The following is a 274,624-nucleotide window of genomic DNA, read 5'->3' as shown; positions in this document are numbered from 1 at the left end:
CCCCTGCCTGACCCTGCAGGGCACCCCCATCCCACACTACACTTGGAAGGGTCTCCCCTGCCTGACCCTGCAGGGCACCCCATCCCACACTACACTTGGAAGAGTCTCCCCTGCCTGACCCTGCAGGGCACCCCCATCCCACACTACACTTGGAAGGGTCTCCCCTGCCTGACCCTGCAGAACAACTCATCCCGCACTACACTTGGAAGGGTCTCCCCTGCCTGACCCTGCAGGACACCCCCATCATACAGGGCAATGTAGAAGTCATAGAATTATCATTTGAGAGTGCAATCATTTGGGTCTCAACCACAAGTTTTCAGTTTATGAAGAGATACAACTGTTGCATGCTCAACTGCACTATAGGTACAGATGGATAGATTCAGCCATGCAGGCCCCCGCATCATCAGTTTGTGCTACAGACGCACACTGTATCATAACAGTACCCACCATCAAACCTCCCTGTACATGCTCATACACATACAGCCACATTCAAGACATTGCATTTCTACTTACCCTGTAGTGCATCCAGCTGTATCTGCCTTCTGCCACTTGCCTCCAGGTAACTGATTGGCTCCAAAGCCTGCCACACATCAGGCCCTGTGATTGGCTGTGCAGAGCTTCTAACAGCCAATCCCCTCCTGGCTTCAGCTTGAGACGCAGGGTGATTGGCTATGTTTGAGACACTGCACTGTCAATCACACTATAACTGTGATGTAGGCAGGGCCAGAGGGAAACCAAATGAGCCATACATTGCAGGAGACTGAGACTAGAATAGAGCTATTTGTTATGTTATATTGATTTGTATAGCGCACTATTCACCGGAGAGGGTATCCAGGTGCTTGGGCAAACTTGGAGTGTAGGTATGGGAGCTCAGTTGGGTCATGGGAGCCTATTGTACTCTAGAAGCAGCCCCCGTTGCATGCAGTCCACCGGGACAATGCCAGAGCGGCGTAATGGCCCGTCCGGCCCTGGGCGCGGAGCCCAGCATTGTACAACAGTCTGCTGGAGAGCTGTGTAGTGCATGTGTGATGGGCCGAGCTTGAACGTTGAGCCCATCAGACAAGCATCGTTGTTTCCCCTGTGACACCAGGGACCTGGAGCTGTGCAGTGGAATTTCACTCCCAGTGAATGACAGGGGAAAACGCAGCCGCCAGGGCACTCTTCGAATCAGTCATTCATTTAGGTGGAGCACCACTTGAATCCCACTTCGTCGATTGTTCGGGTATCCTAGCAACCCAATCTTGAACATAACAATTTAGACATTCTGGAGACGTTGAATAGAACAGAATATCCATTTTGTAAAGTGCCTGATCACTATTGAAGCAGCCTCTTGGCGCTAATGGCAGATGAGTATTGTTACCTGTGAGACCTATTCTTGGTGTCTGGGGGGGACAACCAGAGAATCCTGAGCAGTGTCCTGTTGGGGGGGGGGGGGGGGGTGCGCTGGTTTACCACTGGTCTCTACACTAGTGCACTCTCATTAGATAACGGAGTTATCCATTTCAGGCACTGGACTCTCTCCGGCAGCCAGGGCAACAGTGAAGCTTCCTCCACGAGGTGGAGGAGCTGAGAGGCCCACACTCAGGGTGACTCCATTGATAAGACTCCATTAATACAATGTCCCTCTAGTTCATTACTTTATGAAAACAAAAGGACTTTTAAAAACAGGTCACAACCCCATCTTTACCACGCATTACTTTACCATGCAATTTCATGGTAAAGACATGGTTGGTAAAAGGACATGTGTGGTAAATATTACACCCCTTCCCCAGCCCTGAAAACTCTCCCTTTTCCCCTGCCCTGTGCCCTAAAAATTACACCGACCCCAGCCCCCCACCCTAAAAACTGCACCTGTAAACTGCCCGATCCAGCACGCCCAGACCTAAAACTGCCCCAGCCCAGAAACGGTACCTTTTCCCCCACCCCGCCCGAGCCCTAAAAACTGTTCCCATGTCCTAAAACTACCCCGACCCCATCACTGCAAGTCCTTCGCCCTACCCCTGTAAACTACCCAAACCAAGCCCCACCCCGCCCTGAGACCTAAAACTGCCCCAGCCCTGAAAACTGTCCCTTCCCCCACCCCGGCCTGACCCCTAAACTCTGACCTCATACCCTAAAAACTACCCCGACCCCAGCCCCCCCACCCTGAGCCCTAATAACTGACCCCTACCCTTGACAACTAAATCCGACCCACCCTGCACTGAGCCCTAATACCCGCCCCTCTGCCCTATAAACAACCCTGACCCACCCTCAGCCCTAAAAGCGACTCCTACACTGAAAAACTACCCCCACCTCCCAAAACTGTGCCCCAGCCCCACTTACCTAACCACGTCCTCTTCCGATCCTCCTCTTCCTACCTGCCCATTCCAGCATCTAGACTGTGCACTGCCATGACCACGCATTAGCATGGTTACGGCGTAGGCGTGGTTCGGCTTGCGGGGAAACGGCACATGTGTCTCAGCCCGCGGTGTTAAGGCCATTTCCCATAATGTTGTCATATGAGAAATGCTTTGCATCGACTCAAGTCACTTCTTAAGAGTTTTGTTGTCTGTTGAAAAAAGTAGGGTGTTTGACGGAAAACAGATAAGGAAACCAGTAGCCAGGATTTACTTTCACGTGGACACCTACAGAACCATCTAAAAAAGGTCCAAGTCCTAGATTAAAATGAAGGACACCTAAAAATAAAAAGAACTAATCCCAAACAATCCATAAACCAACCAACAAGATCTGCACCTGCAAGGCATTTCGGGTTAAACTCCACCTACAAGGCACTTTCGGTTAGGCTCTGTCTACATGGCACTTCCAGTTATGCTCTACCTACAAAGCACTTCCGGTTATGTTCATCCTACAAATCACTTCTGCTTATACTCCACCTCTCCTTCAACGCGCCCAAGACACCTACGATCAGCCGACCTCGCTCTGGCCTCTGTACCACGCATCTACAAGACCAGAACAGGAGGGAAGTCCTTCTGCTACCTCACAGCCAAGGCCTGAAGCAACCTCCCCCCCACACCTCCGACAAACCCCTCACTGCCCCAGTTCAGGAAAGACCTCAAGAGCTCTTTGGATGACCCCAGCACTCACAACCGTCGCCCACGTGCTCATAACCAGCAGACTGGACTACGGCAACCCCCTTCTACGCCGGAATCAACAAGTCTCTGCTCCACAAACTCCAGACCATACAGAACGCTGCAGTTAGACTCGTCCTCAGGACCCTGCGTTACGAACACATGACCCAATACATACAAAGCCTTCACTAGCTCCCCGGCAAGAAGAGGGTCATCTTCAAGCTCCTCACCCACACCTACAAGTCCCTCTACAACATCGGACCCAAATACCTCAACAAGAGTGTATCCTTCCACTTCCCAAGAGGAACCTCCGCTCCGCCGAGCTCGCCCTGGCAGAGGTCCCCCACATCTGCAGAAACAGAATCGGTTGGAGAGCTTTCTCCTACATCCCAGCCAAGACCTCGAACAAGCTCCCTGTAAACATCAGACGCTCCTCGACCCTGCACACGTTCAGGAAGGACCTTAAGACCTGGCTCTTTGACTGATCCGGAGACGCCCCCCCCCCCCCCCCCCCCTATGAGAAGTTGGCCTGGTATATGATGTCCACTATTCTAGTGGGCACCCTGCACCAGTCCAAACAACCCTTATGGTGATGGTTGTAAAGTCAACCTTATAGACCAGCTATCCTAGTGGTAGCATGGACAAAGCAGTCTTAGGCTAAAACTTCAGAGAGCATGTGAAGCCAGCTGTTTTACCAATAATAATCCCTTGAATACCAAATGAAAGGACACCACACAAGGTATATATCAAATATATATGTATTTATTACTAACACAACCCCTCTGCACTCTTTATGAGGTCAGAGTTCGAGGTACTTTACAAGTTACTCATTAAGCATACTATAGGTTGCAAAAATACAAGTCTGCCCTAGGGGCCTCACAAACCATATACTATGTAAGTGTTATAAGAACCACTTCAGGAAAGGTGAATAGGCCTAGGGCCTAGGGAATCGCTGGGGCTACACTGAACAGCCAAGGGATTGGAAGTAGTAGGCCCACGGGTGGCGTGGGCAGTGTCAAAACACACACGCGAGTTACCATAGAGTTATAATGGGAACGTAAAAGTTACAAAGTAGTAGATTTTGGACACTTCCGGAAGGACTACAGTAAAACCCTTTTAAACTAGGACACTTGGATAGTTAACACCCACGGGAGCACCGGAGTACTTGTGTTACCTCACCCAGGGAAGCCAGGTGCATAGGTGTTCTTTTGTGTCGGGTTTCGTCGCTGATTCCTATGGAGAGATGCAAGAAAGTGATGCAGGCGAGCAGAAGAAAAGTGTCCGGGTGGATTCAAGGGTGGATCGGAGTCGTGAAGAACCTGAAAGCAGAGTGGACAGAGTCTGGGTCACTAGCCAGTGACCAGGAAGGAACCAGGCGTTGTCGAGATGCAATCAGGTGAAGAGGTGAAGCTTGTCTCTGCAGCCACGAGGACCAGGAGGCGTCTACGACGACCAGGAGCTGGATTCGAGCTGTCCCACGAAGAATCCAGTTGACTGCAGTGTCGGTATCCGGATTGGATCCAATAAGCCTTGGCAAACGCAATCCACGCAGAATGGGAAGATTGGCTTCAGTCAGACCAGCAAGGTCTGGGGAGCTTCTCCTTCGCGGGGAAGCTGGAGCAAGCCCGGAGCAACCAGGCAAGTGGTGTAGTTTCAGAAAGATGTTTTCAGAGGGCTAACTAGCCAACGGGCTAGCAACCGGGAAGACGTGTCGAGCTGAAATGCAGGCGCAGGCCCCACGCGGCACTCGTGGAGTGTGGAGAGCGGAGCTTCGGTGCAAATGCTGCTCGGGTCTGGGGCTTCTCAAACCCCAATGCACAACTTCGAGGGTACCTCAGAAGCTGCACGGTTAGCAAAGAGCAGGTAGTTCAGGGTGTCCAGTCCCACATCTCTTGAGTCCGCCACAGATCTCCGCTTTGCTGTGGATGTGGGTCGGAGTCTGAGAAGTCTGGAAGTCCAGTTCCTGAGTCGCTAAGTCTTTGGGTTCCACGGGGAGCCTCGACAAAGCAAACCAGCAAGTTACTGATGGTGCCTGTTTGCACAGGGTGGTCTCTCCTTGACCACAAGGGAGATGTCTTCAGTCTTCCAGTCGATATGGAACATCGAAGGTCCAAGAGTTTTGTTTCAGAGTTTCTTTCCAGGATAATCTAATGTCTCTAGACACAGCTCCTATCTTTATACTAAACTAAGGGGCTGGATTACCTGCTAGGTCCCTCCTATGGGTGGAACCTGGGAAGGGGGTGGTTACACCCCTTTCCCTTTGTCCAGTTTTGCGCCAGAGCTGGGGCTCGAGTGCCCCAGCAACTGGTTTGAACCGGGCTATGCATGGAGCACCTTGTGTGCCCCAGGCAGTGTCTGGAAAAGCATATTTCCATTGAGCCCACCCTGCCCCAATCCACTACAGGCTGTCTGGGGAGGTGCTAGCACCTCACTCGACAGGAAAACTATTGTCCAGGCCTCCCTTGCAGGAGTTTCGTCCAGCTGCAGGAGGTCAGACTTGTGTCTGCGGCAGCAGCACCCATTTTGTGATGCTGAGGCTCTGTTTAACTTTAACCGGGTAAAGCAGTAACTACATGTATTTTCCCTCTGGAAGGGTGGAATGCTACCCCCGCCGCCAGGACTGGCGGGATGGGGGTAGTATTACAAAGTGTTTAACATCTTACACAACATGTTTTGATAAAGCCAAACCAAAGTTAGCATTAACCGCGAGGATTATAATGCACTTGAGAGTTTATGGTATGGCTATATCATAGAACAGCTATAAGGACATGGTTCCAAAAGCTGCAGACGGGCTCAGCTCATTCTAGAGCACCGTCTCACATAAAACAAGCACGCTGCCTTCAGGATTGTCAAGGCCTGCCATAGGAGTGACTTATAGGTGTATATGTGTCTGTATATAAGGGTAGGTATAGGAATACTATATCTAAGCAAGGGGTGATTACACCACCTTGCCCAAGCTGAGTGATCAGCCTGTGGTGTCAGTTTGGAGGGCCAGCCAGGGGTAGCATAATTCATGCTGCAGCCCCTGGTAGGCCTTGGATGCACCTATGCCCTGGGTACCTATGGTACAATATACAGGGGCTCACAAGGTGACCAAATCCCCTATTAGGTATGTACCTAAAGTACATGGAGTCCATTTTACAGAGAGAGCAGATAGCATGGGACCCTGAATAGTAGGATCCCAGGCCAACTAAGTCAAAATCCGGCTAAACACTAGGCAAAAAGGTGGGGTAATCATATAGTCAGATATCCACCTTCCTACACCCCCCCCCCAAATGGAAGGAGATAAGGCTATCCTTGACCAGGTAAGCTTATATTGCCTAAGTGACCATTTAAGGAAGTACCTGCACTGGCATGGTTACCCCCTGTCTCATGGTCTACTAAGCAATCCCTCACCCTAGGGGTATCATAGGGTCTCCACCAAAGGAAATCTCTACCTGTGGTGTGTTTGGCAAAGTAAAAGGCTGGTGCTGGGATGGAGTACTGAAGTGAGACTCCACTAATGTTGGGCTCAGCTTCCTCCAATCACTATCCACCATCTGGGCCTTTCTTTCCATGACTGAGTTGCTGTGAGCTCTCAGGGTCAACCTCTGGCTACCTAGAGCTGGAGGCTGAGTCCCTCTGTTTGGCTTACTGGAGGGACTGGTCAGGTTTGGGGCCATTAGGTCCCAGGTTTGGCTGTGCCCAACAGTGTCCCTCTGGGGGAGGTTCCCACCTAAGGGGAAGGGGGATCCCTCAGAAGTTTTTGGAATTTTCACCTGGCTAGGGCTGCTAGCTTTGGTGCCCCTAATCTGCTGATGGGGGGGGTTCCTTTGGACAGGGGGCCCTTTGGGGTCCACTGACCTCCCTGACCTCTACAGCCCTGGGCTGACTGAGGCAGGGTACAGAGGGGCAGGTTACCTGCTCCAGACTGGGTCCCACCTTGGAAGGGTCCACTAACATCAGAGGCTCTGCCAGACCAGGTCTGACTACCTCTGTGGCAGTTCCTTCACAAGGGATATGGTCAGTTCCCTGAGGAGGCTGACCCTCACCTAATGTCTGGTGGGAGGGAGGCTTTTCTTTCTCCCCAATACTCTCTGTCTGAGTGGAGTGGTCCATAGTTTCAGGCTTCACAACACAAAAATTTGGTTGAGTTTGGGCTGTGACCATCACAGCCCTACCAACCTTTTCAGGAAGGAAATCTGCTTGGGCAGGGGCTGCGACTAACACAGCCCCACTAACCTTTTTGGGAAGGCCTACCGTTTTGGAATTGGTCTCCTGTTCTACCTCAGCCCAGGCTGAGATCTCTAGATCATTTCCCAGTAGACAATCTACAGGCAAGTTTGTAGACACTGCCACTCTCTTTGGGCCAGTGACACCTCCCCAGCTGAGATTTACTACTGCCATGGCATGGTCTTTCTGCACTCCATCAATATTGATCACCTGGTATGTGAACCCAGGTAAAAGTTGTCCTGAGGGGACTAGTCTCTCAGGCACCATAGTGATGCTAGCCCCTGTGTCTCTGTATTCTTCAACTTTCTGACCATTGATGAGGGGCTCCTGTCTGTGCTTGCCCAAGGTATTGGGACAAGCTGTGAAGTTGGCAAACCCCATGCCATCCTCACAGACTAGAGTTTCTGTTTTAGGGGACCTGGTTAGGCCATAGTCCACCTGAGTTCCCCAAATATACACAGCCACGGTTTTGGGGGTACTCCCACCACCTGAGGGATTACTACTAGTAGTAACAGGAAGTCTTGGAGTATTACTTAGAGGACTATTTTCCTTATTGTTGGCTTTTGGGCAACTGCTGTCAGTTTTCCAATGGCCAGGCTGCTTACAGACATGGCAATAAGGTTTCTTGATATTAGAGGAAGGAGTTTGGGACCCACTCCCCTCAGAGGATTTTTGGGGCCCTGTAGTGGATTTGTCCTTAGATTTATCCCCACCTTTCTCTTGAGACTTGGTAGAATCTTTCTTCTGGTCACCACCCTGATTTTTAGGCCTAATCCTGGTTCTGACCCATCTGTCTGCCTTCCTACTTTCCCAATTCTTGGGGGGAGGTCAGATCTGAGTCCACCAGGTGCTGGTGTAGAAGCTGGTTTTGACAATTACTAAGGATCTGCTCCCTCATAATCAAATTATACAATCCTGTATAGTCATGTACTTTGCTGCCCAATAACCAGCCCTCCAGAGCCTTAGTAGCACAATCTACAAAATCAGTCCAGTCCTGAGTCTGTGTCTTCCGGGTATCCCTGAACAGCAACCTGTACTGGTCAGTGGTTAAGCCAAACCCATCTAGCAGAGCACTCTTCAGGACTTTGTAGTTGTCAGCATCCTCCTCACTAACTGTAAGGAGCTTATCTCTGCCTTTATCTGAAATGGAGACCCATAGTATAGCTGCCCACTGACTCTGGGGGACCTGTTGTACTTTGCAGGCCCTCTCCAAAGCAGTTATCCACTTGTGGATGTCATCCCCACTCTTGTAGGGAGGGACAATCTTACTTAGGTTTCTATGGTCATATGACCCTTCCCTACTTCTAGGGGTATTGCTGCCACCAGTCGACATTAGTCCACACGTTCTTTTCTCTCTTTCAAGAGCCAGGGTCTCTTTTGCAAGGACCATTTCCTGCCTCTTGATCCTAGGAATGACTTCTCTCATCCTAGCTAGATGTTCTCTTCTCTTCTCTCAGGGGAAGTCATTCTCCTGAGAGCAGAGGCATCTGACCCTATTGAGTCACCAGAGTGGTGAGATTCCCTGGAAAGGGATCTCCTCCTTCTGGGCTCATTGTTAAGGCTGCTTGGGGCCTGAATGGGGCTATGCCTCCTCCAGCCCCATATAGGCTTAGGTTGATCTGGCTAAGTTCTGCTAATTGGACCTGTTCAGTGTCATCATTCTCATCATCATCATCCCCTAGATTTTAATCAGGGGGATCTTCTGTTGAGGGATGACCCTCCCCTGTACTGCCTGAAGGACCTTGGTTAGATGCTTATTAGCATCATACTCCTCTAGTATTTCTATCAGGTGCTTGAGGGTAGGGTTTGAACCCCGTCCCAACTTTCTAGTTCTGCATAAGCGTCTCAGCTCATGGAAGATAAAGGTGTCATATCTAGAAGGTGCCCTGGGAGGGTCAACTTCGATGGGTGCAGGCACACTAGGCTCTCCAACCAATGACATTTTCTAGTGAGGTGTGGCGTGTGCACCTACCTGCATTAAGTGCTATCTACTAAACCTCTCTAGGATTTGTAGTCAGGGTGCGCTAGGCCCTTTGCTCTACAACAACTAAGTTCAGTAGAACTTAAGCATTTAAGACTTGATTTATAGTTACCTCTAGGTTCCTTAATGTGATCTTTCAAATGATATCTTAAGATTACAATTGGTAAAACAAACAGCAAGCTCTTATCCCAACCTCTGCACACCAATGTGAGAAGTTGGCCTGATATATGATGTCTACTATTCTAGTGGGCACCCTTTATTAGTCCAAACAACCCTTATGGTGATGGTTATAAAGTCAACCTTATAGACCAGCTATCCTAGTGGTAGCATGGACAAAGCAGTCTTAGGCTAAACTCAAGAGGGCATGTGAGCCAGCTGTTTTACCAATAATAACTCCTTGAATACCAAATGAAAGGACACCACACAAGGTATATATCAAATATATATGTATTTATTACTAACACAACCCCTCTGCACTCTTTATGAGGTCAGAGTTCGAGATACAGCACAAGTTACTCATTAAGCATACTATAAGTTGCACCAATACAATTCTGCCCTAGGGGCCGCACAAACCATATACTAAGTAAGTGGTATAAGAACCACTTCAGGAAAGGTGAATAGGCCTAGGACCTAGGGAATCCGGGTGTCCGAAAAGTGTCTGGGTGGATCCAAGGGTGGATCGGAGTTGTGAAGAACCTGAAAGCAGAGGGGACAGAGTCTGGGTCACTAGCCAGTGACCAGGAAGGAACCAGGAAGGAACCAGGCGATGTCCAGATGCAATCAGGTGAAGAGGTGAAGCTTGTCTCTGCAGCCACGAGAACCAGGAGATGTCGACGATGACCAGGAGCTGGATTCGAGCTGTCCCATGAAGGATCTAATTGACTGCGGTGTCGGTATCCGGATTGGACCCAACAAGCCTTGGCAAACGCAATCCACACAGGTTGGGAAGATTGGCTTTAGTTCAGACCAGCAAGGTCTGGAGAGCTTCTCCTTCGCAGGGAAGCTGGAGCAAGCCCGGAGAAGAAACCAGGCAAGCAGTGTAGTTTTACCAATAAGTCTTCGGAGGGCTAACTAGCCAATGGGCTAGCAACCGGGAAGACGCGTCGAGCTGAAATGCAGGCGCAGGCCCCACGCGGCACTCGTGGAGTGTGGAAGGCTGAGCTTCGGTGCAAATGCTTCTCGGGTCTGGGGCTTCTCAAACCCCAATGCACAACTTTAAGGGTACCTCAGAAGCTGCACGGTTAGCAAAGACCAGGTAGTCCAGGGTGTCCGGTCCCACGTCTCTCGTGTCCTCCACTGGTCTCAGCTTTGCTGTGGATGTGGATCGGAGTCGGAGAAGTCTGGAAGTCCAGTTCCTGAGTCGCTGAGTCTTCGGCTTCCGGCGGGAGCGTCAACAAAGCAAACTGGCAAGTTACTGGTGGTGCCTGTTTGCACAGGGTGGTCTCTCCTTGACCACAAGGGAGATGTCGTCAGTCTTCCAGTCGATATGGAACATCGAAGTTCTAAGAGTTTTGTTTCAGACTTTCTTTCCAGGATAATCTAATGTCTCTAGACACAGCTCCTATCTTTATACTAAACTAAGGGGCTGGATTACCTGCTAGGTCCCTCCTATGGGTGGAACCTGGGAAGGGGTGGTTACACCCCTTTCCCTTTGTCCAATTTCGTGCCAGAGCTGGGGCTGGAGTGCCCCAGCAACTGGTTTGAACCGGGTTATGCATGGAGCACCTTGTGTGCCCCAGGCAGTGTCTGGAAAAGCATCTTTCCATTGAACCCACCCTGCCCCAATCCACTACAGGCTGTCTGGGGAGGTGCTAGCACCTCCCTCGACAGGAAACCTATTGTCCAGGCCTCCCTTGCTGGAGTTTTGTCCAGCTGCAGGAGGTCAGACTTGTGTCTGTGGCAGCAGCATCCATTTTGTGATGCTGAGGCTCTGTTTAACTTTAACCCGGAAAAGCAGTAACTACATGTCTTCTCCCTCTAGAAGGGTGGAATGCTACCCCCACCACCAGGACTGGTGGGGGGTAGTATTCCAAAGTGTTTGGCACCTTACACGACATGTTTTGATAAAGCCAAACCAAAGTTAGCATTAACCGCGAGGATTATAATGCACTTAAGAGTATATGGTATGGCTATATCATAGAACAGCTATAAGGACATGGTTCCGAAAGCTGCAAAGGGGCTCAGCTCATGCTAGAGCACCGTCTCACATAAAACCAAGCACTCTGCCTCCAGGATTGTCAAGGCCTGCCATTTTTTTTTTTTTTTAAACAATGTTTATTGCAGCATCAAAGTTATACAGCTTACTCATATTACTGCCCATCTCCGTAATTCGCCCACCCCCAATAGGTCTCCCAGCATCACACAGCCATTCAGCCCACATCCCGGAGGCAGGGCGGCAAAAGTCTACGACGTGGGATGGCGCTAAGTGATAAAGCAAGAATGCGAACAAAAAATTCGGCATCAATCAATGTAGGGCTGTCGAATGTCGCTGCTTTTTTAATACCTACTCCCCTCCCCCCCAACTCCAAACCAATAACACATCCCTGCCAGGAAGCCTCGAGGTATAAGTATTCAGGTCCGTGTCGTCCCTCCACCCAAGGAAACTGGGCCTAGTTGGCATGCAGCAACCCGTGTCCTACGCGCACTGTGATCATCCTCAAGCCTCCCTCGGGGCCCCCCCTATGCCCCCCCTCCCCCACCCAGTCCCTGAAATATCGCTGGTGTGTGCTGACTGCCGGAATATAATCTGTCGTGCAGGAGTCTAGGGGACAACACTCAGGCAACCGTGCGCCATCTAGGAATGCCCCATTTGCCTCACTCCTCCTCGTCTTCCTCCTGCAACATATAGTCCTCCAACGCTTGTACCAGACACCCCCATGCCCGTGCCACTTCTAAGCTCCTCTCATCCGCTGTGCGCGTTGCTTGCCTGAGCCGGATCATACTTTCACTCTTGGCCCATTTACTCAAGTCCATCGCCCATCGCCTACTAGATGGGCCCTCCGTCGACTTCCAGCGCCATGTGAGCTCTCTCTGAGCCAGTATTAACCCCAGATCAATAAACTTGCTGGTAACCTTCGTTTTCTGCGTGTGGGGAAACCAAAGAAACAGGCAGGAGGCCTTATCAAAGGTCACCTGCCTCTCTGTTACTGTCAAGGCCTGCCATAGGAGTGACTTATAGGCATATATGTGTCTGTATATAAGGGTAGATATAGGTATACTATATCTAAGCAAGGGGTGATTACATCACCTTGCCCAAGCCGAGTGATCAGCCTGTGGTGTCAGTTTGGAGGGCCAGCCAGGGGTGGCATATTTCATGCTGCAGCCCCTGGTAGGCCTTGGATGCACCTATGCCCTGGGTACCTATGGTACACTGTACACGGGCTCAAAAAGGTGACCCAATACCCAATTAGATATATACCTAAAGTACATGGAGTCCATTTTACAGTGAGAGCAGATAGCCTGGGGCCCTGAATAGCAGGATCCCAGGCCAACTAAGTCAAAACCAGCAAAACACAAGGGAAAAAGTTGGGGTATCCATATAGTCAGATATCCACCTTCCTACACCCCCCCCCACCCCCCTAGCGCCTTGAGACCCTCACGGGTGAGTAGTGCGGTTTACAAACCCCTGATTGATTGATTGATTGATTGATTGATTGATTGACAGGGCACCTCCGATTATGGTTCACGTGCATGGCACTTCCGGGTATGCTCCACCTACTAGGCACTTCCCATTATGTTCCAGCCACAGGGCACTTCCGAATATGTTTTTGCTCCTTGAAACAGCCCAGTTATCGGTGTTCTGCGACTAGTGAAGGACAAAACTGCGGGTCTTTAGCAACTGATAAAAATCATATGGATTTAATGGGCCAGTTTCGCACTCCGACACCCCGCCCTACATACTTGGGATGAGTAACACTATTAAAGAGATTAAATACACATGAGAGATGGTTTATGTGAAGATGAGGGGCACCATTAGAGGGTGGTAGCAAGGCCGGACTGGCGAATCGGGCATCGGGTATTTCCCTGGGAGGCTGGAATGGGGAGTGAGCGGTTTTGTTACTGGGGCTGGCACTGCCAAGTTCCTTGTATATCCAGTAGTTTTCAATCAACAATAAAAGCGGCCTCACTTGTATTCAGGTGTGGTTCAGCATCGTCTGGTGACTAATGTACCTGCTGGAGCGAGATGCCAGTTTTGAATCGTCTAAGGCAGCAAGCTGCGGCCATACTGAAAAAACGTGAAGTGCACGATTGTCTCAACCTAATATAAACTTATTTTGACTTGTACTTAAGTGGTTGTCTATTTACTTATTTATATACTATTGCGCGACCTCCTCTGATGCGTCTGTAAAACTGACCTTTTGTCCGGAAGTTTTGTCCTGAATTTTGACCCTTTGTCCTGAATTTTTACACTCTCCATCCTGAATTTGCACCCATGCCAGTTGGTCACCCTAGTGGGGGCAGTATCATTCTCCCACAGAAGGACATGGGAAGAAGCCAGTGCCCCTCCCTAGAGAAATGCCCCCACAGTTAAGATGCATCGACCTTGGTGCTCTCTGGATTGCTGTGGAATCCCACCACTGCCTTCCTGCCGACACCAGCCTTCTGTCCAACAAGCAAGAGCAGGGGGCAAGGGGCCTGGGACAGGAGAGACGAAGGGGGGCTTCTCTGGTACTTCATTCATCGAGTGAGTCCTGCTCTGGCAGTGAGCGCTTCTTCGCTAGATCTGTGAATCAGTGCTTGTTGGCAGCATATCTGGGTGACGCTTAGGAGCCCAAGATTAAGATCCCTTTTCATGTCAAGGGTGCAAGGGAGGTTAAAAGACGTGGGGGGTCCACGGATTCCAGCGGACTCACCGGTTTCCCACCCCAGAAGGTACGTTCCAGGGTTACCTGGGCAAGAGTATGGAAAGCAACTCAGCAGTCCGCATTTTATCAACATACATTGGATGAAAGGCGACCCATGTAGCCTTGGCGCGGACCTTCATTGGTGCGGGTAAAAGGACACGGATAACAGTAGAGGGTCCCTTGCCCTGTGGCCCTTGACTGAGGCCCTGGGCTGCCCCCCCAGGTGTGGGCATAGGGAGCTCCGAGTCCGTACCCACATTTCTACCCCCATCCTTTGTGGGGGGAAGGTGGGGGGAGGGGTGGGGGGCATCAGACAGCTTTGCCGCTCGAGTCTGTCTCGTTGCCGCTCGAGTCTGTCTCGTTGCCGCCTTCCAGCCTCAGAGCGGTTTATACAGGACACAGAGACACTTCTCCAGGCTTTGCGTCGATTTTAGAAAAGACGAAAGTATAGTCCACGTTAAAAAATAGCGCCTGCTTTCAGGCCTCTGGCAGCAAACGCATCACACCCCCGAAGCCCCCCCCCCCCCCCCCCCCAACCCCAGCGCTTTCGAACACGGACATTGGTACCCGGGGAGCTGTAAGGATGCGGTTCACGCGCTCCTGCCAAGGGCTGAGGAACACCGTGTTAATACCCGGTGCAGCCCTCGGCCTCCCAGCACCTCTGTGGGGGGGAAGGGTGGGGGGGTGAATGGGGGGGGGGGGGGGCGCACCATGCTCATGAGGTGTGGGGCCAGCACACACAAGGCTGACGCCCACGCTCTGGGGCGTCATCAGATGGAACTCTGTACGGCGTGTCCTTAATGATTGGGGTCACCAGAGGTCAGCTGCGACCCTTAGTTACCTCGAAATGACGTCCTTGACTTCCATCCTTCATGGCCTGGCAGCATCAGCGCCTTTAAACTGGGTAACTCTGCGTTCTGGTCTTTACAGCGTTTAGAGGTGGAACGATTGAAGGGTGAGGAGCTATAACACGGAGCTATTGTTTTAGCAACCTTTGCCTTTCTGTAGGAGATTAGATTCCGCTTGAAATAAATAAATACCACACTGATATGAGGGAGGGGAAACATTCAGTTATCAGAATGTGTGTGTGTGAGGTGGGTTGTCTGTGTGAGGTGTCAGTGTTGTGTGTGTGGGGGGGTGTGAGGTGTGTGTGTGGGGTGTGTTATGTGTGTGAGAGAGGTGTGTGTGTGGTATGTATGTGTGAGGTGTGTGAGGTGTGAGGTATGTGTGGTGTGTGTGGTGTGTGGTGTGTGTGTGTGTGGTGTGTGTGGTGTGTGTGAGGTGTGTGTGTGTGTGGTATGTGTGTGGTGTGTGTGTGTGTGTGTGTGTGTGTGTGGTGTGTGTGTGTGTGGTGTGTTTGTGAGGCGTGTGTGAGGTGTGTGTGTGTGGTGTGTGAGGTGTGTGTGTGTGTGTGTGTGAGGTGTGTGTGTGTGGTGTGTGTGTGGTGTGTTTGTGAGGTGTGTGTGTGTGGTGTGTGTGTGTGTGGTGTGTGTGCGTAGTGTGTGTGAGAGGTGTGTGTGTGTGTATACATATATATATATATATACATATATATATACATTCCTTTAGTCGCACAGGTACACTCTTCAGGATTGCCCATATAGCATTTATTCCTGGCTCCTCGTGCACCTCTGAAAACCTTTCCTGCAGAGGTCCCTGATCCCTCTGGGTGGTTCCATCTTTCTTTAGCTCAGCGGTCTCATTACCGGCTGAGACCTCCACACGCTTGACTATTCATAGTAAGTGCAGAGGGATTATGGTTACTGAAGTCAGTAATGGAATTAATTATTACCATAACATGTGACATGTGAGTCCAATCAGGGCTGAACTGGCCGTTGCGGGCACCGGGCATTTCCCCGGTGGGCTGGAGGGGTGGGGGCCGGTTTTGTGGCCCCAGGGGGCCGCTTTTCTTACAAGGTGCCGGTTTTGTAGCAGCGCTGCAAAATCGGCCCTCTGTAAGAAAAGCGGGAGCAGTGCCTAGCGGGTAACAACCCCCTCCCCTCCCGTTACCAGGGCCGATGGAGAAGCAAGCTGCCAGGGCTGGATGCTGATCTCAGTCCGGCCCTGATTCCAATCTTCAAATGTAAGAACATGAGCCGAATGTAAACTGGCGCCCATACATAGCTATGAGTTGTATTGTACATGACTGGGGGTTTACTGTGAATTTTGGGGTCAAACGTAATGTTGCCAAAGTTATCCCACCAGCCTTGTGTAGATTCGTAGTATTGAGTATGTAATAAATGCACTTTTACTTTTCTAAAGAAAAAGCCCAGACTGGACAATTATTTATTAGGTATTATTATCGCTTGTCATCGAACGGTGATTACTACTGAGTAGGCCTTGGACTGCTCGGCTTCGCTACCCTGAGAGAGTCAAGGGCTGCAATGGGGTGTTTGGTTCCCAGTGGAGGGTGATGTGGGCCCATTACTTCTGCCGGCCACACAACCCAATGGCCTGTTACCCGTCCCTCGTGTTATATTATAACATACCCAGTGCATGTCTGGTCTTTAACACTCATGCACTGAATGGAGAGGAGAGATACCGTGGCATCCCTGTGCCTGGACCAAGCCTGTCCCCTTTCGTCCTCCTCTTGGGTAAGACTACACGGAGTGGGATAAACCATGGCTGATCCTGAAGAGGAGGGCGTAGGTCACCTGGTGAGTACACAACAGGCCGTATTCAGTTAGCGCCGTAGACCTTTGTTCCGGAGCCCAGTGTCTGTGAGTTAAACGCAGCTGAATTCCATCATTGTTTGCTTCAAGTCGGCATTGGATGGCCGCAAACTGTCTCAAGCTGAACTCTAGTAAAACGGAGGTCCTAATCTTCGGGAACAATGTGTCCTGTAGGACGCCCACTCTGTGGCCGCAAGAACTCGGCCCTCTCCCTACACCAGTAAGTAAGGTGAAAAACCTGGGAGTAACCTTTGATAATAAACTGTCTCTTGAGGACCACGTCAACCCCATCACACCAGCCGCATTCTTTACGCTAAAACTCTTTACGCAGATCTTCCCCTTTATTCCCCAGAGTCTACAAAGAACGGTCACATCAGCCCTTGTTATAGCGAAGGATGAATACTGCAATGACCGATTCGTCAACGTCAGGAAAAGTGTTTGACAAAAACTCAGATACTCCAAAATGCAGGTGCCTGGCGGCTTCTGGGTATCCCCAAGCACGCATCAGCTTCCCCTGTGCTCAGACACCTGCATTGGCTCCCAGTTAGGAAGCGTCTAGACTTGAAGGCTTTGTGTATCGCCTTTATAGGACTGCCTAGCATTGGCCAAAATACTTTAAGCTCAACCTCCAATGGTATATTCCAGCTAGACCCCGAGGTCTGCTGCGGCACACAATCTTGTGGTACCTCAATCCAAAAACACTGGTTGGGGCAGCAGAAGCTTTCTGGGGGGTGCCACCAGACTTTGGAATTCCCTTCCTTTGGAACTGAAAAGGAAACTGAGTTGTTGACATTCAGGAAAGCACTCAAAACATGGCTGTTTAACCAATAAATCTTGTTTCCCAGCCATTACAGTCTCCTCTTTGAGTCAGCGCCTTGACAACCATGGGTAAAAGATGTGCTTCATAAATTATGTTTTCATTTAATTTCATTAAAAAAACATCACTGTTCCCAGGAGGTCTGCACTCCAGTTGCAGAACCTCAGTCCAGGCCATTGATCCGAGGGAGAAACATGAATTTCAGCAGAAGAGGGAAGAACACAACAGCGCCTAACAGCCACCTTCGGGGTGTTATTTGTCTCTCTGTCTATCTGTCTCTCTCTCGGACACTCATATGTAGAGCCTCTGGACGGGACAGAACTGTAAACCCACGGCCTAAAGAAAGGGAGCCAAGTGCTGTAACACAACAAAACAAAATGTATCACTCACTGCTCAAGCTTCAAGATTTCACAGTGAGGATTACAAACTCCCTCGAGTACGAGCGATGACGAGTCCAAGAGGGACCAGGAACTGGTCCAGACGTCGGAGAATGCATAGGAATTCATACTGATGTCTGCATTCAGAGAGCATTGAAAGGCAGATCTTTCAATTAGCTACGCTTACTTGAGTCGCGTATATACTTATTTGAGTCTTGGCTACACTTACTTGAGTCGCGGATATACTTATTTGAGTCTTGGCTACACCTACTTGACTCTTGGCTACACCTACTTGAGTCTTAACTATACTTACTCAAGTCTTGACCATACTTACTTGAGTCCTAACTATACTTACTCAAGTCTTGACCATACTTACTTGAGTCCTAACTATACTTACTCAAGTCTTGACCATACGTATTTGAGTACTGACCACACCAACTTGAGTCTTGGCTACACTTACTTGACTCTTGGCTACACTTACTTAACTCTTGGCTACACTTACTTGACTCTTGGCTACACTTACTTGAGTCTTGGCTACACTTACTTGACTCTTGGCTACACTTACTTGAGTCTTGGCTACACTTACTTGATTCTTGGCTACACTTACTTGACTCTTGGCTACACTTACTTGAGTCTTGGCTACACTTACTTGACTCTTGGCTACACTTACTTGACTCTTGGCTACACTTACTTGAGTCTTGGCTACACTTACTTGACTCTTGGCTACACTTACTTGACTCTTGGCTACACTTACTTGAGTCTTGGCTACACTTACTTGAGTCTTGGCTACACTTACTTGAGTCTTAACTATACTTACTTGACTCTTGGCTACACTTACTTGACTCTTGGCTACACTTACTCGACTCTTGGCTACACTTACTTGAGTCTTGGCTACACTTTCTTGAGTCTTGGCTACACTTACTTGACTCTTGGCTACACCTACTTGACTCTTGGCTACACTTACTTGAGTCTTAACTATACTTACTTGAGTCTTGGCTACACTTACTTGAGTCTTGGCTACACTTACTTGAGTCTTAACTATACTTACTTGAGTCTTGGCTACACTTACTTGACTCTTGGCTACACTTACTTGAGTCTTGGCTACACTTACTTGAGTCTTGGCTACACTTACTTGACTCTTGGCTACACTTACTTGAGTCTTGGCTACACTTACGTGACTCTTGGCTACACTTACTTGACTCTTGGCTACACTTACTTGAGTCTTGGCTACACTTACTTGAGTCTTAACTATACTTACTTGACTCTTGGCTACACTTACTTGACTCTTGGCTACACTTACTTGACTCTTGGCTACACTTACTTGAGTCTTGGCTACACTTACTTGAATCTTGGCTACACTTACTTGACTCTTGGCTACACCTACTTGACTCTTGGCTACACTTACTTGAGTCTTAACTACACTTACTTGAGTCTTGGCTACACTTACTTGAGTCTTGGCTACACTTACTTGAGTCTTAACTATACTTACTTGACTCTTGGCTACACTTACTTGACTCTTGGCTACACTTACTTGACTCTTGGCTACACTTACTTGAGTCTTGGCTACACTTACTTGACTCTTGGCTACACCTACTTGACTCTTGACTACACTTACTTGACTCTTGGCTACACTTACTTGACTCTTGGCTACACTTACTTGAATCTTAACTATACTTACTTGAGTCTTAACTATACTTACTTGAGTCTTAACTATACTTACTCAAGTCTTGACCATACTTATTTGAGTACTGGCCACACCAACTTGAGTCCAGGCTACACTTACTCGAGTCTTAACTATACTTACTTGAGTCATCAGGCTTTGATACGCCAGGCTCACCCACTGCAGAGCACGAGGAGCAGACTATGAGGCTTTGTGCCTGAACGGTGGTTGTTGAAGCGTGCCTGGTTAGCCGGGTCAAGCTGTCCACCTGTGTGGACACACTGACCCAGAAGAGACCTACTAGTCTGGCAGGAATCCATGCAATATTGATGGTACAAGGAAAGGCTTTCAAATAGAGTGTAATGGGAGCGGGATTGCACCAAGGACCTTCAGGCAACAGCACCTAGTTATTTTTCCACGACAGACACCACTATGGTCGGAGCCTAAATCTGGTGAAGAAGATCCACCAATGGAAAGAAAGTCAAAGACGAGAAGGAAGGCACACTCCAAGTGGGAGTGTAATGGTTTGAAGGTGGCCTGCATGCATTGGGTGGATGGTGCTCAGGACATATAGATTTTCCTGGATGGGTGCACCTACAGACCCTCTATGTGAACCTCCATCTTGAGCTTTCAAGGCCTCACTGTAACCTTGAGGTCACTTCCTGTCCACGAGAACGTACGGCTCTGCTGCAGAGGTTATACCATAATCTCCTCACACCACGTGGTTTATCCATCTCCTGACTCCCACCCAGTCAAGAAACAAAAGTAGTTCCCCATCAGCCAAGAGAGAAAGGCTTGGCTTAAAGTAGACAAATTAGGGCTGGAGGTTCTAGGCTGCTCCCAAATCCCTGAGAATAAGCTCACAGGCATCTGTAACAGGTATGCAATAGGGGTGTCTATGCTGGTGTACTTCAAACTTTTTTTATTCTGGAGCCTGCACTGTAGAGAAGGTTTTACCTTGATATTGGCTATATCCAAGAAACCTCCTCCAGAAACACGGATACATAAGCATCTTTTTTAGGGCTAGAATGGAGCACATCAAGGCCTTTCTGTACCATCCTCAGAGCAAAGGGCAAGTTGAGAGAGCTAATCGGTTTACAAAAAAAACTATACAAATGGCCCAAAAATGCTGTGTTCACATTAAGGCAGCACTAAGCACCACAGTGTGGTCTTACCGCACGACCCACACTGTTCTATGGGTAAGATCTTGGTTGTGGTACTAGGGGAAAGGTTGGCCATCACTAGACTGCAACCTTACTGGTCGTACTCTGCAAGAGTTGGGAACTCGACACCCAGGCAAGGAATAAGATCATGCTATGTGGAACTGTTTCTAAATAACAACACAGTGTATGTAGAAACTATGATCTCATAAATGCAGTTTAAGAATGCGAGTGGGAATCATGTCGGAGTTAGACAGGCCGAAAATAAACTCAGTGAAGGCAGGTACAGTGAGGCGCTTCATGTGAGGAAGGTGAAAGGTGCAGCTTTCTTATTAGAGAATAGACAATGGTGGTATTGTTGCTAGACCATGTGATTCCGGTGACCGGGCACTTTTCCAAATTAACACTGCTGCCCCTTCCTGCACAACAACAATCTCCCCTGCAACGCAGGCACCCTTGCACCATGAAGGCGCTAGGCAGCCATGTGTGTGCCAGCCAGCGCAGAGGAAAGCACAGAGATGCGTTGTATTGCTGTACATACAACGCATCCCTGCACTCTCCTAATAACGCATCTCCGCACTTGCAGCACTGCGCTGCGTCATTTCCTATTAAATATGCCCCCTCCTGTGCGCAGGCGCAGATGGTTTCATTTCTGTAGGTGTCACGCCCCCTCACATTGCTTTGAACCCCCTCCGCTCTCGGGGCGGGGAGATGACCCACAATTTAAAGCAACTACTGCATGGCCTTAAACAGGGGCCCCCACCCACCTTCCTGCACGGTGATAATATAGCGCCTAGCGAGGCGTCATGGAGACTTTAGAAGGAGGACAACGGAAAGTATAGCGCATACAATGGGGTTTGTTCGCGAGGTCCCAGGCACACGTGGAGCGCTATCACTTTCATAAACACAGAGGGGGCTGTAGAAGGGAAAGCGCTGACAGAGACCCTGCGTACCAGGGGACCGCACCAGGCAGATATGAGCACCAAGCAGACACTGACACACACCTCACTCCAAACTGGAAAAGGAAGTGTGGGAAGCAGGGAAACACAGCAAGTCTGACTGAGGTAGGCCACGTCCTCACTCCTGCATCAGCTGAGGAGCCAAGGACTGGATGGTCAAAAGGTACGGAGCGAGGTAATACAGAAAGGGAAGAAAAGGTCCCTGGATCCACTCTGCCTTGGGGGAGAAGTAGGGTGTCCGACCACGGTGCAAATTCTGATCAACCTTCCAAATAAAGCACCCCGCTGCCCTGTGAGGCAGCAGCCCCGGCCCCTCCGGCGCGGACACGCCAGGGCACAAGGCCCATTGAGGGAAGTGGCCCAGCCATGCCCCCTGGGCCTCTCTCACACAGAGGCCTCTCTCTGGCCAGGAGGCTCCACTCAAGCCCTCGGCGTCCGCCCAGGCAGCGCCCCCTCCGCCCTGCCCGCAGTGCACACACACCTGTACAAAGGAGGCTGTGTGCAGCGCTGGGCGCCTCCTGGCATTGGAACTGGGCACTTCCGGGTCACAGAGAGTGGCACATGGAGGAGCAGGAGTGCTGCACTGGGTGTTAAAGAGATACACATGGCACAGAGAGTACGAATGAGGTATCCAAGGTACTTAGAGTATGAAAGAAGTACCCGTGGTACTCAGAGTATGGACGAGGTACCTGTGGTACACAGAGTATGAATGAGGTACCCGAGGTACACAGAGTATGAAAGAAGTACACGTGGTGCTCAGAGTATGGATGAGGTACCTGAGGTACACAGAGTATGGACGAGGTACCAAAGGTACACAGAGTATGAAAGAGGTACCCGAGGTACACAGAGTATGAAAGAGGCACCCGAGGTACACAGAGTATCAAAGAGATACCCGAGGTACACAGAGTATGAAAGAGGCACCCGAGGTACACAGAGTATCAAAGAGATACCCGAGGTACACAGAGTATGAAAGAGGTACCTGAGGTACACAGGGCATGAAAGAGGTACCCGGGGTACTAAGAGTATGAACGAGGTACCTGAGGTACACAGTATGGACGAGGTACCTGTGGTACACAGAGTATGGACGAGGTACCAAAGGTACACAGAGTATGAAAGAGGTACCCGAGGTACTCAGAGTATGGACGAGGTACCCGTGGTACACAGAGTATGAAAGAGGTACCCGTGGTACACAGAGTATGGACGAGGTACCCAAGGTACACAGAGTATGAAAGAGGTACCCAAGGTACACAGAGTATGAAAGAGGAACCCAAGGTACACAGGGTATGAAAGAGGTACCCAAGGTAGACAGGGTATGAAAGAGGTACCCGTTGTACTCAGAGTATGGACGAGGTACCCAAGGTACACAGAGTATGAAAGAGGTACCCAAGGTACACAGAGTATGAAAGAGGAACCCAAGGTACACAGGGTATGAAAGAGGTACCCGGGGTACAGAGAGTATGAACGAGGTACCTGAGGTACACAGAATATGGACGAGGTACCCTTGGAACACTGAGTATGAAAGAGGTACCCGAGATACACAGAGTATGCAAGAGGTACCCGAGGTACAGAGAGTATGAAATAGGTACCCGAGGTACACAGAGTACGAAAGAGGTACCCGTGGTACACAGAGAATGAAAGAGGTACCTGAGGTACACAGAGTACGAAAGAGGTACCCATGCTACACAGATTATGAGAGAGGTACCCGAGGTACACAGGGTATGAAAGAGGTACTAGTGGTACACAGAGTATGAAAGAAGTCCCCGTGGTACAGAGAGTATGAACAGGGCACCCGAGGTACACAGCGAATGAAAGAGGTACTTGAGGTACAAAGGGTATGAAGGAGGTACCCATGGTACATAGAGTATGGATGAGGTACTCGTGGTACACAGACTTTGAAAGAGGTACCCGAGGTCCACAGGGTATGATAGTGGTCCAGTTCTGCCTCTGGGCCTCTCTCACACAGAGGCCTCTCACTCTGGCCAGGAGGCTCTGCTCAAGCCCTGGGCGACCGCTCAGGCGGCGCCCCCTCCGCCCTGCCCGCAGTGCACACACACCTGTACAAAGGAGGCTGTGTATGAACCAGGTACCCGAGGTACACAGAGTATGAGAGAGGTACCCGTGGTACACAGGGTATGAAAGAGGTACCTGTGGTACACAGAGTATGAAAGAAGTCCCCGTGGTACAGAGAGTATGAACAGGGCACCCTTGGTACACAGAGTATGAAAGAGGTACCCGAGGTACACAGAGTATGAAAGAGGTACCCTTGGTACACAAAGTATGAAAGAGGTACCCGAGGTACACAGGGTATGAAAGAGGTACCCGGGATACAGAGAGTATGAACGAGGTACCTGAGATACACAGAATATGGACGAGGTACCCTTGGAACACTGAGTATGAAAGAGGTACCCGAGGTACACAGAGTATGAAAGAGGTACCCGAGGTACACAGAGTATGAAAGAGGTACCCGTGGTACACAGAGAATGAAAGAGGTACCCGTGGTACATAGAGAATGAAAGAGGTACCCGAGGTACACAGAGTATGAAAGAAGTACTCGTAGTACAGAGTATGAAAGAGGTACCCAAGGTACAGAGAGTATGAGAGAGGTACCCGAGGTACACAGGGTATGAAAGAGGTACCAGTGGTACACAGAGTATATAAGAAGTCCCCGTGGTACAGAGAGTATGAACAGGGAACCCGAGGTACACAGAGAATGAAAGAGGTATCCGAGGTACAAAGGGTATGAAGGAGGTACCCGTGGTACATAGAGTATGAAAGAGGTACCCGTGCTACACTGAGTATGAAAGAGGTACCCAAGGTACACAGGGTATGATAGTGGTCCAGTTCTGCCTCTGGGCCTCTCTCACACAGAGGCCTCTCACTCTGGCCAGGAGGCTCTGCTCAAGCCCTGGGCGACCGCTCAGGCGGCGCCCCCTCCGCCCTGCCCGCAGTGCACACACACCTGTACAAAGGAGGCTGTGTGCAGCGCTTGGCGCCTCCTGGCATTGGAACTGGGCACTTCCGGGTCACAGAGAGTGGCACATGGAGGGACAGGAGAGCTGCACAGGGTGTTAAAGAGATATGCGTAGCACACAGAGTATGAACGAGGTACCCGAGGTACACAGAGTACGAAAGAGGTATCCGTGGTACACAGAGTATGAACCAGGTACCCGAGGTACACAGAGTATGAGAGAGGTACCCGTGGTACACAGGGTATGAAAGAGGTACCTGTGGTACACAGAGTATGAAAGAAGTCCCCGTGGTACAGAGAGTATGAACAGGGCACCCTTGGTACACAGAGTATGAAAGAGGTACCCTTGCTACACAAAGTATGAAAGAGGTACCCGAGGTACACAGGGTATGAAAGAGGTACCCGGGATACAGAGAGTATGAACGAGGTACCTGAGATACACAGAATATGGACGAGGTACCCTTGGAACACTGAGTATGAAAGAGGTACCCGAGGTACACAGAGTATGAAAGAGGTACCCGAGGTGCACAGAGTATGAAAGAGGTACCCGTGGTACACAGAGAATGAAAGAGGTACCCGTGGTACACAGAGAATGAAAGAGGTACCCGAGGTACACAGAGTATGAAAGAAGTACTCTTAGTACACAGAGTATGAAAGAGGTACCCAAGGTACAGAGAGTATGAGAGAGGTACCCGAGGTACACAGAGTATGAAAGAGGTACCCTTGGTACACAAAGTATGAAAGAGGTACCCGAGGTACACAGGGTATGAAAGAGGTACCCGGGATACAGAGAGTATGAACGAGGTACCTGAGATACACAGAATATGGACGAGGTACCCTTGGAACACTGAGTATGAAAGAGGTACCCGAGGTACACAGAGTATGAAAGAGGTACCCGAGGTACACAGAGTATGAAAGAGGTACCCGTGGTACACAGAGAATGAAAGAGGTACCCGTGGTACACAGAGAATGAAAGAGGTACCCGAGGTACACAGAGTATGAAAGAAGTACTCGTAGTACACAGAGTATGAAAGAGGTACCCAAGGTACAGAGAGTATGAGAGAGGTACCCGAGGTACACAGGGTATGAAAGAGGTACCAGTGGTACACAGAGTATGAAAGAAGTCCCCGTGGTACAGAGAGTATGAACAGGGAACCCGAGGTACACAGAGAATGAAAGAGGTATCCGAGGTACAAAGGGTATGAAGGAGGTACCCGTGGTACATAGAGTATGGATGAGGTACCCATGGTACACAGACTTTGAAAGAGGTACCCGTGGTACACAGAGTATGAAAGAGGTACCAGAGGTGCACAGAGTATGGACAAGGTACCCATGGTACACAGAGCATGAAAGAGGTATCCGAGGTACACAGAATATGAAAGAGGTACCCGAGGTAAACAGGGTATGAAAGTGGTCCAGTTCTGCCCCTGGGCCTCTCTCACACAGAGGCTTCTCACTCTGGCCAGGAAGCTCCGCTCAAGCCCTGGGCGCCCGCCCCGGTAGCGCCCCCTCCGCCCTGCCCGCAGTGCACACACACCTGTACAAAGGAGGCTGTGTGCAGCGCTTGGCGCCTTCTGGCATTGGAACTGGGCACTTCCGGGTCACAGAGAGTGGCACATGGAAGGACAGGAGAGCTGCAGAGTGTGTTAAAGAGATATGCGTAGCACACAGAGTATGAACGAGGTACCCGAGGTACACAGAGTACGAAAGAGGTATCCGTGGTACACAGAGTATGAACCAGGTACCCGAGGTACACAGAGTATAAGAGAGGTACCCTGGTACACAGGGTATGAAAGAGGTACCCATGGTACACAGACTTTGAAAGAGGTACCCGTGGTACACAGAATATGAAAGAGGTACCCGAGGTAAACAGGGTATGAAAGTGGTCAGTTCTGCCTCTGGGCCTCTCTCACACAGAGGCCTCTCACTCTGGCCAGGAGGCTCCGCTCAAGTCATGGGCGACCGCCCAGGCAGCGCCCCCTCCGCCCTGCCCGCAGTGCACACACACCTGTACAAAGGAGGCTGTGTGCAGCGCAGGGCGCCTCCTGGCATTGGAACTGGGCACTTCCGGGTCACAGAGAGTGGCACATGGAGGGACAGGAAAGCTGCACAGTGTGTTAAAGAGATATGCGTAGCACACAGAGTATGAACGAGGTACCCGAGGTACACAGAGTACGAAAGAGGTATCCGTGGTACACAGAGTATGAACCAGGTACCCGAGGTACACAGAGTATGAGAGAGGTACCCGTGGTACACAGGTTATGAAAGAGGTACCTGTGGTACACAGAGTATGAAAGAAGTCCCCATGGTACAGAGACTATGAACAGGGCACCCTTGGTACACAGAATATGAAAGAGGTACTCTTGGTACACAGAGAATGAAAGAGGTTTCCGAGGTACACAGAGTATGAAAGAGGTACCCGAGGTACACAGGATATGAAAGAGGTACCCGTGGTACACAGAGTATGGATGAGGTACCCGTGGTACACAGACTTTGAAAGAGGTACCGGTGGTACACAGAGTATGAAAGAGGTGTCAGACGTACACAGAGTATGGACGAGGTACCTGTGGTACGCAGAGTTTGAAAGAGGTACCCGTGGTACACAGAGTTTGACAGAGGTACCCGTGGTACACCGAGTTTGAAAGAGGTACCCGTGGTACACAGAGTCTGAAAGAGGTACCCGAGGTACACAGAGTATGAAAGAGGTACCTGTGGTGCTCAGAAAGAATAAAAGCGGTAACAGTGGTAAACAGAGCATGAAATATGTACCTGTGGTGCACAGAGTATGGACGAGGTACCTGTGGTACAGAGAGTATGAAATAGGTACCCGTCGTACACAGGGTATGAAAGAGGTACCCTTGGTACACAGAGTATGAAAGAGGTACCCGAGGTTCACAGAGTATGAAAGAGGTACCCGAGGTTCACAGGGTATGAAAGTGGTCCAGTTCTGCCCCTGGGCCTCTCTCACACAGAGGCTTCTCACTCTGGCCAGGAAGCTCCGCTCAAGCCCTGGGCGCCTGCCCAGGCAGCGCCCCCTCCGCCCTGCCCACAGTGCACACACACCTGTAGAAAGGAGGCTGTGTGCAGCGCGGGGTGCCTCCTGGCATTGGAACTGGGCACTTCCGGGTCACAGAGAGTGGCACATGGAGGGACAGGAGAGCTGCACAGTGTGTTAAAGAGATACCCGTAGCACACAGAGTATGAACGAGGTACCCGAGGTACAGAGAGTATGAACCAGGTAGCCGAGGTACACAGAGTATGAGAGAGGTACCCGTGGTACACAAGGTATGAAAGAGGTACCCGTGGTACATAGAGTATGAAAGAAGTCCCCGTGGTACAGAGAGTATGAACAGGGCACCCTTGGTACACAGAATATGAAAGAGGTACCCGAGGTACACAGAGTATGAAAGAGGTACCCTTGGTACACAGAGTATGAAAGAGGTACCCAAGGTACACAGGGTATGAAAGAGATACCCGTGGTACACAGAGTATGGATGAGGTACCCGTGGTACACAGACTTTGAAAGAGGTACCCGTGGTACACAGAGTATGAAAGAGGTACCAGAGGTGCACAGAGAATGGACGAGGTTCCCATGGTACGCAGAGTTTGAAAGAGGTAACCGTGGTACACAGAGTTTGAAAGAGGTACCCGTGGTACACCGAGTTTGAAAGAGGTACCTGTGGTACTCAGAAAGTATGAAAGCGGTACCAGTGGTAAACATAGCATGAAATATGTACCTGTGGTACACAGAGTATGGATGAGGTACCTGTGATACAGAGAGTATGAAATAGGTACCCGTCATACACAGGGTATGAAAGAGGTACCCTTGGTACACAGAGTATGAAAGAGGTACCCGAGGTACACAGAGTATGAAAGAGGTACCCGAGGTACACAGGGTATGAAAGAGGTACCAGTGGTACACAGAGTATGGATGAGGTACCCGTGGTACACAGACTTTGAAAGAGGTACATATGGTACACAGAGTTTGAAAGAGGTACCCGTGGTACACAGAGTTTGAAAGAGGTACCCGAGGTACACAGGATATGAAAGAGGTACCTGTGGTACTCAGAAAGTATGAAAGCGGTACCAGTGGTAAACAGAGCATGAAATATGTACCTGTGTTACACAGAGTATGGATGAGGTACCTGTGGTACAGCGAGTATGAAATAGGTACCCGTCGTACACAGGGTATGAAAGAGGTACCCGTGGTACACAGGGTATGAAAGAGGTGCCAGTGGTGCACAGTGTATGAAAGAGGTACCAGTGGTACACAGAGTATGGACGAGGTACCCGTGGTACACAGAGTTTGAACAGGGTACCGGTGGTCCTCAGAGTAGGAAAGAGGCACCCGTGGTACACAGGGCATGAAAGGGGTACCAGTGGTATACTAAGGATGAAAGATGTAACCGTGGTACACAGAGTATAGACGAGTTACCCATGGTACACAGAGTATGAACAGGGTACTAGTGGTACACAGAGTATGAAAGAGGATCCAGTGGTACACCGAGTATGGACGAGGTACCCATGGTACACAAGGTATGAAAGAGGTACCTGGGGTACAAAGAGTATGAAAGAGGTACCCATGGTACACAGGGTATGAAGTAGGTACCTGTGGTACACAGAGTATACAAGAGGTACCGGTGGTACACAGAGTATGGACGAGGTACAGGTGGTACACAGAGTATGAACGAGGTACCAGAGGTACACAGAGTATGAATGAGGTACCGGTGGTACACAGAGTATGGACGAGGTACCGGTGGTACACAGAGTATGAAGCAGGTACCAGAGGTACATAGAGTATGAAAGAAGTACCCGTGGTACAGAGAGTATGGACAGGGAACCCGTGGTACACAGAGTATGAAAGAGGTACCATAGTTACACAGAGTATGAAAGAGGTACCCGAGGTACACAGAGTTGAAAGGGGTACCTGAGGTACACAGGGTATGAAAGAGGTACCTGTGGTACACAAAGTATGGATGTGGTACCCATGGTACACAGACTTTGAAAGAGGTACCCGTTGTACACAGAGTATGAAAGAGGTACCCGAGGTACACAGAGTATGAAAGAGGTACCCTTGGTACACAGAGTATGAAAGAGGTACCCAAGGTAGACAGCGTATGAAAGAGGTACCCGTGGTATACAGGGTATGAAAGAGGTACCAGTGGTACACAGAGTATGGATGAGGTACCTGTGGTACACAGAGTTTGAACAGGGTACCCGTGGTCCTCAGAGTAGGTAAGAGGCACCCGTGGTACACAGGGTATGAAAGAGGTACCAGTGGTATACAATGGATGAAAGAGGTACCCAAGGTACACACAGTATGAAAGAGGTACCCGAGGTAAACAGGGTATGAAAGAGGTACCTGTGGCACTCAGAAAGTACGAAAGAGGTACCAGTTGTAAACAGAGTATGAAAGATGTACCCATGGTACACAGAGTATGGACGAGGTACCTGCGGTACAGAGAGTATGAAATAGGTACCCGTCATACACAGGGTAAGAAAGAGGTACCCGTAGTACACAGAGTATGAAAGAGATACCAGTGGTACACAGAGTATGGATGAGGTACCAGTGGTACACAGAGTATGGATGAGGTACCCGTGGTACACAGAGTTTGAACAGGGTACCCGTGGTCCTTAAAGTAGGAAAGAGGCACCCGTGGTACACAGGGTATGAAAGAGGTACCCATGGTACACAAGGTATGAAAGAGGTACCCGCGGTACACAGAGTATGAAAGAGGTACCCATGGTACACAGGGTATGAAATAGATACCTGTGGTACACAGAGTATGAAAGAGGTACCAGTGTTACACAGAGTATGGACAAGGTACCAGTGGTACACAGAGTATGAACGAGGTACCAGTGGTACACAGAGTATGAAAGAGGTACCCTTGGTACACAGAGTATGAAAGAGGTACCATAGGTACACAGAGTATGAAAGAGGTACCCGAGGTACACACAGTATGAAAGAGGTACCCGAGGTAAACAGGGTATGCAAGAGGTACCTGTGGTACTCAGAAAGTACGAAAGAGGTACCAGTTGTAAACAGAGTATGAAAGATGTGCCCATGGTACACAGAGTATGAAAGAGGTACCCAAGGTAGACAGCGTATGAAAGAGGTACCCGTGGTATACAGGGTATGAAAGACGTACCAGTGGTACACAGAGTATTAAAGAGGTACCAGTGGTACACAGAGTATGGACGAGGTACCTGTGGTACAGAGAGTATGAACGAGGTACTCGAGGTACAGAGAGTATGAACAGGGCACCCGTGGTTCACAGACTTTGAAAGAGATACCCGTGGTACACAGAGTATGAAAGAAGTACCCGAGGTACAGAGAGTATGAACAGGGCACCCGTGGCACAAAGACTTTGAAAGAGGTACCCGTTGTACACAGAGTATGTAAGAGGTACCAGAGGTACACAGAGTATGAACGAGGTACCTGTGGTACAGAGAGTATGAAATAGGTACCCGTCGTACACAGGGTATGAAAGAGGTACCCGTGGTACACAGAGTATGGACGAGGTACCCGTGGTACACAGAGTTTGAACAGGGTACCCGTGGTCCTTAAAGTAGGAAAGAGGCACCCGTGGTACACAGGGTATGAAAGAGGTACCCGTGGTACACAAGGTATGAAAGAGGTACCCGCGGTACACAGAGTATGAAAGAGGTACCCATGGTACACAGGGTATGAAATAGATACCTGTGGTACACAGAGTATGAAAGAGGTACCAGTGTTACACAGAGTATGGACAAGGTACCAGTGGTACACAGAGTATGAACGAGGTACCAGTGGTACACAGAGTATGAAAGAGGTACCCTTGGTACACAGAGTATGAAAGAGGTACCATAGGTACACAGAGTATGAAAGAGGTACCCGAGGTACACACAGTATGAAAGAGGTACCCGAGGTAAACAGGGTATGCAAGAGGTACCTGTGGTACTCAGAAAGTACGAAAGAGGTACCAGTTGTAAACAGAGTATGAAAGATGTGCCCATGGTACACAGAGTATGAAAGAGGTACCCAAGGTAGACAGCGTATGAAAGAGGTACCCGTGGTATACAGGGTATGAAAGACGTACCAGTGGTACACAGAGTATTAAAGAGGTACCAGTGGTACACAGAGTATGGACGAGGTACCTGTGGTACAGAGAGTATGAACGAGGTACTCGAGGTACAGAGAGTATGAACAGGGCACCCGTGGTTCACAGACTTTGAAAGAGATACCCGTGGTACACAGAGTATGAAAGAAGTACCCGAGGTACAGAGAGTATGAACAGGGCACCCGTGGCACAAAGACTTTGAAAGAGGTACCCGTTGTACACAGAGTATGTAAGAGGTACCAGAGGTACACAGAGTATGAACGAGGTACCTGTGGTACAGAGAGTATGAAATAGGTACCCGTCGTACACAGGGTATGAAAGAGGTACCCGTGGTACACAGAGTATGGACGAGGTACCCGTGGTACACAAAGTATGAACGAGGTACCCGAGGTACACAGAGTATGAAAGAGGTACCCGAGGTACATAGAGTATGAACAGGGCACCCGTGGTACACAGAGCATGAACGATGTACCCGTGTTACACAGAGCATGGACGAGGTACCGGTGGTATACAGAGTATGAACAGGGTACCAGTGGTACTTAGGGTATTAAAGAGGTGCCCGTGGTACACAGATTATGAAAGAGGTACCTGTGGTGCACAGAGTATGAAAGAGGTACCCGTGGTACACAGGGTATGAAATAGGTACCTGTGGCACACAGTGTATGAAAGAGGTACCAGTGGTACACAGAGTATGGACAAGGTACCGGTGGTACACAGAGTATGAACGAGGTACCCAAGGTACACAGAGTATGGACGAGGTACCTGTGGTACACAGGGTACGAAATAGGTACCTGTGGTACACAGTGTATGAAAGAGGTACCAGTGGTACACAGAGTATGAAAGAGGTACCCGAGGTACACAGGGTATGAAAGAGGTACCCATGGTACACAGAGTATGAAAGAGGTACCTGTGGTACACAGAGTATAAAAGAGGTACCAGTGGTAGACAGAGCATGAAAGATGTACCCATGGTACGTAGAGTATGGACGAGGTACCTGAGGTACACCGAGTATGAAAGATGTACCTGTGGTACACAGAGTATGAACTAGGTACCCGTGGTACACAGGGTATGAACGAGGTACCCGTGGTACACAGGGTATAAAAGGCTACCCGTGGTACTCAGAGTATGAAAGATGTACCTGTGGTACACAGAGTATGGAAGAGGTATCTGTGGTACAGAGAGTATGAAATAGGTACCCGTCGTACACAGGGTGGGAAAGAGGTACCCGGGGTACACAGGGTATGAAAGAGGTACCAGTGGTATACAAAGGATGAAAGATGTACTCGTGGTACACAGAGTATGGACAAGTTACCCATGGTACACAGAGTATGAACAGGGTACCCGTAGTACACAGAGTATGAAAGAGGATCCCATGTTACACAGAGTATGGACGAGGTACCCATGTTACACAGAGCATGGACCAGGTACCGGTGTTACACAGAGCATGGACGAGGTACCGGTGGTATACAGAGTATGAACAGGGTACCAGTGATACATAGGGTATGAAAGAGGTACCCGTGGTACACAGATTATGAAAGAGGTACCCATGGTGCACAGAGTATGAAAGAGGTACCCGTGGTACACAGGGTATGAAATAGGTACCTGTGGTATACAGTGTATGAAAGAGGTACCCGTGGTACGCAGAGGATGGACGAGGTACCGGTGGTACACAGAGTATGAACGAGGTACCCAAGGTACACAGAGTATGAAAGAAGTACCCGTGGTACAGAGAGTATGAACAGGGCACCCGTGGTACACAGAGTATGAAAGAGGTACCCTTGGTACACACAGTATGAAAGAGGTACCCAAAGTACACAGAGTATGAAAGAGGTACCCGAGGTACACAGGCTATGAAAGAGTTACCCGTGGTACATAGAGTATGAAAAAAGTACCTGTGGTACACAGAGTATGAAAGATGTACCCATGGTACTTAGAGTATGGACGAGGTACCTTTGGTACACAGGGTATGAAAGAGGTACCCGTGGTACACAGAGTATGAAAGAGGTACCAGTGGTACATCGAGTATGAAAGATGTGCCTGTGGTACACAGAGCATAAACTAGGTACCCATGGTACACAGGGTATGAAAGAGGTACCCATGGTACACAGAGTATGAAAGAGGTACCCATGGTACACAGAGGATGAACGAGGTACACGTGGTACACAGGGTATAAAAGAGCTACCCGTGGTACTCAGAGTATGAAAGAGTTACCAGTGGTATACAGAGCATGAAGGATGTACCTGTGGTACACAGAGTATGGACGAGGTACCCATGGTACACAGAATATGAACAGGGCACCCGAGGTACACAGAGTATGGACGAGGTACTCATGGTACACAGGGTATGAAAGAGGTACCAGGGGTACACAGAGTATGAACGAGGTACCCATGGTACATGGTATGAAAGAGGTACCAGTGGTACACATAGCATGAAAGATGTACCGGTAGTACACATAGTATGAACGAGGTACCCGTGGTACACAGAGTATGAACAGGGTTCAGTGGTACACAGAGCATGAAAGATGTACCCGTGGTACACAGAGTATGGATGAGGCACCTGTGGTACACAGAGTATGAACAGGGTACCCGTGGTACACAGAGCACGACAGAGGCACCCATGGTACACAGGGTATGAAAGAGGTACCCATGGTACTCAGAGTATGAAAGATGTATGCTTGGTACCCAGAGTATGGTCGAGATAACCTGGTGTCCTCTCACTTGGATGGCGACAGATCTGGCTCACGGGAGCTGGTATACTGCTACTGGTTCAGTTGTTGTGTCTGAGCTGCTGGGGAGCTTCAAGTTGGTAAGTCAGACGCTGCGGGTTCTGTGCCTGCGGCTGCAGGGGAGTAGTTCCTCTACTCCAAGGTCTTCTGCTTTTTGGTCAGTGGCTCTTCTTTGAAGTTTTCCGCCTTGTAGTCATAGTCCACATAGTCCACGATATCCTGCTTAAGCTCTTCAAGAATCTTCCTCCATCCTTCATTCACAAGATACAATGGCTTATTTACAGGATGATCAAACAGAATTTCAAAGGGGGGAAAAACCTACTCGCTTCTATGGCACTTCTCTGTAGGCAAAAAGAAGGCATGGCCGTAAGACATTCCATCTACTTCTGAGTTTTTCAGGGTGTCTCCCAATCATACCTTTCAATGTCTTATTGGACCTTTCATCAAGCCAAGTGGTCTGCAGATTATATAAGGTAGTGAACCCGTAGGTCACTCTACATTCAGCCCACATGTGTTTCAGGTAAGCAGACATAAAGTTTGTGCCTCTGTCTGATACTACCTCCTTAGGAAAGCCAGCCCTGGTAAAGATACCAAGGAGAGCCCCAGCCACTACGCGGAAGTAGTAGATCTAAGGGAAATAACCTTAGGATACCTGGTAGCATGATCCACTACTACCAGTATGAATCTGTTTCCTGATGCTGTTTGAGGGCCATGTGGACCAAAAATGTCAACCCCTATCCTTTCAAAGAGAACACCAACCAATGTAAGTGGAATTAAGGGGACCTTCAGGTGGCCAACTGTCTTGCTACTAGCTTGACAGGAGGCACAGGAGTTACAAAACTCCTTCACCTTCTGGGATCTTCCTGGCTACCATAAGTGGTTCACCAACCTATTCAATGTTTTGGTCTGGGCAAGATGCCCAGCTGGGGGGATTTCATGGGCTCATGTGAGAAGAAACTCTCTAAAATGCTGAGGCACTACCACTCTCCTAGTGGCACTGGATTGGAGGTCGCTGGCCTCAGTGTAAAGGAGTCCCTCCTCCCAATAGGTCTTGTGAAAGCCACTGACATCTCCCTTTGAATGATCAGCAGCTTGCTGCCTCTAGCTTTCAAGAGTGAGACAGGTCCTCTGCTCCTGGCACAGATCGTACCTAGACGGTCCCCCTGGGCCCAATCACTCTGCTGTGTAAGGCCCAAGACCCTGGGGTTCAGTTCTTTCTAGGGTTTCCAAGTCTTCTCCTTGGGGAGAGGAGACTTGGTCTAGTGTCTGTTTAGAAGCTGGTGTCCCTGACTTCTTGCCTTTCCTCTTTGAAGGTTGTTCCATAATTTCAGGCTCCAATGCTTCTTTTTCACCCTGGGTTCTACACTGTGCTCTTGTTTTACGCCCACCCACTTAGGTATAGCCAGCATGGCTGCATGGGTTTTTCTAGCTACCTCGGCCCATGCTGATGACTTCAAATCATTGACAAGCAGACGCTGTACAGGGATTGCTGAAGGTACCCCCACCCTTTTGTGGCCAGTAATTCCTCCCCATTCTAAGGACACCAACGCTATTGGATGTACCTTAGCCCGATTGTCAGTATTGAGTACGGTATACGTCTCTCCAGGCAAGTACTGGTCTGACGACACCACTTGCTCAGTCACCATGGTGACACTGGCACCAGTATCTTGCGGAGCTTAATCTATAACCCCATTAATGTGTGTCTGTTGTGCGTATTTCTCCAGATTACTGGGCCTGACATCCAGGGTGGCTACTTCCTCTCCACTCTCTGTGAATATAGTTGCCTCTGCAGGCTCTGTGACATAGTCAGGGCTCACCTGGGATCCCATCTGGAGACTCACAAATGCGTTTACTGCAGGGGTGCTAGAGCCATTCTTTACGTTTTTACAGTTAGGGTCTGGACTGTGAAGAGTTTCTGGGTCCATCCTCATGAGCAGGTTTTTGGGGACTTGAACAAGACTCATTTTTGTTTTTCTCTTTTTGGTCACCATCTTTCCCCTGGGATGCCTTTTTGGCCTCTTTCTGTTGATCACCCCCACCAGTGGTGGTTTTAATCACCCTTGTTTTGACCCAGTGGTCTGCCCTCTCCCCCATCTCTGAGGGAGAAAGTGGGCCTAGGTCTACCAGATGCTGAAGTAACTTCTCATTGTAACAATTACTTAAAAGATGCTCCTTCATAATTAAATTGTGAAGCCCTTTATAGTCATTCACATTGTTTCCTGTTAACCAACCTCTCAGTGTTTTACTGAAAAGTCAGCAAATTCCATTAAGGACTGACTCTTGTTTTTTTTAGTCTCTTTGAATCTTATTCTACACTCTTCAGTGGTGAGTCCAAAGCCTTCAGTCAATCAATTAATCAAAGCATTTATATAGCGCACTAGTCACCCAGAGGGTATCAAGGCGCTAGGGGAAGGGGGTCCGCTACTGCTCGAACAGCCAGGTCTTGAGTTGCTTCCTGAAGGCGAGGTGGTCCTGGGTCAGGCGGAGGTGGGTCGGGAGGGAGTTCCATGTCTTGGCGGCGAGGTAGGAGAAGGACCGTCCCCCTGTGGTGGCTCTTCGGATGCGGGGGACGGCGGCGAGGGCGTGGCCGGTCGATCGAAGCTGGCGTTTGGGGGCGTAGAAGTTGAGGCGGCTGTTGAGGTATCCTGGGCCTTGGTTGTGTAGGGCTTTGTGTGCGTGGGTGAGGAGACGGAAGGTGATTCTCTTGTTGACCGGGAGCCAGTGCAGGTCTCTCAGGTGTCCGGAGATGTGGCTGCGACGGGGGATGACCAGGATGAGTTGTGCTGAGGCGTTCTGGATCCGCTGGAGTCTCTTCTGGAGTTTGGCGGTGGTTCCGGCGTAGAGGGAGTTGCCGTAGTCCAGACGGCTGGTGACGAGGGCCTGGGTGACCGTCTTCCTGGTCTCGGTGGGGATCCACCGGAAGATCTTACGTAGCATGCGCAGGATGTTGAAGCACGACGAGGAGACGGCGTTGACTTGTCTGGTCATGGAGAGGGATGAGTCCAGGATGAAGCCCAGGTTGCGTGCGTGGTCTGTTGGTTTGGGTGCGCTGCCTAGGGCGGGGGGCCACCGGGAGTCGTCCCAGGCGGAGGATGAGGATCCCAGGATGAGGACGTCCGTCTTGTCCGAGTTCAGTTTCAGGCGGCTGTTCTTCATCCATTCGGCTACCTCTTTCATCCCTTCGTGAAGGTTGGCTCTGGCGGTGGCGGGGTCGTTGGTGAGGGAGAGGATCAGCTGGGTGTCGTCGGCGTAGGAGATGATGTTGAGGTTGTGCTGGCGTGCGATGTCTGCGAGAGGGCTCATGTAGACGTTGAAGAGGGTTGGACTGAGCGAGGAGCCTTGAGGAACGCCGCAGATGACTTCGGTGGCTTCAGATCTGAACGGGGGGAGGCGGACTCTCTGTGTCCTTCCAGCTAGGAAGGAGATGATCCACTCCAGTGCCTTCTCCTGGATTCCGACGTTGCTGAGTCGCTGCACTAGTGTACGGTGGCAGACAGTGTTGAAGGCCGCGGAGAGGTCTAGGAGGATGAGGGCTGCTGTTTCTCCGTTGTCAAGCAGGGCTCGGATGTCATCGGTGGCTGCGATCAGGGCGGTCTTGGTGCTGTGGTTGGCCCGGAAGCCAGACTGCGAGAGGTCGAGGGATCCATTTGTCTCGAGGAAGCCGGCCAGCTGCTTGTTGACGGTCTTCTCGACTTTTGCAGAGAACGGGAGCAGCGAGATGGGGCGGTAGTTCTTGAGGTCGGTGGGGTCGGCTGATGGCTTCTTTAGTAGAGCGCTGAGTTCGGCGTGCTTCCAGCTCTCCGGGAAGATAGCGGTGTCGAAGGAGGTGTTGATGATGTCCCGCAGGTGGGGTGCGATGACAGCGTCGGCCTTGTTGAAGACGTGGTGAGGGCAGGGGTCGGTCGGAGATCCGGAGTGGATGGAGTTCATCGTGCGGACGGTGTCTTCGGTGCTGATCGGGGTCCAGGCGCGGAGGGTGGTGGTGGGGGGCGGTGGTTAGGTCGTGGCGTGTGTCGGTTGAGTGCTGAAGCTGTTGTGTATGTCCGCGATCTTGTTGTGGAAGTAGGAGGCGAGGGAGTTGCAGAGGTCTTGCGAAGGGGTGATGTTGTTGTTTCCGGCGTTGGGGTTGGAGAGCTCTTGAACGATGTTGAAGAGTTCCTTGCTGTTGTGTGCGTTGTTGTCCAGTCGTTCCTTGAATGCAGTTTTCTTGGTGGCGTGGATAAGTTGGTGGTGTTTTCGGGTGGCGAGCTTGAGGGCAGTCATGTTGTCCGGTGTAGGGTCTCTGCGCCAGGTTCTCTCGAGGGCTCGGCAGTTCTTCTTGGAGCTCTTGAGTTCGTCGGTGAACCATGGGGCTTTCTTGCTGCCGGGTCTGGTAGGCGGGGTCCTCAGGGGGGCGAGGTCGTCTGCGCAGTCGCTGATCCACTTCGTGAGGTTGGTGGCCGCTTGGCTGGGGTTCGTTGCGCTGGTGGGTGGGTTCTTGCTCAGGGAAGTCGCGAGCTGGTCGGCTGTGATCTTGTTCCAGCTTCTGCATGCAACCTGTTGCTGGTGGTGGTGGATCGTGGTCCTTCTGAAGCTGAAATGGACGCAGCTGTGGTCCGTCCAGTGGAGTCCGGTGGCGTGGCTGAAGGTGATGTCCTTGCTGGATGAGAAGACGGGGTCGAGTGTGTGTCCGGCGTAGTGGGTGGGGGTGGTCACCAGCTGCTTGAGTCCGAGGTTTGCGAGGTTGTCCAGCAGGGTGGTGGTGTTGCGGTCGTTGTTGTTCTCCAGGTGGAAGTTGAGGTCCCCGAGGAGGATGTAGTCAGCGGAGGGGAGGGCGTGTGGGCTGATGAAGTCGGCGATGTCTTCGCTGAATTGTGTGCGTGGTCCCGGGGGTCTGTAGATGAGGGTGCCTCTGAGGGTGGTCTTGGGGTTGATGTGGACCTGGAAGTGCAGGTGCTCGGCGGGTGCGAGGGTGTCGTCGGTGTTGGTCGTGATGCGGATGGTGTTCTTGTGGATGATGGCGATGCCTCCTCCGGTCTGGTTGATGCGGTCCCTTCGGATGATCTTGTAGCCGTCTGGGATGGCGATGGCGATGTCGGGCGCTGAAGAGGCGTTCATCCAGGTTTCCGTGAGGAAGGCGACGTCTGGTGAAGTTGTGTCGAGCAGGTTACAGAGCTCGACGACGTGTCTGTGGACGGAGCGGGTGTTGAGCAGGATGCATTTCAGGTGGCTGCTGCTGTTGCCTGTCTTGGTCTTGGTCGGTGCTGGAGTAGTGCAGGTCCGGATGCAGGTGAACTTGCAGGAGTGGCAGCAGAAGGGTCTGTGGGTGCGTCTCGGTGTGGCTCGGCCGGCGTTGAGTGCGTTGAGTTTGGTGGCGTCGTAGGTCCGGCGGGTGGGCTGTTGACTGCGGGGGCCAGGGGTCCTGGCACTGGGCGCGGTCCAGGCGCGGACGGGCGCAGACGGGCTTACCTTTGGTGCACCTACAGCGCGCTTCGGGCGCGCCCGCTGCGCGTCAACGCTGCGCGTTTGCCACTCTGCCGTATGAGGAGAGTGGGGGGGGTGGAGCGAGGGAGGGGCAGCTGGGAGGCGGGAGTGGGGCAGCGAATGGGAAGGGTCCCAGGTGGAAGGGGGCGGGGCCGCAGGGGAGCAGTGGCGGGGAGCGGGGAGGTGGCGGGAAACGCGGCGGGGGCACAGCAGGGAAAAAAACGGCGGGCAACGAAACTTAGACAAAAAAGAGAAAAGGCTGGGCACAGAAGGGCAACAGGGGATACAGCAACAAACACAGGGGAAACAATACCGCAATGACAGTGGCAGGATACAAACGGGCAACAGGGGAGAAAAGCCAAGCAGTCAGCAGGAAGCGGCGCTGCGCTACGGAGGCTGAGACCACGCCAGTGGTCAGGAGCACAGCTGCAGGCAGCGGCGGGATCGGGGCAGCCTGGGCACACCCACGGGGAGTGTGCGCGGTGCGTGGTGGTGTGACCGGCCCAGAGGGATACCATTCAGGGGGTCAGAAGACTGAGCATCTTATTCTGCCAATGTCAGGAGTCTTTCCCTGCATTTCCTTGAGAACAGTTTCCATAGGAGAGGAGACCCTATTTCTACCTATCTTTCTTGCTACACAGACTCTCTCAAATGCAGTGAATCATTTGGGGATGTCATCACCTTCTGAATATTGTGGGACAATCCCTTTGGGGGTGTTTTCAGTCATAATAACCTTCACTCTCCTTGTTTATTTGTATACTGCCACCAGAGATAGGTCGTAGGCCCATCTCTTTCCTTTGTCTTTCTATTTCCAGGAGCTGAGCTTCTAAGTCCAGTCTCCAGGTCAATCTTTCTAGCATGAGGTCTGCATCAGAAGGGGCCTCAGCTGTGCCCGAGTCCATTCTACCAGTTGTCTGAGACATTCCTTTCTGGGACTTTTGCCTGTTCTGATACCTTAACCCCTACAATAGGCCCTACATTGAGCACGGCTCAGGTCCTTGTAAGAGGTCGAGTCGAGCTCCTGAGCTTGGGTATCGGTATCAGGTATTATTTTACTAAAATTTGGGCCTCTTTATGAAGTTATAAAAATAACTGCACAATAAACACTTTGTCTTAATAAAGTAAATATTTTTAAATTCCTAACCACTTAGTTTCAGGGAATTAGCCAAGGCCCTAGCAGTTAATTTTAGAAATTTAGAAACAATAGACCAATTGAAAACATTGACTAACTACAGACCATTTTTGTGTTTACTCATGTGGTCACTTGTTGACAAAGTGGTTCCAGCAAACATAAAGTCTTCTATCCCACTGCTGAACCACCAAATGGAGAAAACTCGCTCTCTATATACTGTCCTAAAAAGAAGTACACAGTGCAGAGAGTCCAGAGAATCCCCAAATTGTAGGCAGAGGTAAAATCAGATAATTCTAATGTGTCTTTGGGGTAGTGTGGGGGAGCAGTTAGACTTATCAAATGGTGGTGCTAAGCACAGAGGCAATATAAATGAGACACACACTCGAGAATAAATCTGATACCAATTTATGAAAATAAGGTTGATTTTTATGTAAGTTTCTTCAGACTAAGAACACAATTTTTCAAAGTTCGGAAAATATATCACTTTTGTGCATAGTTACATGCCATTAAACACAATGGGGAAAAAGTAGAAAGATACATATAAAATCAGGAAGTGCTTTCATGAAGTTCACCTTCTCATTTTAGGTCGATGTCGGGACCAGATCCAAAGTTCCAGCAGGAGAAGTTTGGGAGTGTCTTGGATCGGCCGGGAGCAGAGTGCAGAGGGTCTTGGAAGCTGGTGCTCTATGACAAAGGGGGCCACTTGAACGCACACTACATAGGAGGACTTATAGGTAAGTCTTGTGGGTCTCCTTGGTGGGAGGAGGTTTCAAGGGCTTAGGGGCCACAGGAGCACAGCTGGTTGGCCTGTGTCGGGCTTCTCTTGTCCATCAAATCTGAAGTTCAGGTGTTGGGGTGCCACCTCAAAACTGAATTTAGGGGCATTACAAGGGGAAACAGGTAGTAGCCAATGGGCTACTTACCTGTAGGGTGTCTACACCCTCTAGTCGACCACTTCTTGAGGCAAGGAGCACTACCCTAGCCCTGATAGGTTGTTTTTCCCAAGATGGTGGAATTTCAGGAGAGGGGTTCACATCCCTCTGCGTGCTAGGGATGGTGCTGGCTAAGTGGTGACCCTTCTCCTAGTCTAACTAATTTTCCCGCCTTTCCTCCCTCCCGCCAAAGGTGGAACAGTAAAGAAGTCTGGCTTTCCCCACTATCTGGAGTTTCTGGGTTGGATTTCAAAGGCAACATCTCTTTTGAAGCTTCCTGCCCAGAAAAGCCATCCTGCCCTAGAGAGGGTGTGAAGCACCCCCGCCAAGAGCAGGCTTTGTCTCTGTCCTCTGAGAGCGCTGGCCCACACCCCATGAGGTCAAAACATGTCTGGTGGTGGCAGGCGGGTGGAGACATGTCAGGGACTACACCAGTGCCTGGTAGGGTTTCATGTCATGGGGACCCTCTAAAAGGGTCTCCTATGTGAATTTATTAATAAATCCATCACTGGCATCAGTGAAGATTTATTAAGAAAAGATGTTTGGTACCAAACATCTCAGAAATCAGAGAAACCAATATGGAGCTAGAAACTCGTGTTGACAAGTATCCAGACCATGCACTCTTTATGTTATGTTAAATATACTTGTTAAGCGAGACACTCATCCAGAGGCATCTAGGCACTGCAGGAATATGGAGAGGAATTAGTCCATCTAGCTATCAAAAAAACAGGTTTTGAGAGTCTTTTGAAAGACAATAGATCTGACGATAGCTTGATCTACAGAGGAAAAGAGTTCCAAAGTTTGGAAGCCCCAACGTGAAACTTCTTCCACCCAAGGTGGAAAGTTTAAACCTGGGGCAATCACATTTCTAGCAGTGCTGGAGCAGAGTGACCTCTCTGGGGTACCATGCAAACCTGTCTTGGAAGTGTTTCGGACCTGAGTCATGTAGTGCCCTGAAGCCGATGCATAAGTCTTTGAACCTCATTCTTTGACTGGCAGCCAATGAAGCTTCTGTAGGGCAGATTTAGCTGATTGACATTTGGTGATTCCTAATAGCAGCCTCGCTGCTGCATTCCAGAGGACCTGAATCTTGCTGGCATACTGCTCTTGTATATTAAGATAAAGGACCTTACACTGATTAAACCAGTTACCACAGTTGTTTGAAGAGTTGGAGGTAGAAAAGGCAGAATCTTCTTAATTATCTTAAGTATACTGGCACTGGCACTGGCATCCGGCAGCAGCGTAGGAGCTGTAGGTGGCGCCGGCTGTGATGGTTTGCAGGTAATGCTGGCACTGGCATCCGGCAGCAGCGTAGGAGCTGTAGGTGGCGCCGGCTGTGATGGTTTGCAGGTAATGCTGGCACTGGCATTCGGCAGCAGCGTAGGAGCTGTAGGAGGCGCCCGCTGTGATGGTTTGCAGGTAATCCTGGCACTGGCATTCGGCAGCAGCGTAGGAGCTGTAGGTGGCGCCTGCTGTGATGGTTTGCAGGTAATCCTGGCACTGGCATTCAGCAGCAGCGTAGGAGCTGTAGGTGGCGCCGGCTGTGATGGTTTGCAGGTAATGCTGGCACTGGCATCCGGCGGCAGCGTAGGAGCTGTAGGTGGCGCCGGCTGTGATGGTTTGCAGGTAATGCTGGCACTGGCATTCGGCAGCAGCGGTAGGAGCTGTAGGTGGCGCCGGCTGTGATGGTTTGCAGGTAATGCTGGCACTGGCATTCGGCAGCAGCGTAGGAGCTGTAGGAGGCGCCGGCTGTAATGGTTTGCAGGTAATGCTGGCACTGGCATTTGGCAGCAGCGGTAGGAGCTGTAGGTGGCGCCGGCTGTGATGGATTGCAGGTAATGCTGGCACTGGCTTTCGGCAGCAGCGGTAGGAGCTGTAGGTGGCGCCGGCTGTGATGGTTTGCACGTAATGCTGGCACTGGCATTCAGACGCAGCGTAGGAGCTGTAGGTGGCGCCGGCTGTGATGGTTTGCAGGTAATGCTGGCACTGGCATTCGGCAGCAGCGGTAGGAGCTGTAGGTGGCGCCGGCTGTGATGGTTTGCAGGTAATGCTGGCACTGGCATTCAGTAGCAGCGTAGGAGCTGTAGGAGGCGCCAGCTGTAATGGTTTGCAGGTAATGCTGGCACTGGCATCCGGTAGCAGCGGTAGGAGCTGTAGGTGGCGGCGGCTGTGATGGTTTGCAGGTAATGCTGGCACTGGCATTCGGCAGCAGCGTAGGAGCTGTAGGAGGCGCCGGCTGTAATGATTTGCAGGTAATGCTGGCACTGGCATTCGGCAGCAGCGGTAGGAGCTGTAGGTGACGCCGGCTATGATGGTTTGCAGGTAATGCTGGCACTGGCATCCGGCAGCAGCAGTAGGAGCTGTAGGTGGCGCCGGCTGTGATGGTTTGCAGGTAATGCTGGCACTGGCATTCGGCAGCAGCGTAGGAGCTGTAGGAGGCGCCGGCTGTAATGGTTTGCAGGTAATGCTGGCACTGGCTTTCGGCAGCAGCGGTAGGAGCTGTAGGTGGCGCTGGCTGTGATGGTTTGCAGGTAATGTTGGCACTGGAATTCAGACGCAGCGTAGGAGCTGTAGGTGGCGCCGGCTGTGATGGTTTGCAGGTAATGCTGGCACTGGCATTCGGCAGCAGCGGTAGGAGCTGTAGGTGGCGCCGGCTGTGATGGTTTGCAGGTAATGCTGGCACTGGCATCCGGCAGCAGCGTAGGAGCTGTAGGTGGCGCCGGCTGTGATGGTTTGCAGGTAATGCTGGCACTGGCATCCGGCAGCAGCAGTAGGAGCTGTAGGTGGCGCCGGCTGTGATGGTTTGCAGGTAATGCTGGCACTGGCATTCGGCAGCAGCGTAGGAGCTGTAGGAGGCGCCGGCTGTAATGGTTTGCAGGTAATGCTGGCACTGGCATTCGGCAGCAGCGGTAGGAGCTGTAGGTGGCGCCGGCTGCGATGGTTTGCAGGTAATGCTGGCACTGGCATCCGGCAGCAGCGTAGGAGCTGTAGGTGGCGCCGGCTGTGATGGTTTGCAGGTAATGCTGGCACTGGCATCCGGCAGCAGCGGTAGGAGCTGTAGGTGGTGCCGGCTGTGATGGTTTGCAGGTAATGCTGGCACTGGCATTCGGCAGCAGCGTAGGAGCTGTAGGAGGCGCCGGCTGTAATGGTTTGCAGGTAATGCTGGCACTGGCATTCGGCAGCAGCGGTAGGAGCTGTAGGTGGCGCCGGCTGTGATGGTTTGCAGGTAATGCTGGCACTGGCTTTCGGCAGCAGCGGTAGGAGCTGTAGGTGGCGCCGGCTGTGATGGTTTGCAGGTAATGCTGGCACTGGCATTCAGACGCAGCGTAGGAGCTGTAGGTGGCGCCGGCTGTGATGGTTTGCAGGTAATGCTGGCACTGGCATTCGGCAGCAGCGGTAGGAGCTGTAGGTGGCGCCGGCTGTGATGGTTTGCAGGTAATGCTGGCACTGGCATTCAGTAGCAGCGTAGGAGCTGTAGGAGGCGCCGGCTGTAATGGTTTGCAGGTAATGCTGGCACTGGCATCCGGCAGCAGCGGTAGGAGCTGTAGGTGGCGCCGGCTGTGATGGTTTGCAGGTAATGCTGGCACTGGCATTCGGCAGCAGCGTAGGAGCTGTAGGAGGCGCCGGCTGTAATGGTTTGCAGGTAATGCTGGCACTGGCATTCGGCAGCAGCGGTAGGAGCTGTAGGTGGCGCCGGCTGTGATGGTTTGCAGGTAATGCTGGCACTGGCTTTCAGCAGCAGCGGTAGGAGCTGTAGGTGGCGCCAGCTGTGATGGTTTGCAGGTAATGCTGGCACTGGCATTCAGACACAGCGTAGGAGCTGTAGGTGGCGCCAGCTGTGATGGTTTGCAGGTAATGCAGGCACTGGCATTCGGCAGCAGCGGTAGGAGCTGTAGGTGGCGCCGGCTGTGATGGTTTGCAGGTAATACTGGCACTGGCATTCAGTAGCAGCGTAGGAGCTGTAGGTGGCGCCGGCTGTGATGGTTTGCAGGTAATGCTGGCACTGGCATTCGGCAGCAGCGTAGGAGCTGTAGGAGGCGCCGGCTGTAATGGTTTGCAGGTAATGCTGGCACTGGCATTCGGCAGCAGCGGTAGGAGCTGTAGGTGGCGCCGGCTGTGATGGTTTGCAGGTAATGCTGGCACTGGCATTCGGCAGCAGCGGTAGGAGCTGTAGGAGGCGCCGGCTGTGATGGTTTGCAGGTAATGCTGGCACTGGCATTCGGCAGCAGCGGTAGGAGCTGTAAGTGGCGCCGGCTGTGATGGTTTGCAGGTAATGCTGGCACTGGCATTCGGCAGCAGCGGTAGGAGCTATAGGTGGCGCCGGCTGTGATGGTTTGCAGGTAATGCTGGCACTGGCATTCGGCAGCAGAGTAGGAGCTGTAGGTGGCGCCGGCTGTGATGGTTTGCAGGTAATGCTGGCACTGGCATTCAGAAGCAGCGTAGGAGCTGTAGGTGGCGCCGGCTGTGATGGTTTGCAGGTAATGCTGGCACTGGCATTCGGCAGCAGCGTAGGAGCTGTAGGTGGCGCCTGCTGTGATGGTTAGTAGGTAATGCTGGCACTGGCATTCAGTAGCAGCATAGGAGCTGTAGGTGGCGCCCGCTGTGATGGTTTGCAGGTAATGCTGGCACTGGCATTCGGCAGCAGTGGTAGGAGCTGTAGGAGGCGCCGGCTGTGATGGTTTGCAGGTAATGCTGGCACTGGCATTCGGCAGCAGCGTAGGAGCTGTAGGTGGCGCCGGCTGTGATGGTTTGCAGGTAATGCTGGCACTGGCATTCAGTAGCAGCGTAGGAGCTGTAGGAGGCGCCGGCTGTAATGGTTTGCAGGTAATGCTGGCACTGGCATTCGGCAGCAGCGTAGGAGCTGTAGGTGGCGCCCGCTGTGATGGTTTGCAGGTAATGGTGGCACTGGCATTCGGCAGCAGCATAGGAGCTGTAGGTGACGACGGCTGCGATGGTTTGCAGGTAATGCTGGCACTGGCATTCAGTAGCAGCGTAGGAGCTGTAGGTGGCGCCGGCTGCGATGGTTTGCAGGTAATGCTGGCACTGGCATTCGTCAGCAGCGTAGGAGCTGTAGATGGCGTCCGCTATGATGGTTAGTAGGTAATGCTGACACTGGCATTCGGCAGCAGCGGTAGGAGCTGTAGGTGGCGCCGGCTGTGATGGTTTGCAGGTAATGCTGGCACTGGCATTCAGAAGCAGCGTAGGAGCTGTAGGAGGCGCCGGCGGTGATGGTTTGCAGGTAATGCTGGCACTGGCATTCAGAAGCAGCGTAGGAGCTGTTGGTGGCGCCGGCTGTGATGGACTCTTGAGATAGACCTAGGGCAAGATGTCTGCCCAGGCCAGTGCTGCACCTGCCTGGCATCAGGAAGTGGTGGTCCTGCCGAATTGGTGACCTGACTGGCCTCACACAACGCGGGCTATGGGTGACACTCAAATCCCAGGTCACTGACTCCAGCACCAGGTAAGTCGAACTGACAAGCACCTTTCTGGACTGCTCATGCAGGCCCGGCCTGCCCAGGTCACATACACAACACACACACACACACACACACACACACAGTGCTCCCTCTCTCCCTATTAAAACATGGCTAGACAAGCTGGGAGGAGGAGCCGATGGTTCCAGTCCTGGACAGAACATTCTTCCTACCAGTTACTGCAGTTTACTGAACTATTCAACCTTCAAGTGGCACAGTAGTGTTGTGCTTCAAGTGGCACTGTAGTGTTGTGCTTCAAGTGGCACTGTAGTGTTGTGCTTCAAGTGGCACTGGAGTGTTGTGCTTCAAGTGGCACTGGAGTGTTGTGCTTCAAGTGGCACTGGAGTGTTGTGCTTCAAGTGGCACAGTAGTGTTGTGCTTCAAGTGGCACTGTAGTGTTGTGCTTCAAGTGGCACAGTAGTGTTGTGCTTCAAGTGGCACAGTAGTGTTGTGCTTCAAGTGGCACTGTAGTGTTGTGCTTCAAGTGGCACAGTAGTGTTGTGCTTCAAGTGGCACTGGAGTGTTGTGCTTCAAGTGGCACTGTAGTGTTGTGCTTCAAGTGGCACAGTAGTGTTGTGCTTCAAGTGGCACTGTAGTGTTGTGCTTCAAGTGGCACTGGAGTGTTGTGCTTCAAGTGGCACAGTAGTGTTGTGCTTCAAGTGGCACAGTAGTGTTGTGCTTCAAGTGGCACTGGAGTGTTGTGCTTCAAGTGGCACTGGAGTGTTGTGCTTCAAGTGGCACAGTAGTGTTGTGCTTCAAGTGGCACTGTAGTGTTGTGCTTCAAGTGGCACTGGAGTGTTGTGCTTCAAGTGGCACTGGAGTGTTGTGCTTCAAGTGGCACTGGAGTGTTGTGCTTCAAGTGGCACTGTAGTGTTGTGCTTCAAGTGGCACAGTAGTGTTGTGCTTCAAGTGGCACTGTAGTGTTGTGCTTCAAGTGGCACAGTAGTGTTGTGCTTCAAGTGGCACTGTAGTGTTGTGCTTCAAGTGGCACTGTAGTGTTGTGCTTCAAGTGGCACAGTAGTGTTGTGCTTCAAGTGGCACTGTAGTGTTGTGCTTCAAGTGGCACTGTAGTGTTGTGCTTCAAGTGGCACTGTAGTGTTGTGCTTCAAGTGGCACAGTAGTGTTGTGCTTCAAGTGGCACTGTAGTGTTGTGCTTCAAGTGGCACAGTAGTGTTGTGCTTCAAGTGGCACTGTAGTGTTGTGCTTCAAGTGGCACTGGAGTGTTGTGCTTCAAGTGGCACTGTAGTGTTGTGCTTCAAGTGGCACTGTAGTGTTGTGCTTCAAGTGGCACTGTAGTGTTGTGCTTCAAGTGGCACAGTAGTGTTGTGCTTCAAGTGGCACTGTAGTGTTGTGCTTCAAGTGGCACAGTAGTGTTGTGCTTCAAGTGGCACTGTAGTGTTGTGCTTCAAGTGGCACTGGAGTGTTGTGCTTCAAGTGGCACTGTAGTGTTGTGCTTCAAGTGGCACAGTAGTGTTGTGCTTCAAGTGGCACTGTAGTGTTGTGCTTCAAGTGGCACTGTAGTGTTGTGCTTCAAGTGGCACAGTAGTGTTGTGCTTCAAGTGGCACAGTAGTGTTGTGCTTCAAGTGGCACAGTAGTGTTGTGCTTCAAGTGGCACAGTAGTGTTGTGCTTCAAGTGGCACTGGAGTGTTGTGCTTCAAGTGGCACTGTAGTGTTGTGCTTCAAGTGGCACAGTAGTGTTGTGCTTCAAGTGGCACTGTAGTGTTGTGCTTCAAGTGGCACTGTAGTGTTGTGCTTCAAGTGGCACTGTAGTGTTGTGCTTCAAGTGGCACTGTAGTGTTGTGCTTCAAGTGGCACTGTAGTGTTGTGCTTCAAGTGGCACTGTAGTGTTGTGCTTCAAGTGGCACAGTAGTGTTGTGCTTCAAGTGGCACAGTAGTGTTGTGCTTCAAGTGGCACTGTAGTGTTGTGCTTCAAGTGGCACTGGAGTGTTGTGCTTCAAGTGGCACAGTAGTGTTGTGCTCCAAGTGGCACTGTAGTGTTGTGCTTCAAGTGGCACTGTAGTATTGTGCTTCAAGTGGCACTGTAGTGTTGTGCTTCAAGTGGCACTGGAGTGTTGTGCTTCAAGTGTCACAGTAGTGTTGTGCTTCAAGTGGCACTGTATTGTTGTGCTTCAAGTGGCACTGTAGTGTTGTGCTTCAAGTGGCACAGTAGTGTTGTGCTTCAAGTGGCACTGTAGTGTTGTGCTTCAAGTGGCACTGGAGTGTTGTGCTTCAAGTGGCACTGTAGTGTTGTGCTTCAAGTGGCACAGTAGTGTTGTGCTTCAAGTGGCACTGTAGTGTTGTGCTTCAAGTGGCACTGGAGTGTTGTGCTTCAAGTGGCACTGGAGTGTTGTGCTTCAAGTGGCACTGTAGTGTTGTGCTTCAAGTGGCACAGTAGTGTTGTGCTTCAAGTGGCACAGTAGTGTTGTGCTTCAAGTGGCACTGTAGTGTTGTGCTTCAAGTGGCACAGTAGTGTTGTGCTTCAAGTGGCACTGTAGTGTTGTGCTTCAAGTGGCACTGTAGTGTTGTGCTTCAAGTGGCACTGTAGTGTTGTGCTTCAAGTGGCACTGGAGTGTTGTGCTTCAAGTGGCACTGTAGTGTTGTGCTTCAAGTGGCACTGTAGTGTTGTGCTTCAAGTGGCACTGTAGTGTTGTGCTTCAAGTGGCACAGGAGTTTTGTGCTTCAAGTGGCACAGTAGTGTTGTGCTTCAAGTGGCACAGTAGTGTTGTGCTTCAAGTGGCACTGGAGTGTTGTGCTTCAAGTGGCACTGTAGTGTTGTGCTTCAAGTGGCACAGTAGTGTTGTGCTTCAAGTGGCACAGTAGTGTTGTGCTTCAAGTGGCACTGGAGTGTTGTGCTTCAAGTGGCACTGGAGTGTTGTGCTTCAAGTGGCACAGTAGTGTTGTGCTTCAAGTGGCACAGTAGTGTTGTGCTTCAAGTGGCACTGGAGTGTTGTGCTTCAAGTGGCACTGAAGTGTTGTGCTTCAAGTGGCACAGTAGTGTTGTGCTTCAAGTGGCACAGTAGTGTTGTGCTTCAAGTGGCACAGTAGTGTTGTGCTTCAAGTGGCACTGGAGTGTTGTGCTTCAAGTGGCACAGTAGTGTTGTGCTTCAAGTGGCACTGTAGTGTTGTGCTTCAAGTGGCACAGTAGTGTTGTGCTTCAAGTGGCACTGTAGTGTTGTGCTTCAAGTGGCACAGTAGTGTTGTGCTTCAAGTGGCACAGTAGTGTTGTGCTTCAAGTGGCACAGTAGTGTTGTGCTTCAAGTGGCACTGTAGTGTTGTGCTTCAAGTGGCACTGTAGTGTTGTGCTTCAAGTGGCACTGGAGTGTTGTGCTTCAAGTGGCACTGGAGTGTTGTGCTTCAAGTGGCACAGGAGTGTTGTGCTTCAAGTGGCACAGTAGTGTTGTGCTTCAAGTGGCACTGTAGTGTTGTGCTTCAAGTGGCACAGTAGTGTTGTGCTTCAAGTGGCACTGTAGTGTTGTGCTTCAAGTGGCACTGGAGTGTTGTGCTTCAAGTGGCACTGGAGTGTTGTGCTTCAAGTGGCACTGTAGTGTTGTGCTTCAAGTGGCACTGGAGTGTTGTGCTTCAAGTGGCACTGGAGTGTTGTGCTTCAAGTGGCACTGGAGTGTTGTGCTTCAAGTGGCACTGTAGTGTTGTGCTTCAAGTGGCACTGTAGTGTTGTGCTTCAAGTGGCACTGTAGTGTTGTGCTTCAAGTGGCACTGTAGTGTTGTGCTTCAAGTGGCACTGTAGTGTTGTGCTTCAAGTGGCACTGTAGTGTTGTGCTTCAAGTGGCACAGTAGTGTTGTGCTTCAAGTGGCACTGTAGTGTTGTGCTTCAAGTGGCACTGTAGTGTTGTGCTTCAAGTGGCACTGTAGTGTTGTGCTTCAAGTGGCACTGTAGTGTTGTGCTTCAAGTGGCACTGTAGTGTTGTGCTTCAAGTGGCACAGTAGTGTTGTGCTTCAAGTGGCACTGTAGTGTTGTGCTTCAAGTGGCACAGGAGTGTCGTGCTTCAAGTGGCACAGTAGTGTTGTGCTTCAAGTGGCACAGTAGTGTCGTGCTTCAAGTGGCACTGTAGTGTTGTGCTTCAAGTGGCACTGTAGTGTCGTGCTTCAAGTGGCACTGTAGTGTTGTGCTTCAAGTGGCACTGTAGTGTTGTGCTTCAAGTGGCACTGTAGTGTTGTGCTTCAAGTGGCACTGTAGTGTTGTGCTTCAAGTGGCACTGGAGTGTTGTGCTTCAAGTGGCACTGTAGTGTTGTGCTTCAAGTGGCACTGGAGTGTTGTGCTTCAAGTGGCACTGTAGTGTTGTGCTTCAAGTGGCACAGTAGTGTTGTGCTTCAAGTGGCACTGTAGTGTTGTGCTTCAAGTGGCACAGGAGTGTCGTGCTTCAAGTGGCACAGTAGTGTTGTGCTTCAAGTGGCACAGTAGTGTCGTGCTTCAAGTGGCACTGTAGTGTTGTGCTTCAAGTGGCACTGTAGTGTTGTGCTTCAAGTGGCAATGTAGTGTTGTGCTTCAAGTGGCACTGTAGTGTTGTGCTTCAAGTGGCACTGTAGTGTTGTGCTTCAAGTGGCACAGTAGTGTTGTGCTTCAAGTGGCACTGTAGTGTTGTGCTTCAAGTGGCACAGTAGTGTTGTGCTTCAAGTGGCACTGTAGTGTTGTGCTTCAAGTGGCACTGTAGTGTTGTGCTTCAAGTGGCACAGTAGTGTTGTGCTTCAAGTGGCACTGTAGTGTTGTGCTTCAAGTGGCACAGTAGTGTTGTGCTTCAAGTGGCACAGTAGTGTTGTGCTTCAAGTGGCACAGTAGTGTTGTGCTTCAAGTGGCACTATAGTGTTGTGCTTCAAGTGGCACAGTAGTGTTGTGCTTCAAGTGGCACAGGAGTGTTGTGCTTCAAGTGGCACAGTAGTGTTGTGCTTCAAGTGGCACTGTAGTGGTGTGCTTCAAGTGGCACTATAGTGTTGTGCTTCAAGTGGCACAGTAGTGTTGTGCTTCAAGTGGCACTATAGTGTTGTGCTTCAAGTGGCACAGTAGTGTTGTGCTTCAAGTGGCACTATAGTGTTGTGCTTCAAGTAGCACAGTAGTGTTGTGCTTCAAGTGGCACTATAGTGTTGTGCTTCAAGTAGCACAGTAGTGTTGTGCTTCAAGTGGCACTATAGTGTTGTGCTTCAAGTGGCACAGTAGTGTTGTGCTTTAAGTGGCACAGGAGTGTTGTGCTTCAAGTGGCACAGTAGTGTTGTGCTTCAAGTGGCACAGTAGTGTTGTGCTTCAAGTGGCACAGGAGTGTTGTGCTTCAAGTGGCACTGGAGTGTTGTGCTTCAAGTGGCACTGGAGTGTTGTGCTTCAAGTGGCACTGTAGTGTTGTGCTTCAAGTGGCACTGTAGTGTTGTGCTTCAAGTGGCACTGGAGTGTTGTGCTTCAAGTGGCACTGGAGTGGTGTGCTTCAAGTGGCACAGGAGTGTTGTGCTTCAAGTGGCACAGTAGTGTTGTGCTTCAAGTGGCACTGTAGTGTTGTGCTTCAAGTGGCACAGGAGTGTTGTGCTTCAAGTGGCACTGGAGTGTTGTGCTTCAAGTGGCACTGGAGTGTTGTGCTTCAAGTGGCACTGTAGTGTTGTGCTTCAAGTGGCACTGTAGTGTTGTGCTTCAAGTGGCACAGTAGTGTTGTGCTTCAAGTGGCACTGGAGTGTTGTGCTTCAAGTGGCACTGGAGTGTTGTGCTTCAAGTGGCACTGGAGTGTTGTGCTTCAAGTGGCACAGTAGTGTTGTGCTTCAAGTGGCACAGTTGTGTTGTGCTTCAAGTGGCACTGGAGTGTTGTGCTTCAAGTGGCACTGGAGTGTTGTGCTTCAAGTGGCACTGTAGTGTTGTGCTTCAAGTGGCACTGTAGTGTTGTGCTTCAAGTGGCACTGGAGTGTTGTGCTTCAAGTGGCACTGGAGTGTTGTGCTTCAAGTGGCACAGTAGTGTTGTGCTTCAAGTGGCACAGTAGTGTTGTGCTTCAAGTGGCACTGTAGTGTTGTGCTTCAAGTGGCACTGTAGTGTTGTGCTTCAAGTGGCACTGGAGTGTTGTGCTTCAAGTGGCACTGGAGTGTTGTGCTTTAAGTGGCACTGTAGTGTTGTGCTTCAAGTGGCACTGTAGTGTTGTGCTTCAAGTGGCACTGGAGTGTTGTGCTTCAAGTGGCACTGTAGTGTTGTGCTTCAAGTGGCACTGGAGTGTTGTGCTTCAAGTGGCACTGTAGTGTTGTGCTTCAAGTGGCACTGTAGTGTTGTGCTTCAAGTGGCACTGGAGTGTTGTGCTTCAAGTGGCACTGTAGTGTTGTGCTTCAAGTGGCACAGTAGTGTTGTGCTTCAAGTGGCACTATAGTGTTGTGCTTCAAGTGGCACTGTAGTGTTGTGCTTCAAGTGGCACTGTAGTGTTGTGCTTCAAGTGGCACTGTAGTGTTGTGCTTCAAGTGGCACAGTAGTGTTGTGCTTCAAGTGGCACTGGAGTGTTGTGCTTCAAGTGGCACAGTAGTGTTGTGCTTCAAGTGGCACAGTAGTGTTGTGCTTCAAGTGGCACTGTAGTGTTGTGCTTCAAGTGGCACAGTAGTGTTGTGCTTCAAGTGGCACTGGAGTGTTGTGCTTCAAGTGGCACTGTAGTGTTGTGCTTCAAGTGGCACTGTAGTGTTGTGCTTCAAGTGGCACTGGAGTGTTGTGCTTCAAGTGGCACTGTAGTGTTGTGCTTCAAGTGGCACTGTAGTGTTGTGCTTCAAGTGGCACAGTAGTGTTGTGCTTCAAGTGGCACTGGAGTGTTGTGCTTCAAGTGGCACAGTAGTGTTGTTCTTCAAGTGGCACAGTAGTGTTGTGCTTCAAGTGGCACTGTAGTGTTGTGCTTCAAGTGGCACAGTAGTGGTGTGCTTCAAGTGGCACAGTAGTGTTGTGCTTCAAGTGGCACTGTAGTGTTGTGCTTCAAGTGGCACTGTAGTGTTGTGCTTCAAGTGGCACTGTAGTGTTGTGCTTCAAGTGGCACTGTAGTGTTGTGCTTCAAGTAAGTGGCACTGTAGTGTTGTGCTTCAAGTGGCACTGTAGTGTTGTGCTTCAAGTAAGTGGCACTGTAGTGTTGTGCTTCAAGTGGCACTGTAGTGTTGTGCTTCAAGTGGCACTGTAGTGTTGTGCTTCAAGTGGCACTGGAGTGTTGTGCTTCAAGTGGCACTGTAGTGTTGTGCTTCAAGTGGCACTGTAGTGTTGTGCTTCAAGTGGCACTGGAGTGTTGTGCTTCAAGTGGCACTGTAGTGTTGTGCTTCAAGTGGCACAGTAGTGTTGTGCTTCAAGTGGCACTGTAGTGTTGTGCTTCAAGTGGCACAGGAGTGTCGTGCTTCAAGTGGCACAGTAGTGTTGTGCTTCAAGTGGCACAGTAGTGTTGTGCTTCAAGTGGCACTGTAGTGTTGTGCTTCAAGTGGCACTGTAGTGTTGTGCTTCAAGTGGCACTGTAGTGTTGTGCTTCAAGTGGCACTGTAGTGTTGTGCTTCAAGTGGCACTGTAGTGTTGTGCTTCAAGTGGCACTGGAGTGTTGTGCTTCAAGTGGCACTGTAGTGTTGTGCTTCAAGTGGCACTGGAGTGTTGTGCTTCAAGTGGCACTGTAGTGTTGTGCTTCAAGTGGCACAGTAGTGTTGTGCTTCAAGTGGCACTGTAGTGTTGTGCTTCAAGTGGCACAGGAGTGTCGTGCTTCAAGTGGCACAGTAGTGTTGTGCTTCAAGTGGCACAGTAGTGTTGTGCTTCAAGTGGCACTGTAGTGTTGTGCTTCAAGTGGCACTGTAGTGTTGTGCTTCAAGTGGCACTGTAGTGTTGTGCTTCAAGTGGCACAGTAGTGTTGTGCTTCAAGTGGCACTGTAGTGTTGTGCTTCAAGTGGCACAGTAGTGTTGTGCTTCAAGTGGCACTGGAGTGTTGTGCTTCAAGTGGCACTGTAGTGTTGTGCTTCAAGTGGCACAGTAGTGTTGTGCTTCAAGTGGCACTGTAGTGTTGTGCTTCAAGTGGCACAGTAGTGTTGTGCTTCAAGTGGCACAGTAGTGTTGTGCTTCAAGTGGCACAGTAGTGTTGTGCTTCAAGTGGCACTATAGTGTTGTGCTTCAAGTGGCACAGTAGTGTTGTGCTTCAAGTGGCACAGGAGTGTTGTGCTTCAAGTGGCACAGTAGTGTTGTGCTTCAAGTGGCACTGTAGTGTTGTGCTTCAAGTGGCACTATAGTGTTGTGCTTCAAGTGGCACTGTAGTGTTGTGCTTCAAGTGGCACTATAGTGTTGTGCTTCAAGTGGCACAGTAGTGTTGTGCTTCAAGTGGCACTATAGTGTTGTGCTTCAAGTGGCACAGTAGTGTTGTGCTTCAAGTGGCACAGGAGTGTTGTGCTTCAAGTGGCACAGTAGTGTTGTGCTTCAAGTGGCACTGTAGTGTTGTGCTTCAAGTGGCACTATAGTGTTGTGCTTCAAGTGGCACTGTAGTGTTGTGCTTCAAGTGGCACTATAGTGTTGTGCTTCAAGTGGCACAGTAGTGTTGTGCTTCAAGTGGCACTATAGTGTTGTGCTTCAAGTAGCACAGTAGTGTTGTGCTTCAAGTGGCACTATAGTGTTGTGCTTCAAGTAGCACAGTAGTGTTGTGCTTCAAGTGGCACTATAGTGTTGTGCTTCAAGTAGCACAGTAGTGTTGTGCTTCAAGTGGCACTATAGTGTTGTGCTTCAAGTAGCACAGTAGTGTTGTGCTTCAAGTGGCACAGTAGTGTTGTGCTTCAAGTGGCACAGGAGTGTTGTGCTTCAAGTGGCACTATAGTGTTGTGCTTCAAGTGGCACTGTAGTGTTGTGCTTCAAGTGGCACAGTAGTGTTGTGCTTCAAGTGGCACAGTAGTGTTGTGCTTCAAGTGTCACAGTAGTGTTGTGCTTCAAGTGTCACAGTAGTGTTGTGCTTCAAGTGTCACAGTAGTGTTGTGCTTCAAGTGGCACTGTAGTGTTGTGCTTCAAGTGGCACTGTAGTGTTGTGCTTCAAGTGTCACTGTAGTGTTGTGCTTCAAGTGTCACTGTAGTGTTGTGCTTCAAGTGGCACAGTAGTGTTGTGCTTCAAGTGGCACTGTAGTGTTGTGCTTCAAGTGGCACTGTAGTGTTGTGCTTCAAGTGTCACTGTAGTGTTGTGCTTCAAGTGGCACAGTAGTGTTGTGCTTCAAGTGGCACTGTAGTGTTGTGCTTCAAGTGGCACAGTAGTGTTGTGCTTCAAGTGGCACAGTAGTGTTGTGCTTCAAGTGGCACAGTAGTGTTGTGCTTCAAGTGGCACTGTAGTGTTGTGCTTCAAGTGGCACAGTAGTGTTGTGCTTCAAGTGGCACTGTAGTGTTGTGCTTCAAGTGGCACAGTAGTGTTGTGCTAGTGTTGTGCTTCAAGTGGCACAGTAGTGTTGTGCTTCAAGTGGCACAGTAGTGTTGTGCTTCAAGTGGCACTGTAGTGTTGTGCTTCAAGTGGCACAGTAGTGTTGTGTGATGGTGTGCGGAAGGACCCTTGTGGTCCTCGGCGGACTCCTTACAAAGTTACGTAATCGGTTGGGAAATATCTGGGTATATATGGGTGTGGTCAATAAAGTTTATGGCATAGTGCGTTCAGTTAACGGTTGCATGCCAAAGAACATAGACGTATGTTACAGAGCTCCGTGTGGTGAGGTCATTTGCGTGCTACAGAGATGGGGGGGGTACGACAAACAGCACTTTTTTTTAATGAAATAGCACAAACTGGACATTTATAGGTTTGTGAATGGTTTATGTGTTAATTGTAGATGAGTTTCTAAACGTCCCCACCCTCTAAGAACGAGCCTTGAATTCCCTATCATGGTTACCCCTCCCCCCCACCAAGGTTAAATCCCAAGCAAGGAGGTTCTTGCCATTTCAGTGACCTTGAGGCAGCACCCAGCCTCTGGGGTCCAGAGACAACAGGCGATGCTTGTCGCAAGGCTGGTCCAGCCCCTCTGCCTCACAGCAGGTCACTGGCTACCTTCAGTGGCCACGGCATCTGGCGACGCACTGAGCAAACCAGCAGCCACAATGTCAGCTTTCTTCTGCCCACCACAGCAAGCAGCGTAGGCAAAGGGTCAGCCCACTTCAGCCATTGGCTCTTTTCCCTGTGAAGGACCGAACTATGATTGTGCACAGCCATCTAAAAAGTAGTCTTCTTCATTGCCGATGCCTGGTGAATCTATCCCTGCTTTTATCCAACCCTGGGCGGTTACGTTCAGTTTTTCTCCTCGCTTGCGTTGGTCAACGTCAAGTTGGCGACTGGGAGGGAGGAAAAATCATCCTCCCGGCGAGATTTTTCCTTGCTCGTGATCGTCAACATCAAGTTGGCGAGCGCGAGCGTGGAAAATAAGCATCCTGGAGAGATTTGTCAACGCGGGGGGGCAGGTTTCTCATTGCAAGTGGTCGCGTCCGCTCGCGTTGAGAAAACTGCAGCTCGAGTAAAAATCTACTTGAGCGGCAGAAAAGGAAAGCAGCGCCAGCTTGCACTGTGCATGGTACCGTACGCGATTATTACACAGTGTACACAAGCATCCGGCACTGTGCAATCACTGGGAACAGCATTTTTCTACTGTACTCCGCCACTCGAGGAGTTCCGCGTAGTGCGGCAGAGTTTTTTACCATTTCGCGGAGTTCCGCATAGCGCAACTCCGCGAACTACGCCCACTGCATTCGTTTTTGTTTTATTTATTTTTGTTATAGGTCAACTTTTACCTTTGTTCTGCAACAACTGCATGCCATCTTCAGACCATGACATTTTTACTCCATAACTTTATAACTTTTAATACTGATTGTTCACATTTGCATAAATACATAAATACATAAAACTGCAGCCCTACAAAGACTTTACAAATGCTTGTTTTGTTACCATTCTGCTACTTGTAGTTTTACTTTTGCCACTGTAACTGCCCTAGACAGCCAAACAAAAATAGAACAAGAAACCTACTCACACATATGACGTGGGGCAGCTATAAAGCCACACACAGCACCCATTATATTAATTATATCTTTATTGTATAGATTACATCTACCTTATATCTTACAAAATATACACAACTTTGAAATACAAATTAACAATGATAAAAACTCTCTTAGCTCACAAAGAAAAAAAAGAAAGACATTGTTACTTAGAGCACTTCGGGCAGATTTACAAGCCCCTTGTGCCATTTTTGCGTCATTTTCCCATGTTAAAAATGACGCAAAAGTAGCGCAAGGGCCTTGTAAATAAGCCCCTTCGTGTCTACGCAAACAGCCGTAGGTGTGGCCTATTGGTGGACACCCAGATAGTTAGTGTTCCTATTTCATACTTTTGGTTTGCATAAATCACTCACAGGAATGTCTCAACAGCATCGAGAACAATGTCTGGTTTTCTGCGCAGCGCAGTGTCATTAGCTTAATTAAAACTCTCACATTCTTACAGAATAGTCCGTCTAAGTCACATCTTAGCTTCTGATATCGGATGGTGAGCCCTGCCGGGGGTCTGAAGATAGGTTAATGACCTCATTATGGAGATTTTAAGGCAGGGTTTTGCTTTTCAAAGGTCGGTAGGGATGTGGCCGGGCTGATGTCAGGTAGCGGCTGGCGTGTCAGTGATCTTGGTCCAGCCCCACCAGCCACGAGGATGCACTGGCCAGTGAAGAAACCCTGTGTTGCCAATAAGTCCATGCACCTCTTGGCACAAGTATTCTTTTCTACTTCTGGTTCCAGTTTTGAAGAGGAGAATGCCACAGGTGGTCAAGAGGAACCGAGCGAGTCCTCCTCGTTGACTTATATCGGAGGCCATCCTACTCAGTCAAGGGATTATTTGCCAGAGAAAGCTATCCAATCTTTACAGATTTGGTCAAAATTACTCCTATGATTGTTCCGCTCGGCTCTATTGATGTAGACCAAGTTCCAGCATGACGTCCTTCTAGGGGAATTTGTTGGAGTGCTATGGTCTTTTAAAGCGGTGCGATAGTTTGATCTTCTTGGAGGAAAGCATCTACCATTCTGTGGTCCTGGTGCTAATTGGTCATAGTCCTTTATGAGGCCATGATACTTTGCTTTCATTGATGGGGATGTTTATTAAATCCATCATTCTTGGCATTCATTGGTCAGAATTCTGTCGGGTCTGTGATCCTTCCATCTCATTGCCGGCTCATTTCCGGACATTCGATTCAAACCCTGATCTTTACTTTAGTGTACTGTTAGGCAGTTATGCTCAGCTCTTATTAGTGGAATTCCTTTTTTGAGGACACAAATCCCTTCTCTAGTTGTTGCAATTCATTTCCAAGCTCTCACTAGAGGGAATTGCCTGTGGTTAATTCTATATCAACTCCAACTCACTTGAGTTTACAGAAATATGTACAGTATTGGTTGGTAAAAGAAATGTGAATATGTTGTGAAACCGGGATTGGAGACATCATGAGGGACCATGAGATGTGAAGAGTAGAGAATGAGATATGAAGATGGGGATGGCAGACATGTGAATGAGGCATGGAGTTTGGGTGGGAGAGCGAGACATGAACGAGTCATGGAGTGTGGGTGGGAGAGATGTGAACGAGTCAGAGTTTGGGTGGGAGTGTTTTATACGAGTAAGAGTTTGGGTGGGAGAGATGTGAACGAGTCAGAGTTTGGGTGGGGGAGATGTGAACGAGTAAGAGTTTGGGTGGGAGAGATGTGAACGAGTCAGAGTTTGGGTGGGAGAGATGTGAACGAGTCAGAGTTTGGGTGGGAGTGATGTGAACGAGTAAGAGTTTGGGTGGGAGAGATGTGAACGAGTCAGAGTTTGGGTGGGGGAGATGTGAACGAGTAAGAGTTTGGGTAGGAGAGATGTGAACGAGTCAGAGTTTGGGTGGGAGAGATGTGAACGAGTCAGAGTTTGGGTGGGAGTGATGTGAACGAGTAAGAGTTTGGGTGGGAGAGATGTGAACGAGTCAGAGTTTGGGTGGGGGAGATGTGAACGAGTCAGAGTTTGGGTGGGAGAGACATGAACGAATCCGAGTTTGGGTGGAAGAGATGTGAATGAGTCAGAGTTTGGGTGGGAGAGTGTTTAACGAGTCAGAGTTTGAGTGGGAGAGATGTGAATGAGTCAGAGTTTGGATGGGAGAGTTGTTAACGAGTCAGAGTTTGGGTGGGAGAGATGTGAACGAGTCAGAGTTTGGGTGGGAGTGATGTGAACGAGTAAGAGTTTGGGTGGAAGAGATGTGAATGAGTCAGAGTTTGGGTGGGAGTGATGTGAACGAGTAAGAGTTTGGGTGGGAGAGATGTGAACGAGTCAGAGTTTGGGTGGGAGTGATGTGGACGAGTCAGAGTTTGGGTAGGAGAGATGTGAACGAGTCAGAGTTTGGGTGGGAGAGATGTGAACGAGTCAGAGTTTGGGTGGGACAGATGGGAACGAGTCAGAGTTTGGGTGGGAGAGACATGAACGAATCCGAGTTTGGGTGGAAGAGATGTGAATGAGTCAGAGTTTGGGTGGGAGAGTTGTGAACGAGTCAGAGTTTGGGTGGGAGAGATGTGAACGAGTCAGAGTTTGGGTGGGAGTGATGTGGACGAGTCAGAGTTTGGGTAGGAGAGATGTGAACGAGTCAGAGTTTGGGTGGGAGAGATGTGAACGAGTCAGAGTTTGGGTGGGAGAGATGAGAATGAGTCAGAGTTTGGGTGGGAGAGATGTGAATGAGTCAGAGTTTGGGTGGGAGAGTTGTGAATGAGTCAGAGTTTGGGTGGGAGAGATGTGAACGAGTCAGAGTTTGGGTGGGAGAGATGAGAATGAGTCAGAGTTTGGGTGGGAGAGATGTGAACGAGTCAGAGTTTGGGTGGGAGAGATGAGAATGAGTCAGAGTTTGGGTCGGAGAGACATGAACGGATCCGAGTTTGGGTGGGACAGATGGGAACGAGTCAGAGTTTGGGTGGGAGAGACATGAACGAATCCGAGTTTGGGTGGAAGAGATGTGAATGAGTCAGAGTTTGGGTGGGAGAGTTGTGAACGAGTCAGAGTTTGGGTGGGAGAGATGTGAACGAGTCAGAGTTTGGGTGGGAGTGATGTGGACGAGTTAGAGTTTGGGTGGGACAGATATGTGGTTGTGGGTGGGAGAGATTAAAATGGTCAGAGTTTGGGTGGGAGAGATGTGAACGAGTCAGAGTTTGGGTGGGAGAGATGTGAATGAGTCAGAGTTTGGGTGGGAGGGATGTGAATGAGTCAGAGTTTGGGTGGGAGAGATGTGAACGAGTCAGAGTTTGGGTGGGAGAGATGAGAATGAGTCAGAGTTTGGGTGGGAGAGATGTGAACGAGTCCGAGTTTGGGTGGGAGGGATGTGAATCAGTCATGAGGTTGTGGGTGGGAGAGATTAAAATGGTCAGAGTTTGGGTGGGAGAGATATGAACGAGTCAGAGTTTGGGAGGGAGTGATGGAACGGAGTCAGAGTTTGGGTGGGAGTGATGTGAATGAGTCAGAGTTTGGGTGGGAGAGATGAGAATGAGTCAGAGTTTGGGTGGGAGAGATGTGAATGAGTCAGAGTTTGGGTGGGAGAGATGTGAACGAGTCAGAGTTTGGGTGGGAGAGATGTGAACGAGTCAGAGTTTGGGTGGGAGAGATGGGAACGAGTCAGAATTTGGGTGGGAGTGATGTGAACGAGTCAGAGTTTGGGTGGGAGAGATGTGAACGAGTCAGAGTTTGGGTGGGAGAGATGTGAACGAGTCAGAGTTTGAGTGGCAGAGATGTGAACGAGTCAGAGTTTGGGTGGGAGAGATGTGAACGAGTCAGAGTTTGAGTGGCAGAGATGGGAACGAGTCAGAGTTTGGGTGGGCGGATATGAATGAGTGAGATTGTGAGTGGGAGAGATGAGAACGAGTCAGAGTTTGGGTGGGAGGGATGTGAATCAGTCATGGAGTTGGGGATGACAGCAGTTTAGGATTTTTTGTCTCTCTGGAGCAGGTTATTTACCGCTTTAGTCTTGGGAGAACATATTACTGGGCTGCAGGACACAAGGGGTGTTGTTGGGACCAGTTGGGTGTTCAGGGATCCTTCCTCGTCGAGCTGTTTTTAGGAATAGGATATATCACCCCTCATTCTCTGTTGCGTGGTTTGTGCCGAGTGGGCGTGCTCTTCACTCCTACTCAACTCCTTCTGAACAGGGAGAGTTGTAAGTCCACATTTCATGCTTCCTAGCCAGCCCTTGCTGCTTGGAGGAGTCCTACAGAAGTGTTGGTCCCAGCACTACGCCACACAGCCTTTCCAAGGCACGGGGAGGCCACAGCTCACCGCAGAGCCCACGCGGACCAGCTCACATGTCCAACAGGTGAGGTACCAGGTAGCTGCTGTACGCGCCATCCATGATGGCCTCCACGTCACCGTGCTTCACCAGCCAGCACTGGCCCTCGTGGGATTGCGAGCTGGAGTCCTTCAACACTTTGGTTACCAGTGTCACGGGCACGGCCATGTTGTTCCTCTGCAGGGCTCCTGTGGCTGCAGTCCGGCCGCCCGGGTGGTCCTCCATGCTGTTCTTGGTGATGTGCATATCAGCACTCTGGAACTGCCCTGAAAGAAAGCACAGAACAGATGTCACACATGGCGCTTCAGCCTTCTAAGCCCCTTCCCTGTGCAGGACGGCTAGCATGGCCCAAGTTCAGAAAACATTAGTTACCGGTAACTGTGGCCCTCCTAGATTGCCATCTTAGAGAGAGTTGAGGACAATTCTAGTAGTGTGACACTACAGAAGATGCCAGCACTGAAGAATATTTACTGGCCTACCTACAACTCCACCTTACAGGGGCAGGGGGAAGGAGCCATCCCCCATGAACAGTACTTGGATGAACAAAAGGTCCTTCTGCAGTGACCTCTTACTATGACATCATCCAGAGAAGCTACAGGGGGATTGTTACTCCCCATAGGGGTGCTGGAGGAGTACACAGGAAGTAAAACCCAACCCACAGAAAAGGGTTCTTTTCTGTGGGTTTTCTTCTGCCCCTAACCATGATACAGGGAGACCTTTTTACCTGAATCCCTAGGATCAGTGGCTACAGACCCTCTTAATGAATGTCTTCCATCTCCCATAAGTGGCATCTTTCACTCCCGCCTGTGTGTAGGCCCTGTGGTTCTGCCTATGTGTTGGAGGCCGTGTGTGTCATGAATGGTGTCCTGCGAGGACACACCGACTGTTGTACAAGATGGTAGTTCCATTGGTTCCCACTCACCATCCAGGTCTTTCTGCTCTGCTCTTTCCAGCTGCCAGACACACTCCTCCTTCCCTTGGACTCACCGGCTGGACGCTCCACTTGCCCAGGCGGAGTCTCGAAACTCTCATGTAAGATGTAGTCAGATTACTGAATTGTTCCTGAATAAAACTGAGGATACTCTGTCAAACCTAGCTGTTTCCTTCTAACTACTGACTCTCCTCATCCTTCCTCGAATCACGCTACTCTACCCACATACATTTCTTTGAACGACAAGCAACTCATATTATGTTTGCCCAAAGCGAGCCCTCGGGCACCAATGGGACCATGTCCCAGCCATAAGGAGGACCCTACGCTAGGAGTAAGTTGAGTTAAAGCCTTTCTCAATCCCTCCTTTGCGGAAGGCTGAGTCCAAACACGCTAAAGATGGATGTGTCCCTCCACTTCTGAAGAAAGCGCCTCTGAGCCCAGTGGTCCTCTCCAAGTACAGACCCGGGTCACGTCTGCCGTTTCTGAGGAACTACTGGAGAAAGCGGCCAATCATCATCTCTCCAGGTTTGTGATGAGCAACAGATTGTCACTCTTCTCAGACTGGCTTCTGTGCAGGTCTTAGTACAGAACTACTGTTCTTACAGTAATTGGTGTCTTACAGCTGCTCAGGGTAGAGCTCCTCCTGCCCTGGTTCTCCTGGAGGTCTCCAGTGCACCTTGACTCCGCTGCCCATTGAATTCAGACTCCTGGGTTCCATTTCAGCCAAGCTGCAAGAACCCCCCCCCCCCCTTCCTGCCAAGGGGCACTGCAAGATGAGCTAAAAGTCCCTAAAAAGTAATGGGAACAAAACTTTCCAATTAAAAGTGGTGAATTTTGAAATTTGGGAGTAAAAATGAATTCAGCTCTTACATTAGCAGACCATGTGTCCAAGGCGGTTAAATCCTGCCTCTAATACCCCAGGGTGGGTACTCTTACTCTACTGCCCTGCCGAGACCCAGATCTTGGATACTCTCCGCCCTCATGTCTTGCTCATGTCAATGCTATTTATTTAGCTTTGCCGTCGCACTTGATTCAAAAACTACAACTGATCCAGCAGTAATCCAGGAGTAAGCAGCCAGGCTGACCTGCGGCATAAGCTGCAGGCGTCAGCTCGCCTATTCTGGCCACTTCACTGGCTGCAGCAAAGGAGCACATTCTTTCTACACCCTCTTGGCCCGGTGCGTAAAGCAATTTACTCTTCCGATAGCTCCTCTCAAGGTCTTCTCCTTCTCGGGCTTTAAGATCTGCCAACCGTTATCTTCTGAAGACTTCAAAACTCATCCAAAGACGGTGGCAATGGAGCCTTTTCAATCCCAGCAGCTGCTCGATGGATCGCGCTTGTCTCTGTCCCTCCACTCTGAACTTGTTTATTAAAGTTCAGAAGCGTTTGAAGATCCCGGGCCTGATGTACTAAGCATTGGTCGCAAAATACTGGTCAAAAGTTATACGTATTTTTTGCAGTATTTTGCAAACCGACATATGTACTAATAAGTCGGTTCATAAAATATCGTTTTGAAATGGGTTGCTATTCAACCTACCTCATGAATAGTAATGAGATAGGCCACAAATTGTGTTCCACCATCCTCCTCTGACTGCACAGTGAGGTTGGTGGTCTTCTGGGGTCAGCAAACCACACTGTCTGTTATTGCTTTGAAATAAAGCAATCCTGATTTTAAAAGTGCACACCCATGTTCCTTAAAAAAATTTAAAAATTACATTTTTAAAACTAGGCAGTAGTCCAATAGACCACGGCCTTGTTTTAAAAATGTTTTTGTCAATGTTTACAAAGAGCAATGGGTGCTTTTCATTTATGAATGGTTTACCACGGCTTTCAGAGGTTGGTAAAATGTTAAAATTATGCGACCGGATATTGGCCGAAAAGCATTAATACATTCCATTACAATTCGCTATCTGGAAGGGATGTCCTAAACACGCCGCTTCCAAATACTAACTCGGTGTGAAGTCGGAAACCCAAATGTATTTTTGGCCTTGTGAGATGGGCCCCTTTCTCTCATTACACTGTGTGAAAGGGGCGTTCCATGGGCGTTGCTGTGGGCGTTCCATGGGTGTTGCTGTGGGTGTTCCATGGGCGTTGCTGTGGGTGTTCCATGGGCGTTGCTGTGGGTGGTCCGATGCAACATCCATGGAACGTGACACAGCCCCAGATTTAGAACGTTTTGTAAAGCTGGGACTGCGCCAGAATCCTACGCGTCATCAGGGGAGGCGCAGGAGTGGCGCAACGAGGAGAAATACTTTTATGTTTCCTAGTTTTTTCTGAGCATGTATAGAAAGAAGAAAATTCCGCCGTTTGATTTCATTTTGTGCAGAAAGGTGTCCCTTCCTGCACAAAAACAATCCTCCCCGCGATGCAGGAACCCTTGCAACATGACACAAGGGTGCCTGCGTTGGCGTACGGCTGTTGTTTGTGCGCCGGAGCAGAGGAGAAGGACAGCAATGCAGCATATCTCGTAGATACGGCGCATTCCTGCCCTTTTATTTTGACGCGCGGCAGCAGCAGGAAGGCCTGCTGAGCTGCCGTACGCATGAGGCCCTAGATTTGCCACAGTCATGAGTTTAGGGTACCTTTGGGTACATGGGTATTCCCTTCCGGGGGTCGGAGTATGGCGGACGGTCAGTTTTGCAGTTCTTCTGCATGAATAGGGAGTGGGGACACCTTACACTTGAACATAGGACGTGCCCTATAACACAGAAATTTCCACACTTTAAGCATAACTGTGAACTGGTCCCATGGTGTATGCAATTTACGCGCGAGTGATTAATCATGCACACATACATGTATTTTGCAGCTGTAAGTCAGGCTTACTCCTCCCTTTTGAAGAAAGGCTCGAGTTCTTTGGAAGGTGTACACTGCATTCAGCTCTGCACTGCAGGAAGGTAGGCTGCTGTGTAATCTCACATTTTACAGTTTCTTCCCACTGGAAACAGTGTTCTCTTGTGCAGAATCCCTTACTCTGAACCCCCAAGAGGGTTGGAGGTGTTTGATGACTGATCGTCGAAGTTGTGACTAGATACAAAGATGCACCCAGGGTCAGACACCTGTTGCACTCACATTGGGATCTTTTGTTCCTGTTCTTACCTCAAAGTTCTTAATGCCCTTAAGGGACTAGAAGGCTGGAGATGACCAGCCTCCAGAGGCCAGGAGGGTCTTACCTGCTTCCACTGAGGGGGTCTAAGCTCCTAACCCTGAAGCGCCAGTGCTGGTCTCACCACGAAGGAAGCTCACGCACGCTCGCTTTGACTCACCTAGAAGTCCTTGCGCAGAGGCGGAGAGGGCCTCCCCCTTCACCAGGTAGAAGCCCAGGTGGTCCAGCTGCAGGTACGTAGGGTGCCGGTAGTGGTGGAAGAGAACCATCAGCTCGAGGCCGCGTCCAATCCAGATGGTGACGTTGGAGGCCGGCGACACCTTGAGTGCCAGGTGGGGCTTCTTCAGGACGGCGGGCTGGTCGGTGGGAAGGACCAGGCGGCCTTCACTCTGGAGGGTCACCTGGTCCAGGGTGATGTTGATGATGTAATTCGCCCGCGGACGGTGTACGAGGATGGTGATGATGTTGAAGTACGTGCGCATTCGGTCCTCGTGGCCGCTCTTGAAGGGAGCCCCGAGGAGGTGGCCATTGACCGTCACACCTGGAGGAGAAACAAGGTGAGAGGTTGAGATCCACTGGAGATTACCACTAGGATTCTAACAGAGAGCAGGCCCACACGCTACTACATGGCTAAACCCTGTGTGGTCCATACAGAAAACATGCCCACTATGTACGCTGTAGTGTCATGTGAGTTTGCAATGACAGAATCCATTTGGTTCCTGACGGACTCAGTAGAACTGTGACGTAAGTTTAGAATGTTGAGTTTGTGGTTACATGAAGAAGAATAAAGATGTGTTATACTCAGCTCCGTGTGTGGTATAGTCATTGGCGTGTACACAAGCCAGCCTGGGAAGGATGCTACAAACGCCAACCCCCAGTGATCTCTCAGGGGAACGCATCCACTATATACTCCTTCGATAAGCTCTGGGTGCTCCATCGAGAGAACGCACCCACCATGCACTCCTTTACTAAACACTGTGTACTCCATGCCCCCTTATCTTCCAAGGTTAACTCAACACACTCCTATCGAGCTAAAGTGCCCACCTGGATTCCATCTCGATTGGTGCCCAACCTTTCCATTCGATATCTTTTTACCAACCAAGCCCCGCTCATCCTCAGCTGCTTCTGCGGTGTTTCTTCTGACCTTCTTTCAGACCTTGTTCCTCCGCTTGCTTTTCTCAACCCTGTCTCTCCACTCCTCATAACCGGAGATGGAGAAGAATGCTCCCCTTGAGGGCAGCATGGTGCCACACGTGCCCAGCAGTGCCGGAGTGCGTGAGGGTGCCATATGTGCCAGGCGTTGTAAGAGAGCAGCATGGTGCCACACATGTTCAGTGGTGCCACGGTGTGTGAAGGTGTCACATGTGCCCGGGGTTGTTAGAGGGCAGCATGGTGCGACTTGTGCCCAGCCGTGCCAGAGTGCTTGAGGGTGCCACATATGCCCAGCATTGTAAGAGAGCAGTGTGGTGCCACACATGGCCAGTTGTGTCAGAGTGTGTGAAGGTGTCACATGTGCTTGGCTTTGTTGTAGAGCAGTATGGTGGCACAAATGGGCTATGGTGGCAGACTGTGTAAAGGCACCACACATGCTCAGAGCGCTGAAACAACATGGACCTTGTGCAGTTTGGGCGCTGGCGTAGAGATGCATCTGTTATCTCATACACTACATCCAAGACCTTCACAGACGCCGCTGCCCTGAAGAAGGGTCCCAGATGTGACTGTCACCTACAGAAGGTCCACAGTTTACACCCCCTCAGAGCCGACAGCACCCAGCCGGCTGGACACTACCTCCCCACAATAGATCTCATCACTTCACTCCACCCCGGCCATAGCCATGTCTGCAATCTATTCTACCACCGAACTAATGTCCCTCCCCGCTACAGACCACTGACAGGGTCGTTCTCTTCCAGCTCATGTCTGCACTGCAGCTGCCGATGCCAGTGGCCCCTGGGGGTCCACACTCCTCCTAATTGGCTGGTCAACACAGGGGGTCCACAATCCCCCTCATTGGCTGGTCTACACAGGACCAACCTGTAGCCTCATACTGATTGATCTTTTTGATTGGGTGGTGCCATGTGCCAAGCAACGGACAAGTGCCACATAAGTTACATAATTACGATGAACACCCTTTTTTGGGTGCCCTTGGCACATGGCCTTGTGCATGACTTTTCTACACGCCACGTTCAAACCTCGGTGCTACCGCTGGGCGCCCGGATCGAGATCCCACGACAACAGCTCACTTCACAAAACAACCATCCCACACCATCCCAGTAGGAACTGAGTTTGGATCTTCAATGATAGAGAGAGAAGCCCCTCCCCTTTGTCCTGGAGGTGGGTTTTATATGTTCCACCACAATTCACAGTCAACACTCAACCACGGTTCAATCATCATTTGTCGAGCACAGCACTGTCACCCCCGGGGGTATCTGGGTACTAGGGTGCAAGGTCTCTGTTGTAAAGCCAGGTCTTGAGGAAACTGCGGGAAGAGGGAAGAAACAAGCAGAAAAAGGTCAAACAGAGGGCAGAGAAATGAGCGAGCAAAATCGGCAAAAACAAAGGGCAGACAAACTAGCCGACAATGCAAAACAGAGCAAAAGAGGGCAAAACAAAAGGCAGAAAAAACCGAGCAGAAAAGGCAAACAGAGGGCAGAAAACAAACAGAAAAAGGCAAAAAAGAGGGCAGAAAAAAGAGCAGAAAAGCAAAACAGAGGGCAGAAAAATTAGCAAAAATTTCAAAACAGGGCAGCAAAAAGCAGAGAAGTCAAAACAGAGAAGAAGCAGGCAAAACAGAGGGCAAAAAATGCCAATCAGAGGGCAGAAAACAGAGAAGAAAAAGGCAAAACAGAGGGCAGAAAAACAAGCAGAAATGGAAAAACAGAGTGCAGAAAAACGAGGAGCATTAAAGCCGGCAAAACAGAGCAAGAAACAAGAGCAGAAAAAGGCAAAACAGAGGGCAGAAAAGGAGCAGAAATGGCAAAACAGATGGTTGAAAAACAAGCAGAAGAAGGCAAAACAGAGTGCAGAAAAACGAGCATTAAAGGCAAAACAGAGCAAGAAACAAGCAGAGGAGGCACAAACAGAAGGCAGCAGGGAGACAGGCAGCAGAGGGTAGCGGACTGCGGGCAAGCTAGACTGGAGACTGTCACAGGGGGAGCAGGCATGAGGACAATGGCTGGTGGCTAGATGTTTCTGGTGCAGCTGGAGACAGAGGGGGCCTGCGGGCTCCCCTCTGGGCACGTCTCAGCAGACCCCCCTGCCTGGTGAGCCCGACGGGCACCAAGGGAAGCAGCGTCACCGCGAGCACACGTGAAACCTCCCTGGACTTGGGTGGCTTGACAAAGCCTGCAAGTCCATCATCCTTTTGATTGCACTTAATTGTGTTAGATTTTTAATTTTTGGATTTCATTCACCCTTTTCAGGCATTTTTGTGGAAGAAGCTTTACTTTTGAACAAAATTGAATGTTTTCAGCGAAGTATGAAATGGCAGGTTATTTCTTCCCACAAAATTCTGAACCAAAATAGAAACCTTAAAAAAAAAAGTATAAATAGGATCTTTTCCAACTCAAAGCTATCGAAGGGGTCATTCTGGTCCAACGACAAACACATGTCGAACCACAAGAACCCCGCGACGCCGGCTATTGGAGCTTCACTGCAGCCAAATCCCAAACTTGACCCTCTGCCAGGCCAGTGGAAGGTGACCGCACGAGGGACACTGCCTCCCCTCTGGTTCTTTATTTGTGAGCATCCAGCATTATAGTGAAGGCCTTCCTACTGGTATATACAGACGGAACCCCATCTATTTTACTGTAAACATGGAGAAAAACTTAAAATATGTCTTGCCTGAATAATTGTTCAATCCTAGCACCAAAAAACTACTAGGTCAACAGCTGTGAAAGTTATATTGGCTGAGGGGTTTAAAAATGAGAATGTTTACTGCTGAAACTTTAGAAGTGGAGACGCGAACTTGTGTGTGGATGAGTACTGATCGCATTAAACTCCATTAGAGCGGCAGCCGACACAAACAAAAAGTGGTGGGGCGGATGGCGGGGCTGCAGGTGGGAAACGCGGGGGGAGCGTGGGCGGGGGATCTCTGTGGGGGGTAATAATTAAAATAATTAGACTTACCTGAAGCTGACATCCGCGTCACACCTCGGTGTTCTTCCTGGTCCTAGCAGAGACAGGTACAGCATCAGAGACTCCCTGAGCAATCCCCGCGCTGCTCTCATGCTATTACCAAGCATGAGAGCAGGGCGGGGATTGGCCTGAGTGGGATGGTTTAACCCCCACTCATGCACAAAGAGTCTCTGCTGTTTCTTCAATCCGGCTCTGCAATAGGGCGAGGTTGGAGAAACTTAACTGCGCATGTCTGTTTGGTCTGCCTAAGATGGCGGGCCAAACAGACATGCACACTTAGAAGTGCACATACCACTCCATTACTCCTCCCTCCCATGGCCGGGCCCCACCCCTCCCTACACACGCTGGCTCAGCCGCCAGATGAAAGATAAAACGATCATAAAACATCATTTTATTCTTCAGCTGCTGGCTCTGACCCAGTGGGGCAACGTTCCTCCGCCACTGCAGGGGAGCCGTCGCTGCTCCAATAAGCATTCAAGAATAAGTCTACATTTATCATCTAAATAAATGTAGAAATATGCCAGTTTCAGCTCAATTTTTCACTAACTCCAAAATAAGTATGGAAAATACAGACTAAGGCGTAAAACAGTAAATACCATAAAACAGGAAGTCCTAACTATAAAGCAATTCTTGACATATATCAGAAAGGTCTAATGTTTAAGATGTTTTATGATCCAAATATGCTCTGCAGGAACTAGAACTCATAATGGCGGATAGTTCATTCGACCATCTTTCCTCCAGCTAATGCTGGATAGTTCATTCGACCATCTTTCCTCCAGCTAATGGCGGATAGTTAATTCCACTATCTTACCTCCAGCTTATGGCGGATAGTTCATTCCACTATCTTACCTCCAGCTAATGGCGGATAGTTCATTCGACCACCTTACCTCCAGCTAATGGCGGATAGTTCATTCCACTATCTTACCTCCAGCTAATGGCGGATAGTTCATTCGACCATCTTACCTCCAGCTAATGGCGGATAGTTCATTCGACCACCTTACCTCCAGCTAATGGCGGATAGTTCATTCCACTATCTTACCTCCAGCTTATGGCGCATAGTTCATTCGACCATCTTACCTTCAGCTAATAGCGGATAGTTAATTTCACTATCTTACCTCCAGCTCATGATGGATAGTTCATTCGACCATCTTACCTCCAGCTCATGATGGATAGTTCATTCGACCATCTTACCTCCAGCTAATGGCGGATAGTTCATTCGACCACCTTACCTCCAGCTAATGGCGGAAAGTTCATTCGACCACCTTACCTCCAGCTAATGACGGATAGTTCATTCCACTATCTTACCTCCAGCTCATGATGGATAGTTCATTCGACCATCTTACCTCCAGCTAATGGCGGATAGTTCATTCCACTATCTTACCTCCAGCTCATGATGGATAGTTCATTCGACCATCTTACCTCCAGCTAATGGCGGATAGTTCATTTGAACATCTTACCTCAAGCTCATGGCGGATAGTTCATTTAACATCTTACCTCCAGCTAATGGCGAATTGTTCATTCGACCATCTTTCCTCCAGCTAATGGCAGATAGTTCATTTCACTATCTTACCTCCAGCTTATGGCGGATAGTTTATTCGACCATCTTACCTTCAACTAATGGCTGATAGTTCATTCTACCATCTTACCTCCAGCTAATGGCGGATAGTTCTTTCCACTATCTTACCTCCAGCTCATGATGGATAGTTCATTCGACCATCTTACCTCAAGCTAATGGCGGATAGTTCATTCGACTATCTTATCTCCAGCTAATGGCGGATAGTTCATTCGAACATCTTACCTCCAGCTAATGGTGGATATTTCATTCCACTATCTTACCTCCAGCTTATGGCAGATAGTTCATTCAACCATCTTACCTCCAGCTAACGGCGGAAAGTTCATTAGACCATCTTACTTCCAGCTAACACCGGATAGTTCATTCGACCATCTTACCTCCAGCTAATGGCAGATAGTTTATTCGACCATCTTACCTCCAGCTAATGCCGGATAGTTCCTTCGAACATCTTACCTCCAGCTAAAGGCGGAAAGTTCATTCGACCATCTTACTTCCAGCTAATGGTGGATAGTTCATTCGACCATCTTACCTCCAGCTAATATCGGATAGTTCATTCAACCATCTTACCTCCAGCTAATGGCGGATTGTTCATTCGACCATCTTACCTCCAGCTCATGGCGAATAGTTCATTCAACCATCTTACTCCTGCTAATTGCGGATAGTTCATTTGACCATCTTACCTCCAGCTAATGGCAGATAGTTTATTCGACCATCTTACCTCCAGCTAATGCCAGATAGTTCCTTCGAACATCTTATCTCCAGCTAATGGCGGATAGTTCATTCCACTATCTTACCTCCAGCTTATGGCGGATAGTTCATTCGACCATCTTACTTCCAGCTAATGGTGGATAGTTCATTCGACCATCTTACCTCCAGCTTATGGCGGATAGTTCATTCGACCATCTTACCTCCAGCTAATATCGGATAGTTCATTCAACCATCTTACCTCCAGCTAATACCGGATAGTTCATTCGACCATCTTACCTCCAGCTAATGGCGAATTGTTCATTCGACCATCTTACCTCCAGCTAATGGCAGATAGTTCATTCGACCATCTTACCTCCAGCTAATGCCAGATAGTTCCTTCGAACATCTTATCTCCAGCTAATGGCGGATAGTTCATTCCACTATCTTACCTCCAGCTTATGGCGGATAGTTCATTCGACCATCTTACTTCCAGCTAATGGTGGATAGTTCATTCGACCATCTTACCTCCAGCTAATATCGGATAGTTCATTCAACCATCTTACCTCCAGCTAATACCGGATAGTTCATTCGACCATCTTACCTCCAGCTAATTGCGGATAGTTCATTTGACCATCTTACCTCCAGCTTATGGCGGATAGTTCATTCGACCATCTTACTCCTGCTAATGCCTGATAGTTCATTCGACCATCCTACTTCCAGCTAATGGTGGATAGTTCATTCGACCATCTTACCTCCAGCTTATGGCGGATAGTTCATTCGACCATCTTACCTCCAGCTAATATCGGATAGTTCATTCAACCATCTTACCTCCAGCTAATACCGGATAGTTCATTCGACCATCTTACCTCCAGCTAATGGCGAATTGTTCATTCGACCATCTTACCTCCAGCTAATGGCAGATAGTTCATTCGACCATCTTACCTCCAGCTAATGCCAGATAGTTCCTTCGAACATCTTATCTCCAGCTAATGGCGGATAGTTCATTCCACTATCTTACCTCCAGCTTATGGCGGATAGTTCATTCGACCATCTTACTTCCAGCTAATGGTGGATAGTTCATTCGACCATCTTACCTCCAGCTAATATCGGATAGTTCATTCAACCATCTTACCTCCAGCTAATACCGGATAGTTCATTCGACTATCTTACCTCCAGCTAATTGCGGATAGTTCATTCGACCATCTTACTCCTGCTAATTGCGGATAGTTCATTCGACCATCTTACTCCTGCTAATGCCTGATAGTTCATTCGACCATCTTACCTCCAGCTAATTGCGGATAGTTCATTCGACCATCTTACTCCTGCTAATTGCGGATAGTTCATTCGACCATCTTACTCCTGCTAATGCCTGATAGTTCATTCGACCATCCTACTTCCAGCTTACTCCATGTTTTGTTGAAAGCAAATCAGGTTGACCAAGTGGCTACTTTGCAGTTACAATGGTTGTCAGGAGTCTACGCTCCCAGCTGTAGTGTTAGATGTAGTCGTTCTTTCTCGCATGTTCCTTTTCAGGGTTTGCTTTGCAGCATGGCTATACTGCGGAGGACTTGAGGACGTGGAGGGGAGAAACGAGTACCAACACAACTTACACTATATACAAGACGTCATAATGGCAGAAGGCACGGCAACCTTATAACCCTGGTATCGAACACTGGTAACCGGAGCAGGGCGTGTGCACCGTGCTCTCAGCCAAGTTCCCTCTCTCCCTGTAGACACAATTCACCTTGTAGGGTATGTAGACACATGCTGTACCTGCGATAGGGTCCGACAAAAGCCTCAGGACGTCCTCAGGGCGTCCGTCCACCGTGAAGCACAGCTTGTCCTTTGAGGAGGGCAGGCTCACCACAAAGTGAGGGTCACCGTCAGCTGAAGGGAACAAGAGAACGAGGGTCACTCTGACAAATCTAGCTGATGCAAGCGTAAAGAATCTATGTGCATTTGGTGCCTTACCTGAGGACGTAAAGGTCTGCGCTCCAGCAGAGCCGATGATGTAATCTGGAACGCAAGAGGGGAAGAATGGTGACCTCTCTGGCCAAAGACATCAGCCTATGACTAACTGCTCCACCACCTTAAACGTACATCCGCTTCACCACCCCAAAACATAAGTCCGCTTTTCTGACTTACAAACACTTGATGACCCAAACGCTCAACGCTTCAAGCGCCTCCTGGGATTCTAGGCAGGTCCATCGTTAGTGCCCACTCTGGGTTCGTAAATGCCCAATCAACCTGCCAGTGCCCTATACTTAGAGCTGCGGTGATGGCTTTAGGGGGTAAACCCCTCTCTGGGTTACCCACTGAAGTCCTGTTACTTCTCAAGTAGAGCATTATGATGCAACTCTCCGCCCATCTGCACAGGGATTGGTCGGAGAAGGTCCTTACATGGAAATAATTCTAGTTAGTCATGACTCCTGATTTGCTTTGGTGTTATCTGAGCGTTAACATACTATATAATGCATGACACCCCATGTCTGCAGATACTTTGGGGCATATGTACAAGCTCCTATCGCCACGGGAATGTAATTTTTTGTGACGTTCTTGTGGCGATTGGGGCTTCGCGTTATTTACAAGGCAGCGTTAAGCCACTTAATGTGGCTTAACGCTGCCTTGTAAATAAGGTCCCCTTTCACGCTATGCTTAGCGTGAAAGGAGAGGGCAATGGGTGTTGCTGTGGGCAATGCACCGCAACACCCATTGATTCTGACGCTGCCCCATATTTACAAGGGCGGCGTAAATAGGAGGCATCGCCAGAATTAAGACCAGGGAAACCTTGTCTTACTCTGGTGCAACCAGGAGAAATGTTTCATTTTTCCTCCTTTTTGCTGTTTTCAGTGGCTGCCTTGGGCAGCGCACATAGAAACAGCAAAAGGCCAATGATTGTTTATGTGCAGGAAGGTGTCCGTCCCTACACAAAAACAATCATTTAAAAATAAATGAAGTTTTGCAACTTCCATGTGTTCTGCATTAAGAAGCAGACAAAGAAGTTACAAAACAGCATTTAAAGATTGTTTATGTGCCGGAAGGGACACCTTCCGGCACATAAACAATCTTCCCTGCACGCAAACACCCTTGCACCATGGCGCCTACGTGTAGCGCCAGTACAAGGGGAAACGCAGGGCTGCACCATATTCTTGTAAATATGGTGCAGCCCTGAGTTTCTGAAGTGGCGGGGTGAGGCGTTAAGTCAGGAAGGCTGACGCCTCTCGCTGCGTCTGATAAGGTTCAGTGTCCCGTCCATCATCTCCTTGTGTTTGTTTCCATCCGATGCACAGTCGCTTCTTCAGGAACTGAAACCCCCGATCGCTGCTGTAGATGAAATCAGTGCCACAGCAAACAAATGACAGACGGAATGCTGACAATGCAAACATTCACCTCCAGTCACAGATCTGGGTTAAATCCATCCTTCTTTTGCCACTACGCCACCGCAATTTGGACCCAGTCATATGCAAATCAGTGTAACCCTGTGCATCATGGGAACAGTCCAGACCGAACTGCCAGGCCAGGTCCTCCCTGGACCGGAAACAAGCATCCTGGGACCAGTTTCGAGGTAACACCCTTCATCAGCCAGGCTTGCTTGAATCCAGTGGCACAGAGAGCAAGTAGATGAAATCAGGGCCAGCGTTCATGGGGAGGGCACAGCAGCAGGGATTACCTCATAACCTGTCGGCCATCTTGACCTGCCGCCCATGTTCGCTACCAGGGACCAGGCTATAGAAGGCGGAAGCAGTTACCGTCTGCCTGCATCCCTCCTCGAAGGATGCTGTAAGCCTGTATCTCTGCCTCTTTTCCCCACTCATAGTCCTGCAGGGCACTTCCCTCTCTCACCAGTGCTGTTCCTCACACGTGTCAGACCTCTGGCCCACATCAAGTGCATGTTCTAAGGTGACCTCCATGGACAAGCCGGTGATTTTCCATCTGAACCTCGGGCTCTAGCCTCCACCTCAGCCCCTCAAGGCTGCCTGCCTAGAACCCAACAGTGCACCGTTGTGATCTTTCGTAAACCAGAGCCCAGAGTTGCTGTTGGCCGAGTGTCAGGACATTCCTGGCATGGGACCAGCTGGCCCCTAGCTCTCGGAGACCCCCCTGTTCCTGAGGACACAGTTAAACCTTTTGGAGCTCTTCCCGCCAAAGTCCCTTCCGTAAAGAATAAGTCACCCCCCCACCCCTGCGCAGCGCCCTCGCTGCTTTGTTTACCGGTGGGTGTGGGACGTGGCCCTCTCGCATGGACCACTGCACCAGAGTCAATCTAGGCCTCCTGCACACACGATGACACAGGGTATGAAATGTGGTGGTGCACGAGGCCGGCCGGTTCAGAGAGTGAGGACACTTGTCACACACATGAAGGACCCATGACAGCGAGTCTGGCAAAGACCAGAGTGAAAAGACTCTGTAGACTGCACAGGGAGCAGTGCTGGGGAAGGGCACTGTGCCTAAAAGAGCATTTTCATGAACAGGAGCGTTAGATTCCTGCACTCCGTCTACCGCTGGTGATTGCACGTTCCACCAGTAACGCGCGGTCCACCAGAAATGTACAATCAAAAAGTAATGCACATGCTACCAGTAACGCAGGTTCCACTAGTAATGCATGTTCCACCAGTAATGCACATGCTACCTGTAATGCACATTCCACCGGTAATGCACATTCCACCAGTAACGCACATTCCACCAGTAATGCACATTCCACCAGTAATGCACATTCCACCAGTAACACACATTCCACCAGTAACACACATTCCACCAGTAATGCACATTCCACCAGTAACGCACATTCCACCAGTAATGCACATTCCACCAGTAGTGCATATTCTTCCAGTAATGCGCATTCCACCAGTACTGCACATTCCAACAGTAATGCACATGCTACCAGTAACGCACGTTCCACCAGCAACGACATGCCACCAGTAACGCATGTTCCACTAGTAATGCACGTTCCACCAGAAATGTACATTCCACCAGTAATGCACATGCTACCAGTAACACGCGTTCCACCAGTAAGGAACATTCCACCAGTAGCGCATATTCCACCAGTACCGCATATTCCAACAGTAACGTACATTCCACTAGTAATACATGTTCCACCAGTAACGCACATTCCACCAGTAATGCACATTCCACCAGTAATGCACATTCCACCAGTAACGCACATTCCACCAGTAATGCACATTCCACCAGCAACACACGTTCCACCAGTAACGCACATGCCACCAGTAACGCACATGCCACCAGTAACGCACATACCACCAGTAACGCACGTTCCACCAGAAATGTACATTCCAACAGTAATGCACATGCTACCAGTAATGCACGTTCCACCAGTAAGGAACATTCCACCAGTAAGGAATATTCCACCAGTAACTCATATTCCACTAGTAATGCACGTTCCAGTAGTAATGCACATTCCACCAGTAATGCACATGCTACAGTAATGCACATTCCACTGATAATACACATTACACCAGTAATGCACATTTCACCAGTAATGCACATTCCACTAGTAATGCACATTCCACCAGTAACGCACATTCCACCAGTAATGCACATTCCACCAGTAATGCACATTCCACCAGTAACGCACATTCCACCAGTAATGCACATTGCACCAGTAATGCACATGCTACCAGTAACGCACGTTCCACCAGTAACGCACATGCCACCAGTAACGCACGTTCCACCAGTAAAGCACGTTCCACTAGTAATGCATGTTCCACCAGTAATGCACATACTACTTTAATGCACGTTCCACCAGTAAAGCATGTTCCACCAGCAATGCACATTCCACAAATAATGCACTTCCACCAGTAATACACATCCCACCAGTAACGCACGTTCCACCAGTAACGCACGTTCCACCAGTAAGGAACATTCCACCAGTAACACATTTTCCACCAGTAGCACATGTTTCACCAGTATCCACCAGTAACGCATGTTCCACCAGTAATGCACATTCCACCAGTAATGCTCGTTCCACCAGTAACGCACATGCCATCAGTAACGCACGCTCCACTTGTTAAAATATAATCGACAGACGTGAACATGTCCTGCGCCATCTTGCCTAACAAGAGCCACCGTATGTGCGTAAGCGGCACCCATTTTAGATACCGCTGCCATTTTGTACATTGCCGATCACCAGCGCATCACCCTGACCTCGCTATCATCCACCGCGCTCTGACAACCCCAAAGCACGCATGCTAGAGTCATAAAGCATCCTCAGTGCGACCCAGCCCCAGAGCCACTTCCCGTGCCAAACACCCATGCCCTTTCATCCCCCATGCACGAACAGGCCCATCGATAACCCCCTCCCCTACACCTGGCTGTTCGATCCGGTCCCAGGAAATAACCAGCCCCTGCGGATACAGTTTATTGCCCCAGTACAGTAGGAACTTGCTCCCCATCAAAGGGGTCGGAATTAATCAATGCCACAACCCTCTTAGATCTGACCGATTACGCATATTTCAGACCCTGCCGGAATGCCCAGCTGTGCGATAACAATCACCTGCTGAGACCGGGGTGGGGGACATTTGCTGTTGGGTATGTGTGGAAACTAGCTGGTAGCGGGGATTCCGGGGATGTAATAAACTACTGTCAGGAATGTGTTACCCTGCAATAAAGAGCTACGATTGTGTATGAAATGCTACGCCACAGAGATGCAGTTAGAGCACCTCGAGAAGACATTTCGTTTGTCCGAACTGACGTGTTCTCCTCTGGAGAAATAAACCTGTTCATCGTTTTCCAGTGTCCAGCGCCTGCCTCTTTATTTGACTAGCTAATAACTGAGAGAATTAGAGGCGATTAACGCCAAGCAGTGTTTGATGATATCTAGAGAAAAACTGTTTTTCTACAATCTAGTAGTGCATGTTCCACCAGAAATGTACATTCCACCAGTAATGCACATGCTACCAGTAATGCACGTTCCACCAGTAAGGAACATTCCACCAGTAACGCATATTCCACCAGTAACGCATATTACACCAGTAACGTACGTTCGACCAGTAACGCACGTTCCACTAGTAATGCATGTTCCACCAGTAATACACATACTACTTTAACGCACATTCCATCAGTAACGCAAGTTCCACCAGCAATGCACATTCCACCAATAATGCACATTCCACCAGTAATACACATCCCACCAGTAACGCACGTTCCACCAGTAAGGAACATTCCACCAGTAACGCATGTTCCACCAGTAACACATGTTCCACCAGTATCCACCAGTAACGCATGTTCCACCAGTAATGCACATTCCACCAGTAATGCACGTTCCACCAGTAACGCATGTTCCACCAGTAACACATGTTCCACCAGTAATGCACGTTCCACCAGTAACGCATGTTCCACCAGTAACGCATGTTCCTCCAGTAATACACATTCTACCAGTAACACATGTTCCATCAGTAATGAACGTTTGACCAATAACGCATGTTCCACCAGTCATGCACATTCCACCAGTAACGCATGTTCCACCAGTCATGCACATTCCACCAGTAACGCATGTTCCACCAGTAACGCAAATTCCACCAGTAACGCACATTCCACCAGTAACGCATGTTCCACCAGTAACGCATGTTCCACCAGTAACACATGTTCCACCAGTATCCACCAGTAACAGATGTTCCACCAGTATCCACTAGTAACGCATGTTCCATCAGTAATGTACATTCCACCAGTAATGCACGTTCCACCAATAATGCATGTTCCACCAGTAATGCACATTCCACCAGTAATGCACGTTCCACCAGTAACACATGTTCCACCAGTATCCACCAGTAATACATGTTCCACCAGTAATGCACGTTCCACCAGTAAGAACAATTGTTACTTACCTGTAAACAGGTGGTTCTCCAGTATTGGTGTCTTTCATAGATTCACATGCTTGAATATTCCCCGTCGTCGAAGTGGGAGTCCCACGGTAAATAAAAAAGCAATAATGCTAATATATATACATATGTAATATCATAATACATAATAAAACAGATAAAATATATACTGAAAAACCTCAACAAAGGTTCCTACATAGGAATGCATTAGAGAGAAAAAACTCATTTGCAACATATCAGTGTCATTATGTTAGTCCAAACTGCAGCCAATCAGGCTCAAGCACCTTCTAGAACCTTCTCCTCAGAAGCTCAATCCCTCAGATTTTCGTAGCACAAGTAATAAGAGCGTATGAGGAGAACAAGAGCCTCTGAGGGGAGGAGGGAGGGTCGCATGTGAATCTATGAAAGACACCAATACTGGAGAACCACCTGTTTACAGGTAAGTAACAATTGTTCTTCTCCAGTATTAGGGGTGTCTTTCATAGATTCAAATGCTTGAATAGAATAGATAGCAGTAACCTCCTAGAACTGAGATTGCAATAATTCTTAACACTTGAAAAGAACAACAATAGCTTAAAAGCAAAGGCAATCTCAAGGAATGGAGGAGGGAACAGAGGCTCACCTTATTTGAAAAGATGACGAAGCACTGCTTGCCCAACTGCGGTATCCGCTTCGTTGACAGCTTCCAAACAATAATGTCTGGTAAAGGTGTGCCTGCTAGACCATGTCGCTGCTCGACAAATCTGGTGTAGAGGCACCCCCGCAAACAACGCGGTGGACGATGCCATCGCTCTTGTTGAATGTGCCTTCACTGGACTCGGTAAAGGCCTGCCAGCCTGCTGATGACAAAAGGATATGGCTGAAGAAAGCCATCGTGCAACTGTTTGTTTAGTCACTGAATGCCCTTTTCGCAGCAGTCCATATGCTATAAATAGCTGATCGGATTTACGGAAAGGGGCTGTTCTGGAAATGTAGAATTTTAGACAACGTTGTATGTCTAAAGAATGTAGTCGTTGTTCTGCTGGAGATTTAGGATCCGGGAAAAAAGTTTCTAAGAAGACAGGTTCGTTCAAATGGAAGTCAGTAGGCACTTTTGGTAGAAAAGTAGGATTGGTACGAAGTGACACTCCATCGGGCTTAAACTGTAAATACGGAGGCTTGATGGTAAAAGCGTGTAGGTCACTTACACGACGAGACGATGTTAAAGCCAAAAGTAAAGCAACCTTCCAGGTAAGAAACTTGATTTGTGCTCGGTGAATCGGCTCAAATGGAGGCTTCATAAGTTGTGATAATACCACGTTGAGGTGCCATGCCGGAGGAGGGCGCCTTAACGGAGGAAACCTCCTGAAAAGACCTTTAAAGAACTGTTGGATGATTCTGGATGAACAGAGAGACGTAGAGCCATCATGGCGGTAGCGTGAAATGGCTGCCAGAAAGACTCTCAATGTGGCATGTGAGAGACCAGACTGAGCGAGGCTCAGAAAGAACGGTAAAAGTTGCTCCGGAGTGGAATCAATTGGATAAATATTGGATGCAGCGCACCAATGACAGAAACGCTTCCACTTTAACTTATATGTTTTGATGGTTGACGGAGCTCTAGCAGACGCTAGAATGTCTCTACATTCTTGGGGCATAGTTAAGGAGGCAAATTCAACGTACTCAGGTTCCATGCTGACAATTGAAGCGTCGACGGGTCTGGATGGCAAATTTGTCCGCCGTCCATCGTCAGGAGGTCCGAACGTGGATAGAGATGAATGGGCTTGCATTGTGACATTAGAAGGAGTTCCGAAAACCAAGCCTGCCTGGGCCAACGTGGGGCGATTAGAATCAAGCGGCAGGGTTGCCTGTGCATCTTCCACAACGTTCTTGGCACCAATGGGATCGGTGGAAACGCATAAGCAAACAGTCCGCTCCAATCCATGAGTAGGGCATTGCCGCTGGATTCTGGATGAGGATGCCAACTTGCGAAAGTCTGGCACTTTCGATTCATTGGGGTTGCAAAGAGGTCTATCTTGGGATGACCCCATCGACGGAACACCAGGTCTAGAGTTGGTTGGTGCAACTCCCATTCGTGAGTGGATGACGCAGACCTGCTCAGGGAATCTGCCAGTATGTTGGATGCTCCCGGCAGATGGACTGCCGTCAAAGAAATGTTGTGACGAAGTGCCCATTCCCAAATTCTTTGAGCTAGACGAGACAGAGGCTGAGATTTCGTGCCGCCGTGTTTGTTCATGTAGTGCATGCTGCTGGTGTTGTCTGTTTGAACCAGCACCGATTCCCCTTGCACCACGGGCAAGAATGCTTTGAGCGCCAGGAAGATTGCCAGCAACTCCAGTCGGTTGATATGCCAGGTTCGCTGAATCGCCGTCCATTTTCCCTTGATGGAAAGGTCCAGGAGATGGGCACCCCATCCTTCCATGGACGCATCCGTGGTTAATGTCAGATCCGGAGGCTGGGCAAGGAAAGAGACCCCTTCGTCCAGATTGGTTCGTTGTTCCCACCAGAGCAGACTGGTCTTCATGCGGGGTGTGACTGTCACCTGGTCGTTGAACGACCCTGACACTTGTCGCCATTGCAGGTCCAATTCCTCCTGTACAGGACGGGTACGCAACCTGCAATTTGGGATCAGTGCGATACAAGATGATGCCATCCCCAGAAATGATTTTAACATCCGCACTGAAACTGACTTTTTTGACCTGATGGTTGAGACCAGACGAACTATCTTCTGTCGCCGTTCGATGGAGACGAACGCTTTTGACACGTCCGTGTCTAGGATAGCTCCGAGGAAGTTCCTGTTCCGCAGAGGCATGAAGTGTGACTTTTCCACATTGATGGTCAACCCTAGACTTGAACAGGGTTTGGCACAAACGTGTGTCGTGAGCCAACTGGAGCGAGGATTGGGATTTTAGAAGACAATCGTCCAGGTAAGGAAATATCTGGACCCCTTGAAGACGCAGATGAGCCATGACCGGAGCCAGAACCTTCGTGAAAACACGAGGAGCTGATCGGAGGCCAAAAGGTAGGACCTTGAACAGATAGTGAACGTGACCCATCTTGAACCTCAAGTATTGCCGATGTCGATGGATAATTGGCACATGAAAATAGGCGTCTTGCAGGTCTATTGTCGTTAAAAAACCTCCGCTGCAGAGAAGTCGCAAGACTTCCGACAACGTCAACATGCGGAAAGATTGTTGCTTTAGGAATAGATTGAGAGCTCTCAAGTCCATAATGGGACGCCACTCCCCCGTCTTCTTTAGAATGAGGAAAAACCTTGAATAGAAACCTTTCCCTCGCTGAGATACAGGAACCACTTCGACTGCACCCTTTGTTAACAAAAGTAGAACTTGATGTTGCAGTTCTTCTAGATGGGGAGGTGGCGGGCCCGAAGGCGGAGAATGAGGAGGAATCTCTGTGAACTCCAAGGCGTGACCCTTGCGCACAATGTCCAAAACCCATTGGTCTGATGTTATTTGAGACCACTGGGAGTAAAACTGCGAGATTCGCCCTCCAACATTCTGCTGAACTTGAAAGTCATTGACGTTTGTTGTTGTTGTTGGAACCTCTATAAGTAGACTTTCCTCTATAGGACTTGGAGTGTTGTTGACGAGAAGATTGCTGATTCGAGTAACGTTGGTTTCCCTGATTGTACTGGCGGTATTGCGATTGTCCTCCTCGTGAAAAATTGGACGAGGTGCCCCGTCGACGCGCTCCACGAAAAGGCTGCTTTTTGAACTGTAAGGACCCAAGCGACTTTGCTGTGTCGGTTTCTTTCTTTATGGTCTCCAATGATTCATCGATGTGAGAACCAAACAAAGATTCTCCATCATACGGCATGTCAAGTATTTTTGACTGGACCTCTTGCCTGAACGACGTGGACTTCAACCATCCCTGGCGTCGGAGCGCCGCAGCACTGGCAAGAATACGGAAGGCAGTACTTGCCACGTCCACAGCACAGTCAATCATTTCCTCCGAAGCTCTTTGCCCATCCTGAAGGATCTGGAGCGCTTCCGCTTTGGATGTTTCCGGAAGTTGCGCAAGCAGCACGGAAATGTCTGACCACATTTGACGGTCGAAACGACCTAAAATGGCCAGAGCATTTGCGGCACGGGCTGAAGTAGACGCCATGGACGAAAACTTCTTTCCAATTGCATCTAAACGTCGACCCTCTCTATAGGGAGGGGAAGTGATAGGCGCTGCTGGGTTGCGCGCACAACGTTGCGCTGCCTGAGTCACTATGGAGTCTGGCTTAGGATGCGAGAGTAAACATGCAGGCGAGCCCGTTGGGGCCTTATATTTCTTCTCTAATCGAGGTATTTGAGCAGGCAAGGAGTTAGGAGCCTGCATGATCTTTAGCCCCTCTTTCCAAACAAATTCTATGATTGGTATGGTATGGACTTGCTTATAAGGCTGGTTCTTAAAATCATAAAGGAAACAGTCTTCCTCTCGCTGCACCCTAGGTAACTTGAAGCGGTCCGCCGCTTTATCCATCAATTTATGGAAGCTAGCGATGTCAACCGGAGGTGAATCACTGGAAAAGCCCTGTTGTGGCGAGGGTGTCTGAACTCGATAGTCATCGAATTCCGCCATATATGGATCTTGTTCATCATCTGTATCCTGATTAACCTCACCTTCCTCTCTTTCCGGCTCTGATTCATCATTCATATCTTGTTGTGAATTAGCGGGGAGAGTTGTACGCGGATTTTCCGAAGGAGCAGATTGCCTAGGAGGTGTTTGCTGAGGCAGAAAAGACATTGCTGCATCAGAGGTAACATGTCCCGGAGTACCCTGGGGGGTAGGCGGAAATCTTCTATTATAATCATCCAACATATGCTGGAGGTTGGAAAATAGCGACATTGGAATAGCCGCCATAGGAACCTGCACGCATTGTTCCTCGTGCTGGTCTACAGTCTCATCCTCATCTTCTTCAGAACTAGTGTCCTGACATTTGATTATTAAATCCGATGGACTCTGAGCATCACCATAAACAGTTTCATCCGGAACGGACTCCGTCTCATGGTCCGATACGAACAACGGAGAAGGTGGCTGTAGAGTAGGTGTTTGCAGTTGGAGCGCAGAATCCTCCACAATGCTGATAGAAGACTCCGTTGCAGGGACTGAAGTGTCCAAGGGCACTAAGGGCATATTGGCGAAGGACAGAGAACTTGAAGCTGTCGTCGACACAGCCGTTGACGTAGACCCTTGCGTCGACGACGATGATTTTGAAACAGTCGTCGGAGACGGTGATGTCTTGGATGTATTCGTCGACATAGGAGGCTTTGATACTACCGTCGACATTGTGTTTGTCGACGGGATCGTCGTCGAATCCTTGGATGAAAACTTCGCCGTCGACGAAGCTGTCGTCGACGAGCTGGTCGACGTGGTCCTCGACGTCGACGGGGTCGTCGACGGTGTCTTCGACGGTGTCTTCGACGTCGACGGTGTCTTCGTCGACGGAGTCTTCGTCGTCGACGGGAGCTTAGCCGTCGACGGGATCTTCGACGTCGACGGAACCGTAGACGATGATTTCTTCGTCGACGTTGGCTTCTTCGTCGACGATATAATAGGGACCGTCGACGAGACTGAAGAGGTAGAGGCTTTCGTAGATGTGGAAGCCGTCGACGAGAATTTCGACGACGCCGATGTCGTTGTGACAGTAGTCGTCGACGAAGCCATAGTAGCCAAACTCGTCGATGGAATGGTCGTCGACGAGCCCGTCGACGACCGCGCTGTCATAAGTGTAACCACACTTATAGAGGCTGGAAAAGACGCCTGAGAGCCAGGTCTCGTGGGAGTAGACACAGCAGTCATAGTAGCAGTAGGTGGTACTGTAGCTACAGTCAAAGCCAGCTTTTTCTTCTTTAGAAAGGGAGATGGTAACTCTTGAACACTGCCACGCTTGGAAGCCACAGAAGAAGGACCTGACTGGAAACTTTCTGCGTCTGATAAAACTGCGTCCTTATCTTGAAGGTGCTTCAGCCATAAAAGGAGACGACCCTCCCTGTCTCTGAGGGTTTTAGGAGGGAAAGTTCTACAGAACTTACAGTCAGCCACCTTGTGTTGTGGATACAAGCAGTAAATACACTTTTGGTGGGGGTCCTTCTCAAACAAACGCAGCTTCCCACAGGAAGAGCAAGGTCTACATAAAGACTTCTTACTTGACATCTTGAGAAAACACGGAGTAGAAGAGTAGGTATGAAGAAAAACTGAGCAGAGCTCCGGGAGCCTCTCTTCACATGACGTGCGGTAGAAAATCTGAGGGCTTGAGCTTCTGAGGAGAAGGTTCTAGAGGGTGCTTGAGCCTGATTGGCTGCAGTTTGGACTAACATAATGACACTGATATGTTGCAAATGAGTTTTTTCTCTCTAATTCATTCCTATGTAGGAACCTTTGTTGAGGTTTTTCAGTATATATTTTATCTGTTTTATTATGTAGTATGATATTACATATGTATATATATTAGCATTATTGCTTTTTTATTTACCGTGGGACTCCCACTTCGACGACGGGGAATATTCAAGCATGTGAATCTATGAAAGACACCCCTAATACTGGAGAACACATGTTCCACCAGTATCCACCAGTAATGCACGTTCCACCAGTAACACATATTCCACCAATAGCGCATGTTCCATCAGTAATGCACATTCCCTTAGTAACACATGTTCCACAAATAATGCATATTCCACCAGTAATGCACGTTCCACCAGTACCACATGTTCCACCAGTATTCACCAGTAATGCACAGTCCACCAGTATCCACCAGTAATGCACATTCCAATGTAATGCACGTTCCATCAGTAACGCATGTTCCACCAGTAATGCACATTCCACCAGTAACGCATGTTCCACCAGTAACACATGTTCCACCAGTATCCACCAGTAATGCACATTCCACCAGTAATGCACGTTCCAGCACTAACGCATGTTCCACCAGTAATGCGCATTCCACCAGTAATGCATGTTCCACCAGTAGCACATGTTCCACCAGTAACGCATGTTCCACCAGTAATGCACATTCCACCAGTAATGCACGTTCAACCAGTAATGCATGTTTCACCAGTAACACATGTTCCACCAGTAATACACATTCTAATGTAATGCACGTTCCACCAGTAATGCACATTCCACCAGTATCCACCAGAAATGCACGTTCCACCAGTAACTCATGTTCCACCAGTAATGCATATTCCACCAGTAATGCATGTTCCACCTGTAATGCACGTTCCACCAGTAACACATGTTCCCCAATAACGCATGTTTCATCAGTAATGCACATTCCATTAGTAAAGCATGTTCCACCAGTAATGCACATTCCAATGTAATGCACGTTCCACCAGTAACACATGTTCCACCAGTAAATCACGTTCCACCAGTAACACATGTTCCACCAATAGCGCATTGTCCATCAGTATCCATCAGTAATGCACATTCCATTAGTAACGTATGTTCCACCAGTAATGCACATTCCAATGTAATGCACGTTCCACCAGTAACGCATGTTCCACCAGTAATGCACATTCCACCAGTATCCACCAGAAATGCACGTTCCACCAGTAACTCATGTTCCACCAGTAATGCATATTCCACCAGTAATGCATGTTCCACCTGTAATGCATATTCCACAGTAACGCATGTTTCACCAATAACACATGTTCCACCAGTATCCACCAGTAATGCATGTTCCACCAGTAATGCACATTCCACCAGTAACACATGTTCCACCAGTATCCACCAGTAAGGCATGTTCCACCAGTAACAAATGTTCCAGCAATAACGCATGTTCCATCAGTATCCACCAGTAACACACATATTGCCATTAACACACAATCCACCAGTAACACATGTTCCATCAGTATCCACCAGTAACACATATTTCGCCAGTAACACACAATCCACCAGTAACACGTTTCACCAGAATCCACCAGCAATGCACATTCCACCAGTAATGCACGTTCCACTAAGAAATGCATGTTCCACCAGTAACACGTTCCATCAGTATCCATCAGTAATAAGCGTTCCACCAGTATCCACCAGTAACGCACATTCCGAGAGTAATGAACGTTCCACCAGTATCCACCAGTAATGCACAATCCACATTCCACTAGTATCCACCAGTAATGCACGGTCCACCAGTATCCACCAGTAACACGTTCCATCAGTATCCATCAGTAATGAACGTTCCACCAGTATCCACCAGTAACGCACATTCCATCAGTAATGAACGTTCCACCAGTATCCACCAGTAACGCACATTCCATCAGTAATGAACGTTCCACCAGTATCCACCAGTAACGCACATTCCATCAATAGTGAACGTTCCACCAGTAACGCACATTCCATCAATAGTGAACGTTCCACCAGTAACGCACATTCCATCAGTAGTGAACGTTCCACCAGTAACGCACATTCCATCAGTAGTGAACGTTCCACCAGTATTACGCCCCAATACAACTGATCGCTCCCAGGTTCACCATGGCTGTTCACTATTGAATGATTTGTCTATGCAAATTTGATGGCTTGACAACCATGTGAGTCTCAACAAAGCTCTTCAACTATTTAATTCTGTAGATTTTCCACCCTGCTTTGTCGCGTATAGTTGGGTTTGTTGTTCTGTTGCTACTGAACAGTTTTCTTTCATTACGGAGAGCGGAACTCCCGGAGTTCCACTCTGCAGAGTTCTGCGGAGTTATGTCGAAACTCCATGAGACTCCGCGGAGTTCCGCCTGTGGCAAAATGACGCCCAGTCCTAATGAAGGCAATACCTCTGTCTCCTTCCATACTGTGTATTTAGACCTGCCGCAGTCTGCAATGTTAGATTGCAGTGCACAGAAACATCACGTTACTGGTGTTAGGGTGAGGTGAAGAGCAACAACAGCCCTGCAGGTTATCCCACCCCCGGCATAGGGAAGCGAGACATTTAGTGAAACATTTAGTTCACAGAGCTCGCCATCTGCTGTAGCAGTGTTTGCAGGGGGAGGGGTTATCTGACGTAGATTAGCCCCTGCTTGCCGTTGAGTTGTCTTTGTTTTAAAGAAGTGCTTCTGCTAGTAATTCCCCTCTCTGAAATCTGAAAGCCTGACCTCTACTTCCCCCACATATGCACACATATGGAAAAAGTGGACCTTAATCCACCTCAAGGTGAGATAGGCCTGACTCAGTTGCTTTTACTGGCGCCTCCGCTCATTGCCAGGGGGGTGGTCAAAACAGGCTAGACGCGTGCGTGCTGTTTTCAAGTTCTCGTCCTGTACCTTAGGCATGCAGGGGTGAGCACTGCACGCCGCCTGGACTCTGCTTATCTTCGCACTCTAGGTGTCCACACACACACTGGCACGGATGCCCACCATGTCCACAGTCAATACATGCAGGACCTCCTTCCCTCACAGCGATCATTGGTTTATTTCAACAGCAGCTGCACTGCAGCCGCATCTTCACCACCCCTGGGGAGCTCAGGCCAAGTGTTACAAACACAGGTAGGCACTGCCACCCCGCCCCCAGAGCTCAAGTCCAGTTCACACTGAACAACCAGGCCCTAGCCGTGGCCCAGTTCCGTCCCAGGAGGAGGACCGTGCATTGTAAACCCTTTGAGACTTCCAGAGAGCTGCAACTCCCCGTACCTCAGTTGTGCTCAAAGCACACTTCTTCACACAGGTTGTAACATAACACTGACCGGCCCCCACCATAAGCCCTCACCTTGAGCCAGCGCCGTGCACCCTGTCCGCTTCCCACAGATGGCTCAGCTAGGGCCCATGGATATATCCCCAGTTGCCGTCGCACTCACCGATATAGAGCATGCTCCGCAGTCCTGGGATCTAGGATTCAAGGCTCCGATACCGACTCTGCCCCCTCCGTTCCGTGTGGCCAGAAGACCACGGCGGATCACTATTTTCCTCCAGTCCCCCCTTCGTTCCACGAGACAAAGCAGCACACACCACGAGCGACACCAACACTCCTATCCCAAACCTTGGCGCGTGCATCACGGACATTAGAGCTAGGTAAATGCGTGTATGTTATTGCTGTCTCAGGCAGAGTGCATGGCTAGACTATCATGATGCCAAGGTACCTCTCATGGCACGTGAAGCATGCAATGCTTTGTTATGTGCTCATGGGGTGAGTGGTGCGTGCTGGTAAAATCCGCTCCACCAGTGAATGGTGGAGTTTTTGCTGAACTCCTTGCTCCAAGGGGAGCGCAGAGTGGCAAAATTCCGCAAACGCCGCCTGCAGATCGGGGTTTTCTGCCGACCCCTTGTGCCAAGCTGTCTCGAGGAAGGAACGTCCATTGTGAATCTCCCTGCTCATGACGAGCTCAGCTCGTCATGAGGCACGGTTGAGCTGTGCTCATGACGAGCTGAGCTCGTCATGAACAATGGGAATGAAGGGAATGCAGCACAGGAGGAAAATCTCTCAAGCACCCAAGGTGTTAAATCAAATATAATCTCATGCCCAAGCCAAGCTTTAAAACTAAACAAGCATTAGCAATGTCAATAGGTGCAGCATATGAATGGAAGTGACTTTTATATTATTGATGACTATAGGCACTCAATAAGTCATCATACAGACACTCTATCACTCACCTTGGCACTTGTGCATCCATTCATTCATCCACTGACTCATTTCTGCATTCAAATTCTGAGACAACCACAATAAAAGAGAGACAAATTCAAGAACATGTGATCGATAAATTAGAAGAAACAAGGAGAAAAAAGAAAAAGCACGTCACCATCTAAACATAGGTGGCTTATGCTTACAAACTCTCGTCCACCAGCCCAGGCGCGAGATGTAAGTCGTTTCTCCTGTAGGGATTTTCCTCTGCTTACATTCATCAGTGTGCCGAGCAGATTTTACCAGCACATAGCAGGCCTGTATGGGTAATGCATCTTCTGTAAGCACAGCAACAGGATCAATCAAACAATCAAGGCATTTATATATAGCGCACTACTCACCCGGAGGGTCTCAAGGCGCTTGGGGAGGGGGGGGTCCGCTACTGCTCGAACAGCCAGGCCTTGAGCTGCTTCCTGAAGGCGAGGTGGTCCTGGGTCAGGCGGAGGTGGGTCAGGAGTGAGTTCCAAGTCTTGGCGGCCAGGTAGGAGAAGGACCTTCCTCCTGTGGTGGCTCTTCGGATGCGGGGGACAGCGGTAAGGGCGTGACCGGTCGATCGAAGCTGGCGTGTGGGAGTGTAGAAGTTGAGGCGGCTGTTGAGGTATCCTGGGCCTTGGTTGTGTAAGGCTTTGTGTGCGTGGGTGAGGAGACGGAAGGTGATTCTCTTGTTGACCGGAAGCCAGTGCAGGTCTCTCAGGTGGCCGGAGATGTGGCTGTGTCGAGGGATGTCGAGGATGAGTCTTGCTGAGGCGTTCTGGATCAGCTGGAGTTTCTTCTGGAGTTTTGCGGTGGTTCCGGCGTAGAGGGAGTTGCCGTAGTCCAGTCGGCTGGTGACGAGGGCCTGGGTGACCGTCTTCCTGGTCTCGGTGGGGATTTACCGGAAGATCTTACGAAGCATGCGCAGGATGTTGAAGCACGACGAGGAGACGGCGTTGACTTGTCTGGTCATGGAGAGAGAGGAGTCCAGGATAAAGCCCAGGTTGCATGCGAGGTCTGTTGGTTTGGGTGCGCTGCCCAGGGCGGGGGGCCACCAGGAGTCGTCCCAGGCGGAGGGTGAAGATCCCAGGATGAGGACTTCCGTCTTGTCTGAGTTCAGTTTCAGGCGGCTGTTGCGGATTACTACCTGTTGCGCCTTAGCTTAAATTAAACCAGTTCAAATTGATCATTTCTATCCAAGTGCATAACAAGGGATTCTCTTGTGGTTTTCCAGTATCTTCTTCAAACCCCACTTAGATACACGGTTTCTCACTGGAAGCATTGCTACCGTATGACACGGGAGAAGGAATTGCCCTTTGCACTAAAATGGGTAAGTGCTAGTCACCGATGAATAAATCACAGTTTGAGCCACTTTTACTCTCAGCTCCGGTCAATATATTTATGCTGAGATTTGCATGTTGGTGAAACGTATTGTAAACAACTGCTTCTCGCAGCCTTGCCTCAATAGCTGGTAATAAATGCATATAAACTGAAGCTTCACCCTTGCCTTCTTTTTATAGGATGATTGGCGGTGTAGGCAAGTATATTGGACTGAGTCCACAAACACCACGGGTGAATATGATTAGTGTGCACAAGTGCATGTACGCACAGTGACGGGATCACTATTTTACCACTAATGGGTACACACAAGTCACGTATGAGAGACGGTTTGATATATATGCATTCACCATGTAAGTATGGCATACCTATGTGCTATAGGTTATACAAGCCCACCATTGTAGGATTGCTAAGTTATGCAGGGATGCATTTGGGATAACAGGGATGTTGTATAGTGTGAACCCCACCAACCCTTCTCCATACATATTGCATTGTAAGGAGGCCAGCGTCCGTCCTCTATAATATGGTTTTATAAGCTGAAACAATACTCTGTCAGTCTATAATTGTAGTTAATCGCCATTGATAACGACGATTCGTCTACTTTAGAGATATATGCCATCAACATCTGGATGAATTTGAGTGACTACTGAGGTAAGTGTTAACATTTGAGAATACTCTAATGGACTGATAGCCTTCATACATGCTAATGTCCCTCTTTCATTTATCCCCAGGGTTTATAAACAGATGGTTTATGTCCTGATGAGGCCCAAGGATTTATGCCATTGGGTTGAAACGTCACAATATTTCAGTTGTCCTATCAAGCAATTAAAATGAAGATCTCAAAATACCATTGGACTTTGCCTCTTGCCTATTATTTTGGCAACCTGGAATGTAACTGTGTGTCTAAATACCACATACATACACAAACAAATACAGACGCATAGCAGGTGGTAAAACGCTGCTGGCAAAAAGAGTGGAGCCGCTGCACTGCAAGGAAGCAGCCGACTGTAAGTGGGGGGCAGCCCGCTGGCGAGCAGAGGATGAGCTTGCACTAGCCAAGGGAATCTGCCACCAGCAAACAAGTGTTGACCATTACATAAGGACGGCTGCGCTTCACAGAAGTGACAAGTTATATCACTTTCACCAGAAATATCAAACTACTTAACAAAGATACTAAACTAGGAAATAATATGCAATGACAACAAATTATAATACATTTTTCTGAAAATATAAAGTACTAACACACAATTAACAATTAGTCATATTTCTGCAGAATCGAAAAGTTTCACCAGTTATGTAAAAAAGTAAAAGTTAACAGAGTGAGCAAATGCAAAATTATGAAACTACGTCGCAGGCTGAGGAAACAACCGCATAAGACAATATTGAAGAATTCACAAACGACAATGTGACAAGTAATATTACCACATTACAGATTATTTCTAAATTGAGACAGTATATTAGCAGTTTTCTATATTAGCAAAAACCAGGATAGAACCTTAGATTATTTTACAAAGTAAGCAAATTATGTCACAGAAATGGAAACTTGTAAAAGCATTTTGGAAAATTCGAAAATGATATGTCAGAAAGTGTCAAATTATGTCACCGGATTTTGCACACTTTGATAACTATGTGTGGAGGCCAAGGTTGTACTTACAGTCTTGATCCACATCAGCATAGTCTTAAAAAAATAGAAATAAAGCAAGGGTTAGTAGGTGTGTCCTGATGACTATATAAACACGTGAGAAAACATAGTTTAGGCATTGTTGCGTAGAGGGTGGAGGCATAGTTTATGCATTGCTTGTGTAGAGGGTGGAAGACATAGTTAATGCATTGCTTGAGATGAGGGTGGAGGACATAGTTTATGCGGTATTCAGTTTATGCATTGCTTGAGCTGTAGGTGGAGGCATAGTTTATGCATTGTTTGAGATGAGGGTGGAGGACATAGTTTATGCATTGTTTGAGTAGGGGGTGGAGGACATAGTTTATGCATTGCTTGAGTAGCGGGTCGAGGACATAGTTTATGCGCTGCTTAAGTAGTGGGTGGACGACATAGTTAATGCGTTGCTTGAGTAGCGGGTGGAAGACTAGGGGGTCGATTCAGATTTGGGAAAAACCGCTCCGAATAGCCGTTCGGAGCGTTTTTCCCATACGAATCATACCCCGCAACGTCCCCCGTACGTACGAGGAAGTACGATTCGTACTAGGAACTGGACTCCGTACTAATCGTACAGAGACCGTACAAATCAAATCCCCATACGAATCTCCCTCGGAACCCGCTGTACGCAACATCTGTACGGTTCGCGGCTGCTTTTTCCGACCCGGCAAGTACGATTCGTGTCGGGTACGCACCGTACGACCCTTTTTCTACGGGAGCTGAAAACAGCCGTAAAAGCAGAGTTCGCCCCCAAACAGGTACAGAACGCCCTGGGTACGGTGCGTACACCCCATGATCGCAGGGGTACGTATCGTACCCCTGCGATCTTGGGGTGTATGCACCGTACCCGCGATCTTGTGGTGTGCGCACGTACCCCAAGTTCGCTGGGTGTACAGTGCGTACACCCTGCGATCGCGGGGTACAGTGCGTACACCACATGATCGCAGGGGTACGCACCATACCCCTGCGATCTTGGGGTGTACGCACCGTACGGTGTGTAAGTGATTGTGAGAAAATCGTACGGATTTTTTTTTCCCGAATCGAATCGACCCCATAGTCTATGCATTTCTTGAGTACAGGGTGGAGGCATAGTTTATGCATTGCTTGCGAAGAGGGTGGAGGAAATAGTTTGTACATTGCTCGCATAGAGGGTGGTGGACATAGTTCAAGCAGTGCTTGAGTAGAGGATAGAGGACATAAGTAATGCATTGCTAGTGTAGGGGCTGGAGGAAATAGTTCATGTATTGCTTATTGCTTGTATTACGGGTGGAAGACATAATTGTGCCCTGCTTGAGTAGAGGGTGGAGAACATAGTTTATGCATTGCTTGATTAGAGGGTGGAGGGCGTAGTTTATGCGTTGCTTGTGTAGAGGGTGGAGAACATAGTTTATGCATTGCTTGCATAGAGGGAGGTGGACATAGTTTATGTATTGCTTGATTAGAGTGTGGAGGAAGTAGTTTATGAATTGCTGGAGTAGATGGAAGAGGGCATTGTTTATGCATTGCTTGAGTAGAGGGTAGGGGCATCGTTTATGCATTGCTTGCATATAGTGTGGAGGAAATAGTTAATGCATTGCGTGAGTACAGGGTGGAGGACATAGTTCAAGCAGTGCTTGAGTAGAGGGTAGAGGACATAAGTAATGCATTGCTTGCATAGAGGGAGGTGGACATAGTTTATGCGTTGCTTGTGTAGAGGGTGGTCATACCTGTACTGATGATACAGAATATTATTCACGTTTGCAGTACATTTTAATAAATCTCATGCTATATTTTAGTTTATGTTTAAGTCTACAACACAGTTTGGTAAATGTATTACATTCAAGCTAAGGTCATATCAAAGTGAAGCAACACTTATGTTGGATGTTAGCAAATGTCCTGCTGATAGTTTCTGTTTTCATAACGCTCATGCAGAGGTTTAGTAAATACAGCACTATTACATTTTAGTAAGCGCCATAATGAGGCAAAGGTTATACTGCATTTTAGTAAAGGTTACCGTGTATGCCTATAAAGGTATACTCCATTATAGTAAATATTTAGGTAAAGGGTAAACAATAGTCTAGTGTAATGTTATAATGAAACTAAGTTACAGTAATACTCAATGTAGGTAATTATAATACCACGTTTTAGTATAGATAACAGCATATTTTAGTAAAGTTTAAATCACATTTTAGTAAACGGCATATATCATATGTATTAGCTTTGTATTTTGGTAAAGCTTACATCACATGATAGTTTATGTATTGTACTTTAGCAAAAGTCATACTAATGTTTAGTAAGATGATACTACTTTTTTGTGAATTGTAAACTTCATTTGATATGTATTTAAGGGGAAGACATGTAGTATTTCAGTAAATATGTATTTGCTTTTTAGTAAACGTCACACAGACATATAGTAAAGATGGCAAACCTTGTTATTAATTGTTGTATTGTGTTTTATTAAAATGTACACTGCTTACTTGAATAAAAGTTCTACTGAATTTTGGTATGTATAGTAATGCAATTTTGAAAATGTTAAATACATTTTTAAATGTTGCATTATATTTTTAATTTCAACTGCATATTAGTAGATTTTGAGTTACTTTCTAGAATTTATGACATTTGTAGTAAATGTTGCACTGCATTTTAGTACAGATTTCAGTGAATATCTAGAGCATATATTATGTACACACTGCATTTCAGTAAAGGTTACACTGTGTCTTAGATAATGTTTCACTGTATTTTACGACATTTATTGTATTTTAGTAAAGGCTGTACTCCATTTTATTAAAGTTTGATTACTATTTATTTATAACATTGGAAAATGTTACCAAAAAGGTAAATGATGTGCAGTACAGTTACCAAAATTGCAATGCAACGTTTGATGAAATGCAGTACAACGTGCACTTTTATGCTGGATATACTAAAGCGTAAAAAGTTTAACACTAATAATTTTGGATAATGGTTACACTGCATCCAAGGCAGTGTACACTGAGTTTGAATTTGTGTGATATCACATTGGAGTAAAGGTTTCATTACCTTTTAATAAATGTTTTCACTATCATAAGGGCTGGACTACATCTCAGTAAGCATGTCAGTAATAAAACATAAATAAATACAGCATTTTACTAAATGTGATCATGAATGACAGCAAGGATTTTACAACAATTTAGTAATGGTCAAAATCCAATTTAGTTAGTTATGTAACGCATTCTATTTTCTATTACATTTCTACAATCCATATTTATGGGAATGCATTGTAATATAACGTCATGGGGTGTAGAAAGTAAAATTGCTAGATTAGCAACTGATTGAGTGAAACAGGGATGTTTAAGCACATGCTATGGTAATGCAGTTTAACTCCTGTACTGCAACAACTTGGTCTCTGGTGTGTCAATTGTTAGAAAGCAAACGCGTCTAGGCAAACTCAATTAGGTTAAAGTCCTTTATTGTAACAATCCGTGTGCATTTTCACTTTCAGCCAGCTCTGGGTTTTCAACCAACAGAACTTTTTATGCTGGTATTTGTAGTTTTTTCTTTTACTAAATATTTGCAATTTTTCCTGAATTTATGAATCCCCACCTCCCAGGACTTCTCAGGGCAGGGAATGCATGGAAATCTACTTGAAACTGCATTTTTTTATGTTCCTAGTTGCAAACTCTAGTACATTTGCTCCATGCGGTAAACCTGCCTGACAGTGTGGTAAAGACAAGCACAATGTTTGGACCACTCATCAACATATTTGTTGGGGGCTCTATGGCTTTTGCATGGCCAGTCTAATATCATTCTCCTGCCCAACCCTTACAGTTATGTATTGAATAAAGTGCAGTGCAGTCTCAAGGGACTCTTGGCGCTTGAAGAATAACAAGGCATTGAGCAGACAGGTACTCGTGAGTGACTGGTAGAAGTTACTGATTACACGCCCGGACATTCCTCGGTTTATAGCGCCCCTAGTAGTTAGGCTGGGCTGTAACTCCAGAACAGAGGTCGATGCGCCACAAAGGTCTGGCCTCCTCTGCTGCAGAAGCCGTTTGCCAGAGGAGTTGATGGGTCGGGGGTGGAACTAATAAATAAAAGTCTACTCTTTGCCCCACCAGACATTGCAGGCGGTGTTTGAGGACAGGTGGGAGGCAAGAGTCACATTTTGTTATAGTGGCCAGTGGGGTGGTGGCTTTCTGGAAAATAAATTATGAGAGTAGAAAATCACCAGTACCTGCACATTTTCTGCCAAACCTGTTCCTTTACATCTACTTATCTTAATTTTGTGACTCACAATGTGGAATTTGGAACCAGAATTTGCTTTTGCAGAACTAGGTTATACTTAGATTTTCCAACATTGTAGTGAAATAGGTCCAATATGTTGTCTACCCTCATACCTGAAGATGCACCACACACCCAGGAGATTGTTCCCTCTGTGGCATCCCCCAATCCTCCTGAACTGCTCCCAGTCTGAAGGCGGCTTACCTGTGTAGTCCTCAAAGTCTCCTTCCACGCCTGAAGGGAGAAAGAAGTGAAGGAATATTCATTGTAAGGGGTTAACTGAAATATACAGGTCACTGGTGCAAACTTAGTACAATTAAAACAACAAAGGTGAATCCTGTCGGCCTCTTTGCACAGCTAGTGAGAGTTACACCTGATTCTAACAGAGGGCAGACCCGTTCTCTGATAAGAAAAGTCCAGTTCATGTCTGCTAGGAAGCTCTGTCCTTCTTGGTGGATAACCAGCTGGGTGAAACAGGTGGAGGTGAAACCATGTCCTCCAAAGTTTCAAGGCAAACCTGATTCAAGTTGATGAATTCAACTTGATGACTTTTATTATTTAATTTTTCCTTCATGGTATGTTTTTCACTAGATCACAGAGAGCGTTCTTCCTCTCAGCCTTTCTTAGGGCCCTGCATGAGCCCCCCAAGCCCTCTCCTCCTCCTCTCCTGTTCTTTATCCTTAGCCTGCTGATGGGGGCTGAAGCCCTCCTTCTCATTCAACACCTGGTCCCTACTTCATATTTCCTTTGAATTTAAAAGTTTGTCTTTTGGGTCTGGTAAAGCCAACCTCTAGAGTTCAGTACAATGGCTTGTTAGAGTCCGCCCCTTCGGTCATTGGCTTGAGACATTGTCAATCGCATTTTGGATCAGCCCATAGGAATATTTAGTCTCACTTCCATGCGATTGGCTGTTTGGGTGTATCCTTCCAAATACTAGTAGGAGCTTATGTACATCTGAAAACTGATAGTTACACACACACACACATATTTTTTTCACTTTCTGGCAAAACAAATACATCGCTAGGAATGCCAAGGACCTGTTCCTATCTAATTACTATAGTTAAAAGAACAGCCGCTTTGGCATTCTTGGCAATATTCGTCATCTGGTCTGCAGATAACATTCAGCTTCCTACTTTTTTTTTTTTTTTAGTCCTCATCTCACCTTGTCAAGTTGTTGCGGATCTTGTACAGCCTTATACTCTAACAGGGGGCCACTTTGCTTACCGCATTCACTTGGGTCACCTGACCTATCCCCTTTTAGTACGGGGACATGGTGTAATCATTGGACCAACTGGGTGAGTCTTAGATTTCGTCCCCAACTCATTAGAGGATGCCAGATGTTAGATCGCTTATCCTCTACACCCTCACACTCCAGCCGGGCCATGGCAAATGTTGCTTTAAGCCAGTCCTCTCTTATCGGGGGAAAAGGGTCTTTCCATCTCCTGCAGATTTCTCTCCTCACCAATAGGATCATATATAATAACAGACCTTTGTCCTGCCACGAAGCAGTCTGACAAAAAAGACCATCATCTCCAAATAAGACCAAGGAGAGATTTACCTCCACCCTGGTCTTAAAAACTCCCAACAGGGTGTCCCCCGCTTCTTCCCAAAAATGTTCCATCTCTGTACATTCATAAAAAATATGTATGTCGTTGGCTAACGAAGTGTGACATCTCGGACATTTAGGTGGAGGTGTTGGGGCAAATTTTGCTATTTTATACGGTGTATAATAGAGTCTATTGATGACAAAAAATGGTTCTCTTTCAAGCAGGCAGGTTTTATAAACTTATATAGTGTCTTTAAAAATGGTTCAAAGAGGGCCTCTGCCTGCAATGCCATGGTGGATTGACTCCATGCCGCCTCTGAGGGTGGGATCCCAAGATCTTCAGCCTTTAATAAATGGTTATACCACATAGATATTTCCTTTTTAACTGGTAGGATGGATTGACACAGCCTCTCAATTTCCCGTTTCCTTTTATCTCATCCCGTTCCGCAGCGAACCAGGAGACTAACTGAAGGTATTTAAATCTTGATAATCCAGTCCCTACCTTTGCCCTCAGATATTCCCATGGATGTACCCCCTCAATATCAATCAATTCCGTCCAGATAGTAATTCCCGCTCTCGTTATTGGTGTTGCCAGGGTATCTCTCAGACATTCCGGGGTTCTGGGCGAGTCCCAAACAGGAGCCAGATCTGAATAGTAGCCGATCCTCCAGCTGATCCTTACCCTATACCACACCTCCAGGGCTGCCCTTAGAACCTTCAGATGAACCCGCTTGAAAAATCTTGGGGATCCAAACTTATACATGAAGTGGTGCTGCTTTCTGACATCATACATCTACATTCCTGCTTTACAAATAAGATTCAGTGGAGAATGAAAACAAAACTACTATGACCCTTAACACTGTATTTATCTGTTTCTCTACTCGTCTTTTTAAACTGAACTGAAAAGATCTCTACAAACACCTTTCATTTTAAAATTTAGATATTTTATGCACAGTTTTGAAATTTATTTTAAGATCATGCAGAGCCAGGACTCAATACTATTTCAAAGCTCCATATCGCTTGAACTTCCATTTTGCATTTTTCCTGCCATGCCACTCCTCCTTTCCCAAATAACCTGTAACCATAGATCTTTGTTTATAAAACACCTCCAGACGATCCGCCATCTTGGATTATACCAATGTAACATCTTATTTTTCACAGAAGTGTGGCCATCTTGAATTTTGATTATCACGCCTCTCTTCTGTCACTGGCGGCCATCTTGCATCATTTTGAATGTTGAAGAATGGACCTACCACCTGTCACAGGAGGACGCCCATCTTGGATTTTGCTTATTACACCTCCCATCTGTCACAGAAGGACAGCTATCTTGTATCATTTTGGATGTTGGAGAATGGACCTACCATCTGTTACAGGGGGACGGCCATCTTGGATTTTGCCTATCATGCCTCCCATCTGTCACTAACGGCCATCTTGTTTCATTTTGGATATTGGAGAATGGACCTACCATCTGTCACAGAAGGACGGCCATCTTGGATTTTGCCTATCACGCCTCCCATCTGTCACTGACGGCCATCTTGTTTCATTTTGGATATTGGAGAATGGACCTACCATCTGTCACAGAAGGACGGCCATCTTGGATTTTGCCTATTACTCCGCCCATCTGTCATAAATGGAATGCCATCTTGTATGTGGCCCATTGCGCCTCAAACTTCATGCAAAATGAACATACAAATTGCATCTCACACTCCATTTTCCTCCAGCTCGCTCACTCAAACTAATGTTTTGGTCCTCACATCCTACACCCTTAAGAGTCTCACTACTGGACCAACACTTTAGCTCTCACCTGGTTCGCCAGCAATGTCTGCACTGGTTGTCAGAAAGCTGTAAATGGGTGGAGGGTTCACCGACTCCACAAACATCATCTCTCTGTCGGAGAATCCCAGCAGTTCAGATTCCTCTCCCGGCACGAGGAGCGGGAGTGAGAGGAGGACTGTGGAGGTCAAGATATTTGGCACCGTCTGGACCGATGTAGCCTGTACGTCGTCCACTCCAGGCGGAGTCACTGCTGGAGTTGTGGTGTTGGGTGAAACGGTGGACAGTCTGACGCTGGCATTGTACAGCCCTTGGCTGCGTGCTTCCGGCGAGGGCACTACTGTGGTGACGGGTACCTGAGTCACAGAAGGAGTTGGGCTGAAGGCAGTAGGCAGCTTTTCGGTCCTGGCAGCACTGGGCACCACTGATGAAGCAGTGTGCGGGTGCTGCTCAGCACCTGGCGGTGATGTGGTTTCATAGTTATGGACAGCCTTGGTGGTCTGAACTACAGGCCCAACTGTGGGGACGTTAAGAGCAGGTGTGGTCTTCGGCAGCACCGCCACAGGCTCTGTGAGTGGCCCTCCCTTGGTGCTCCCCGTGTTTCCTGTGTTTCCCTTGGTCCCTGGAGTATGTGGAGCAGGCGTTGTTTTAGGGTTTCCTGGTTTACTCGTGGTAGTGGTCACAGTGGCCCTGGTGGGTTTGACAACTGGCTTTGTACCTCTGGGACTTGATGTTGTCTTGGATCTGGCAACCGTGGTGGCCGGGTGAGTGGTAGTGTGAGCAGTGCTGGCTTTCACGGTGACTTGGGCCATGTGTGTTGGTGCTGCCAATGTTGAGGGTACTGCCGAGGTAGACACCCGGGATGCCTTGTCCCTCTGTTCCTGCTCCGGCTTCACCACAATCATGGAGGTCACGGGCGTCACAAAGTTGTACTTGAGTGACAGGTTGGTAGCCTTCTCTGTCAGCAGTCGGCGAGCAGTAGTGTCGTTGGCTTTGATTCTAGCCTGTAGTAGGTCCTGAATGGTGAAGTAGGCCCACAGTCGCTGCACAAAGCCCTGAATCTGCTCCAGGTCCTCAGAGCAGCCGAATGCCGGCTCGCTGGCGTTGCCGGTCACTGGTATGTCATTCTCAAAGCTAACTCTATCCTTGTAGTTTTGGGCTGTCATCCGGACTTGCAGGTCGGCAACACCCGGCTTCACTTTTCCAGCCACCACCAGCTCTGAGCCTGCGAAGTAGTTGGGGAAGAGCGTCTGGGTGACGTCCTGTACGCTGTTGCCCAGGTAGGCCAACTCGATGTCATAGAGCAAGGGGCTGGCTATCTCATCATAGAAGCCCTTCAGCTGAAGCGTGGCATCGGCGTCCTCATAGATCCGGCGAGCCACGCCGCGGTTGTCCAACGAAAGCCGCCGCATCAGGTTGTAGTCGGCGTCGTCCCCAAAGGCCAGGCCAAAGAGTGAGATGTTGCCACCCATGGCGTGCCGAGCATTGGCCAGAATGCGTCCGGCTGTGGTCACCCCTGAGGTGGGCTCCCCGTCGGTGAGGAAGATGAGGAGTGGTATTTTCTTCTTCCCTTTGACCTTCTCCCGCTCCGGTGTGGTCTGGTTGAAGACTGAGGCAGCAGCCAGTAGGGCGGCGTTGATGTCAGTCCCTGGTGAGTAAGAGAGAAGGCATGGTGAAATGCTGGTAAACAACAGATCTGTATTAAGGTTGGCACACTTTCCAGACACTCGAGTGAGCGGTAGGCATTGCACCTGGAGCACTGGTCTGGGGAGCCCAGCACTTGAGAAGTGCCCTATGCCTTCCTAACCTCCCCTTGGGCACAACTCTGCTTCCCCACTGAGACCTCTGTGGCCCCTACCCAGGACATCATGATACAGCAAGCACACCTGAGGGACATCCTGATACAGCAAGCACACCTGAGGGACATCATGATACAACAAGCACACCTGCGTAACATCCTGATACAGCAAGCACACCCGAGTCACATCATGATACAGCAAGCACACCTGAGCCACATCCTGATACAGCAAGCACACCCGAGTCACATCATGATACAGCAAGCACACCTGAGTCACATCATGTTACAGCAAGCACACCTGAGGGACATCATGATACAACAAGCACACCTGAGTGACATCCTGATACAGCAAGCACACCTGAGGGACATCATGATACAACAAGCACACTTGCGTAACATCCTGATACAGGAAGCACACCTTAGTGACATCCTGATACAGCAAGCACACCTGAGTGACATCATGATACAGCTAGCACACCTGAGCCACATCATGATACAGCAAGCACACCTGAGTGACATCCTGATACAGCAAGCACACCTTAGTGACATCCTGATACAACAAGCACACCTGCGTAACATCCTGATACAGCAAGCACACCCGAGTCACATCATGATACAGCAAGCACACCTGAGCCACATCCTGATACAGCAAGCACACCCGAGTCACATCATGATACAGCAAGCACACCTGAGTCACATCATGTTACAGCAAGCACACCTGAGGGACATCATGATACAACAGGAACACCTGAGTGACATCCTGATACAGCAAGCACACCTGAGGGACATCATGATACAACAAGCACACCTGCGTAACATCCTGATACAGCAAGCACACCTGAGGGACATCATGATACAACAAGCACACCTGCGTAACATCCTGATACAGCAAGCACACCTGAGGGACATCATGATACAACAAGCACACCTGAGTGACATCCTGATACAGCAAGCACACCCGAGTCACATCATGATACAGCAAGCACCCCTGAGCCACATCATGATACAGCAAGCACACCTCAGTGACATCCTGATACAGCAAGCACACCTGTCACATCATGATACAGCAAGCACACCTGAGCCACATCATGATACAGCAAGCACACCTCAGTGACATCCTAATACAACAAGCACACCTGAGGGACATCATGATACAACAAGCACACCTGAGGGACATTATGATACAACAAGCACGCCTGAGTCACATCATGATACAGCAAGCACACCTGAGTCACATCATGATACAGCAAGCACACCTGAGGGACATTATGATACAACAAGCACACCTGAGGGACATCATGATACAGGAAGCACACCTGAGGGACATTATGATACAACAAGCACGCCTGAGTCACATCATGATACATCAAGCACACCTGAGTGACATCCTGATACAGCAAGCACACCTGTCACATCATGATACAGCAAGCACACCTGAGTCACATCATGATACAGCAAGCACACCTGAGCCACATCATGATACAGCAAGCACACCTCAGTGACATCCTGATACAACAAGCACACCTGAGGGACATCATGATACAACAAGCACACCTGAGGGACATCATGATACAACAAGCACACCTCAGTGACATCATGATACAGCAAGCACACCTGAGGGACATCATGATACAACAAGCACACCTGAGGGACATCATGATACAGCAAGCACACCTGAGTGACATCATGATACAGCAAGCACACCTGAGTGACATCATGATACAGCAAGCACACCTGAGCCACATCATGATACAGCAAGCACACCTGAGTGACATCATGATACAGCAAGCACACCTGAGCCACATCATGATACAGCAAGCACACCTGAGTGACATCATGATACAGCAAGCACACCTGAGCCACATCATGATACAGCAAGCACACCTGAGTGACATCATGATACAGCAAGCACACCTGAGTGACATCATGATACAGCAAGCACACCTGAGCCATATCATGATACAGCAAGCACACCTGAGTGACATCATGATACAGCAAGCACACCTGAGTGACATCATGATACAGCAAGCACACCTGAGCCACATCATGATACAGCAAGCACACCTGAGTGACATCATGATACAGCAAGCACACCTGAGCCACATCATGATACAGCAAGCACACCTGAGTGACATCATGATACAGCAAGCACACCTGAGCGACATCATGATACAGCAAGCACACCTGAGCCACATCATGATACAGCAAGCACACCTCAGTGACATCATGATACAGCTAGCACACCCGAGCCACATCATGATACAACAAGCACACCTGAGCCACATCATGATACAGTAAGCACACCTGAGTGACATCATGATACAGCAAGCACACCTGAGTCACATCCTGATACAGCAAGCACACCTGAGTGACATCCTGATACAACAAGCACATCTAAGTGACAGCATGAATCAACAAGCACACCTGAGCCACATCATGATACAGCAAGCACACCTGAGTGACATCCTGATACAGCAAGCACACCTGAGTCACATCATGATACAACAAGCACACCTGAGTGACATCCTGATACAGCTAGCACACCTGAGTCACATCATGATACAGCAAGCACACCTGAGTCACATCATGATACAGCAAGCACACGTGAGTGACATCCTGATACAGCAAGCACACCTGAGTGGCATCATGATACAACAAGCACACCTGAGTGACATCATGATACAACAAGCACACCTGAGTCACATCATGATACAGCAAGCACACCTGAGCCACATCATGATACAGCAAGCACACGTGAGTGACATCCTGATACAGCAAGCACACCTGAGTGACATCATGATACAACAAGCACACCTGAGTCACATCATGATACAACAAGCACACCTGAGCCACATCATGATACAACAAGCACACCTGAGTCACATCATGATACAGCAAGCACACGTGAGTGACATCCTGATACAGCAAGCACACCTGAGTGACATCATGATACAACAAGCACACCTGAGTCACATCATGATACAACAAGCACACCTGAGCCACATCATGATACAGCAAGCACACCTGAGCCACATCATGATACAACAAGCACACCTGAGCCACATAATGATACAGCAAGCACACCTGAGCCACATCATGATACAGCAAGCACACCTCAGTGACATCATGATACAGCAAGCACACCTGAGTCACATCATGATACAACAAGCACACCTGAGGGACATTATGATACAACAAGCACGCCTGAGTCACATCATGATACAGCAAGCACACCTGAGTCACATCATGATACAGCAAGCACACCTGAGGGACATTATGATACAACAAGCACACCTGAGGGACATCATGATACAGGAAGCACACCTGAGGGACATTATGATACAACAAGCACGCCTGAGTCACATCATGATACAGCAAGCACACCTGAGTGACATCCTGATACAGCAAGCACACCTGAGTCACATCATGATACAGCAAGCACACCTGTCACATCATGATACAGCAAGCACACCTGAGCCACATCATGATACAGCAAGCACTCCTCAGTGACATCCTGATACAACAAGCACACCTGAGGGACATCATGATACAACAAGCACACCTGAGGGACATCATGATACAACAAGCACACCTCAGTGACATCATGATACAGCAAGCACACCTGAGGGACATCATGATACAGCAAGCACGCCTGAGTCACATCATGATACAGCAAGCACACCTGAGTGACATCATGATACAGCTAGCACACCTGAGTGGCATCATGATACAACAGAATGTCTGAGTGACATCCTGATACAGCTAGCACACCTGAGTGACATCCTGATACAGCAGGCACACCTGAGTCACATCATGATACAGCAAGCACACCTGAGTGACATCCTGATACAGCAAGCACACCTGAGTGACATCATGATACAGCTAGCACACCTGAGTGGCTTCATGACACAACAAGCACACCTGAGTGACATCTTGATACAACAAGCACATCTGATCCAGATTACTGTACAGGGTGTAATACACACTCGCTGATACAACAAGCACACCTGAGTCACATCATGATACAGGAAGCACACCTGAGTGACATCTTGATACAACAAGCACACCTGAGCCACATCATGATACAGCAAGTGACATCATGATACAGCTAGCACACCTGAGTGGCATCATGATACAACAGCATATCTGAGTGACATCCTGATACAGCTAGCACACCTGAGTGACATCCTGATACAGCAAGCACACCTGAGTCACATCATGATACAGCAAGCACACCTGAGTGACATCCTGATACAGCAAGCACACCTGAGTGACATCATGATACAGCTAGCACACCTGAGTGGCTTCATGACACAACAAGCACACCTGAGTGACATCTTGATACAACAAGCACATCTGATCCAGATTACTGTACAGGGTGTAATACACACTCGCTGATACAACAAGCACACCTGAGCCACCCACACCAAGTGACACGTCTACTCCACCATTCCCAAGATCCCGCCATTCTGCCAGCCCGCCTACTCACACCCCTCAGCTTCCATCCTGTTGACGTAGTCTTTGGCGCTCTTGACGTTCTGCGGCGTGGCTTGGATGGACGGGCCGCTCTTCCAGATGTTCACCGTGTCCGAAAACGTGATGAGGTTGAAGTAATCGTCTTGGTGTAGGTCGCCCAAAATGACGTGCATCGCCTTCTTCGTCTGAGGAGGAGAAAAGAAAATAGAGGCAGCCATGACACCTATAGCTTTCAGGAGACCCCACACACTGGTGGAGACACCACAAGACGAAAGATGAAACAGGTAGGTGCGACTTATACGGACAGCGAGTCCCCGGGAGGCTCCTCCACTTGCAAAGCTGATAGAAGCCCGGAGCTCCAACATTCCAATGTTGTCGTTCACAGCGGCTGCTATGAACAAAAGGCAGAGGGGAGCTGAGGGTATTTCAACCCCTCTCGGGCTCCGTGAGGCCTCTGTTTTACAAATTCGAACATTCGGCTCTCTAGGGGTGGAATGTTCTAATAGCCTTAGAGCCCTCCGTAGCAGGCTCTACCGGCCATTAAAGGCCCGCTCCATTGTTAAAGCCCGGTGCAGGCCTTTAATAGCCGGTATAGCCCCCTATGGTGGGCCCTAAGGCTATATTAACCCCTTCACTGCGGCGGCAATTCCGCCGCAGCGCTAGGGGGGAGGGGGGCCGAGCGGCGCTCGCATGCTCGTGACAGAGCCGCGCCGTCACGAGCCGCGGTTGAGCTGTGCTCATGACGGAGTGGTCCAGTCATGGCCCCGCCCGCTCAATGGAACGTCCAGCGCAGGCGCTGAATTCGCCCTGTGCAGTCGCGCCGAGCGGGCCATGACGGAATCGCTCCGTCATGAGCACAGTTCAACCGAGGCTCATGACGGAGCGGCTCCGTCATGAGCATGGAAGGTGTTAATGTTACTGTGAATCGACTGCCCTCGGGGTCACACAGGTTGTGTAAAAGATACAACCTTTGTAGTTTGTAAAAGTTTAAATATTTATCAACTCTGCAAAGCTTGCTCTTGCCAAGGAATTTCACCACAAAAAATTTTTCGGAGGAAATTCCCCTGCTAATAATCCCTCTTTGCAGGCATTGCTTCAAAGCCAGACACACCTTTGCCTCGTGTTTCCCACAAATGAATAATTGAAACCTTCACAGACGTGGCAAGGCTTGCAGAGGTTTGAAGAAGTCCTCGCAGACTCCTTGGAGGGCAGATCCCGCCCCCTGGCACCGCCCTCCGTTAGGGCGGACCCACGGTACCGACAGCCCAGAGGGTGGTCGCACCTGCTTCATCTTCGTGCCGTACATCGAGCCGCTGACGTCAATGACGAAGACCACGTTCTTCTGCACCGTCGGAAGCCCCCGGGGGGCGAAGTAATGCACGAAGTATCCGTTGTATATCTGGGGAGAAGAGAAGGGTGCGTCAGAGAGGGGCGCCGAGCAGGAGCGAACACCCGGGCATGCGCAGAGGGCTCCCCTGAGCAGCCGGTGGAGGCATGGTCCAAGGGAACCAGCATGGACAGGCAGAAAGAACAGGTATGGACAGGCAAAACCAGCAGGCATGGACAGGCAGAAAGAACAGGTATGGACAGGCAAAACCAGCGGGCATGGACAGGCAGAACCAACAGGCATGAAAAGGCAGAACCAACTGGCATGGAAAAGCAGAACCAACAAGCATGGAGAAGGCAGAAGCAACGGGCATGGACAGGCAAAATCAGCAGGTATGGACAGGCAGAAAGAACAGGAATGGGCAGGCAGAAAGAACAGGTATGGACAGGCAGAACCAACAGGCATAGAAAGGCAGAACCAACAAGCATGGAGGAGGCAGAATCAACAGGCATGGACAGGCAGAAAGAACTGGTATGAACAGGCAGAAAGAACAGGCATGCAGGCTGCATCTGCACAAAAGCACCTGGCACTGCAGAAGCATACAGGCTGCACCTGGCACTGCTGACGCATACAGGCTGCACCTGCACAGCAGCACCTGGTACTGCCGCGCATACAGGCTGCATCTGCACAGCAGCACCTGGCACTGCCGACGCATACAGGCTGCACCTGCACAGCTGCACCTGGCACTGCGGAAGCATACAGGCTGCACCTGCGCAGCTGCACCTGGCACTGCCGAAGCATACAGGCTGCACCTGCACTGCTGCACCTGGCACAGCTGACGCATACAGGCTGCACCTGCACAGGAGCACCTGGTACTGCCGACGCATACAGGCTGCACCTGCACAGCAGCACCTGGTACTGCCGACGCATACAGGCTGCACCTGCACTGCAGCACCTGGCACTGCCGACGCATACAGGCTGCACCTGCACAGCTGCACCTGGCACTGCGGAAGCATACAGGCTGCACCTGCGCAGCTGCACCTGGCACTGCCGAAGCATACAGGCTGCACCTGCACTGCTGCACCTGGCACAGCTGACGCATACAGGCTGCACCTGCACAGGAGCACCTGGTACTGCCAACGCATACAGGCTGCACCTGCACAGCAGCACCTGGTACTGCCGACGCATACAGGCTGCACCTTTACAGCAGCAACTGGCACTGCAGAAGCATACAGGCTGCACCTGCACAGCAGCACCTGGCACTGCCGACGCATACAGGCTGCACCTGCACAGCTGCACCTGGCACTGCGGAAGCATACAGGCTGCACCTGCGCAGCTGCACCTGGCACTGCCGAAGCATACAGGCTGCACCTGCACTGCTGCACCTGGCACAGCTGACGCATACAGGCTGCACCTGCACAGCAGCACCTGGTACTGCCAACGCATACAGGCTGCACCTGCACAGCAGCACCTGGTACTGCCGATGCATACAGGCTGCACCTTTACAGCAGCAACTGGCACTGCAGAAGCATACAGGCTGCACCTGCACAGCTGCACCTGGTACTGCCGAAGCATACAGGCTGCACCTGCACTGCTGCACCTGGCACAGCTGACGCATACAGGCTGCACCTTTACAGCAGCAACTGGCACTGCAGAAGCATACAGGCTGCACCTGCACAGCAGCAACTGGCACTGCCGATGCATACAGGTTGCACTGCACAGCTGCACATGGCACTGCCGACGTATACATACTGCACCTGCACAGCTGCACCTGGTACTGCCGACACATACAGGCTGCATCTGCACAGCTGCACCTAGTACTGCCGACCCATACAGGCTGCACCTGCACAGCAGCACCTGGTACTGCCGACGCATACAGGCTGCACCTGCACAGCTGCACCTGGTACTGCCGATGCATACAGGCTGCACCTGCACAGCTGCACCTGGTACTGCCGACGCATACAGGCTGCACCTTTACAGCAGCAACTGGCACTGCAGAAGTATACAGGCTGCACCTGCACAGCAGCAACTGGCACTGCCGATGCATACAGGTTGAACTGCACAGCTGCACATGGCACTGCCAATGCATTCAGGCTGCACTGCACAGCTGCACATGGCACTGCCGACGTATACAGACTGCACCTGCACAGCTGCACCTGGCACTGCCGACGTATACAGACTGCACCTGCACAGCTGCACCTGGCACTGCCCACGTATACAGGCTGCATCTGCACTGCTGCACCTAGCACTGCAGAAGCATACAGGCTGCACCTGCACAGCTGCACCTGGTACTGCCAACGCATACAGGCTGCATCTGCACCTGGTACTGCCGACGCATACAGGCTGCACCTGCACAGCAGCACCTGGTACTGCCGACGCATACAGGCTGCATCTGCACAGCAGCACCTGGTACTGCCGACGCATACAAGCTGCACCTGCACAGCAGCACCTGGTACTGCCGACGCATACAGGCTGCCTCTGCACAGCAGCACCTGGTACTGCCGACGCATACAAGCTGCACCTGCACAGCTGCACCTGGTACTGCCGACGCATACAGGCTGCACCTTTACAGCAGCAACTGGCACTGCAGAAGTATACAGGCTGCACCTGCACAGCAGCAACTGGCACTGCCGATGCATACAGGTTGAACTGCACAGCTGCACATGGCACTGCCAATGCATTCAGGCTGCACTGCACAGCTGCACATGGCACTGCCGACGTATACAGACTGCACCTGCACAGCTGCACCTGGCACTGCCGACGTATACAGACTGCACCTGCACAGCTGCACCTGGCACTGCCCACGTATACAGGCTGCACCTGCACTGCTGCACCTAGCACTGCAGAAGCATACAGGCTGCACCTGCACAGCTGCACCTGGTACTGCCAACGCATACAGGCGGCATCTGCACAGCTGCACCTAGTACTGCCGATGCATACAGGCTGCATCTGCACCTGGTACTGCCGACGCATACAGGCTGCACCTGCACAGCAGCACCTGGTACTGCCGACGCATACAGGCTGCACCTGCACAGCAGCACCTGGTACTGCCGACGCATACAAGCTGCACCTGCACAGCAGCACCTGGTACTGCCGACGCATACAGGCTGCACCTTTACAGCAGCAACTGGCACTGCAGAAGTATACAGGCTGCACCTGCACAGCAGCAACTGGCACTGCCGATGCATACAGGTTGAACTGCACAGCTGCACATGGCACTGCCAATGCATTCAGGCTGCACTGCACAGCTGCACATGGCACTGCCGACGTATACAGACTGCACCTGCACAGCTGCACCTGGCACTGCCGACGTATACAGACTGCACCTGCACAGCTGCACCTGGCACTGCCCACGTATACAGGCTGCACCTGCACTGCTGCACCTAGCACTGCAGAAGCATACAGGCTGCACCTGCACAGCTGCACCTGGTACTGCCAACGCATACAGGCGGCATCTGCACAGCTGCACCTAGTACTGCCGATGCATACAGGCTGCATCTGCACCTGGTACTGCCGACGCATACAGGCTGCACCTGCACAGCAGCACCTGGTACTGCCGACGCATACAGGCTGCACCTGCACAGCAGCACCTGGTACTGCCGACGCATACAAGCTGCACCTGCACAGCTGCACCTGGTACTGCCGACGCATACAGGCTGCACCTTTACAGCAGCAACTGGCACTGCAGAAGTATACAGGCTGCACCTGCACAGCAGCAACTGGCACTGCCGATGCATACAGGTTGAACTGCACAGCTGCACATGGCACTGCCAATGCATTCAGGCTGCACTGCACAGCTGCACATGGCACTGCCGACGTATACAGACTGCACCTGCACAGCTGCACCTGGCACTGCCGACGTATACAGACTGCACCTGCACAGCTGCACCTGGCACTGCCGACGTATACAGACTGCACCTGCACAGCTGCACCTGGCACTGCCGACGTATACAGACTGCACCTGCACAGCTGCACCTGGCACTGCCGACGTATACAGACTGCACCTGCACAGCTGCACCTGGCACTGCCCACGTATACAGGCTGCACCTGCACTGCTGCACCTAGCACTGCAGAAGCATACAGGCTGCACCTGCACAGCTGCACCTGGTACTGCCAACGCATACAGGCGGCATCTGCACAGCTGCACCTAGTACTGCCGATGCATACAGGCTGCATCTGCACCTGGTACTGCCGACGCATACAGGCTGCACCTGCACAGCAGCACCTGGTACTGCCGACGCATACAGGCTGCACCTGCACAGCAGCACCTGGTACTGCCGACGCATACAAGCTGCACCTGCACAGCAGCACCTGGTACTGCCGACGCATACAGGCTGTGTGAGAAGTTGGCCCGATATGCAGCGTTCGCTATTCTAGCGACCACTATGCATCGGTCCAAACGACCCTTAGGGTGATTGGTTGTAAGTCAACCTTAGACCAGCTATCCTAGTAGCGTGGATACGAGCAGTCTTCGGGCTAAACTCTAGAGGGCGTGTTAAGCCAGCTGTTATACCATCACATACCCCTTGAACACCAAGTGAAAGGACACCACACAAGTGTTATGGAAATAAACAGTATTTATTAGAATCACAACAGCCCTGTACTCTTTATGAGGACAGGGTACTAAGCACAGAACAAAACTCTTAAGAAAATACTTCAAGTGCACAATTAAAACAAATGCCCGAGGGCACGGAAAGTTCTAGTGGTCTCGGGCGGACCCGATAAGGCAAGTCGGAAGCGAGGGACTCAGGAACCTTAAGTAAGGAGGTTATGCAGGCACCGAAATGCCGAAGTTACCTAGCCATGAGGGCTGCGGCTGCACAAGTCTTACAGGCGTCGGGGGTCTTCGCTGACGAGCCAGGAGCCGGAAGAAAAGGAGTTGCTGGCCGGCGACCAGTGATGAATAGTTCGTAGTGATCCAAGCCTGGATCAGTGATCGATGATACCTGAAAGCAGAGGGGACCAAGTTCGTACTACTAGCCAGTAGTCAAAGGGTACCAGGAAGGCACCGGATGGCCGTCACCTCGACTAGGTGAGTGGGCGACGCTAGGCTCTGCAGTCTCACGGACCAGGAGGCGTTGTCGGCGACCCGGATGGAGGTGCGAGCTGTCCCACGAAGGTTGATGCTGTCGGCGTCGCTGGGCCCAGGATTGGGGCAACAAGCCTTGGCAGATTTCAGGGCCACGTGGTGGGCCTAAAATGGCGTCTTGAGTGGACCAGGAGGGTCCGGGGTGCTCCTCTCGCAGAAGGGAGCAAAGGCCAGTCTGGAGCAACCAGACCAGCAGCGTTGGTTGTCGGGTGTCGTCAAGAAGGGCACAAGCCAGTGGCTAGTAACCAGACAACGTGTTGAGCGGCAAAGAGCAGAAGGGCCCCACGCAGATCGTGGAGATGCTGGGAGGCTGCACTTCGGTGCTGGAGCTGCTCAGGGTCGGGGCTTCTCGGACCCCAAAGCACTCACCAGAGGATCCCTCGGCGGTCGTGCTGGTTTAAGAAAGAGTGCAGGTTTTGATGATGGCCGGTCCCTCGAGGTCTCGTCGCACCCACAGATCTCAGCTGAGCTGACGATGTGGGTAGAGGTCAGAGGTGCCAGGGAAGCCGGTTCTCGTCGAGCTGGGTCGTCGGATTCCTGAGGAAGGACTTGCAGCAAACCGCAGAGTTCTTAGATGGTGCCCGCTGATGCAGGGTGACTACTCCTTAGCCACAAGGGAGAAATCTTGAGAAGAGTCTTGAATGTCCTTTCGTAGAAAGTAGTTCTTGATTCAAAGATGATCTAATTTGGAAGGGTCCCCGCTCCGGCCTTTATCCTAAAGAAAGGGGTGGGTACATGACTAGGTCCTGCCCTAGGGGTGGGACCAGGAAGGGGGGTAGTTACACCCCTCTCCCCTGCCGGACTTTCCCCAGGTCAGGGGCTGCGCGCCCCTGGAACTGGTTCTAACCGGCAGATGCGTAGTGAGCACCGGGGTGCCACTCCGCAGTCACCTTCTCGCAAAGCCCTACCTACCCAGAATACACAAAACCCTGTCTGGGATGGTGCGAACACCGCCCCTGACAGGAAACCCTTTGTCCAAGCTCTCCTCGCTGGAAGGACTCCCAGCAGCAGGAGGTCAGACTTGTGTCTGTGGTGGCAGCATCCATTTTGTGGAGCTGAGGCTTCAGTTAACTTTAACCGGGGTTCACAGTTACATACATGTTGTGTCCCTCTAGAAGGGCGGAATGCTAACCTCGTCGCCAGAATTGGTGAGGGGGCAGCATCCCGATTCGTATGACACCTTACTCGACATGTCTTGATAACGCTATACCGAAGTTACCGATATGATACGCGTTATCATGGAACAGCCATTGGGTCTTGGTTCCGCAAGCTGCAACCGGGCTCGGCTCGTGCCAGAGCCCAATTCACACGGTTCCACGCACTCTGCCTTCAGGATTGTCAAGGCCTGCCATAGGAGTGACTGATAGGAACCCGGGTGTCCATTGTGAGGTTAGATATAGGGATACTATATCTAAAGCAACGAGCGAGTACGCTACGTTGCCCCAGCTGTCGTGCAGCCAGTTGTGTCAGATTTAGCTGGCCATCCGGGGGTGGCATAATACATGCTTCAGCCCCTGGTAGGCCCTGGGTACACCGATGCCCTGAGTTACAGGGTCTGACAAGGTGGCCCAGTTCCAATTGGGTAATGCACCTAAGGTACACGCATCAATTTAGTGAGAGAACAGCTAGGCTGTGGGTCTGATTAGCAGGCCCACAGCCCGAGAAAGTCGTAAACCAGTGAAACAAAAGCAAAAAGTCCGGGTGATCATAGGATTGCAGACCCTACTCTCCTACAGGCTGCACCTGCACAGCTGCAGTTGGCACTGCCGACGCATACAGGCTGCACCTGCACAGCTGCACCTGGCACTGCTTACGCATACAGGCTGCACCTGCACTGCTGCACCTGGCCCAGCCAACGTATACAGGCTGCACCTGCACTGCTGCACCTGGTACTGCCGACGCATACAGGCTGCACCTGCACAGCTGCACCTGGTACTGCCGACGCATACAGGCTGCATCTGCACAGCTGCACCTAGTACTGCCGACGTATACAGGCTGCACCTGCACTGCTGCACCTGGTACTGCCGAAGTATACAGGCTGCACCTGCACTGCTGCACCTGGCACTGCAGAAGCATACAGGCTGCACCTGCACAGCTGCACCTGGTACTGCCGACGCATACAGGCTGCATCTGCACAGCTGCACCTAGTACTGCCGACGCATACAGGCTGCACCTGCACAGCTGCACCTGGCACTGCTGATCGCATACAGGCTGCACCTGCACAGCAGCACCTGGTACTGCCGACGCATACAAGCTGCACCTGCACAGCAGCACCTGGTACTGCCGACGCATACAGGCTGCACCTGCACAGCTGCAGTTGGCACTGCAGACGCATACAGGCTGCACCTGCACAGCTGCACCTGGCACTGCTTACGCATACAGGCTGCACCTGCACTGCTGCACCTGGCCCAGCCAACGTATACAGGCTGCACCTGCACTGCTGCACCTGGTACTGCCGACGCATACAGGCTGCACCTGCACAGCTGCACCTGGTACTGCCGACGCATACAGGCTGCACCTGCACTGCTGCACCTGGCACTGCAGAAGCATACAGGCTGCACCTGCACAGCTGCACCTGGTACTGCCGACGCATACAGGCTGCATCTGCACAGCTGCACCCAGTACTGCCGACGCATACAGGCTGCACCTGCACAGCTGCACCTGGCACTGCTGATCGCATACAGGCTGCACCTGCACAGCTGCACCTGGTACAGCCGACGCATACAGGCTGCACCTGCACAGCAGCGCCTGGTACTGCCGACGCATACATGCTGCACCTGCACAGCTGCAGTTGGCACTGCCGATGCATACAGGCTGCACCTGCACAGCTGCACCTGGCACTGCTGATACATACAGGCTGCACCTGCACATCTGCACCTGGCACTGCCGACGCAAACAGGCTACACCTGCACAGCTGCACCTGGCACTGCTGACGCATACAGGCTGCACCTGCACTGCTGCACCTGGCACTGCTGATCGCATATAGGCTGCACCTGCACTGCTGCACCTGGCACTGCCGATGCATACAGGCTGCACCTGCACAGAAGCACTTGGCACTGCCGACACATACAGGCTGCCCTACTGATACACAGGGCCGGACTGGGAACCGAAACCGGCCCTGGCAAAGAGCTCAGCCAGCCCGCGGGTGGGGGGCTAGTGGAAAGCTTTGTGCTGCTTTTGTTGCAGGTGGACGGTATTGCAGCTATGCTGCAAAACCAGCTCCCGGTAACAAAAACTCCCCCCCCAGGGTTCTAAAACTGGCCCCCACCCTGACGACTCACCAGGGAAACGCCTGGTGCCTGCTACGGCCATTCTGGCCCTGCTGATACATACAAGCTGCACCTGCACAGCCGCACTTAGCTCTGCTGATACAGACCTGCACAGTTAATCCATCCAATGGGGGGCGTTGAGGAAGACAGAAGTACACTGCACAACCTCTTTAAAGAATATCTCACATAAAGGGCAGCAACCTACATCAACTGAGACTAGCACAGCACCACTGGCTCCAGAATTTCTGGAGAATGAAACCTCACTAACTCCTTTGTAGCATGCTTAGTCATAGGTAACCTTGCCCCATCATGGTGAGATGATACTACCTTCAAGAGGGAGTTTCTGATAAGGTAATGCTGGATAGGCAAAGGGATGCAGAAAATAAAATTACCTCATAGGTAGACCCATTTTATTGTGATATTAAGGGAACCCCTTAAGATTACAGAAGAGGGCAGATACCCAGTGAGTACTACGACTCATTCATCATATGAAATGCCAACACGTTTCGGCCTACATGTTGCTCTTGTGGGTCACAGGCCTTCTTCAGGACTAACATGATCCTGTTACGATCGCGGAGGTACCGCGAACTACGATTCCCGGCATCCTCCGGGTAAGAACTACAGCTCCCGGCATCCCTTGCGGCGCATCACGCTTCCGCAATGCTGTACAGAAGGGGAATGGCGGCCGGAGCGAGTTGTCGGTGATTCCGGACCTGTAGCTGTTCTCGACCTCGGAGTTCTGTTCTGCTGGTGTGGTAAGAGCGTTGTTACCGCGACGCTGTGTGTCTGAACTCAGCGGCGGTTTGTATCCTACCCACCTCCGGCTGTGATGTCATATTTTGGAGACCTTGTCTAGTTCTGGTGTTTTGCTTTGGGGATTATATTGGATTTGTCCCGGTTGGTATTTTCGGCCAACGGCGGTGTTTCTGTTGTAACTATCGAACATTGGATGGTTACTCCTTTTGGGGTGCTTTTTTTTTGTTGTACATAAGACTATTCCTGGAACCCAGCTAAGAGGCATTAGTTGGGGATTCCACCTTGGGATCTCCAGAGGAGCTTTGTGAGACATAACAAACACTGTGTGTGAAAAGGGTATCACGGAGTATATATATACAGATGTGTAACTTGATGTTTGACTTTTCTCTTAACAGGGGATTAGGAGGTGTGGATCACACTCTACCCCTGTGAGGTTTAGTGGAGTCTTATCTAGGTAGGTGGTTAGCGCAGGAACCGTTTGGTAGTAGCAAGCATTGTGTTATATGTTCTACTGGAGTATTTATGCTTATGTATGTTCTGTATCCCTATAGTTACATCATATCCAACCCTACGTTGCCTCTACACATCCACGAGGCTTTGTCTTTTCTTTTACAGGTATGAACCCTCATAGCAACAGTTATAGAAGCGAACCGATTACCGTGTAGGGATTTAGTCTTATGCCTGTGTTTTGTTTATGTCTTTCAGATCTCCCTCCCTGCTGTCTCCATCCTTTCCTTCCTTGATCTTCCTTATTTTTTCCCCTCACTTAATCCTGTCAACACTCTGTGCTATAAAGGCTATCCAGGTGTTGGCTAGATTTAGAGGTGGGCTTACCTTTCAACAAACCGATCCTGAGGACTATTCATAACAGATCCCTACATAACTACTGCATACACTCATGCACACAGGGTCCTAATTAGGGGAGACAGCCTGCCATACCTTGCTGGGCTACGAGTTCGTAATCAACAAATCTTAGTAATGAGTAAAGTCATCATAAATTAACATGCACCCCTAATGTGAAAGTAAACAAAAAGGTAGTGTTCCCAAAGTGACAAAACACAAAGACTCTGCAAAAAAGCACACTATGTGTGGGGGCGTGGATGTTTAGGGGATTGATACAAGCACTCTCTGTCAATCAACTTACCCTGACTAGGGGATATCATAACTTCTTAGTGAAGAACAGCTATGTTCACAGCATCGCGAATATAGAGAACATTTTCAAAAGAAATACATTTATTAAGAGGAGGAACTCAATAAACAAATACAAGTAGAAATCAATCTTCTTCCTAAGTTACACCACCTTAGTGGAAAGAGAAGAGAGTGTCCTTCAACTCTGGCCCACATCGGCGATTCAGAATCTTACACCCAAGGTCAAATTAGGTTTGTTAAACACGCTTCATTAATGTTTCACAATTTTCATTGTCTCTATGTGCTTAGTAAGTGGGGTTAATGTCAACTTTATAGGCAAACAATAAACTTGCTGCAAAGTAATTGCCTTGTAATAGCTGCACAGTCCCGTGCCAGGCCCTGCTCATACATACAGGTTGCATCTGTACCGCAGCATCTAGCCTGCCCACACACACACCCATGCACCCCCAATGCTGAGCATGCGCAGTCACCTGAACATCCCCCGCCAGATCCTTCATGTTCACGTCATACTGCACCACAAAGTCCGCCATGATGCCTGCGCGGGAGTAGGCGGCCTGCTCACTGGGCGTCGGGGCGAAGGTGACCCTGGCACAGTGAGTTCCTTTCTCGACGTGGGTGGACGGAGGGAGCTCTGCCTCACCTGGAGGGAGGGGGAGTGGGAGGGGGAGGGGTAGGGAGAACAGGCAAATGAATATCAGGGTCACCACGAATTATGGCGTTGCAGCGCTACTGACCAAACATGGCCGCTCATTCCTGGGCTACCGTGTGAGGTCTTCAAATTCAAAGTCTCTTGAGTCCAACTTTATGAATTATTAGAACTTTGGAATGTGGAGCCCTCCATTGCAGATAATTGGGATTTAAACCCCCTCAGGCTCCGAGAAGCCTTTGTTTTATTCGTTAGAACATTCTGCCCTCTAGTGACAGAATGTTCCAATAGCCTTATAGCCCTTCGTAGCAGGGCTAAACCAGTATTAAAGTCCCACTCCCTTGTTGAAGGCCCTCGCCTTCGGCTCGGGCCTTTAACCCTGGAGCGGACCTTTAATAGTTGGTATAGACGTCTACTGCGGTATATAAGGCTATATTAAAACCACACCATTGAATCAATTCTCTTGCTATAACAAAACAACTTATTGAGGAATGGTTCCATTTAAAACTGAATCCATCTTGGTAAATATTGTAGCTGCCCAGTCTACTACCTGACTAAAAGTAGGTGCTCAATGAAAAGAGAGTGAGAGAGATTGGAAAACAGGAGACGAGAACACATTCCTAAAAGTAATGTGCTTTCAAAGAGAGATTATATTAAACACAACTGCCAGGAAAAAAAGAAGTCACAACTGAGGAATGTGGTGATTAGGAAAGGCAGAGAAAAGGTGACAATGGGGAAAGCAAAGTGGTAGAGAGACAGCAGATGTACACTCGCCTTATATCAAATTTCTGGAAGTCTATGTCCCCCATACCTGCAGGACAGGACTAAACTGCACCTCTCCCGCACTGTTGGTAGACCATGCGCTAAAAATAGGCAGAACATATCTGTGGATGGTACGTCAAAATATCGATATCAGAACTATATAGTTACAAGCATATTTACACTAGGATATTGACTACTGCAAAATTGTGAAGGCAGACAGACAGATAGATAGATAGATAGATAGATAGATAGATAGATAGATAGATAGATAGATAGATAGATAGATAGATAGATAGATAGATAGATAGATAGATAGATGGATAGATGGATAGAGTGAGGCAGATAGATAGATAGATAGATAGATAGATAGATAGATAGATAGATAGATAGATAGAGAGATAGATAGATAGATAGATAGATAGATAGATAGATAGAGTGAGGCAGATAGATAGATAGATAGATAGATAGATAGATAGATAGATAGATAGAGTGAGGCAGATAGATAGATAGATAGATAGATAGATAGATAGATAGATAGATAGATAGAGTGAGGGCGATAGATAGACAGATAGATAGAGTGAGGGCGATAGATAGATAGATAGAGGGCGATAGATAAATAGAGTGAGGGTGCTAGATAGATAGATTGGGGGCGATAGATAGATAGATAGATAGATAGATAGATAGATAGATAGATAGATAGATAGATAGATAGATAGATAGATAGATAGATAGATAGATAGATAGATAGACAGATGCACCTCTCAGGTTGTTGAGTGGGTGGCCTCTATACCCCTGGGTCTGTACCTCTCAGGTTGTTGAGTGGGTGGCCTCTTTACCCCTGGGTCAGTACCTCTCAGGTTGTAGGGTGAGTGGCCTCTTTAACCCTGGGTCAGTACCTCTCAGGTTGTAGGGTGAGTGGCCTCTTTAACCCTGGGTCAGTACCTCTCAGGTTGTTGGTGGGTGGTTTGGGTCCCCCAGAGCCTGTACCTCTCAGGTTGTTGGTGAGTAGCCGGCTGGCACGCAGCGGCAGGACCCTCACGTACTCGATGCCAGTGCGCTCAGAGATGGTCACCTCCACGGTCAGGTTCTGCACCACCTGCTGCGGCCGGATGCTGACGGCATGCTGGTACCTGCCCAGGAGTCGCTGCAGCAGCTCCTCGTAGGTAAGGGTGAAGGCTATCTCCTCCTCCGCCTCCACGTTCACCAGCACCCGGAACTTCTCCGTCTCCCGTTCCCTGTGGAGGGGAACAGCACATTACTGTCCTCATCAGAGCAGCCTGCACACCCTGGTGCCCTCTGCCCAGCATCTGCCTCAACTGTCCCACCTGGTGCCCTCTGCCCAGCATCTGCCTCAACTGTCCCACCTGGTGCCCTCTGCCCAGCATCTGCCTCAACTGTCCCACCTGTAGGCATAGGGGAAGAGAGCTCATTACTGCTCCAGCAATGGTCCCTTCATATATCCTGAAAATGGTGGTGGAAGGTGCATAAAAATCAGAGAATGCGCTGCTGTGGTACATGTATGTGGATCATAGCAGGCCGTCCTCTGGTACATGTATGTGGATCACAGAATGGCGGTGCTGTGGTACATGTATGCGGATCATCCAATGGCTGTGCTCAGGTACATGTATGTTGATCATAGAATCGTAGTGCACTGGTACATGTATGTGGATCATAGCATGGCGGTGCTGTGGTACATGTATGTGGATCTTCAAATGGCCGTGCTCTGGTACATGTATCTTGATCATAGAATGGTGGTGCTCTGGTACATGTATGTGGATCATAGAATGGCGGTGCTGTGGTACATGTAAGTGGATCATCAAATGGCTGTGCTGTGGTACATGTATGTGGATCATAGAATGGCGGTGCTGTGGTACATGTATGTGGATCATCAAATGGCGGTGCTGTAGTACATGTATGTTGATCATAGAATCGCAGTGCACTGGTACATGGATGTGGATCATAGAATGGCGGTGCTGTGGTACATGTATGTGGATCTTCAAATGGCCGTGCTCTGGTCCATGTATGTGGATCATAGAATGGCGGTGCTCTGGTAAATGTATGTGGATCATACAATGGCGGTGCTGTGGTACATGTTTGCGGATCATCTAATGGTGGTGCTGTGGTACATGTATGTGGATCATAGAATGGTGGTCCTCTGGTACATGTACGTGTATCATAGAATGGTGGTGCTGTGGTACATGTATGTGGGTCATCAAATGGTGGTGCTGTGGTACATGTATGTGGATCATAGAATGGTGGTGCTGTGGTACATGTATGTAGATCATCAAATGGGGGTGCTGTGGTACATGTATGTTGATCATAGAATAGCGGGGCACTAGTACATGTATGTGGATCATAGAATGGCGGTGCTGTGGTAAGTGTATGTGGATCATCAAATGGCGGTGCTAAGGTAAATGTTTTTCGATCATAGAATGGCGTTGCTCTGGCACATGTATGTGAATCATCAAATGGCGGTGCTGTGGTACATGTATGTTGATCATAGAATTGTGGTGCACTGATACATGTATGTGGATCATAGAATTGCGGTGCTGTGGTACGTGTATGTGGATCATCAAATGGCGGTGCTATGGTACATGTATGTGGATGATAGAATGGTGGTGCTCTGGCACATGTATGTGGATCATAGAATGGCGGAGCTGTGGTACATGTATGTGGATCATCAAATGGCGGTGCTGTGGAACCTGTATGTGGATCATAGAATGGCGGTGCTGTGGTATATGTATGTGGATCATCTAATGGCGGTGCTGTGGTACATGTATGTGGATCATCTAATGGCGGTGCTGTGGTACATGTATGTGGATCATCTAATGGCGGTGCTGTGGTACATGTATGTGCATCATCAAATGGCGGTGCTGTGGAACCTGTATGTGGATCATAGAATGGCGGTGCTGTGGTACATGTATGTGGATCATCAAATGGCAGAGCTGTGGTACATGTATGTGGATCATAGAATGGAGGTGCTGTGGTACATGTATGTGGATCATCAAATGGCAGAGCTGTGAGGGGTCTTACCTGGTGCCGATGTGGGCCGCCGTCTTCCCTTGCATTCGCGCCTCGTCGTATATCCGCTTGGCCTGGAGCTTCTCTTTCACTTCCGCCACAAAATCTTTTCCGTTGATTGTCCTGCAAGTAAGAGGAAATACCAGGTGACTGACTGCGGGCGATACTGAAGCATCAACCAGGTGACTGACTGCGGGCGATACTGCAACCAGGTGACTGACTGCGGGCGATACTGAAGCATCAACCAGGTGACTGACTGCGGGCGATACTGAAGCATCAACCAGGTGACTGACTGCGGGCGATACTGAAGCATCAACCAGGTGACTGACTGCGGGCGATACTGCAACCAGGTGACTGACTGCGGGCGATACTGAAGCATCAACCAGGTGACTGACTGCGGGCGATACTGAAGGATCAACCAGGTGACTGACTGCGGGCGATACTGAAGCATCAACCAGGTGACTGACTGCGGGCGATACTGAAGCATCAACCAGGTGACTGACTGCGGGCGATACTGCAACCAGGTGACTGACTGCGGGCGATACTGAAGCATCAACCAGGTGACTGACTGCGGGCGATACTGAAGCATCAACCAGGTGACTGACTGCGGGCGATACTGAAGGATCAACCAGGTGACTGACTGCGGGCGATACTGCAACCAGGTGACTGACTGCGGGCGATACTGAAGCATCAACCAGGTGACTGACTGCGGGCGATATTGAAGCATCAACCAGGTGACTGGCTGCGGGCGATACTGAAGGATCAACCAGGTGACTGACTGCGGGCGATACTGAAGGATCAACCAGGTGACTGACTGCGGGCGATATTGAAGCATCAACCAGGTGACTGGCTGCGGGTGATACTGAAGGATCAACCAGGTGACTGACTGCGGGCGATACTGAAGCATCAACCAGGCGACTGACTGCGGGCGATACTGAAGCATCAACCAGGTGACTGACTGCGGGCGATACTGAAGCATCAACCAGGTGACTGACTGCGGGCGATACTGCAACCAGGTGACTGACTGCGGGCGATACTGAAGCATCAACCAGGTGACTGACTGCGGGCGATACTGAAGGATCAACCAGGTGACTGACTGCGGGCGATACTGAAGCATCAACCAGGTGACTGACTGCGGGCGATACTGAAGCATCAACCAGGTGACTGACTGCGGGCGATACTGCAACCAGGTGACTGACTGCGGGCGATACTGAAGCATCAACCAGGTGACTGACTGCGGGCGATACTGAAGCATCAACCAGGTGACTGACTGCGGGCGATACTGAAGGATCAACCAGGTGACTGACTGCGGGCGATACTGCAACCAGGTGACTGACTGCGGGCGATACTGAAGCATCAACCAGATGACTGACTGCGGGCGATATTGAAGCATCAACCAGGTGACTGACTGCGGGCGATACTGAAGCATCAACCAGGTGACTGGCTGCGGGCGATACTGAAGCATCAACCAGGTGACTGACTGCGGGCGATACTGAAGCATCAACCAGGTGACTGACTGCGGGCGATACTGAAGCATCAACCAGGTGACTGGCTGCGGGCGATACTGAAGCATCAACCAGGTGACTGACTGCGGGCGATACTGCAACCAGGTGACTGACTGCGGGCGATACTGAAGCATCAACCAGGTGACTGACTGCGGGCGATACTGAAGCATCAACCAGGTGACTGGCTGCGGGCGATACTGAAGCATCAACCAGGTGACTGACTGCGGGCGATACTGAAGCATCAACCAGGTGACTGACTGCGGGCGATACTGAAGCATCAACCAGGTGACTGGCTGCAGGCGATACTGAAGCATCAACCAGGTGACTGACTGCGGGCGATACTGAAGCATCAACCAGGTGACTGACTGCGGGCGATACTGCAACCAGGTGACTGACTGCGGGCGATACTGAAGCATCAACCAGGTGACTGACTGCGGGCGATATTGAAGCATCAACCAGGTGACTGACTGCGGGCGATACTGAAGCATCAACCAGGTGACTGGCTGCGGGCGATACTGAAGCATCAACCAGGTGACTGACTGCGGGCGATACTGAAGCATCAACCAGGTGACTGACTGCGGGCGATACTGAAGCATCAACCAGGTGACTGGCTGCGGGCGATACTGAAGCATCAACCAGGTGACTGACTGCAGGCGATACTGAAGCATCAACCAGGTAACTGACTGCGGGCGATACTGAAGCATCAACCAGGTGACTGACTGCAGGCGATACTGAAGCATCAACCAGGTGACTGACTGAGGGCGATACTGAAGCATCAACCAGGTGACTGACTGCGGGCGATATTGAAGCATCAACCAGGTGACTGACTGCGGGCGATACTGAAGCATCAACCAGGTGACTGACTGCGGGCGATATTGAAGCATCAACCAGGTGACTGACTGCGGGCGATACTGAAGCATCAACCAGGTGACTGACTGCAGGCGATACTGAAGCATCAACCAGGTGACTGACTGCAGGCGATACTGAAGCATCAACCAGGTGACTGACTGCGGGCGATACTGAAGCATCAACCAGGTGACTGACTGCGGGCGATACTGAAGCATCAACCAGGTGACTGACTGCGGGCGATACTGAAGCATCAACCAGGTGACTGACTGCGGGCGATACTGAAGCATCAACCAGGTGACTGACTGCAGGCGATACTGAAGCATCAACCAGGTGACATCTACAATTGCTTAGTTCTGTCCAGGTTAGTTTTAGCGTAGCCAGTTTTTTGGTGGCAGCAGCCCGGCAAAACAAAAGGAGACTTTCATAACTGCAATCCTTGTGTAGGGCTTGTTCTTATATTTTATATTGTCTACTATTTTAAAGCATGTTTTAAATTGCGCTTATGTGAAACATATGAAATGTAAGATCCAAATGTGTTCTTAATTATTTATATATTTTAATGTGCAGAAGATGTTTTTGTATGTTGTATTGTCTTTTATGATTTTAACTAATCGAAATAAAGAACTTTGACTGATTCATCAGCTGCCGCCTGCCATATAGATTACACACTCTCAAGGCTTTCACTGTTTCATAAAATTAGTTCTTACCATCTAGGGGACATGAATTAGAACAACCACTTACCTCAAGAAGTGAGTTTTAAAGGGGTGTCCACCCATCCCCCCAAAACACATCATAAACAAATCAATCATCACAGAATTCACCTCCACCAATAAAAGGATTAGGTGCAGCATCGTCTCAGCAGAGAACCTCCTAGAGTGGGCTAAATCTATCCCCACCGAAGACCTCAATCTTTTAACGAACCCTCAAGCGACTTGGGAGAATTTCACCTCCACTCTCAGGGAGAAATTTGCAACCAACGTAGGAGCCAGAAACAGAATCCCAACCTCGATTTTTGAACTTGTTGCACTGTTCTTCCAGTTCCTCCTCATGAGATACTATTCTTTTAATTCAAAGCATCTGCGAATATGGAAGATTTTGCGGTAATGACGGAGGATGAAAACTGGAGAATAACAGCAAGTTATTCCTATCCGTTGATTTCGTGTACACCGACGTTTGTAATTTGTTATTCACTTTTGTGATTTGTACATCCAAACATGACAAGCTCTTATCACTGATTTAGAAATAAGTTCTATGATTTTGAGTTTCGACCGTTCTTCTGAGCTGTTCCAAATAAGGAAATTGTCATCAATAAATTTGGTGCAATAAACCAAATCAGTGCTTCATGCGTCATCTGTGAATATGCAGTCTAGTTCAAACTTAGACATAAAGGTATTTGCGTATGACGGGGCCCCGGAAAAACACTCTTTCTGCCACACGAGTAGATTTTCTACTTGAACGACATCTTTCGCAATGCGAGCAACAACTTTCTCAAAGTAAGCGGTAGTGATCTGCTGCGACCAGCCGTGGACTTAACGTTAACAAGCCATTCGAAAGAAAAACTCACCACACTGCGGTTAGCGGAGTTTTTCCCAAACTCTGCTCCAAGCGCGACAAACCTTTGTAAACTCCGCTGGTAGAGCGGAGTTTATCACCCACCCCTAATCAGAACTATGGCATCAGACCTGACTTGTCCCAGTGACTAAACACGCTTACTGCGTGTCGCTAGAATTTACTCAGGCCTGCTGGTTTGAGTGTAAGCGTTCCTCAAGTCAGCCATTAGGTACACAGCCATAAAACGACTAAGGCAGACGCAATTACACTTGGCTAAGAAAAATATAACGTGTCTGATTTTGAGTTTGGCAGAGTTTTCCATCGCAAATGCAACAGAGTACTGTGTCTGCCACACTGATGGTCTGCGCGCCTCATTTAGAGTAGGATGGACAGTAAGTATTCCTTTGAGAGAGTACACTTTGGCTCCATCAGCTGAATATTTCCTCCTACTGCCTGGCAAAGTATGGGCCATCAAAGCAAGGACTGGACACAGCCTACCCTACTTAGGGTGAGCGGATAAAGGATTTTTTTCTTTACGTCACTGCCCAGTAAGAGAGGAAAAAACCAATAAAGACACCTACACTGTGGGAGAAAATTGCAAGGAAGTTTCGGGCGTCAGTTTTTTTTTTCAAAAACATACTCCCACTTTGGGAGTTTGGTTTAAAAAATAAACTTAAGAAACGTTTGGGGGTCGACCATCACGGGTGACAGTGCCAGGTGTCAAACATTTCATACATTGACAGGAACCGCCATGGCAGAGGTTCCTGTCAATGCAGAGAGTTGTCTGCAGAGGGTGACACGTTTTGAGCTGCCCCTCAGGATGGTGGAGGGATTGTCTCCACCATCGCTTCAGCGTAACCTCCGTCCGCCAAACTCTCAAATCAGGCCCTCTCATTCCGAGGAGGCATAACAGGGATTCTCACAAAGCATCTCTTCGGTACCCACGGTTTCAATCAATCAATCTATCAGGGGTTGATAAAGCGCGCTACTTACCTGTGAGGGTCTCAAGGCGCTAAGAGGGGGAGCTGCAGCTATGGGTCAGCCGAAAAGCCAGGTCTTGAGGCTCTTCCTGAAGGTGTGCAGGGTGGGGGAGCGTCTGATGTTGACTGGGAGTTCGTTCCAGGTCTTGAGGCTCTTCCTGAAGGTGTGCAGGGTGGGGGAGCGTCTGATGTTGACCGGGAGTTCGTTCCATGCTTTGGCTGTGACGTGGGAAAAGGCTCTTCCCCCCGCACTAGTTCTGCGGATGCGCGGGTCGTTGTTAGGTTGAGGACAGCGGAGAGGAGGTTTATTTTGGGTGCGCGGTAAGAGATTCTTTTGTTGAGGTATTTGGGTCTGGTGTTGTAAAGGGATTTGTAGGCGTGGGTGAGTAGCTTGAAGATTACTCTTTTCTCGACGGGGAGCCAGTGGAGGTCTCGCAGGTGTTGGGTCATGTGTTCACGTCGTGGGGTGCTGAGGACGAGCCTGGCAGCGGCGTTCTGGATGGTATGGAGTCTCCGTAGCAGGGATTTGTTGATTACCGTGGTTTGTCACGAGGATCATCCACACCAAAACCCTGTGCGTATTACAATAATCCGTGGGATTCCATCTAACAAACTCCTACACTGTGGGCTTTAATACAGAGTGATGACAATCCAGCCTTCAACGGATTGATGCTAACATATTGTTTTCGCAATGAATACATCAAGCCCACTGCTTATATCGTATCATTTCACAATAAACAGATCAATAAATGCTTATAATCCTTCTTTCGTTAAGGACGAACATATCACCTCTTAAGGTTTCAAGGTGCTGGGGCCGTCGGGGAGATTAAGGGAGCTATTGCTCAGCGTTACATGGTGCGGAGCTGCACTGCCGGTGATCAAACCGTGAGCCCAGCACTCCGGAGTCAGCTGCTCTGACTGCTGTGCCACACCTCTCCCACCAGATCCGGTCATTGATCATGATTATTGGCCTCTATCCTCAACTCAGTGTCCATGTCTGGAATATGGGTTCTACCACAAGACAAAACGTGCAATACAATCGCCTTTTTAAGTGAAAGCACACAACTTCGGCCCAATCAAATCCTGTACTCAGGGGAAGCAACATGGGGGCGAAGCCGAAGCTCGTCCCTCAGGATGGCTCTGAAGGATTTTTTTTTTAGTTGATTACAGAAGATCTTGTGACAGTTGCACTCGCAAACCAGACCTAAAATGAGTGTTGAAGAGTCTGCAAGGCAACAACATTTGATGCTGTCAGACAACATCGAAACACAGGACCCACTTCACAAAGGGAAACGTAGACCAAAAGTCTCTGAGCCCGATTCACAGAACTAACTTAAGACAAAATCCTAAACTTACTACTTTTGGTATTCACAGAAGTTAGGATTTTGTCTTAAGTGTGTCTTAAGTGTGTCTTAAGTCTGTCTTAAGTTTGTCTTAAGACAAACTTAAGACAAAATCCTAACTTCTGTGAATACCAAACGTATTACGTTTAGGATTTTGTCTTAAGTTAGTTCTGTGAATTGGCCCCAAGTTTCCGACTTTCAGTATTCACAAATGTAAGTTACGAGTAGTATCTTTACGTCCGCGGTCGGGCGGAACTCCACCCCGAGTGCGGAGATTCCCCTGCACACCCGTCGGAGAGTACACTTTACTTTTGTGCATCAGGCCCAAAGTTTCCAAGCCCCTGGATAAAGATAAACAGAATGTTCTGAGGGCTGAATGATCCAGGCCAATCGTAGAGGAAAATTCTGTACTACCCCTAATTTGAACCCGGAGTTAATCTGTGTCCTTTATCGGCTAGGACGAATTCTTGTAAGGGTCTGAAGAGGTCTCTCAAGCGAGGTTAAGACAGTTTCTTGGACGTGCTGGTCCCTGAGCTCACCTTTTCAGAGTGACAGAGGAAGCCCTGATGAAGGTTCTCAGTGGATGTAGATTGGTTTGTAGGATGGGGTCAGTGGGCTGTTTGTTTTTGGGCGGTGTCAAAGCATCATTGATTTCAGAAGGTGGCCTTTGGCGAGGTTTGCGCTATACAAATACCACATACATACGTGCAAACAACCAAGGCTGTACTTAAGAAAACAAGTCCAAAATTAGAAGATTTAGTAAATAAGGAAACTGTGGTAGTTACAAAGGAACATCTATTTGGGGAAGGCCTAGTTAAAAGCTTCAGGAAGCACATTCAAGCACTCTATTTAGCAAGTTGTTTCCTCTTATTAATATCAAACTGGCACTTGCTTATGTGTTGTGTTATTGACTCCCCTTGCCTTCTCCTGTGTGCTCAGCCCACTCATAGGCCCCTTAAAGTCCAGGGGGGCTCTGTCTAGGTTCAGGAGGTCAGCCTCCAAGCCAGGTTCATAAGGGCACCATGTGTACTCATATGCAATATATTTAAATGCAGTTAATTTGCTAGTGAGTGGTTATCCTGGACACCTGAAACAGATCCAGCCCTCCTGGACCTACGCTGGACACCCCTGCCTTAACAGGCCAAGGGCTTACAGGAGCTACTGCTTCTCGAAGGCTTGGCCTGCAGCGCTCTGACATCTGAGTAAGTTGAGGGGCACTTTGGGTCTTGCAAGGCCCAGGCCACGGATTCTTTTCCCTTGCATGTCGGGTCTATGGTTGCCATGTCATAAATGAGGCAGGACAAATGGGATGGTGCTGGCAACCATGTTACTGACTGGCGATCAGGTCAAGTGATGTTCAGGCGGATGCAGCTGAGGTCCCACGGGTGGAAACACTGCAGCACCTCCACCGGCTAGTGTCAGAGTGGCCCAAGGACCTGACCAAAGCTCGAGAGTCCTTGAACCGGAACAGGGCGGAGTCTGCCTTTTCCCCAAAAAGGCGGGTTCCATCAAAAGGCATTTCCATCAAATTGCCTTGGACATCGCCAGAGTCAAGTCAAGTCAGAGAATTTATATAGCGCACTACATACCCAGAGGGTCTCAAGGCGCTTAGAAAGGGGAGGAGGATTACTTGTCAAATATCCACGTTTTAAGTTGCTTTCTGAATGCTAGGTGGTTCTGGGTAAGGCGAAGGTAAGCGGGGAGTGAGTTCCATGTTTTAGCAGCCAGGTATGAGAAGGATCTGCCTCCCATGGTGGTCTTGTTGATGCGAGGTACAGTGGCGAGGGCTTGGCTGGAAGAACGTAGTTGGCGGGAGGGGGTGTAGAAGGACAGTCGTGAGTTGAGGCATTCTGGTCCGATGTCGTAGAGTGATTTGTGTGCGTGGGTTAGCAGTCGGAAAGTGATCCTCTTATTGACGGGTAGCCAGTGGAGGTCTTTAAGGTGACCAGAGATGTGTTCGTTGCGTGGGATGTCTAATATGATCCTGGCTGAGGCGTTTTGGATTCGTTGGAGTTTCTTCTGGAGTTTAGCGGTAGTGCCTGCGTAGAGGGTGTTTCCGTAGTCCAGTCGGCTCGTGACCAGAGCATGGGTGACTGTTTTCCTTGTTTCGGTGGGGATCCAGCGAAATGTTTTTCTGAGCATGCGAAGAATGTTGAAGCAGGAAGAGGATACGGCGCTGACTTGTCTGTTCATTGAGAGTGAAGAATCCAGGATGACGCCTAGGTTCCGTGCGTGGTCTGTCGGGATGGGAGCTTTTCCGAGGGCTTCCGGCCACCAGGAGTCGTCCCATGCAGAGGGGGATGTGCCTAAGATGAGGACTTCTGTTTTGTCTGAGTTCAGTTTCAGACGGCTTTGTTTCATCCATTCGGCAACTTCTTTCATTCCTTCGTGTAGGTTAGTTTTGGCGGTGCTGGGGTCATTGGTGAGAGAAAGGATTAGTTGAGAGTCATCCGCGTAAGAGATGATGTTGAGGTTGTGTTGGCGGGCGATGGCCGCGAGGGGGCTCATGTATACGTTGAAGAGGGTGGGGCTGAGTGAGGATCCTTGTGGTACGCCACAGATGACTTCAGTGGCCTCGGACTTGAATGGTGGGAGGCGGACTCTCTGGGTTCTTCCGGTGAGGAACGAGGTGATCCATTCAAGTGCTTTTCCTTGGATTCCGATGTTATTGAGGCGTTGTAAAAGGGTGCTGTGGCAGACTGTGTCGAATGCTGCAGAGAGGTCGAGGAGGATGAGGGCGACTGTGTCTCCATTGTCCAGTAGAGTTCGAATGTCGTCTGTTGCTGCGATGAGGGCGGTCTCAGTGCTGTGTTTTGCTCGGAAGCCAGATTGTGAGGAGTCAAGGGATTTGTTGGCTTCGAGGAAGGCGGCGAGCTGGTTGTTGACAGCTTTCTCAATGACTTTGGCCGGGAATGGAAGGAGCGAGATGGGGCGGTAATTTTTTAGTTCGGTGGGGTCCGCTGTGGGTTTTTTCAGAAGGGCGGTGAGTTCAGCGTGTTTCCAGTCTTCCGGGAAGGTGGCGGAGTTGAAGGAGCAGTTGATGACGTCTCGGAGGTGCGGTGCTATGACGGAGTCTGCTTTGTTGAAGATGTGGTGAGGACATGGGTCTGTGGGGGATCCTGAGTGGATGGAATTCATCAGGCGGATTGTGTCCTCAGTGGAGATTGGGTTCCAGTCGTTAAGGGTGTTCACAGGGGGAGAATGTTCAGCAAGTGGTAGGGTGGGTTGGTTTCCGGGTTGGTTGTCGAAGCTGTTGTGGATGTCTGCAATCTTGTTGTGGAAGAATGAGGCTAGGGAGTCGCAGAGGGCTTGAGAGGGGGTGATGTCGTTGGAGTTGGCCGAGGGATTGGAAAATTCCTTGACTATGTTGAAAAGTTCCTTGCTGTTGTGGGCGTTGTTGTCAAGTCGATCCTTGAATGCTGTTTTCTTGGCCTTTCGGATTAGTTGGTGGTGAGTGCGGGTGGCGTTTTTGAAGGCGTCCTTGGTGCTAGTGGTTGGGTCTTTTTTCCAGGCTTTTTCAAGGGAGCGGCAGAGTTTCTTGGACTTCTTAAGATCATCGTTGAACCATGAGGCCTTTTTGCTGCCAGGTTTGCTTTGACGTTTTTTCAGTGGTGCTAAGGTGTCGGCGGTGTTGGATAACCATAGGGTGAGGTTGGCGGCGGCATCGTTTGCGTTAGAAGAGTGGGCTGGGGTGTTTAGAAGGAGCGATGCGGAGATCTGGTCCGTGGTGATTTTGTTCCAGTTTCTTAGCAGAGTTGGTTGGAGGTGGTTGGTGGGTTTTGGTTTGTTGTAGGTGAAGTGAACGCAGCTGTGGTCAGTCCAGAGGAGATCCGTAGTGTGGCTGAAGGAGACATGATTGCTGGAGGTGAAGATGGGGTCGAGTGTGTGACCTGCGATGTGGGTGGGGGAAGTGACTAGTTGTTTAAGTTCGAGGTTGGCGAGGTTGTCTAAGAGGGTGGCGGTGTTGCGGTCGTTGATCTTTTCAAGGTGAAAGTTGAGGTCTCCCAGAAGGATGTAGTCTTTGGAGGGGAGGGCGTGTGGGGTGATGAAGTCCGTGATGTCTTCGCTGAATTTTGCGCGGGGTCCTGGTGGTCTGTAGAGGAGGGTGCCTCTGAGTGTGGTCTTGGGGTCGATGTGGATCTGGAAGTGAAGGTGTTCGGAGTTAGCGAGGTTGGCGTCAGAGCTGGTTGAGATGCGGATTGATTTCTTATGGACGATAGCGATTCCTCCTCCTATGTGGTTGGTGCGGTCCTTGCGTGTGATCTTATAGTCTTCAGGGATGGCAATGGTGATGTCTGGGGCGGAGGAAGCGTTCATCCAAGTTTCTGTTAGGAAGGCGACATCTGGAGAGATGGTGTCTAGTAGATTCCATAGGTCAATGGCGTGTCTGTGGACCGATCGAGTGTTGAGAAGGATGCACTGTAGGTGGTTGGGGTCAGGAATCTGTGTTGTGGTCATAGCGGAGATGTTGTCGGTGCCGGTGAATTTGCAGGAGTAGCAGGAGAAAGGTCCATGGGTGTGTCCAGGAGCGGCTTGGACGCAGTTGGGGGCGCGACCGGGGTTAAGGGCTAGGAGGGTGGCGGCATCGTAGGTAATGCGGGGGGGCTGGGAGGGACGGGGGCCAGGGGGTCTGGCGCTGGGCGCGGTCCAGGCGCGGACGGGCGTAGACGGGCTTACCTTTGGCGCACCTTCGGCGCGAATGGGGCGCGGTCGCTGCGCGTGAACGCTGCACGCGGGAACTACTGTCATATATGGAAAGTGAAGGGGGAGGGGCGAGGGCGGTTCAGCTGGGAGGCGGGGCGGGCTAAGGAGGACGACAATAACAACAAAATGGAGGCGGAGGGGTCAGGACGGCAAGAGCGCTTGGGAGTAAACGCAAATTCTGCAACAGAGTCACGCTATGAAATTAAAATGCAAATGAGCAAAGCGGCGAGATGATTACAAAATCTACAACAAAGTCACGCTGGCAATATCACACTGCAAATGGGCAAATCGGCAATATAGCTATGCAAAATGGGCAAAGCGGCAATCCAAGCACGCAGCGGCAATTAGAGCGCACAGCAGGCTGTAGTTATTAGTCAGAGTCCAGATCAGAACATAAGCGCTGCACAACGATACCGCAACAGCAGGGGAGCGACCACTCAGCTCGGAACCGAAGCCAGTTGAGGTCAGAGAGTCGCACGTTTACTGGATTGGGATGGGAGCACTGCCATGGCAGTGATGCTTAACTTGAGCTGGTGGTTTCCGGTGCTCATTTTACTAGGTACACCTCAGGGGCATAGCTCTGACTCAGGGAGGAAGGGGTCTGACAAATTGGATCTGGACAGAGAGAGGCACAGTGGGATTGTTAAGCGCCAAGCGCCCAGGAAGTGATGTAAGAGTGGGTTGGGATGCCCGTGTGAATTTCATTCCTGTTGGTTAGAGAGTATTCCCTACCCACAAGCTTGAGACTGGCATAAGAGTGGCACCTCCGGGTACCCTCTTCAGAACACTACTGGACTCAGAAAGAACAGAAGGAGGACTGAAGCTACAGAAGCTGTGAACCTCAGAAAGAAAGGCTGCACCAAGGGGGGCTGGACCCACTGAACCAAAGACAGGACTGCAGAGAGAAGACTGCTCCTGCGGTTAAAGTTGTGGAGAGAGACCCCAACGGCTGGACCTACTCCCCACCTGTGCCAAGGACCAGAGAAAGGACTGCAAGGGTAGTTGACTAGCCTGCCGTTGAGCTCCAGAAACACAACAGCTAAAGAAACTCTGGGGCAGATCTACAAGAAAGTGCCGCAGCGCGGCACCGCAAGCCCTTTGGCTGCGCCACACTGCAGCACTTTCAGAGCACAGGAATGCGACATATCTACAATGATATGTTGAATTCCTGTGCTCTCCCCTTCGCTGACGCAGAAACAGCTGCCAAGCGCCGGTGCAGCCATGGGGAGATTGTTTTTATGCAGGAAGGGGCCCCTTCCTGCACAAAAGCAATCCCTGCAGGTATTTTCCTCTTTCAATGCGTGCTGTGGAATGCAGCAGCATTGAAAGAGGGGCCCATTATGATGGCGGGCGGATTGCCCCCGCCAGGCCAGCGGTGGTCACCGCCAGCCTGGCGAGGGCAATCCGCCCGACATCCGCTCCGGAATGACCGCCCGCCATATTAAGATGGCTGGTGGGTCCGCGGCGGAGGGAAAGACCGTCCTCCGCTTTTCCGCCCGGTTGCCTTGCGACCAAGGCAGAAAAGGTTTCATAAGGTGGCGGTGTCTTACAGACACCGCCAGCCATATTAGCAATGGCATTTTCCAATGCCTTTCCGTGGCGGCAATGCCGCTACGGAAAGGCATGCGGAGACACCCTGCGGGGGACCGTTGCGGGCCCCCAGGGACTCCGGGGCGGTGGGGGGTACCTATGGTACACACCAGCATTTCAAATTACAACGTGGCAGGCACCGCGCGGTGCCTGTCACGTTGTGCTTTGTAATGCACAACATGTATCTTTAGCATTGCGACGGGCGGTGCTGAATGCTAAAGATACAGGACGCGCCCACCACTGTGGCGGGTGCATCTTAATACCCCCAACGGGACCCCCACCCTTACGGCAGGCGGTCCCCACACACGACATGATGGCGGGCGTACAAGGTCCGCCCGTCATCCTAATGAGCCCCCTGGTCTCCTGTAGCTGATTCCAATTTGAAGTGTAGGTTCTTGGCTACTAATGTGGCCACCCCTTTCATCTTGTGTGCAGCATGAGAATGATGCTGTGTACCAGTGAAACTTGAGTTTGTGGTCATCTTAGCGCAGCAGTTGTCTTGGGGTTTTGGCCCTCGCCACCGCCAGAGACTCACTTTCAGTGCGAAGAAGCGGATCCTAGAGGCAGATTCAGTCAGGATCAGAGAAGACCCTGAGTCCTGTCAAGCCTCAGCTCTATCTTACAACCAGTACTATTACCTTTACCCTAAAAAAAGTGAGAAAATGGTCAATTCTGCTTTGGTATTAAATGGTGAAAACTGCTCATGAGGACCAGATTGTCGGATTTAAGACTTTTTTTTATATAAAAGGTAGGATGCTCTTGGCTTTCATAATATTTACCTGTAACGACCCAAAAGTTGATCTCGCTACTGCTTATTGTCAACTTCACTTTAGTTCTTTAATGTTTAATCTTCTCCTTTTCAATGCCCTCTCCCAAACCTATCTTGTCTCAATACCACAACAAAAATAAATAATGAATAAACCTATATACAGCTTTATTAATCCAGAACTCTCCTGTTCCTCTTCTAATATATGCTGCTCGTGACAGGCATCGTTACAATTAACAGAGCAGCTGGTCCTGAACTAGAAAATGTCCAGTTTAGTTGCAATAAATAATCTTTTGATGGGAAATATTTGCAATGAAGAACAAATTTTAATACCTGCATTAAAAACATGGTTTGTTCCTTATATGTTGTTTGTAAACAGATACTTCTCCATAATTTCAGTTCCTTTTAATACCTGGATCAATTGTTTCCCAAACCATGGGACGCTGTTGAACAGTGAATTGTCTAACCTTTAGAACAATGCCTGTTGGACAGGCCACATGAAAGGCCGCTCTCCCCCGGCCCGACCAGGCCTGAGCCCGGTCACGCAGGTACCACACACCACCCTTGCACGTCCTCCGTCCCCTCAGGGACCCCTGCCCTCGAGCATGTCCACCTCGTGGGTCCGATCCACTGCCAGCCTACGCGCCCATCCTGGGGCGCCATCTTGGACACTCCCCCACGTGGCCGCCTGGCCCCCGGCCGACCTCAACCCTGGGCCTGGCCAGGCCTCAGACATCCCGGCACCACCATCCACCCAGGAGGTGAGCGGGCTACTTGGCAAGTCAATGGGAGAAGGAGGTGTCGATGGCTCTCCACCACCAAGTGCCGCTCGCCCATCGCCTCCCCGGGCGTTGGCTCCACCCCCCTGCTGGGTGTCTGGACTCCCTCATCCCGGACCTCCCGACCTCCAAGTGCGAGGGTCCGGACATCAAAGCACACCAGCCCTATAACTGGGGCAGCTCCAGAGCAGGAAGCCAGTTGTATCTTGGAGTCGAGAGACGTAAAGAGGAACTCATCCTAGGCCGACTACTGGCGCTGCCGTAGCTCTGTCTTGTGCACCATCGTCCTGCCTGTTGGCGCTGCCACAGCCTTCGCAACCTTCATCTCCTTCATCGTCGTCGGGACCTGCTGGCGTGGCCGCGGACCGTTGTAACCGTCATCTTCACCGGGACCTGCAGGCTCCGCCGCGGACCGTCGTTTTTCCTTCGTCCATCTCGGGACCGGCTGGCTCCGCCGCGGCCCGATCATCTAGAACGCCGAGCTCGAGGATTGAGAGCTATTTTCCACTCATTGGTAACAAGACTGTCCCGCTACCCCTTTTCCTAAACCAGAGACCAGAACCGAGGGGACCCCTGAGTCCAGACCTCCTTGTATCATATCATCGTAACCTAAGAATTGCATATAAAGCCTCGTTAAACTTCAACCTTGTGTGGTGTCCGTCTGTGGGGGGGAAGTTACTTGTCTGTACAGTCGTTGGAGACGGCTCTCCCCGGAGACCTCTCCCCGTAGTCTCGGCCGACCCTCCCGGTCCGTCTAACATTGGTGGCCAGCGGCGCGATCCGAATCACCGCATAACGTACAGAGAGTAGCTCACCCCACGACGAAATCACAATGACAACTAAAGAAAGCGGATCAACCGAGAAGTTCCAAATGGAGAAATTGGAGGAGTACAGCCATCGTGAACTAAAACAATTCTGCATCGAACTGGGTATCGCTACCACCGGACTAAGCACCAAAGACGATTTTAAGCATGCCCTAGAATCTTGGGCAGAGACCGGGGCTGCCGGAACCCCCGATCAAAGCACCGCAGAAAAAACTACCACGGCCCCTGAAGGGCAAAGAACGGGTCTCTCGCAAGACGAGATCCAGGAAAGAGAAAGAACCCGACTACACGAGCTAGAAATGGCCCGGCTCAAAATGGACGTTGAACTTAAGTTGGCCGAACAAAAAATCAACTTAGAGCACCTGCGTCTCCGAGAAGAAAGAGAGGAGAAACAGAGACAAAGGGAGCTCGAGGAAAAGAAACTGGCGTACGAACACGAACGGAACCTAGCCGAGATCAACCTGCGCAAGCAGAATAAAGAAGTAGGGGTGCCCGAGCGACCCCACACCTCAGAGGCCACAGAGAAAAAGGTACACATCCCCAAGGATGTTGTCCGAGAATATTTCCGAGAGGACAACATCCAGCAATGGTTTAAGGCCTATGAAATCGCTATGACTGCACACCGGATCGATAGAAGCGATTGGGGAGCCGGTCTATGGGGGAGATTCCTCAATGAGGGCCGCGATACCCTGCTACAGCTCCCGGACCACCAGATGACCTCCTATGACCATATGAAAGCGGCACTCCTCACCCGCTATGGCCTCACACCCGAGATGTACCGTCAGAGGTTCCGAGACTGCACCCGCATCCCGGGTACAACTTGGGTGGACTATGTAACCTACTTTAGCCGAGCCTTCGAGGGCTGGATCAGAGGAAGCAACGTCACGACCTACGAACAACTGTTCAATCTGATGGTATGGGAGCATCTGTCGAACAATTGCTTCATTGAACTCCGCCAGCACCTCCTCGACAGCAAGTTAACGGATCCCCGGCAGCTCGCAGCCGAAGCTGACCGGTGGGAGATCACCAGAGTGGGCCGGAATGGGTCCTACGAACAGAACCGGAACAACAATGGTCACCACCGACCCAGAGGAGGAGGAGGGGGCCAAGGACGAGGAAGAGACAACGCTCCGGTCGCCCCCGCTACCAGCACCACCCCCCCGGCCAACCGGGGCAGCACCCCGGCGCGACCGGGGTACAGAGCCAATGTCACGTGTCACCGATGCCAACGGGTCGGCCACTATGCAAACGACCCAAATTGCCCGCAGTACCAGAGCCCAAGACCCCGCCAAGTGGCCGCTGCGGCCCTAGGGGAAGAACAGATCTCCGAGGAGCAGGAAGAATACGAACAAGAGCATCAAGAGTGGGAGCCAGCCGCCATGGCTCTAGCATGCTTAGGGGGGAAAGACATGGTCCCGCGGGTCCCCCTACCCGCTAACACCCAGAAGTACAGCCAATGGGTGAGCATCAATGGACGCCGGGCCGAAGCCCTTCGTGACACCGGGGCCAGTGTAACAGCCGTCCGCTGTCACCTGGTGACCCCAGAACAGTATTTACCGAACATTCTCTGCCCTGTACGATCAGCCGATAACTCGGAAAGTCTGTGTCGGATGGCCTGCGTCCCTTTCGAATGGGGAGGGGTCTCCGGCATGTTGAAAGTAACGGTCCGAGACGATGCCCCCGTAGACTGCCTCCTGGGGAATGACCTTGAAAGCTCTCCGTGGGCAGCCGTGGAGCGAAGAGAACACCTGGGGATGTTAGGCGTCCCGGACTGGGCGTGCGTCACCACCCGGTCCATGGCCGCCCGTGCCAACCACCGCCCAGAAGAACCCGAATGGCCGGCACCACCGCCCCCGGTCGCCCCAGCCGAAACCACCGACCGTGACGTTCCCCCCGAACCAGCTCAACCTTCCGACCTTGCTAACCTCGACCAGTGGCCTCAAGAGGGGGGGCCCACGCAAGAACAATTTCGCCAAGAACAGAAGACCTGTCCCTCCCTCGAGGGGCTCCGCCAGCAAGCGCTCGCCCAAAGCGCAGGAGATACCTCCGGTACTCATTGGGTCTACTGGGACAATGATCTGCTGTACAGCGAGCAAAGAATCGCCGAGCTGGGGGCCAACCGAGTATTAGTGGTGCCCCTCCGTTTTAGAGACTTTCTGCTCAACCTGGCCCACGATGTCCCCCTGGCAGGACACCTGGGACAAGATAAAACCTACAGTCGCCTAGTGACCCACTTCTTCTGGCCCAAAATGAGGAACGATGTGCACCAGCATTGCCGATCTTGCCCCACGTGCCAAGCCAGTGGAAAGAGCGGCCGCAAACTAAAGGCTCCCCTGCAACCTTTTCCTGTGGTCACTACCCCGTTTGAGAGGGTCGGAATAGACATTGTGGGGCCCCTGGACCCGCGCACCAAACAAGGCCATCGATTCATCTTGGTGCTAGTGGACCACGCCACCCGCTACCCTGAGGCTGTCCCTCTGCGGACTGTGACAGCCCCGGTAGTCGGCCGGGCTCTGATGGGGATCTTCTCCCGTGTGGGCTTCCCCCGAGAAGTCGTCAGCGACAGAGGCACGAACTTTATTTCTAAATACATGAAATCCCTCTGGCAACAGTGCGGGGTCACCTACCGATTCACGACCCCCTATCACCCTCAAGGGAACGGACTCGTTGAGCGGTTCAACCGCACGCTAAAGGGGATGATCGGGGGGTTGGAAGAGCCCCTCCGTCGCCAGTGGGATGTGCTGCTGCCGTGCCTCCTCTTCGCTTATCGAGAGGTCCCCCAGAAATCCCTGGGCTTCAGCCCATTTGAACTGCTATATGGACACCCAGTGCGGGGGCCGCTCAGCCTAGTCAAAGAAGGCTGGGAGATGCCTCCGTTAAAGAACCCTCCAGATGTCTTCCGGTATCTCTTAACCCTCCGCAACCAGACCCGGCGGTTCCGGGAACTGGCAAAAACCAACCTAGAGGCCAGTCAAGAGGACATGAAAAAGTGGTATGACCGGAATGCCTCATCCATTGAATTTGAACCTGGCCAACAGGTATGGGTGATGTCCCCCACCGAACCATGCGCCCTACAAGACAAATGGACGGGGCCCTTCAAAGTAATCGAGCGCAAGGGCCCTGCCACCTATCTCATCGACATGGAATCCTCCCGGAACCCACTCCGGGTCCTCCACGCTAACAGACTAAAGCCCCACTTTGTGCGCACAGAACTCAGCCTCCTGATGGCCACAGACACTGGGGCTGAAGAAGACTCCGAGCCCCTCCCTGACCTCCTACGGACTCGGGAGCAAGACGGCTCCGTGGATGGGGTCCGACTCTCGGAGGCCCTCACCAGAGAGCAACGCCAGGACTGTCAAGCCCTCCTATCACAGTTCGCCAGCCTGTTCTCCCTCACCCCAGGTGTCACTTCCTGGTGTGTGCATGATGTGGACACGGGGGACAGCCCCCCTACCCGCCACCGGGCCTACCGCGTGCCAGATCGGGTACGGGCCTGCATCCAGGACGAAGTAGCCAAGATGCTCACACTCGGGGTCATCGAAGCCTCAGACAGCCCCTGGGCCAGCCCTGTAGTACTGGTCCCCAAAGCAGCTGCCCCCGGCACCACACCAGAACTCCGGTTCTGCGTCGACTACCGGGGCTTGAATGCGGTCACCCGAACAGACGCACATCCCATCCCCCGGGCAGATGAACTGATCGACCGCATGGGAGCTGCCCGCTACCTCAGTATCTTCGACCTGACGGCGGGCTACTGGCAGATCGGCCTCACACCCAGGGCGCAAGAACGTTCTGCCTTTTCCACACCCGATGGCCATTACCATTTCACCGTCATGCCCTTCGGCATGAAGAACGCCCCAGCGACATTCCAACGGCTCGTCAATCAGGTCCTGGCGGGGCTCGAAGGATTCAGCGCCGCCTACCTAGACGACATCGCTGTGTACAGCCACCATTGGTCCGAGCACCTCCACCACCTCCGAGCAGTGCTGCAAGCCCTACAGCGGGCTGGCCTCACGATCAAGGCCAGCAAATGTCAAATTGGGCAAGGGTCTGTAACCTACCTCGGGCACCAGGTGGGAAGCGGCCTGGTGGCCCCTCTGCAGCTAAAAATTGCCGCCATCCAGTCCTGGCAGTCCCCCATCACCCAGACCGAGGTACGAGCCTTCCTGGGCCTCACAGGCTACTACCGAAGGTTCGTGAAAGACTATGGGACTATAGTGGGGCCCCTCACAGAACTCACGTCGAAAAACCAGCCCAAGAAAGTCAACTGGACCCCAGAGTGTCAAGCTGCCTTTGAACAATTGAAAGCCGCCATGTGTTCCGCCCCTGTGCTCCAGGCCCCCGACTACAGCCGGGAGTTCGTCGTTCAGACGGATGCCTCCGACCATGGCATTGGGGCAGTCCTGTCTCAAGTGAACACCGACGGCCTTGATCAACCGGTGGCCTTCATTAGCCGGCGACTCCTACCACGGGAACAGCGCTGGAGCACCATAGAGAGGGAGGCCTTCGCTGTGGTATGGGCCCTCAAGAAGCTCCGGCCCTACCTTTTTGGCATACACTTTCGGGTACAGACCGACCACCGACCCCTGCAATGGCTGATGCAGATGCGGGGGGAAAACCCGAAGTTACTACGCTGGTCCATCTCCCTACAAGGTATGGACTTCACAGTCGAACACCGGCCTGGGCCAGATCACGCCAACGCGGATGGCCTGTCCCGGTTCTTCCGCCTCGACGAGGAGAGTCCCCAAGAGGATGGGTAACTCTCCCCGCCTTCAGCTGGGGGGGACGCACATGTTGGACAGGCCACATGAAAGGCCGCTCTCCCCCGGCCCGACCAGGCCTGAGCCCGGTCACGCAGGTACTACACACCACCCTTGCACGTCCTCCGTCCCCTCAGGGACCCCTGCCCTCGAGCATGTCCACCTCGTGGGTCCGATCCACTGCCAGCCTACGCGCCCATCCTGGGGCGCCATCTTGGACACTCCCCCACGTGGCCGCCTGGCCCCCGGCCGACCTCAACCCTGGGCCTGGCCAGGCCTCAGACATCCCGGCACCACCATCCACCCAGGAGGTGAGCGGGCTACTTGGCAAGTCAATGGGAGAAGGAGGTGTCGATGGCTCTCCACCACCAAGTGCCGCTCGCCCATCGCCTCCCCGGGCGTTGGCTCCACCCCCCTGCTGGGTGTCTGGACTCCCTCATCCCGGACCTCCCGACCTCCAAGTGCGAGGGTCCGGACATCAAAGCACACCAGCCCTATAACTGGGGCAGCTCCAGAGCAGGAAGCCAGTTGTATCTTGGAGTCGAGAGACGTAAAGAGGAACTCATCCTAGGCCGACTACTGGCGCTGCCGTAGCTCTGTCTTGTGCACCATCGTCCTGCCTGTTGGCGCTGCCACAGCCTTCGCAACCTTCATCTCCTTCATCGTCGTCGGGACCTGCTGGCGTGGCCGCGGACCGTTGTAACCGTCATCTTCACCGGGACCTGCAGGCTCCGCCGCGGACCGTCGTTTTTCCTTCGTCCATCTCGGGACCGGCTGGCTCCGCCGCGGCCCGATCATCTAGAACGCCGAGCTCGAGGATTGAGAGCTATTTTCCACTCATTGGTAACAAGACTGTCCCGCTACCCCTTTTCCTAAACCAGAGACCAGAACCGAGGGGACCCCTGAGTCCAGACCTCCTTGTATCATATCATCGTAACCTAAGAATTGCATATAAAGCCTCGTTAAACTTCAACCTTGTGTGGTGTCCGTCTGTGGGGGGGAAGTTACTTGTCTGTACAGTCGTTGGAGACGGCTCTCCCCGGAGACCTCTCCCCGTAGTCTCGGCCGACCCTCCCGGTCCGTCTAACAATGCCTTATACTCTGTTATGCAATGGCTTATGCCCTGAATTGGAAAGGGCGCCTACAAAAGAGAACATTTGAAATAGGACTGACCTGTTTTACGTGAGTATGCTTGTTTAATATAAAGATGCATACTAATTTGTAACAAACTGAATGTGTGAATTTATGGCTTAATTGAAAGCCACTGGCTTTAAAAATGGTTGTAGACATTGCATTATTGAGCTTTCTAATTGGCTGACAGCAACTGACATTTCAGATCTATTCTAATTGCTGTGCAACTTTAACATGGTGTGGAAGACAATACTAATGTAGTGGTGGGAATAGCAGAGTTATCACATATTGTAATTGAATGTTGGCATGGGATGTATAATTCCAGGAGTCAGAGATATCTTTCATTATGTCCTGATGAAGGTTCTCGTCATGCATTGTAAGAACCAAAACGTCATTGACTCATTTCATTGCACTAATTTATGAAATATGAATCTTGCTATCTGCAACTGAAGATAAAAATTGCTTTTTGCTTTATAAAAAATGGTTGTGTCCTTCCATGTACATCTTTTTTGCATTTTGTTTTGGACACATTAAAGATTGTGGCTTTTCCACAATTCATATATGAACTGATGTGTAATCAATTGATGTTTGTAGAAATAGAAAATGAAAATGGGCTTTAAGTAATCTAACTCGTTAGATAAATGAAAACATATTTTTGTATAGACTACAGAGGTCTAAGAAAGGTTACTACTTTTAATTATGGTTACATTCATAATCATGAGTAACCAATATATATCCATTTAATTGTTTTTATTTCTATCTAAGCTTCTTTGATGTCAACATGTTGTCACTTTTGTAATTTCATCAGGGTAAGGCAAGTTGCATTAATTGCCTTTCGATAGACCTTTACAAAATCGAAATAACAAGGAAAATACCAAAGCCAACACCACATTTTACCAACAAGAAGGAGAATAAAAGGGATAAAACAGTGAGAGAAAAAGAAGAAAAATATATATGAGAAACATATCCAAGGCTTTATTAATAATAATACTGTCAAGCTGTTCGTTCTATTTGTGATTCTGTAAATTATCACTTTAGTTATATAGTTCAATTATCTCACAGATTCAAACTACAGTAAAGAAGATTAAATTGTTTAATATTTCATATACCCTTATGTAAGTACATTCCTAATTAAAGTGTTCATACAATTCATGCATAATAGGTTATTATTTCAAAAAGTGTGCAGAATTAAATCATAGTCATCAATTGATTATGAGGATTATATGATCTCTGTAAAGGGTTCGTAATGCCAGCATTAATTTTCTGTAGCCTAATTTGGTGTTTCCCATTATTGGGTCGATTCAGATTCGGGAAATCCGCTCCGAATAGCCGTTCGGAGCGTTTTTCCTGTACGAATCGTACCCTGCAACGTACCCCGTACGTACGACGAAGTACGATTAGTACCAGGAGCTGGACTCCGTACGAATCGTACAGAGACCGTACAAATCAAATCCCCCTACGAATCTCCCTCGGAACCCGCTGTACGCGACATCTGTATGGTTCGCGGCTGCTTTTTCCGGCCTGGCAAGTACGATTCGTGTCGGGTACGCACCGTACGACCCTTTTTCTACGGGAGCTGAAAACAGTCGTAAAAGCAGAGTTCACCCCGAAACAGGTACGGAACGGCCCCCCCGGGTACGGTGCGTACACCCCATGCTCGCAGGGGTATGCACCGTACCCCTGCCATCACAGGGTGTACTCTCCGTACCCCGCAATCTTGGGGTGTACGCACCGTACCCCGTGTTCGCTGGGTGTACGGTCCGTACACCCTGCGATCGCAGGGTACGCACGGTACCCCTGCTATCATGGGGTGTACGCACTGTACGGTGTGTAAGTGATTGAGTGCTTTTCCGTATGAATCGCCCTTACCGGACGTGGACCGTACGAATCGTGTTCTCATACCCCGGTCCGGATCATACTCGTCGGGTCGTACGGCATGTGTACGAGTCATACGGTTCACTGTTTCAGCCTTGCAATACGTACGGATCGCGACGATTCGGACAGATTGATGGAATACGGATAGTACTACGCGACTCAGACGGACGGGTACGAATCGTACGGCGATGGCTCCGGATGAAAATCGTACGGACGTTTTTTTTCCAGGATCGGAATCGGCCCCTTTGTGTCTGTAATCGAATGTCGCAACACTACTTACATGTGACTGATACTTAACTCAATTCTCATTTAAACTTGAGGTGACGGTTGTTTATGCGGGTCAATATCATGTCTCTTAAGTGAATACTGCCTTACGACTTACTTATGAGAATTCTCTCGACTTTTAATCGTCTTTTAAATGGTTTTGTGGTTCATATTTCATGCCTCACATTCAAATGCCACAACCTCCCATACACACTCCTTTAAGATTGATGTAAAAGTTGTTTATGCTGGTCAGTGTTGTGTTTCTCCTGTGAACAATGCATGCCAGGTACACACTTCGATTACCTCTACTGTGGTTGATGAGGTGGTTTACACTGGTCAGAGTGTCTTGATATTACACGCTACTGGAAGGTTATGATTGTGGTTGAATAATTCATAAGTTATTATTGAAAAAGGATTACAGAAGGGGACTCTAATACAACTGCAATTTGATCTGTATGAAGTTTATAATGAAACAATGGATACTGTGAACCTATTACAGAATTAATATTTTTGCAATCAATTGATGTTTTGACTTCATTTTACATGCTTACTGAAGTAATGAACTGTGATGCATGAAATGTAGGAGCACTTCAAAGATTTATAACGTCTAAAACATTTTCATTTTGTGAAGCTGCTGAATTAAATTTAGCAATAAAGCGAATATAGTCATTTATACGCTCATATATAAAATGAACATCTTTAAAGTATTGTTATTGTTGAAGTCTTGGATCACTTTCTGACAGATATTTTTCTTTTATGTTTTTCACCTGTTTTTTATTATATTTTCTCTCTTTATTTGTAAAAATGTGGTATTGACTTTCATATTTTTCTGTTATTTCTATTTTGTAAAGTAAAAAATGTATGTAAAAGCAATCAGTGCAACATGCGTGGGACTTATGAAGCGGCAAAAATGAGATAACATTTTGCGAAACAATGTGGTGGCAAAAAGACAGTTTAGGTGTAAATACATTTTCAAATGAATACATATTTGTAACACATGAAGCTCATTATGAATCAAAGAATAATGTAAAATAATAAAGTTCTTTGTGACTCAGTTTTCCATATTAAACTTTCGATGCAACGGCAGAGGCGCGGGCGTTGCAATTTTAGAGGTTCCATCTATTTGCTGGTCTAACCAGAGGTCTTCCCCCCACAAGTTTGAATATTTTTGAATAATTTCATTAGAATAAAATGAGTTGTGCGTTTAGCTTTAAATAGTAGTATGGGAATTCTGTTTGTCATATGTATATTCTAAAATATAGTAGATTAAATTAACTGAAAAAGTAAATAAAAAAATGTAATATTAAAATATGACCTATGGCAATCATTTTTATACTCTACATGTTAATACCTAGACCGAAAGAGGAATACCTAGATTGGCGCGGGGTGTATCAGGCGGCCCCTAGTACCTGTTGCTGCAAGTGAGGGCTGGCAGCAGGGATTTGGCAGTGGGGGGTGTGGGAGTACCAGTCTCTGAGTATAGGTCTGGTATAAGGGGTCTAAGGATAGGGTAAACATCTCGGAGCGCCAGGGACATCTTAAGGTTTTTTGGTGCCCCCGGCCAAATGTATATTGGGGGCTCCTGTTTAGAACAGCTTTGAAATATATGATTCAATTTCAAGTCTTTCATCCTCTTTGGCCAAGTCACTGGCCGTGCGCAGGAGCACTGGGCCAGATTCTAAATGTGTTTATATCTAATATTTGGAGATAGCGGCGGCGGTCCATGCAGGTAATCGCAGTGTGGAGGGGGTGGGGCGGGAGGGAGGGGAAGTCAACAGATGACGGAATAGGGAAAATTCAATAAATAAATAAAACCTATTATGTCGTCTGGTGACATCCCCCCTCTCCCTGCTCCACTGCGCTTACCTGCACGGACCACTGCAGAGGGATAGGGTGTGTATTTTTAATATTGTAACACAGCCGCAGCTCAGTAATGTTACTGCACATAATTTCTGTGACCCCACTCCCACACCCCTCCCATATCTCATATGTGAGATCCTTTTGTCATCTAAAAGAAACTTTTTTATGGATGTTGCATGAAACAGACACATTTCTCTGCAAAATGTCTGTAATAGACTCTCACACATCACACACATTAAAAACACTTTAAAAGAAGACTATTTTTGTTTAAGAATTATTCAAAGTCATCAGGGCAAGACTCTCTACAGAACAGAGCTGGCTCTATCAGGGGGCCCTCTAAAAGGTTGGGGCCCTGGGCCAGGGCCCACTTTGCCCATGCCTTAAAACGTCTCTGGGGAGCGGGGCTCTGGGACATGGTCTGTTAGGCGGGTCTGGTATGAAAGTCTGGGTGGTAGGGTCTGGGTATGGTGGCCTGTGTGAACAAGTCAGGCAGCTGGCATCTGAGAGCTGAGTCCGACCGCAGGGGTGTGAGAGAGGAGGTCTGAGGGCCTCAGAGCCAGGAGTGAGAGAGGGGGGAGGATGCAGGGCTGAGAGAGCAGAGGTTAGGGGGAAAGGGGGTTTTCAGGTGCTGGTTTGGAAGCACAGGTCTTGGGGAATGGTCTTGAGTGAAGGTTTGGTGGCAGGGTTTGACAGTAGCATTCTGGGTACAAGAATCTTACAGTGGGTACCCGAAGCTGAGTCAGGGCGGGGAGGCTGGGGAGCAGAGGAATTAGGGTGAAGTTTGGGGTACTGGCATTGGCGGTGCGAATCGGAGTCCAGAAGGTGGTGAGATGAGCATAGAGTTGGGGTGTGAGTGGGACGTGTGGTTCAGGTCTGGAGTGACTTTGTGGCTCTTACATCATGGACTTGGGGTGACGGTAAGAGTTGGGAAGACGGATCCCCTCTACGCAGTTGAGGCCCACCTGTGGAGATCTCCCCTGGTGAGTTAAGTCCCCACTACACAGGTAAAACACTCACAGGGTGAAGTTGGAGACGAAGGCTGTGTTGGGTAAGTCAAGGTCGAAGATGGCCTCCTTGGCCTCGGGGTGAGGGTTGACCATGATGCTTCGCACCTTGGTGACTGCGTAGCGCGACACAATGGCGGTTTCCACACGGAAGCTCTGGATGGTGAGCTGGGGAGGAGAAGACAAGAGAAGACACTGTCAGCAGAACATTCCCAGTTGCAATGTGATTGGTCCAGGCCAAGCGAATATGGTAAGGTAAGTAAGGTTAGGTTTATTGAATCTAATTTAAAAAAGAGGGGCAAACACAGTAGCCAGCAATACTCTCCAAGCATCTTGTGCCTGGCATAGACATATAAACCCTCTCACGAAGAAGAAAATACAAAGAACAGATGAGCTCCACCACCAGTGACCTCAAGGGAGGTGCAACACGGGGTTGTTCCTCCTCATTACTTACGTCCTCAGTAACGAAGGGTGTAGGGTCATAGTAGGCGATCCCATCCGCGACACAGGAATACTCTACTCAACCGAAGGCACCATTACTCATAGAGAAAGATACTCCTCACACCACAACACAACACAACCCCTCCTCGCTTGAAGGAGACCGTCCTCAGGATCTCTGCATGCGCACCTCTGCGAGGTTGAGCTTTGTAGCTCCTAGAGGTCCTTCCGGGAGGCACACCTCAAAGAAAGCTCCTCTCAGAGGGCAGTGGAGACCCTCAAACCCACACCACAGACTCTGATAATACTCAAAAACAGATGACTCGGAGCAGTGTTAGGGGTGAGAGCCCCCCCTTGAGTCTGAGACCATCACATGGCGTCAGCCTTCCAAGGTCATTCTCTGCTCACTCCAGAGAGAGGTGGGAGGGCTGCACCCTGCCACTCCTCTGAGAGTCAGGAGTCTTTCAAGCCCTCCTCTGTCTCCAAGCATTGTCAGCCTGGGATGCTGCTTACAGGTAGGATCATAAAACCACAGTGAGAGTGAATCCCCCCATCCCCATCACTCGCTGCCAGACCACCGGTCCCTTGTTCACTGACCTCTTTTCTCTGTCCCTGGGGCGGTCGGTGGTTACCTGACACACTCAAACAGGATAGCCAAGTGACAGCCTTCGTACACGAGCCACCAAGGGTACTGACGGTGTGGAGTAGCCAAGGCTCGTTCGATGTGGATGGCACAAGTGATCACCCTCAGGAAACTCAAGCCCAGATTTATGAGATGTGTCACACAGCGCAGGAAGATACCTCGCTGCGCTGCGTGATAGGGAAAGAGCAGGAGTGCGCTGTAATTTAAAGAATCCTGCCTTATCTCCGGTGCTTGCGCAGTTTTGTCTGCCTAGTGCCAGCACAGGCCCCCTTGAGACTTTGGGCTAGGGTGCCTGTGTTCTCTGAAGGATTGTTATCGCCCGGGAAGGGGCACATTCCTGCACAAAAGAAATCCCCCAAGGCATGTTCTTCTTCTCCAGCACACATAGAAAGAAGAGGAAGTAACGAGGGGAAATATCTCTATTTCTCCTCGTTACGCCTCTCCTGGGAGGGTGTCTCTTTTTGGTGCATTTCTAGGTTTACCAGTTCTGTTAAAACTGGGACTGCGTCAAAAACCATGGGAGTTGGAAGGGAACACCCATGCAACACCCATGGAACACGCATGGAACACGCATGGAACACCCATGGAACACCCATGGAACACCCACGGAACGCCCATGGAACACCCATGGAACACCCATGGAACACCCATGGAACACCCATAGAACACCCACGCAACACCCACGCAACACCCACGGAACACCCATGCAACACCCACGCAACAACCATGGAACACCCATGGAACACCCATGGAACACCATTGCAACACCCATGGAACCCCCATGGAACCCCCATGGAACACCCACGCAACACCCATGGAACACCCACGGAACACCCACGCAACACCCATGGAACACCCACGGAACACCCACGCAACCCCCATGGAACACCCACGGAACACCCACGCAACCCCCATGGAACCCCCATGAAACACCCATGGAACACCCACGGAACACCCACGGAACACCCATAGAAAACCCATGGAACACCCATGCAACACCCACGGAACACCCATGCAACACCCACGGAACACCCATGCAACACCCATGCAACACCCACGCAACACCCATGGAACACCCATGGAACACCCATGGAACACCCATGGAACACCCATGGAACACCCTTGCAACCCCCATGGGACACCCATGGAACACCCACGCAACACCCATGGAACACCCACGGAACACCCACGCAACCCCCATGGAACACCCACGCAACACCCATGCAACACCCACGGAACACCCATGGAACACCCACGCAACACCCATGGAACACCCATGGAACACCCATGGAACACCCATGGAACACCCATGGAACACCCATGGAACACCCTTGCAACCCCCATGGGACACCCATGGAACACCCACGCAACACCCATGGAACACCCACGGAACACCCACGCAACCCCCATGGAACACCCACGCAACACCCATGCAACACCCACGGAACACCCATGGAACACCCACGCAACACCCACGCAACACCCACGCAACACCCATGCAACACCCACGGAACACCCATGGAACACCCACGCAACACCCACGCAACACCCACGCAACACCCACGCAACACCCATGCAACACCCACGCAACACCCACGCAACACCCACGCAACACCCACGCAACACCCACGCAACACCCACGCAACACCCACGGAACACCCATGCAACACCCATGCAACACCCATGCAACACCCATGCAACACCCATGCAACACCCACGCAACACCCACGGAACACCCATGGAACACCCATGCAACACCCATGCAACACCCACGCAACACCCACGCAACACCCATGCAACACCCATGCAACACCCATGCAACACCCACGCAACACCCACGGAACACCCACGGAACACCCACGCAACACCCATGCAACACCCACGCAACACCCATGCAACACCCATGCAACACCCATGCAACACCCACGCAACACCCACGGAACACCCATGGAACACCCACGCAACACCCACGCAACACCCACGCAACACCCACGGAACACCCATGGAACACCCATGGAACACCCACGCAACACCCACAGCAACACCCACGCAACACCCACAGCAACACCCACGCAACACCCATGGAACACCCATGCAACACCCACGCAACACCCACGCAACACCCATGGAACACCCATGGAACACCCACGCAACACCCATGCAACACCCACGGAACACCCATGGAACACCCATGGAACACCCATGCAACACCCATGCAACACCCATGCAACACCCATGCAACACCCACGGAACACCCACGCAACACCCACGGAACACTCACGCAACACCCATGCAACACCCATGCAACACCCATGCAACACCCATGCAACACCCATGCAACACCCATGCAACACCCATGCAACACCCATGCCACACCCACGCAACACCCATGCAACACCCACGGAACACCCATGTAACACTCATGGAACGCCCATGCAACACCCATGCAACACCCATGCAACACCCACGGAACACCCATGGAACACCCATGGAACACCCACGCAACACCCATGCAACACCCATGCAACACCCATGCAACACCCATGGAACACCCATGGAACACCCATGGAACACCCATGGAACACCCACGCAACACCCATGCAACACCCACGGAACACCCATGGAACACCCATGGAACACCCATGCAACACCCACGCAACACCCACGCAACACCCATGGAACACCCACGCAACACCCATGGAACACCCATGGAACACCCACGGAACACCCACGCAACCCCCATGGAACACCCATGCAACACCCATGCAACACCCATGCAACACCCATGCAACACCCATGCAACACCCATGCAACACCCACGCAACACCCACGGAACACCCATGGAACACCCATGCAACACCCATGCAACACCCACGCAACACCCATGCAACACCCATGCAACACCCATGCAACACCCATGCAACACCCAAGCAACACCCACGGAACACCCATGGAACACCCATGCAACACCCATGCAACACCCACGCAACACCCACGCAACACCCATGCAACACCCATGCAACACCCACGCAACACCCACGGAACACCCACGCAACACCCACGCAACACCCACGCAACACCCATGCAACACCCATGCAACACCCATGCAACACCCACGCAACACCCACGGAACACCCATGGAACACCCACGCAACACCCACGCAACACCCACGCAACACCCACGGAACACCCATGGAACACCCATGGAACACCCACGCAACACCCACAGCAACACCCATGCAACACCCACAGCAACACCCACGCAACACCCATGGAACACCCATGGAACACCCATGCAACACCCACGCAACACCCACGCAACACCCATGGAACACCCACGCAACACCCATGGAACACCCATGGAACACCCACGCAACACCCACGCAACACCCACGGAACACCCATGGAACACCCATGGAACACCCATGGAACACCCACGGAACACCCACGGAACACCCACGCAACCCCCATGGAACACCCACGCAACACCCATGCAACACCCATGCAACACCCATGCAACACCCACGCAACACCCACGCAACACCCATGCAACACCCATGCAACACCCATGCAACACCCATGCAACACCCACGCAACACCCATGGAACACCCATGCAACACCCATGCAACACCCATGCAACACCCATGCAACACCCACGCAACACCCACAGCAACACCCACGGAACACCCATGCAACACCCATGCAACACCCATGCAACACCCATGCAACACCCACGCAACACCCACGCAACACCCACAGCAACACCCACAGCAACACCCACGCAACACCCATGGAACACCCATGCAACACCCATGCAACACCCACGGAACACCCATGCAACACCCATGCAACACCCATGCAACACCCATGCAACACCCACGCAACACCCATGCCACACCCATGCAACACCCACGGAACACCCATGGAACACCCATGGAACACCCATGGAACACTCATGGAACACCCATGCAACGCCCATGCAACACCCATGCAACACCCATGCAACACCCACGGAACACCCACGCAACACCCATGCAACACCCATGCAACACCCATGCAACACCCATGCAACACCCATGCAACACCCATGCAACACCCACGGAACACCCATGGAACACCCACGGAACACCCATGGAACACCCATGGAACACCCACGCAACACCCACGCAACACCCACGGAACACCCATGGAACCCCCATGGAACACCCATGGAACACCCATAGAACACCCACGCAACACCCACGCAACACCCACGGAACACCCATGGAACACCCATGGAACACCCACGGAACACCCATGGAACACCCACGCAACACCCATGGAACACCCATGGAACACCCATGGAACACCCTTGCAACACCCATGGAACCCCCATGGAACACCCATGGAACACCCACGCAACACCCATGGAACACCCACGGAACACCCACGCAACCCCCATGGAACACCCACGGAACACCCACGCAACCCCCATGGAACCCCCATGGAACCCCCATGGAACACCCATGGAACACCCATGGAACACCCATGGAACACCCACGGAACACCCACGGAACACCCACGCAACCCCCATGGAACCCCCATGGAACACCCATGGAACACCCATGGAACACCCACGCAACACCCATGGAACACCCACGGAACACCCATGGAACACCCATGGAACACCCACGGAACACCCATGGAACCCCCATGGAACACCCATGGAACACCCATAGAACACCCACGCAACACCCACGCAACACCCACGGAACACCCATGGAACACCCATGGAACACCCACGCAACACCCATGGAACACCCATGGAACACCCATGGAACACCCATGGAACACCCTTGCAACACCCATGGAACCCCCATGGAACACCCATGGAACACCCACGCAACACCCATGGAACACCCACGCAACACCCATGGAACACCCACGGAACACCCACGCAACCCCCATGGAACACCCACGGAACACCCACGCAACCCCCATGGAACCCCCATGGAACCCCCATGGAACACCCATGGAACACCCACGCAACACCCATAGAACACTCATGGAACACCCATGGAACACCCATGGAACACCCATGGAACACCCACGGAACACCCACGGAACACCCACGCAACCCCCATGGAACCCCCATGGAACACCCATGGAACACCCATGGAACACCCACGCAACACCCATGGAACACCCACGGAACACCCACGCAACCCCCATGGAACCCCCATGGAACCCCCTTGGAACACCCACGGAACACCCATGGAACACCCATGGAACACCCATGGAACACCCATGGAACATCCATGGAACACCCATGGAACACCCATGGAACACCCACGCAACACCCATGGAACACCCACGGAACACCCACGCAACCCCCATGGAACACCCACGCAACACCCATGGAACACCCACGGAACACCCACGCAACCCCCATGGAACACCCATGGAACACCCATGGAACACCCACGGAACACCCACGGAACACCCACGGAACACCCACGCAACCCCCATGGAACCCCCATGGAACACCCATGGAACACCCACGCAACACCCATGGAACACCCACGGAACACCCACGCAACCCCCATGGAACCCCCATGGAACACCCACGGAACACCCATAGAACACCCATGGAACACCCATGGAACACCCATGCAACACCCATGGAACACCCATGGAACACGTCTCAGGGCAGAGTAATGCACCGCAGTGATTTGCACAGATTTATGAAGCCACTCAGGGCCACAAAAAGTGGCCTTGCGTGACTTCAGAAATCTCATTTTTGAGTTGCGGAGCACATGCAGCTCGTTGGGTGGCTCAAGAGCGATGCAACACGGCTCGGAAATATGGCCCTCAATGTTCAATCACGACTCTATCTACACAAACGGTACAAGGGCTCCATTCAAGCCAGACTGCTGGCCCCGTCCCTCTGGCGCCACCTCCCCCCCTGGACTCAGGTGGGTCCTGCCAATATTCGCTGAAACACGAGATACACGTCCCAAACCACATTGAAAGCGTTGTTAAAGTGCAGGACTGCTCTCACGGCATATAAGTGACATGTTCACATTTTCTGTGCAAGGCCACACTGGTCACCATGATGGTGTTGCCCAAAAAAGACACCTGTTGAAACGGCATTGAACGCGCTCTCTAAGTGTGTCAGCCAGTCCGACGACTTTTAAGTGTCTGTTCCCGTAATGGGATAGTGACCTAGGACCATTGCTTATGGAATAAATATGTTTTTGCAGACTCTGCGGCTAAATTTAAAGCATTTAAGAGAGTGCCGCTCGACTTGAGCTCGCATCGTTTGGACTACAGTTCTCGGATTGTGTGGACTATTTCTTTGCCCTGAAGAAGCCCCCAAGGGTGAAACGCGTTGGCTGTTGTATGTTCAATAAAGAATAAAAGGATCTTCAAAATCAAAAAGTGAAAGACTCAGCATTTCTGTCATCGTTTTGTGGCATTATTTGTGGGATTTGAACCTTATGAACTTGTGCTCTCATAACAATGCCTCTCTCGGTCTTTGTATTTCCGACTCCGACGTGTCTCGAGCACCAAACTGGTGCCCACAGAGGTAGAGCAGGGTGACACCTCTCCAGGGTCGGATTGCCAATGCGCTTAGTCGGGTACGGGCCGAAGGGCCGGTGCTTAAGTGCCAGCCGGGGGCTCCTTTTTTTGGGCCTCTGTCAACTGCCCACTGTGTTGCTGTGGCCTTTGGGCCATTTTCACCTAGTTGTCAGTTCTCACCACGGGCCCCCAAGGGGCCAGCCCGCCCCAGAAGAGAAGCCATGTCATTCACCTTTCACGTGACCCTCCTCCCCATGGTCTTCACATTTAGGCCATAATGGGTGGGGGTGGGAGTGCACAAAGGCTGAAAGTCCTTGCTGGAAGGCCAGGTCAGGTATTGAGGGCATTTTCACCTCTACCTGGCCGGTTCAATTTTCATTAAGTAATCTACCTGGCACAGGCCCAGTTTATTTTGTGTACTTGTAGCATGTACTTGCTGGGGAGATCCGTGGTTTGTCTAGTCAGGTTTAACTCATCGATAATTTAGCGGAGAGGGTTTATGTGCCTGCTGCAAACACAGCATGAATCTTGCAGATCAAAGATTTGTATTTTATGTACAAAGATCAATGGGTGACTGCTTAGACGTCCTTTTGTTACTTGCAGCTTCTAAATTATAATCACTGTCATTGGAATTATGCAGTAGGGAGGACCAAATTATGCGGCAGTTGTCTAAAATTTGGAGCACGAAAAGACAAATTATGTAACTTTTCTGATAATATTGTTTCATTATTTTGTCACTTTATAACATTGTCATCCCAGTCTGGGATAACGTTTTACCTCATTATTATCCGTTTAACAATCAAATACAGCAATAACAACTGAAAGATGACCAGTCAACATTTGAGAAGGGCCTTCCATTGCGCAGGAACACGTGTCGCCACGTTTTAGTAACTTTTAAACTGACTGAGCTAGAAACAGTTTTTCCCTAAAATCTGCATTTTATGCAGTAGATGAAGAATCAAGTGGTAAATCCATAATAATACGGAAATTGCAGTGGCTGCTGAATCACATAATTCCAGTGCCCCTAGTTATAATCCTTCCACTGCCGCACAGTGTGCCATGAACCTCCCGATCAGGGAACGGGTGACTTTTAAAGCCCTATGTGTAGGACACCGCATCCTGCATGACAGAGGTCCAAGATATCTACATGGCCTTCTGAAATGGTACGAACCCACCCGCCAGCTGAGATCATGCGGCACAGGGCAAGTACAAGTCCCGAAGGTCAAAACAGCCAAAATGGGCGGAAAATCTTTCAGAGTCAAGACTGCCAAGACATGGAACCAGCTGCCAGTAAAACTGCGTACAGAACCATCTGAGCCACAATTCAGAAAAGACATGAAAACAATCCTCTTCCCCAAAGACTAAAACCGGAAAGAAGCGTGAACGACTGGTAACAACTATTAGCATTTACAGCACGGGGACACACTTGCTAGTGTAACCATGCGCTTTACAAAATACTAATAAATAAATAAATAAATGAACCAGCATCAAGGAGCTGCAAGCAAATTCCAACGCGTAGAAACTTATTTCATTTTTAATCAATCTTTCTGTGTTTTGATATTGCTAAAAGAAGCATTCTTTGGGTAGTAATAAAGTTGTATTAATGCGGACAACCCCAACCGCTGCGTTATGTTTTAATTCTTGTCTGTGTATCTCTAGACCAAGCGCTCTTAACATATAATGTCTACCAGTATGGATGCTATGCTACGTTTACACCTTGTAACCACCATTGTCTTACGTAACATTTGCTATGAGTTGATTTACACACCTGTATGATTCATTGTCTGTGTACAATATGTGAGTATGATGTCAATCGCTACGTCACCCTACACAGGGACACGTAGCGCTATAATAAAAATCAAATAAGAAAATAAATGATGTTTGTCCCTTACATACAGGGGTTGAAGTACAGTCCAAAAGCTGCTCTGAATGTGGTGGTGCAATACTTCCTCTGCACTCCTGTGAGCGAGCAAGCGAGGGAATTTGAATTTAAAAACATTTATTGAGCGCACTTATACCGAGCGGTTTCATGGCGCTTTTAGGATTACGACCAGCAGATAGCAGCAGGAGAAGGCATACTAAGTGGCAAAGGCACTAGAAAAAAGAAAGGTTTTCAGATTTTTGCGGAACTCTAAATAAGAGGATGAGGTACGGAGCGCCAAGGGGAGGGAGTTCCAGAACACTGGTGCAAGGGCCGCAAATTTTGCCCCACCAGCTTTCTTTTTCTTGAAGCTGGGTATGGTCAGAAGTGCCATGTGGGTTGAACGAAGTTCTCTGCCCGGTAAGTAGGGACTGATGGCTGAGCTGATGAATTCGGGGGCAGTGCCCATCCTGGTCTGGAAAGTGAGGCAGCCTAGTTTGAATAGGGATCGTTCTCTCACGGGCAGCCAGTGCAGTGCCTTCAGCAATGGGGTGGCTCAATGGGATTTGGGCAATCCATGAATCAGGCAGACAGCCTGATTCTGCATTAACTGCAGTATGTCCTACTTCAACGGAGGTCCATGGGGTGTCTCCCCCCAAAAACTTTTTTAAAAGGAGGTTAAATAGTGTACTTTAAAGTAATATTTTCACATAAACCTGCTCAAAAACCATAGCCTCTCAAAGCGCATTTACTAAATACTGAAGTACTTTAAAGGTGCGCCAAGTGGATGAAAAGTTTGACCTCATTTAATTAAAAATGTGCAGCGGGTGCCCCTTGTTAATAATTATCTCCATCTGTCGGGGCTAGAATTATTTTGGTACGGATGGGTCCCATGTGCCATGGGCACTCTGTTAATGGCAAGAATTACATACAGTATGCCAGTGGCAGAATATCGGCATTGACTGCATCCATATATATGTGATAGGTGGCCCAAAGATCAAAATTACCGCTACAATGACAACAATTGTTGTGGTTGCCTGTTTCCCTTGCCCGACGCGCCTCTGTTGGCCTCCGTAATGCTAAGAATTATCTTGAGTATGGTAGCACCAGTATTTTGCTATAGGTGCCCCATATGCCAAGAATGCTCTCTAATATGCCAGTAAAGATAAGGAGCCCCCTGCTGCTAATGGGAAGTTAACCTAGGCAGGGAAATGCATACTGTGAAATAGGCCAACATCAAGACATGCTTAGATACCCATAATGTAAAAAATATATATATCTGGGAGAGAAAAAGGCTGACACTCTAAGTTTGAAAAATACAAAACTGTTTTTTTTATTTAATCTTTTCATTAAATATAGTTCCATATATACATTTCATGACAGAGAAGTAATCATATGAAGCACATACATACTGCATTCATCCCTCTATCCATACATACATATCATACAAACATTTTAATGATTCACATTACTCAATTGTTTGTATGTTCCCGATGAACAGTAATTTCAGCTATAAGAAAACATTCCACATTAAGGCAAATTGATAGAATGTTTTTGTTGATTCTGGAAGGGATAGACTGAACAAACAGGTTAAAAAATACGGCAACTCTCCTATGGGGTAATTGACAGGTGGTTTTCATATAATTTCTTCTAGGCATGTTTCGGCAGAACCTGCCTTCTTCAGGAGTGCCACCTCCAATTAACTTCTCAGATTATATAGGTCACAGTTAGCTGATGTGTTCAAAGGGCGTGGATAATGAAATGGACTCGCCAACGTTCTTGCTTGTTTGGACTTATGTATCCATGTGAAAACGTGTTGCTCTGTGCTCAAATTAATATGCCTTCAAATGGTCGTTGAGGTTATCTTCCTACTTGGGAATTATATATCTGTATAAATGCTTGATGCTCCGTGCTGGGCGGGCTGCACCTCCAGATGACCTGTAAGGTTATATTAATCACAGGATCTGATTCCGTTTTCCTTGTGGGAGCTTCTGGGACGTGCTACAGGAACGGGGACTCTGTATAGAGGTTATCCATACGTCATAATTTCCTCACCTTGAGATTAATATAACTTTACAAGTCATCTGGAGGTGCAGCCGCGCATGTAAGTAAACGGGGGGTAGAGCCTGGCAAGTGGATGCACTTGCCAAGTCGACTTGGCAGTACTAGTCTGCACACAGATACTGCGGTGGCAGGTCTGAGTTACATGTACAGGCTGCTTATTGGGTGGCACAATCAGTGCTGCAGGCCCACTAGCAGCATTTGATTTACAGGCCCTGGGCACACACGGTGCATGATACTAGGGCCTGACTAGTAAATCAAAGATGCCAATCATGGAAACACCAATCGCATGTATACACAGGCGCAACCTCTCTGTCCTGAAAGTAACTTCCCCCTCCCTACCCTCCCCAACCTCCTGTGAATACATCTGCCTCGATATTATCAGTGAGGGCAAACCGATTTGCACTCTTCACGGCGTTTATCACCCACCCGGCGACAACCTTACCTTCTCCCAGCAAATCATGGATATGATCTCAACCAACTCCGGGCGACAACTCACACAAATATACCTTGGTGACATCAACCTCCACTGGAACGATCATAATGATGCGGTGGTAAAAGGTCTGAAGAATTTCCTTAACGCCCTTGACCTCACTCAAATCTGCAATAGTCCAACTCACAAGAAAGGCTCTATCCTCGACCTTATCATCTCCAAAGAAGCCTCTATCCAACTCGAATCTATCCAACCCTGTGACTGGTCAGACCATCATATTATCACATTCTTCATCAATGAAAAAGTTAAATTTAACCCTGTTCAATCCGCCAGGCCCAAAATCTGGAAAAGAGACATGAAAAAACTAAACTCAAACTCTCTGCCCCCCAACAGCTGCAACCTACTACTTCCTCCTACTGGCGTTAAGGACGTCCAATCCTTGACTGATCACTATCTTAATACTATGTCCTCAATAATTAATGAAGTCGCACCCTTGCAGCTAAAAAAAGCCTCCGCAAAAATCTCCAATCCCTGGTACGACGGGAGTCTCAATGACGACAGACGCGCCATGCGAATGGCAGAGCGCACCTGGAGATCAGCTCCCTCTGCACTGAACCTAAAAACCCTGAAGAAAAAGAGAAATGCCTACTTCAGGAAAATAAAACGCTCAAAATCAGTCTTCTTCAGCCGTCAGCTTGACCTAGCCAAAAATCGTCCGAGAAAGCTGTTTGAGCTTATCCGAACGCAATCCAAAGAACACCCCCAACCTCTCAACACTATGGGTGAAGCTCCCTCCTGCGAAGACTTCGCCTCTTTCTTTATCCAAAAAACTGACAACATAAAGAATGATCTACTCATGGATGCAAGCCGCTACCCCAAACTCCACTGCATAGCACCAACTAAACCAAAAAACAATGCCACCTGGTCAACCTTTGTCACCTACACGGAAGAAGAAATTGGCAAACTGCTCAGCACTCTGAAACCTTCCAATCACCTCACGGACCCCCTTCCTGCTAACGCTGTCAAAGTCCTTACCCCGTCGCTCCTTCCACTCTGGACTAAAATCATTAACAGCTCACTTCAACAAGGGTCCATTCCCGACTCCCTCAAAGTTGGACAAGTCACACCCTTGCTAAAGAAACCTACAGCCGACCCCTCAGACCTCAACAACTACCGCCCCATCACCAACATTCCGACTCTTGCCAAACTGCTGGAAAAATGCGTACAAATACAATTGTCTAAACACATTACTCAGTTTGATCTTCTCAACTCTCATCAATCAGGCTTCAGAGCAAATCACAGTACTGAAACTGCTATGACTCACATAATCGATGACGCCCTCCAAATCCTAGATCATAACGATACCTGCCTCCTCATCCTCCTTGATCTCTCCTCCGCATTTGACACCGTCAAACATGAGAATTTACTCGAACTATTAAACACAAGAATGGGCCTATCTGGAACTGTGCTCAAATGGTTCACGTCCTTTCTGCATAACAGGTCGCAGAAATTCAAGAGCAACAACTTGATGTCCGCGCCAAGACCTGTATCGCTAGGCGTACCACAAGGATCCTCCCTATCCCCAACTTTGTTCAACCTAGTTATGGAACCTCTCACCACCTTGCTACAAGAATCCAATGTACACTTCCACATGTATGCTGATGACACCCAACTTTATCTCAAACTTCAATCATCCAATGACATCACGCTCTTGAACTCAACGATCAGTAGCACCCAATCCTGGCTGGCCGCTAATCATCTCAAACTTAATGCCCTCAAAACAGAGTTCCTTTTGATCTCACCTCCCGCGAAGATCACTACCGCACAAATGTGGCTTAAACACCTAACGGCACTCAATGTTCAACCCACCATCGTGGACTCAGCGAAATCCTTGGGCATAACACTCGACACCAATCTCAGCATGCAGGAACACATCAACAAAGCAACTAAGGGAGCAAATTACCAAATCAACACCCTTAGGAAACTTAAACCCTTCCTTCCAGCCAAAGACTTCCAAACTGCGGTACAATCACTTGTCATACCTCGAATAGAATACGGCAGCACCGCCCTCTGCGGTCTCCCCCTAGCTACTACGGCACCCATAAGAGCCTCTTTAAACGCCGCAGCGAGACTTATCACTGGATCAAAAAAACACTCACACATTTCCCCTGACTTCAAATCCCTGAACTGGCTGCCTTTTGAAGCCAGGATACACCTGAAAATCGCTTGTTTGACGCACAAGGCTGTCCACCTTAGCTCACCTAGATACCTCGCTCAGAAGCTGACGATTTCTGGAGGATCCAGAAACACTAGAGGCACGAACAATCTTTTGCTAAAGCCTAAAAGATTCCGCAAAGAAAAAACCTACAAACGCTCTTTCTCAGGAATGGCTCCCAGGATTTGGAACTCACTCCCCCCTGAAATCAGACTCATCCCCTCTACCATACTTTTCAAGAAAGAAGTAAAAGCGATCCTCATGGCTAAATGCACCTGAAACACTACTGGGGATCAACTTCAAAGACTCAGTGCTCATCTGTACTACTTGTTCGAACCCTTTGCTTTTTTGTTTGACTTTGAAATTGACTACTTGATTGTTTATGATATCATTTCACTGTACTCTTAACACTATAGATGTATCTGTGTATATCTGCTCTTCTCCTATGTAAAGCGCTCTGATATCTGCGAAGATCTTGTTCGCGCTATATAAAACTTTCAAAATAAAATAAATAAATAAATAACACAATTTACACAGAGAGCATATGCACTGTAGCACCGATCGGCAGTGGTAAAGTGCCCAGAGTCCTAAAACCAACAAAAACCGGTCCGGAAAAAATAGGAGGAAGAAGCAAAACGTTTGGGGATAACCCTGCAAGAAGGGCCATTTCCAACAGGCATCGATCAATAAATTGGTTGATACCCAGACACGTGAATACTCATATTTTTAACCACTTCTAGAGGAGGTTTCCCAAAGACCATTGCCCTACATTTAGTTACGTTAATTACCAGCCCTTGTTTTTTGTTATAACGAGCTTCGTAGCTCAAAAGGGGTTTTAGCAAATAAGTCATCAGTGTGGGCCAAATTTGAGGAGTGAGAGCCATCCAACCAGCGAGACCAGCAATGTAACTCTTTGATCTCATTAAAGAGATCTGAAATCTCAATATTAAACAAGGGAGGAGAGGATAAAGTTTCAGGCCTTGTGCAGTAGGCGTCCTTGTATTATCTACTTGTTTGCAGTTGTCTCCACGTCTTCGCGCCAACTTCCTAAGAAAATACAGAACATTTGAATCCAACTTGAATGACTGGAATTCAGCCTACTGGTCACCTCTTTCTACCCCATCAAATAATTTCAGAAATCTATGTAACAACCATAAATTGCACCCTTCTCTGATCTGAGTCGCTATGTAAGATAATCAAAAGCGCCGTTATACAATCTCACGGACTCAAAGTAACCTGCCCCCGTGCAAGCACGTTCGGTGAAGAAACCATAAATCAAGCTTATGTAACAAAACATTTCTGGATATTGTTACCTCTATGTAAAGAAGGGCTGTGAGGAGACAGTTCCTTCCCTCCATTCTAGACCCCTGTTTAGACCTTTTCATTTTACTAACATTTTCTGTATAAGACACTCACATATAGGGGTTTTAGCCAGCCCTCTTGATCCATTTCTCTGTTGTCACATTTTTCTTCCATCCACTACAGCATACAGCATGACCCAGCCGACGTCAGTCATTGGCTGTCTTCACTGTGAATGCCCATAATCTTTCCTTTCACAAGGACAGCATTCACACACAAAGAGAATGCATGCTTTTAGAAACCCAAAACGATTTTAAAATTTTTACATTTAACAAATGTTTTTAGTTTGATGAGGGCCTGGCAGCTTCCCCAACAATAAAGTTTTGCAAAAACCATTACAAATAAAAACAAGCATTGGCAAAGCCAAGAGGTTGGCACCCAACACTCGGCCTATTGGGTTTGCCGATGCTTGTTTATGAATTGGAAGTAATAGACTTCCTATCCTCGTAGCAGAGAATATTTCTGCCTTCAAGGCTTCTTGAACAAGCCTGTAGCAGTAAGGCCAAAAGCCTTTAACAGTGAAGCACAAAACCATACAGACCGGGGTCCACGAACCCTTCGAAGAGATAATCAGCTTAGACTTATCTTCCAAAGAGAACTTTGGGACACCCTCGCTACTATCGGGATGTTGTGGAAGTAGAGTCCTCAGGGTTGCTCTACAGAGCTATAATGAGAGAACGCCAGTCTTCGTCACTGATCTAGCCCCGCCCTTTTCTTGGATGACTTGTTTGACGCTGCAACTCATTTCCAAAGTGATCTTGAATCCAGGCCTTTGGATGCCACAAGAAGGATCTCCATTTCCTTTCTTGATAAGTAGATTTATCTTCAACGAAGGTTCTTTTAGATGCTCTTTTAGCACTTATGACCGCATTTGTATCAGCATGTGCGCTATATAAAACTTTATAAATACGTAAAATAAATCCGAGCTTGGACATTTATTGATTTGCTGCGTGGAGAAAGTCAAGATTTGTTGTACTGTTTGCACTTTGCGACAAACCGAGGCTGTTTTTTTCTTACGTGGGCACCATTATTCCCTACTCCAAGGTGGGTGGTGTGAAGAGAGCGGGTACATACTTATGTTCACAAAGCCCCTTCGTGAGTCCTTCTCAACCTGCCCCAGGTCTTCCCTTGCCTCCATAAAAGTAAATGGATGTCGAGGAAGGTTCTGATCAATTATCATTGAGAGAATTTTTGCAAACCATGTTTACGCTTGCTTTAGACCTTATTTCCTCTAGTTTGACTATTCTCTGTACCGACGCGCTCTCTATATTTGTGAAGTGCATGCAGTATCTTCCAGATTCCCATACAGTGACCTTTAGAACGCGAACCGGGTTGTCGCATAAAGCATTAAGAACCTTGGTAAAGGCAAATGTTGCCCTCAATAAATGCCAGAAACATCACATACAATTTAAAAAAGTATAGAACTTTTTATGTTAAACAGAAGAAACACCACCTTCAAGTCTTGATGACAAGTTCTTGCAAAGTCAGTTCTGTCCCCATGGGTAACTTAACGAGTTCTTGCGACACCTATTGAAGATTGCAGCAATCAGCAGAGAGATTGGTGGCAAACGTATGGAATGAACGTCTTAGCAAAGAAGTCTGGAGATCCTTGGTAAATGGCTCTAAGGTGATTCCCCATGGCTTTAAAATTGAGACTTCTTTTCATAGGAACCCAGTGCTGTTCCGCCGTGGGTGAAATGTGTACGCATGAAGGTCTTCAAGAGATGTGCTGAGCAGCAGCATTCTTCACAAGAGGAAGTTGATGGCAGGGGTGTCAGAGGTGGGAGCTAAAGATGCAGCATTGCCGTAGTCAGCCTAGACTGGACCAAGCAATGACCTCTGATGCGATGAGAGTCAATGAAACGAAGAGGAGACTCCAGGGTTCTGAGTATCCAGAAAAGGTGTTGGATCCCTGAGTATCCTGACCATTGTGAGACAGAGAGGTGTCAATGTGAATTTCCAAATTGAAAACTTGTGATGCCTAAAAGGGACGAGGGCCCATCGTTTCAGGCCAGATCAAAGATTCAGTTGCCAGCGCCTTCAAGAGTGAAAGACACAGCCCTCAGTTTTAGCAGAGTAAAGTTTCATAACATTGGGGGCCATCCACCAACGGGTGATGGAAAGAGATTCCGCCACAGTTGACTTGCCAAAGCCTTCCTTGGGGATCAGTTGGACTGGCGGGAATGAACACCAGTTGGGTGTCGTCAGTATACTAGTCGCATTGGGTCCTCCACTGTGGAGTGATCTGGCTAAAGGGAGCATCTATATGCCCAACAAAGTAAGTAACAGAATAGAGCTTTGGCCTACGCCACAAGTGGGCGTCTTAAAGTCACCGCGGAGAGGTGGACGAGCAGCTGTTTGTTTGCAACCGTCCAAACGAAAGGCTTAACCCAGCTTACTCCTGAGATGACCCCATCTGAAAACTTGGAAATAAACATATGTTAGCCAATGGTGTCAAACACTCCCAACAGATTGAACATATCCATTAAACCAACACCAGCGTGTCCGCAACTCTACGCAAGGCAGAATGAACACGACAACTGGTTCCACGCTTCTGCATGGACAAAGGCCTGCTCGGTAACTCTCCGGGATGGTACTGCTCTCAAGTTTCAACATGGTTTTGTAAATAGGTTGCTCTAAGATGTTCCTCAGAGAGGGGAGTAGAGAGAGAGCCTCACAGGGACTCACATCCTCAGTGGGGCTGCTCATCACTGGAGGACACTGGGGCTCATTTATGATCCTACAACACTCTCCTGGAATATCCAAGACCCTGGAGATCAGACTGGAAAAATAAGCTTTCTGGCAGCGTTGATCTGCTCCCTGCAGGATTCATACAAATAAGAGAGCGGGTTTTAAATTGGGGTCATGCAATCTACACCACTTCTGCTCCAGATGTCAGGTTTGTTGCTTCAACTCACCACGACTGTGGGAAACGCATGGGTTTTCTGTTTAGGGTTCAGTTTCCTCTTTTGCTGAGGGATCAGAGGGTCCAATGTTTCTGTCAGGGAGCCCCTGAAGCCTTCTACAATATCACAAGGGCTTGTGTGCAAAAGTAATTTACAGCAGATGTGAAAGTAAAGGGAAGTCTGAGAAGCTGTTGATTCAAGTGGACAACCTTTCCAGTGTCTCCTATGATGGAGTTCAATGTGAGGATTTAACTTAGAAAGGGAAATATCAAACAGGCTGCTCCAGGCTAGAGAGTAAGGGCTGTCAAGGTCTTTTGTAACTGCGATGGAGAAGGTAGGGTTTAGCAGTTTTCAGCTTTACGCACAGGTTGCTTCTTTACTAGAAGCACTTTATAGGCTCCTGAGAGGATAAGATCCTTCTTTCTGGGATCACAGTGGCCAATCTCCTCTAATAGTAAAGACAGTGGGGCAATGGAGATGCTAAGGTAACAATATATGTTATGATAATGTAAGATTTGGATTTATTGCCTTTACAGGAGAAAGCAAGCAGTCGAAAGTGTAATAAATGTTTAAAGGCTCAACTTGAATTGTTATACGTGCGCTCACAACGGTTTTATGACTGATTATCGACATCAACGATACCAAGATACAAGAATATCGAGGTTAGCGCATCGAGAGACAAGTATCGAAGGGTGAGTGCGTATAGGGAAGTATCGATTTACTATTCCTAACTCCACATCTACGTACCTTGATGATGTACAGCGTAGGAAAAAAGCAAGCAATTGGGAGCCAGAATCAGATACTAAAGCATTACCCCCTGATCTGAGAGCTTGTCGCTCTCTAGCGGTCTTCCGCAAGAAGCTAAAAACCTGGTCGGTTTAACTCTCGCGAGGACACCTGTATTTTGATAGTGGTACTGCAGCCATTCCACAAATAATCGATACCAGTTGTGATAAGCAGTGAGGTGCATGGCCTGAAGGAACTTGTAGTGTCTGTGTACAATTAATAATATAAATCATGCCATCTGTGACATCACGTCTGAGGTCATGGGGCAGCCTGGTTACATTGCTCACTTTAACTGGCACATTTCAATTATTAAAATAATTGGTTGTTCCAGAGAGAAATATCTTTTGTTTTTGTGAAATCTACGCCAAACTTTAAAAAAAATTATGTACAAATTTGCTTGATTGATTCGGCAAAATGTCACACATATTAATTAAGAGGGAGCCCTAATATTGATGTTACCATTTTAATTTGCCTAGAGATGTTTTAGCAAAGGCCACAGGAACCCTCTGTAATGATCACTCCCTTAAGTAGGAATTTTGCGATTTGGTGCAAATCCGTCCATCAACTTTTGAGACAATTTTGCAAAAAAAAGTGAGGGATTCGAATTAATAGACACCGGGGTGGAAAAGTTCCCAAACTTTGTAATCCGCAAACCTGGAAGTCGTAATCTAAATTTTGAACCTTATGGCCCATGAATGCTGATGAATTCGTTCTCCGAACACGCTTCTAAGATCCGCACGCCTGGCCTATCAGGCTCTTGAAGGCTTCGGGAGGATCTGGGGAGGAGAGTTGGGTTCTAGATGGGACTCTGCAGTCGACCCAGGCCACTGGCACTTATCTGTTCCTTTGTGTGTTGTGCGGGGTTGGGTCACAGTGAATGTTCAATTATAGGAAGGCCTGCCCGACAACACGTGCACAATTCTTTCCATGTATATAGTTTACATTTAGAAGCTATTTAGAATTTTTTTATAGAAAATACTTTATTGAGGTCTGGCTTGACAGCCGCAAAACATGTATCATCATTTTTTTAAATGTACATAGCATTGGTCATGGCTCAGCTCAAAGGGGTCTGTATCTGGTATCTCATTCCATTGGGTGTATGGTGTATCCTTCCGCCTCCTATGGATTGCTTGCATTGCAATGCATGACGGACTATTTTACATCTCAAAACTGCACTGAATGATTCCACTTTTAATTTTGCAAGTCATTCATGCAGTGTATACAAAAAGCATCCCTTCTTAGGTCTTACAGGGACTTGCAGCCAGCCCTCTTCAGCCATTGGTCTGTTGATATGTCATTCACATTGTTCTTCTGCCTATTACAGCGTAAAGCACGTGCCAGTGGGTCTGCCTCCTTCAGCCATTGGCTAACTTCACTGGGAGTGACAGCATTCTGCTCTTTTGCAAGGAGCGCCCGGGCACTGACCCTGGCAATATGTGCTTTTTGAAACCACAAAATCGTTTTCTATACTGACAAGGGCCCTGGAGCTCCCTCAAGTTTGCCTGCTGGTGTGCTCCACGTACAGGATAAACAAGCACTGGAAAAGCAACTGGCCTGACTTTAACATGCCAAAACAGGTATGTACACATGTTGTTTGCATACTTTTGCACATTGAAGCCAGGCCTATTGGCTTTGCCAGTCCTTGTTCTTACTAGATGGGTGTGCTGTGCAGACTTGAACTTGTGCATTTGTGCTATGATTGTGCATTAGAGCAGGTATTCTTTGTTCAACGTTTATTTTCGGACCTCTTAATTTTGCTTAGTTTGCATTCTGTTGCATAGATTGCCTGTGGTAAAGGTTTTTGTGTTTTCCGCGTCAGGTGAGGGTTAACCCCGGAGCCCAGGAGCACACTGTGCGCCCTTGTCTGGCAGCAGCAGGCGGCGCCAGGAGCCCCGGGCAGGCTCCTTCGAGTCACTCCTTCCACTCTGGAAGACTCGAGGTGCGGCAGGAAATCCCTCTTCCAGGAGCAGATGTGGGCAGCGGTGCCAGCGGTTCCCACAGCTGGATGAGGGATGCAGCCTGAGGTGCCACAGAGGGGGGCGGAGATCCCGAGACTGGGGCCACAGACACCCCCTACCTGCCTGTGCTACTCTTGTTTTTTACACTGGTTTTTTTAGCATTAAATGTGCCCTCACATCTAAAATTGAGCAGAAAGTGTTGGTTTTGCATTTAATTTAATTTTACATAATTACGCAAAAGCTATTTACATGAATTACGCACACCTCTAACTGTAACCAGTGACCCACATGTAACATAAATGTGTCTGCGCCAAAGAAAGAACACACGAGCTATCCTTTTTTTTATGTTCAATTTTTTTTATTAAATGTACTTTTCTAATATAATAAACAAAATACAGAAATTAACACCAAAGTGTAAAGATTGAAATGCATTACAATTACAAGGAATATAAAGCATCCGTTTGCATCCAAGTATAATTCTATATCAATAACTATTGCATAAAACAGATAAAACAAAAAAGGGGCTACAATGAACATGTATTGACGAATGAAAACTAAAATATATGCTCTAAATTGAGGAACAAGCAGTAATATATGACTCCAGGCTAGACCACGTTAGATCTAGAAGTAGGTGATTCATTACGAGTATGTAGAAATGAGGAGTGCCCTCGTCTTAGAAAAATAATCCATTCCCACCAAGCATTACCTGAAAGTCATGTAGCATCTTTCCAATTAGAAGTAATGGATTTGAGAGAAGTAGAAATAATGTAGTCCAAAAGTTTACAATTCATAGAAGATAATGTAGACTTAAGGAGAAAAGATTTAAAGATTCAAATAGAGAAAGATAAAGGTGTTTGGATTTTAAGGATCTGAGTTATGATATTCCATACATCTGACAAAAAACTGAAAGATAACGGGTTATTTGCAGAATAAATTATGTACATTTCCAATCATAGTATTACAGTGGCAACAGTTTGGAGTATCTAATAGTTTAGCTTTAAAAAGTTTATCCGGAGACCAAAAGCATTGGTATAGCAGATGAATATTAGTTTGTATGAAGGTAGCCGGGAGATAAGTAGCAGTGTTGGACTTCCAAATATCCTTCCATGCCACACTAGAGAGTTGAGTATGTGTGTATGGGTAACAAGTGTAAAGGAGGAAATAGGAGTAGAAAGCTTTTTATAGACTTAAGAGGCTTTGTGTCCTGTATGACTAAACACTTTAATACAAAACTCCACACCAGAAGGTTGGGCGATAGGTAGCAGTTGAGGATATGCATTAATAACGGTGTTACATAGTAACCTATATTTAGGAAAATCAGAAGGAGGTAAATTATATTTAGCTTTATGATCATCAAAAAAATAAAACATATCTCGTAGACATATCTCAGCAACAAAGAAAATACCAGCAACAATCCACAAATTCCAAAAAGAAATATGTTTATGGTACTAGAGTTTGGGATTGAAGCAAAGAGAAACTTCCTTGGTAGATGCAATGGCAATAGCGAATTTACCATCAAATGATTAATAGGCGATCGTTTGCCAAATGAACTACTGGCCATCGGAAGGAAGGCAAGTATTAGATATGGTGTCAATATATTTTCCTCCAGAGTAAGCCATTTGGGTGAATTAGAAGGAGAAATATTATGAAACCATAACGAACATTGTGCCACAAGAAATTAAATATGATATATTTTTTAATCTCGAAGAAAGATCAACCCTTCCCTCAAGTTTAGGCAACTGCAATGTTTTAAGACTCATGTGTGCAGGCTTATTGTCCCATATAAACTTAGTAAATTATTTTTAATATTTAACAAAAAAAGTAGAGGGAAAAGAAATGGTCAGCAATTAAAGGATTTGTGGAGTTCTAGACATTTTAAGTGCCTTGATACGTCCCCACCTATTTAAATGAAGATTGGATCATCTATCCAGTTTCTCTTTGGTACGAGCTAAGATTGTAGAACAATTGGTTTCAATGGTACTTTTAATTGAATCAGTAAATACTATTAATGCCTAGATATTTGAGAGTTTTTGGAGACCATAATATATCAGTCTTTGCCAACATTGTAGAATTACAAAAAATATTTAGGGGGGAAAACTCTGTCTTATTAATATTTAAGGAGTATCCAGAAACTGCAGCATATTTATGAATAACATTAAGAATGAAAGGTAAGGAGATAAGAAGATCATTAACGTATAGAAACACATCATTAGCGTACGCAGGAACTTTTATGTTAGTATTCTTCAAAACAACACCTGGGTATTTGTCACTAATGCAGAGAGAACAGAAGAGGTTTTCTATGGCAATAATAAATAACATAGATGATAGTGGACACCCTTGAGGTGTTCCTCTATATAAAAAGAACGGAGAAGAATAAGCACCATTAACCAATATAGAAGCCGAGGCTTCCGAGTACAGTGCTTTCATCATGTTGAGAAAAGTAAAAACCAAACTGAAAAACTTCCAATGTATTAAATAAAAATTGCCTGTTTACTTTATCAAATGCCTTTTCCGCATCCAAGGCCAATACACCTACTGGGCAATTGATGTCTTTGGAAATAGATATGGTATGAGAAAGCAAGCAAGTGTTATGAGCTGACAACCTACCCTTCATAAAGCCAATCAGGTCAGGTTGAATAATGGAGGAAAGAAGGGGCGATAATCTATTTGCTATAATTTTAGCATATTTTTACAATCCTGATTAATTAGAGATATGGGACGATAATTTGACACTAAAGTAGGATCTTTATTAGGCTTGGGGAGGACACTGATAGTGGCTTCATTGAAAGTGCCCCCATCAGAGAAGTGAATTGAAAGTCCGTAAAAGGAGAAAGTAGGATAGGAGATAACTGGTCTTGAAAACATTTCTAGAATTCAGCCGGAATACCATCTGGGCAAAGTGTTTTATTGGGGTTTAGTGCTTTAATAGCTGTGAATATTTCTTGAATATCTATAGGATTTTCTACGACTAATCGATCAGTGTCAGAAAACGTGAGGTGATTGACAAGTATTAAGGAAGTTAATGATGACATCATTTTGAAGAGCGAGAGGTTCATGATATAAAGAAGAGTAAAAGGATACAAACTCTCTCAGTATTTCCTCATCACCTGTCAATAAAGTACCATTACTTGTTTTGATGGCTGGAATTTGAATTTATCACGCTTAATGCGTATATAGTTAGCTAACAGTCAGACAGATTTGTCTGAGATAAAATGAAATTTTGATTTTTCTTTTGAAATAAGTAATCCTGCTCTTTTACTAAGCATACAAATATATTCATATCTATATTTCTTAAGTTGGCACTTATATTGCGGATCTTGAGAGGAAATGAAAAGTCTTTCCACAGTTGATATGTTTTTTTCTAATTTGGAGAGGTCGGCGTAGAATGATTTATTGTCATGAGCTATAATAGGAATTGTAACTCCTCAAATATAAGCTTTAAAGGCATCCCAGTGAATAATTTTGGAGTTATCATACGGATTATTATGTAAAAAATACTCACTAGTGGTTGAGGCAAGTTTTTAAAAATGTGTTGGATTAAGAACTATGGATTAGGGCATGATCAGAAACTGTAATAGGGTGGATAACAGACTCCTTAATCATATGGCATAAATTATGTGAAGTCAATAGGTAATCTATCCTAGAGAAAGAAGAATGGGCATTAGAATAAAAAGTCAATTCTGTGTCTGTAGGATGTTTAATCTTCGGAGGTCAACCAATTTAGTAACAGAAAAAAATTATTTCAAACCAAAAAAAGGATTTGTTAGGTCAAAATTTAAATGCAGAGGATCAGTCCAGCAAAGGATCTTGGATGAGATTAAAATCACCTCCTACAATAAGGGACAAGTTCCCACTTTTATTATTTCAGCAGAAACATACGACCAAAAAGCAGGATCATCTGATGTAGGAGCATATATATTGACAAAGTTTAAAATAGGCTTGTCAATTTTAACTTGAGCGTAAACAAATCTACCATCTGAGTCATGACGGCGAGTCGTTAGTTGTATTTGTATTTGTGGTTGCAAAGTTCTATGCGGCTGAGGACCTGGGGCTGGTCGTCTTCTCCAATCAGGTCTACGACTCCCATGCCCATGCTATCCTGCGTGAGTTTCCAGGGCTGGTCCAGGGCCTGGGAAAGCTAAAAGGGAAGCAGTTTAAACTACACATCGATCCCTCCATCAGACCAACAGCGCTGAGGCACAGGAGGCTGCCCTTTCACCTACGGCCATAAGTGGAGAAGGAACTGAAGAAACTCGAGGATCTAGGTGTCATTGAAATTGTCACAGGCCCGACCCGTGGGTGTCGCTCCTGGTCATCGATCCAAAGCCCAAGCAGCCTGGATTAATCTGGCTGTGTGTCCACATGCACCTTCCCAAGCAGGCCGTGAAGAGAGAACGACATCTGACATCCCTCACGGATGACATCATGGCTGATCCTAGCGGGCGAAGTGGTTTTCCAAGCTCAACCTAAACGCAGTTTTTATCAGCTGGAGCTCGCGAGCAGATACAGCACCACGTTCTCCACCCACGTGGGCTTGAGGAGGTACAAACAACTAAGCTTTAGTGTCGATGGCCGCAGACATCTTCCAAAATGCCATCCGGTAGACCCTGTCGGGCCTACATGGAGTCATAAACCTCAGTGATGACATTCTAGTATCACTCTGGAGGAAAACCACATGCACCTAAGGGATGCACTCAAATGGCTGGCAGTCTGTGGCCTCGCTCTCAACAAGGGGAAGTGCTTGTTCTATCAGAAATCCATTGATTTCTGTGGATACATCTTCTCGCGTGAGGGACTCCAGGTGGACCCGGAGAAAGCTGTCGCCATTCGGGCGGCCCGAGTACCCACCACTCCGACGAGGTCCACAACTTCCTGCGGATGGCCACGTAATGTGGCTGATTCATACCAAACCTGGCCTCCCTGCGAGCCCTGACACGCTGTGGTGCACCCTAAGACTGGACCCTGAAATCAAACGTAGCATTTCAGGCCATCAAGAAGGCACTGATGGACAAAACGGCCATGGCATACTTCCACCCAGGGAGAGGCACTGAGCTGGTAGTCGATGCAAGCCCAGTTGGCCTAAGAGCTGTTTTCCTCCAGAAGAGTGAAGAGAAGGAGCGGTCACCTGTTGCGTATGCCCTCAGAGCGCTCTCAGGCACCGCGATGAGGTATGTCCAAATTGAGAGGGAGGCTCTCACCATCAAATGGGTGCGTCACAGCTGATACGCGGCAGCCATTGCTGACAAAGGGCACACCAAAGAATTCATACAGAGGATATCCCGGGAGGCATGCCCCAAGGCACTGACACTGGAGGAGGCCGCAGCGTCAATGACACTGGATGAGGACCTGGCAAAAGTCAAAGAGGCCCTACTGTCCAGGGTTTGCAACACTTCCTAGACGGGCAAACTCCATGAACAGGTAGGATCACCATGCGAGGCAGCAGCTGTGGAGAGGGAACATGGAATCATACTGCAAGGTCACACTATCGTAATATCGAACAAGCTGCACAATCAGGTCGTAGACCTTGCACACATTGGATGCCAAGGGATGGCCAAGACCAAAGCACAACTCTGCAGCAAAGTGTGTTTCCCAGGCATAGATGCCCGGGTCGAAGAAGCGATTGAGAACTGTCACTCATGCACAATCACACGGGCAAACCAGATCCGGTCATCACGGAGGAGCCCCCGGCCGAACCATGGTTCAAAGTGAGCATTAACTTTGGGAGCTTCCCCAATGGCCGCAGTACTATAGTCTATAGTCTTGATGAACTCGCACTCCAAGTTCCCTGTAGTCGAGGTGATTTCTTCCACAGCCTTTGTTCAAGCCCAAGCCGTTCTAGACAAGATGTTTGTGCTAATGGACCTTCCTGACGAGATTGAATCTGACAACGGACCCCTGTTCCTGGGCAGGGCGTTCCAGGAGTACCTAGCTGGAAAGGCCATCCAACACCAGAAGATCACTCCTAAATGGCCACAAGCCCATGCCGAGGTCAATGCTTCATACAGACTCTCAACCAGGTGCTCAGGATTGGAGAGAGAAGGGGGAAGATGCTGAAAGCTCGCTCCATCACTTCCTGAACGTATAGCGACAAACCCACAGTACCACCCGCTGTGCCCCATCCAATCTGCTTTTCCAGTGCACCCCGCAGGACTGCATCCCGGTGGATTGAGCCTGGCACCCCGTCGAGCACCAACCGGAAGGCAAGCCTCACTGTGCATAGGCGACTACGCTGTTGTGAAGGACAGACACCCCGGTTTTGAACACCTAACGAGCCTGAGGTGTGGAAGGTCAACGCCATCCAAGGGGCCATGGTTGATGCACAAAGGGGTACACATATGGTGACCCGAAACATGTTGTGGTACAAAAAGGTGGCCGGGCCTTGGCCTGGTCTGGAGATGTAAGTCGATCTGGAGGTGGAAGACGACTCACTCGTGGATCCTGCGCCATCCCCTGCGGTGGCCAGAGCGGACCACAGACTCGCTAGGACCGAGGGGGGACTCAGACTGCCAAAACACTTAGAGCACACCCGTGACCTGTGGCCTTGGTGCAGGGCACAAGTCCTAAAAAAAGAAGTTGGGGGACGCTGTCACAGGAAGTGACGTCACTACAGGAAGTGACGTCACGAAAGGTGGCTTGCAAAATCGAGCTCATTGCCTCCCTGTGTGTTTCCAAACCCGATAGAGACGGCTCCCAAGAGGTGCACTGCCCCACCTTCCTTCAAATGCCCATCTGCTCGTGGAATGTGCCCGCCTTACCACTGCATCCTCTCTGGGACGAGATCGGGGCTCACAGCGTGCTGTGAGCTCCGATCTCGTCCCAGAGAGGCCAAACAGTGAAGTCCAGCTGTTTAGCAGGGGGGACGTGTTCCCCTTGTAAAATAAGTGGGGGGACGCCGTCCACCCGCGCAGTACCCCGACTCGAGCCCTGCCTGGGTGGAGCGAGGCTCAAGTCCAACCTCCGGGGCCAGACATATGGTCTCCGGCCCAACCCTGCCCCCAGAAATGGATGTGTAAAGCGTCTGCTCTGTCCATCACCACCCCCTTTTGTACCGCTTTTGGCCGCCACAAGTGTGGCAGGGTATGCTCAGACGCGAGTCCCTTGCTCACTTTGCCACTGGATTCAAGCAAGCCGGGCTGAAGACGGCTGGAATGCCAGAAACCGGTCCTCGGTAGCTTGTTTCCGGTCCAGGGAGGACATGGCTTGGCAGTTCGGGCTGGACTGTTCCCATGAGGCACAGGGTCAGACTGATTTGCATATGGCCATGTCTGAACTGGGGTGGCAGAGTGGGCTAAAGAACGGTGATAGATTAAACCCAGATCTTTTGACTGGGTGTGAGTGTTTGATTGATTCAGATGCTCCGTCCATCACCACCCCCTTTTGTACAGCACTTAGTGGGCAGCTGCTCCGTTTAGACCAGTTCCTTTGCGCAATCTTCTTTGGCTGCCCGCGAAGCCTGCCCTGACATTGTGGACACAGGGCATTTCAGCCCCTGGGAGGCCAATTGGCCTGGGGGACAGTTCTGGTGTTGGGCCCCTGCGTGGGGTACATGTTTTGGCCCTGTGTGATCTTTGTGCAAAATATGGTTACCTGCCTAATGAGTCTTCATGCATCATTCCCTTTGCCTACTTGTATGAGTTGTCTCATTACTCACATGATTGGCGTTGCAGTCACCTATTTGTACTGTTTGATCTATTGATTTATTTGTCTGACTATGCCCCCTCATGAACCCCTCTATGTAACCTATTTGTACTGTTTGATCTATTGATTTATTTGTATGACTATGCCCCCTCATGAACCCCTCTATGTAAAGCGCTCTGATATCTGCAAAGATCTTGTCCGCGCTATATAAAACTGGCATCCCAGCGCTGTTGGGGCCATTGTGGAGATTAAGCAAGCTATTGCCCAGAGTTGCAGAGTGAGACCAATGATTAGAATAGGCACCGAGGCGAGAATTATCAGGTCAGAGGAAATTGAGCCCAAGACCCGCCGAGGCGGGTATTGAACCCTGGTCCCAGGCTAGACCTCTGCATCAGGGTCTGCCGCTCTAATCATTGAGCCACACTTCTCCACTCCACTCCACATAATCCATTGTAAATTCTGCCCGTGCCTATGGCACATTGTAAAGTGTGTATTTACTATCAAATGTGTTTGATAATACAAAGGCTATTTTTATATGTAACTTTGTTTGGAGTTTCCTTTGTGGTGGGCCTTGAGTGTTGTTGCTGGGTGCGCGCGCAATCGCTTTACACATCGCCTCTGAGATAAGCCTGACTGCTCGTGCCAAGCTACCAAGAGGGTGAGCAGGGGTTGTCTTGGTGGGTGACTTCCTTGCCCTGACTTAGAATGGTAGTTTCTGCCTGGCTTTGGCGCAAGCCTTAGCCAACCGGAAATCGCCATTTCTAACAACAAGCTTGTCTTGATACGTGACTGACTCGTCCCCAGCGCTTCCTTTCTTCCAGAAGCACCTTTTGCCAATATTGACATGTGACTGACTCCCTCCCAGCCCTTCTCTTCACTATGAAGCGCAGGCTTGTCTTCACCTGTGACTGACATTTCCCCAGCCCTTCCTTTCACTAAGAAGCAATGGTTACTCTTGACGTGTGACTGACTCTGCCCCAGCCCTCCCTTTTATTGAGAAGCACAGGCTTGCCTTGACATGTGACTGACTCTTCCCCAGCCCCCCTTTCATTGAGAAGCACGGGCCTGTCTTCACCTGTGACTGACTCTGCCCCAGCCCTCCCTTTCATTAGGAAGCTCTTGTTTATCCCCCACCCTTCCCACCCTTGACAGGCCCGGCCTGTCCCAGGATGTCCCCCCCACCCCCGCATCCCCCCCCCCCCCAGTCCTCCGCCCCCCCCCCCCCTCCCCCGGCCGGTCCGCCCCTCCCTTGCACCCTTCTAGGCCCCCGGCTCTGTTTACAGACGGATGCTCAATCCCAGCTAAAAGGTTAATGACGGAAAAAGATGATTTCCCCGGTGATGGCCCCACCGCAGGCAGCTCCGGCGAGCCGCGCCAGCGAGCCCTCCCGCCTCGGGCACAGAGGGGCAGTGTTCGGGGGGGTGGGTCCCGGGAGAGGGGCCCGGCCCTCCATCAATGGCCCTTTCAGGCCCTGCCGGGGCCCCCGGTGTGCTTACGGTGCCCGGAGGGCTGTGGTGACAAGACGGGGTTTCCTCACTCCGGCCCTTGTGCCGGGTCCTGGCACCCCCGGGGGTCGGCACCCCGCATCTAGGCGCCGCTGTGCCCAGGTGAGGGAGGACGGAAAGGGGGAGATGCGAGGACCGAGGGAATCTGGGACTCCCGGGGCAGGAGCACAGAGCCCCGGCGAAATGAAGGCTGTGAACCGGAGGTAAGATGAAAGGCGGAGCACTGGAGGAAGATGGAAGGCTGAGCACCGGAGGAAGATGGAAGGCGGAGCACTGGAGGAAGATGGAAGGCTGCATACAGGAGGGAAGATGGAAGGCGGAGCACTGGAGGTAAGATGGAAGGCAGAGCACTGGAGGAAGATGGAAGGCAGAGCACTGGAGGAAGATGGAAGGCAGAGCACTGGAGGAAGATGGAAGGCAGAGCACTGGAGGTAAGATGGAAGGCAGAGCACCGGAGGAAGATGGAAGGCAGAGCACTGGAGGTAAGATGGAAGGCTGCATACAGGAGGGAAGATGGAAGGCAGAGCACTGGAGGAAGATGGAAGGAGGAGCACTGGAGGAAGATGGAAGGCAGAGCACCGGAGGAAGATGGAAGGCAGAGCACTGGAGGTAAGATGGAAGGCTGCATACAGGAGGGAAGATGGAAGGCAGAGCACTGGAGGAAGATGGAAGGCGGAGCACTGGAGGAAGATGGAAGGCAGAGCACTGGAGGAAGATGGAAGGCAGAGCACTGGAGGAAGATGGAAGGCAGAGCACTGGAGGTAAGATGGAAGGCAGAGCACTGGAGGAAGATGGAAGGAGGAGCACTGGAGGAAGATGGAAGGCGGAGCACTGGAGGTAAGATGGAAGGCGGAGCACTGGAGGAAGATGGAAGGCAGAGCACTGGAGGAAGATGGAAGGCAGAGCACTGGAGGTAAGATGGAAGGCAGAGCACTGGAGGAAGATGGAAGGAGGAGCACCGGAGGAAGATGGAAGGAGGAGCACTGGAGGAAGATGGAAGGCAGAGCACTGGAGGAAGATGGAAGGCAGAGCACTGGAGGAAGATGGAAGGCAGAGCACTGGAGGTAAGATGGAAGGCAGAGCACTGGAGGAAGATGGAAGGAGGAGCACTGGAGGAAGATGGAAGGCGGAGCACTGGAGGTAAGATGGAAGGCGGAGCACTGGAGGAAGATGGAAGGCGGAGCACCGGAGGAAGATGGAAGGCAGAGCACTGGAGGTAAGATGGAAGGCAGAGCACTGGAGGAAGATGGAAGGCAGAGCACTGGAGGTAAGATGGAAGGCAGAGCACTGGAGGAAGATGGAAGGAGGAGCACCGGAGGAAGATGGAAGGAGGAGCACTGGAGGAAGATGGAAGGCAGAGCACTGGAGGAAGATGGAAGGAGGAGCACCGGAGGAAGATGGAAGGAGGAGCACCGGAGGAAGATGGAAGGAGGAGCACTGGAGGAAGATGGAAGGCTGAGCACTGGAGGAAGATGGAAGGAGGAGCACTGGAGGAAGATGGAAGGCTGAGCACTGGAGGAAGATGGAAGGCAGAGCACTGGAGGAAGATGGAAGGAGGAGCACCGGAGGAAGATGGAAGGAGGAGCACTGGAGGAAGATGGAAGGCTGAGCACTGGAGGAAGATGGAAGGAGGAGCACTGGAGGAAGATGGAAGGCAGAGCACTGGAGGTAAGATGGAAGGCAGAGCACTGGAGGAAGATGGAAGGCAGAGCACTGGAGGTAAGATGGAAGGCAGAGCACTGGAGGAAGATGGAAGGCTGCATACAGGAGGGAAGATGGAAGGCAGAGCACTGGAGGAAGATGGAAGGCGGAGCACTGGAGGAAGATGGAAGGCTGCATACAGGAGGGAAGATGGAAGGCGGAGCACTGGAGGAAGATGGAAGGCAGAGCACTGGAGGAAGATGGAAGGCGGAGCACTGGAGGAAGATGGAAGGCGGAGCACTGGAGGAAGATGGAAGGCAGAGCACTGGAGGAAGATGGAAGGCAGAGCACTGGAGGTAAGATGGAAGGCAGAGCACTGGAGGAAGATGGAAGGCTGCATACAGGAGGGAAGATGGAAGGCAGAGCACTGGAGGAAGATGGAAGGCGGAGCACTGGAGGAAGATGGAAGGCTGCATACAGGAGGGAAGATGGAAGGCGGAGCACTGGAGGAAGATGGAAGGCAGAGCACTGGAGGAAGATGGAAGGCGGAGCACTGGAGGAAGATGGAAGGCGGAGCACTGGAGGAAGATGGAAGGCTGCATACAGGAGGGAAGATGGAAGGCGGAGCACTGGAGGAAGATGGAAGGCGGAGCACTGGAGGAAGATGGAAGGCTGCATACAGGAGGGAAGATGGAAGGCGGAGCACTGGAGGAAGATGGAAGGCAGAGCACTGGAGGAAGATGGAAGGCGGAGCACTGGAGGAAGATGGAAGGCGGAGCACTGGAGGAAGATGGAAGGCTGAGCACTGGAGGTAAGATGGAAGGCGGAGCACTGGAGGAAGATGGAAGGCGGAGCACTGGAGGAAGATGGAAGGCGGAGCACTGGAGGTAAGATGGAAGGCGGACCACTGGAGGTAAGATGGAAGGAGGAGCACTGGAGGAAGATGGAAGGCGGAGCACTGGAGGAAGATGGAAGGCAGAGCACTGGAGGAAGATGGAAGGCAGAGCACTGGAGGAAGATGGAAGGCAGAGCACTGGAGGAAGATGGAAGGCGGAGCACTGGAGGAAGATGGAAGGCGGAGCACTGGAGGAAGATGGAAGGCGGAGCACTGGAGGAAGATGGAAGGCGGAGCACTGGAGGTAAGATGGAAGGCGGAGCACTGGAGGAAGATGGAAGGCGGAGCACTGGAGGAAGATGGAAGGCTGAGCACTGGAGGTAAGATGGAAGGCGGAGCACTGGAGGAAGATGGAAGGCGGAGCACTGGAGGTAAGATGGAAGGCGGACCACTGGAGGTAAGATGGAAGGAGGAGCACTGGAGGAAGATGGAAGGCGGAGCACTGGAGGAAGATGGAAGGCAGAGCACTGGAGGAAGATGGAAGGCAGAGCACTGGAGGAAGATGGAAGGCGGAGCACTGGAGGAAGATGGAAGGCGGAGCACTGGAGGAAGATGGAAGGCTGCATACAGGAGGGAAGATGGAAGGCAGAGCACTGGAGGAAGATGGAAGGCAGAGCACTGGAGGTAAGATGGAAGGCAGAGCACTGGAGGAAGATGGAAGGCTGCATACAGGAGGGAAGATGGAAGGCAGAGCACTGGAGGAAGATGGAAGGCGGAGCACTGGAGGAAGATGGAAGGCTGCATACAGGAGGGAAGATGGAAGGCGGAGCACTGGAGGAAGATGGAAGGCAGAGCACTGGAGGAAGATGGAAGGCGGAGCACTGGAGGAAGATGGAAGGCGGAGCACTGGAGGAAGATGGAAGGCTGCATACAGGAGGGAAGATGGAAGGCGGAGCACTGGAGGAAGATGGAAGGCGGAGCACTGGAGGAAGATGGAAGGCTGCATACAGGAGGGAAGATGGAAGGCGGAGCACTGGAGGAAGATGGAAGGCAGAGCACTGGAGGAAGATGGAAGGCGGAGCACTGGAGGAAGATGGAAGGCGGAGCACTGGAGGAAGATGGAAGGCTGAGCACTGGAGGTAAGATGGAAGGCGGAGCACTGGAGGAAGATGGAAGGCGGAGCACTGGAGGAAGATGGAAGGCGGAGCACTGGAGGTAAGATGGAAGGCGGAGCACTGGAGGTAAGATGGAAGGAGGAGCACTGGAGGAAGATGGAAGGCGGAGCACTGGAGGAAGATGGAAGGCAGAGCACTGGAGGAAGATGGAAGGCAGAGCACTGGAGGAAGATGGAAGGCAGAGCACTGGAGGAAGATGGAAGGCGGAGCACTGGAGGAAGATGGAAGGCGGAGCACTGGAGGAAGATGGAAGGCGGAGCACTGGAGGTAAGATGGAAGGCGGAGCACTGGAGGTAAGATGGAAGGCGGAGCACTGGAGGAAGATGGAAGGCGGAGCACTGGAGGAAGATGGAAGGCTGAGCACTGGAGGTAAGATGGAAGGCGGAGCACTGGAGGAAGATGGAAGGCGGAGCACTGGAGGAAGATGGAAGGCGGAGCACTGGAGGTAAGATGGAAGGCGGACCACTGGAGGTAAGATGGAAGGAGGAGCACTGGAGGAAGATGGAAGGAGGAGCACTGGAGGAAGATGGAAGGCAGAGCACTGGAGGAAGATGGAAGGCGGAGCACTGGAGGAAGATGGAAGGCGGAGCACTGGAGGAAGATGGAAGGCGGAGCACTGGAGGAAGATGGAAGGCGGAGCACTGGAGGAAGATGGAAGGCGGAGCACTGGAGGAAGATGGAAGGCGGAGCACTGGAGGAAGATGGAAGGCAGAGCACTGGAGGAAGATGGAAGGCGGAGCACTGGAGGAAGATGGAAGGCGGAGCACTGGAGGAAGATGGAAGGCGGAGCACTGGAGGTAAGATGGAAGGCGGAGCACTGGAGGTAAGATGGAAGGCGGAGCACTGGAGGAAGATGGAAGGCGGAGCACTGGAGGAAGATGGAAGGCGGAGCACTGGAGGTAAGATGGAAGGCGGAGCACTGGAGGAAGATAGAAGGCAGAGCACTGGAGGAAGATGGAAGGCTGAGCACTGGAGGAAGATGGAAGGCGGAGCACTGGAGGAAGATGGAAGGCGGAGCACTGGAGGTAAGATGGAAGGCGGAGCACTGGAGGAAGATAGAAGGCAGAGCACTGGAGGAAGATGGAAGGCAGAGCACTGGAGGAAGATGGAAGGCGGAGCACTGGAGGTAAGATGGAAGGCGGAGCACTGGAGGAAGATGGAAGGCAGAGCACTGGAGGAAGATGGAAGGAGGAGCACTGGAGGAAGATGGAAGGCTGCATACAGGAGGGAAGATGGAAGGCAGAGCACTGGAGGAAGATGGAAGGCGGAGCACTGGAGGAAGATGGAAGGCTGCATACAGGAGGGAAGATGGAAGGCGGAGCACTGGAGGAAGATGGAAGGCAGAGCACTGGAGGAAGATGGAAGGCGGAGCACTGGAGGAAGATGGAAGGAGGAGCACTGGAGGAAGATGGAAGGCGGAGCACTGGAGGTAAGATGGAAGGCTGAGCACTGGAGGAAGATGGAAGGAGGAGCACTGGAGGAAGATGGAAGGAGGAGCACTGGAGGAAGATGGAAGGCGGAGCACTGGAGGTAAGATGGAAGGCGGAGCACTGGAGGAAGATAGAAGGCAGAGCACTGGAGGAAGATGGAAGGCGGAGCACTGGAGGAAGATGGAAGGCGGAGCACTGGAGGAAGATGGAAGGCGGAGCACTGGAGGAAGATGGAAGGCAGAGCACTGGAGGAAGATGGAAGGCGGAGCACTGGAGGAAGATGGAAGGCGGAGCACTGGAGGAAGATGGAAGGCGGAGCACTGGAGGTAAGATGGAAGGCGGAGCACTGGAGGTAAGATGGAAGGCGGAGCAATGGAGGAAGATGGAAGGCGGAGCACTGGAGGAAGATGGAAGGCGGAGCACTGGAGGTAAGATGGAAGGCGGAGCACTGGAGGAAGATAGAAGGCAGAGCACTGGAGGAAGATGGAAGGCTGAGCACTGGAGGAAGATGGAAGGCGGAGCACTGGAGGAAGATGGAAGGCGGAGCACTGGAGGTAAGATGGAAGGCGGAGCACTGGAGGAAGATAGAAGGCAGAGCACTGGAGGAAGATGGAAGGCAGAGCACTGGAGGAAGATGGAAGGCGGAGCACTGGAGGAAGATGGAAGGCAGAGCACTGGAGGAAGATGGAAGGCTGAGCACTGGAGGAAGATGGAAGGCGGAGCACTGGAGGAAGATGGAAGGCGGAGCACTGGAGGTAAGATGGAAGGCGGAGCACTGGAGGTAAGATGGAAGGCGGAGCACTGGAGGTAAGATGGAAGGCGGAGCACTGGAGGAAGATGGAAGGCGGAGCACTGGAGGTAAGATGGAAGGCGGAGCACTGGAGGAAGATGGAAGGAGGAGCACTGGAGGAAGATGGAAGGCGGAGCACTGGAGGAAGATGGAAGGAGGAGCACTGGAGGAAGATGGAAGGCGGAGCACTGGAGGAAGATGGAAGGAGGAGCACTGGAGGAAGATGGAAGGAGGAGCACTGGAGGAAGATGGAAGGCGGAGCACTGGAGGAAGATAGAAGGCTGAGCACTGGAGGAAGATGGAAGGAGGAGCACTGGAGGAAGATGGAAGGCGGAGCACTGGAGGAAGATAGAAGGCTGAGCACTGGAGGAAGATGGAAGGAGGAGCACTGGAGGAAGATGGAAGGCGGAGCACTGGAGGAAGATAGAAGGCTGAGCACTGGAGGTAAGATGGAAGGAGGAGCACTGGAGGAAGATGGAAGGCGGAGCACTGGAGGAAGATGGAAGGAGGAGCACTGGAGGAAGATGGAAGGCGGAGCACTGGAGGAAGATAGAAGGCTGAGCACTGGAGGTAAGATGGAAGGAGGAGCACTGGAGGAAGATGGAAGGCGGAGCACTGGAGGAAGATGGAAGGAGGAGCACTGGAGGAAGATGGAAGGCGGAGCACTGGAGGTAAGATGGAAGGCTGAGCACTGGAGGTAAGATGGAAGGCGGAGCACTGGAGGAAGATGGAAGGCGGAGCACTGGAGGAAGATGGAAGGCTGAGCACTGGAGGAAGATGGAAGGCGGAGCACTGGAGGAAGATGGAAGGCGGAGCACTGGAGGAAGATGGAAGGCGGAGCACTGGAGGAAGATGGAAGGAGGAGCACTGGAGGAAGATGGAAGGAGGAGCACTGGAGAAAGATGGAAGGCGGAGCACTGGAGGAAGATAGAAGGCAGAGCACTGGAGGAAGATGGAAGGCGGAGCACTGGAGGAAGATGGAAGGCGGAGCACTGGAGGTAAGATGGAAGGCGGAGCACTGGAGGAAGATAGAAGGCAGAGCACTGGAGGAAGATGGAAGGCTGAGCACTGGAGGAAGATGGAAGGAGGAGCACTGGAGGAAGATGGAAGGCGGAGCACTGGAGGAAGATGGAAGGAGGAGCACTGGAGGAAGATGGAAGGAGGAGCACTGGAGGAAGATGGAAGGAGGAGCACTGGAGGAAGATGGAAGGCGGAGCACTGGAGGAAGATAGAAGGCTGAGCACTGGAGGAAGATGGAAGGCGGAGCACTGGAGGAAGATGGAAGGCGGAGCACTGGAGGAAGATGGAAGGAGGAGCACTGGAGGAAGATGGAAGGCGGAGCACTGGAGGAAGATAGAAGGCTGAGCACTGGAGGTAAGATGGAAGGCGGAGCACTGGAGGAAGATGGAAGGCGGAGCACTGGAGGAAGATGGAAGGAGGAGCACTGGAGGAAGATGGAAGGCGGAGCACTGGAGGAAGATGGAAGGAGGAGCACTGGAGGTAAGATGGAAGGCGGAGCACTGGAGGAAGATGGAAGGCAGAGCACTGGAGGAAGATGGAAGGAGGAGCACTGGAGGTAAGATGGAAGGCGGACCACTGGAGGTAAGATGGAAGGAGGAGCACTGGAGGAAGATGGAAGGCGGAGCACTGGAGGAAGATGGAAGGAGGAGCACTGGAGGAAGATGGAAGGAGGAGCACTGGAGGAAGATGGAAGGAGGAGCACTGGAGGAAGATGGAAGGCTGAGCACTGGAGGAAGATGGAAGGCGGAGCACTGGAGGTAAGATGGAAGGCGGAGCACTGGAGGAAGATGGAAGGCTGAGCACTGGAGGTAAGATGGAAGGCTGGGTACAGGGGGTAAGATGGAAGGCGGAGCACTGGAGGAAGATGGAAGGCGGAGCACTGGAGGAAGATGGAAGGCTGAGCACTGGAGGAAGATGGAAGGCAGAGCACTGGAGGAAGATGGAAGGCTGAGCACTGGAGGAAGATGGAAGGCGGAGCACTGGAGGAAGATGGAAGGCGGAGCACTGGAGGTAAGATGGAAGGCGGACCACTGGAGGTAAGATGGAAGACTGAGCTCTGGAGGAAGATGGAAGGCAGAGCACTGGAGGTAAGATGGAAGGCTGGGTACAGGAGGAAGATGGAAGGCGGAGCACTGGAGGTAAGATGGAAGGCGGAGCACTGGAGGTAAGATGGAAGGCGGAGCACTGAAGGTAAGATGGAAGGCGGAGCACTGGAGGAAGATGGAAGGCTGAGCACTGGAGGAAGATGGAAGGCAGAGCACTGGAGGAAGATGGAAGGCGGAGCACTGGAGGTAAGATGGAAGGCGGAGCACTGGAGGTAAGATGGAAGGCGGAGCACTGGAGGAAGATGGAAGGCGGAGCACTGGAGGAAGATGGAAGGCAGAGCACTGGAGGAAGATGGAAGGCTGCATACAGGAGGGAAGATGGAAGGCAGAGCACTGGAGGAAGATGGAAGGCAGAGCACTGGAGGAAGATGGAAGGCAGAGCACTGGAGGAAGATGGAAGGCAGAGCACTGGAGGTAAGATGGAAGGCAGAGCACTGGAGGAAGATGGAAGGCTGCATACAGGAGGGAAGATGGAAGGCAGAGCACTGGAGGAAGATGGAAGGCAGAGCACTGGAGGAAGATGGAAGGCAGAGCACTGGAGGAAGATGGAAGGCAGAGCACTGGAGGAAGATGGAAGGCGGAGCACTGGAGGAAGATGGAAGGCGGAGCACTGGAGGAAGATGGAAGGCGGAGCACTGGAGGAAGATGGAAGGCAGAGCACTGGAGGAAGATGGAAGGCGGAGCACTGGAGGTAAGATGGAAGGCAGAGCACTGGAGGAAGATGGAAGGCAGAGCACTGGAGGTAAGATGGAAGGCGGAGCAATGGAGGAAGATGGAAGGCGGAGCACTGGAGGTAAGATGGAAGGCGGAGCAATGGAGGAAGATGGAAGGCAGAGCACTGGAGGAAGATGGAAGGCGGAGCACTGGAGGTAAGATGGAAGGCGGAGCACTGGAGGTAAGATAGAAGGCGGAGCACTGGAGGAAGATGGAAGGCTGAGCACTGGAGGAAGATGGAAGGCGGAGCACTGGAGGAAGATGGAAGGCGGAGCACTGGAGGTAAGATGGAAGGCAGAGCACTGGAGGAAGATGGAAGGCAGAGCACTGGAGGTAAGATGGAAGGCGGAGCAATGGAGGAAGATGGAAGGCGGAGCACTGGAGGTAAGATGGAAGGCGGAGCAATGGAGGAAGATGGAAGGCAGAGCAATGGAGGAAGATGGAAGGCAGAGCACTGGAGGAAGATGGAAGGCGGAGCACTGGAGGTAAGATGGAAGGCGGAGCACTGGAGGAAGATGGAAGGCGGAGCACTGGAGGTAAGATGGAAGGCGGACCACTGGAGGTAAGATGGAAGACTGAGCTCTGGAGGAAGATGGAAGGCAGAGCACTGGAGGTAAGATGGAAGGCTGGGTACAGGAGGAAGATGGAAGGCGGAGCACTGGAGGTAAGATGGAAGGCGGAGCAATGGAGGAAGATGGAAGGCAGAGCACTGGAGGAAGATGGAAGGCAGAGCACTGGAGGTAAGATGGAAGGCGGAGCAATGGAGGAAGATGGAAGGCGGAGCACTGGAGGTAAGATGGAAGGCGGAGCAATGGAGGAAGATGGAAGGCGGAGCACTGGAGGTAAGATGGAAGGCGGAGCAATGGAGGAAGATGGAAGGCAGAGCACTGGAGGAAGATGGAAGGCGGAGCACTGGAGGTAAGATGGAAGGCTGGGTACAGGGGGTAAGATGGAAGGCGGAGCACTGGAGGAAGATGGAAGGCGGAGCACTGGAGGAAGATGGAAGGCGGAGCACTGGAGGTAAGATGGAAGGCAGAGCACTGGAGGAAGATGGAAGGCAGAGCACTGGAGGAAGATGGAAGGCGGAGCACTGGAGGTAAGATGGAAGGCTGGGTACAGGGGGTAAGATGGAAGGCGGAGCACTGGAGGTAAGATGGAAGGCTGGGTACAGGAGGAAGATGGAAGGCGGAGCACTGGAGGTAAGATGGAAGGCGGAGCAATGGAGGAAGATGGAAGGCAGAGCACTGGAGGAAGATGGAAGGCGGAGCACTGGAGGTAAGATGGAAGGCGGAGCACTGGAGGAAGATGGAAGGCGGAGCACTGGAGGTAAGATGGAAGGCGGAGCACTGGAGGTAAGATGGAAGGCGGACCACTGGAGGTAAGATGGAAGACTGAGCACTGGAGGAAGATGGAAGGCGGAGCACTGGAGGTAAGATGGAAGGCGGAGCACTGGAGGAAGATGGAAGGCAGAGCACTGGAGGAAGATGGAAGGCAGAGCACTGGAGGTAAGATGGAAGGCTGGGTACAGGGGGTAAGATGGAAGGCGGAGCAATGGAGGAAGATGGAAGGCGGAGCACTGGAGGTAAGATGGAAGGCGGAGCAATGGAGGAAGATGGAAGGCAGAGCACTGGAGGTAAGATGGAAGGCAGAGCACTGGAGGAAGATGGAAGGCAGAGCACTGGAGGAAGATGGAAGGCAGAGCACTGGAGGAAGATGGAAGGCGGAGCACTGGAGGCAAGATGGAAGGCGGAGCAATGGAGGAAGATGGAAGGCGGAGCAATGGAGGAAGATGGAAGGCAGAGCACTGGAGGTAAGATGGAAGGCTGGGTACAGGGGGTAAGATGGAAGGCGGAGCAATGGAGGAAGATGGAAGGCGGAGCACTGGAGGTAAGATGGAAGGCTGGGTACAGGGGGTAAGATGGAAGGCGGAGCAATGGAGGAAGATGGAAGGCGGAGCACTGGAGGTAAGATGGAAGGCGGAGCAATGGAGGAAGATGGAAGGCGGAGCACTTGAGGTAAGATGGAAGGCGGAGCAATGGAGGAAGATGGAAGGCAGAGCACTGGAGGAAGATGGAAGGCGGAGCACTGGAGGTAAGATGGAAGGCGGAGCACTGGAGGAAGATGGAAGGCAGAGCACTGGAGGAAGATGGAAGGCAGAGCACTGGAGGAAGATGGAAGGCAGAGCACTGGAGGAAGATGGAAGGCGGAGCACTGGAGGTAAGATGGAAGGCGGAGCACTGGAGGTAAGATGGAAGGCGGAGCACTGGAGGAAGATGGAAGGCTGGGTTCAGGAGGTAAGATGGAAGGCAGAGCACTGGAGGTAAGATGGAAGGCTGGGTACAGGAGGTAAGATGGAAGGCGGAGCACTGGAGGAAGATGGAAGGCGGAGCACTGGAGGTAAGATGGAAGGCGGAGCACTGGAGGAAGATGGAAGGCAGAGCACTGGAGGAAGATGGAAGGCAGAGCACTGGAGGTAAGATGGAAGGCAGTGTACAGGAGGTAAGATGAAAGGCGGAGCACTGGAGGAAGAGGGAAGGCGGAGCACTGGAGGAAGATGGAAGGCAGAGCACTGGAGGAAGATGGAAGGCAGAGCACTGGAGGAAGATGGAAGGCGGAGCACTGGAGGTAAGATGGAAGGCGGAGCACTGGAGGTAAGATGGAAGGCGGAGCACTGGAGGAAGATGGAAGGCGGAGCACTGGAGGTAAGATGGAAGGCGGAGCACTGGAGGAAGATGGAAGGCGGAGCACTGGAGGTAAGATGGAAGGCGGAGCACTGGAGGAAGATGGAAGGCAGAGCACTGGAGGAAGATGGAGGTAAGATGGAAGGCGGAGCACTGGAGGAAGATGGAAGGCGGAGCACTGGAGGTAAGATGGAAGGCGGAGCACTGGAGGAAGATGGAAGGCGGAGCACTGGAGGTAAGATGGAAGGCGGAGCACTGGAGGAAGATGGAAGGCAGAGCACTGGAGGAAGATGGAAGGCAGAGCACTGGAGGAAGATGGAAGGCAGAGCACTGGAGGAAGATGGAAGGCGGAGCACTGGAGGTAAGATGGAAGGCAGAGCACTGGAGGAAGATGGAAGGCAGAGCACTGGAGGAAGATGGAAGGCGGAGCACTGGAGGAAGATGGAAGGCGGAGCACTGGAGGTAAGATGGAAGGCGGAGCACTGGAGGTAAGATGGAAGGCGGAGCACTGGAGGTAAGATGGAAGGCGGAGCACCGGAGCACTGGAGGTAAGATGGAAGGCGGACCACTGGAGGTAAGATGGAAGACTGAGCTCTGGAGGTAAGATGGAAGGCTGGGTACCGGAGGTAAGATGAAAGGCCGAGCACTGGAGGAAGATGGAAGGCTGTGTACAGGAGGTAAGATGGAAGGCTGGGTACAGGGGGTAAGATGGAAGGCTGCATAAAGGAGACAAGATGAAAGGCAGTGTACAGGAGGTAAGACGAAAGGCTGGGTACAGGAGGTAAGATGGAAGGCGGAGCACTGGAGGAAGATGGAAGGCTGGGTACCGGAGGTAAGATGGAAGGCTGGGTACCGGAGGTAAGATGGAAGGCTGAGTACTGGAGGTAAGATGGGAAGGCTGGATACTGGAGGTTAGATGGAAGGCTGGGTACCGGAGGTAAGATGGAAGGATGGGTACCGGAGGTAAGATGGAAGGCTGTGTACAGGAGGTAAGATGGAAGGCTGGGTTCAGGAGGTAAGATGGAAGGCTGAGCACTGGAGGTAAGATGGAAGGCTGCATACTGGAGGTAAGATGGAAGGCTGGGTACCGGAGGTAAGATGAAAGGCTGGGTACAGGAGATGAGATGGAAGGCTGGGTATCGGAGGTAAGATGGAAGGCTGCACACAGGAGGTAAGATGGAAGGCTGGGTACAGGAGGTAAGACCAGAGGTAAGATGGAAGGCTGGGTACTGGAGGTAAGATGGAAGGCTGGGTACAGGAGGTAAGACGGAAGGCTGGGTACTGGAGGTAAGATGGAAGGCTGTGTACAGGAGGTAAGATAGAAGGCTGCACACAGGAGGTAAGATGGAAGGCTGGGTACCGGAGGTAAGATGGAAGGGTGCACACAGGAGGTAAGATGGAAGGCTGGGTACTGGAGGTAAGATGGAAGGCTGGGTACAGGAGGTAAGACGGAAGGCTGGGTACCGAAGGTAAGATGGAAGGCTGCATACAGGAAGTAAGATGGAAGGCTGCACACAGGAGGTAAGATGGAAGGCTGGGTACCGGAGGTAAGATGGAAGGGTGCACACAGGAGGTAAGATGGAAGGCTGGGTACAGGAGGTGAGATGGAAGGCTGGGTACCGGAGGTAAGATGAAAGGCGGAGCACTGGAGGAAGATGGAAGGCTGTGTACAGGAGGTAAGATGGAAGGCTGGGTACAGGGGGTAAGATGGAAGGCTGCATAAAGGAGATAAGATGAAAGGCAGTGTACAGGAGGTAAGACGAAAGGCTGGGTACAGAGGTAAGATGGAAGGCAGAGCACTGGAGGAAGATGGAAGGCTGGGTACCAGAGGTTAGATGAAAGGCTGGGTACAGGAGGTGGGATGGAAGGCTGGGTACCGGAGGTAAGATGGAAGGCTGAGTACTGGAGGTAAGATGGGAAGGCTGGATACTGGAGGTGAGATGGAAGGCTGGGTACCGGAGGTAAGATGGAAGGATGGGTACCGGAGGTAAGATGGAAGGCTGTGTACAGGAGGTAAGATGGAAGGCTGGGTTCAGGAGGTAAGATGGAAGGCTGAGCACTGGAGGTAAGATGGAAGGCTGGGTACCGGAGGTAAGATGAAAGGCTGGGTACAGGAGGTAAGATGGAAGGCTGCATACTGGAGGTAAGATGGAAGGCTGGGTACCGGAGGTAAGATGAAAGGCTGGGTACAGGAGATGAGATGGAAGGCTGGGTATCGGAGGTAAGATGGAAGGCTGCACACAGGAGGTAAGATGGAAGGCTGGGTACAGGAGGTAAGATGGAAGGCTGGGTACCAGAGGTAAGATGGAAGGCTGGGTACCAGAGGTAAGATGGAAGGCTGGGTACAGGAGGTAAGACGGAAGGCTGGGTACTGGAGATGAGATGGAAGGCTGGGTATCGGAGGTAAGATGGAAGGCTGCACACAGGAGGTAAGATGGAAGGCTGGGTACAGGAGGTAAGATGGAAGGCTGGGTACCAGAGGTAAGATGGAAGGCTGGGTACCAGAGGTAAGATGGAAGGCTGTGTACAGGAGGTAAGATAGAAGGCTGCACACAGGAGGTAAGATGGAAGGCTGCATACAGGAAGTAAGATGGAAGGCTGCACACAGGAGGTAAGATGGAAGGCTGGGTACCGGAGGTAAGATGGAAGAGTGCACACAGGAGGTAAGATGGAAGGCTGGGTACCGGAGATACGATGCAAGGTTGGGTACTGGAGGTAAGATGGAAGGCTGAGTACAGGAGGTAAGATGGAAGGCTGCACACAGGAGGTAAGATGGAAGGATGCATACAGGAGGTAAGATGGAAGGCTGGGTACTGGAGGTAAGATGGAAGGCTGCACACAGGAGGTTAAGATGGAAGGCTGGGTTCTGGAGGTAAGATGAAAGGCTGAGTACAGGAGGTAAGATGGAAGATTGGGTACAGGAGGTAAGATGGAAGGCTGGGTACTGGCGGTAAGATAGAAGGCTGGGTACAGGAGGTAAGATGGAAGGCTGCGTAGTGGAGGTAAGATGGAAGGCTGTGTACAGGAGGTAAGATGGAAGGCTGGTACAGGAGGTAAGATGGTAGGCTGTGTACAGGAGGTAAGATGGGAGGATGGGTACGGGAGGTAAGATGGAAGGATGCATACAGGAAGTAAGATGGAAGGCTGGGCACCGGAGGTAAGATGGGAGGCTGGTACAGGAGGTAAGATGGAAGGCTGGGTACCGGAGGTAAGATGGAAGGCTGCACACAGGAGGTAAGATGGAAGGCTGCACACAGGAGGTAAGATGGAAGGCTGTGTACAGGAGCTAAGATGGGAGGCTGTGTACAGGAGCTAAGATGGGAGGCTGGTACAGGAGGTAAGATGGGAGGCTGGTACAGGAGGTAAGATGGGAGGCTGGGTGCCGGAATTAAGATGGCTAGGTGCTAGAGGTAAGATGGAAGGCTGTGTACCGGAGGTAAGACGGATGGATGGGTACCGGATGTAAGATGGTAGGCTGCATACAGGATGGAAGGCTGGGTACTGGAGGTAAGATGGAAGGCTGGGTACAGGAGGTACGATGGAAGGCTGGGTACAGGAGGTAAGATGGGAGGCTGGGTACTGGAGGTAAGATGGAAGGCTGGGTACTGGAGGTAAGATGGAAGGCTGTGTACAGGAGGTAAGATGGAAGGCTGCATAAAGTAGGTAAGATGGAAGGCTGGGTTCAGGATGTGAGATAGAAGGCTGGGTTCAGGATGTGAGATGGAAGGCTGGGTACAGGAGGTAAGATGGAAGGCTGAGCACTGGAGGTAAGATGGAAGGCTGGGTTCAGGAGGTAAGATGGAAGGCTGGGTACAGGAGGTAAGATGGAAGGCTGGGTACTGGAGGTAAGATGGAAGGCTGTGTACAGGAGGTAAGATGGAAGGCTGCGTACAGGAGGTAAGATGGAAGGCTGCATAAAGTAGGTAAGATGGAAGGCTGGGTTCAGGATGTGAGATGGAAGGCTGGGTTCAGAATGTGAGATGGAAGGCTGGGTACAGGAGGTAAGATGGAAGGCTGAGCACTGGAGGTAAGATGGAAGGCTGGGTTCAGGAGGTAAGATGGAAGGCTGATAACAGGAGGTAAGATGGAAGGCGGAGCACTGGAGGAAGATGGAAGGCTGGGTACCGGAGGTAAGGTGAAAGGCTGGGTACAGGAGGTGAGATGGAAGGCTGCATACAGGAGGTAAGATGGAAGGCTGCGTACAGGAGGTAAGATGGAAGGCTGTATAAAGTAGGTAAGATGGAAGGCTGGGTTCAGGATGTGAGATAGAAGGCTGGGTTCAGGATGTGAGATGGAAGGCTGGGTACAGGAGGTAAGATGGAAGGCTGAGCACTGGAGGTAAGATGGAAGGCTGGGTTCAGGAGGTAAGATGGAAGGCTGGGTACTGGAGGTAAGATGGAAGGCTGTGTACAGGAGGTAAGATGGAAGGCTGCGTACAGGAGGTAAGATGGAAGGCTGCATAAAGTAGGTAAGATGGAAGGCTGGGTTCAGGATGTGAGATGGAAGGCTGGGTTCAGGATGTGAGATGGAAGGCTGGGTACAGGAGGTAAGATGGAAGGCTGAGCACTGGAGGTAAGATGGAAGGCTGGTTTCAGGAGGTAAGATGGAAGGCTGATAACAGGAGGTAAGATGGAAGGCGGAGCACTGGAGGAAGAAGGAAGGCTGGGTACCGGAGGTAAGGTGAAAGGCTGGGTACAGGAGGTGAGATGGAAGGCTGGGTACAGGAGGTAAGATGGAAGGCGGAGCACTGGAGGAAGATGGAAGGCTGGGTACCGGAGGTAAGATGAAAGGCTGGGTACAGGAGGTGAGATGGAAGGCTGGGTACCGGAGGTAAGATGGAAGGCTGAGTACTGGAGGTAAGATGGGAAGGCTGGATACTGGAGGTGAGATGGAAGGCTGGGTACAGGAGGTAAGATGGAAGGATGGGTACCGGAGGTAAGATGGAAGGCTGTGTACAGGAGGTAAGATGTAAGGCTGGGTTCAGGAGTTAAGATGGAAGGCTGAGCACTGGAGGTAAGATGGAAGGCTGGGTACCGGAGGTAAGATGAAAGGCTGGGTACAGGAGGTAAGATGGAAGGCTGCATACTGGAGGTAAGATGGAAGGCTGGGTACCGGAGGTAAGATGGAAGGCTGGGTACAGGAGATGAGATGGAAGGCTGGGTATCGGAGGTAAGATGGAAGGCTGCACACAGGAGGTAAGATGGAAGGCTGGGTACAGGAGGTAAGATGGAAGGCTGGGTACCAGAGGTAAGATGGAAGGCTGGGTACTGGAGGTAAGATGGAAGGCTGGGTTCAGGAGGTAAGATGGAAGGCTGGGTACAGGAGGTAAGATGGAAGGCTGGGTACTGGAGGTAAGATGGAAGGCTGGGTACTGGAGGTAAGGTGGAAGGATGCGTACAGGAGGTAAGATGGAAGGCTGCATAAAGTAGGTAAGATGGAAGGCTGGGTTCAGGATGTGAGATATAAGGCTGGGTTCAGGATGTGAGATGGAAGGCTGGGTACAGGAGGTAAGATGGAAGGCTGAGCACTGGAGGTAAGATGGAAGGCTGGGTTCAGGAGGTAAGATGGAAGGCTGGGTACAGGAGGTAAGATGGAAGGCTGGGTACTGGAGGTAAGATGGAAGGCTGTGTACAGGAGTTAAGATGGAAGGCTGGGTTCAGGAGGTAAGATGGAAGGCTGATAACAGGAGGTAAGATGGAAGGCAGAGCACTGGAGGAAGATGGAAGGCTGGGTACCGGAGGTAAGGTGAAAGGCTGGGTACAGGAGGTGAGATGGAAGGCTGCATACAGGAGGTAAGATGGAAGGCTGCGTACAGGAGGTAAGATGGAAGGCTGAGTACTGGAGGTAAGATGGGAAGGCTGGATACAGGAGGTAAGATGGGAAGGCGGAGCACTGGAGGTAAGATGGAAGGCTGAGCTCTGGAGGTAAGATGGAAGGCTGGGTACCGGAGGTAAGATGAAAGGCGGAGCACTGGAGGAAGATGGAAGGCTGTGTACAGGAGGTAAGATGGAAGGCTGGGTACAGGGGGTAAGATGGAAGGCTGCATGCAACCCCCAGGTGTTTGGGTGAGTTCAGGTTGAGGGTGAGTGTTTGTGGATGAAGGCAATGCACATTTCTCACAGTGCCTGCCAACAAGTCATAGCGGGGTGCAGACTTCATGCTCATCCAAACATTGGCCTCTCTGCAGAGCGCACAGAGCAATGGTTGCATATGTGCCAATGGTAATTGTGGGGAAGCATCAGATATGCAGATGGAGGGTTTCAGGGAGATGTGGGGAGAAAAGGAGCTTCATTGTCTAGCAGAGTGAGAGACTCTAGAAGAAAGTGGAGTGCAGGTTTGTGCAGGAGGGTGTGAAACACTCCGAAGGCCACACCCCTTCCACAGACTTTAGTAATGTTTAAAACAGTCTTGTATTTTCAGAATTGAAATACTTTCACTTCTATCTGTTCACCTCAAATTCATTGTTATTCATTTATCTGGTACAGATAAAAAGCATTAGCTAAGTCAATAGGTCTTGCTTGTTTTATATCTATGTGTTTGATGTTGTGTGATGTGTGTAGATGCAATAACAGACAACTCAGGCAGGTAAATGCTGGTCAGGAGGCAGGCTGTGTGAATCATGTGATATTAGTTCACATGCCTTAATTACATAGAAAAATTGACCTAAGCCTCAAATCGCTTCAAACACATTACTGATATGAAGTAAGATAAACAAAAATTAATACGTTTATCTTGGCAATGATTTTTGCCTTTTATTTCATGTTTTTTGGATTTATGATTTTAATCACAAAAAGAACGCATCATCTACTAAACAGGATGCCACATTGATACAAAAACAGCAAAAACAAATAAATTGTGTCTTATCGTACATATGACTACAAACACATATTCAATACATTTACACACAACAAATGAAATGTCAAAAAACAGTTGATCTATACATGATTAATCACAAACAGTTGTCATAAAATGAAAGAATTTCGACAACTAAACAACCCTACACTTAGATAGTAAATAATTCTAATCCTCTAAGCATTCATGGACTTGAATCAGTTTACTAGTTGTTCAAGGACTTAATGCCATTGCCACTTAATGCCTTTGCCACATATCACATAGGCCACACCTCTTGGAAAGGATTTCTAGTTATGCTTCTTTGGCCGCTCCCCTTGTAGAGACCCCGCCCCCATTTTTCATTGCACTTTAAGTACTGATGACATGGCACGGCCGAGTACACTTCTTGGTAATTTCCACCATCCTCCTCTCCGCTTCAGGACTCTGTGTACTCAAGGGTCAGCCCGGTCCTACTCCTTTGTGCCATCCATATTAAGCTCCTGGTTGAGGTCACTTGCTCTTACAGCTGTGGATTTTTATTTATATATTGTGTTATATAGTACAGACTCCATCCGTCGGGTTTCAAGGCACCGTAAAAGGGCCTCTATCACATACCAGGCTTTCCATATGGGTATGACAAAATATCACAAAGATTATCAAGGACAGAAAAACTCATACCCTACATAGTATAGACTCACTACTACTAATCTGCCCCGATTCAAGACGGAAAGGGTCCATGCACGCTCATTCACCACCAATACACCCATTCTGGAACTCTCTCCCATCAGAGATTCACACTAACCAGTGCTTAATTTAAGCCAGTGGTTTCCGGTGCTCCGCACCAGCACTTAATTGTCAGCACCAGTACTTATGACAGCTGCCACATGGTGGTGCTATCTGTCTAATTTTGAAATAAGCTCAATAACAGTTGCTGATTAATTCAATACTGTAGGAAAGTAGGATCTCCTTCTTATGGTTACGCCCAGTTTTTTGCTTGATGTTACACTGTTGTTGACTAATCTAACTGGGATCCTGCTAATCAGGACCCCAGTCTATCTGCTTTCTTCCTAAAATTTTATACATGTACTTAGGTACACTCCAGAGTGGATACTGGGGTACCCTTGTCAGTCCCTAGTATATGGTACAGATGTACCCAGGGCATAGGTACCCCAGAGGCCTCTAATGGGCTGAAGCATGTATTATGGACCCATGAGAGGCCATGCAAAATGGACCTACAGGCCTGCCATTGCAGCCTGTGTAAGTTGGTGCTTGCACCACTTACTTTAGATATATGTTTACTATATCTATAGGTCACTGCACTTAAAACCTATAAGTCACCTCTCTAGCAGGCCTTCTCAATCCTGAAGGCAGGGTGCTGGATTTTCCCTGAGAGGCTTCCCCTGCATGAGCAGAGCACCCCTGCAGCCTTCGGAGACCATTCTCTCGGGTTGTTGGTGATGCAACCAGACATATAGGTAGAGGTGCATTATATGCTTGCGTAAAATGCTATCTCGAAAACGACTGCAACAAAACATGTTGTGTTTGGTATCAAACACTTAGGAATCATATCGCCACACCGGTAACTGGTGTGGGAGGTGGGATTCTACTCTTCTGAAGGGAGCTTCGTGGGGTCCCTGGTCTTCCCGGTACCAACCTTCTCGACCCGGACAGAACAAAATGTTTGCTGCCGACCAGAGACCCATTTCTGCCCTCCTGCTGCTGAGCCAAGCTCGAGCAGGGGAAGGCAGGATAATAGGCATCCTTTCACAGGGAGGTGTGACCGCCTCCCTGACAGGATTTAGTGTATTGGGGCTGGGTGGGTGCACTTCCAAAGTGCCTGAAAGTCTGAATCTGTGGCACACTTGGTGTCCCTGTGCATAGTCCAGTTCAAACCAGAACTGGGAGCCGTTGGCTGCTCTGGCGTGAAACTGTAGGGACATGTTTCACCTGAATTGTTCAAGGACGTGACAGCATTTTAGCAGCACAAATGTACAATGATTATGGTTTGTCAGATGCAGTATCGTATCTTGTTCACGGAGTTAACAATGAACACTGCATTGTGTTTTACGTGTGTTGAGCCTCATGCATACATAACGATTCATACCTCATCATTCACCCGGGTGGAGGGGAAGGCATGTGAATCTCCTGGTTTGGTTTTCTCAATATATCATTGCCACCTTCTTTACAGATATCATCCCCTGATGAAGGGCTATTATTGTCCGAAATGCATTGCCAGAAATGATTGAAAATCGCGACAGTTTCATTTAAGCTCGTACCATCAAGTTTCGATATGAAAAATCGAATATCGAATCATGAATAAAATCTTCAAAAACTCATCATGAGTACTCAAATTTAAATTTTTTGTATAAATTGCAACAGACTTTATATATCCCGCCCACGTGGGTTTCCAGCAGTGCTCAGGGGGAGGTCTCCTAATCAGGAGATGCTACCTTTTCATGATTTTGTCACACTCATTGACCAAAGAGTGATACCTCTGAGGCACGTTACAATCCAGCAGCTCGTTCACTCAGTAGTGCGTGTTCTACCACCCATTTTTCATGAAACCTTTGTAGAGGCGCCATGGTTAGTAGTTGCTGTTGCCAGCGCAGGCAGGGACACTAGGTGGTTCCAGCTGCAGTGGGCTCCTAACTAGGACCCTGGCACTTCTTTTTTTTTACAAATTAAGCACTGGCACTAACCTCTCACTAACCAACTTCAAAAAGAAGGCGAAAGCATTACTGATCGAAAGACACCTAGCCGCTAACGGGAACTGTGCCCTCCTGCAAGGCAAACTCACACTCTGTCGTACGACACTCCTTGAAAAAATCAAGCATAGACTCAAACACTGAACCCAATATTACTGGTACTCGACCTGACCAGTCCTCAGACACGCCAAGGAAACAATGATCCTACTCCACACCGGAGGAGCGACCCTGTAACCACCAAGGACTTCCCACTGGGGGTTACTGGGTTCATATCGAACAATTTTACTTATATATGTTTTATGTTTTTGGACGATGGAACATGTAGATAACACGAAATGTAACTTTATAATCTATGTAACCACTACAGGAGGACTATTTATGTTTACTATACATCTCTTGGATACCCTTGGGTCATGTACCCGTTATTTAAAACTCTCAGATAAATAAATAAAGAACTAATATATGAGATAAAGTACCTCCTTGTGCACTTAATGTGGATATTGCAAGTCACTCCTGGGTTCCGTTTCTGTATAGTGGAACAAAGCGCAGAGATGGTTTGTGACATCAGCATTGTATTCCTCACAACATATAATTAAATAAGGTTCATACAGATAAAGAGTGTCAAAAGGAGAACATATCTCCACCATCAGATGCATACAACCTTTCGCCCTTATCTTCGTCTCACTGGCCCTCAACGATTTACGCAGGATGTGTATAACCTTAACATCACTCGCCATGAGCGCAAACACTCTTACACGCTACTGAACGTGTATAAATTGTTTACTAAAAAGTGGTTCTGATCTGAACTGGCAATGTGAGGGCAACGCTTTAACTGTAGAACCAATCACCAACTGAACAGACATGGAATAACTGAAGAGATCTACGGCATGCCGCTGGCCAATGGAGGACTTTAATTTAGTCACCACTGCGGGTCCCAGCACGTCACATACTAGAACCGCTCACATCTCACAGCAATAGTCAAAATTATGATGATATTGACAAAGTCCACCCCAGCAGCTGTCTCCAGCAGGCCTCCCTCCGACCCGCGCCTGCTCAGGACCAGCAAACTTTAAACAAGATATCTCAGAATAGACGACCGGTGGAGTGACCAGCTCAGGGGACTCTGAACATAGGAAATACCATAAATGGACCTGCGGAGCTTCTCAAAGCTGCCGGCGACTGAAAACCATAAACTGCAGGTCTGTCTCTCACTTCTTTATCCATCACACTGCTAAGCGCTACGGCTCGTAAGACAACAACTGCATCTCGCCGGCCCTCACGCACGACATGGAAACACTTCCCACATAGGATCAAAACAAAGACAACACCCTTCCAACCACACATGGCCTGGCTTGCTGCCCCAATATGCGAGTGCTTCAGTGCCGCACTTAGGCCTAGTAAGAGATAGAAAATGTTGCAACACAATCCATCCATTAAAAATACAAATGGTGCTGGTTTTTCCAGAGCTTTTTCAGAGATTAAAAGCAGGAGGTTTTTGTTGCTGGTAAATAGCAGCCATCCTTTGTCCGCGTTACATGCCAGGCACACAGAGCGTGTCCAGGCAGAGCTTGGAGTATAATCTGGCAGAGGTGTCATAAGAAAACAAATCCCTTTATCCATCCCAAGAGGGCGGCTGCTGTGTGCCTTTATGGCAGGGCTTCCATCTCAGTGGAATCAGTGAACTTGTCAGCTCTTGTAAATGTAATCCGAACTGAAACCATGCAAGGCGCCTCAGCAGGGGAATGATAGAGAAAGAGCAGAGCCGGACTCACAGCCTCACGTTTAGCTTAAGAGAGAAGCCAGGAGGCGGAAGGAGACGCCCCTCTGTGCGTTGCCCATGTACAAGCGCGCTCGGACAACACTAGTGCCTGCAAGGAGCAAGCGTGTTGTGGCATTACTAGTGGGTTCTAAGGAGCGAGAGTAGTGACCACACTCGTGACATGTATAGAACAAGCACCGTGTGATATCACTAGTGGCCTATAAGGGGCAAGTGAGTTGTGATGTCACTAGTGGCCTGTAAGAAGCAGGGGAGTTGTGACGCACTGGAGGCCTGTACGGGACAAGCGTGGTAGGGTGTCACCAGTGGCCTGCAGGGAACAAGCAGGTTCTGATGTCAGATGACACTCTAGAGACGCAGGGTGGAAGCACCCCTCGATCAAGGGTTAAAGGTATTTTACATGTAGGATGCAGGTGGTCAGCAGCTGAAGTGAAGGAGTTGGGGCACTAACTAGTGACCAGACCACCCTAAGAGGCTTCCCCTGCCACAGGCAAATGATAGCTGGCACTTGAGCAAGGCCTTTTGTTGTCACCTCAGCCAGTCACGCCCCAATCACAGTGACCCATGACAGTATCATCACATCCTGTTTGACAGGTCTGCTGGGCTTACATAGTACAATTGGGGCACACTTTAAAGGGCGAATGCAGGGTGCCAAAACAATCTTTGTATATCTTATATCTGATTGCTGAAAACTTAGCTTTGTTCTACCAGACTTCTGTCTCTGATGTTGTTGTGGCTACAGGGTTTGGTTCAAACTGGTGTCTGGAGTTAGCCATAGGAGGATACTGGGACCACCATAGTACACTCCCCCCACACACACCCAGCCTTCAGAGCCCAAGTTTAGTGTAGCCAAAGACTTTCACCATCTTGAATTTGCCCAAAGTGGGTAGGGTTAGCATCAGGAGCATTTAGCCCATTGGTTAGGGCGTCCCCAGGGATCATTTCCACCCACTAACTTATGCCAGACAGCCTGTGGCATCTCTAGGCACCCACTACAGAACGCTCCTGAACCAGTGGAAATTAAAAGAGGACTGGACCTGCTGACCAAGACCTGGGAAGAGCCTAGAAGACTGGACCTGCACTCCCTCTTCTAGTCAGGACAAAGAGGTGAACTCAAAGGGTCATAAGGGTGATGTTCTGTTCCAGCTACAGGGACACAACAAGCCACAAGAAGCCTTTTCTTGCAACTGCCCAGCTGACCAGTGACAACTGGACTTTGACTAGGCCCTTCTGTTGACCTTAGCCTCCCACCCTGTGAGTCTCTAAGTGCCTCCCCTGAGGTCATGGTGGGTCATAAGTGTACTCCGGGGGTGGATTAGGACTAAAGTCAGAAGGTAAAATCTTTTTTAAGTCTGTTTCCTAGGTCGAACCTAGTTGGTGTGTCTGAGTAACCTTACTTGACCTCCATCGCGGTCAGTCTCAAATTGCGCCTAGGTCCTCTTCTACTGCGACCATTGATTACCATTGGCATTTTTGAGGCATAAATACTTTACACATTGCCCTAAGTTAAGCTTCTCTGTATCAATGTACATAGACATAACGCACCCCCCTTTCTTTTATTTTTACAACCAAACTACAAAAACCTACCTGGGAGGCAGTGGTGATCCCACTTCTAAAACCAGACAAGTCCCCCCTTGACTGCACGACTTACAGGCCTTTATCGATGCTTAACCTCGATTTCAAAATCCTAAGTAAATTGCTGGCGTCCAGACTGCTCCCATACATGACCTCTCTGGTCCACCTGGATCAGGTAGGGTTCATACCAGGCAGAGACACGACCCTGAACATAAGGAGACTCCTCTCAATCCCGGAATCGGGCAGCAGTGCAGAGGGGGAGGGGGAGTATTCACCATAGACATAGAAAAGGCGTTTGACAGCCTGGAGTGGCTGTTTCTCTACACCGATAGCAAATATGGGAATGGGACGGGGGTTCATACACTGGGTGAAACTGCTATACAAAGGCCAGACGTTGAGGGTGCGCACTGGCCGCACGATCTCGGACCAGTGTCGGGTGGAAAGGGGCACCCGTCAGGGGTGCCCCCTCTCTCCCCTGTTGCTCGCCCTGACGGTGGAACCCTTGGCCTGTGTGGCACGGATGGGAGACCGATACAGGAGACTGCAGCTTGGAAACAGGTACATCATATAGCGTTATACGCTGACGACCTCCTGCTGTTCCTGAAAGTCTCGGGGAGGACCCACCGCTCCTTGGAAGCATTTGCCCGACCCACTCACAGAGAAACGCGTATCTCTACACCTCTCGCCCACTACTCACTGAACCAACACAAAATCGTAGCAACTGAAAAAGAACGAAAAACTTAACACTGATTGGAAATAAGAGTGGAAAGGGAAACAAGACTACAACAGTCAACCCACAGTCAATGGGAAAATAAATAGGTCTGCACAGTTGCCACGATATGCTATCCAAAGGAGGCGGCCACATTGGAACGGCTCCACCACAAGGCGACAAAAGTGTTAGGGTAAAGTAAAGGAGAAAGAGTAAAAGAAGGAAGAAAAGTGAGAAGAGGACTGAAAAAGAGGCCTGAACTAGCTCAGTAATTTGTTTAAAGGGCCGCTGAGAGCCCACACTGCTATTTTCCCTACTCCACAGCTGCCCAGCAAGTAGTGGCCAGTTGCACTGTTTAGGTTCTTTACTTTTAGGGGGCATGGGCTTTATATAGGAGTGAGTCGCCCTCCTTCGCCCCTACCTTGGCCTGCACAACTGTGCAGCACTTAGTGCCAGCTGCAATGTTTTGGCTCGTCATTGAAGATGCCCAGCTGCCCAGCAAGTAGTGGGCAGCTGCCACGTTTAGGTTTGTGCCAAGTGCGCACCCGTGACTGTCACTGCATTGGCAGGGCGCCCTGATTTTGGACAGCGGGCATTTGAGCCCCATAGAGATGGCCAGTTGGCCCAGGGGACTATTACATTTGCTTTTTATAGGTGCTAGGAAATGTAATGTTTGTAGTATGTTTTATGCACCTTGATTTATGCTTTTAGATCTCCTTTTATGCTTATTAGGTTTCACCTACTACGTCTCGACTTTTCTACCTTTCAATCATGCGCCCGCCTAACCCCACCCGAAACTCTACGCTCGTGCGTTACGGACCCAACTCCTGGTCCATTAACTATCACAACAAAATGTCCAGTAATGCTAAAAAGAACTTCAAACACAGTACTCTAAAACAACACCGGAAACACTCTTTGTAGATAACTACCACTCAGCGTCTAACGGCTAAATCCTAACTTAAGCCGGTCTTAAGTTTGTCTTAAGTTTGTCTTAAGACAAAATCCTAACTTCTGTGAATACCAAAAGTAGTAAGTTTAGGATTTTGTCTAAAGTTAGTTCTGTGAATCGGGCCCATGGACATCCACCATCCATCACTACAATTACACCACCCCTATCATTACTCTCCGTCACCAAATACCCACCAAGATCACATCAACTGAGCACACCAGGAGCGACAAACTCACAACTAACAATCCCCACATGGCCAATCCAGACAGTTTGGTCTCTGACCTTAGCCCTCCTGCGACTGAAATCCCCTCAGACACTCCCCTCCCCACCCCTGATAATCTGAACCCTCCCTCACTTTCCTCCCCGACCCCCTACACAGTCCCTCTTCCCCCGACCCGAACTCCCCCCGGGTCGAACGCCACTCCCAATCCTATGGTCTCTCTCCCCCCTCCTTCCTCTGCACACTCCCCTCCCGCTGATGCACCCCCACGTACACAACCTACCTCCACCGCTAATCTCTCTGACATGACCCAGGACTCGGACGCCCTGCCTAGAATGTCTCTCCCTCCTCACCTGCACACTAGTCCCACTTCTCCTCCCCTGAACTCCTCGAATGGGAACATGACTAATCCGGCTCCCTGTGTAAAACCTCTCCCCTCTCCTAATCCCAGGGGCTCCATCCTATCCCTGACCCCTGCTAAATCTCCCTCCATAGACCCAAGTCTATCTTGACCCCTGCCTAAAACCTCAAACTTTTTCAGCTCAATAATACAGCACTGAACAGAATGGAGAGGAAAATGAACTCCCTTACTGATGACTTCCTTCACTTACAGCAAAACCTCCTCAACAGAGCCAAGCCACCGCGCTCCCTCCCCCTGGGTATTCCTGTCCCTACCCCACTCAAGGCACCTCCCATGGCCCCTCTTGATTCACCTCCCATGGCCCCACTCAATACACCTCCCATGGCCCCACTCAATGCACCTCTCATGGCCCCACTCAATACTCCTCCCATGGCCCCACTCAATGCACCTCCCATGGCCCCACTCAATACACCTCCCATGGCCCCACTCAATACACCTCCCTTGGCCCCACTCAATACACCTCTCATGGCCCCTACCCCACTCAATACACCTCCCTTGGCCCCACTCAATACTCCTCCCATGGCCCCACTCAATACACCTCCCATGGCCCCACTCAATACACCTCCCATGGCCCCACTCAATACACCTCCCATGGCCCCACTCAATACACCCCTCATGGCCCCACTCAATACACCTTCCATGGCCCCACTCAATACACCTCTCATGGCCCCACTCAATACACCTCCCTTGGCCCCACTCAATACACCTCCCTTGGCCCCACCCAATACACCTCCCTTGGCCCCACTCAATACACCTCTCATGGCCCCACTCAATACACCTCCCTTGGCCCCACTCAATACACCTCCTATAGCCCCACTCAATACACCTCCCATAGCCCCACTCAATACACCTCCCATAGCCCCACTCAATACACCTCCCATAGCCCCACTCAATACACCTCTCATGGCCCCACTCAATACACCTCTCATGGCCCCTACCCCACTCAATACACCTCCCATGGCCCCACTCAATACACCTCATTTGGCCCCACTCAATGCACCTCCCATGGCCCCTCTTGATTCACCTCCCATGCCCCCTCTTGATTCACCTCTCATGACCCCTACCCCACTCAATACACCTCCCATGGCCCCACTCAATACTCCTCCCATGGCCCCACTCAATACACCTCCCATGGCCCCTCTTGATTCACCTCTCATGGCCCCACTCAATGCACCTCCCATGGCCCCACTCAATGCACCTCCCATGGCCCCTCTTGATTCACCTCCCATGCCCCCTCTTGATTCACCTCTCATGACCCCTACCCCGCTCAATACACCTCCCATTGCCCCACTCTATACACCTCCCATGGCCCCACTCAATGCACCTCTCATGACCCCACTCAATGCACCTCCCTTGGCCCCATTCAATACACCTCCCATGGCCCCTCTCAATACACCTCCCATGGCCCCACTCAATACACCTCCCATGGCCCCACTCAATGCACCTCTCATGACCCCACTCAATGCACCTCCCTTGGCCCCACTCAATACACCTCCCATGGCCCCACTCAATGCACCTCTCATGACCCCACTCAATGCACCTCCCTTGGCCCCATTCAATACACCTCCCATGGCCCCTCTCAATACACCTCCCATGGCCCCACTCAATACACCTCCCATGGCCCCACTCAATGCACCTCTCATGACCCCACTCAATGCACCTCCCTTGGCCCCACTCAATACACCTCCCATGGCCCCACTCAATACACCTCCTATGGCTCCACTCAATACACCTCCCTTGGCCCCACTCAATACACCTCCCATGGCCCCACTCAATACACCTCCCTTGGCCCCACTCAATGCACCTCCCATGGCCCCACTCAATACACCTCCCATGGCCCCACTCAATGCACCTCTCATGACCCCACTCAATGCACCTCCCTTGGCCCCACTCAATACACCTCCCATGGCCCCACTCAATACACCTCCCTTGGCCCCACTCAATACACCTCCCATGGCCCCACTCAATACACCTCCCTTGGCCCCACTCAATACACCTCTCATGACCCCACTCAATGCACCTCCCTTGGCCCCACTCAATACACCTCTCATGGCCCCACTCAATGCACCTCTCATGACCCCACTCAATGCACCTCCCTTGGCCCCACTCAATACACCTCCCATGGCTCCACTCAATACACCTCCCTTGGCCCCACTCAATACACCTCCCTTGGCCCCACTCAATACACCTCCCATGGCCCCGCTCAATGCACCTCCCATGGCCCCACTCAATACACCTCCCATAGCCCCACTCAATACACCTCTCATGACCCCACTCAATGCACCTCCCTTGGCCCCACTCAATACACCTCTCATGGCCCCACTCAATACACCTCCCATAGCCCCACTCAATGCACCTCCCATGGCCCCTCTTGATTCACCTCTCATGGCCCCACTCAATACACCTCCCATAGCCCCACTCAATGCACCCCCCATGGCCCCACTCAATACACCTCCCATGGCCCCACTCAATGCACCTCCCATGCCCCCACTCAATACACCTCCTATGGCCCCACTCAATACACCTCCCATGGCCCCACTCAATACACCTCCCTTGGCCCCACTCAATACACCTCCCTTGGCCCCACTCAATACACCTCTCATGGCCCCACTCAATACACCTCCCTTGGCCCCACTCAATGCACCTCTCATGGCCCCACTCAATACACCTCCCATAGCCCCACTCAATGCACCTCCCATGGCCCCTCTTGATTCACCTCTCATGGCCCCACTCAATACACCTCCCATGGCCCCACTCAATACACCTCTCATGGCTCCACTCAATGCACCTCCCTTGGCCCCACTCAATGCACCTCCCTTGGCCCCACTCAATACACCCCCCATGGCCCCACTCAATACACCTCCCATGGCCCCACTCAATACACCTCCCATGGCCCCACTCAATACACCTCCCATGGCCCCACTCAATACACCTCCCATGGCCCCACTCAATACACCTCCCATGGCCCCACTCAATACACCTCTCATGGCTCCACTCAATGCACCTCCCTTGGCCCCACTCAATACACCCCCCATGGCCCCACTCAATGCACCTCCCATGGCCCCACTCAATGCACCTCCCATGGCCCCACTCAATACACCTCCCATGGCCCCACTCAATACACCTCCCATGGCCCCACTCAATACACCTCCCATGGCCCCACTCAATACACCTCTCATGGCTCCACTCAATACACCTCCCATGGCCCCACTCAATACACCTCCCATGGCCCCTCTTCATTCACCTCCCATGGCCCCACTCAATACACCTCTCATGGCTCCACTCAATGCACCTCCCATAGCCCCACTCAATGCACCTCACATGGCCCCTCTTGATTCACCTCTCATGGCCCCACTCAATGCACCTCCCATGGCCCCACTCAATACACCTCCCATGGCCCCACTCAATACACCTCCCATGGCCCCTCTTGATTCACCTCCCATGGCCCCACTCAATAAACCTCCCATGGCCCCACTCAATACACCTCCCATGGCCCCACTCAATACACCTCCCATGACCCCACTCAATACACCCCCCATGGCCCCACTCAATACACCTCCCATGGCCCCTCTTGATTCACCTCCCATGGCCCCACTCAATGCACCTCCCATGGCCCCACTCAATGCACCTCCCATGGCCCCACTCAATGCACCTCCCTTGGCCCCACTCAATACACCTCCCATGACCCCACTCAATGCACCTCCCATGGCCCCACTCAATACACCTCTCATGGCCCCACTCAATGCACCTCTCATGGCCCCACTCAATACTCCTCCCATGGCCCCACTCAATGCACCTCCCATGGCCCCACTCAATACACCTCCCATGGCCCCACTCAATACACCTCCCTTGGCCCCACTCAATACACCTCTCATGGCCCCTACCCCACTCAATACACCTCCCTTGGCCCCACTCAATACTCCTCCCATGGCCCCACTCAATACACCTCCCATGGCCCCACTCAATACACCTCCCATGGCCCCACTCAATACACCTCCCATGGCCCCACTCAATACACCCCTCATGGCCCCACTCAATACACCTTCCATGGCCCCACTCAATACACCTCTCATGGCCCCACTCAATACACCTCCCTTGGCCCCACTCAATACACCTCCCTTGGCCCCACCCAATACACCTCCCTTGGCCCCACTCAATACACCTCTCATGGCCCCACTCAATACACCTCCCTTGGCCCCACTCAATACACCTCCTATAGCCCCACTCAATACACCTCCCATAGCCCCACTCAATACACCTCCCATAGCCCCACTCAATACACCTCCCATAGCCCCACTCAATACACCTCTCATGGCCCCACTCAATACACCTCTCATGGCCCCTACCCCACTCAATACACCTCCCATGGCCCCACTCAATACACCTCATTTGGCCCCACTCAATGCACCTCCCATGGCCCCTCTTGATTCACCTCCCATGCCCCCTCTTGATTCACCTCTCATGACCCCTACCCCACTCAATACACCTCCCATGGCCCCACTCAATACTCCTCCCATGGCCCCACTCAATACACCTCCCATGGCCCCTCTTGATTCACCTCTCATGGCCCCACTCAATGCACCTCCCATGGCCCCACTCAATGCACCTCCCATGGCCCCTCTTGATTCACCTCCCATGCCCCCTCTTGATTCACCTCTCATGACCCCTACCCCGCTCAATACACCTCCCATTGCCCCACTCAATACACCTCCCATGGCCCCACTCAATGCACCTCTCATGACCCCACTCAATGCACCTCCCTTGGCCCCATTCAATACACCTCCCATGGCCCCTCTCAATACACCTCCCATGGCCCCACTCAATACACCTCCCATGGCCCCACTCAATGCACCTCTCATGACCCCACTCAATGCACCTCCCTTGGCCCCACTCAATACACCTCCCATGGCCCCACTCAATACACCTCCTATGGCTCCACTCAATACACCTCCCTTGGCCCCACTCAATACACCTCCCATGGCCCCACTCAATACACCTCCCTTGGCCCCACTCAATGCACCTCCCATGGCCCCACTCAATACACCTCCCATGGCCCCACTCAATGCACCTCTCATGACCCCACTCAATGCACCTCCCTTGGCCCCACTCAATACACCTCCCATGGCCCCACTCAATACACCTCCCTTGGCCCCACTCAATACACCTCCCATGGCCCCACTCAATACACCTCCCTTGGCCCCACTCAATACACCTCTCATGACCCCACTCAATGCACCTCCCTTGGCCCCACTCAATACACCTCTCATGGCCCCACTCAATGCACCTCTCATGACCCCACTCAATGCACCTCCCTTGGCCCCACTCAATACACCTCCCATGGCTCCACTCAATACACCTCCCTTGGCCCCACTCAATACACCTCCCTTGGCCCCACTCAATACACCTCCCATGGCCCCGCTCAATGCACCTCCCATGGCCCCACTCAATACACCTCCCATAGCCCCACTCAATACACCTCTCATGACCCCACTCAATGCACCTCCCTTGGCCCCACTCAATACACCTCTCATGGCCCCACTCAATACACCTCCCATAGCCCCACTCAATGCACCTCCCATGGCCCCTCTTGATTCACCTCTCATGGCCCCACTCAATACACCTCCCATAGCCCCACTCAATGCACCCCCCATGGCCCCACTCAATACACCTCCCATGGCCCCACTCAATGCACCTCCCATGCCCCCACTCAATACACCTCCTATGGCCCCACTCAATACACCTCCCATGGCCCCACTCAATACACCTCCCTTGGCCCCACTCAATACACCTCCCTTGGCCCCACTCAATACACCTCTCATGGCCCCACTCAATACACCTCCCTTGGCCCCACTCAATGCACCTCTCATGGCCCCACTCAATACACCTCCCATAGCCCCACTCAATGCACCTCCCATGGCCCCTCTTGATTCACCTCTCATGGCCCCACTCAATACACCTCCCATGGCCCCACTCAATACACCTCTCATGGCTCCACTCAATGCACCTCCCTTGGCCCCACTCAATGCACCTCCCTTGGCCCCACTCAATACACCCCCCATGGCCCCACTCAATACACCTCCCATGGCCCCACTCAATACACCTCCCATGGCCCCACTCAATACACCTCCCATGGCCCCACTCAATACACCTCCCATGGCCCCACTCAATACACCTCCCATGGCCCCACTCAATACACCTCTCATGGCTCCACTCAATGCACCTCCCTTGGCCCCACTCAATACACCCCCCATGGCCCCACTCAATGCACCTCCCATGGCCCCACTCAATGCACCTCCCATGGCCCCACTCAATACACCTCCCATGGCCCCACTCAATACACCTCCCATGGCCCCACTCAATACACCTCCCATGGCCCCACTCAATACACCTCTCATGGCTCCACTCAATACACCTCCCATGGCCCCACTCAATACACCTCCCATGGCCCCTCTTCATTCACCTCCCATGGCCCCACTCAATACACCTCTCATGGCTCCACTCAATGCACCTCCCATAGCCCCACTCAATGCACCTCACATGGCCCCTCTTGATTCACCTCTCATGGCCCCACTCAATGCACCTCCCATGGCCCCACTCAATACACCTCCCATGGCCCCACTCAATACACCTCCCATGGCCCCTCTTGATTCACCTCCCATGGCCCCACTCAATAAACCTCCCATGGCCCCACTCAATACACCTCCCATGGCCCCACTCAATACACCTCCCATGACCCCACTCAATACACCCCCCATGGCCCCACTCAATACACCTCCCATGGCCCCTCTTGATTCACCTCCCATGGCCCCACTCAATACACCTCCCATGGCCCCACTCAATACACCTCCCATGGCCCCACTCAATACACCCCCCATGGCCCCACTCAATACACCTCCCATGGCCCCACTCAATTCACCTCTCATGGCCCCTCTTGATTCACCTCCCATGGCCCCACTCAATACACCTCCCATGGCCCCACTCAATACACCTCCCATGGCCCCACTCAATACACCTCCCATGGCCCCACTCAATACACCTCTCATGGCTCCACTCAATACACCTCTCATGGCTCCACTCAATACACCTCCCTTGGCCCCACTCAATACACCCCCCATGGCCCCACTCAATACACCTCCCATGGCCCCACTCAATACACCTCCCATGGCTCCACTCAATACACCCCCCATGGCCCCACTCAATACACCTCCCTTGGCCCCACTCAATACACCTCCCATGGCCCCACTCAATACACCTCCCATAGCCCCACTCAATACACCTCCCTTGACCCCACTCAATGCACCTCCCTTGGCCCCACTCAATGCACCTCCCATGGCCCCACTCAATACACCTCCCATGGCCCCTACCCACTCAATGCACCTCCCATGGCCCCTCTCAATGCACCTCCCATGGCCCCTACCCCACTCAATACACCTCCCATGGCCCCACTCAATACACCTCTCATGGCCCCACTCAATACACCTCCCATGGCCCCTCTTGATTCACCTCCCATGGCCCCACTCAATACACCTCCCATGGCCCCTACCCCACTCAATGCACCTCCCATGGCCCCTCTCAATGCACCTCCCAAGGCCCCTACCCCACTCAATACACCTCCCATGGCCCCGCTCAATACACCTCCCATGGCCCCACTCAGTACACCTCCCATGGCCCCTCTTGATTCACCGCTCATGGCCCCTACCCCACTCAACACACCTCCCTTGGCCCCGCTCAATACACATCTCATGGCCCCCCAGAGCACCCCTCGACCCGCCAGTCCAGCAGCGAGTCAGACGCTTAGACCCAACTGGGATAGCCAGCCCTTCTTGGTACCAAAACCATATGAGATCAATGACTCTGACCTCGCTTCCAAACAGAAGTCTGCCCCTTTCCACATCCCTGTTATTATTGGCACAAACAGAATCCGTAATACTGTCCACTCCCCTAGACCCCTGCTCAATACACCTCTATCCACCTAACTCCCCCCATCATCGAGGCTCCCCGCCCTCTCTCTTGCATGCTCCTAAACTGCAGATCAGCGGTACAACACGCCACAGACATTGCTGAAGCTCTGCTCGCTGAAGAAATTGACATCGCCTTCCTCACTGAAACCTGGCTCAATGTCCACTCTACCCCCATCCTTGACATCCTCACCCCCCAGGGTACAACATCATCAGACAAGACAGGCCGATCAAAAGGGGGGGGGGGCCTAGCCATCATCCACAAAGCTGAAATACAGATTACCAATCTCAAACCTGCAGAATACCTATCGTTTGAATACCTGGGTGTCGAACTCACCATTAAGGGCACTTCATCCATCAAATTCCACACCATCTACCATCCGCCTGGAGAACGTACTCTCTTTCCCGAAGAACTAACAGACCTAATAACACGGTTCTCCTTGACAGATACAAAAAAAGTGTTCCTGGGTGTCCTCAATATCCACTGGAACGACCCAAAAGACTCCACTGTCCTGAACCTATCCAACCTTCTGGAAATACATAACGTCAAACAACTATGCAATAAACCAACTCACATCAAAGGTGCAACACTAGATGAGATCATTACCAACAACGAACTGGTCTCTCAGAGCAATCTCTCCCATTGACTGGTCCGACCACCACCTCATTCTGTTCAGGATTGACACACCTGTCAGCCACCAACCTATTTGTGACGTCAAACCTAAACTCTTGACCAGAAACATCAAAAAAATCCCTTTATCCGAACTTGAATCCATGATTCATCCCCATCTTCAACTCCAACCCTCATCGTGGACGGCTGATGACCTCACTACACACTTTAACTCAAAAATGACCGAGGTTTTAGACCAAGTAGCTCCACTCAAACTCAAACAACAGAGGCGAACCAAATCGAAACCCTGGTTCAACGTGGAGCTAAACAATGAACAGCGCCAACTCAGACAAACGGAAAGGGCTTGGAGCCTTAACCCCTCCACCTTACACAACTTAGATATGCTCGGCAGGCATACAAAAAACACATTTCAGGAAAAAGGCGTCCTTTTTCCGCAGCCAACTAGATCTGGCGAAAAACAGAACGAGAGAACTCTTCAGCATTGTCAAAAGCCAAACTAGCTGCACCCCCTCTCAAGATATCGAAGCCACAAATGAGCGATGCGAAGAAATTGCCACCTTCTTCACTAATAAAGTCTCGAAAATTGATCAATCCTTCATACAAACCGCAAACACTCCTTTCCTCATTACCTGCTCCCCTTCTACTTCCCCCGACAACGCAGAAAGAGTTCTGTACAAGGACAAGCAGGCCAGCCTCCAGCTAAAAAACAATGCGCACTGGTCTGACTTTGAGCTAATATCGGTAAACGAGGTCTTCAAGATAATCTCCAATCTAAAACCTTCCTCCCACACCATGGACCCCTCCCACACCATGGACCCCTCCCTTCCACAATCATAAAAGAACTCAACCAACCATCTCCCCTTTCTGGACAAAAATCATCAACTCCTCTCTCACCTCAGGCTGTGTCCCAGACTCCCTCCAACTAGGACAAATCACACCCATTCTCAAGAAACCAGGGGCCGACCCTAATAATCTTAACAACCTCAGACCTATCTCAAACCTCCCATTCCTTGCAAAAACATTGGAGTCATGTGTTCTCCACCAACTCAATAAACACATTGATGAGTTCAACTTCCTCGACACCTTTCAATCGGGATTCAGGAAAGGCTGTAGCACTGAAACAGCGATACTCAACGTCTCGGACGACATTCGTAAAGACTTAGATGATGGCGATGCCTGCCTACTCATCCTTATTGACCTATCTGCGGCATTCAACACACTTAATCATCCAGCTCTTCTAGAGAACTTGTCGAAGGGCTCCGGCATAAATGGTACTGTACTCAAATGGTTCACCTCTTTCCTCCAGCATCGCTCGCAACAAATTAAAATCAAATCCTGTCTCTCGAAGCCAAGAAAAGTCACACTTGGGGTGCCACAAGGCTCAATCCTCTCCCCGTCCCTCTTCAATCTCTTCATGGAGCCCCTCACAATCATCTTGAAAAAAGCTGGAGTGAGTTACCACCTTTATGCGGACGACACCCAAATCTATTTCAAAATAAAGTCCCCCGATGACATCCAACACCTCAATACCACTCTAACGGAGAGCCAAGCTTGGTTCAACGTCAATCACTTAAAGCTCAACCCAGACAAAACTGAACTGATCCTATTCTCTCCAAAAAGCAACCATTGTCCAATCCAAGAGGGGCTCAGGAATCTGGTTGCCCTCAACGGCCCCCTCGTTCTATCCGACTCAGTTAAGTCTCTAGGCATCACCCTTGACAAGAACCTATCAATGGAGGCCCACATCAAAAACTCTGCAAAAACTGCTCTTTTCTCTCTAAAACACCTCAAGAAATTGAAACCTTTTCTACCCCGCGATGACCTCAAGACAGTAGTCCACTCCTTAGTTCTCTCTAAAATCGACTACGGGAACGCCATCCTTACAGGGACTCTAAAAGCTCACCTAGCCCCTCTAAGGGCAGTGCTGAACATGGCCGCTCGACTCGTATCTGGAGTAAAAAGATTTGAACACATCAATCCAGCTCTCAACTCCCTCAAATGGCTTGCCATGGAAGGGAGATGTATTTACAAGCTGGCCTGCATCACACACAAAACTCTCCACTCTCCGGCCCCCACTACCTGAACAACAAACTGGTTAGAGCAGGTCAATCCAGAGCGCTGAGAAGCTCCAACTTACTCCTCCTCATTTCGCCAAAAAGAAAAAAGAAAACCACCCAATACCGATCGTATTCTGTCAACGCTCCCAGGATATGGAACTCTCTCCCTGGAGTCCTCAGATGCAACCCCTCCTTCTCCTGTTTCAAAAGGGACCTCAAACTCCATCACCTTAACAAATACTTTCCTGAACAACGTCAACTAACCTAGACATCATTGTTCCGAGTTGACTCCCATTCAAGGATTGTTGGTGAACGGGCGACGCTAATCACCTTGTTTTCTTTTTTTCTCTCCCCCTGCGTTGCACAGTTATTTATTGTTCATACTGTATTTTTTATCTGTGTTTTGTTTACTTACTGTCAGCCTTCTAGGTAATGTAAGGCCCTTCGGCTTTGCACATTATGTATGTGAAGCGCTCTGATACCTACGGGTCTAGCTAGCGCTATACAAAACTTTACAAATAAAAAAATAGAAAATGGAGGAGTTTGGGGCTCTCTCTGACCTAAAAGTAAACTAGCAGAGGTCCTGATTGTTCCCCATGGTAGCGGACTTACAACAACCCGAGGGGCTGGGGGACCTGAGGTGGGAGCGTAGCTGTTTTCAAACTTGGGGGTAAAGATCTTCCACTCGCTCCGGGGCGTATACAGGAAGGAAACCTAGGGGGTCACTGAGGGCTCCAAAAGATAGCATGGGATTTTGGGGGAACCTCACCATCTTGCTAGCGGGAAGGATCTCCTTGTTAAAAATGGTGGCCCTTCCCCGACTGCTGTACTTTTTTCTCACGGTGCCTGTGTGGATCCCCATGGCATGGTTCCGGGAGGAGGCGGCCTTCGACGAAGGGTTGGCTGGTGACCCAGGACTTCATAGCAGACTACTTGGCAGGGCAGCTGCAGAGACTCACTCAATGGATAGCGAGGAGGATCACACCAGATAGGGGGGTGCCCCCCTTCACCCCGGGGAGGATGAACTGCTCCGAACACTAATGAGGACCGCAAAGCCACAACACGTACACACCAATGAGCATAGAGTGATACAGAGGTGTTGGAATCGGTGCCTCCAGAAGACCCAAACGAAACACCCATACTCACCGGAAATACCGCTGATGGTGATCAGGGCGCTGCCACCCGGGGGACAATGGGGAAGCATAGATGAGTGGGTACAGGCAGGGGTTACTAGGATAGGGGATTTGTACAGAGATGGAGAACTGCGACCATTTGCGGAATTCAGTACTGATTGGGACATCCCAGAGGCCACTTTTTGCTGCACAGAGCGATCACTGGGGCAATATGACGGCACTGGCAGATGGGCACAATAGAACCACCACGACGTGCCACATGTGAATACATTGGGATAGCCGGAGGGGTTATAAAGGCAGTCACTTGCCTATACAGGTCGATAGGGGGAGACTCTGCTAAGCTGCTAGATGGGATAAGGAACCACTGGGTGGAGGATATAGGATGCCCTCTGGAGGACAAGGACTGGGAGAAGGTATTGCAAAGGGGCCCAAAGGTTTCCAGAAACACACGATTCAGGCTGATATGCTTTTACATATTGCACCAAGCATACATTACCCCGGAATGAATAAACCGATACTTTCACAGGGAATAAATGGAATGCCCTAGATGCAAAGAAGTAGGAGCGAACTTCATCCACATGACGGGCACTGCCGGGCACTGGCGCATTACTGGCAGGAGGTAACGAGGGAAACGACCCGAATCACTGATAGAAAAGTACCATGAACACCAGCACATTGCTTGCTCAACATGTTCCCGCACACAGCCAAGCCCAAAGTCACTGCCAAGTTTCAGGACCTGGCTCTCATCCTAGGCAAGTGGGAAATCACCAGTAGATGGAAGGCACCAGATGGCCAGAGAAATGGGCGGCTGAGAGAGTTAAGTCCTGATGAGGAATGCGAAACAAGACTGAGGCGGAATAGAGAGAGCCCACGCATGGGAGACACTGGCGGAAGAGATGAAACGCAATTACCTAGAATCCGGCAACACTTCCCCAATGGCAAACTCTAGACAGGGGAGTCCCAGAGACGGGACCCTGGACCTGATCCAGAGCTGGAACCTGGGGGACTCGCCCATAGACTGAGCAAAGTGAACCGAGCAAGTTACGATAAGGAGGGGTCAACGTGAAGACTGCCCAGTCCACCGATGACTAGCAAGGGAAAGCGACAAATAATGGAAAGAAAGGGTTTTAATGGCCTACAGTGCAGGAGAGGGAGGGGGAGTGGGGGATGTTGGGGGGGGGTCGAACGAGTATAACCAAGTATAAGGAATCCAAGAATACAACAGGGCTAGCGGGAATGACGAATGTAATAAAAAAGATAACTATGCAGCCAATGCCCTGTAATGCAGTGTGATGAAAGTATAAGACATGTATTGTACCAAATTCAATACATGTGTTTTAAAAATAAAATGAGCCAATGCTGAATGGGACGTTCACCGGCACTAGGACACTCCTAGGGTAAGCCCGGACGGGGGGGGGGGGGGGGGGGGGGGCAAGTGGTACATGTGCGTTCCCTGCCCAGGAAGTGAATGATCCCCATGTGGGTTTTCCCTACCCAGGAGGTCTGCTCTTCCCATGGGTCAAAGGAGGGAGTTGCTGAATGACTTTTAAACTACAGTTTTAGCTTACAGCAGGGAGGAGCCTTGTGGTGTTCTTAAACATGTCTTTAAGCCTGTCATTGGTGGCTTGTGTGTGCCCAATGCCATTAATAGCTTAGAAATACCACTTATAGGAAGTGGACATTTTTATGCGCTAAATTCTTTTGTGTGACTTTTAGTTTGACTCCAGTCCACACTGGAGGCTGGGGGGCACATCTGTCCATTACCCAGAGACAGCCATAAACATTGGACGTGTAACAGGAAGAAACAGACCTCTGCCTTTTGAGGACTTGGCTAAATAGATTATGGGGAGAGGTTTTGAGACTTGGTCTCTGGAACCAGATCTTGGTCCTACTAAAGATTCAGATCTGCCTTTGACAGCCTCATGGCAGACGGGACTGAAATGTAGGGGAGACATCTGTGGTTCAAAGGGAAACCCTCAGAACCACCCCCAAATTCAAAGGCACATTACAGTATAACTACTAGTGCCAACCTTCAACAGGGTAGTGATACAATTGTGGGGACTTGGGCTCAGAGTACCTGAAAATGCGTGATGCACACTGGCAGAGGAATTTGAGGAGAGAATGTGGCCTAATGGCTAGGGTGGTCAACCTCAGAGCTGGGGAACTGGGTTCGAGTTTTGGCAGGGACGCTCAACAATCTGTGATTCTGGGTAAATCACGTAATCTCCCTGTGCCCGACAAAAATGAATGTGTCCCTCTGTATTGTAACGGGTGCTACGTAAAGCGCTCTCATACCGCCGGGTTTAGTTCACGCGATATAAAACTCCCAAAAAAACGAAAAAAATCTGTTGTGCACAAGGAGGATTACTGTCATTGGAAGGGACTGTGTACCCTGCTGAATAGTGGCTGGCCTGGGCTGACTACCTGCTCCTGTGTGGCACCGTGAAGGGCGCTCTCCAAGGGCTTGTTGGCTTGCCCCCTATTCTTTGTGGAGGTCTCGGGGTCATCAAAGACCTCCCGTGAAGGACCTACACCATCTACGTGTTTCACCTGGAGAGCGGTGCCCTCTCAAGCACATAGATCACCTGCTGGATCCTGGCTGCATCGCAGGGTGAGTGTTGAACTAAGTATTGTGCCTGGAGACCTGATTGCCTTTTGCTAGGCCTCCAAACCATGCCCACATCTAAAAAGTGCGGCCCCTGCATCCTGGCGCCTTAGCACGCACAAGAGTCTCATTGGTGGTGAGCCGTTTCACCAGTTGCGAGACTCAGCTTGGCCTGCCTCGTCGTCCGTGCCATATCAATCTTGTGCGACATGCTGACTGAATGCTCATTGCGTGCAGTGTCCGATTCCCAGGTTAAGAACCTCGGAGGGAAGCCGCATCTGTAGTAGTGCCTCATTCTACCTCGTGCAGTACTACTGAACTTGCAACTGTGTGTGTGGGACCGGATTGTCTTGCGACTCGTATCATCACACACCAGACGTTATGCTTCATTCCAGGCAGGTATGGCGAACCTGACTGTGGGTTGATTGTACCTGGTCTGGTGTGCCTCGTATCATCACTAACCAGATGTTGTGCCTCATTCCACTCGACTGTGGGTTGATTGTAACCGGATTGTCTGGTACGATTTGTATCATTGCACACCAGACGTTGTGCCTCATTCTTAGGTGGTACGGCAAACCTGACCGTGGGTTGAGTGTAGCCGGTCTGGTGGACTTGTATCATCATGCACCAGATGTTGTGCCTCATTCCATGGAGGTATGGTGAATACGACTGGGTTGGTTGTAACTGGATTGTCTGGGGTGATTCGTATCATTGTACTCCAGATTTTGTGCCTCGTTCTAGGGTGGTATATTGAACCAGACCTTGGGTTGATTGTGACCAGATTGTCTGGTGCGACTCATATCATTGCACACCAGACATTGTGCCTCATTTCCAGGAAGTTACAGCAAACCTAAATCTAAGTTGATTGGGACTGGATTGTCTGGTGCGACTCAGATCATCGTGCACCAGCCGTTGTGCATCATTTCCAGGGAGGTACGGCGAGCCCAACTTTTATTTCATTGTGACCGGATTGTCTGGTGAGACTCATATCACAGCACACCAGACGTTGTCTATCACTTCCTGTGGGGTGCGGGCACTCCCGATTCACCAAATGTCTCCCCTTCCCCTCAGTGAGGCGTATCAACTGCCCTCTCCTCAAACGGCCCAACGACTTCATGTTGCCAGGTAGTATCACCCGGATAAGGCCTGGGTGGTGAGAGTAAGTGACTGGGTGGAGGAACACTCCCGAGAGCGATCGGAAGCGGGCCAAGAGACTGCTTGACCCCCTCTGTGCTTCACAGAACTGGCTGGTGCCGGAATGATTGAACTGGGACAGCCTCTAGCCCATTTCTGCTCTGCATAAAGTGAGTGAACTTACCAAGTGGGGGCCAACCCCCATTTGTTGACTGTTGCCTGGTTACCCTGATAGTTACTATCAATAACAAAAAGGGGGAGAGAGAGAGTTGATCGAAAATGGATTAGTTCTCCCTAAACTAATATAAATAAACAAAAGGATTCCACTCCTTAGGTGTCGGGTGTGTCCTCCAAAAATGGGGAGCACCCTTGTTGTTTTTGGTCCCCTCACACACCAACAGGCCCCTTGCTGTCATGCTTCATCATCGGCGTCCTCGTACCCCTCTACGCGGGTACGGCGTGCTACAACCTGCAAATATGCGGGAGCACTTGTAATGACTATGTGTGGGGTGGATGAGGTATTTTAATGTGAGTGTGTGGTGGGGTTTTTTTATCTTTAGTGAGTGAAGTTTAAAAAGTACCTGGCTCGTGCGGTGGCAAACATTTTTTTATGGGCCCCCGGGCTGGTGCTAATAAAATTAAGTGTGGGAGGTTTTCTACCCAAACAATGTGCATCACCTCCTTCCTGTGTGCGTCGACATGTTTCGGTGTAAAACACCTTCTTCAGGACGGGGTACACAAATCCCCACCTGCGTCACGTTGTAAGTACCCGGCACCATGGTGCAGGATTTGCGCCGCCGCCACGTCACAACAGTGACGCAACGCCAACGGCGTCGTAAATGAGGTGCAAGGGGCTTGTAAATCTGCCCCACGTTCTTCACGTCCAGCAGGCGCAGCGCCTCCCCGTGAGCCTCAGCCGCCAGCGCAAGGTCAGGAGAGAACAAGATCACACGGTGCGTCATGCGCGGCGGGAGGCTGGCTCAGTGCACGACGCCGGATGGGACTGGCGGTGACCAAACAGCGCCTCCTGTGTCTCCTCCACATTCTTGGCCAGTGGATTGGACCCCCCCCTTCCCCCGCGCTGATTCCTGGCAGATTAGGGTCGGATACCCAGGTGGCCCCCATTACCGGCAGCTGCAGCCTCCTTCAATGTTCTGCCAACATTCCTCGCGTGTTCTCTGCAGCTTTCTTTCTTCTTCGTTCCCGGTGTCTGGTCCACTCTGTCCTCTCTCTCCTTTGTTTGTCAGCGCCTTGACTCGACCTCAGTCTGCTATAAACTGCTTTACAATCATCACCAAATACACTATGTTTACTTAACGTTTCTGGGTGGACAGGGCACCATTTCTTGAGGGCGCAGGGCTTCATTGTAGATGGTAACTCCTCATGGGGGGGATAAACTGCGTTAACTCCTCCCCCACCCACCCAGCTGAGTTTCATCTCGTTATAGTGTTTATATTGTTAATAGTGTGTTTTGCATCTTGAATAAAGTGCTGCATTAGTAGCAACGATACCCGAATTATATTGGAAATAATCCTCCAGGAACACTTTGCTTTCTGATTAGCTACCCAGCTTCCGGGGGGGGGGGGGGGGGGGGGGGTTGGGTTGCCCTATTGCGTTTAAATGCAAGCAGAAGAGGGCATTGACTGATGCCACGAGCACAAGTGGGCGTTAACTCATGCCACGGGAAGAAGAGGACACGTGCCGATGCCACGGGCACAAGAAGGTATTTTGGGATGTCACAGGTGCAGTGGGCATTCACTGACGCCACAGACACAAGGTGACATTACTTGTCAGCTCAAGCCCCATGAAGCCGAGCAATACTGGGACATGTGCTGAGCAGCACAGAGCAGGTGAAATATCTTTCCTGGGACCTCAACAATGTGAAAGATGCCAAGGGGTAGAGAGGCAAAGCCAGAGACAGAGAGTGAGAGAGGTTTATGAAGCCTGTGGAGTGCAGGGACTGTCAAATAGAAAGGGAACTTTCACGTGGGGGGGGGGGGCAATTGCCCCGGTCGCCTAGGCCATAAAATATGTGCCTGCAGCAGACAAAACTTGACATTTAAACAAAACTGATAAACAAAACTGGGCATTTACTGAAACCGTTCACAGACCAGGTCATTATGGTCATTTACTGACACTCTGAATAAACCCGGGTATATATTGACCCAGAGACAGCCGGGCATTTACTAAAACCGTATACAGACGTGGGGGCATATGTATCAAAATCCGTTTTTGTGATTCTCAAATAGAGATTTTTTGAGAGTCGCTATTTGAGAATCGCAAAACGGGATACATTTAAAAATTTGCAAATATTTTGCAATTTCTTAGTATTGCTTAATTGCGATTAGCAAATTGCGAAATCGCAATTAAGGAATACCTTTCCATTCATTCCTATGGGCCAGGAAGCCCATAGGAATGAATGGGAAGACATTCTCAATTTGCGATTCACAATTTGAGAATCGCAAATTGAGAATAATTTAAAGGGTGCAAGGGTGTTATAAGGACACCCTGATGCACCCCTGAAATTAACATGTGTGCGCATATGGCGCACATAAATACCCTAAGGGCATGTATGTGCGCCACATGGCACCTTGAAAAATGCCAAAAAGTGTATTTTTGAAAGAAATCGCCAATTACCACCAACTTGAAGTTGGTGGTAATTTGCCATTTCTTAAGGAGATATCGCACAACTTGGGTGCTTGTTACATAGCATTTAAGGAATCGCAATTTTCAATTCCTTAAATGCTTACGCAAAATTATAGAATCACAAAATTAGCGATTCCTTAAAAATGCGATGCGAAAAAGACTCATACATCGTGTTTTGCGATTTTTTTATTCGCAAATGCTATTTTTTTGCGAATCGCAGCGTTTGTGAATAAAAAATCATTTCAAACATATGCCACCTGGTCAATTAATGTCACTGAATAAACCCGGGTATATATTGACCCAGAGACAGCCGGGCATTTACTGGCGTTGCATAGAAAACTGGGTGTTCCTGGCACCGCCTGGCACTGGTACTCGGGGCCCATGTACAGAATGCGGAGGCACCAGAAATGGGCACTTACTCACGGCCGATCAGTGGGGCTGGAAGTAATCTCATGTAAATAGAGCATTGTTGGACAGGCCCCAGAAGGGGGCCCGCTCCCTCCCCGCACGACAGAGCCAGGACACCGACTCTCCAGAAGCCACCTACAGAAGCCACCCGTAACCCATCCCGCACGGGACGCCTGCCCCCGAACAGCTCCATATCACCGGCCTGGGCATCCACCAGCACCATCGCCCGGGCCCAGCCGCCATCTTGGACACTGCACCACGTGGCCGCGTGGCCTCAGCTCGACCCCAACCCTGGGCCTGGCCAGGCCCCGACATCACGGCACCACCATCCACCCGGGAGGTGAACGGACCACTTGGCAGGTCAATGGGAGGAAGAAGTGTCGATGGCTCTCCCCCGCCAGGTGCCGATCGCCCCCGGCCTCCCCGGGCGCTGGCTCCACCCCCCTGCTGGGTGTCTGGACTCCCTCATCCCGGACCTCCCTACCTCCAAGTGCGAGGGTCCGGACATCAAAGGGCGCCAGACCTATAACTGGGGCAGCTCCAGAGCAGGAAGGCAGTTGTATCCTGGAGTCGAGAGACACCGCGAAGAACTCATCCTTGACGGACTGCTGGCGCTGCCGCAGCCCTGCCTTGTGAACTGTCGTCCTGCACGCTGGCGCTGCCGCGGCCCTCTGCAACCTCCATCCTCGTCGGGACCTGCTGGCGCTGCCGCGGCCCGTTGTAACTACCATCTTCGTCGGGACCTGCTAGCGCTGCCGCGGACCGTTGCCACCTTCGATCGTCTCGGGACCTGCTGGCGCTGCCGCGGCCCGTCCTCTTAGAACGCCGAGCTCGAGGATTGTGAGCTACCCATCATCTCATCGCAACTGCCAGATTGGTAACAAGACTGTCCCGCTACCCCCTTTTCCCTTCCAAGAGACTAGAATCGAGGGGACCCCTGAGTCCTGACCTCCTTGTACCATTCTACCGTACTTCAAGATTGCTTATAAAGAACGTTAAACCTTATCTTTGTGTGGTGTCCATCTGTGGGGGGGGAAGTTACTTGTCTGTACGATCGCTGGAGACGGCTCTCCCCGGAGACCTCTCCCCCTGTCCTCGGCCGACCCTCCAGGTCCCGTCTAACAAGCATATATAGGCGTGAACACGCCCTCGAGTCAAACGAAAACCACAAAACCTAACCAGAAATAGAAACTTTATTTATAAGTATGTGAAAAGGCCAGAAGTTTAACACTTTCCTGAACTGCAGTAAACGAGATTGAGACCTTAGATTTAGCTCGAGGAGTGCCAGAGTTTGCCCGTGGGGTGCAGAGAGGCTGTACACCCACAGACATCCTTGGTGGGGCTCAGCTGCAGAATTAACAATAAAGAGGCCATTAGAGATTAGTCTTGCAGCGTTAACCCCCCTCAAGTACAGTCTGTCACGTGACGGGGACCTTCTTCAGACAAAGGGCTGCTGACCTTGGAACATGGAGAGCTGGGTTTACTCATCCGGTCTCTGGTGGCAGATTTGGGGCATTTTGCAATACCAACTAATGCCACTCTTGCTGGGGCACAGGGGCAAGTATTCCAGGGGTTTTAAATAAAGACACTACTTGCTTTGCAGAGTGAAGAAGGCATTTCTCAAACTATGTATCAGCAGCATGGACCAGTGTCATGCCAAGGGTGCCAGGGGCCCTGATGGATGCCAGCAGGAAGGGACCCCCAGGCTAGGATTAGGGAGTGAAAAACTGTCATTGCTGGGGTGCGGAGTGCCCCTCAGCTCCCTGGCACCTGGTGCCACTGCACATCCTGCACTATGGATAATACACTGTTGGCATCGAAAGCAAAACAGAGGAACCTATGTCATGTGGTGTTGATGGGCAGCACCCACCGCTGAGAAATAGTTCCAGCACCAGTGAGGCAGACAAAGGTGGGTGTAAACCCATACTGGCATGCACTGACAAAGAAAACAAGAGTTGACAAAGCCAATAATTCTCCCCTATGCAAGAGCCATAGGCTTTGCCAATGTGTTTTAGTCATGTTGTACATCAGCGCGGCTGCTGTTCAGCATCGGTAAAAGTTAATGGCGTAGAGAAGAGCGGCGTGAAGTGGAATGTCATAGAGCGGAGTGGTATATAGGAGAGTGGCATTGAGTGCAGTGGCGCAGAGTGGCATTGAGTGCAGTGGCGCAGAGTGGCATTGAGTGCAGTGGCGCAGAGTGGCATTGAGTGCAATGGCGCAGAGTGGCATTGAGTGCAGTGGCGCAGAGTGGCATTGAGTGCAGTGGCGCAGAGTGGCATTGAGTGCAGTGGCGCAGAGTGGCATTGAGTGCAGTGGCGCAGAGTGGCATTGAGTGCAGTGGTGCAGAGTGGCATTGAGTGCAGTGGCGCAGAGTGGCATTGAGTGCAGAGGCGCAGAGTGGCATTGAGTGCAGTGGCGCAGAGTGGCATTGAGTGCAGTGGCGCAGAGTGGCATTGAGTGCAGTGGCGCAGAGTGGCATTGAGTGCAGTGGCGCAGAGTGGCATTGAGTGCAGTGGCGCAGAGTGGCATTGAGTGCAGTGGCGCAGAGTGGCATTGAGTGCAGAGGCGCAGAGTGGCATTGAGTGCAGTGGCGCAGAGTGGCATTGAGTGCAGTGGCGCAGAGTGGCATTGAGTGCAGTGGCGCAGAGTGGCATTGAGTGCAGAGGCGCAGAGTGGCATTGAGTGCAGTGGCGCAGAGTGGCATTGAGTGCAGTGGCGCAGAGTGGCATTGAGTGCAGTGGCGCAGAGTGGCAATGAGTGCAGAGGCGCAGAGTGGCATTGAGTGCAGTGGCGCAGAGTGGCATTGAGTGCAGTGGCGCAGAGTGGCATTGAGTGCAGTGGCGCAGAGTGGCATTGAGTGCAGTGGCGCAGAGTGGCATTGAGTGCAGAGGCGCAGAGTGGCATTGAGTGCAGAGGCGCAGAGTGGCATTGAGTGCAGTGGCGCAGAGTGGCATTGAGTGCAGTGGCGCAGAGTGGCATTGAGTGCAGTGGCGCAGAGTGGCATTGAGTGCAGTTGCGCAGAGTGTCGTGGAGTGGCGTAGAGTGGAGCAGAGTGTTGTGTAGAGCCATAGAGTGTTGTACTATAAAGTGGAGGAATGAAGAGTGGAGGGCATAGAGATGAGTGCCATAGAGTGGAGTGTTGTAGAGTTGAGTGGCGTGGCGTACAGTAGAGTAGAGTACTGCGGCATGTAGTAGAGTGGAGTGGCAGAAAGTGGATTGGCACAGAGTGGAGTGGAGTGGAGTGGCATGTTGCAGAGTAGAGTCTCACAGAGTGGTGTGTCATAGAGTAGAGTGGAGTGGGGTAGAGGGGAGTGGGGTAGAGGGGCGTGCCGGAGACAAGGCAGGAGTGGCGTGTCGTAGAGTGGCATGTCGTGTCATAGAGTGGAGTGTCATAGAGTGGAGTGGTGTATCGTAGAGCAGCGTACAGTGAAGGAGCATAGAATAAAGTCGAGTGTTGTAGAGTGGGCTAGTGTGGAGTGGGCTGGTGCAGTGTGTAGTATGCATGGTCTAGTAGCACACTGCAATTACAGACAACACATTTTCAATTGACATGCCCATTACATTTGCACACACATACAGATTTACTGATAAAAGTTTACAGCGCACAAAAGATAATGAGTGGAACTGGAAATGACATCACCTAGCGTCTTGGTTTGTTTGATCGTATTAAAATATTTGTTTCCACCACACCAGATTTACAAAAAATGTGCTTTGTTTGCGCTTATTCTGATATATTCTGAAATATCTGCACAGTTCATTTACAGTCATTTAAAATGTGTTCTGCGGCTAGAAAAAACCTTTCCTTTCACAGCAAGATTGCCACATAAATCCTCTCACTTTGAAGTCAGAGAAAGAAAAGTAAACACCAAGCTCCCTCATAATATGACATTTGACGTCGGTCTTTAAATGCACAGCAAATGTGACAAGATTGGAACAAGATTTAAAGGTCCGTCTAGAGGAAGTGAGCACTGGTGGAAGATACAGTAAATGGGCTATGCTCCATGGGAGAGACAAACTCAAGCTGGACAGCCTAAAACAAACAAAGCCAGCAAATAGAAAGCAAGCAACTATGAGTTACAAAACAGGCAGCCGCTAGTAGGCAACGGGCGGAATTCATTCCTAGGTCAGCTTTCAGAATGTCCACAAGAAGCCTTTAGCAAACCAGACAGATGCGCTGCCTGGTACGCTTTGGCCTATGAAGGCCTTTGCAAAGCGAATATAAAACGTAATTTGCTGACTCTGCACAGAAAGGTGGGTAATTACTGGCATTGTATTTTCAATCTTACATTTAGTGAGACTTTAAATAAAAGAGGTATTTATTGAGATGGCATACAGAACTGTGAGTTTACTGACACTGCATGCAGACCTGTGCTTTAACACACTATGAACACAGCTACCTGCTGACATCTGAAGCAAGTCTGGCCATTTTCTGGTACAATAAACACAAGCGGGCATTGGTTGACACCGAAGAGTATTTATTGACACCAAAGACAGAATGGGGCATTTACTATCAATGTGGGTAAACCTTGGTATTTACTGCCACCAAAGACAGGCTGGGCATTTACTATCACAGTGGGTAAACCTTGGTATTTACTGCCACCAAAGACAGGCTGGGCATTTACTATCACAGTGGGTAAACCCGGGTATTTACTGCCACCAAAGACAGGCTGGGCATTTACTATCACGGTGGGTAAACCCGGGTATTTACTGCCACCAAAAACAGGCTGGGCATTTACTATCACAGTGGGTAAACCCGGGTATTTACTGCCACCAAAAACAGGCTGGGCATTTACTATCACAGTGGGTAAACCCGGGTATTTACTGCCACCAAAGACAGGCTGGGCATTTACTATCACGGTGGGTAAACCCGGGTATTTACTGCCACCAAAGACAGGCTGGGCATTTACTATCACAGTGGGTAAACCCGGGCATTTACTGCCACCAAAGACAGGCTGGGCATTTACAATCACAGTGGGTAAACCCGGGTATTTACTGCCACCAAAGACAGGCTGGGCATTTACTATCACAGTGGGTAAACCCGGGTATTTACTGCCACCAAAGACAGGCTGGGCATTTACTATCACAGTGGGTAAACCCGGGTATTTACTGCCACCAAAGACAGGCTGGGCATTTACTATCACAGTGGGTAAACCCGGGTATTTACTGCCACCAAAGACAGGCTGGGCATTTACTATCACAGTGGGTAAACCCGGGTATTTACTGCCACCAAAGACAGGCTGGGCATTTACTATCACGGTGGGTAAACCCGGGCATTTACTGCCACCAAAGACAGGCTGGGCATTTACTATCACTGTGGGTAAACCCGGGTATTTACTGCCACCAAAAACAGGCTGGGCATTTACTATCACGGTGGGTAAACCCGGGTATTTGCTGCCACCAAAGACAGGCTGGGCATTTACTATCAATGTGGGTAAACCTTGGTATTTACTGCCACCAAAGACAGGCTGGGCATTTACTATCACAGTGGGTAAACCCGGGTATTTACTGCCACCAAAGACAGACTGGGCATTTACTATCACGGTGGGTAAACCCGGGTATTTACTGCCACAAAAAACAGGCTGGGCATTTACTATCACAGTGGGTAAACCCGGGTATTTACTGCCACAAAAGACAGGCTGGGCATTTACTATCACTGTGGGTAAACCCGGGTATTTACTGCCACCAAAGACAGGCTGGGCATTTACTATCACAGTGGGTAAACCCGGGAATTTACTGCCACCAAAGACAGGCTGGGCATTTACTATCACAGTGGGTAAACCCGGGTATTTACTGCCACCAAAGACAGGCTGGGCATTTACTATCACAGTGGGTAAACCCGGGTATTTACTGCCACCAAAGACAGGCTGGGCATTTACTATCACAGTGGGTAAACCCGGGTATTTACTGCCACCAAAGACAGGCTGGGCATTTACTATCACGGTGGGTAAACCCGGGTATTTACCGCCACCAAAGACACGCTGGGCATTTACTATCACAGTGGGTAAACCCGGGTATTTACCGCCACCAAAGACAGGCTGGGCATTTACTATCACTGTGGGTAAACCCGGGTATTTACTGACACCAAAAACAGGCTGGGCATTTACTATCACGGTGGGTAAACCCGGGTATTTGCTGCCACCAAAGACAGGCTGGGCATTAACTATCACAGTGGGTAAACCCGGGTATTTACTGCCACCAAAGACAGGCTGGGCATTTACTATCACAGTGGGTAAACCCGGGTATTTACTGCCACCAAAGACAGGCTGGGCATTTACTATCACAGTGGGTAAACCCGGGTATTTACTGCCACCAAAGACAGGCTGGGCATTTACTATCACGGTGGGTAAACCCGGGTATTTACCGCCACCAAAGACACGCTGGGCATTTACTATCACAGTGGGTAAACCCGGGTATTTACCGCCACCAAAGACACGCTGGGCATTTACTATCTTTGTGGGTAAACCTGGGTATTTACTGCCACCAAAGACACGCTGGGCATTTACTATCACTGTGGGTAAACCCGGGTATTTACTGCCACCAAAGACAGGCTGCTGAGCAAATAAACCACTGGGGTCTGCCCTAATCTCCCCAACACATTTGGGCAAAAACATATGACAATAGACATAAAATAATGTGTGGGAAAAGATCAAACCAGTTTCCTGTAAGAGAAACAATCAATCAGTGCCTACATATTGGAACCCGGTCCCCAGACTTGTTATTTCAATAATTTAAGCACTCACAAATCTACCCCAAGGTGACTTTCACCATGAAACTTTATATTTTCTTGAAAACACATAAGAAAAACATATATATATATATATATATTTATAACAATAACAAAACAATCATCAATAATTCCTGATTCCTTCCGACCCATACAATCTAATGACGGTTGCGGCAAAACAACACAATACATACGCAATCCGAATAGGAGATAGCCCAACACATGCAAAGAAGGGACACCTCCAACCTCCAAACAGTCCAAAAAGTGTGTATCCGGGAATCTTTGCATGTGATTTTTAATCAGTCCCACTTCTCCACTTCATGAGGTCAACGACAGGCTGGGCATTTACTGAAACCTTAAACGGAACTGGGCATTTACTGACCCAGCAGACAGAACTGGGCATTTACTGACCCCGCAGACAGAACTGTGCATTAACTGACCCCGCAGACAGAACTGGGCATTTACTAACTCCACTGACAGAACTGGGCATTTACTGACCCCACTGACAGGCTGGGCATTTACTGAAACCACAAACGGAACTAGGCATTTACTTACCCCGCAGGCAGAACTGTGCATTTACTATCCCCACTGACAGAACTGGGCATTTACTGACCCCACTGACAGGCTGGGTGTGAGATGTTGGCCTGGTATATGATGTTCACTATTCGAGTGAGCACCTTGCACCAGTCCAAACAACCCTTATGGTGATGGTTGTAAAGTCAACCTTATAGACCAGCTATCCTAGGGGTAGCATGGACAAAGCAGTCTTAGGCTAAACTCAAGAGGGCATGTGAAGCCCGCTGTTTTACCATATGCAATCCTTTTAAATATCAAATGAAAGGACACCACACAAGTTACATATTACAAAATATATGTATTTATTTCTAGAATAATCCCCTATACTCTTTATGAGCACAGGAGCACAAGCGTTAAACAAAAAACACAGTATAACATACAATAAGCTGCACAATTATGGATAGGCCGGGTGGCCACTCAAACCATATATTAAGAAAGTGGTATAAGTACCACGTCACGAACAATGAACAGGCATAGGGCCTTGGGAATCACTGGGCCTACACTGGACTAATGAAGGTTAGGACATAGGAGGCCCACACGATGCGGGTGCAGTGTCTATAGGCAACCGCGTTTACCATACAAGTCAATGGTGCGTAATAATCAGAAAGTGTTAGGTTTCGGAGACTTCCGACTGGACTAGAACTTAGCCACTTAAAACTAGGACACTAGAGGTGTAAACCACTATAGGAGCACCGGAGTTATATCGTTACCTCACCCACAGGAAGCGGGAGCATAGGTGCCAAAGTGTGTCGGGTTTCGTCGTGAAGTTCTATGGAGCCTGGAGGAAAAGATGCTTCAGGCGCCCAGGAGAGAAGAGTCCGGTTGGATCCAAGGGTGGATCGAAGATGAAGAGTATCTGAAAGCAGAGGGGACAGAGTCTAGGTCACTAGCCAGTGACCAGGATGGAACCAGGACGGAACCAGGCGAAGTCGGATTGCGATCAGATGCTGTCGAGTAGTTTGTCTCCGCTGCCACGAGGACCAGGAAGGATCAAGGATGACCAGCTGGTGAACACGAGCTGTCCCACGAAGGCTCTTGCTGTCGGCGGTGTCGGTACTCGAATCAGAGTCACCAAGCCTTGGCAAAGGCAACCCACGCAGGACTCGAAGATGTCTTCTTGATCGGACCGGGAAGGTCAGATCCATGGCTCCTTTTCAGGGGAGCTGGGGCCAGTCTGGAGCAACCAGACCAGCAGTGTAGTTTTGATGGTTCGTCGTCACAGAGGCCACTAGCCAACGGGCAAGCGACCGGACAATGCGTCAAACAGGAAAAGTGCAAAGGAGCCCCACGCAGCACCCGGAGATTGTGGAGAGGTGATCTTTGGAGCACAGGCTGCTCGGGGCTGGGGCTTCTCAAACCCCAAAGCACAGCGTCGAGGGAGCCTCGGGAGCTGCACAGAAAGCACTTCGTCGACTTTTCAAGATGGCCGGTCCCACGTCTCACGTCGCCTTCACGGGTTTAAGCTTTGCTAGGACTGTGGATCGGGCTGTTGGAAGTCTGGGAGTTCAGGTCTTGTCGGTCTCTGTCATTGGAGCTCCGGCGGGAGCAATGGCAAAAGAAGTCTTGATGCGCTGATAGTGCCTGCTTGCACAGGATGGCCACTCCTTGACCACAAGGGAGATTCTTCAGTCTTCCATGTCGAGTGGGATGTCGAAGGGTCCAGAGTTCTGTATCAAAGTTTCGTTCAGGATAATCTAATGCTCCTGGGCACAGCTCCTACCTTTATTCCAATCAAGGGGCTGGATCACCTGCTAGGTCCCTCCTATGGTTGGGTCCCAGGAAGGGGGTGGTTACACCCCCTTCCCTTTGTCCAGTTTCGCGCCAGAGCTGGGGCTGGAGTGCTCCAGCACCGGTTTGAACTGGGCTATGCATGGGTCGCCTTGTGCGCCCCAGGCAGTGTCTAGTTTCATTCAACCCTCCCTGCTACAATCCACTATCTCCTGTCTGGGGTGGTGTAACACCTCCCTGTGACAGGATACCATTTGTCCAGGCCTCCCCTGTGGGAGTTTCGGTCAGCAGCAGGAGGCCAGACTCATGTCTGTGGCAGCAGCATCCATTTTGTGATGCTGAGGCTCTGGTTAGATTTAACAGCGTTTAAGCAAAGTAACATGTCTTCTCCCTCTAGAAGGGTGGAATGATACCCCCGTCACCGGGACTGGCGAGGGGTTAGTATTCCAAAGCATATGACACCTTACACAACATGTTTTAATAAAGCCAAACCAAAGTTAGCAAGTAACCGCGAGGATTATAATGCATTTAAGAGTATATGGTATGGTAATATCCCAGAACAGCTAAGGGACTTGGTTCCGAAAGCCGCAGACAGGCTCAGCTCATGCTAGAGCACCATCTCACATAAAACCAAGCACTCTGCCTCCAGGATTGTTAAAGCCTGCCATAGGATTGACTTATAGGTGTATATGTGTCCAGATATAGGTTTAGATATAGGTATACTATATCTAAGCAAGGGGTGATTACACCACCTTGCCCCAGCTGCAATCCGAATAGGAGATAGTCCAACACACACAAAGAAGGGATACTTCCAACCTCCAAACACTCCAAAAAGTGTGTATCCGGGAATCTTTGCCTGCGATTGTTAATCAGTCACACTTCTCCAATTCATTAGGTCAACGACAGGCTGGGCATTTACTGAAACCACAAACGGAACTGAGCATTTACTGACCCTGCAGACAGAACTGGGCATTTACTAACCCTGCAGACAGAACTGAACATTTACTAACCCCACTGACAGAACTGGGCATTTACTGACCCCACTGACAGGCTGTGCATTTACTGAAACCACAAACGGAACTTGGCATTTACTAACCCCGCAGACAAAACTGGGCATTTACTGACCTCGCAGACAGAACTAGGCATTTACTGACCCCACTGACAGGCTGGGCATTTACTGAAACCACAAACGGAACTTGGCATTTACTAACCCCGCAGACAAAACTGGGCATTTACTGACCTCGCAGACAGAACAAGGCATTTATTGACCCCACTGACAGGCTGGGCATTTACTGAAACCACAAACGGAACTTGGCATTTACTGACCCCGCAGACAGAACTGGGCATTTACTGACCCCGCAGACAAAACTGGGCATTTACTTACCCCACTGACAGGCTGGGCATTTACTGAAACCACAAACGGAACGTGGCATTTACTGACCCCGCAGACAGAACTGGGCATTTACTGACCCCGCAGACAGAACTAGGCATTTACTGACCCCGCAGGCAGAACTGTACATTTACTAACCCCACTGACAGAACTGGGCATTTACTGACCCCACTGACAGAACTGGGCATTTACTGAAACCATAAACAGAACTAGGCAATTACTGACCCCGCAGACAGAACTGTGCATTTACTAACCCCACTGACAGAACTGGGCATTTACTGACCCCACTGACAGAACTGGGCATTTACTGAAACCATAAACAGAACTTGGCATTTCTTGACCCCACTGACAGAACTGGGCATTTACTGACCCCACTGACAGAACTGGGCATTTACTGAAACCACAAACGGAACTTGGCATTTACTGACCCCGCAGACAGAACTAGGCATTTACTAACCCCATTGACAGAACTGGGCATTACTGACCCCGCAGACAGAACTGTGCATTAACTGACCCCGCGGACAGAACTGTGCATTTACTAACTCCACTGACAGAACTGGGCATTCACTGACCCCGCAGAGAGAACTAGGCATTTACTAACCCAATTGACAGAACTGGGCATTTATTAACCCAATTGACAGAACTGGGCTTTACTGACCCTGCAGACAGAACTGGGCATTTACTGACCCTGCAGACAGAACTGGGCATTTACTGACCCCACTGACAGGCTGGGCATTTACTGAAACCACAAACGGAACTTGGCATTTACTAACCCCGCAGACAAAACTGGGCATTTACTGACCTCGCAGACAGAACTAGGCATTTACTGACCCCACTGACAGGCTGGGCATTTACTGAAACCACAAACGGAACTTGGCATTTACTGACCCCGCAGACAGAACTGGGCATTTACTAACCCCGCAGACAGAACTGGGCATTTACTTATCCCACTGACAGGCTGGGCATTTACTGAAATCACAAATGGAACTTGGCATTTACTGACCCCGCAGACAGAACTGGGCATTTACTGACCCCGCAGACAGAACTGTGCATTTACTAACCCCACTGACAGAACTGGGCATTTACTGACCCCACTGACAGAACTGGGCATTTACTGAAACCATAAACAGAACTAGGCATTTACTGACCCCGCAAACAGAACTGTGCATTTACTAACCCCACTGACAGAACTGGGCATTTACTGACCCCACTGACAGAACTGGGCATTTACTGAAACCATAAACAGAACTTGGCATTTCTTGACCCCGCAGACAGAACTGTGCATTTACTAACCCCACTGACAGAACTGGGCATTTACTGAAACCACAAACGGAACTTGGCATTTACTGACCCCGCAGACAGAACTAGGCATTTACTAACCCCATTGACAGAACTGGGCATTACTGACCCCGCAGACAGAACTTTGCATTAACTGACCCCGCGGACAGAACTGTGCATTTACTAACTCCACTGACAGAACTGGGCATTCACTGACCCCGCAGAGAGAACTAGGCATTTACTAACCCAATTGACAGAACTGGGCATTTATTAACCCAATTGACAGAACTGGGCTTTACTGACCCTGCAGACAGAACTGGGCATTTACTGACCCTGCAGAAGGAACTGGGCATTTACTGACCCTGCAGACAGAACTAGGCATTTACTAACCCCACTGACAGAACTGGGCATTTACTGACCCCACTGACAGACTGGGCATTTACTGAAACCACAAACGGAACTTGGCATTTCTTGACCCCACGGACAGAACTGGGCATTTACCGACCCCACTGACAGGCTGGGCATTTACTGAAACCACAAATGGAACTGGGCATTTATTGACCCCGCAGACAGAACTAGGCATTTACTGACCCCGCAGACAGAACTGGGCATTTACTAACCCCACTGACAGAACTGGGCATTTACTGACCCCGCAGACAGAACTGTGCATTTACTAACCCCTCTGACAGAACTGGGCATTTACTGACCCCACTGACAGGCTGGGCATTTACTAACCCCACTGACAGGCTGGGCATTTACTGAAAGCACAAATGGAACTTGGCATGTACTGACCCCACTGACAGACTGGGCATTTACTGAAACCACAAACGGAACTTGGCATTTCTTGACCCCACGGACAGAACTGGGCATTTACCGACCCCACTGACAGGCTGGGCATTTACTGAAACCACAAATGGAACTGGGCATTTACTGACCCCGCAGACAGAACTGGGCATTTATTGACCCCGCAGACAGAACTAGGCATTTACTGACCCTGCAGACAGAACTGGGCATTTACTGAAACCACAAATGGAACTTGGCATTTACTGACCCCGCAGACAGAACTGGGCATTTACTAACCCCACTGACAGAACTGGGCATTTACTTACCCCGCAGACAGAACTAACCCCATTGACAGAACTGGGCATTACTGACCCCGCAGACAGAACTGTGCATTACCTGACCCCGCAGACAGCACTGTGCATTTACTAACTCCACTAACAGAACTGGGCATTTACTGACCCCACTGACAGAATTGGGCATTTACGGACACCAAAGCGGGGTATTTACTGACACAACAGACACGACAAGCCATTTACTGACACCACAGACATGGCTGGGCGTTTACTGACACCACAGACATAGCTTGACATTTACTAACACCACAGCGGGGTATTTACTGACACACAGACACAGCTGGGCATTTACTGACACCACATACATGTCTGGGCATTTACTGACATCCCAGACATGGCTGGGCATTTACTGACACCAGAGACATAGCTTGACATTTACCGACACCACAGCAGGGTATTTACTGGCACAGAGACACAGCTGGGCATTTATTGATTCCACAGATAAAGCTGGGCATTTATCTACACCAGAGACACAGTTTGACATTTACTGACTCCACAGACAGAGCTGGGAATTTATGTACACCACTGACACAGCGGGGCATTTACTGGCACCACATACACAGCTGGGCATTTATTTACACCACCGACACAGCTGGACATTTAAGTATTCCTTTTTTTTAATTGTTTATTAAAGGAGTAGCAAGACATCAAATTTCAGAGTACAAACAGAAAATAAAACAGAAAGTATACAATACAAAGTACATTCTATCTGTGTCATTGCTGCCCATTTTGTATTATACCCCAGAACCCCACCCTGAGCCACCCCCCCAGGGATCACTACAGGAGGAGAGAATAAAGAAAAGGAAAAGAAAAACAAACAAATAAAAAAAAAATTGGATATGGTCAACTCGTGTTATGAGACAGGTGAATCCCATTATATTTCATTATATTCAATATACACATTTCATCCAAATTGTCCTCCTCCTTCAAGAAGAAAAAAAAGGAAAAAAAATGTATATATATATATTTTTTTTTATGATTTAGATTATCCAGCCAATTAATTACCGGCTCCCATACTGATTCGCCCTCTCTTCGAGCCCGTGGGCCTCTCCTCTTGAAAACCAACAGCTCCCACTTCCCAACATTCAAAAACTTATTGAACCACTCATGTTCTGACGGGGGGGATTGATCTAACCACACTGTTGCTAGACATAATCTAAATGTAGCCATAGCGATATAAAATAGCTTGCGTTCTGGCAGCGTCATACTTGTATCTGCCACCCCCAATATAATGGCTTGCGAAGACCATTGTATCTGATAACCGAACACTTGCTCCAACCGTTGTTCCACTTTAATTATCAATGGAGTTAAACTAGGGCAGGAAGAGAACATATGGATACTGTCAACTGCTATCTCCCCACACCTAGGACAATTGACTCCCGTGATCCCACCCCATTGTTGTATGCGATGTGGGGTTATATACAAATTGAACCATGTTTTAAAACATTGTACCTGGAGGTTAGCAGATATAGTGGCAGTACAGCTGAAGCATAACGAGTCTTCACAAACCTCCTGCCCAGCTTGTAAACCAATCTGCCATCGGTTAAAGTGTTTAGGTAGATCATCACTCCGCCTTTCATTCAACATCTTATAAATTATAGATATATTCGAGTGCCCCCCCCCCTGATAGCCTCAACTAATGGGATAGAAATCCAGGTAACAGATTTCCTAGAAAAAAAGTCACGAATCTGTAAGAACTTAAAAAAATGCTGATTACTAATACCAAATGTATGTTTTATGTATTCAAATGTCCGCACCCCCTGAACTGAAACCAGATCCCCCAACATAGTAACTCCATGTGTAGTCCATTCTCTGAAATACCCGTCTGCAAATATTTCTGGCAGAAGGGTATTACCTATTACCGGAGTATACATATGTATCCTTCCTATATTAAATAGTTTCCGCACAGGCGTCCATACTTTAAAAGCTGCCAGGAAAACTTTAAACCTGACACGTTTGAAATACGCAAAATCGATATGCCTGAATAGTAACCCCTTGACCTCTTCCCCAAAAATTAAACAATACGTAGAAAACTCAGAGACCTCTAGGTCCACAGAATCCATTAATACAGCAATGTGTCTTAATGTAATTGCCCAATAGTAAAGCTGAAAGTTTGGTAAAGACCAACCCCCCCCTCTCCCTGGGTAACGTCATATATTTATGGGCTCATCTGGGTCTTTTTCCTGCCCATACAAACCACGATATTAAACGTTCTAATTTCCTAAACCATACTTGTTCAAACAATACAGGAATCGCTCTAAAAAGATACAATATTTTTGGTAAAAAAATCTTTTTAACAACATTACAGCGACCCATCAGTGTTAATTGAAGGTTGTTAAACTTTCTAGTATCTTTTTCCATCTTGCCTAACAGTGGTTTAAAATTAATCTCAACAATTTCCTCGGGATTAGAGCTTATTACAATTCCTAAGTACTTTGCCCTATCAATGACCCGAGGATCCAACAACATAATTTTATCATTGCATATAATTTGGGTCTTGGAGTCGTTCAAATGATATCCAGACAACTTACCAAACTGTGATGTAAGGTTTTGAATCTCTAACAGTGCTGCCTGAGGAGAGTCTGTCAAAATGGCTAGAACGTCTGCATACCCCAGTATTTTAGTGTTACCACCCCTAGATCTCACTGGACAAATCGTCTCATTCAAAAGAATTTTTTTAATAAGGGGATCAATATAAATTGCAAATAATAAAGGGGAGCAAGGGCAACCCTGACGTGTACCTCTTAAAATATTAATTGAACCCGTCTGGATCCCCATAACTGAAATATGGGCCGTCGGCTGTTTATACATACTCTGTATCGCTCTTATGATTCTTTCTCCTAGACCATAATATCTCAACACAACCCATAAAAAAGGCCAGGAGACCCTATCAAAGGCCTTCTCTGCATCTAGCAGAATTAGGGCCATAGGGTCTCCTGTAACCTTGGTAAAATCAACAGCGTAATAACACGGCGTATATGGTCTATAGTTTCTCGACCAGGCACAAAGCCATGTTGTTGAACAGAGACAAGTTTCTTAATCACCCCAGAGATCCTATTAGCGAATATTTTGGCATATATTTTAATGTCACTGTTGATGAGCGTGATAGGGCGATATGATCCCAAATCAGATAGATCTTTATCCTTTTTTAGAAAAGTTATAATTCGGGCACCGTGCCAGGACTCTGGAGGAACCTACCCATCCTGAACTCTACGAAATAATTCTAACATGACCTGAGTGAGCTGAGGCCGAAATATCTTATAAAATTCCCCCGGCAGAAAGTCTGGGCCAACAGCTTTGCCCCGTGGAAGAGAATATATAGCCTGCCAAATCTCCTCAATACTAATTTCTGCGTCTAATGATTCTCGTTCTTCCGAGGTTAGCGTATCCACCCGATCCCCTTCAGGTATTCCTGAATTTCCGCCTGGGGTGCATCGTTATCACAGATATCATCATAATATAGTTTTTGATATAACTTTTGAAAGGCGAAAGCAATGGCCTTCTCCTCAGACACGAGACACAAATCAGGATCCTGAATCTTCTTAATACGTATAGCTGCTTCTCTGTCCTTAGTTCTTGTGGCTAACATGTGCCCCGCTCTCTCACTACTCTCGAACATTTTAGATCTCCAAGCAATGAATTTGCTAGCAGCTTTCGCCTGTGAACGTTCTGTGATAGCTGATTTTACTATAGCAATCTGTGTTAGGGCTAAATCGCTATCCCCACCTATCTGTATCGAGCGAGACAGGTTCACCTCTGCTTTTTCCAGTTCTTTATACAGCCTTTGTAAATTAGCCTTCTCCTTCTTTTGAGCATCCCAGCCATATCTTGTAGTTTCACCCCTGATCCCAAACATTCTGAATACCTGTGCTACCCTTATTTTCCTCTAAAAACTTTAGAATCCAGGGGGACATAGTATCCACAAACTCCTTCTCACTAAGCAGGCCACGATTAAACGTCCAGACATCACTTTTGCTCTTACATGCCTGTATATTCATCTCCAGCACGAGCGGATTATGGTCCGACATCACGCGTGGAAATCTAATAATACTGGAGCCTTGACTAAGAACTGGTGATATAAAAAAATAATCAAGCCTGGAACAAATTTTATGTGGTGCAGAAAAAAAAGTGAACCCAGGATCACCCCGATTAAAAAACGCCCAAGCATCAATTAGTCCATGTATCTCTATCAGATGGCGTAGAGCCTTGTACACTTTAGGTTTTCTCCCAGTGTATGCACTCTCTGGTTGATTCAATAGTCCACACTCCATATTGATATTTAGATCCCCGCAGATTATAAGCGGGGATGGCCATCCTACCAACTCCAGGCTTAGCCATTTATACAATTCTGGATCATCTAATACTGGGCCGTACAAGACACAGAGTGTGATATTTTTTCCCTGAAAATCACTGTATACAATTACCCAGCGACCCAAACTATCAGCCAAAGAGCGAATTATGTTCACCTTCCCTCGTCTTGCTAAGATTGCGACTCCTTTGGTCTTAGCCTCAAGTTTAGTCCAAGAAACTAGTTGAAACCCCTCAAATTCCAACAATTTATGGCGGCTAGCTTCTATATGCGTTTCCTGTAGGCAGAGAACATCCGCCGCAAGAATCGCAAATCTTCCCTGACTCTTCGCCGTTTAATCGGATTATTAAGCCCACAAATGTTTATGGATACAATTCTAATATTAGCCATTTCTTAGAGAGGATGTTCCAGAAAACAAATATAACCAGCACTTCATAATAATATTCAATATGGAGAGTTTAACAGAAAACAATGCCTCAAATCCTACCATTTGTGCCCCCCGAAACAGATCCCCCTCCCCATGCCCCCCCAAACCCCCTGACCCCTCCCCTCTAAACACAGGCAAAATAGGTCCTCAGACCCATGTGATGCCTCCCACTTCCCGAGTGTGCCCTGGTCACTCCCTGTCTATATGTCCTTAAATACAGAAGTGAGCGAAAGTGCCCAAATAAAATTGAATCCCATGTAAGTCTACCCGGGGGAAAACCAACCAAAACAAGAGAATATGAGCGACCATAGTATACCCCACTTGGCCATTTTCCCCCTCCCTCCCTAGTTGAGACTTGATCAAATACCAAAGCAGATTAAATCTACATTCATACTGATAAACCAAAAGCCATTTAGCCAATAGGTAGTTCTTTTAAATAGTCCTCGGCCTGTATCTCAGAAGTGAAAACCACGAAAGATAACTTTAAGCAGTGCGGTGTTCATTAAGAACACCTCTCACCCTTTGTTTTGGAAAGGGGTAATCAATGAACGGAGCCGCCACCGCCGTTCCACTGTTGCATGGCAAAAATCCGGGCGCACAAAGAAAGTATGACCTTCAGCAGTTCTTTTAGTATCAGGACGCGCTTTTTCAAAGATGGCTTGCCGTAGTAAAAAATTGCCCAAAAAAATCAGGATGGCCCTAGGTTTTGCTCCTGGATCCGGATTCTTTTTTTGCATCACATGGGTCTGAGGACCTATTTTGCCTGTGTTTAGAGGGGAGGGGTCAGGGGGTTTGGGGGGGGAGGGGGAGGGGGATCTGTTTCGGGGGGCACAAATGGTAGGATTTGAGACATTGTTTTCTGTTAAACTCTCCATATTGAATATTATTATGAAGTGCTGGTTATATTTGTTTTCTGGAACATCCTCTCTAAGAAATGGCTAACACCGAAACAGCCCTCCTGGAAGTCTCGGAGGCGATTAAGGAGGTGCTGGATTCAGGCGGGAGAGCGATGCTGGTGATGCTAGATCTGTCGGCGGCCTTCGACACCGTCCCTCATGAGGGTCTTCTTGCAAGACTCTCAGAGGCTGGTCTCCGAGGGACGGTGCTCCAGTGGTTTCGATCTTTCCTGGCAGGCCGTCGACAAACGGTCTGGGCTTCTGCTTGCTCCGCCGAGATGTCGCCATTGGGTGTCGGAGTTCCTCAGGGCTCTGTCCTGAGTCCAACTCTATTTAACATCTTCATGACCCCTCTGGCGGCATTGGCGGAGTCTTTCGGGGCCCAGATCGTTTCTTACGCCGATGACACCCAGCTCCTCTTCACCTGTGAGAGGGGTGCGGACTTCGATGGAGGTAGGATCCAGGGTTGCCTTGAGGCTGTGTTTCAATGGTTCCATCACAACAGCCTCAAGTGCAACTCGGATAAATCCGAGGTCCTCTTTTTTGGGTGCAGTTCGGATCCGGACTGGAAAGTGTGGTGGCCTGAGAACATGTTTCCACCAGCAAGTTCGTCCCAGGTGGCTAAAAACCTTGGGATTAAGATCGACAATGGCCTCACACTACGTTCACAGGTAATCGGTCTCACTGGTACCTGCTTTGGCCTACTCCGGATGCTACGTAAGTTCCTTCCCCTGTTATCGGAGGAACATAGGAAGATCACGGTGCAGGCGATTATAGGCTCGAGAATTGACTATTCCAACGTCCTTTATCTCGGCTTGCCAGAATATCTGCTCCAACGGTTACAGGTTGTCCAGAATTCGGCAGCACGGGCCATCTTTGGACTATCTCGCCGTGCCAGAGCCTCGGGTCTTCTGGAGGCTCTGCACTGGCTCCCTGTCCGGAAGCGTATAATTTTTAAAACTCTCATTCTGGCACACAAAGCCTTGCACGCCTCCGGAGCAAAATACCTGCAGAAGAGGCTGGCCTTTTATTTGCCTGCCAGGTCGCTCAGGTCTGAAGCCCTGTTTCTTGCGGCGGTTCGTCGTGTGAAGAGAGCCCGCATCGGAGGCCGCTCTTTTAAACTACTAGCGCCTCAGTTATGGAATAAACTGCCTGTGTCCCTGCGCAGCATTCCTAATTTGTTGGCCTTTCGGAAAGGGCTTAAAACCTGGCTCTTTTCCTCTTAGTTTCGGTCCCTATTAGGTTTCTTTTATCTCTGTTTCTTATTTTATTTTCCCTGTTGTGTTTTGAGATTAGTGTGCAATCCAAAGCGTCGGGACACTCTTCCGAGTAGCCGCACGCTATACAAAACCCCTGCATAACATAACATAACATAAGGGGAAAACGATGCGCTCTTTGGATCTCAGTGTCCCATGTCCAATGAGGGAGCTCCGGAAAAGCGGCTTGAAACAGTTTTATCACAAAACCTCTGATATCTTGACCCTCTTTTTTCTCTTCGATTCCTAAAAGTCTAAGGTTATTCCTTCGTAGCCTATTTTCGGAGTCTTCCAACTACCACATTACGTCTGTCAGTCTATCGTCATTGGCCGTTGTTTGAGTCTCAGTCTTCTGTAGCCCTGTCTCTAGCTCCACAATCCTTTCCTCGGGTGCAGCCGTCCTAGCAAAGCAATGACTTCGGAGCATGCTTTGGTGTTTTTCCGGATAGCACCCTGGATCTTCATTGTAGCCAACTGAGCCCTCTTGTGTTCCTGGCGGGCTTCACTTTGTATCGATTTTAGCATTGCATAGATCAGAGTATTGGATGGGGGAGAGTTAGTTTCATTGCGGTCTTTCTCTTTCCCATGGGCCCTAGACCCCCCTGATCCTGTAAGACTATAGTAGCCGGGGCGTAGTCCCATTGAAGATTGTAACTTGCTTCAGAGCCTTCACTATCTACATCCTCCGAAGCCTGGGTGGGTGTTAGCTTTGCTTTACTATGATGGGGTGTAGCCCTTTTCAGTGTATCCGCTGTATTTGGTGGACTAGCACTCTCCTCGTCTGATGACAGATCCCCACTTATGGAGCCCCCAGTGGACTCCCCCTCAGACTCCTCAGCCACTGAGAAGAAGCTATCCGCATCCGGAGCCTCCGACAGGTTACCATCATTCGGTTCCGCTTTCTCCCCAGCTTTCTCCCCAGTGGGGGTCTGGAAAATACCTGACACCCCCTCCTCCAACAACTGTCTCTGAGGGGAACTTGATACTGCTGTATTATTAAGGCCCTCGAGCCCCTCACCACCTCTTGTTTCGTGACAAACAGCTAGTGGGGGACATTTAAGTATTCCACAGACATGGCTGGACATTTACTGACACCACTGACACAGCTGGGCATTTATTTACACTACCGACACAGCTGGGCATTTACTGACACCACCGACACAGCTGAACATTTAATTATTCCACAGACATGGCTGGACATTTACTGACACCACTGGCACAGCTGGGCATATAATGGCACCGCAGCGGGATATTTACTGACACCACAGTCACAGCTTGGCATTTACTGACACCACAGACATGGCTGGGCATTTACTGACACCAGAGACACAGCTGGGCATGTATTTACACCACGGACACAGCTGGGCATTTACTGACACCACAGACACAGCTGGGCATTTACTGACACCACAGACACAGCTGGACATTTAAGTACTCCACAGTCATGGCTGGGCATTTACTGGCACCACAGAGGGGTATTTACTGACACACAGACACAGCTGGGCATTTATTGACACCACAGATAAATCTGGGCATTTATCTACACCAGAGACACAGTTTGATATTTACTGACACCACTGACACAGCTGAGCATTAATATACACCACTGACACAGCTGGGCATTTACTGACACCACATACACAGCTGAACATTTAATTATTCCACAGACATGGCTGGACATTTACTGACACCACTGACACAGCTGGGCATTTATTTACACTACCGACACAGCTGGGCATTTACTGACACCACAGACACAGCTGAACATTTAATTATTCCACAGACATGGCTGGACATTTACTGACACCACTGACACAGCTGGGCATTTATTTACACTACCGACACAGCTGGGCATTTACTGACACCACAGACACAGCTGAACATTTAATTATTAAACAGACATGGCTGGACATTTACTGACACCACTGACACAGCTGGGAATTTACTGACACCACAGACACAGATGGGCATTTACTGACACCACAGACACAGCTGAACATTTAATTATTCCACAGACATGGCTGGACATTTACTGACACCACTGACACAGCTGGGCATTTATTTACACTACCGACACAGCTGGGCATTTACTGACACCACAGACACAGCGGAACATTTAATTATTCCACAGACATGGCTGGACATTTACTGACACCACTGACACAGCTGGGCATTTATTTACACTACCGACACAGCTGGGCATTTACTGACACCACAGACACAGCTGAACATTTAATTATTCCACAGACATGGCTGGACATGTACTGACACCACTGACACAGCTGGGCATTTACTGACACCACAGACACAGATGGGCATTTACTGACACCACAGACACAGCTGGACATGTATCTACACCAGAGACACAGCTTGACATTTACTGACACCACAGTGAGGTATTTACTGACACACAGACCCAGGTTGGCATTTACTGATGACACAGCTGGGCATTTATTTACACCACTGACACAGCTGGGCATTTACTGACACCACACACATAGCTGGGCATTTATGTACACCACAGACACAGCTGGGCATTTAAGTACTCCACAGACATGGCTGGGTGTTTACTGACACCACAGAGGGGGTATTTACTGACACACAGACACAGCTGGGCATTTACTGACACAACTGACACAGCTGGGCATTTAAGTACTCCACAGACATGGCTGGGTGTTTACTGACACCACAGAGGGGGTATTTACTGACACACAGACACAGCTGGGCATTTACTGACACAACTGACACAGCTGGGCATTTACTGACACAACTGACACAGCTGGGCATTTACTGACACCACAGACACAGCTGGGCATGTATTTACACCACTTACACAGCTGGACATGTATTTACACCACTGACACAGCTGGGCATTTACTGACACCACAGACACAGCTGGACATTTAAGTACTCCACAGACATGGCTGGGTGTTTACTGACACCACAGAGGGGGTATTTACTGACACACAGACACAGCTGGGCATTTACTGACACCACATACATGGCTGGGCATTTTAGTACCCCAAAGACATGGCTGGATATTTATTGACACCACAGACACAGCTGGGCATTTATCTACACCAGAGACTCAGCTTGACATTTATGTACTCCACAGACATGGCTGGACATTTACTGACACCACAACTGGACATTTACTGACACCACAGCTGGGCATTTATTTACAACAGACACAGCTGGGCATTTGCTGACACCACAGACATGGCTGGGCATTTAATGTCATGGTAGATATCTCTGGACGAAGGTCCCGAATGAGTATGCCACGATCTCTAAAATCCGCATTCAGACAACCCTGGGGGCCTCTTGTCGATCTGACAGAGGTACGGGGCCCCTGCCCCCCCCCCCCCTCCCTTGCAGACCTGGCAAACAGTCATCAATCTCTGCGAGGTCCCAGATAGGGATAGACTGGCCTGGCAGGATGACTCCCGGGGGTTCCGGCGCACTCCGGCTGTGCGCCCCAGACACCCCCATGGCAGCAAAGAGGGGGTACAGGGGGCCTGACACCCCCAGATCCTGCGCATTATCCACTCCTGCCTTGGCTCTGGACTGTCCCACAGAACACAAGATGCGCTGTCCTCCTCCGGGTCCTACGACCCGACACCACCGGATGAAGCGCCTAGACAGCCGAGTCAATACCAAGCGCTACATGTGAACACAGACGTGCGCCCACCGTTCTTCTTGTCGAGATTCCGAAAGGGGGGGGGGGGGGCAGAGTCAGTCATGTCAGGGGTCCCTCTGACGGCCCGGGAGGGGGTCAGGCACTTGTCGGGTCGGTCAATCATGAGGGCTGGGGAAGAGTCAGTCACATCAGGCTGGTCCATCTGAAGGGCTGGGGCAGAGTCAGTCTCATCAGGCCGGTCTTTGAAGGTACCGAGGGGGCGGGGCAGAGTCAGTCTCAGATCCGTTCTCTGAAGGGCCGGGGCAGAGTCAGTCTCATCAGACCAGCCTCTGAAGGAAGGGAAGGGCCGGGGCAGAGTCAGTCTCAGACCAGTCCTCTGAAGGAAGGGAAGGGCAGGGGCAGAGTCAGTCTCATCAGGCCGGTCTTGGAAGGTACCGAGGGGCCGGGGCAGAGTCAGTCTCATCCAAGCAGTCCTCTGAAGGGCCGGGGCAGAGTCAGTCTCATCAGGCCGGTCTTGGAAGGTACCGAGGGGCCGGGGAAGAGTCAGTCACATCAGGCTGGTCCATCTGAAGGGCTGGGGCAGAGTCAGTCTCATCAGGCCGGTCTTTGAAGGTACCGAGGGGGCGGGGCAGAGTCAGTCTCAGATCCGTTCTCTGAAGGGCCGGGGCAGAGTCAGTCTCATCAGACCAGCCTCTGAAGGGACGGAAGGGCCGGGGCAGAGTCAGTCTCATCAGACCAGCCTCTGAAGGGACGGAAGGGCCGGGGCAGAGTCAGTCTCAGACCAGTCCTCTGAAGGGACGGAAGGGCCGGGGCAGAGTCAGCCTCATCCAAGCAGTCCTCCGACGGTACCTAAGGGCCGGGGCAGTCAGACTCACCCCGTGCTGCGCCGGGGGCGCCTCCAGCGGCGCGGCGGCCGTGGGCCCCAGTAGCGCCTGGAGGAGCAGCAGTGGCAGGGCAGCGCTGCGCGGGGTCTTCATGGCGCTGGAGCTCTCGAACCCGCGACCGTCCGGAAAGGAGTGCGCGCGCGCCGCCGCCCCCGCTCTTATACACCCAGAGGGTTATTTTCCTTCATATTTTTCCTGTTTTGGTTTCTCAGGTGGAGCGGGGAGGGGGGGGGGGCGGGCTGTCAAAAGTCACATTCATGCCGCTACAAGCCGCGATTGTGAGGCGCTGGTGTGCCTGGAGCCGGGCCAGCCCCGCGGGATCCGGGAGGGCTCTGGGAGGGCTCCGGGCCTCGGGGGTACCCGCCCCCCACCCCCGAGAGGGTGGAGCGGACGGGGGAGAGGCGAGAGAAGAGGCGGAGGTGCCACAGCGCCTTGAAGCCGGCTCAGCTGGGCGCAGATCACCAAACCTCAGAGTACAAGCGGAGGACAGGGACATAGCGCCTTGAAATCGGCTCAGTTGTGTCTACATCACCATCCCTCGGAGCACAGAATGACAGGGACACAGCGCCTCGAGAAGCGGCCGCAACCCGCCCATGAGAAGACGGGGCGAGGAGAAAAGGCAATACAGCGCCTCGAAACGGGCTCGGCTGGGCGAAGATCACCAACTTTCAGAGCGCAGGAGGACGGGAACATAGCGCCTCGAGAGGCTTCGCACCCCCTCCCCTACAAAAAGGGAACGAAAGATACTTATGAAAGGAGAGGATGTATGCAATGCAGCGCCTTGAAGCGAGACCGGGGACTCTGAGATGTCCCCAAGCGCCGCCTGCCGAGAATGGATCAGAAAAGGTGTAACCGCAATGCAGCGCCTGGAAGCGAAGACTTGAGGCTCGGAGCTCCCGCCACACCCACCCTCTGCATGGAAAGTGCCAAAGTTGGTGTACACTTAATGCAGCGCCTTGAAGACAGACTCGGGCCTGTCAACGCGGTGGGGGCGGGGGGAGAGGGCTGGGGTTAAGGCTTCGGCGGAGGACGGCCAGGGAGCCGGGTTCAACGGGGTCACCTTGACTCTGACCTTGGACATGTCTGTAGACCCTCGAGAGGGGTCAGGGCAGAGGTAAGGCTGGTGCAGCGCCTTGAAGCGGACCATGGGCTTCAGAGTCGCCCACATCCACAGGACGACATGGAGGAGGGGGGGGGGGGGGGTACGTGCAGCGCTTTGAAGCGTACCCCACAATCCACAAGAGTAATATCGGATGGGAAGGCAACACCGCGAGGACGTGGCCTAAGGACCAGAGCGGCTGACTGTGGCACTGAAGAAACAAGTTCGAGTCTCGCATCGTCTCAACATCCTGTGATCCTCGGCCCACCACTATATCTCCTGTGCCTGAAATAGGATGTGACCGCGTGTGATGTCACCGCTGCTCATATAAAGCGCTCCAATACCTTCGGTCGAGTTAGCCTATATAAAACTGAAAACATATAGCAAGCATTGGCAAAGCCAGGTCCCGCCTATGTAAGAGCTGTTGGCTTTGTCAATGTGTTTAAGCCTATTACACACCAGCCTGGCTGCGGTTCAGCATGGGTTAACGTGAGTGGCGTGGGGGGGTGGAGGGGCACATAGTGAAGTAGGGCAGTGTGGAGTGGCAGCGTCGTAGGGATTAGTGGAGTAGAGTGTCATGGAGATGGCGTGCTGTCGAGTGGAGTAGAATGGATCGGCGTAGAGTGGAGTATGTCATAGAGTGGATCGGCGTAGAATGGAGTATGTCATAGAGTGGATCGGCGTAAAGTGGAGTATGTCATGGAGTGGATCGGCGTAGAATGGAGTATGTCATAGAGTGGATCGACGTAGAGTGGAGTATGTCATAGAGTGGATCGGCATAGAGTGGAGGATGTCATAGAGTGGATCGGTGTAGAGTGGAGTATGTCATAGAATGGATCGCGTAGAGTGGAGTATGTCATAGAGTGGATCGGTGTAGAGTGGAGTATGTCATAGAATGGATCGGCATAGAGTGGAGTATGTCATAGAGAGGATCGTGGTAGAATGGAGTATGTCATAGAGTGGATCAGCGTAGAATGGAGTATGTCATAGAGTGGATCGGTGTAGAGTGGAGTATGTCATAGAGTGGATCAGCGTAGAATGGAGTATGTCATAGAGTGGATCGGCGTAGAGTGGAGTATGTCATAGAGTGGATCGGCGTAGAATGGAGTATGTCATAGAGTGGATCGGCGTAGAGTGGAGTATGTCATAGAGTGGATCGGCATAGAGTGGAGGATGTCATAGAGTGGATCGGCGTAGAGTGGAGTATGTCATAGAATGGATCGGCATAGAGTGGATCGACATAGAGTGGAGGATGTCATAGAGTGGATCGGTGTAGAGTGGAGTATGTCATAGAATGGATCGGCGTAGAGTGGAGTATGTCATAGAGTGGATCGGTGTAGAGTGGAGTATGTCATAGAATGGATCGGCATAGAGTGGAGTATGTCATAGAGAGGATCGTGGTAGAATGGAGTATGTCATAGAGTGGATCAGCGTAGAATGGAGTATGTCATAGAGTGGATCGGTGTAGAGTGGAGTATGTCATAGAGTGGATCAGCGTAGAATGGAGTATGTCATAGAGTAGATTGGCGTAGAGTGGAGTATGTCATAGAATGGATCGGCATAGAGTGGATCGGCATAGAGTGGAGTATGTCATAGAGTGGATCGGCGTAGAGTGAAGTATGTCATAGAATGGATCGGCGTAGAATGGAGTATGTCATAGAATGGATCGGCGTAGAGTGGAGTATGTCATAGAGTGGATCGGCGTAGAGTGGAGTATGTCATAGAATGGATCGGCGTAGAGTGGAGTATGTCATAGAGTGGATCAGCGTAGAATGGAGTATGTCATAGAGTGGATCGGCATAGAGTGGAGTATGTCATAGAATGGATCGGCGTAGAATAGAGTATATCATAGAATGGATCGGCGTAGAGTGGAGTACGTCATAGAGTGGATCGGTGTAGAGTGGAGTATGTCGTAGAGTGGATCGGCGTAGAATGGAGTATGTCATAGAGTGCACCGACATAGAGTGGAGGATGTCATAGAGTGGATCAGCGTAGAATGGAGTATGTCATAGAGTGGATCGGCGTAGAGTGGAGTATGTCATAGAGTGGATCGGCGTAGAATGGAGTATGTCATAGAGTGGATCGGTGTAGAGTGGAGTATGTCATAGAGTGGATCGGCGTAGAATGGAGTATGTCATACAGTGGATCGGCGTAGAATGGAGTATGTCATAGAGTGGATCGGCGTAGAGTGGGTTATGTCATAGAGTGATCGGCGTAGAATGGAGTATGTCATAGAGTGGATCAGCGTAGAGTGGAGTATGTCATAGAGTGCATCGACATAGAGTGGAGGATGTCATAGAGTGGATCGGCGTAGAGTGGAGTATGTCATAGAGTGGATCGGCGTAGAATGGAGTATGTCATAGAGTGGATCGGCATAGAGTGGAGTATGTCATAGAGTGGATTGGCGTAGAATGGAGTATGTCATAGAGTGGATCGGCGTAGAGTGGAGTATGTCATAAAGTGGATCGGCGTAGAGTGGAGTATGTCATAGAGTGGATCGGGGTAGAATGGAGTATGTCATAGAGTGGATCGGCGTAGAGTGGAGTATGTCATAGAGTGGATCGGCGTAGAGTGGAGTATGTCATAGAGTGGATCGGCGTAGAATGGATATGTCATAGAGTGGATCGGCGTAGAATGGAGTATGTCATAGAGTGGATCGGCGTAGAGTGGAGTATGTCATAGAGTGCATCGACATAGAGTGGAGGATGTCATAGAGTGGATCAGCGTAGAATGGAGTATGTCATAGAGTGGATCGGCGTAGAGTGGAGTATGTCATAGAGGGGATCGGGGTAGAGCGGAGTATGTCATAGAGTAGATCGGCGTAGAATGGAGTATGTCATACAGTGGATCGGCGTAGAATGGAGTATGTCATAGAGTGGATCGGCATAGAGTGGAGTATGTCATAGAGTGCATCGACATAGGGTGGAGGATGTCATAAAATGGATCAGCGTAGAATGGAGCATGTCATAGAATGGATCGGCGTAGAGTGGAGTATGTCATAGAATGGATCGGCGTAGAATGGAGTATGTCATAAAGTGGAACGGCGTAGAGTGGAGTATGTCATAGAATGGATCGGCGTAGAGTGGAGTATGTCATAGAATGGATCGGCGTAGAGTGGAGTATGTCATAGAATGGATCGGCATAGAGTGGAGAATGTCATAGAATGGATCGGCGTAGAATGGAGTATGTCATAGAGTGGATCGGCGTAGAATGGAGTATGTCAGAGAATGGATCGGCGTAGAATGGAGTATATCATACAGTGGATCGGCATAGAGTGGAGTATTTCAAAGAATGGATCGGCGACGGCGTAGAATGGAGTATGTCATAGAGTGGATCGGCGTAGAATGGAGTATATCATACAGTGGATCGCGTAGAATGGAGTATGTCATAGAGTGCATCGACATAGGGTGGAGGATGTCATAAAATGGATCAGCGTAGAATGGAGCATGTCATAGAATGGATCGGCATAGAGTGGAGTATGTCATAGAATGGATCGGCGTAGAATGGAGTATGTCATAGAGTGGATCGGCGTAGAGTGGAGTATGTCATAGAATGGATCGGCGTAGAGTGGAGTATGTCATAGAATGGATCGGCGTAGAGTGGAGTATGTCATAGAATGGTTCGGCATAGAGTGGAGTATGTCATAGAATGGATCGGCGTAGAATGGAGTATGTCATAGAATGGATCGGCGTAGAATGGAGTATGTCATAAAGTGGAACGGCGTAGAGTGGAGTATGTCATAGAATGGATCGGCGTAGAGTGGAGTATGTCATAGAATGGATCGGCGTAGAGTGGAGTATGTCATAGAATGGTTCGGCATAGAGTGGAGTATGTCATAGAATGGATCGGCGTAGAATGGAGTATGTAAAAGAATGGATCGGCGTAGAGTGGAGTATGTCATAGAATGGTTCGGCATAGAGTGGAGTATGTCATAGAATGGATCGGCGTAGAGTGGAGTATGTCATAAAATGGATCAGCGTAGAATGGAGCATGTCATAGAATGGATCGGCATAGAGTGGAGTATGTCATAGAATGGATCGGAGTAGAATGGAGTATGTCATAAAGTGGAACGGCGTAGAGTGGAGTATGTCATAGAATGGATCGGCGTAGAGTGGAGTATGTCATAGAATGGATCGGCGTAGAGTGGAGTATGTCATAGAATGGTTCGGCATAGAGTGGAGTATGTCATAGAATGGATCGGCGTAGAATGGAGTATGTCATAGAATGGATCGGCGTAGAATGGAGTATGTCATAGAATGGATCGGCGTAGAATGGAGTATGTCATAGAATGGATCGGCGTAGAATGGAGTATGTCAAAGTGGAACGGCGTAGAGTGGAGTATGTCATAGAATGGTTCGGCATAGAGTGGAGTATGTCATAGAATGGTTCGGCATAGAGTGGAGCATGTCATAGAATGGATCGGCATAGAGTGGAGTATGTCATAGAATGGATCGGCGTAGAATGGAGTATGTCATAAAGTGGAACGGCGTAGAGTGGAGTATGTCATAGAATGGATCGGCATAGAGTGGAGTATGTCATAGAATGGATCGGCGTAGAGTGGAGTATGTCATAGAATGGATCGGCATAGAGTGGAGAATGTCATAGAATGGATCGGCGTAGAATGGAGTATGTCATAGAGTGGATCGGCGTAGAATGGAGTATGTCAGAGAATGGATCGGCGTAGAATGGAGTATATCATACAGTGGATCGGCATAGAGTGGAGTATTTCAAAGAATGGATCGGCGACGGCGTAGAATGGAGTATGTCATAGAGTGGATCGGCGTAGAATGGAGTATATCATACAGTGGATCGCGTAGAATGGAGTATGTCATAGAGTGGATCGGCGAAGAGTGGGTTATGTCATAGAGTGCAAATGACATAGACTGGAGGATGTCATAGAGTGATCGGCGTAGAATGGAGTATGTCATAGAGTGGATCAGCGTAGAGTGGAGTATGTCATAGAGTGCACCGACATAGAGTGGAGGATGTCATAGAGTGGATCGGCGTAGAGTGGAGTATGTCATAGAATGGATCGGTGTAGAGTGGAGTATGTCTTAGAATGGATCGGCGTAGAATGGAGTATGTCATAGAATGGATCAGCATAGAATGGAATGGATCGGCGTAGAGTGGAGTATGTCATAGAATGGATCGGTGTAGAGTGGAGTATGTCTTAGAATGGATCGGCGTAGAATGGAGTATGTCATAGAATGGATCGGCATAGAGTGGAGTATGTCATAGAATGGATCGGCGTAGAATGGAGTATGTCATAGAGTGGATCAGCGTAGAATGGAGTATGTCATTGAGTGGATCGGTGTAGAGTGGAGCATGTCATAGAGTGGATCGGCGTAGAATGGAGTATGTCATAGAGTGGATCGGTGTAGAGTGGAGTATGTCATTGAGTGGATCGGTGTAGAGTGGAGCATGTCATAGAGTGGATCGGCGTAGAATGGAGTATGTCATAGAGTGGATCGGTGTAGAGTGGAGTATGTCATAGAGTGGATCAGCGTAGAGTGGAGTATGTCATAGAGTGGATCAGCGTAGAGTGGAGTATGTCATAGAGTGGATCGGCGTAGAATGGAGTATGTCATAGAATGGATCGGCGTAGAGTGGAGTATGTCATAGAGTGGATCAGCGTAGAGTGGAGTATGTCATAGAGTGGATCGGTGTAGAGTGGAGTATGTCATAGAGTGGATCAGCGTAGAGTGGAGTATGTCATAGAGTGGATCGGCGTAGAATGGAGTATGTCATAGAGTGGATCGGCATAGAGTGGAGTATGTCATAGAGTGGATCAGCGTAGAGTGGAGTATGTCATAGAATGGATCGGCGTAGAGTGGAGTATGTCATAGAGTGGATCGGCATAGAGTGGAGTATGTCATAGAGTGGATCGGCGTAGAGTGGAGTATGTCATAGAATGGATCGGCGTAGAGTGGAGTATGTCATAGAGTGGATCAGCGTAGAGTGGAGTATGTCATAGAGTGGATCGCGTAGAATGGAGTATGTCATAGAGTGGATCGCGTAGAATGGAGTATGTCATAGAGTGGATCGGCGAAGAGTGGGTTATGTCATAGAGTGCAAATGACATAGACTGGAGGATGTCATAGAGTGCTCGGCGTAGAATGGAGTATGTCATAGAGTGGATCAGCGTAGAGTGGAGTATGTCATAGAGTGGATCGGTGTAGAGTGGAGTATGTCATAGAGTGGATCAGCGTAGAGTGGAGTATGTCATAGAGTGGATCGGCGTAGAATGGAGTATGTCATAGAGTGGATCGGCATAGAGTGGAGTATGTCATAGAGTGGATCAGCGTAGAGTGGAGTATGTCATAGAATGGATCGGCGTAGAGTGGAGTATGTCATAGAGTGGATCGGCATAGAGTGGAGTATGTCATAGAGTGGATCGGCGTAGAGTGGAGTATGTCATAGAATGGATCGGCGTAGAGTGGAGTATGTCATAGAGTGGATCAGCGTAGAGTGGAGTATGTCATAGAGTGGATCGCGTAGAATGGAGTATGTCATAGAGTGGATCGCGTAGAATGGAGTATGTCATAGAGTGGATCGGCGAAGAGTGGGTTATGTCATAGAGTGCAAATGACATAGACTGGAGGATGTCATAGAGTGATCGGCGTAGAATGGAGTATGTCATAGAGTGGATCGGCATAGAGTGGAGTATTAGGTCACTGTGGAATCTTCAACCCGTAATGGGTCACTTCAAATGCGGTCAATGCAAAGCTTGTAATAGCACTATACAGACCAAGGAGTTCCAACATAACCAGAATAAGATCCAATTAAAAGCTCTAACTAACTGTAACACCTCCATGGTGATATATGCCATCGTTTGCCCATGTAATCTCATCTACATTGGCCAAACCCAACAAAAGATAAAACAACGCATCCTACAACACATGAGCAGAATAAGATGCGAAGTGGTAGGGGCCCACCTTGTAGATCACTTTAAATCAGCTGCACTGTTGGACAGGCCACATGAAGGGCCGCTCTCCCCCAGCCCAACCAGGCCTGAGCCCAGTCCCGCAAGTACCACACACCACCATTGCACGTCCTCCGTCCCCTCAGGGACCCCTGCCCTCGAGCCTGCCGACCTCGTGGGTCCGATCCACTGCCGGCCCACGCGCCCAGCCTGGGGCGCCATCTTGGACACTCCACCACGAGGCCGCCTGGCCCCCGATCGACCTCAACCCTGGGCCTGGCCCGGCCGCAGACATTCCGGCACCACCCTCCACCCAGGAGGTGAGCGGACTACTTGGCAAGTCAATGGGAGAAAGAGGTGCCGATGGCTCTCCCCCACCAAGTGCCGCTCGCCCATCGCCTCCCCGGGCGCTGGCTCCACCCCCCTGCTGGGTGTCTGGACGCCCCCATCCCGGACCTCCCGACCTCCAAGTGCGAGGGTCCGGACATCAAAGCACACCAGCCCTATAACTGGGGCAGCTCCAGAGCAGGAAGGCAGTTGTATCTTGGAGTCGAGAGACGTAAAGAGGAACTCATCCTGGACGGACTACTGGCGCTGCCATAGCTCTGTCCTGTGCACCATCGTCCTGCCTGTTGGCGCTGCCACAGTCGTCGTAACCTTCATCCTTCATCGTCGTCGGGATCTGCTGGCGTGGCCGCAGACCGTTGTAACCGTCATCTTCCACCGGGACCTGCAGGCTCCGCCGCGGACCGTCGTCCTTCCTTCATCCATCTCGGGACCTGCTTGGCTCCTCCACGGCCCGATCATCTAGAACGCCGAGCTCGAGGATTGAGAGCTATTTTGTACTCATTGGTAACTAAGACTGTCCCGCTACCCCTTTCCTAAACCAGAGACTAGAACCGAGGGGACCCCGGAGTCCAGACCTCCTTGTATCCATCATCGTAACCTAAGAATTGCATATAAAGTCTCGTTAACCTTCAACCTTGTGTGGTGTCCGTCTGTGGGGGGGAAGTTACTTATCTGTACAGTCGTTGGAGAAGGCTCTCCCTGGAGACCTCTCCCCGTAACCTCGGCCGACCCTCCCGGTCCGTCTAACATTGGTGGCCAGCGGCGCGATCCGAATCACCGCATAAACGTACAGAGAGTAGCTCACCCCACGACGGAGTCACAATGACCACGAAAGAGAGCGGATCAACCGAGAAATTCCAAATGGAGAAATTGGGGGAGTACAACCATCGTGAACTTAAACAATTCTGCATCGAACTGGGTATCGCTACCACCGGACTGAGTACCAAGGACGATTTTAAGCATGCCCTAGAATCTTGGGCAGAAACCGGGGCTGCCGGAACCCCTGATCAAAGCACCGTAGAAAAAACGACCACGGCCCCGGAAGAGCAAAGAACGGGTCTCTCGCAAGACGAGATCCAGGAAAGAGAAAGGACCCGACTACACGAACTCGAAATGGCCCGACTTAAAATGGACGTTGAACTTAAGTTGGCCGAACAAAAAATCAACTTAGAGCACCTGCGTCTCCGAGAAGAAAGAGAGGAGAAACAGAGACAAAGGGAGCTCGAGGAAAAAAAACTAGCGTACGAACACGAACGAAACCTAGCCGAGATCAACCTACGCAAGCAGAATAAAGAAGCAGGGGTGCCCGAGCGACCCCCCACCCCAGGGGCCACAGACAAAAAGGTACACATCCCCAAGGATGTTGTCCGAGAATACTTCAGAGAGGACGACATCCAGCAATGGTTTAAAGCCTATGAAATCGCTATGACTGCACATCGGATCGATAGAAGCGACTGGGGAGCCGGTCTCTGGGGAAGATTCCTTAATGAGGGCCGCGACACCCTACTACAGCTCCCGGACCACCAGATGACCTCCTACGACCATATGAAAGCGGCCCTCCTCACCCGCTATGGTCTCACACCCGAGATGTACCGTCAGAGGTTCCGAGACTGCACCCGCATCCCGGGTACAACTTGGGTGGACTATGTAACATACTTTAGCCGAGCCTTCGAGGGCTGGATCCGAGGAAGCAACGTCACGACCTACGAGCAACTATTTAACCTGATGGTATGGGAGCATCTGTCGAACAATTGCTTCATTGAACTCCGCCAACACCTCCTCGACAGCAAGTTAACGGATCCCCGGCAGCTCGCAGCCGAAGCTGACCGGTGGGAGATCACCAGAGTGGGCCGGAATGGGTCCTACGAACAGAACCGGAACAACAATGGTCAGCACCGACCCAGAGGAGGAGGAGGGGGCCAAGGGCGAGGAAGAGACAACGCCCCGGTCGCCCCCGCTACCAACACCACCCCCCCGGCCAACCGGGGCAGCACCCCAGCGCGACCGGGGTACAGAGCCAATGTCACGTGTCACCGATGTCAACGAGTCGGCCACTATGCGAACGACCCAAACTGCCCGCAGTACCAGAGCCCAAAACCCCGCCAAGTGGCCGCTGCAGCCCTAGGGGAAGAACAGATCTCCGAGGAACAGGAAGAGTACGAACAAGAGCATCAAGAGTGGGAACCAGCCGCCATGACTCTAGCCTGCTTAGGGGGGAAAGACATGGTCCCGCGGGTCCCCCTACCCGCTAACACCCAGAAGTACAGCCAATGGGTGAGCATCAATGGACACCAGGCCGAAGCCCTTCGTGACACCGGGGCCAGTGTGACAGCCGTCCGCTGTCACCTGGTGGCCCCAGAACAGTATCTACCGAACATTCTCTGCCCTGTACGATCAGCCGATAACTCGGAGAGCCTGTGTCGGATGGCCTGCGTCCCCTTCGAATGGGGGGGGGTCTCCGGCATGTTGAAAGTGACGGTCCGAGACGATGCCCCCGTAGACTGCCTCCTGGGCAATGACCTGGAAAGCTCTCCGTGGGCCGCCGTGGAGCGAAAGGAACACCTGGGGATGTTGGGCGTCCCAGACTGGGCGTGCGTCACCACCCGTTCCATGGCCGCCCGTGCCAACCACCAGCCAGAAGAACCCGAATGGCCGGCGCCACCGCCTCCGGTCGCCCCGACCGAAAACACCGACCGTAACATTCCCGCCGAACCAGCTCAATCTACCGACCTCGCTAACCTCGACCAGTGGCCTCAAGAAGGGGGGCCCACGCAAGAACAATTTCGCAAAGAACAGAAGACCTGTCCCTCCCTCGAGGGACTCCGCCAGCAAGCGCTCGCCCAAAGCGCAGGGGATACCCCCGGAACTCATTGGGTCTACTGGGACAATGATCTGCTGTACAGCGAGCAAAGAATCGCCGAGCTGGGGAGCAACCGAGTACTAGTGGTACCCCTCCGTTTCAGAGACTTCCTGTTAAACCTGGCCCACGATGTTCCCCTGGCAGGACATCTGGGACAAGATAAAACCTACAGTCGCCTAGTGACCCACTTCTTCTGGCCCAAAATGAGAAACGATGTGCACCAGCATTGCCGATCTTGCCCCACGTGCCAAGCCAGTGGGAAGAGCGGCCGCAAACTAAAGGCTCCCCTGCAACCTTTTCCCGTGGTCACTACCCCGTTTGAGAGAGTCGGAATAGACATTGTGGGGCCCTTGGACCCACGCACAAAACAAGGCCATCGATTCATCCTGGTGCTAGTGGACCACGCCACCCGCTACCCTGAGGCTGTTCCTCTGCGAACTGTGACAGCCCCGGTGGTCGGCCGGGCCCTGATGGGGATCTTCTCCCGTGTGGGCTTCCCCCGAGAAGTCGTCAGCGACAGAGGCACGAACTTTATTTCCAAATACATGAAGTCCCTCTGGCAACAGTGCGGGGTCACCTACAGATTCACAACCCCCTATCACCCTCAAGGGAACGGACTCGTTGAGCGGTTCAACCGCACGCTAAAGGGAATGATCGGGGGGTTGGAAGAGCCCCTCCGTCGCCAGTGGGATGTGCTGCTGCCGTGCCTCCTCTTCGCGTATCGAGAAGTCCCCCAGAAATCCCTGGGCTTCAGCCCATTTGAACTGCTATATGGACACCCAGTGCGAGGGCCGCTCAGTCTCGTCAAAGAAGGCTGGGAGATGCCTCCGCTAAAGAACCCTCCAGATGTCTTCCGGTACCTCCTCACCCTCCGCAACCAGACCCGGCGGTTCAGAGAACTAGCGAAGGCCAACCTAGAGGCCAGTCAAGAGGACATGAAAAAATGGTATGACCAGAACGCCTCATCCATTGAATTCGAACCTGGCCAACAGGTATGGGTGATGTCCCCCACTGAGCCATGCGCCCTGCAAGACAAATGGACGGGGCCCTTCAAAGTAATAGAGCGCAAGGGTCCTGCCACTTATCTCATCGACATGGAATCCTCCCGGAACCCTCTCCGGGTCCTCCACGCTAACAGACTAAAGCCCCACTTTGTGCGAACAGAGCTCAGCCTCCTGATGGCCACAGACACTGGGGTTGAAGAAGACTCCGAGCCTCTCCCTGACCTCCTACGGACTCAAGAGCAAGACGGCTCCGTGGATGGGGTCCGGCTCTCAGAGGCCCTCACCAGAGAACAACGCCAGGAGTGTCAAGCCCTCCTATCACAGTTCGCCAGCCTGTTCTCCCTCACCCCGGGTGTCACTTCCTGGTGTGTGCACGATGTGGATACCGGGGACAGCCCCCCTATCCGCCACCGAGCCTACCGCGTGCCAGACCGGGTACGGGCTTGCATCCAGGAAGAAATAGCCAAGATGCTCACGATCGGGGTCATCGAGCCTTCAGACAGTCCCTGGGCCAGCCCTGTCGTACTGGTCCCCAAAGCAGCTGCCCCCGGCACCACACCAGAACTCCGGTTCTGCGTCGACTACCGGGGCTTGAATGCGGTCACCAGAACCGACGCGCACCCCATCCCCCGGGCAGATGAACTAGTCGACCGAATGGGAGCTGCCCGCTACCTCCGCATCTTCGACCTGACAGCAGGCTATTGGCAGATCGGCCTCACACCCCGGGCGCAAGAACGTTCTGCCTTCTCCACCCCCGATGGCCATTACCATTTCACGGTCATGCCCTTCGGCATGAAGAATGCCCCAGCAACATTCCAACGGCTCGTCAATCAGGTCCTAGCGGGGCTCGAAGGATTCAGCGCCGCCTACCTAGACGACATCGCTGTATACAGCCACCATTGGACCGAGCACCTCCACCGCCTCCGAGCAGTGCTGCAAGCCCTTCAGCGAGCTGGCCTCACGATCAAGGCCAGCAAGTGTCAAATTGGGCAAGGGTCTGTAACCTACCTCGGACACCAGGTGGGAAGCGGCCTAGTGGCCCCGCTACAGCTGAAAATTGCCGCCATCCAGGCCTGGCAGCCCCCCATCACCCAAACCGAGGTACGAGCCTTCCTGGGCCTCACGGGCTACTACCGAAGGTTCGTAAAAGACTATGGTACCATAGTGGGGCCCCTCACAGAACTCACGTCAAAGAACCAACCCAAGAAAGTCACCTGGACCCCAGAGTGTCAAGCTGCATTTGAACAATTAAAGGCCGCCATGTGTTCCGCCCCTGTGCTCCAGGCCCCAGACTACAGCCGGGAGTTCGTCGTCCAGACGGACGCCTCCGACCAGGGCATTGGGGCAGTCCTGTCTCAAGTGAACACCGAAGGCCTTGATCAACCGGTGGCCTTCATCAGCCGGAGACTCCTACCACGGGAGCAACGCTGGAGCACCATAGAGAGGGAGGCCTTCGCTGTGGTATGGGCCCTCAAGAAACTCCGGCCCTACCTTTTCGGCACCCACTTTCGGGTGCAGACCGACCACCGACCCCTGCAATGGCTGATGCATATGCGGGGGGAGAACCCAAAGTTGCTACGCTGGTCCATCTCCTTGCAAGGTATGGACTTCACAGTCGAACACCGGCCTGGGCCAGATCACGCCAACGTGGATGGCCTGTCCCGGTTTTTCCGCCTCGACGAGGAGAGTCCCCAAGAGGATGGGTAACTCTCCCCGCCTTCAGCTGGGGGGGACGCATGTTGGACAGGCCACATGAAGGGCCGCTCTCCCCCAGCCCAACCAGGCCTGAGCCCAGTCCCGCAAGTACCACACACCACCATTGCACGTCCTCCGTCCCCTCAGGAACCCCTGCCCTCGAGCCTGCCGACCTCGTGGGTCCGATCCACTGCCGGCCCACGCGCCCAGCCTGGGGCGCCATCTTGGACACTCCACCACGAGGCCGCCTGGCCCCCGATCGACCTCAACCCTGGGCCTGGCCCGGCCGCAGACATTCCGGCACCACCCTCCACCCAGGAGGTGAGCGGACTACTTGGCAAGTCAATGGGAGAAAGAGGTGCCGATGGCTCTCCCCCACCAAGTGCCGCTCGCCCATCGCCTCCCCGGGCGCTGGCTCCACCCCCCTGCTGGGTGTCTGGACGCCCCCATCCCGGACCTCCCGACCTCCAAGTGCGAGGGTCCGGACATCAAAGCACACCAGCCCTATAACTGGGGCAGCTCCAGAGCAGGAAGGCAGTTGTATCTTGGAGTCGAGAGACGTAAAGAGGAACTCATCCTGGACGGACTACTGGCGCTGCCATAGCTCTGTCCTGTGCACCATCGTCCTGCCTGTTGGCGCTGCCACAGTCGTCGTAACCTTCATCCTTCATCGTCGTCGGGATCTGCTGGCGTGGCCGCGGACCGTTGTAACCGTCATCTTCCACCGGGACCTGCAGGCTCCGCCGCGGACCGTCGTCCTTCCTTCATCCATCTCGGGACCTGCTTGGCTCCTCCACGGCCCGATCATCTAGAACGCCGAGCTCGAGGATTGAGAGCTATTTTGTACTCATTGGTAACTAAGACTGTCCCGCTACCCCTTTCCTAAACCAGAGACTAGAACCGAGGGGACCCCGGAGTCCAGACCTCCTTGTATCCATCATCGTAACCTAAGAATTGCATATAAAGTCTCGTTAACCTTCAACCTTGTGTGGTGTCCGTCTGTGGGGGGGAAGTTACTTATCTGTACAGTCGTTGGAGAAGGCTCTCCCTGGAGACCTCTCCCCGTAACCTCGGCCGACCCTCCCGGTCCGTCTAACATGCACATCCACCGGAGAGCCTAAAATGGGTTGTGATTGAGAGAGCCACCCTAGGCCCCAGGGGTGGTAATGTCTCTACTATACTGAACATTAGAGAACTCAAATGGATGTTCTTTTTCAATTCTATCCAATTAGGATTAAATGAACACGATAGCTCTTTCTCTCAGCTTGCTACTCTACCTTGAATACTGTATATCTAGTTCTAAGTCTTTACCTGACTCGGTTTACTGTATCTGTGTTAGACGTATAGTCCACGATAAACTGATACTGCCTTTACCGTCATGTGATAGGAACGCAGTTTGTGTTGTGCCTTGTAATTCGGATGTACAAACATATTATGCTCATAATTTTTGAATGCTGTTGCTCTCCTATGGCATATCTCGATTTGTATTCTGTTTTGCTAACACATGCAATATCTATACTGCCTTGACCATCATGTGAGAGGTCCGCAGTGCAACTGCTCATGTTGGTTTGTCAATACCTTGGAACGAATTGCCATGGACTCTTTGCCCCTTATGTGAGGTAGGGTCCTCACATGCTCCCTTGTTACTGCCTTGACCATCATGTGATAGGTCCGCAGTGTAACTGCTCATCTCGGCATATCCATAAGTTGGACCTTTCTGTCATGTCTTTTACCTCCTCATATGAGAGAAGGATCTTACTCGCACATGCACTATTGCATTAATTTGTCTCTCTAACCAGTATTCCTGTGTGATTAAATTGATCCTGGCCCAATCGGGATAATTTAAATACCCATCTAACCCAGGGATACACCGCAATTATGGGCGTATTCCTTCGACCGATTTTTAATTTTTAATTAATACCTCCCACTCATTATGCGTGATCTAAGGCATCGAGCGTCATTTCAAACATTTCAGCTTATCTTCCAAATCCACTTTTGTGACCGAGTTGCTCTGACAACGGACTATTTCCTGAGTCTTTTTTCAATTTCCATTGTCACGTGACCTCTGGTTGCTATGACAAACACGGCACCAGGAAGCCCGGCGTTCTCCTCGAGGAAGCCGAGAGAGACGCTTGATTTGTACTGAATCACGAACTGACCGGTAAGCCTGCCAGATATCGGCCTTCGATATTAGCGCGCACTATTACACTTCTAATTCGAGTAGCCTCTAATATTGACGCCCCTCTCCTATCTTCCTCCTGGTAGGATATTTATACTGATTTAATCAGACGCATTCCTACATCTGGGGACACATGAACTCTACTTAATTCGGTAAGCCTCGCCGACCTGTTTTCTCATTTTCCCACCTTGAGCAATGTCATTTTGGTCGACCCCCCTCTGAATAATGTTCCCTTTATTTAGATATGTAAGGCTGTCCTCCCCCCCAGTCCAGTGCCCGGATCGTTTTCACCTTATCCCTTTGGGATATCGTTACTTTCCAAGTAAGTCTAATACTTTCTCTAGCCCTTCACATGAACACGACCAGAATTGATTATTATTTTAATGGGCACTCTATTGATTTTTCCCAGGATTGAATGCTCATTGTCGATTCTTCAACTGAATCCTATACAACTCTGATTTATTCAGGTATGCCCATCAAATATCGTCTACCCTCATAATAACTGCGATGTGGTCATTTTAAATATGGTACATTGACCCAATATATTTATCTAAATTCAGGTTGTTTGCCCCGTTACCCCTCTCATCCTGATGAAGACCCTCATGCAAGGATTTCACTGATACCTGCTCTGCTTGGGTCGAAACGTCGACTTCTTCACCCTTTTACACAGCCTCCTCCTACCCATAATTTCTGCATAGTATAGACATTGAGGCATGTGCTTTGTGAACGTTTATGTTGATTTATGATCATTCTACTGCCTATCAGACATTGAACTAATACTACTGTTTGATGAATACGTGTTTTTATTATCACTATCCCTCCTTACACTATCCTCACGACTGCACGTCCTCCCTACCCCCAGGGGCACTTATACAACTGTCATTTGTTAAATTGGTTTTGATTACCTTCTCCTATAATGTGAATAAAACATTATAGATGCATTTACTTTCTCAATTGCTTTATTTTGAATTGTATCTAAATAAACACTTTCTCCTTACTGGGACCCCCCCTTTTTAACCTTATTTACAAAGTGGCATCAAGCCACTTTTTGTGGTTTAACGTCGCTTTGTAAATATGGTTCCCTTTCACGCAGGTATCTGCGTGAAAGGGCATGCAATGGGTGTTGCTGGGGCATCCCACAACAACACCCTTTGCCTTCTGACGCTGCCCCAGACTTAAATGGGTGTGAAAATCAGAGGCAGCGCCAAAAACGAACGCCGTGCAAGCGCAGGCGCTAGAATGGCGATACAAGGAGAAATATGTTTATTTCTCCTTGTTTTTTCTATGTGTGCTGTTGAAAGATCAGCGCTCAATTAAAGATTGTTTATGTCCAGGAAGGCGTTCCTCCGTGCTCAAAAACAATCATTGCATAATGACGATTTTCTACTTCTATGTGTGCGGCATTCGGCGGCACAGATCGAAGTAACACACCGCCATTATTGATCGTTTATGTGCAGGAACGGACACCTTCCTGCACTTAAACAATCATTTCCTGTAATGCAGCCACCCTTGCGCTATGGTACAATGGTGCCTACGTTGGCGCTAGGCAGCTAATTTGTACGTCAACGCTAGGGAAAAGACAGGGGTGCGCTGTATCGTTGTAAGTACGGTGCATCTCTGCGTTTTGGAAATGTCCAAGCGCGGCGCTGCCAAATTTTGCACAGCTTCGCGTTCCGACATTTCCTTGTACATATGACCTCAGATTTGAAGGCCTGTTTATTGCCCATTTACTTCCGAACTCCAGCATAATTATTTGGCGGGTGCTTCAGCACCCCCCTCCCCCCCTCCCCCCCACGTCCGCACTCCCAGCACCTACGACATGCGCCAAAAAAGGAGGAGGATTGTTGAGGTTATGCTATTAGTAAAGAGAACTGACCAAAATAAACAAGCTCTTAGAAAGAACATTGTGCCTCGCAGGAATGTAAGATTAGTGGCAGAGATATGTAGAATCAGTCGAGCAGAAAGTTAAACCGATTCAAAAAAATTCAGCATATTTACTGCTGTGAACGAACAAACAGGAGATAACTGAAAACACATGGACTCTCCTGGCGTGCCTCGCGAAGAAGAAAAAAAGAGTTGGCAGAAAGCGAGCACTTATGCAACAATACAAGAAGACAATCAGAGAGACAGTAAACAGACTGTGCTCTACCGAAGGGACTTACTCAAGCTGACAGCTTAAAACAAATAAAGGCAGAAAATAGAAAGCAAGCAAATGTGAGTTGCAAAACACCAAGCTAATGGTTAGCAATGGGTGGAATGCATACCTAGGGAAGCTTCCAGCATGTCCCCAATATGTCTTTGTGAGAGAAAATAGGGTTCTGTTGCAGTAACCCCCACATTTTTCCTGGCTTTTGATGCAATTTTGACTGTGGAAACAGCCCCCCTGCTGTCCAGGTTCCCAGAAACTGTGTTCTTTAAACAAGTTCACCATTGGTACGTCGTATCCCGGGTAGAGGGTGCCTCCTGGAACCCCCTCACGAGGACTATTACTCTGCCCTTGCAGCTGGCATGTCCCTGTGAGGTGAAAAAATGACAAGTCGACATGGCACACTGCCCGTCTGCCACGCCAGCTAGCTCTACCAAACATATAGGTAAGTCACCTCTCTAGCAGGCCTTAACAGCCCTAAGGCAGGGTGCACTATATCACACGCGTGGGCATATCTGCATGAGCAGATGTGCCCCTACAGTAAAAGGGTCTATTCCCCGATATTGTAAGTGCCTGGGAAGCCATAGAGAGTACATGAAGTGGGAACTTGACAACTCAAGTTCCCCAGCACCATGATGGCGTCATTGAACCCTGGAATGTTTGGTACCAAACAGCTCCTTGTAATGAATCCACTCTGATGCCAGTGTGACATTTATTAAACCTTGTACTCAGAGGGTACCTGCCAACCCTGGTGTGGTCTGTGACCAGACACGGGTAGTCAGCCACCACCAGACATGTCACTGGGCCCCTGGGTGGAGAGCATCTGCTCTCTGGGACCTGAAACAATGCACATCCTGGGAAGAGGTGTCACAGCTCCCCCACCAGGACGGGTCAGTGCTCGAAGAGGGAAGCTTGCAAGGCCGGCTGCCTCTGTAATGCGACCGAGCCTCTGCTGCTAGCAGCCCCTGGTTTACACCCCCATTTTGGGTGGGAAAACTAGTGGTAAAACTTGGACGAACAGGAGGCGTGCCAACTACTGCCAACGCCACCCATAAGATGGGGGAGGCGAGGTGAAGCACATCTTTCAGTCCCCTTCATCTTGAAGATGAGGGGAACCCCCCAAATCAAGGCTAGGTTTATGCCCCCTCCCACAGGAGGGTGGCATAATAGAGGTGTAATCACCCCAGGTAAGGTGCCCATTGGCCGTACCTGCTACTCCCCTAAAACGCCCCTAAATCTAGTATGTAGGTGGCTCCCTGAGACCTAGAAGCCCCATCTGTGATGACCTAAGAAGGAAGAAGACACCCTGTAGCAGAACCCAGAAGATAACCACTGCCTCAGCTCCAGGCCAGCTGACCTGTACCCTGCTTCAACAACCCTACAACTTGTCTTGCAACAGCGACCTCTGAAACCCCTGGGAGGACTGCTGCCTTCACAAAGAGACTCCTATCTCCTGTGGACAGTGGCCCTGTCCAGAAGAAACTGACTCCAAAGACTCGGATCCAGGAGGATCCGCGGCCCCTGCCCACTCCGCACCCGACACCCACGGCTCGAGTCTGAGTGGCTCACCTGTGCAGTGAAGTTTCCTCAGCTACCCTGACCTTGTGTCCGGTGTTGGCTGACCACTCCTGACCTCCACGACGGCACCTGCAGTGCCAATCCAGAGGCTCCCCCTGACCGCGACTAACATGGGTAAGAAGACTGTGACTTTGAAAGGCTCTCTTGCATCCGAAGGCCCTGGGCCATGGTGAGCTGAACTGACGGTGCCCCTACGATCACCTACTTCCCAACGGACCCCTGCTGTTGCTGGTCTTCCTCCTGCGGCCTCTGGTACCATGCCTACAGCCTCTTTGCCAGCAGGAAAATCTCCTATGAAAAGCATCGGGCACCAGACGTCGAATTTGCGCCCTGCACCCGACCGCCCCTGTGCCGCTGGTAGTGTATGTTCGGTGCTGTTTTGTGGCCCCCCTGTGCTTGTGCTAAGCCCCAAAGCTTGGCCCCTACAACTGATCTACTTACCTGCAATCAGTGTGGCTCCAGGCACCCCTGTCTCCTTCGGAAGGAAAGCATTGGCAGGAACTCCGATTTGATGTATGCACCTGCCGCCTCTGTGCCGCTGGTGGTGCAGTTTTGGTACCTACCTGACCTCTGGCCCTTGCTGACTTTTGGCTCTGAATACTAGTATTGCAAGTTAATACTTACTTGTTTAACCTCAATATTGTTTTTTCCGTAGGATAACATTGGACTGTGTGAAAAGTGACGAGTTTTCAAAGTGCATAGTATTTTTTAATTAAAAACGTACTTATCTGATTAGGAAGAGCTGGGTCTTAAAATAAAGCAAAACCAAAGTATACTTTTCTAAAATTGTTCTTAATCTCCTTCTTGAGTCGTGTGTCCGTTATTGGTCATATGTGTGCACTAAATGCCTTCCCCTCCTCTGTGCTAGGCCTAAGGCTGCTCGCCCGCACTACCACTAATAGAGCACTCTGGGTTTTACATTCAGCCCGGTGCACTCTAGGGAACCCCTGGACTCCGTGCTCGGTATTATCACCGAGTGACAATATAATATACAGAGCCAGCCTCCTACACTTTGCAACCAGCTTTGCCCCAAAACCGTACCCACTCCCAACCACAGCTCAAATCCAAGGGCTTCGGACGACAGACAGAGCTCAGCCACAGGCGCTCAACCCGCTGCAATACCTTATCCTCTAAACTTTACAAGACATGTCACAATGTAACTTAACAATCCGGTGTGAAACAACATCATTTAGAACTTCACAACATAAATGGACGTGTAAATTTAGAACAATGTTTATAACATGACATCGTGTTGATGCAAACGTTGATATAATATCAGCAAGATCATTTCATATATTAACAGGCACAGTGCGATGTGATGTAATATCACTTTCCATGACAAAAACCATCACAATGACATCATTGTCCAGTCACTGTTTCAACCTCAGAGACGAAATACGCATTGAACAAGTCAAACACGTCTGGCTTTGGCAAACATGATTTTTAGGTCTTGCCTACCGTGCAGAGCGAGCTGTCTGCTTGTAAAAGACCTACTATGGCGTGCCAAGAATTTGGAGTGGACTTAAAGCCCGCCTATTACTTGCCGTTGGTTGGCTCCATTGTCACTCTCCTTGTCGTGCTTCTTATTTGATGACTTTCTTGTCCATCATCTGTTTACCCCTCCCCTGGAGCAGAGCTGCTCTACCATTCTTTTGACTTGATGAACTCTATCCTTCTATTACTTACTTTTAGAAAACTCAGGGTATGTTTACAAGTCCCTATTGCCACGAGAACGTCACTTTTTCCGGCGTTGTGGTGGCGATAGGAGTTTTGTCTTATTTAAAAGGCAGTGTTAAGGCATCTAATGTGGCTTAACGCTGCCTTGTAAACAAGACACCCTTTCATGGTACACTCAGAGTGAAAGGGGAGGGCAACGGGTGTTGTGTCGTAAAGTCGAGTAGAGTGGAGTGTTATGGAGCAGCGTACGGTAGAGTTGAATGGCATGGAAAGGAGTGAAGAAGCGCGTCATGGAATAGAGTAGAGTAAAGTGGCGTGGAGCGGCATGAAGGGAGATGCGTAGACCGCTGAAGAGTGGAGGGGTGACGTAGAATGGAGGAAAGCGCTGTAGAGGGAAATATGGCATGTCTTGAGAGATACATGTATTGACCCCAGTCTTGGTCGGCTCCAACCAGCACCTGCCATGGTGACTGACAAGCCTAGATCCTCCAACCCGCCTTCATCCACTACATTCCACGTTCCATAGTTTGATTGATAAGGAGAAAGGAGGGATGGCGGATGGAAGATTCTAGAAAGGGTTGAATGGAAGATCAGAGCAGTAGAACGAGGTTTGGGACGAGTCAGAGAGTGGAGGTAGAGATATATGAAGAGAGATGTAGGATGAGACCTAGAGTGGTGAATTGGAGTGAGGTGAAGGCTTTTTTTCTACAGTAGGAATAAAGAAATAAAAATATAGATCTATACCTACATAGAAAGGGTATACATTTCTAAAGAAAAGAATAAAGAGACATACAATTGTGTTGTATACACTTTCATATGTGCAAGTATGGATAGAGAGTTAGAAATTAAGACTTTCATGTGTTGTACGTAAAAGGTAATTTATTTGGGTATTTTTACAATTTATTGTAATATTTATTTTATTTTTATGTTTCCTCAATGTTTCAATGTTGAAGCACTTATAGATACCAATTGTTGTGATCATATTTACATATAATGACAGATAAATAAAATTAACAGAGACCCATAAGGATCTCATCAAATAACTTATATGAAAACTATGCAGTGACCTATATCCATTAAGCTTACAATAAGGTATAGGAATGCAATTTATATTATGACATTTTGGAAAAATAACATTCTGGTGAAATGGCTAACTTGGAAAACAAGAGGCAGGCGAGGCAGCTAAAGCTGTTTCTCGGCCAGACATAAAATACAGTTATTTCCAGGTAGGTAGAAGGATATCTAAAATTCGGAATGACAGGAAAACAGGAGTGCCTTACATCTTGTGACGCCGCGATATGACCCAAAACATAGTTTTGTTGTTTACTCAATGAGGCGCTATATGTAAGATGACGAAAGGCGAGTGTCCTGCGAGACTTCGGGGGCTCTCGTTGATCAGGGGCTGCGTCATTCTCCAGATCAAGGCGCCCATATGCCAGACAGAACGAACCCAGCGCCTTGAGACCCTCACAGGTGAGTAGCGCGCTTCACAATTCCCTGATTGATTTATTGAACATATATCATAAGGGCATTGGTACTTCTGCTCCTCAGTGATCCTGCGTGCAGGGCCGGACAGCTCACAGGGTTTGAGTACTGGCGGCCGAGAGTCCAGTCACATGGTCCAAACATCCTAGTACCAAACCATACCACCCAAAACGGTGACGTGTCACACTCTGTGTTCAAAGTGAACAATAAGGATGGGAAATGAAAAGTTCACGGGTTCTTGGAGTGCAGGAATGGACCTGCCACGAGCCTGGGGCTCTGAGTCTGTGTGTGTGGGGAGAACCAGATGAGACTCAAACTGGGCCAACAAGCACAGGTCAACCGGACACATGCAATGTCCTACAGCACCAAGATGTGGGCGTGGAGAAAAACACTACTGACTCAGCGTCCTCTAGCTTGCAGAGGGCAGATGCAGGCTCACACCTGGGGCAGGGATGGATGTGGGTGCTCTGGGCATGACGCGTGTCCAGTCTCCGGTTCTCAACCTCGGGTCATACAGATGCTTCATGGGACAGCTCCAGGTCTCCGCCAGCAAGGCCTTCGTCCTCCTGGCCAAGGGCGCACTGCTCTCCGCACACTGGTAAACCATCTTCCTCTTCTCTGAGGAGGCCTTGGACAGGGCTCCAGACCTGCTCCTGGATTTAAGAGATCCAGTGACCAGTTGGGCCCTCTCTGGAGCAAAGATGTCTCTGGCTCTGTGCCCATCAGAAGACCATACAGGATACAACCACTGGCCTGGTGGGGCCAGGATGTCCCCTGCTGGTGGGCACAGGAGAGACACCAGGGTCAACCCAAGCGAAGCTTGGTTCACAATATGACCTTCCACTAGTCAGGGCAGAGAGCCTCTCTCCAACCTTTCCAGAAGGAGCGCTGGCAGCAACAGGACAAAGTCTTGGCGCAGCACGCCACAAACGGTGGCAGTGGAGCTCAGGTACCATGTCCGGCAGTTTATAGCGCCAGGATGCCCGTTGGGTGATAGAGCGCTTTATAAATCCAAAATACAATACATACTCCACCAACCCACCACGCATTCACAGGGCCTCTCGGGAGGGCTACCAACACAGCAGCCGGGGGGCTATGGCCCTCACAGAGCAGGACAGAGCCCACCAGAAGGGGAGCCACTGTTGGTGCAGGGACTCACTCTGTCCTCCATAGGACATCACCTACACGACATGTGTGACACATACCGCATGCACACAAGCACACACTGAACACTGCACACACAATACTACTCACACACACAATTGATTTGGTGATATATTTAACTTTTTTTATTTTAAGTACATTTTTGGTGGGTTGTCGGGTTAGTAGGAAAATCGAGTGGGTTGTTTTAAAAATATTTTTTACATTCTTAAAAACAATCTTTTATAAGTTTTAATGTGTGTATTTGATTATCAAATATGTAAATCCTTTTTTTAGTTGTTTAGTAAACACTGGTTAAAATATAGTAGTTTTTATTTGTAGATCAGATAATTGATTGTGTTTATTATTTAATTGTTTCTAATAATTTGTTTTTGTATTTGTTGGAAGTTTAGATTAATAAAGTAACAAGTATTGTAAATCCATTTTTAAAATTTGTTAGTTGATATATTTTTTCAGCATGTAT

At 50.0% G+C, this 274,624-nt stretch overlaps 1 protein-coding gene across 1 annotated transcript; it reads right to left on the bottom strand.

Annotated features, from left to right (window-relative positions):
- Positions 1 to 58,535: 58,535 nt before the first annotated feature.
- ITIH6 (inter-alpha-trypsin inhibitor heavy chain family member 6) lies at positions 58,536 to 250,195 on the bottom strand. Its single transcript, XM_086940184.1, has 14 exons — positions 249,999 to 250,195; positions 150,264 to 150,418; positions 124,481 to 124,591; positions 122,435 to 122,682; positions 120,510 to 120,679; positions 109,732 to 109,848; positions 108,463 to 108,634; positions 102,207 to 103,823; positions 99,061 to 99,090; positions 94,621 to 94,644; positions 75,193 to 75,237; positions 74,995 to 75,108; positions 66,988 to 67,368; positions 58,536 to 63,058 (listed from the first exon to the last, which is right to left on the bottom strand). The coding sequence occupies exons 1-14, from the start codon at positions 250,098 to 250,100 to the stop codon at positions 62,805 to 62,807; spliced, it is 3,540 nt and encodes a 1,179-aa protein (XP_086796310.1). The 5' UTR covers positions 250,101 to 250,195; the 3' UTR covers positions 58,536 to 62,804.
- Between the last annotated feature and the right edge of the window lie 24,429 nt (positions 250,196 to 274,624).

Source organism: Lissotriton vulgaris, chromosome 10, assembly GCF_964263255.1.
Source record: "Lissotriton vulgaris chromosome 10, aLisVul1.2, whole genome shotgun sequence".
NCBI lineage: Eukaryota > Metazoa > Chordata > Amphibia > Caudata > Salamandridae > Lissotriton > Lissotriton vulgaris.
Note: the sequence above shows the minus strand (reverse complement) of the source record. Positions and strands in the feature narration are given on the sequence as shown.

Excerpts from the sequence above, each read along its gene's own strand:
- ITIH6 (XM_086940184.1), bottom strand. The coding sequence starts at position 250,100 with ATGAAGACCCCGCGCAGCGCTGCCCTGCCACTGCTGCTCCTCCAGGCG. Across the intron at positions 150,419-249,998 it reads CGCCCCCGGCGCAGCACGGG|CTCACCATCCAGAGCTTCCG; the intron begins GTGAGTCTGACT and ends TCTCCTCCCCAG. Across the intron at positions 124,592-150,263 it reads TTCGTCTCCAACTTCACCCT|GACAATCAACGGAAAAGATT; the intron begins GTGAGTGTTTTA and ends TCTTACTTGCAG.